Genomic DNA, 256,726 nt, shown 5'->3' with positions numbered 1-256,726 from the left:
AGTTCTTCTCTCTCTCTCCTCTCTCTCTCTGTGTGTCTCCGCTCAACCTTTCCCTCTACCCACGCCTCCCCCCCAGGTTTGCAGGAGGCGGGGTGGACCACTGGCTAACAGAACGGCTGGAAGGGCAGCATCTCCCCCCAAGAGATGGGGGGGAGTTAGTCAGACCGGTGGCGCCCCGGGCTGAATTGGGCGGGGGAGGAGTGTGACGAGGAGAGCGTGGCCGGGCCGTGATGGAGCACGGCCGGCGCTGAATCAGCTGATTAGCGGGAGAGTGAGATAAAGGGCAGCCGGAGATGCCGGTTCGAGAGAGAGAGACTGTGTGTCCTTCTGTTTTATGTTATTTTAAGTTAATTTATATAATTAAACTTTACGTCGACTGTTCAGCTGGTTCCCGCCTCCTCCTTGCCCATCCTGAACCGCATTACATCAGTGTAACGGGGTTCAGGAAAGGAGGATGCGGGAATCAGATCAACATTCATCATGACTGTAATTATAACTTAACATCAGACTGAACTGGGACATAATAACAAACATTGATGACACACACACACAGCTCTGTGTGTCTCTCTCACGGCCCGGCCACACCCTCCTCTTCGTCACAGGTAATAATTAACAATATGCCACAAATGTGGTCAAATGAGCTTGACTTTTATTGAAGCAGAAATATTCCTTTAAAGGGTCCTGTGTGACAACTAAAAGGACAAATATTCCATGTGCTCTCTAAATTAATATACATAATAATTATAAAAGAATTACCAAATGCTGTTTAAAATAGTCTTAGATGGAGTATAGCATGTCACACCACAATACACATCAATGTCTTAACTGACAAAACTGTGGCGGTTAACTGCTAAGTGTTTGAGTGTTTTTTTTTTTGTTTTTTTTTAAGTCCATGCATTTTGACTGGAAAATTAACTTTATTTTAGGTTCTCGATAACTTTAAGCACTGTTTGCAGTGCTGTTTGCGACCTCATATCAATATTATTCATTAATAAAAACAAAATTATTTGTACATTGAGCGGACAGGGCTGTGAAAGATTCTGCTGGGTTGATTTCAGATGTGAAAGGCATGGAAAAGCTATAGTCAGAGCTGCAGTGTGCTGTCAGAATCCTTCCTTAGGCCATCAGGTCTTCAGCTTCTCCCCATCAGATCATCCTATAGGATCTTCATATAATTCTTATCAATGTCAGTCTGGTTCACAGCAGCTTTAAGGAGAATAGAACAGAATGCTTTTGCTGTTTTGAATTGTATAGTCTGTAATGCTGATCCTAACCCTTGAATTAATAATACATAAGCTTGTGTTTTCTTTCATTTCCACTCTCTCCTACCTAATAACCATGCAATCTTTCTGAGAACAAGCCATCGGTAATCAATTGTGCTCCAGCTACGACATGTGTGTGGGAGAGCATTTTATCTTTTAATTCCGTATAAGCAGATGACTCAACTAACATTCTGCACGTGTTTGCTCAAGTTGATTAGAATGGACGCAATTTGCAATAAAGAATGAAGCCAGCAGTGAGGCTGCATGAGCGTACATAAAACTAATTAATTATTTATGTGCAAGACAAAACAAATGTGTCAAATGTCATATTACTCTGGGTAATTTCCCACTGGCTGAAAAGTTGCATTTTAAAGTGAGAAATGACCGTATGCATTAAAGTTCTTGAAAACTGAGCTAGCATAGCAAAATGCATATCATTAGAGTATTTTAATATTACTTACTAACAGTGGTGTAGATTTCAGGAACCCAACCCCCCCACACACACACACACACACCCACCAATATTTATACAATGATCAATGGAAACATCTAAATCCCCCCCCACCCCAATTACTGTGATTGGTCGCTTAACATGTTAGTTATATGGCTTTTTCTGTCTAAATGGGCGGTCTTTGGCCAATTGAAGCTGCTATAGAGCCCGACCTATTAATAATACCCTTAAATAATATTTATCCTTTGGTACATATCTTTGGTTTTGTGTAATTGAAGTGGTACTTGAGCCTCACTGATGGTGCTGTGGGGTACTAACAGCAAAAAAGTTTGGGAAACACTGTGTTAAAATCAGTGGCAAATTCTCAGGGCCAGCAAAGCCTTCTCTGCTGGCCTAAAATGCCAAATAAATAAATATTTTTCAATCACCTTTTTTTCTATGTATTTTTAATCAATTTCCACTCTTAATTAATCTACGAAAAAGAAAAGTTTATCCAGTCAGAATTTATTCCATGCTTACAAGCAAAGTGTAACAACTGTTTCACAAATCGCATGCCTGAAGAGTCTGAGCTCCACCCCCTCAGGCCTTCAGAATTTCCACAGAATCCCTCAACAGTGCAAACAAATGGGCAACTAAAGTCAGATTGTCAGATTCATCAGCCAATCAGATTGATTTATTTGTTCTTGGTGCAATGGAATGCATCTAAGTCAGAATTACAACTTGTAGACTCGTGCAGAAATTTCCGATTTCGCCGAGATGCAGGTGCATGATGTCACACAAACATGTCGACACTCAGGGAGATATACAAAGTAAGTGATAAACATTCACTTTATTAAGTAATATCGATAAATGAGTTCGTTTCCACATTACATGATATTAAAGCTTGTTTCACAAATGCCTGCAGAAACATTATAATCTCTTTTGATAATCGTACACCTGAAGCACAAATGCTAGCACTGCAGCATTGTTTATCAGTTGGGTTGTTAGGAGACATCTCTAATGAGAGTCAAACCCCTGCTACGCTAACGGGAGCGTTGCAGTTTTGTTTCCTTAAACGTCATCTTCTGAATATCGGGGAATGGAATGCATTTATGGTCGGAGATATCAAGTAGGAATATCCCACATCCAACTTGAATGGAATGCAGCATAACCGTGTACCCTGACGAAACGAAATTTATTGCAAGCTACATTAAAAAATATTCTCTCTGATCGCAAATATTGTTTGATAGATTTTTCCAGGTATTTTAGACCTCCTTGGTAGATTCATATGAAAAATTAGGATTTTTGAATGTCTATTCAGGAGACGTTCATTTCACAAAACAGTCATGCTGCAGTTAAAATTAGGCTTGCTTGAGCATTAAGTGTCGTTTCAAGTTCTGGCTTTCGTGCGTGGACATGTTTTCAAAAAGTCAATTGATATTATTAGTTTGCTGCGACATAATATATGATGCCTAAAGGCATACGGTATCTTAGTCATTGTGAAACTGTGTTTTCTTAATGGCATGAATCACACTGAATGCCTAGACTTTAAATGCATGGCCCGCCACTATTTAAAACTACTCAAATACTCAAGATGTAAACAAAATGCATGTTAACTTGATTTTAGTGTGATAAAATCACTTATTAACCATGCCGTAAACACTAAAATTACCATAAAAACAACAATTTAAACAACTTTACTGCTCAAATAATAAACAAGTTTTAACAGAAAAATTTATTTAAGTGCTTGTATAAAATTAGGCTTCATATTTCTGCCTTTAAACTTTCCAAAAATTGGCCCCATTCACTTCCATTGTAAGTACCTCACTGTAACCTTGATTTTTGCTTTTTTTAAAGAAAAACTTTTTTCCCCATTATGCCACAAATGCTGTCAGTTGAGCCCACCTTGTACTGAACCTGTAATATTCCTTTAAAATGAACTAGAATAAGGCAAAATGGTGATATTAAAAAAACTAATTAAAAAAAAACTTCAAAGAAAGTTACAGCACCTAAAATATAAACTTTATAAAATGTTAAATACACATTCAAATAATTTTAATCTAAAATCTCGATGTTGATTAAAAAAAAAAAAAAAAAAAGCTCATGGGCATGTTATGCATCAACTGACATATTAAGTGACATACTGTACATATTATTTTTGACTTGTTTTTTTATATCTCATGGTTTGCTGTAATATTACATGTTGTTACTGGAGAATTAATTGTTTTAATGTGATTTCTGCTAAGAGAGTGCTTAGTGGTGTCTTTTTGTGTTTTTAATCAAATTTTTTTCTATTTTTTATTTTTTATTGTGGAATGGAATCATAACTGATGCAATCCTCTCTTACTCTTCCTTAATCTTTCTCCATCTCTCTCTCTGTCCTTTCCATCTGACTCAGAATAATATGTGCTCTGTCTTTTGCGAAGTCCCAATCCTTGTGTTTCAGTTTATTCCTTGGACGAAGTAAGGCAGTTTAATTGAGCAAGATTCAAGACAAACAGCAAGGTAACCATGAGAAATCGATGGAAACAGAGGCATGGGAAAAAGAGATAACATAGATTTATCTGCCATCAATAGGGCTGGATTACTGAATTCCGCTGCCAGGTGAAACGTGCGCTGTCTGCCAACACAGGAGGAACTCGAAAGGTGTCAGATGGTCAGAGGACAGAAAGAGAACGAGGGAGTGAGAGAGAGAGTGGGAGAGAGGGAGATTGAGAGCGAGAGGGCATTGTGATGATGGAGATCACGGAAGAGGGCAAGGGCAAATAGATATCAGGCTGAAAATAAGAGCTACTGATGTGATCTGATGAGATTGAGAAATAGGGAGTTGGGTTTAGGGTCACAGGTATCACACACACACAAACTTGTTTTTATATCATTGTGGGGACTCTCCACAGACTTCCATGCATTTTATGGATTTTATACAGATCTAATGATGATGTCTATCCCCTAACCCTACCCCTAAACCTAACCCTCACAAAAAACCTTTTTGCATTTTTACATTTTCAAAAAAACATCGTTTAGAATGATTAATAAGCCATTTCCCTCGTGGAAACCGCTGGCTGGGCCCCACAAAGTAGGTGATGTCAGGATTTACTATCCTTTATTATAAACATGTACACACACACAAACCACTGCATGTGGCTGTTGCTGCTGTGTGGCCTCAGGCTCAACAGTAAAGGTCAAAGTGAGATGTATGTTTTCCATGGAGATCAGCAACACAAGTACAGTTAATTGTAGTGTTTGTGAGCAGCATTTTATTTGAACGCATTTAAATGGAGGGAAATGTAACCTATAGATTAAAATTTATATCGATGAAGTATATGGTGTTCTTGTCAATAGAAATTACACATTGAAAAGGGAACCAATTTATAATTTTTTACTTCAATACACTGTAGAGTTACACTGTTAAAAAATTGAAATAGAATGAAAAAATGCTACAGTAAAACACTGTTAAGTGGTTAACTGGTAGTTACCATGTACAGTGATTTAAAAAAAAAATATTTAACAAAACAGCACATGCAATTTTACGGTAAAGTATTGCATATATATATATATATATATATATATAAAAAAAGTCATATTATATAAGACAATACATGTACTTTCACTATAAACTACTGAAATTTAATTTAACAAAACAATACATGTAATTTTATGGTAAAAATTGTGTGTGTATATATAGATATATATATACATTAGTAGTAAAAAGTATGATTTACCTTATAGTTAATGGTGAAAATTTATGTTTACCAAGACAATACATGTACTTTTATTGTAAACTACTGATGTGATTGTGTGATTTTTTTACGGTAATATATTGTAAAAACAAAAAAAAATGTATGTAAAAGTATATGTTTATGATGAAAACGAACACTCACTGAGCACTCTATTAAGAACAACTGTACACCTACATTTCACGTGATTATCTAATAAGCCAGTCATGTGGCAGAAGTGCAGTGCATAAAATCATGCAGATACGGGTCAGGAGCTTCAGTTAATGTTCATATCAACCATCAGAATGGGGAAAAAATGTGATCTCAGTGATTTCGACTGTGGCATGATTGTTGGTGCCAGACGGGTTGGATGAGTATTTCTGTAACTGCTGATCTCCTGGGATTTTCAAACACAACAGTCTCAAGGGTTTACTCAGAACGGTGCCAAAAACAAAAAAACATTCAGTGAGTGGCAGTTCTGTGGACGGAAATGCCTTGATGAGAGAGGTCAACGGAGAATGGCCAGCCTGGTTCGAACTGACAGAAAGGCAACGGTAACTCAGGTAACCACTCTGTACAATTGTAGTGAGCAGAATAGCATCTCAGAATACACAACACGTCAACCTTGAGGCAGATGGGCTACAACAGCAGAAGACCACGTCAGGCATTTATTAGGACCATAGTGTTCCTAATAAAGTGCTCAGTGAGTGTATATTTCAGTTTTCAAATACATTCTGATTGGCTGTGTGATGTCGCACATTTTTTGAGTTTTTGTCTTTAAAAAGCAGACAAGAATGTTATGCGAGGTAGCTCTGCCCACCGAGAAATCTCATTGGTCCAAAATTCTGCTCCATTAACTGTACGTTAAAGGAATATTCCGGGTTCAATAATTGTTAAGCTCATTCGACAGCATTTGTGGCATAATGTTGATTAGCGCCCGACCGATATATTGGCCTTTCACCGATATATTGGTATCGGTGTATATTTTATCGATATGCGCAGATATGAAATCTTTTTTTCAGAACATATAATGCAGAAAACAATGCTTTAGAATTGGTGTCATTACGTAGTTTGTCAAGCAGAGTGCGCTCCGACTCCATTGTTTACAGAGCTGACTCTGAACTGACGGTGGCTTTGCAGACAGGGCGGAGTTAGGCGTTGGCGGTCTCTTCTCGGTAAGTTGCAAGCTAGTTTGTGAAATACATACTGGAAAGTTATTAAACAATGACTCCATCATTTTCCCTTTTCAATATAACTAATATAACGTTAACCCTGTCCCTGACAACCATGTCACTCATATCTGTTTGCTGTTAGCCAGCTATAATTTGTCAGTGCAGTCAGTAATGTAGCAGATTGAAAGGTAAACATCAGAGCATCCTTTTGCAGCTCAGCAGACAACAATGCGGTGGTGGATTGTGTCTGTTAAGTGTTGATTTCAAGCTACATTGTTACCTAGTTGGTGAGACACAGTGCTGGTCCATCTTTTACTCTCCGTGGCAATGAGCTAATAGCTAACTAGCTAATCATGCAGCTACTTCATTGCTTGTCAGCTGAGTGGAAGCTAATGTGTAAACATGTATTCACCAAACTGTTTTGTTCAGGATTCACAGTTTGGTACCCCCTTCAACCGAACATGTCCAGTCATTGCATTTATAAAATGTAATATTTAAAAATCTGATTTTCCACCATTAAAAGTTTCCCCTCAACTTGTACAGCAGAATACGTTGTAACACCCCTGCCGCTGTTTATCTCTTGTCTCGTCAGGTGTAAATGCTTCTTGTTTTACAACCTGCCAATAATTGACTGGAAGTATTAAAACAGTCAGCATTTGACTGATACTAAACAGTACTACTGATGTTTATTTAGCTATTTATTTTATTTGTATTTATTCTTTATTTTAATGGTCAGCATTTGACTGATACTAAACAGTATTGATGTTTATTTAGCTATTTATTTTATTTGTATTTATTCTTTATTTTAATGGTCAGCAACTGACTGATACTGAACATACAGTACTGATGTTTATTAAGCTATTTATTTTATTTGAATTTATTCTTTATTTTAATGGTAAGCATTTGACTGATACTAAACTGTACTGATGTTTATTTAATTATTTATTTTATTTGAATTTATTCTTTATTTTAATTGTCAGCATTTGACTGATACTAAACAGTGCTGATGTTTATTTAGTTATTTATTTTATTTGAATTTATTCTTTATTTTAATGGTCAGCTACTGACTGATACTGAACATACAGTACTGATGTTTTTTAAGATATTTATTGTATTTTTATTTATTCTTTATTTTCTCAGCGTTCATTTCTAGAATTTGTTGACAATGTGTAATAATAATGTCAAATATTCTTTGATAAAAATATTTGTTTAAGAAAGAAGTCTGAGTACCTTTGCATAGTCATATAGAAAAGGTCTGTTTTCATTCCAGCTCAAAAATTAACTATATCGGCCACCATATCGGTAATCGGTGAATTTCCCCCCGCTAAAATCGGTATCAGTCTCAAAAATCCCATATGGGTCGGGCTCTAATGTTGATTACCACAAAAAATGATTTTGACCGGTCCTTTCTGTTTCTTTAAAAAATTAAAAAATCAAGGTTACAGTGAGGCATTTACAATGGAAGTGAATGGGACCCATTTTTGGAGGGTTTAAAGGCAGAAATGTGAATCTTATAATTTTATAAAAGCACTTACATGAATTGTTCTGTTAAAACTAGAGCTGTCGAAGTTAGTGCGTTAATAATGTGTTAACGCAATATTCTTTTAACGGCACGTCCTTATATGACCCTTTTAAAAAACCATGCATTGACCGTCGTGAAAGCAAATGGTGGGAGACATTATGCTATTAAACCAATGTAGCAAAGCAGGAGAACATTTAGAATGAAGTAAGCACACAAAAAACACAGATAGACAGCGCTTGTAACATGATTGAAGCGGCCATTTGAACACCTGCCTTGCACTGCGCACCAGAGTTTTAGTGCTGGCCAACGTGTCCAGGAATCTGCTCATCTCATCTCTAACCATGCACATTTGAAGCTCTGTTAATTCAGGCATTACACTAAATCATGTTTGTTTTTAGATTAAATGCAAGTATAATTTAGAGAAACTGTGCGCATTTTAAGCGCTTTCTTTTTCTTCTTTTACTTTTTGCTCTATATCATGCAATCATGCCACGGTCCAAATCAATGAGATCAAATTTTTTCCCCATTCTGATGGTTGATGTGAACATTAACTGAAGCTCCTGACCCATATCTGTAAGATTTTTTACACTGCACTGCTGCCACACAATTGGCTGATTAGATAATCGCATGGATGATTGTTGGTGCCAGACGGGCTGGTTTGAGTATTTCTGTAACTGCTGATCTCCTAGGATTTTCACACACAACAGTCTCTAGAATTTATTCAGAATGGTGCCAAAAAAAAACAAAAACAAAAAAAACACATCCAGTGAGGGGCAGTTCTGTGGACGGAAACGCCTTGTTGATTAGAGAGGTCAACAGAGAATGGCCAGACTGGTTCGAACTGACAAAGTCTACAGTAACTCAGATAACCGCTCTGTACAATTGTGGTGAGAAAATTAGCATCTCTGAATGCTATTCTGAGATGCAAGTTGGTGCTGTTTTGGAGGCACGAAGGGGGCCTACACAATATTAGGCATGTTGTGGCTGATCGGTGTATACTATATATATATATATATATATATATATATATATATATATATATATATATATATATATATTGTGCTGTGTTCATTTTCTGGTATGTTGTGTGTAAATGACTGAAAAACAATAAATATGTCTGAATGAAGCATATTTTGCCCACTCATATTGCGATTAATCATGATTAACTACAAGAAAACATGCGATTAATCGCTATTAAAAATGTTTATCTTTTGACATCCCTAGTTAAAACTAATGTATTATTTGAGCTGTAATGTTGTTTAAATCTTTATTTTTACAGTAGTTTTAGGGTTTGTTGACATTACACGTCATGCCAAAGAAGTTGTAAAACTGGCTATAACATTACACAGAAAAAGTTAGTAAGCGATTTTGTCACACTAAAATCATTTTAACATGCATATTGTTTATGTCTTTTAGCTATACTTTTGAAACAGTGAGAATTTTTACGTTTAACTTCCATTGTAAGTGCCTCACTGTAGCCCAGATATTTGCTTTTTTTTCAAGGAGGAGCAAGTCAAAATAAATTTTTATGGTAATCAATATTATGCAAAAATGCTGTTGACTGAGCTTGTATTGAACCCAGAATATTCCTTTAAATGTAAAATATGTTCTGATTGGCATGTGCCAGCATTTTCTATTTTAGTGTTGACAGACAAATAACTTCTTCCTGGAAACTTTGCATCACACCTGGTTAGGACAGGGTGTAAGGCACCATTGTGCTTTTAATCTCTCAATATTTAAATAGCTCCACTGCCACTTTCTAATCTTTTTAACGTATTATTTTATCTTAATAACACCCTTTCAAGAGAGAAGATGGTGTTATATGCCGCTCCAGTTAAGTTAGAGTGAATTTTTACAATAGGTTAAGTTTGCATTTGAGATGGAAAATGGAGATAGGGCGTTTTATTGGGACAATGACATGGTGTTCCCTGATAGTATAACTGAAGAGCTGCACTGTAGAGGATTTTGGCTTTGTGTGAGTGTTAAACCTTTGGGTGTGAAGGCCTACGCTGGCTCCGGTGGGTCTGCTTACCTGAAGAATCTGTTAAAAGTGATTTACTCCCCTGGCTTTCCTTTGCAGAACAAAGGGACAGGTGTGATCCAGGCAAGATAATAAAGGGATATTGATGAGATAAGACCATCCTGTGTGGAAAGGTGAATTCAGCCTGGATTACCTTTATCTGTGCATGTGAAGGGTAATTCTTCCACCTGGGCTGAAAATAAAGCAGTTAAAATGTTTCTAAAGCTCCATCCCCTTATGCAAAACGACTCCCAAGTCACTGCAACTGCATGGCCAGAGATCTGAACAAAAGATCACGGCACAGAGACTGTCCTCCCACAGAAAAGACTCAGACACCAAGTGTTTTGACAGAAGCCACCAGTGAATAGCCAGTTTTCTCTGTAATCAACAGCTGATTTGGACAGCGCTGCCAGGAACAAGCCTTTTCAAGCTTTTTTCACCAAGCCATGTGTCAGCCTCATGCTTGCCTTTTTTAAAGGCACTCAGAGGCAGAGGACAGAGCATTAGTGTGCCTGACAACATGAGAGATCTCTGTGTCTGACAGCAACAATAAGGTAGTTGGCGTGGAATGGTTAACATTAATTATAAAAATTAACTATGTTTAGTATTTTATGGATACAATTTATGGGGGGTACATACAGTTGCAAACACCAAAATGTAGAAAAGTGACACTTAAGCGACACTTAAACATTTATGAATGTCATTTCATTAGATACCATCCACCAAATAGCATTTAATTGAAAGGAGTAGTTCACCCAAAAATGAAAGTTCTCTTTTCATTCACTCACCCTCATGCCATCCCAGATGTACTTGACTTTCTTTCTTCTGCAGAACACAGACGAAGATTTTTAGAAGAATATTTCAGCTCTGTAGGTCCTCACAATGCAAGTGAATGGGTACCAAAAATATGAAGCTCCAAAAGCATGTAAAGGCAGCATACAAGTAATCCATAAGCGTCGAGTGGTTTAATCCATATCTTCTGAAGGATATGATAGGTGTAGGTGAGAAACAGATCAATATTTAAGTACTTTTTTACTATCAATATCCACTTTCACTTGCATATTCTTCTTTTGTTTTTGTCGATTCACATTCTTCATGAATATTGCCACCTACTGGACAGGGAGGAGAATTTATAGGAAAAAAGGACTTAAATATTTATCTGGTTTCATCTGTGTCTCTCTGTTTTTTCAGCATCAAGTGCAGGAATGGCGCATTTTTTAGATGCTGTGCCGGTTAAAAACAACGGCAACATTTGAAATGCTTCTCGAGACACATGCGTTCTGTTACATTTGCTGAGTCTGGCTTTTTATTTATTTATTTATTTATTTGTGCAAGAACCCATTTGATCTGAAGAGTATAATATCTAGGTGATGAGATACTGTAGAGGAAAACTAGAAAAATGTATTTGCTATAGTAATTTCCAATACGTTTAAGATTTTATCAACTTCCATGACTTTTCCAGGCCTAGAAAATACAATTTTAAAATGTCTTGATATTTCCAGGTTTTCAATGCTCATGGGAACCCTGAACATGAGGGCAACTGACTTCTTAAATCCACTAAAATGACTTAGGGACCAGAAAGGTAAAAACATCCAGAGAAAAGATCTAACAGCATTTGTTTGCAGATGCCACATGGTTTTCAATGCAATGTAATTCATACATTTTAAGTGTGACTTAAATGTCAAAATACTTTTGGGAATCACTGTATATAAGTCCATGTATGTATTTTAAGCAATCTCAAGCATTTAATCCTCTCAATTATTATGATCCATGATCATGTGTTTTTTGAAGTGCAGGTCAGGTAAAGGAAGACTGATCATGTGTGATTTTGGAGAAGATTTGGGGATTTTAAGTGCTTTTTCTTTCCCTCCCTTTTTCTCTCTGTCAGAGCGTCATCATCTCTTTCCCTCTTTATTTTTCAGTTTTTTTTATAAATTATAGGTGCAGGCAGAGACTGTTACTGTAGGAGAGATGCAAAGTCCAAATGAGGAACATTCCACCCTGCTTTGCCTTTTAGTATCCACTTCTGCTCCATTTGAAATGGGAGTCTGATCACATTCAGGAAGAATTCTTATTCTGGTGCTCATAATCAGACCCCTGTGTCGTCAGTGCAGGATTCCTGAATGGACTTTTGTGTGGTTTAAATTTCAACTAATTCACAGTTTGCCTTTTGAGACTAAAATGAGGTAGTCTTATGCTCATTGCACACTTTTAAAGTTATAAATTGTGTGTCAGATAAGAATCAAATGGCACTTTTATTAATTCCATTCATGAAATAGGCTTTTAGCAGAACCACAAAAAAGGCTGCATTCTTTCTTGGAACCTGGGAACTTATGACCTCAAAATTATGCTTTATTAGAATGCTTTGCTTAGAATAGGTTTGCACCTGAATAAAACAAGAAATATCACAGTCTCTCTGCTTTCAGCAAAAAAACACTTGGTCGGAAATATGTGCATTATTAACTACCTGCCCCATATTGCCTCTGAGAATACTGTATGTGCTTATCGAGAAGGCAAAGAATAGGAGGCTTAGACCACTAGAAATAAAACTGAAAGAGAGAAAGAAGTAACATGCAATCAGTACTAAAGGGGGAGCCCAGCTGAAGGAAGCACTGTGCAATTAGTAAAGTTACAGAATGTAGAGCTGTACAATTATATAGTCCATATACCATTCCAGGGACATAATTGATTCACAAAGTGGTTTTATTTCTAGTCAGCTCCTGTTATGCCATAAAAAGTGTGAGTTGAAAGAAGCTTTTAGATAAATAAGCTCCAGGTGCTCATTTCCATGCTTGCTCTTCCACTCCCCCTGGTTCACTGTGTCACTTGGCTGATTTTGGTTGGGGGGGAGGCTGGTGTCTCCGCGTGCCCATTAGTTTGCCTGCTTCTCTCATTCACTCTCAGCCTCATGCATTCCATTCCTCTCAATGCAATTTTGATGTCTGCTACTCCATTTGCCCTAATGCCATCCCCCCTTTCCTTTTCTTTTCAATGTACATGTTCATTTTACCACTCTTTCCTTTTTCCCTCTTTCAGCTGCAGAGACAGTATTCAATATTCACATCCACCATCTCCAAAACACTCCGATAAGGCACCTGCTCATTTCTGACCTGAAAATCTCCCTGTTTAATGCCTCTTGAAGATCCATTATTCCTAAACCTTGCCCAGCCTATCTAATAATCAAATTCGCCATTTTGCTGTCTTTCTTCACCCTCTGCTTTCTTAAAGGTTGGCTGTCTCTCCTCCCTCTCCCATCTGGCAGTCAGTCTTTGTGTGCAAATCCCTATCTCTCCAGTCTTACTGTATTACTGCGTTTAAACACCATTTGTTTCACAGCTGGCACTAGGAGCATCCAGCTACCCTCCTTGCAAAGCACCGTTGCTGCTAATCGCCTGTCCACCCACATTCCTGCACCTCCTCTGCCTCTCTTAATATCTCAGACCACACATTTGAAACTTGGACAAAAAATGAAAAACTGCCCTTCTTGCTATGAGAACTCAAGCTGTGACATTATGAAGATGAAACTGGTCATTCATATACAAATGAATGTAGGACTAGAAGTTCCACCTTATTGTTTAAGAGCCAATAACCTTTTATATACACACATTGCTTGTCAGTTAACTTGAGAATGCGCAGGTGCATTAGGTGGACCAGCCTGACCAATTGTGGGGTATTTTTTGCGTGATTTGAGATTAAAGGTGATGTAAGCAATTTTTTTTTCATGCAAAGGTATCCAAAGAATTTTCCTACTCCCTGAAAGATATTAATGAAATAAGTGTTGTGAGATATCTCACCTGTTTCAGTGACAGCATTAGACTCTGTAAAAAGCAAACAAAAATGTGTCTGCGGGCCGCGGTCTCTGATGCTTTCTGCCTGTCAATCATTTTGCACGTTCTCAAAGTGTTGTTGTTGCAGCAAATTATTGAGACCTAATGCCATTTTTATGCCATGTTGCTCATAAGAGTTGTCAGTTGAGGGCTTTTTTTTTTTTTTTTTTGCTGCTGTTGTTTTTGACAACTGTTTCTGCTCGATATTGGTCTCAAAGCTCATTTACTATCTTTGGAGTGCAGGGTTTTTGAAAGAGGGGGCGTGGCTATTCCAACAGCCCAGCTTGTGGAAATTCTTATAAAAGCTAAAATTGCTTACAGCACCTTTAAGGAACACAATTTAAAATGCCCTTGTTGTCAGATTTTATTGCTGATTTTAAATATGTTATTTGAATTTAATCTTGACCAACAGTTTTGGAGATGTCAGACTTTCCCTATTCAAGTAGATAGACAGGGCAGTTTCATGACAAAGACATCACTGTAACTACTTTTTGCCTCCATCATGAAAACATATTTTCGTTCTCACATCAGTTTGGACGATTCTGTCATAGGCGTGAAAATCTCATGTTTATCGCACATGCTTAACTGAATATGTTTATACTTATTTCCATTATACTATCATATCGATATTTTAGATCCCCTAACTTAACCCCATTCCTACACCTAACCACTTATAAACAATGATAAAAAAAAAAAGATGTAACAGGCAGGTAAATTTAGTCACAATAAATGTAGTTACATTTACAAGACACACAAGAGCCAATGGCATCTGACATTACTGACATCAAAGCTGTCATAACGCTTCTTGAGGTGGCAATATTTTAATATTTTAAATTAGTGCAGGTCGAGATCTGACTGTTATGGCGGATAGGAATGCTGATCATTAAATAAAGACTTAAATTTAGATATTTTCTTCACTCAAAGCCATCGAACATATCACATGTTTTTGAGGTGCAAGAAACGGACCATGGTTTTCCATCGAAATTTGTTAGACTAAAGTAAATACGAATTGTATCGTGTTTCCATCCATTACTTCATACGCATTATCTTGAGGGAGCCGTCTTGTCATGATGGATAGTTTTATTTGCAGGACTGGAGCAATTATACCTCGCTTTATTAAATGCTGTCAGGAGACTCTGCAGAACAAGTGTAATATCTGATATAATGAAGGCTGAAATGGATGCAATACTCACTTGCCGCCAACCTCCGCACACCTGGGAGCACACGCGCTCAAAACTGTTCTGGCGGATTGTAAAGACCCACTTTAAAGACCAGCTGTGGGTTAAACACTTCTGAATGTCAAGAGTTATGTTTGAAGAATTGTGTGCCAAGGTCTGTCCTTTCATTGGGACAGTCACATCAAGCTATTGCACACTCCTAATATGTGCACGAATGGTCAAAACACGTCATTGTTTTGTGAATAAACTTTTTCCATCACCTTAATGCGCATTTTAACAAATATGAAACTCTAGGAAATCCACCGCCTCCTAGCACATAAAATTTTAAGCAAATTTTGAGAGTTTAGTCACATTTCAAGCGTTTCCATTCAGGATTTCTTATGCGCCATTTCAAAATGTGCATAAAAATAGTTGGATGGAAACCCAGTTTATGAGAAACAATGAGTGATCTGACCTGAGTTTGTGTCTCCATCACTCAACTTATGTCCAATTTGACAAATGCTCTTTCTTCTTATTTTTTAAAAAAAATATTATTACTATTATTTTTATTCTCTTTTTTCCTTTATTTGTAATCTTCACCATTTTTATATTCCTTTGTATAAAGTTAAGCTGTTTGTCATGCCAATAAAGAACCTTTAAACTATAAACTAGACCCCCGCCTCTCTCTTTCCCAGCCTTTTCCTCCTCTCCTCCTTTCCTGAGGAGTTAAGGTGTTGCAGGCTGTTTACAACCTGGAAATCAGTTTGTCAGGAGACACGTCTCTCTCAATGCTGCTATTGTCATTCACTAATACAGGGCTGGGTCAAGGAATCCTTCCCCCCACATACTTTAATTGGGATCTTGCTGAGAACTCACACAATCATAGACATACACACACACCTCTGAACGAAGGTGAGGAATGTCACTGTCATTATGTGACTATGATTGGACCGGAGACGCTGCCAAAAACAGCATTTCCTGTCTGGCTGCCGCCAAACCATGGGGTGTGGGGAATTATTGTGCAGCTGAGCTATAATGTCAGACAATTTAAGATTTTTGCAATCTACAATCATGCGTCATTTTAATCTGCAGTGCCGCTCATCAGTGACTGTTCCCTGGCGAGAACCGGCTGATTAGCACAGAATCTCTAGAAGTCTGAGGCGTCGCTCGCTCAGACGACCAGACGAATGTAAGACTCGCCAGATTTCAGGTCTTTTCTGTTTCCATCACTGATCCTCAGAGACTTCCTACTGAGAAAAGAGCCAGAACTCTACAGTAACATCAGATAAAATAAGATTACTTTAAGGTGAGTGACTTTATGCAGCATTTTAATCTCTCAGTTATTTTTAAGGCCACGTAATCAACTGCCAAAGCAATTCCACCACTCGATTTCACTTCTCTCTGGAGGCTCTGACAGGCATAAGAGCATCGAGGCCAGTCTTTTACCCAATGCTAAAGGTTTTATCCTCGCAGTTTGAAACTCTGATCCCATTTCAAATGGCGAAATTCGTTGCCAAGGCAACCTACTTCCCTCCTGGCTAGTGTTATGTTAATTCAGCAGAGGGTATAAAGTTAAGAGACTGATCCATTCACATCACTCATGTATGTGAGAGAAATTTTTAATGACAAAAAAGCTGTGTTCCAAAATTTTACTTATTATCTATTGCTTACACAGGCCACTGCCTTCTAAGCAGACTGATCACACAGTGAAATCGGAAACAGTATTTTGACTTTTCTTTAGTTAAAAATTCGAAACAATACCCTCAGTGGCCAAAGCGGTAAGTGTTATTGGGCATATGGGCACGTGTGAGCTCCATTTACCAGGTGTAATATCTACAGGGGAGCGGCAAAAGCAAGTAGTGAAGCAAGTTCTTTTCAGCTGTACAGGCTGTAATACAGTGAAGAGGAATGTATATTTTATAAACTGAGCCCCCCAACCCAAACCCCAAACCATGAGAGGAGTAAAAATGTAATGCTAGAGGGAAAAAATGCAACCTCCGAATTACGCTCATCACTGATCATACGAAAGCGATTACTTTGTGGGATTCCAACCTGGGTCTCCCATGCTGCTGACGCAATGCATTTCCGGTTGCACCACAAGGAAAGGAAAACATGCTGGAGCCGATGCAGAAATGCCTGATTGGAAATGGCACTTGTCAGTAAGTCGGCATAATGTGGCTGATCCTAGTATACTGGAACTCTCTGAAACAACATGCTGACTTCCCGTATGATCATGTTGTTCTAAGACATCCTAACTGAAATGGAACCTCATAAGTATTGTAACAGTCTACATAGGCAGCATCTCTATACAGTTGCAATCAAAATTATTCAACCCCCCTGACCAGCAATACTTTCTGGTGATGTGAATTAAAACACATTAACTAAAACCTCAGTAAACAGTCAAAGTAAGTTTTTAATATACATTTGAGTGATTTTGAGAACAAAGAATTCAGTTTACCCAAATTTTAAAATAAAAAATAACTAATTCTCTCCACAAATGTCATGTAAAAAATATTCAACCCCCAAAGTCAATCATTTGTGGAGCATCCTTTATCCTTAATAACAGCAACTAAATGTTTCAGGTAAGTATTCTCAGGCTTCGGACACCTCTCTATTAGAATTTTTACACATTTCTCATGAGCAAAAGCTTCCAGCTCATTGACATTCTTTGGTTTCTGTGCTACCACTGCTTCCTTGAAATCCCAAAAAAGGTTTGCAATGGGATTTTAATGATGGACTGAAAGGGCCATTTAAGGACATTCCACGACCTATCCCTGAACCAGATTTTAGACAACTTGGATGTATCCTTGGTGTTATTGTCTTTCTGGAAAGTCCAGTGATCACCGAGCTTCAATTTACACACTGAAGGCATCACATTTTTCATGCCAAAATGGCCTGATATGTGAAAGAATCCATGGTGTCAGTCACAGAGTCAGGATAGCCGTTTCCTTCAGCTGGAAAACACCCCCATAGCAGGACTGACCTGACTAACAGTTTAGTGTCATAAGTCTATAAAACCTTCTTCCAGGACTCCACAGGTCTTTCCTAATTACTTCTTGAATATTCAAGTCAACATTTCCCTTGGTGAAGTTTTGCTTTCTTCCTCACCCCAAGAAGATTGCTGTTGTACCATATTTAAAAAATGTATGAATGGTGCTGCCAGCTTTGTCTATTGGAAATTTAAGTGCCTTGGAAATGTACTTTTAGCCATGACCTTTCTTGTGTAATTAAATAATCTCCTCTACTAGCTTTTGAGACAGCTTATTTTTAATTGCAATTTTTGCATAGAAATACATTTTTGCTTACAACGCTAAACTTAAATTTTAAAACTTAAATAAGTGCCATTGCAGATTGATGACTTAATTTTGTTTTAAAACAATTACTTGTGTAGCCTTACATATTTAAGAAACAGCTACATGCAACAGGGGTTGAATAATTATGACATGGCTGTATTTAAAAAAAATCCTGTTATTTAGAAATATTAGGTTATATATTCACACTATGACTTTGAATGTGTCACTCAACTGATATAGATGTAAAGTTTAAAAATTCTGGGTCATCATAAAAGCTTACCTTTGTAAATTCTTACTGTCAGTTTCGATTGCAACTGTAGGTCATACAAATAGCTCTCTTCAGGCAAAGCACATGGTAGACTCGACTCACAATTGATTTCAATAGAGTTTGGAGGTAGCTTGTTGCTAAACTAACTAGTCTGGTTTCAAAAAAAAAATATTACATGGTTCATAACGCAAATCGTGGCAGTACCGAGTTGAAATGTCCACGGTGTGGTGCTAAAAGTGAATGAAATGAGGTTTAAAACAGGTTTTGAAAGTGAATGCTCTATCGAGTTTTAAATCAACAAAACCTACCTCCCTACCCTAAATCTTAAGGCATCATATGTGCTCTTCAAACCTAAAGGCAGGCAGCATAATTGTGCATAATTAAGTTGTCTTTTTAGGTACTTTTTTTTTTTTTTTTTTTGCCAAATTCTAAGGCATCGCATGCATCCTTCACATATAAGGCAATCCCATAGTCACAATAAGACATAAATGCATTGCGATGAGCTAGGTGAAAAAAGGTGAGAACATTTTTTATTATAAATATAGGCCTACTTATAACTCATTCAGCAACAAAAAGTATTTAATAAAAAATCGTTAAATCTATTAAAACTGTATTGTTTTACCCAGTGTTTTTGTGAGGAGTGTATTTTGTTTATTAGAGTATCAAACAGTGGCGATTTTAGGGGGTGGCCTGTGGTGGCCTGGGCCACCCCTGAAATCTCACTGGCCGCCCTGTGGCCACCCCAGAACTGATTGGTAGTTCATCATGTTCATCAACACAAGAACGAAGAACCATTAGAAACACCTGTCAATCAAAGATGACGTCTCAGGTCATTTGTTGATTTAGAGCCACACTGACCCAGGGTCAGTTTTATATTTCTGACCATTATAGTAGTGGTGGGACTGAAGCTGTGTGAGCTGATCTTTGATCAGTGGGGGGGAGGGGCAGGCCGCGGGTGGCCAGGCAGGTGCCGCAGGTCGCGGGCAGCGGGCGCCAGGTCTGGAGTATAATGGTCAGTCAGAAGCACGAAGCTGACACGAGCTAGCGTCTACCTCCAACTTCCAATGAGTTGACGACGTCGATTTGTGGTCAAAAATAAAGCTGTTATTTGAGAGGTATGTTCATCTAATCTAACGTTTAATTTATCCAGAATTTCCATGTGAATGTGAAAATATTTTTTCATTGTTACAGTAGCTAGGTTAAAGAGTAAGCTAGACCCTACACCACATTCAGCATGTTATCTTGATATTGACATGAAATATGAAATGCCATGTTTTCTGATTTAATGATGGAGGTGTGTAAAGCGTTTTACAGATGTATATGTTCAATAGCTAAAGTTATATATATGGCTAACCTGTGTGTTTGTGCTATGACTGTACTTTAAATCTTTACATGAGTTATTTATGTTATTTATTTATTTATTTATGGCAAATTGCACTTAAATGCCGCAAATGATTTGACTAACTATTTTATTTGGTAATATTCAAAGTAATTGAAGCTATCAGAACATGTGGAAAATAAACCTGAGTAGACACTGTAAATAGAGTTTTGTTTTTTACTGTATTCAGAGCTCAATCTGCAATTTTGGGGTTTCCAGACAGACACCTATAAGCCCTCGTAGACAATTTCACACACTGATTTGTACCCAATTTAACAATATTTCAGCTGGACAGTGCAGTTATAGCTAATAAATGAATGAATAATTGATTGAATGATTGATTGAATTGCGCCTCAATCAGTTATCACCTGTACTTGTATTTTTTTATGATTATACAGTATACCTGATGTTATACGCAGATTAATTCTCTACAATGAGAATAGCTCTTAAAAATGTGTAACTGACTTTTCCTAAACAATTACTGATTTAAAAATGGATGTTTTGTTAAAATAACCAGAGATTTCCAGAAACTGTAATAGGTTGAAATAGAACAGGAATAGAAAACTGTCAAATGTCAAAACAACAGTCTGATATTGAATACAAACAATTCAGTGAATGCTAACATGAGTTTAAGAATTCATTTATTCTACATGTGTAGATGTTGAAGCAAAGCAATGCGATATTTACACATTTTGATCATGTGCCATTCATAAAGGTTCTCCTAGTATCGCCACCCCACACTAGGTCTGTGCCCCATCTTGGCCACCACAGTAAAAATGTCCTGGATACGCCACTGGTATCAAATCATTAGATTCAACCGGGTCTCATAGAATCACATTACTATTCCAAGTCATTTTTACATGGCTTGTTGTACGTATCGAGGCAGTTTCCTGGTGAAATAAACAACTATCACTTTTATTTACTTTTACACAAATAACGAGTAAAAGGCCAGATTGTCAGTTTATTAACTCTTACTTTTCACCCCATTTCCTTATACAACAGCGCATGACTTGTAATGTCATATATTTTAATGTTTGCATTACATTACCAACTACATTTACAAGCTTGTTCGAATGAGATCAAATTGCATGGTAGCTAAAAAATCAGAGCATTGCACTTGCGATGCAAAGGACTGGGGTACGACTCCTGAAGAGCAGACACATGGTCAGAAAGTGTCAAAGAAACACTACAAAATGAGTGGATGCTTCAGCAATTGCGTTTTTTTTTAATCAGAATCAGAATCAGCTTTATTGCCAAGTATGCTTACACATACAAGAAATTTGTCTTGGTGACAGGAGCTTCCAAAGCACAACAATACAAAAACAACAACAAGACATAGATAATAATAAAAAAAATAAAAAAAATAAAAAATAAAAAAATTGAATAAAATAAAATAATAATAATACATTTTTGAATAGAAAAATTGAATAGAAAATAAAGTATATATAGAATACACAATAAGACAATGAGTATATATATATATATATATATATACACACACACACACAATACCGGTCAAAAGTTTTGAAACACTTACTCATTCTTTATTATAATTTTTTTTATTTTTTTTTTTATTTTTTTTCACATTTTAGAATAATAGAAAAGTCATCACAACTATGGAATAACATAAATGGAACTATGGGAATTATGTTGTGACTAAACAAAATCCAATTAAATCAAAACTGTGTTATATTTTAGCATCTTCAAAGTAGTTTCCCTTTGCCTAGAATTTGCAGACATGTACTCTTCCCATCTATGTTGGGCACTTATTGGCTGCTTTTCTTTATTATTTGGTCCAAGTCATCAATTTTTTTATTAAATTTTAGTTTTATAATGAAATTAATTAATATGGTGGCACAATTATATTTTTGTCTACAAAACTAATTTCAAACATTTAAGCATACGCCTTCAGATCAAAAGATTTTTTCAGTCAAGTGTTTCAAAACTTTTGACCGGTAGTGTGTGTGTATATATATATATATATATATATATATATATATATATATATATATATATATATATATATATACATATATATATACATATACATATATATATACATATATATATATATATACATATATATATATATATATATATATATATATATATATATATATATATATATATATATATATATATATATACATACATACACACACACACATACACATACATACATACATACATACACATATATGCATATATATATACACACATGCATACGTACACATACACACATACACATATGTAGTGCAAATCTAAAACAAATCTGTTATATACAGATACAAGGGAATGTAATGGCAGAAGAGGTTGGATGTGTTGGATAAATATAAAAAGAATAAACTGTGTATTGCACATAATTATTACTCAATGGGGCAATTTTAACTGTTCACGAGATGGATAGCCTGAGGGAAAAAACTGTTCCTGTTCCCGACAGTTCTGGTGCTCAGAGCTCTGAAGCGTCGGCCAGAAGGCAACAGTTCAAAAAGGTAGTGGGCTGGGTGAGTGGGGTCCAGAGTGATTATTATCTTGCATTAACGTTTTCTGACACTAATTGTTAGGTTTAAGGTTTAGGGTAGGAACGTTGGTTTTGTTGATTTAAAACTCGATAGATCGTTAACCTTAAAATTCTGTTTGGGAGGGCAGTTACCAAGGTTTAAGAACGATACTAAAGACTGCGTCTCTCTATTCATTTGTGTCTCTCTCCTCCAGTTCCATGTTTTGTGTATGGCGACTGAGCAGACAGTTTATTCGTGAACTATACTGTATTCCCTGTGCACTATAATCCTGAGTGTGAGAGGATTTCCTGTCTAGAGCATGACAGAGGCTTGGTCTTTAAGAAAACAACAACAAAAACAACAACATTAACTAAACAAAGATGTTCTGCCCCTCAAAATGAAAAGTGTGGTATTACACTGAAATAATTGGATTTGCAGTCTCTCTCTCTCTCTCTCTCTCTCTCTCTTTCAGGCATAGAGTGCCCATGTCCTTAATAGGTAGTACCCGAACAGATGGAACACAAATTGCTCTTTCCCTGCACCTCTGGGTTCAAGGCAATTTTATTCTGTGCTTGTGAAGTTCTCAGATTGCCTCCCTGGCCTTTGAGCTGTGTGTGCTTCAAAGGGCTCTCTCTCTCTCTCTCTCTCTCTCTCTCAAACACAAACACACACACACACACACACACACACACACACACACACACACACAGGGGCGTGCCTGATTGTGACATCAGTTCCTATATGCCTGTTTTTGTCATTACAAAAAGTTCCTTGAATGATTCCTATGGTTCAAAACAGTTATTAATGCAAATGATTCTAGCTACACAATCTTGATTTCACACATATTTACGATCTGAAATGTGTTCAGATGCAATTCACTTAAAGAAATGGAGGTCTCAGTTTTGGCACAAGGGGCGCTATCCAAATCAAATCACATCAAATCAAATCAAATCACTTTTATTGTCACACAACCATATACACAAGTGCAATAGGTGTGAAATTCTTAGGTGCAGTTCCGAGCAACATAGCAGTCATGACGGTGATGAGACATTCTTTACAATAACATTTAATATTGACAAATTTACAATAAACTTCAGATTTACACAACACAATTTAAAATCTAATATACACATAATTACACACAACACAATATACAAATAATAACATACATTGTACAGTACACAATACACACAATATAGAATACACATTATACAATAAAAAATAGTATATATAGTATATATAAAATGTACAGACGGTTATATTGTACTGTATTGACATTCAGGCTGTCGGTTGATAGTCAGTTGCCAGTGTGTTGTTAAGAGAGAATATAATTTATGACAGTCCAGTGTGAGATAATAAGATTAATAAAGTACAGTGCTGATGTATATTGATCGTGAGAGATCAAGAGTTCAAAAGTCTGACTGCTTGGGGGAAGAAGCTGTCATGAAGTCAGCTGGTGCGGGTCCTGATGCTTCGATACCACCTGCCTGATGGTAGCAGTGAGAGAAGCCCATGGCTAGAGTGGATGGAGTCTCTGATGATCCTCCGAGCTTTTTTACACACTGCCTGGTATATATGTCCAGGAGGGAGGGAAGCTCACCTCCGATGATGTGTCTGGCAGTTCGCACCACCCCTTGTAGGGCTTTGTGGTTGTGGGCGGTGCTATTGCCGTACCAGACGGAGATGCAGCCAGTCAGGATGCTCTCTACAGTGCTGGTGTAGAACCGTGTGAGGATGTGGTGGTTCATTCCAAACTTCCTCAGCTGTCTCAGGAAGAAGAGGCACTGATGAGCCTTGTTCACAACGGCCTCAGTGTAGACAGACCATGTGAGTTCCTCAGTGATGTGGACACTGAGGAACTTGAAGCTGCTGACTCTCTCCACTGCTGCTCCATTGATGGTGATGGGGCTGTGTTCTCTTTCTCTTCTCCTGAAGTCCACCACAAGCTCATTTGTCTTGCTGACGTTGAGGGAGAGGTTGTGCTCTGACACCAGCATGTCAGAGTGTGCACCTCCTCTCTGTAGGCTGTTTCATCATTGTCAGTGATCAGACCTACAACTGTCATATCATCAACAAACTTAATGATGGCATTGGAGCTATGTGTTGCCACACAGTCATGTGTGTACAGGGAATACAGGAGTGGGCTGAGAACACAGCCCTGTGGGGCTCCAGTGTTGAGGGTCAGTGATGAGGAGATGTTATTGCCCGTTCTAACCACCTGGCGTCTGCTTGAGAGGAAGTCCAGGTTCCAGCTGCACAGCGAGCTGTTTAAGCCCAGAGCCCGGAGTTTCACATCAAGCTTGGAGAGCACTATGGTGTTGAATGTTGAGCTGTAGTCTTCAAACAGCATTCTCAAATAAGTGTTCCTTTTTTCCAGGTGGGAGAGAACAGTGTGTAGTGTAGATGCAATGGCATCATAAGTGGAGCGATTGTTACGGTAAGCAAACTGCAATGGGTCCAGTGATGGAGGAAGCACAGAGCAGATGTAATCTCTGATTAGTCTCTCAAAGCATTTGCTGATGATGGGGGTCAGAGCAACAGGACGCCAGTCATTTAAGCAAGTGATTTTGGATTGCTTTGGTACAGGCACATTGGTGGACGTTTTGAAGCATGTGGGGACCACAGACAAGGAGAGGGAAAGGTTGAAAATGTCCGTAAAAACACCAGCCAGTTGGTTCGCGCACGCTCTGATGACGCAGCCCGGAATGCCGCCTGGACCCACGGCTTTACGGATATTCACCCGTCGGAAGGATCGGTTTACATCCGCTACAGAGACGGAGAGTAAACTAACCTCTGTAGCTTTGGCCACGAGAGCTCTCTCCGCGAGGGCGGTATTATTTCCCTCGAAACAAGCATAAAAAGTATTTAGCTCATCCGGGAGAGAGGCAGCGGTGTTCATGGCGGAGTTTTTATTCCCTTTAAAGTCCATGATGATATTAATTCCCTGCCACATGCTTCTAGAGTTGGTGGTGTTAAACTGTCCTTCAATCTCATTCCTGTACTGGCTGCTCTGACAGTTTTGCGGAGGGCACAACTGGCTTGTTTATGCTCCTCCGCATTCCTGGAATTAAAAGTGGAGGTCTGCGCATCAAGTGCCGCGCTATTAATCCAAGGTTTCTGGTTGGGGTAGATCCGTATTGTTTTGGTCGGAAAAACATCCTCTACGCACTTTCTGATGAAACATGTTACGCTATCAGTGTAAAGCTCGATGTCGTCATCAGAGGTGGACTGGAACATCTCCCAGTCTGCGTGATCAAAACAGTCTTGTAGCGTAGAATCTGATTGGTCTGACCAGCACTGGATTGTTCTGAGGGTGGGTGCTTCCTGTTTCAGTTTCTGTCTGTAAGCGGGCAGAAGCAGAACGGAAGAGTGGTCCGATTTGCCAAATGGTGGGCAGGGGAGGGATTTGTAGCCATCCCGGAAGGGAGAGTAGCAATATTCCAAAACCCGGTCCCCTCGTGTGTTGAAACTGATGTGTTGGTAGTATTTCGGTGCCATTGACTTGAAGTTGGCTTTGTTAAAGTCCCCGGTCACAATGAACGCAGCCTCAGGGTGTGTGGTTTCCTGCTTGCTTATACTCCCATACAGTTCCTTGAGTGCCCGGTCTGTGTTGGCTTGTGGCGGGATGTACACAGCTGTGATAATAACCGCTGTGAATTCCCTCGGTAGCCAGAATGGTCGACACAGAAGCATGTGTTTAAGGAGTGGGTGGATTACATGAAGCTATGAACCGAGGTGAGATACATTGACATCATAAACTACTTTGAGTTATGTCAGCCAACAACTGCACATAAAGAATGTTTCTGGCCTAAAACAAAATTGTGGACATTTTAGTACATAGATTTGCACTGTATTTTTTGTTTAAACAATACTATCACTGTCAGTTTAATGGCCTAGTTGTTGGTGCATATGCTTTTGACACATTGAGTTATGGTGCTCGTGCTTTTGAATCTGGCTTGAGACAATTCCTGAGTCTGGCCCTGTTTACACCTGGTATTTAGATGCATTTTGAGCTATCTTTTTTAAATGGGATGAGGCTAAAGACATGTGTAAACGGCATCCAAAACATTTTGAGATTTGTCCACTTCAACCACATTGGGTTCATAGAGTAAACGCTAGGTATGTCATAAAATACTGATATATCGATTATAGATTGGCACATTATTTTATCTACATATTTTTGAACCATCAAAATATTAACATTTAAAAACTTTTAATTAGAAGCCTAATTTGCATGCTTTCCAATGAACTTAGTTGGGTTTCTGTCGAATGTCTGGCATAATAGCATTGGGAGACCACAAGGGGGTGATATAACATTTACTGAAGCAGGATGCAAGGCACAGGTATCATAACATTTGATGGGTATTTTAGAGCTCCTTGCACAGGATGCATACACACAAATGTCAAGCAGGTTTTTTTTTAGTTCATGAGTTTGCAGGATAGTGTATGAAACTCGTTTAACTGTGCAAACTGAATGATTAGAAATTATTATGCAATTTCTATGTATGTATGTCATTCAAGTTGTCAAACCACAAAAAGACATAACTGTAACTGAAAATACATTGTGTAGGCTAAATGAAAGATGCATATATACAATATATCATCCATCGATGGCTAGAGTTAATAATCTTTGGCTTTTGATAATGATTTGTTTCGAATTTAATGGAAAACTATGCACTGTGTATGTTCCTTCACAGAAAAAAATTGTTTCGAATTTTAGAACATGCCATGTCGTCTGCCAGATACTTCCGGTGTGAAACCTTCTTTAATTTACCCTGCCGTTTACACTTTAGCAATGTTTTGTTGAGAAATATGTTTGAAAACACAGACAACTGTGCAATGGGTAGCCCTATTTATATCTGAAAAAATCTCGAAATATATCGATAATCATCAGAAAAATTTTCTGATTATCGATGTGTGAAAAAGACATAGATTCCAAGCCTAGTAAACGCTCATCCATTTGAACAGTAACACTGTCAATCAACCGCTGCGCTAAAACAAGAATTTTTTAACTTTTCCAGTTATTTGAAAATTTAACAGGAAATAATTATCCAAGCAGAAAATCTGAAAATGCAAAAAATTTACGAAATGTCTACACACACCTGAAGCTCATGTAGTAAAGGTACTCCACTAAAATAACTCCAAATGAAAGTGGCCAAATGAAACGCATATTACGACCAGGTGTAAATGGTGATGTGTCTTACCTGTCCACTTGTGATGATTGATCGGATTGCCTAAAACGCATCTTAATACCAGGTATAAACAGGCCCCCTCCTATTCTCCCCATCACTTCCTGTTATATATTGACTGTCTGTTACCATAATAGATGCAAAAAGGCCAAAAATAAACACAGCCCCAATACTTTCGTGGGAAAAAAGAAAAGAAAAGTTGATTAAGACAATAGTCCTGCAAATGTCCTGAAAATGAATAGAATCTTGTGAAATTGTGTCCACAAAGTCTAAGTCTATTGTTTATTCTGTAAATCAGATTTGTCCATCATCCTCTTCTCTCAGATACAGTGTGGGTTTAGTCTAAGCGATGGAGCCTTTCGCAGAAAAATCCATAAAGGTGATTACAAAAAGGACTCCAGTCCTATTGTTTACCAGCTCATTAACAAACAAACATCAAACCCCATCTCTCTAAAAACTGCTGACAGAAAAGGCAACGATTAATCACCATGGCAACCGCCTCTTGATTACAAACTGCTTGATGGGGCTTTGGGATGCAAGGGGACCAGTAGAAAATGGGAGAAAAAGGAGGGGGGAAGAAGCGAATTTAAAGAGCATTGTGCTCAATTAGAGGCCTTTATGAGCAGTAGCGACTAATGGGCCGCATGATCTGAAGGGTTAACCACGTCCCTGAGGTAATTTTGAACAATCAGAGCTCCAGTTAGCAATTCGTGAATTAACTGTAATGTGCCTGCCGTTGCCATAACAACAATGTTTTTTAAAATGACACTTGTCAAAGTGAAGAACACTTGAACATAGTGAAGATGAGCCCTTTTTCATTAGAAACGGAGGGTAAGTGCAGGAGGGGGGCGTTCATTTAGTCGAGGTCCATTTAATTATCTGCGAAATGATGAGCATTATTTGTTTGTCTGAATAAACTTAAAAACATCCCAACAAAACAATGTAATTAACCTGTGAAATCAGATCGAATAAAGTGCGCAGGGTGGAACTTTCAGCGTCAGTACAAGTGTGTGTGTGTGTTTCAGTGCATTGCTGGTTTTCCATTTACAGGCAGGTGAGGGGAGCGTAATAAATTCAGGCAAAAAGGGTTCAGTGATGTTTTGTATGGGTTGAAACTATTATTTTAGAAGGGAGAGACGTAGAACGAAAATTCTGAGAGGTGTAAAATGGACAAATGGATCTCGATCCATCCGTCTCTCCATCTCTTGCTTTCTCTCTCAACTAAATAGAGGCTGCAATGTGATTTGTGAGAAATATGGATATATGTATGGATGGAGTGTGGAAAAAAAATAATAATAAACGATTGAAGGATGGAGATTATGTGCGTATATAATAGCACAGCCGTCATGCTTTCTCAGTTTGTGTCAAACTGAAGTGCTCCAGGTTTCTGACAGACTGCACAAACGAAATGGTGTGGAGGAAGAGCACCTTAAACTCCCTTTAAACAACCCTTAGAGTTTAGTGCTTTGTCTTCCTTCAGGCATATTCAGCCCTTTTAACGAGAAAACTGTCTGAAATATGGGATGCAGACAGTCTCCTGAATGCTAGCGAGACTCTGTCACAGACAGACAGCCATGATGGAAAGCTCCAAGCAAACACCTAGAGTAAGTTCAGAGCTGGGATTTCTGTGTTGTTTTAAAATAATAATAATAATAATAATAATAATAATAATAAGTAAACATCCATTAAACAACATACATTTTCTTAGGAAGCAAAATTATGAAAGTTAATAGGACTTGTTTTCTATCTATCTATCTATCTATATTTCGCATTGCTTAAAACAAGAAAAAATATTTTGCCATTGGGGTGAGAAAAATAAACTTAATTCAAGATATATTCTCTGTAAACAAAGGGTTAGCTCACCCAAAACTGTAAATTCTGTCATCATTTACTCAACCTCAGATGAATGACTTTATTTCCTCCGTAGAACACCAGAAGATACATTTTGAAGAATGCTTTTTTTCTTTCAATAAAAGTGAATGGAGACCGAAGCTGTCAGTCCCTAACATTCTGCCTAACATCTACTTTTGTATGCCATGGAAATAAAATAAGTAAAATGGGTTTGGAACAACATTAGGGTGAGTAAATCATGTAAGAATCTTTGATTTTTGTGTAAACTATCCCTTTAATATCTTATGCAATTTAAACTGTTGCTAAGGCTAACTGGGAAAGTGCATTTGTAATGTTTGCAAATGTTCAAATAGCATTTGCTTATTGTTTTTACATCTCTGTAGATACATTCTTTTATTATAGAGAAATAAAAATGTGCATGTTTGCATTGTTGTTTACATGCGGTATATTCAGGCTGCCTAAAGGCAATTTGCTGTATTTCACCAATATTATTAAACACAGCATGTAGATGGTGGCGGTATTGTGTGCCACTCTGTGGGGTTAGTGTAAGATAAATCACCACTGTTGCTACATTTCTGCTGAGAGCCTCTCGATACACACCGAGGGCCAAGCTTGTTATGCACTCCCATAAGCACACATACACACATTGCAGAGGGGTTTTGAGATGCATGGCTATATGTCATGCACACCCTCATCGGTTATTTGTGTTTATGCTATTAGTGTTGAAACGTCACCGCTGTGACCTGCAAAGACCACAACAACAGTAAAAACACACACAGCACATACAATATATAAAGCCTGCTTTACTAATGCTATCAAAACTACCAGTGATTGAGTGAGGAGTTCATCATGCCCTAGTAAGTATGTAATGTGATGATAGCATGGTACAATAATGGTATCAGATAGTAATACCCAGAAATTTTGATACCATGGTATAAATTGTACACATGTACCAAAACATCACATTGTTTACATGGTACTGCAATGTACTTCAAAAAATACCATGAAACTACCATCAATGCTTTACATTAACACCACAATAATGTAATGTCTTTGAATAATCTTCATTTGGAGGCTTTTCTGAACAAATATTAATATATGCAATTATTTGTGATTACTTTAATCAATCAGTATATCACTACATTAATTTGAAGTTTTCAATCCATTAAAAGCCTTAAGTTTTTTTACACAACCATTACACAAATGCTCATTAGCTATATTATACATACATATCTGTGTGCTTATGTACTATCAATACAAGTAAACAGATATGACTTTCTGTTTGGAAATGGGCTCGAACATGAGATTTAACTACTTATATAATTAACGGCCTGATCTCATGAAAATTACATGACTGAGGCAACATTTTTACAAAATTATACTCACTAAACACTTTATTAGGAACACTTGTACACCTACTTATTCATGTTGATCTCTTGGGATTTTCATGCAAAACAGTCTCTAGAGTTTACTCAGAATGGTGCCAAACCAAAAAACATCCAGTGAGCGGCAGTTCTGCGGATGGAAACGCCTTGTTGATGAGAGAGGTCAACGGAGAATGGCCAGACTAGTTCGAGCTGACAGAAAGGCTACGGTAACACAGATAACAACTCTGTAAAATTGTAGTGAGCAGAATAGCATCGCAGAATGCACAAAATGTCGAACCTTGAGGCAGATGGGCTACTACAGCAGAAGACCATGTCATGCATTTTATTAGGACCAAAGTGTTCCTAATAAAGTGCTCAGTGAGTGTATATTAAGTGAATATTACAGCACCAATGGTTTCTACAATCTACTTAGGCTTACAATGCTTTTGGGAAATGCTGCCCAGGTTGGAAATTAAAGGTGGAGTTGGGATGCTGGAACAATTGTCTATGTGAGATCAGTGGTGGTTTATACACCTTTTTGCTGTGATTGGCAGGTTTATATGGACATGCTCCTCCCATTTGGAACTCCATTAAGTGCTTTCATAAATCTGACCTCATGGTCTTTATGGTCTTTGTGCAGAGAGGGGTCACGGGCAGAGAGGTGAGGTGGGTCGTGGTCCCAGGAAGTGGCAGATATATGGTCATCCTATTGTTTTGTGCTTCATGTCAAGCCTGATTCTGACTGTGTCTGTCTCTGTTACATTTTAAGTTGGTTGCCTAAAGAAAGATGATTTGATTGAAACAGTCTTCCTCCTTCAAGGGTTTTATTAAGAAATATTACGAGTCACAGAAATATCTATAGTGAATATATATATATATATATATATATATATATAATTTTTTTTTTGTTTTTTTTGTTTTTTTTGCTCAACTTTAACATATTTTTTGCAGAGCATGTCTAGTGTAAAACTAATTAGTGAAGTCCAATTAAGTGATGTGGTTTGGAGTGATCATTCTTTTAAACTGGTCTAAACAGTTTACAAATCGTTCTAAATGATTTATTAGCAAACTGGTCTGAATCAAAATGCTTTTTCAAAATCTATATCCAGTAATCACAAATGACTGGAAAGGTCTTGGAAAAGTTATAGAAATTAATTGGTCATAAAGGGTCAGGACCCTGTTTATAAAATATCAAATAAAATCAATTCATTGTCACTACACCATATACACAAATAACCTAGAAATCAAGGCTAATAACATACAGTAACATAAAGACTTAACTGTGGCACAAGCCTAGTTCCTTAACAGATCAGATAAAATGGAGTTCCCATTAGGAACAGTTCAGTGAACTCTTTGAGTGGTGAAACCAAATAATTACCATAAAAAAGAGCCCTCACATGAGTCAGTACCCAACAGCAGCTATAATGATTCCTAGAATTCCTAGATTCCTGCACCGAAATTTGCAAAGGACAGTTTGCCATCTCTGACAAAAAGAATTTAAATACAAACACAGTTGCAGTAGACTCAAAAATTCCAGTTATGCACATTGTTAGCTTCAAGCCATTGAGAATCCTAACCACTGCAGTGTCAGAGTTCAACATGATTGTGAGGACATTCAGAGATTCTATGTGACATCCAACTATATGGGTGGGCAACTAAAGTCTTTACTTGTGGTTTGTAAGTAGTTTTTACAGAAATGTTGGAATTACATATAATTTAGAGGTTTTAAACCTGTCTGACCGACATGTTAAGTGACCAATTAAGGTCTGTTGTGGTTTCATGTGCCATTTAGGTGCAGGAAATTCTAAAATGAATGATTCCAGAATAATAGACTAGCATAATGCTGTAGAAATTTTTGTCCACCCAAAAGTAGAGTACAGATTATTTCACAGACATAACTCAGTGCGGAGGTGAGGGCGTGGTCGAGCGCCCGTCTGGGGAGAGAGAAAGCGGTAAGTACATCCACCTGAGATGAATTGTGACTAATTACCTTTTCTATGTTCACAGTGTGAGTCAGGGGAGATAAAAGATGGCCCAGTCCAGAGAGAGAGGACGAAGCCGAATCAGTGTGAAAGTGACTGCTGAAAAGCAAATCACTAAAGTGACTGTTGAAAAGCATATCTTTGTGTGTTTAGAAAAGCAAGGTTTGTGTACACTGAAAAGTGTTGCAAATAAAAGTGACTTACTTTGGATTGTTCACCCGGCTCCCGCTTCCTCCTTTGATCCAAATATGAACCTTTGCTACACAGGTGCTGAAACCCAAGGACGAGGAGGAAGAGTAAGCTGCTATGGAGTCATCTTCGCCACTGGAGGAAGTGTTCCGATCCCTCGCCAGCATCCACCAGGCTCAACACCAGGCCCTCATGGATCTGCGGGCGGAGCAGCAACAGCGCTTCGGGGTGCTTCTTTAAGGCGCTCCTTCGAGGCGCTCCTTTGAGGCCAAGAGGAGGACCAACGTGCATTGCGGAGCTTGGTGTCTCAGGTGGGGGCACAAGCCTTGACCCCGGCAGCAGCGAACCCCCATGCATTGCTTGCGAAGATGGCCTTTCTGGAGCTCTTCGAGCACACGGCCCAAGCTCTGGAATGGCCGCGGGTGCAATGGGCAGTCCACCTCTTACTGCTGCTGACCGGGGAGGCCCAACAGCTCCCGGTTGACAACCTCCTGAGGTACCTCGAGCTGAAGAAAGCCATCTTGCAGCAGGTCAGCCACAGTCCAGAGGAGCACCGCCAGCGGTTCCGATCCCTGACACTAAGCGAAGTCGGCCACCCATTTGCCTTCGCTCAACAGCTCCGTGACGCCTGCCGATGGTGTGTGCTGGTTGAGGAGCCCAGCCATGTCGGGCATGTCATCGATCTCATGGTACTGGAGCAATTAATCTCCCGACTACCGAAAGGATTGCCGGAGTGGGTCCAGTGCCACTGCCGGTGTCGCTGGATGAAGCAGTACAGTTGGCGGAGGACCATTTAGTGGCATACCCGGGGGACGGCGTGCCCCGCTCTCTCTCTCTCTCTGTAATCCCTCCCCCTCCCCCGCCCCTTCCCCTCCTTCCTTCCGACCTATCCCGCCCCCCCAGAAATGGTGCCCAGGCCTCGGGGGTGTATTAAACCTCCTGTTTCTCTCTCCCCCTGCTCTACCCATTCTTCCTCTCAGGTGGGGGAAGCTGCCACTACTAGTATTGGTGTGAGGTTCGGGCAGGTCTGTTGGAGTTGTGGGGAGCCGTGTCCGTGAAGAGTGCCCAGTGATGGAGGTGGGAACGTTGGTCCCCGACACTCCACAGGCCACCCCCGATGTACGAAATACCTGTGAGTATTAGGGGGGTACATACCAAGCCTTGGCGTGTTCAGGTTGTAACCAAACATCTATTCATCAATGCTTGGTTCAAAATGGGGCATTGAATACAAATAATCGGGTGAAGGTGAGGTGTGTGTACGGGGATATTTACGATGATCCTGCAGTGACCGTCACAATTCTATTTTGGGGTCAAAAGCATAACATTGAGGATGTGGTTAGTTCCCGCCTCACTCATCCACTAATTTTGGGGACTATTTGGCTGGTGTTTTCTGAATTGTTAAAAGGGCCCGTTTCTATTGGCCGGGCATTCGTGGGGATGTTAGCCGGTGGTGTGCGACATGCTGCGAATGTCAGCTGGTGAATCTGCCGGCCACTCCAAAAGCTCCATTGCGGCCTCTTCCATTGATCGAGATTCCCTTTGACAGAGTTGGCATGGACCTCATCGGGCCATTAGAATGGTCAGCATGCAGGAATCGCTTTGTGTTGGTTCTGGTGGACTACGCAACGCAATACCCGGAAGCAGTGCCGCTTCGCAACATCTCAGCATGTAGTGATGTGGAGGCACTCTTCAGTATAATCTCCCGAGTAGGGATTCCAAAAGAAATCCTCACTGATCAGGGCACTATTTTCATGTCATGTACACTATGCGAGCTGTACAAATTATTAGGTATTAAATCGATTTGGACAAGTGTGTACCATCCACAAATGGAAGGCTTGGTCGAACGATTTAATAAAACCTTTAAAAATATTATTCATAAGTTCGTGCACGAAGATGCTCGTAATTGGGATAAGTGGCTTGAACCCCTGTTATTTGCTGTGCGAGAGGTCCCGCAAGCCTCCACAGGGTTTTCCCCATTTTAATTATTATATGGGCGTAAGCCCCGTTGCGTTTTAGACATCACGAAGGAAAAGGAGGGACCTTCACAAAGCAAAAATGAAATTCAATACCTTCTTGACCTGAGAGCAAAACTCCACACACTGGGGTGTGTATCACAGGATAATTTACTACAGGCTCAAGAATGTCAGTCCCGACTGTATAACAGGGGAGCTCGGCTACAGGAGTTTTCACAGGGAGATAAAGTACTTGTATTGCTGCCCACATCGAGCTTGAAATTACTCGTAAAGTGGCAAGGGCCCTTTGAGGTCACATGCCGAGTTGGGGAAGTCAACTATGAGGTAGTGTGTATGGATAGGGGTGGGGCTCATCAAATTTACCACCTCAACCTACTAAAACCATGGAGAGAGGTGGTCCCCGTATCCTTGGTGACGGTAGTTCTGGAGAAGGAGAAGCTCGGTCCAGAGGTGAGTCTAAAAGCCAATCAGTTCACTCCGGTCCCTTGTGGAGACCATCTATTGCCGTCACAACGTATGGAGGTTGCCAGATTGCAAAAACATTTCTCTGATGTGTTCTTGCCTCTCCCCGCCCACACTAACCTCATAGAACACCACATTGAGACAACCCCCGGGGTAGTGGTATGTAGTTAGAATGTACTGCTTACCCAAACACAAGGAACAGGTAGTACGGGAAGAATTAAAGGCCATACTTGATATGGGAGTAATAGAAGAATCCCACAGTGATTGGGCCAGCCGGGTGGTTCGGGTACCTAAGAGCAATGGCTCAGTTTGATTCTGTGTGGATTATAGAAAAGTCAACACAGTGTCGAAATTTGACACATATCCAATGCTTCATATTGACGAACTGCTCGATCGGTTGGGCACGGCTCGCTTTTACTCGACACTTGGTTTAACAAAAGGTTATTGGCAGATCCCCTTAATGCCGATATCACGTGAGAAAATGGCCTTCTCCACACCATTTGGATTACACCAATTTGTGGCCCTTCTGTATGGTTTGCTACATTTCAGCATCTTATGGACAGAGTCCTCAGACCACACGCTGCGTGTGCCGCTGCTTATTTGGATGATATCATTATTTACAGTAATGATTGGCAGTGACACATGCAGCATCTGGGGGCCATTCTGAGGTCGCTGCGACGAGCGGGACTCACGGCAAATGCAATTGGACAGGTGGAGGTACGGCATCTGGGGTTCCACTTGGGGCATGGGCAGATGCGATCCCAAATTGATAAAACCATAGTGACCAAAAAGGAGGTGAGATAGTTCTTTGGGGCTGGCTGGCTATTATCGAAGGTTTGTGCCTAATTATTCGGACGTCACCAGCCCACTGACTGATCTCACTAAAAAGGGAGCTCCAGACATGGTCCAGTGGACGGAGCCGTGCCAACGGGCTTTCACACAGGTAAAAGCTGCACTTTGTGGTGGGCCGCTTCTGCATTCCCCTGATTTCTTTCTCCCTTTTGTTTTGCAGATTGGACAGGGGGCTGAGTGCTGTTCTGTCCCAATTGGTGGAGGGGGAGGAGCACCTGGTGATGTACATTAGTCGAAAGCTCTTTATGAGAGAGACGAAGTAGAGCACCATAGAGAAGAAGTGTTTGGTCATCAAGTGGGTGGTCCTCACTCTCTGCTACTATCTGTTGGGATGAGCATTCACCCTCTGTTTGGACCAAGCCCCACTCCAATGGCTCCACTACATGAAGGATGCCAATGCCCGGATCACCCGTTGGTGTCTGACACTCAAGCCATTTAAATTCAAGGTGGTCCAGAGACCAGGGGCACAGATGGCTGTTGCAGACTTCCTCTCCAGAAAAGGAGTGGGCAGTCCGGATGGTTCCCCCGGCCTGAGTCGGGCGGTGGGTGTATGTGGAGGTGAGGGCGTGGTCGAGCGCCCATCTGGGGAGAGAGAAAGCAGTTAGGACATCCACCTGAAATCAATTGTGATTAATTACTGTTTCTATTTTCACAGTGAGAGTCGGGGGAGATAAAAGACGGCCCAGTCCAGAGAGAGAGGACAAAGCCGAGTCTGTGTGAAAGTGACTGCTGAAAAGCATATCTTTGTGTGTTTATTTTATTATGCTGAAAAGCAAAGTTTGTGTACACTGAAAAGTGTTGCGATTAAAAGTGACTTACTTTCACCCATCTCCCGCTTCCTCCTTTGATCCAAAATAGAACCTTTGCTACACTCAGAAACAACAAAACAAAGTGAAATGTTCATTTATGCCTGTGAAAACAGTATCTAGTTTACTTGTTACAAAATGTCTAAAACAAAACTCTGAATAAGTGAATATCAAAGATTTTATGTCACAAAAATTGGTAGAACTGGCAATTGTATTTTTCCTCAAAAGCGCTCAATGTAGCTACCCAGTTATAACTTGTGCACCTGACTCCCAGAAGCCAGCCAATCTGACCAGAGCTTGATTTTAGTCAATACGCAATATGCATTAGACGGTCACTGAATCAATCTGAGGCTGAGCTGCTTTTCCGTCATCGGGCCAAGCCATGCCGTTCCGTTCTGATCTGGGCTAGTTTTGATCAGTTTCTTTTTCCACTGTGGTACGGTGAAATCAGGATTATAATGGAATGACTTAGGAAGTCACCACTCATGAGTTGCCATGTCACAAAACCAGCTGTCCTGAGTACAGTTAGCTACTGCTAAAAAATCCAGGCCAGGGATGCTTTGAAATCGTATCGTACAGAACCACGCTCAAGTAGTAATGCTAATGGAACCTTTACTCACCGGGCTCAAAACCATGCTCGTTCAGCCCAGTAGTTGAAAAGTGCTTTATGTGTGATGCCAAACAGAAGACACCAGTGACCCTCTAGGTAGTGCAGAGTTTGTCATTAAAATATTCACCACTGATTTAGTGCTGAGACAACAAACTTTTGGCAGCTAATGTTAATGTAATTCTCCAATCTCAATACAACGCTCCACAAAAACTGTTCAAGGGAAATAACCCCCCTGAACAGGGGTGAGAAAACATTCAAATCATGCAGGGAGTCAATGGCTAGAGTGAAGAATGGATACAGTATTCTAAAATGACAGTAACAGGTAGTGCATTTATATGCTGTACACATTGGATGAACTGCCACCATCATCATTCAATAAGAGACGAATGGGCATTTCATAATGAAATATGCCTGTGCTGCCTAGTCTAATCTCTATGACACGTCTTGCTAGCGTCCAGTTGGTTCTGTCCACTATACTGTAGCCAGCTTTAGAGATTTTCCACTAACACACAGCTGGAAACACACAGATACCAGCCACATAAAGGGAGGGGCAAGCTTGTGGGATTGTGGGAGATTTCAGAATTATCTGAGGGTAGGGAAAAGAAAACAAGAGATAGATGAATAGATAGACAGTGGACTTAAAACTCTGTCTGCAGGACAGCCCAGCCTCCTTATTTAGACATACGTGTAGATCAAATTCACTGCCGAATGTCATATGAACTGACAGAACAGTCCAAGAGACCTGACCAAAGAGGACAAGCCATTCTGTGTGTGTGTGTGTGTGTGTGTGTGTGTGTGCGTGCGTGTTTTTGCTCACACACAGGAGTGTGTTCACGAGGCGTGTATTCAGACCTCTGAATGCGCTGTTAATTAAAGTGAATTAGATATGTGCTGAACCCATTTTCACAGAGACTGGCCAGCAATACTTTTATTATTGGGAAGGATCAAACTGGCTTATACGGCTGAAGATTTATTCAGAAAGAGAGAGAGAAAAAAAACAGATATCTCAAGGCTCTCAAATGCAGGTGGCGGTGTGGAGAAAATCACTTTCTGTCTTTTTTTCCCTCCTTTATCCCAAAGGGACGGAGATGACAGCAGCAGGAAGAAGTGGAAGTAGCAAGGTTCAGTGGAGGAGGAGAACGGGCGTGCACATCAAAGACTCCCTACTGGAGTGTGTCCACACCTTTCTCACTCTCCCTCTCTCATTTTCTCTCACGCAGACATGCACACACCTCTGGCAGACTCTTATCCGCCAGACAAACGTCCGTTTTTAATTTGTGTGACAATACGTGCGGATGGCCCCTTATTTGCAAGGGGAAGCCTGGAGCTGCTCCCATTTGAATACGCATACATCTGGGTTATCAGAGATCAGGAGCCTGTGCACACAGACAAGCAGAGCGTGACGAGCCGAGCTTGGCCCTCGCCAGTGGGGCATGGAAACGCACTACACAGCTCAGCACAGCAGCACAACACAACACAGCATCACACTACATAGCACATCTCACACTACACATCATAATATAATACTGGACCCAATATTAAATCTAAAGATAAAATATAATGCACTATATAATCAAACATAATAAAAGATTATATTATCTGAACTAAAATACTACTAAACTAGTGGATACCACAGATGTTGCCTAGATGTTGCCTATGCAAATGTTATTTATCATTCTTTTTTACCTCCCATCATTTTGGTCACATTTTAGCTTTTTAAAAATGTATAAATCCATGCATTCCATCAATAAATATGTCTTGAAATTGCATTTATTATATTGCATCTATATTATATATATCAGGCATGTGCCATGAGCTTTGAGACTGGGCAAGCATCAAAGATTTTTAATACACATTACTAAACGCTGTGCACAAAACACATTATACTGGTGAGTGTAATGTCGTGGAAATGTTATAGACATAAATTGTTGCCGTAGAACCCACCAGTCAATGGCAACAATTATGTCACAGTGGCGAGCTTCATGACCAAATTGTTTTAAATTCAGTAATATTGCTCATATCACACAAATTAAGGATTGTCATATATTGGGCCAAGCATGTTTATGTCCATTAAATCATCCAATGAACCATAGTGCCAGAATGGCTTGTTTTGACATACAGAAAAAAAATAAAAAAGATTGCCAGTTACTAGCAGGCTGTATGTTTTGACATCATAGGCCTCACACGTCACTCTTCCCACAGTTCAGAACCACTGGAATGGACAGCAGCAATGAACTAATCTGACCACCAAAGACAACAATCTTAACCTGAACGCACAAGGCAAATGTATAGTAGACATGGCAGACTACATCCTTATTATTATTTTTTTAAACGGACATTGCGCCCAAACATTAGAACTATAAAACAGATAGAGAATAACACAAGAAAAACATGATTGCCAGATCACCACTCCATAGCCTCAGACTAACCAGAAACAATGACCTAGTATCTATGACTTTGTATCAATAACACAGAATTGTAATAAATATATTTACTTACCTTTACTGGAACACAAAATCCATGCATGTCTCCTTAAGAATGAACATCTCCTTCACTTTGTTGTAAAAGTCAACCACTTTTTGAAGTTTCGATAGCCTCTCTTTCGCGATTCCATTGAAATCAGCTTTCCGAAATGATTGTTCAGTGTTGAATGAAAAGGCAGTAAACAATGCTCTGAATCAGAGAAAGCATAACATAAAGTGCTTATACCTGAGGATGGCGCCAAATCGAATAATTGAATATATATATGTACACACACACACACACACACACACACACACACACCGGTGGCCAAAAGTTTGGAATAATGTACAGATTTTTGCTGTTTCGGAAAGAAATCGGTACTTTAATTCACCAAAGTGGCATTCAACCTATCACAAAGTATAGTCAGGACATTACTGATGTAAAAAACAGCACCATCACTATTTGAAAAAAGTCATTTTTGATCAAATCTAGACAGGCACCATTTCCATCAGCCATCACTCCAACACCTTATCCTTGAGTAATCATGCTAATTTGCTAATTTGGTACTAGAAAATCACTTGCCATTATATCAAACACAGTTGAAAGCTAGTTAGTTTGTTAAATGAAGCTTAACATTGTCTTTGTGTTTGTTTTTGAGTTGCCACAGTATGCAATAGACTGGCATGTCTTAAGGTCAATATTAGGTAAAAATGGAAGAAAAAGAAAGAGCTTTCTCTAGAAACTCGTCAGTCAATCAATGTTTTGAGGAATGAAAGCTATTCAATGCATGATTTCATACAAATGTGTACACTACAGTCTTCAAAGACAAAGGACAACTGGCTCTAACAAGGACAGAAAGAGATGTGGAACAAATACTGTATGGAGGTTCAGGGATATCCCCTGAGAGAAAATTTATACAAATGTAAAAGTCTGAATGGACCATTCTTATATTTTTCTTAAAGTGAGAATCTACAAACAATCAATCAAAGAAACAAACAAACAAAACTATTTACATAACAACAGTGAAGCATAAAAATACTGTTTTCTGCAGTGTGTTTAAGTGAAAGATGCTAGTATCTGTAGCGGTGTCTCCGCTACTGTTGTTAAAATAACCACGCCTTCAACTACATTCAGTTCAGGCTTTATGCGCTGCATCTACAGCAGGGAGAGGCAATGCGTGCGAGCGGGAATAAAATACGTTCAGCATGGGAATAAGCACGTTGCACTGGACGCGCTTTCTACGCTCTGTGCATATGCCTACACAATCACTTAGCCAGGTGTCAGATTTATTGAGAAATATTTCTCACTAGCGCTGAGCGCGCTTTACCCGCTCCGCGCACATATGCCTACACAATCACTTAGTCAGGTGTCAGATAACTAGCAAAAAGATTTAGATCTCGGTCTGGATTGAATTGTCCTTCAGCCCGGATGCGGACCAGAGTCTGCCTATTGAGTACCCCTGCACTAGATGGACATCTTTTATCATTTTGATGAGTTTCCAGCGATGTGTGCCGCATTTTAAGAGTGGTACAAGCGCAAATTTTAATGGTGCATCTGTTCTGCTCTATTCAATTACTCATCCACTGGCTGAGAGAACTGCAAGCCAACCTGAATGTAAACAGACATGGGAGTTGTGAGATGTCACGCCTGTGAAGACCAGCATCTCTGCTTTGGCCTATTGAAGCATCTGAACATCAGAAAAGAGCAAAGGATGGCTAAACACTTTCTGATCGCGTCAGTGCAGGATTGTTTCACCATGGATTGTATTACGTTTGTGTGTTCAGAACATTTCAGCGTGGATTGTATGCGTTTTTGGCTCATTTTAGGATGTATTGCTTGTGAAACTAGTCACAAGATGATTCAAGCTTTGCAAAGGATCTGTTATTGAAGGATGGGGCAGTTAAAACAATACTGAACCTGAATGCAAAACCGTAAGTAACCAGTTCCATTCACAAATGTTTCAAATGTCATGACTGTATGATAGTTTGTGCTGCTGTGCTTGAGTGAACAGTTTAATACATTTAGATGAAATGTGTTGGGTGTGGTTTATGTGTGAACCCTGATATGTAATTGTTTTATTGTGGAATTGGTTAATTCTCTTCCGATTGAGTTTCAAATATTGCTATATTCGTGGGCTGCACGATGTTAGCCAGTCATAACAGTGGATGTTAACATTGAAGTTTAAAGGAGGCGCTGAGGCCAAAACCGAGCATTTCAGACAGAGGGCCAGAGACAGGGTGGAAAATTATCATATATTACTAAATGATAATTGTTTTGATGCAAAAAAAAAAAAATAAAAATAAAAATAAACTTTACTAACATAATTAGTGGACCTCAGAAAAAAAAAAAAAAGAGAATGTCATGACCCCTTTAAGAACTGATAACGGATCATTCAAAATAAAGAGTGTGTTTAATTGGAAAATCCATATTTTTAAAAACAAGTAGGCTTACACAAAATATTAGGCTTATCTATATTAGGATACATAACCCTATAAGGAACACAGCTTAGTGTCAAACTAAAGTCGAACAGATAACTATTAAACTTATTCTTAATTAAACTTGATGTAACAGTTATGTTTATTTATTCATTGTCACCATTTCATTTAAATATTATCATTTATTATTTTATCATTCATATTTTATTCACATGTGTGTTATAATATCTACTGTATATACTGTATATTGTAAATCAAGATTGTTGTCCTACAACATTCGTCAATGTTCCCTCACACCCGTACTGACATGATAGTGATGCTGAAGTCTTAAAGTCGCCTCTCGTCTTTTGCGACTGAAGTGATCGTACAAATTATAGGACCAACGATCGAATCATAAGAGTTTAATATCAGCCGATACCGATCAGTGGCCGGTCAGTCGGAGTATCCGATTAATATCCCAATTTAAGAATAATGCACTGCAACAGATTTTAAAACAGCACAGTAATATGTAATGCGGTGATGAACAGTTTAACAGAAGGTTATAACAAAACACATAACAACAATAGAAAACACAGCCCACACACTCAGACACACAAAACACAATTCTACAGTTTGTGGGGTTCCTCTTCCAGGCTTCCCAGTAAACCTTAAATTATATACTACACTAGGATGCTGCACGTCTTTCATAAAAAAACACGTTGGGCTATTCCACCATGTCATCCTCACGTCTTATTCCCTCATGAGTGATGGGGAGAAAAACCTGAGCGAATATGTGAGCATTCTCCCAGAAAATATCATTTCCTCCCTCTGTCAGAACAGCTGAAGACACTTCTTGTTTGTGTTTTTTTCCCGTGTCAGCTGCAAGGTCCTCTTGACGACAGCAGCCCGGGGAGAGAGAGAGAGAGAGACAGAACGAGTGAGAGAGAAAGCGGCTCCCCTGAGGGGAGGAGTTGCCTCGGGCCACAGAAAGCCTATTTACAACAAGCTGTGCTTGTTACTTTAATCAAAATAGAGCATGGAGCTTTTCTTCTTCCCTTGTTTTTTTGTGCTTTTGGCAGGAGGTTGTTATTGTAAAGCACCAGGTTCCATTGTGCTTGACCAAGCAGTGAAAGTAAAAGGAGGAACAAGAGGGAGGGAAGGACTGAAATAGCAGATCACATCTTTTCTTCCACGACATAAGCCTCTCCTCTCCACGCTCTCCATCGCTGTATCCCACTGGCAGAGCTTGCCTTTTTGGTATGTGTGTGCAAGTGAGAAAGCCTGGGTTAGGTGCAACCTTCCGAAATTGGATGAAGTCTATGTAAAACAGGAAATCGATGGAAAGTGGCATGAAATAGTTCATGACATATATTGCAAAAGCTATTTTTCCCAATTAATAACACTTAATTATATCATTATATATTCTAAAGCCTGGTCTGCTTACCTAGCCACCCATTGCAGCCACTGAAGCTCTGCTATAGGCAGCTGTACCCGAAAGATTAAAAATGATGCCTTTACAGGCAGTATACAGTTTGTGTTGCATCTGGTTAGGACACAAATTCATTTGAATTTGTTCTAGATCATAAGACAGGACGTTTTGGTGCACTGGATGTCAGTCTGGTTTCAGACACATGTTTCAGACACAGCCCATCTCTCTCTCTCTCTCTCTCTCCGCCAGAAGAGAACCTGTAATGTCACAGAGTGTCTGCAACCTTTGATCCTCAGCTGTACTCCATCAAGTTCAATTAGAGCCGCTGCTGTCCCTGGCGGCCCCGTTTGTCATCATCTATTGGCCTGCGCACATTCCACATATTGAAGAAGTGGACAGAAAATCAATAAATAGGATTGAGCTGCCGAGGCCTGCAGGGAGCCCTCTCGCTCTCTTTGTCTCAGTCTCTCTCTCTATTTGTTCCTCCTTATGGAGTCTGCTAAAGCAATTCTCAGATCTGCTCTGTCATGCCCGTCGATTTTCACCTAACTCTACACAGTCCTCAATTTCATCAGCAAGCAAAATCAAAGTTTTTGACTTTCAATCTCTCCATCACTCTTTCTTTACCTGTACCTCTTTCTCTTTATGTCGCTCTCACAAACGCTCATGGTCACCCACTGTGTTTTCACAATGCAATTTCTCAGTTTGGCTTCCTCTCTGAAGTGCTTCCTGGAGCGTGACCTTTCACCCTGCACCCCGGCATGACTGCCATCCTACATTGAGAGAATTCAGATGCAAGACTGGAGGAAAACTTGAGTATTTCACCTGAGAAAATAGGAAAATGATTCGTTTTAAAAGGATTTTGCTATCTTGCAACCTCAAGAATTAGTGCAAATTCAATCAATCCTCACATTAATGCAATAGCTGGTTATTTTGTCTATTTTTTATTTTTTTTTCAACATATACCGGTGGGACTAAATGTTGTTTGAATTTATGTTATGTTTCATATCTCAGAGATATATTCCTTGCTCCCAGGGTCAGAAATTAAAACTTGCAAAGCATTAATTGAAAGAAAAACAGACAGACAGACAGAATATAGCTATACTGTAATATAGTTTTTTTTTTCTTTTTTTTTTACATTTTTTATCTGCCAAAATTACCCAAGACCCTGCTTGCACCACATCTGCCATATCTTCATTTCTTTTTAGGGTAATGAGTTTGGTGCAACTTTAAGGTACATGGAGACAGTAAAGTACAAATGGTGAAAATGTATTTACATTTATTTAAATAATTTTCTCTCTTTAACAAGTGTTGCTGGATATACTGTGTCTTCTCCATTCGTATCTTCATTTGTCAAAAGACATTTTTTTGAAAAATACTAATGAAAAGCTACATTGCATTACATTGCAAATTACCAGAAAAGGTTTCTGTTTTTAAGTCATTTTATATTTGCTTTTAACCACAATATATAAAAAGCATTTAAATCCAGATGGTCTCCAGAGACTGAGTAAATGCTCAAAGAAATGTTGTAAAATTAAAAAAAAAAGTGACAGAATGAAGTTTCCTCTAAAAAGCTTACACGAAATATACCAGAAGGACATTTAACTGCTTTAAAAAGGAACAATGAAAAGAGATTTTTCATTCACCTAAATGCACTCTCTTTCTCTCTCACACACACACACAACACAACAATTTAATCAGTGCAGGTGCACGAAACGCTTCCCTGAGGTCCCCAGCTATCCCCGCTGACAGAACTCTCTCCTCTTTCACCCGCAGGAAAAGTGACAAAGCCACTCAAGGTCAGCGACTCCTTGACAACCGCTTCATCTGCAAGGTATTATCATTTCATTACCTACCTGCATCAAAAAGCCCTGCTGTTTTCCCTCAGATTCCATCGCCATAGTAACTATTGATTTATTGTTTGTTAGAGGCCAGTCGTTCCTGGATGATTAGCTCTTGATAGCGCCATATGACAAACAGCTGCTCTTTGGGCCACAGAGGTTGTTGTTGCAGTGTTTGTAAGTATGCGTGTGTGTGTGAACACCCCTGGGGATGCCCGCCCCGAAGGCCCAGAATGTCTTTTTTGAAAGACAGAGACAACATGGCTAACTGGACTCAACTGTATCAAGATGGCCCAAGATGACATGTCGAGCTCTCTGTGGACCTCTAGGCAGCGGTTTGCCAAATAAGAGTTTAGTAACTCCAAAGATCAAACCCTATTTACATCCAGTTCCCCCCCCCCCCCCCAAGGAAGCAGAATCTATAAAGTCCTCCATCAAAATCACCTCTCCCCTTTACGAGAACATTAATCACCTCTCTCTGCTCTTCAAAGCACCTTCATGATGCTACAGTGCTGTCTTCGGCCGCACACAGTTCTGCCCAGCTCCACCGTTTATCTCAGGAGTGATGGAGAGAGAGAAAGGAAGTGAGGACACAGAAAAAAGGACACTGAACTCTCAACCTCTGACAGCACACCTACAATCTGTTCACTGACCATTCAAAAATGGCAAAACTGACTGAAAATTGGAGGTTCCAGTCTGATTGGCTGACTTAATGCAACCTCTGGGAGTCAGGGTATGTATTACAAGGTATCTGGTAGCTACAAAGAGGGTTTTTGTAGGAGAAATGTTGTGTCCCAAATCACCCACTTCTGCACATTCTATGCCATTTTGTAGTGTAAGTAGTGTGAGTAGTATGCTTACACTGAAAATGCCTCAAAAAGAAGAGTATGAGAACAGATAATGTACTTCTTCAACAGAACAAATGAGTGTAGAATGTTGGACACTTCATTCACTACATAGCGATAAGGAAAGGGGTTGCTTGGCCATGACATGCTGGCCAGACAAAACACTTGTAATTAATGGTGAATGTGGCAATTAGCATAACTTCTGTGAAGACAGCACCTTACAAATGTCAGTTGAATGTTTTACCATCACCCTGACCCTGATAAAGGAAAGCTGTTTAAGGCGTTTACATGCCGTGTTGGCTTATTAAGCATAATCAATGTAAGATTGTGCATACAAACACGCTCATTGTTTTCTGTACAATGGGCCGACACTGTACTGCTATTAAGTTTTTCCACTCCAGTCTATTGTTGTGGTACCAAATATTTAAGATTTTCCCACCTCTAAAAAGCTGCAAAATTGGCAAGACTTTATTCTGATAGTCAAAGTCCATCATCGCTAGACTACTCAGTTCGTACAGTTAAGAAAACTACCAAAGGAGGCACATTATTAAAACAAAATCTCCAGATGACAGATGCAAAACGTCTTTTAGTAACTCTGTATTTAGAAAGCCGATAACCTAGCAAATGAATCCATTTCACCATGCTAGACATTTATTGTTATCAGTGTCAGGAAGCCAGACGCTACTTTACTTTGTGCTTGTGCATGCTGTGAAGCAGAAATGGACCAAAGCCGGGCAGCTTTAAAGAGTTTTCTAAAGAACAACCGGAGTCCCATTAAACTGTGACCAATCATTGCCTCCGCTCACCCTTCCCTGATAAAGAGCTCCATTCACATAATTTACGGCACCCACTCTTTTTAGTTTTTTAAGAGGGAGAGAGAGAGAAAGGAAGAGGTAGAGAGACAGAGCTTTTTGGAAGATCCTGGCAAGTCCCAACACTGCGACTGACTCGCAGTAAATAAATTAGGCAGGCAAACGAGGCAGGTCGCTGGCCGGGAGTGCAACCTCACTCAGGCTAATGACAGCCCTGGCTGCAGCCACACAGCCCTGGAGCTAACAGGTGGAACTGCTGATATTAATGACTCCAGGTGGGCCTGCCAAGCAGGAGCAGAGAAAGAGAGAGATTGAGATAGAGAGAGAGGATTAGGAAGCTGAGACCAATCCAAAAGCATTCTCTCATCCCCAGTCCTAAGCCCATTTTACAGATATGCGCAAATTTGAACAGGCAACAAAGCAGTTGTAAATACTTAGAAAAGTCTAGTGGCTTTGGTTGTCATACTGAGGTAGAAATAGGGGTGTAATTTAGGACAGGAGTCATCTAGATAATCCTGCAGAGGAGGAGACCAGCTAGACCAGCAAACCAGCTTAGGCTGGTTTAAGCTGTTTTTTAAGCAGGGTAAAGAATGGACTGAGACATGAGCCATGGAGAAACAAAAGACAGAGGACAGTAAATAAATGCACTCTCCTCTGTCGCAGGAGCCGAACCTGCAGTGGTATCCTGCTCTTTTCTTTTTTTAACAGCCTGTCTTCCTTGCTTTCTGCCTTTTTGCAGATGTGAATCGTAATCAGTGACAAGAGAGCAGCACACATCAAACGGCAGGGAGCGGCTGTGGTCTGCGCCACCACCTAATAAAAAGCAAACAAGCCATAAATAAAAGGGAATTTTATAGAGGGGCGTCTGTGGTGGGCTGGTGGAGGGTGGTAAGGGAGGTTGCACAGAGGGACGCACAGAGACATCAGAGGGAGAGTGTAGCATGACATTGACTGTTATAAATACAATAATTCTGTGTAAAGCAAGAAGAATGATGAGAAAGTGGAAGAGAGAGAAAGTAAGAGAGACACTGGTTGCATATGACAGCAGGTAATGAGATCTTTTGATGTTGCAGATGATAGAGAACAGAATGTCAGCCACGCCCCTCTAGAGAGGAGAGAGTTGAGGGAAGACCACGGCTTTGGTAACAGATTAAACACACACTCCACACACACACACACACACACAGACATACAGTGATATAATATTGTGCGAACCAACATGGCCATTCAATACACCGTAGATAGGGATAGTTCACCCCAAAAATAGTTTTTTTCTTCTTGTTCTAAACTTGTATGTCTTTCTTTCTTCAATGGAACACAAAGGGAGATGATAGGTAGTATGTTATTCTCAGTCACTATTCACTTTCATTGCACACATTAAAAGTGAATGGTGATTGAGGATGTTGTTCTACCTAACATTTCCCTTTTAGTTCCATTAAACTGCATTTTTGGTCCTGTTACATAGTGTATAAAATGTACATACTTTGTTATGTTATGATGCTTACTGTATTTTAATTGAACACATATATTTTTCATAACAATTCTCCTTGAATATTCTTTCATACCGAATTATGTCACATAACAGAAGTTAAATCATGTTTGTTCATGTAAATTCATGTTGACTTTAAAGTTCAATAAATCAACAAGGAACAAGAAATTCAAAGACTAACATAGAAATTAAGATTTTTTTCAGTCAATATAGCATTGAAAAAGGTACATGTGGAGCAACCTGTCAAATCTGATAGAGTTTATTTTGAATCTTTGTACTTTTGGCATGTCTGTGAGATGGTCTTTGTTGAGAATGACTTTGAACAATAATCAAGTTGAACAATAATCAAGGCCTGTCTTTAAGAACGCATGGGGATCAGAGACAGTCGTGTTCTCAGATTGAAAACAAATTGGTTTCACCTCTTCAGACAACCATATGCAGGAGAGAGAGTGGGAGTAGCTTTTGACATTTCATCTCCTTTTATTTATTTATTTTAATAGGATTTGGAACGCAAAAAAAAAAAAAAAAAAACCCAGCTTTGATTCATCACCACAAAGTTTGTTTTAGAAAAGAGCTTTTGCTTTATAAAGACACAGAAAGAGAAATGTTTCACTCATATCTCCAATCCTTATTACAATACTAGGGACATTAGACTTTTAAACAGGGCCAAAAAGGGAGCTGAATTTGCTAATGCATTTTAATGTTTCTAATTGCTTAACAGAATTTAAATTTTTTGGTTAACAGTTACCTTATGATTTACTTACCCTCATGTCTCCCAAACCGAAATAACTTTCTCTTAACTGTGGAACGCAGGAGGTGTTTTTCCAAATCACGGAGCTCTTTTTTCATATAATGAAAGTAGACACTGACCGGTGATGCAAGCCCCTAATATAACTAAAAAGCACCAAAAAGTTATTGAAGTTTTCCATACGACTCATGCGCTATATTCCAAGTTTTCTTAATCGAGTGAGTAATCTCATATGTGTCTTCTCTGGAGTTTCAGAAGCTATCTCAATAATATCTTAAACTGTCCTGCAATCAAAAGACAGGGATACCAAAATTCATTATTCACTGAAAATCTTGTTTAAAGACTCGGAACATACTGTAGCAAGCAAATAGCATGGACAAATTTTATAGTGCTTTTTGTCTTTTTTTAGATTGACAGCCCCTTCCAATGCTTTTGCATGGAAAAGAGCAGCATGAACATTCTGCAAAACATCTCCTTGTTTTCAATCGAAAAAAGAAAGTCATTTGGGTTTGGAACGACATGAAGGTCGAGAGTAAATCATAACAGAATTTTTAAATTTGGGTGAACTATTCCTTTAACAGTTTGTACAACCTAAACTGGAAGCTTTTTGTAAAAAAAAATATATATATATATATTTTCAAATGCTGACTGATACTACACCCAGATTTTATTTGAAAGTTCTGTTGAATATTTATGTTTTTCTCTGCATATGGAATAGAAAATTTCTGTGAGAGGTTTCTGTCGATAGAAATCTACTCATATAAATCTGTAATGACATGCAGTCCTTCACTTCCTGCGTGCAGACCGGCACCTCATACATAATTTCCTGTGTGTATGTGCATGTTCAATGGCCATTAAGTCAGATGGGGGTAAGTTTTCACCAGGCGCTACGTGTCATTTCCTCCTGTCACATGTCTGACTGAACAGGTTTCACCAACAAATCCATAGCTGATTGTTTCCCGACACAACAACAGAGAATATTCTAGATATCACACAGGATTTTCTCAGAAAACACAGTCGACAAATAACAGGCATAGAAAAACTCTCTATGTCTCATTTCCCTCAGGTATGGACAAATCATGAAAAAACTTCCCAAAAAAAGTGGCACAATCACATACTGGCTCACTAAAAATAACAACTGAATATGTATTTTTTTATCATCACTCTCTCATATCCAGCAGTTCCAAACACCTTTCAATATACAGTGTATATCTATCTATCTATCTATCTATCTATCTATCTATCTATATCTATCTATATATATATATACCAGAGCTGTATATATACACACTGATGAGCCAAAACATTATGACACTCACAGGTATAACGTTGATCATCTCCTAACAAGGCCACATGTCAAGGTCTGGGTAGATTAGATGATAAGCGGACAACCAGTTCTTGTAGTCAACGTGTTGAATTCAGGAGAAATGGGCAGGACCTGAGCGACTTTGACAAGGGCCAAATTGTATGGCCATACGACTGGGTCAGAGCAATTCTAAAACAGCAAGGCTTGTGGTGTGCTTCTGGTCAGCAGTGGTGAGTACCTACTAACAGTTGTCCGAGGAGGGACAAACTACAACCGGTGACAGGGTGTTGGGCACCCAAGTCTCATCGATGCATGAGGGCAATGAAGGCTAACCCGTCTATTCCGAACCGACAGAAGGTCTACTGTGGCACAAGTCACAGAAACGTTTAATGATGGTTATGGGAGGAATGTGTCACAACACACAGTGCATCGCACCCTGCTGTGTATGGGGCTGCAGAATGGTCAGAGTGTCCATGATGACCCCTGTACTCTGTCGAAAGTGCCTACAATGGGCACGCGAGCATCGAACTGGACCTTGGAGCAGTGGACTCACTCACCTGGTCCGATGAGTCCTGTTTTCTTTTACAATATAAAATACAGTGCTGTGCAAATGTTCTAGGCACTTGTGAAAAATGTTGCATAGTGAGGATGTCTTCAAAAATGATGCCATAAATTGTTTTCATTTATCAATTTACATCATACAAAGTCCAGTAAACATAAAAAAGCTAAATCAATATTTGGTGTGGCCACCTTTGCATTTAAAACAGCCCCAATTCTCCTAGGTATACTTGGTTTTTCTTGGTTGTTGGCAGATAGGATGTACCAAGCTTCTTGGAGAATTCACCACAGTTCTTCTATCTCTTTTTTCTCAATTGCTTCTGTCTCTTCATGTAATCCCAGACTGACTCAATGTTCAGTGGGGGGCTTTGTGGGGGCATTGTCTTCTCTTGCAGAGTGCCCTGTTCTTCTATTCTAATCTTTTCTATTTGCAAAAGTAATGTTTGGGAGTCTAAAATGTATTTTTCCTATTTACACACTAAAGCTGAAGATATAAAAAAAAAAACATCTTAAGCAAATGTTTTTGTGAAACATCTTAAGTGCCTAAAACTTTTGCACAGTACTGTATATTATAATATTTTTTCATCCTTTCATTCTCATTGAGCTTTTTGCATATGTAATTTCAACCGCTTTCCACTCATAATTAATCTACAAATGAATAGCAAAAAACAAAAAAATGTATCCAATCAGAATTTATTCTTAGATGCTTACAAGCAAAGTGTGACAACTGTTTCACAAATCACATGCCCGTAGCAGCACGTGAGTCTGAGCTCCACCCACTAAGGCCTTCAGAATTCCACAGAATCCCTCAACGCTGCAGTGAATAAGCATATGAAGTCAGACTGTCAGATTCATCAGCCAATCAGATTGATTTATTTGTTCTTGTGGGTGTGGTCTTTAGGATATGTCCCAGTCCAGGCCTTCTAGCTGGCTTTGAGTGACGCAATCACGCTTTAAGTGATGTATGTAATTTGAAAGTGAAGAGTGCGAGATCTTGCTGACGACTCGGCTGTCATCACTGCTGGTATTGCCGTTGACAAAAGAGATCCTTATGGATTTAAAAACCTGATGTTCTGCATGATCGTGCGATTGATTAATTAAACAGGAAAGGTAGACTGATTTTTACTTCAAGCAAATTGATGTGCTTTTTGCATTGTTATAGCAACATCAGGAGTTTTCTAAGTGTAAATTAAGCTGCTTGAGCATTAAGTGTTGGATCAAGCTTTGAAAAGTAAATATTATTAGAGAGCTTTTTCTTTGTATTAGACCTCCTTGGTTCTGGCTTTCGTGCGTGGACATGTTTTTAAAATGTAATTTGGTATTATTAGTTGACTGCCACATAATGTATGATGGGCATACCGCGTCTTATTCATTGTGAAACTGTGTTTTCTTAATGGCATGAATCGCACTGAAGGTCGCGGCTGATATAGACACACACACACACACACACACACACACACACACACACACACACACACACACACACACACACACACACACAAATATATTACATATATATGTAATAAACATGCATACATATAAAATTGTACCATATGTTTTTAAGTCTCTAGTGTACACTTAGCGAATTCAACCAGTGAAGTAATCTGATGCATGGTTTCTGTTTTCCAAGCAGTTTTCTTAAAGGGATAGTTCACAGGTGTGGGTAAGAAACAGATAAATATTCACAATGTAAAAGTAAAGGTAGAGATTTATAGTAAAAAAAAAGACTTTTTTTAAATATTTATCTGTTTCTCACCCACACTTATCATATCGCTTCTGAAGATATGGATTTAACCACTGGAATCGAATAGATTACTTTTATTCTGCCTATATGTCCTTTTGGAGCTTCAAAATTTTGTTCACCATTCACTTGCATTGTGAGGACCTACAGAGCTGAAATATTCTTCGAAAAATCTTTGTGTTCAGCAGAAGAAAGAAAGTCATACACATCTGGGATGGCATGAGATAATTAAAATTTTTGTTTGAACTATCACTTTAATAGCATGTATGTTAAAATCAGTGACATTTTACACAAGTTTTTAATGTTTTTAGCATTAGCCTTGTGATAGCTTGGCATCCAAAACCATGATTCCCTGATTAATTTAAATTCAAGCAAACACTTTAATCCAAAGCAATTTACGCTGGATTCACACATACTCCGTGAGCGGGGCTTGAGCGAGGTGTGAGCAACACGTTGCATTTGGCTTTCACATTGGCTGTGTCTATTTTCTTGGTTCCTACGGCATTGGTGGGAAGTCAAGTGCATTTTTTTATCAGCGTACTTGGTTACAATTGGTTAATATATCAAAGTCCCTTTCAAGGCAAGCCAGTCTACTCGGCGGTCATCTTTGGAACTGTCTCGGGCAGGCTGTGCAGCTATTTTCTTTGTAAACAAGCGACATACAAGTACAGCTCCTATCTACTAGAATGGGAAAAGACTGAAATTTCCAAAAAGGTTGGTGAAGATGCAGACCTATAAAATGTAGTGTATAGTTTGTTCGATTTAAATATTGTTTATTAGTTTTTGTGTCTTAAATCTCTAAAATCTCCTGATTATTTTAGTTTTCTACTGCACCAAGATCCGCTGAGTTCAGTGTGAGCTGCACGGCAAAAATAGGCACGGCGCCGAAACTATCTGCTCACTGCCGCGTCTGGGACACTTCACCTCGCAACTCACGCTTGAATATGGGCGGCGAAACGAAAACATGCTGCTCACGCCCAGCTGATGCCCCACTCAAGGAGGATATGTGAAACCGGCATTACAGTGCATTCAAGGCAGACATTTTTATCTGTTTGGGTGTTCACTGGGAATTAAACCCATGACATTGGCGATTCATGGACCATGAAACTTCAGCATGTCTCCAACTCTCCTGGCAGAATGTCTCAACCCATTAAAGTTTGTAATTCTTGAATCAGAATTGCAAAAATTAGGATTGTTTTTGAATAGGTTACTGAATGTTCCTTCAGTCTTCCACTGGTCATACACACATATTGAGCAAACACTCAAAAATGCTTTCTGTTGCGCGAGTATTGACGCTGACTACCACCCCTGGAGTCACAAGTTAAAATCCAGGGCATGCTGAGTGACTCCAGCCAGATCTCCTAAGCAACCAAATTGGCCCGGTTTCTAGGGAGGGTAGTAACATGGGGTAACCTCCTTGTGGTCATAATTAGTGGTTCTCGCTTTTAATGGGGTGCATGGTGAGTTGTGCATGGATCACGGAGAGTAGCATGAGCCTCCACATGCGGAGTCTCCGCAGTGTCATGCACAGCGAGCCACGTGATAAGATGCACGGAGACTTGTCCTCCGCCACTCAAATTGAGGTGAGTAACCACGCCACCACGAGGATCTACTAAGTATTGGGAATTAGCCATTCCAAATTGGGAGAAATGGGGATATAAAAAAAATTATAAAAAATGCTTCAAAAAATTAAACATTTTTTATTTAGTTACTTAAAATAAGAAAATGTAACACAACTGATTTTTTGGTAACAAATACATTTCATTGTGTGCAATCAATTTAAATTTGTAAAATGGAAGTTCACATAATTAATTTGCATTGGGACAACTGAAATATTTTTGTTGGCCAGAACCAGATGTACATGTTATGTCAGGCTTCCAGCATGCACTGTGGCATGAGTAAAGACTGCAAATGAATGTCTTAATATTTGCTTTTTATTGCAGGATTTGCACTGGTGGTGTTGTTTGTTGTTCCTTTGGGTTTTGTGTCATGACAACAGTATGATTGTTTAGTGTCACCGTCAGTGTGGTTTGTGTTTTGGATGTTAAGACCCCCTGCATGCCTTGTTGGAAAGCTTAATTGAATACTAATCAGCATGATATTGTCCTCTATTGCTGAGACTACAAGTTCACAGCTTGTTTCACTTACAACAACAAATATTTGACAAAAAAAAAAAAAAAAACATGGTATACATTAAATTGCTTCAATGTAATTAAAATGATGACTTTGACAATTTTTGTATCTAGTATATGTGACAAAATGAATTTAAGTTCAGAGATCAAGACTTGATCAAATTAATAAAAAAAGAAAAAAATATTTGATGGAAAAAATGTTCATTAAACTTTCTTTATATATATATATATATATATATATATATATATATATATATATATATATATATATATATATTGCTGTCAGGCTGGTTTGGGATGTTCAAACAAGCAGAGCAATATTTTCTTAGTGTCACAGAGCCACATTGTTTACTCTTTTCAGTAGAATCACCCTATGAATGGCTTACTTACAGTTGTCTATGAATATTAAGCTAAGATAGGAGAACTTTTTTTTATGTCTACAAAATTCCACACTTCACCAAGGATATAACGTTGATAACAGTCACCTTTAAATCTGATTTTAACGTCACTAAATAGAGAGTACATCCTGAGGCATTTGGTAATCAAAGCTAAAGGCGAGCCACAGGAGGGTTTTATTATGAGAAGAGCTGCTCTGGGCCCCATGGCTAATTGCTGGAACGCACAAATGGAGGGGAAATTCAATGTGATGTGAAGCGTAGTAAAGATAATACAATTGCTCTACAGGAGCATTGTGTGTGTGTGTGTGTGTGTGTATACAGTATATGACTCTCCAACAGACCTGCCAAATATAGGGATTGAAGGTAAGATTGGAAAAAATGGTACACACAAAAACACAAATACAACCTCTTACATTTGCTAAAGTAACATAGATTTCTTTCAATTTGATTGAAAGCATTTTTGACCACCAGAATTGGTCATAACATCAGATGAATGGTGGTGAAGGGTAGAGCTTATCACGGCTAATACACACCTGGCAAACCAACAGTGATTAAGAATGCCTGTAACAGAGCTAAAAGCAGAAAAATATTCTATGCAAATAAGTGAACGTGGACGCAACACAGAATGCAGATGTGAGTGCTGGGCCACTGCATTCCAGTTGAACATACTTAACGTGTATGCTTCGTTACCACTGTGGGAATAGACCTCAGTACTCAAGGGGCCTCCTCTTTGGCGCCCCCCAGCAGCGCCTGGGACCTCTTGGAACTTTAATTGAGTACCCCTGTTCTAGGCTGTCCACTAAACAATTCAATTCACTTCACTTTAGTGAATTTAGAAGATTCTTCAAAAATAAATTCAGCATATTGGTTCATTAAAATTTACAGCTTGGTTCTTGAACCGACAGGTCTTGGACTGGGTCTTAGTGATAAGTCTTGGTCTGGATCTGGGTCTTGAAGGGTCTAGTCTTGGTCTGGATCTAGGTCTCGAGAGGTCTGGTCTTGTTCTGGGTCTTAGGGGGTCTGGTATTGGTCTGGGTCTTGGCGGGTCTGGTCTTGACTACACCTCTGGTGTGAACTGTCCGCTTCTTTGGTGAGTTTTCTCTTTCAAGCAGGTAAGGTAAGTAAAGACAATATATTTATTGCAGCTTACCTGAATAATAGCACATCCAGTCTAATAGCACAGACTTTTGAAGGTAACTCTATCACCCCCTTGAATACTTGTTTGTTACCACCACAGAATGCAAGAACACACGTTAAGCATGTTCAACTGGTCCATGCTTTGGCAAAATCTGTTGGCCACGTGCTTGAATCTGTGCTAGGTAGTAACGGATTACATGTAATCTTGATTATGTAATCAGATTACAAAAATCAAGTACTTGTAATTAAATTAAATTACATTTTAAAATACTCATAATCAGACTAGTTACTTTTTTATAGATTACATGATTACATATTAACAAGGCGACGGCAGTAAATTGTAAATTTATTGATCATATTCATATCAATATCAACATATTCTTACCCCAAAGCGCAATAGTCTCACAAATGAACATTGTGAGCATGTGCTCCTTTTACGTTACAACAGTAAAAGAATCCAGCTAAGGAATACCTGATGGACTATTACTGAGTAGTAAGGGTTAAAAGTAAGTGTGTCAGAGTTTTGAGATAGCTTTGACCTAGCAATGCCATTGCTGTTGATTTCTGGTTCATTACTATTTGTTCATGTAATGTTTCTATTGTTTAATGCACTTAAAATGAACTAGCTATGTTTTTAAAAATATATATATTATTTATTACTACCTCACCAATGGTGTGCAGCTCACACATTGAACTTAATTGCTTCAATGGATCTAGTGGATTATGTCTCTAAGGGTTCTGCCCACAGGATACACAATAGTTCAACTGCAAAATGTGCAGCAATAAGGAACAAAGCCCATCGCTCTACTGCATGAAGCTTGACATAAAACTTAACACAATTCTTTCTTGTGTGACTCAGTGTAACTCTGCTGTTTTAAAATATTCTGCTCTTTTAGAATATTCTTCCTTTTCAAAAGATAATATCTTGCACCACAGCTTTGGAATAGGCGATGGATAAATTATTTCATCCATGTAATGTTTAATGCACTTTTTAAAAATATCATAAGGAGCACTTTGTGTGAGGCTCTTTTTGTTAGTAATAAAGAATGGAATACATTTTCTTTCTCTTTGTACTTTAATGTTAAAATGATTATCTGACTCAAATGCATGTGACATAAAATAAAATAGAATTAGGTTATAATTAATCCAAAAGTAATCTATGAGATTACATTACTGATTGCATTTTTGTCATGTAATTTGTAATCAGTACCTGAATACAATTCACAAGTAATCCGCCCAGCAGTGTGCATAAGTAGTATGTTTCTGGTCTAAAGAAGCTATTAAATTTCTTTATGAGCGCAGTTTTCTGTCCTTTGACATATTTTCCTACAGATTCAGGCAATTTGGGCAGGACACATCGAAGGGATCGTCCCCCCTTTTTTAAAAGCCAATAGTCTTTATTTACATCACACCCATGAACCATGATTTGCTACTTGGTTGCAGGTGGTATTCTTATTCTAGACTAGAAAGTATATGATTGGAAAAAAATCTACGCAGTGTAAGATGAGTCATCAATATTTTTTATATCCATTTTCCCACAAGAGAAAGACTATACAATCTAAATCTGTATCTGCTTAAGGTTAATTTTGTCAGATTCTAGTAGTACACTAGATAGCTTTAAAGCAGAGTAAAAACTTCTGTTTGGAAAAAAACAGATATCATAGCCAGCAGTTATGATATGGTAGAACAGAGATAATAATATAATAAAATAATATAATGCACATACTGATATAAATGGGGTCAGATGGTGGAATTGGAAAATAAAAGTTTATAGCATGATCACTGGGGTGGTTTGTTATTTTCTATTTCCTCTCGAAGTTGTTTCGAGTTCTGTGTTTTCTCAGGTTTGGGTTTATTTTCTATTATGACAACATGCGGCCTGATCTGAATCCATATTTCATAGCTGGGCATTTGGTACCGTGACAACGGGCTGCAGGGGCCAATGAGGACACAGCAGGGAGCTCCAGCTGTGCAGCTCAATTTACCCATATGCCTGTGATGCTGCCGTCCACCCATTCAGCGGGAACTTTACTTCCTGCCAGAGAGAAGCAGCAGGAGACAGAGGCATGCTGAACCTGCAAACCTCCCTAATATCTGCAAATATAGTACATAAACACACACAGAAATATACACACACATACACACAATGCCTCAATGATTCTGCTATCCCTTAACATTTAGCTGGCCAAATTCAGATAAAAAAAGAAAAAAAGTTGCATATACCCTTAGGAAAGAAATCATAAATTAGATTTCTTCAGTCTCCAGAGACCCCACGTTTTATGTTTTGGCTTCGCTATATTCAACGCATAATTTCATTTAATTTAAACTGACTGATCTCAGTTGAGGAGATTCTGGGCTGTCAGTTAAGGGTTAAACTTTAGAGTCATGTGATAAAACAATATGGCGTCGATCACAGAGGAGTCTGTGTTTGGGTGAAACACCATCAAAACTACATCTGGTAAGAAACCTAATTAAGTTTTTACATTGAAACCTGTTGAAGTCAAAAGACTAGAGTCTCTAGTTTCATACCATATGCCATTTTTAAAATTTGAGCGATTTAATGCGAAACAGCATGCTGTTAAACACAATGACCACATTCGTAGACTGTATTTCTCAGTTTCTGTATGCAATGTGCATTATCACACTGAGAATCAATGGATGCACCCAAAAACTGGAAAATGTGGCTTTGAGGCTTTATATGGAGTTAGGATGAAAATAAGGTGCATTTCAAACTGTTCTGAGACCAGTGCAGACAGACAGCACACTCGAGGTCAACTGTCAAATCATTCACTAAATAGGGAGCAAGGGAGCATCCTATAGCTCTCTGTGGAACTAAGTGCATTCGATCCAAACTTCCTATTTAAAATTCAGTTTCAGGCTGCAGATGATGTTTGGACCACTCAACATGTTTGGCAGACATGGGACAATGGAAATCAGTACATAGATTCAGAATTTATAATGTACTGTTTTATTTTAACATGGTTGGCAGTGATTGGATGATACTGGCCAATTCTTTAAATTAGAATTATGTGTGCCTATTAGAGCCCGACCGATATGGGATTTTTGAGACTGATACCTATACCGATTTTAGAGGGGGGAAATTCGATTACCAATATGGTGGCCGATATAGTTCATTTTTGAGCTGGAAAGATTTTAACAGACCTTTTGTATGTGGATTGTTCACCAATTTTGCACCGATATGACTATGCAAAGGTACTCAAAAGGCTGCTTTCTTACACAAATATTTTTATCAAAGAATATTTGACATTATTATTATACATTGTCAACAAATTCTAGAAATGAACACTGAGAAAATAAAGAATAAATAAAAATACAATAAATAGCTTAAAAATAATCAGTACGGTATGTTCAGTATCAGTCAGTTGCTGACCATTTAAATAAAGAATAAATAAAAATAAAATAAATAGCTAAATAAACATCAGCACTGTTTAGTATGTCAAATGCTGACCATTAAAATAAAGAATAAATAAAAATAAAATAAATAGCTAAATAAACATCAGTACTCTATGTTTAGTATCAGTCAAATGCTGACCATTAAAATAAAGAATAAACAAAAATAAAATAAATAGCTAAATAAACATCAGTACTGTTTAGTATCAGTCAGTGCTGACTATTTTAATACTGCCAGTCAATTATTGGCAGGTTGTAAAACAAGAAGCATTTACACCTGCTGAGACAAGAGAAAAACAGCGGCTATACTGCTCTACAATACATTTCATTATTCTGCTGTACAAGTTCAGGGGAAACGTTCAACGGTGGAAAACCAGACTTCTAAATATTACATTTTATAAATGCAACGACTGGAATTTCTTTGGTTTAAGGGGGTACCAAACTGTGAATCCTGAACAAACCAGTTTGGTGAATACATGTTTACACATTAGCTTCCACTCAGCTGACAAGCAATTAAAGTAGCTACGTAGTTAACTAGTTAGTTATAAGTGTCACAGAGTAAAAGATGGACCAGCATTGCATCTCACCAACTAGGTAACAGTGTAGCGTGAAATCAACACTCAACAGACACAATCCACCACCGCACCGTTGTCTGATGTGCTACAAAAAGATGCTCTGATGTTTATCTTTCAATCTGCTACATTACTGACTGCACTGACAAACTATAGCTGGCTAACAGCAAACAGACATGAGTGATATGGTTGTCAGGGACAAGGTTAACATTATATTAGTTATATTGAAAAGGGAAAATAATGGGGTCATTATTAACTTTCCAGTATGTATTTCACAAACTAGTTAGCAAATTACCACGAAGACACCGCTCAACTCCGCCCTGTCTGCAGAGCCACTATCAGCTCAGAGTCAGCTCTGTAAGCAATGGAGTCAGAGCGCGCTCTGCTGGACAAACTGTGTAATGACACCAATTCTAAAGTATTGTTTTCTGCATTATATGTTCTGAAAAAAGTTTTCATATCTGCGCATATCTGTAAAATATATGCCGATACTGATATATCGATGAAAGGCTAATATCGGCAGCTAATGCCTATTTCTGATGTAATGTCTGTAAAGTCTCAAAAACATGAATAACCAACACTCCTGGAAACATGAAAAACAATAATAAAAAAACTTTTTATAGCTTGATATTATTTAAAAATTCACAACTTAGTCCCACTGTCAACATATGTGGACATACATTTTTAGGAAAACTAAAACCATTTTTTTTTTTTTTTTGCATGTTTCTTAGGGGCTACTAGTTACAAATCAAATATGGGAATGGAAAAAGCACACAGCTGTCACACAGGGTTCTCAGGAGGTTATTATGTCAACTGTCTCTCCAAGACACCAATGAGATTAAATAGAGAAGATATGATAAGAAATTTATGACAAAAAAAAAAAATAAATAATACCTGTAATCTCACATGTGTCTCCTCTGGAGTTTCAGAATCATCTAAAAAATGAGTGTATTTACGTGCACGCTAATATGCTGATAACTACCAAAAATCAGCGAATCCAAAAATTCAACAGCGCAACATGATATTTGAAATCATCGTATTATTCCCTGCTTTTGATGTCAAAAGGTAAAAAGACATGCGCACAACACTAAACAGATATGTGCACATTTGATAAGCCGGTAAAGCCAAGTGTACACTACACGACTCCAGCTCGTTTCCTTTGATGTTGAATCAGCGACTGGTCTGCGGCAAGAAGTCTCAGATCTCATGATCAATGGTCTTATAGCGTGCACACTCCTGCGAAAGTTGCTATGACGGATTACAAACTAGCTTGATATCTAAATGTCTTGTCATCAGGTGTGCACTGTCTCAACGAGACCGACAATGAGCCACAGCCAATGAGAGCAAGAGGAGAGCCAAGTGTTGGGAAGCAGAAGACAAAATATTATTCAAAAAATAAAATAAAACATCATCTATATCTTCCTACACGCTGTCTTTATTATTTTCAGCAATTTTTCTTTTTTTTCCTTTGCAAATAAGCAAAAAAAAAAAAAAAACGGTGAGAGCTGTTCTCTCATGTTTGTTGACATGTAATCAAGAAGAAACTGAGCAAGTTTGTAAATGAATTTCATTGTCTTTAAATCATTTTAAGATGCATTTTGGGTGAGCCATTTGAAATGGGACAACGCTAAAGACAGCTTTAACAGACTTTTTTTTTTTTTTTGCTGGTTATGTGCGGATTTAAAAGCAAATAAGTGTGCTATCTGAAAATTTAAAAAAGCGAATGCATGAACATGCACAAGTTTTTTAGCTTTTTCGTTTTTGTGCTTTACTATCATTCAGTTATACACAGACGTTATGATTGATGTATGTCCTCATGAAATCAGAGACTCTCCCATCGAAATCCAAACATAAGTGGTCAAAAGAGACAACTAGGTGACGGTGATGTGTCTCACTTGTACACTTGTGATCAGATCACTCAAAATGCATGATACCAGGTGTACACAGGGCCTCTGTCAGGGACGAATGGTCGTGTAGTTGATACACCCAGCCTGCGATCTGTTGTGTATTGTGAGCACCAGAACGACAGAAAACTGCACCAACTGTAAGTCATGTAGTGTACATGATTGGCGGTTACATGCAAACGCAAAATCGGGTTAAAGTGCAAAAATGTTGTCCTTATAGGCCTGTATGGCCTATAAGGTATTTTTTGCCTGTTTAATTGCCCACCTGACAAAAATGTTTATTCCAATTTCTTAGAAAAAGTATTTGCAACCTCAAAAAGATATATGATCCGAGGTATCATTCATGTCAATAGCACAAATATGCCTAAGCACCACAAATTCCTACTCTTCTTTTTTTCCCCTCATGACCAACATGACTCTAAAAACAAGACATTCATCTCAGTGTAGAGCTTCCGTCTACTTCTGGTGGCTAATTTAGGACTAATGGCTACAGAATGAAGATGGAGTCACAGATGCTGACAGCTGGCCAGATATAGCTTTTAGAATCTCAGTGTCACTCACTCGAGATCCAATTATAGGCTGCAGCTGTGAATGGACAAACAAGCGACTCCAGTTTATTCCAGCTTCCAGTCAATCAATGTGTCTCATTGCCTATCGACGACTCACATTCACCGCCTTATACATCAAGGTGAAAAAAATACAAAATATCCCGGCAGACTTCTCCTTGATCAATAGGAACAGAAAGGGTCACAGCTGCATTAGTTAAATATTTAGTAAGACTTGCTGATTGACTGCATTGAAGACTTCAGAAAATGAGATGCTTTTGTTTGAACAGTTTTGTCTGACAGTTTATTTGGAAACTGGAAACAAAGAATTTAGTCAATCATTCCAAAGCTGTCATCACAGATAGCAGGATAAGACATGAAAAAGACAGAGGCCAAATAGATCAATAAAAATAAAATCAATCTAGTCAATAAGCAGCTGATTTCTGCCTGAGAGCCCTGGAATTTAAAAGGCACTTCCATATTGCTTTGGATTGCTTTTAGATTCAACTCAGATCTCTCTGGATGTAAATACTAGAGCTCCAGGCAAAGATACTTTTTATGCCTTTCTCTAATGGTGCATCTAGAAAGCAACAAGAGTTATCAGTCTAACAAAATGACACACTGATTCAGCGAGTCTAATAACATTATTCTGATTAGACAAGTATAATCTCTGTCCATCTCTCTCAGGAAAGGGGATATCTCTCCCTTTATTTTGCAGATGGAGGGCAGATGGCTGCTGCTTCACTGATGGCAAGTTTCCATTTCCTTAAGGTCAACAGCCCACTGCCACAAACAGGCAAAGAAGCTCAGATTTACACTCAGTATTTGCATTTAAAATAGGGGTTGAAGAAGATCAGACTGAACTGCATTGGGGTCACTTCTGCACAGGAGATAGACATTACAAGATGTCAAAACACAATTAAAAATTGTCAAATTTAATCATGTATTTGGAAAAATTTATGGTAAAGCATTTGTCAAGTATCATTGTGCAGTGTGTACTTATCATGTGTAGAAAAGCTGGCACAGTAAAACCTATGGAGACCTGTATTGTTGGCTGTTTATGCTGGCTGTTTTTAAAAATGGAAAGACACAAGAAGACACAAGTTTCTTAAGTTTAGAAAGTGGAATTTCCCCCCATTCATCCATAATGCAGGTCTTCAGCTGCACAATTGTATGGGGTCTTCATTGCCATCTAATGCGCTTCATTATGTGCCACACATTCTCAAATGGAGGCAGGTCAGAACTGCAGGCAGACCAGTCTAGCACCTACATTCTCTGCTTACACAGCCATGCACTTGTATTCCGGGCAGTGAGTGGTTTGAAGTTGTCCTGCAGGAAAATGCAGGGACGTCCCTGAAAATGACGGTGCTGGATGGCAGTATATGTTGCTCCAAAATTTGTACATATCTGTCTGCATTAATGGTGCCCTCACAGATGTGCGAGTTACCCATGCCATGGGCACCGACACACCCCTGGCCCATAAAGACACTGGCTTTTGGACCTGACACTGATAACAGTATGGATGGTCCCTTTTCCTCTTTGGCCCGGAGAACACGACAGCTGTGTTTCTCAAAAACTATTTGAAATGTGGATTCATCGGACCAAAAAACACAGTTCCACTGTTCTACTTTCCATCTAAGATGAGACTGAGCCCATAGAAGTTGGCAGTGCTTCTGTACAGTGTTGATGTATGGCTTCTGCTTTGCATAGTAAAGTCTTAACTTGCATCTGTGGATGCAGCGGCAAGTGGTGTTGACTAACAAAGGTTACTAAAGTAATCCCAAGCCTATGTTCATGATATCCATTACAGATGAATGACGTTTTTTAAGACAGTGACGTCTGAGGGATCGGAGATCATGCGCATTCAGAAGTGGTTTTCGTCTTGCCCTTTACGCACTGAGATTTGACCAGATTCCTTGAATCTTTTAACTATATTGTGCACTGTAGAGGGTAAAATGCCCAAAATCCTTCCAATCTGTCTTTGGTGAACATTGTTCTCAAAGTGCTGGATTATTTGCAGAAGCATCTGTTGGCAATTGACAAGTCTCGATTGATCCTTGCTCTTGAAGGACTAGGCCGTTTTTGGAGGCTCCCTATATACTATGACACGACTGCTTTACCTGTTTAACAACATTGGTAAATTGTGCGTGGATCGCGGAGGGTAGCATGAGCCTCCACATGCTGGGAGTCTTTGCGGTGTCATGCACAGCGAGCCACGTGATAAAATGCGCAGATTGACTGTCTCAGAAGTGGAGGCAACTGGGACTTGTCCTCCGCCACCCGGATTGAGGTGAATAACTGCACCACCATGAGGATCTACTAAGTAGTGGGAATTGTGCATTCCAAATTGGGAGAAAAGGGGATAAAAAAATAAAATAATTAAAAAACGGAATCATTAAGAGAAATAGAATTGGAACCTTAATTGTTAAATTATTCAGCATGATTCCCATCTCTTAGCACAATGGATAAAGATCTAAACTCCTAAAAGCTTGGCAGCTCAAACACCACACAGGGTGACCCATGAGCCTTCACAACTATAAGTGTACTGTTATTTGCTTCAAATTAAAAAGTGTCCTTTAAATGACTACTTACTAGTTCAAGAAATGTGATTTATTCATCACAAATTACCCCAATTTTTTTAAGCTCAAATTTATATGGCTGAATTTTTTTTAAAGTTAAATTGAATTAACCCCAACCTCACATTTATCTTTTCAAATTTAAACCTTCAAAGCTGGCAAAGCTATATTCATCCCAAACCAGAGGAACGAGGAATTTAGAATAGAGGAATTCCCAAACCAGAGCGTTCTGAAATGTATATCTAAAGATGCAGTTTATCAGAGTAAAGTCTGCCAAATATCAGACGTTAACTATTGTTCTCCATACAAGCGTCTACTTTAATAAACAAAAAGTGAAGCTAGTCTGTCTCCAGTAAGGACATTTTAGCCATGGCTGTCTCGAAGCCATTGATTGTGACTAACGGTGGAGACAGTAATCCGGTGCAGGTACTAGATTGCCATGGTCCTGATCAATAGGCCCCGCATGAAGGGAGGTAATGCCCACAGCAGCAGCAGCATTCATCAAAAGGATAACAGGAACAAAGTCAACACTGCCCACAGTCTGTCTACACAGCAACCCACTTGGACGTACAAAGCATGTAAATACTTCATCTCTGAGCTGAAATGTAAGTCAGGTTTGTTCAGGGTGAGCTCTGGGTAAGGGAAGAACCACACAGAAGACTGCAGAGTGTAAACAGAGTGAAAAGAGCTGAATGGGGGATATGTCTTTTCTACCACATTGCATTTAACATACAGGCACTCAGTATACAGTGTCTCATATCTCTTGAATGTTATATCAAAGAAAGATTTGTCAAAAACAGAGTACTCATCATTTCTTATAGCTTCTCCTGGGATTGTAAATTTTAAAATGGTTTCATATTTTTTGTAGTCTTCCAAATGTTACAGTACGTGGCCAAAAGTATGTGGAGCACTTATGTGGCCACTTAATTCCAGTGAAGACATATATTAAATCTCTGGCATACAATCACATTCTTGAGAATTGTGTGCTTACAACTTTGTGGCAACAATTTGAGCAAGGCCTTTTTCTGTTTCAGCATAGCAATGCCCCTATACAGCAAGGTCTATAAAGAAATGGTTTATTGAGTCTGGTGTGGAAGAACTTGACTGGCCTGTACAAAGCCCAGAGCTGAACCCCACTGAACATCTTTGGGATGAATTGGGACACAGACTGCAAGGCAGACCCCACCGTGTCTGACCTTATTGATGCTCTTGTGTGTGAATGGTAGCAAATCCCTGGGCAGCCATGTTCCAACATCTAGTTCCAGTTCCAGACTAGACTACTGTATGTTCCACAATAAAAAATAACAGCATACAGTTTTTGAATGACATGAGTGTGAGTACAGGATGACAGAATTTTCACTTTTGTGTGAAATATTTCTATTATGTTTAATAAATCCCCCCGAGAATTATTCACAGCTACTGAATAGCCTAATGGAACATCTAGTGCTGTCACAGCAGCGAAGGGGTGATCAACTCCCTATACCCAAATGAAAATTCTATCATCATTTTATAATCCACATGTAGTTCTGAACTCAAAAAATAAAATAAAAAAATAAAAAAAAAAAGATGTGAAGATTACGAAAGCATATTTTTAGGGGCTGACAGCCTCAGTCACCAATGACTTTCTTTGTATGGAAAAAAGGTGCTCATTCAAGAAACACAAGCAGAACAATTTGTGTAAATCATTCGTAAAGCTGTTCTGACGTAAATTCTCGGATTCATTAAAGTTTTCATATTTTCTAAATGTTAGTTGGTATGAACAAAATATACGCCTGCTCCCGACATCGTGTAAATCGTAAGACATCAGAAAGATTTGTGTTCTTTCAGAGAAACTGACATGACTGCATTTTGATAGAAGTGAAATGAAATAAGGAATGAAACTTAATTTAAAATGTTTCTTTGATGCTTGCATTTATTTCTTCAAAGTATATTTTATGAACTCTGCTTCATACATTTTATATCAATTTTATTTCAGCAGAAGTTCTCGAAAAAATGTATGTCCTCTACATAATGTGACTGGTTGGACAGTTTCTTCATTTTATGTGAGCTCTATAATTTAAGTTTCACTGATTCAGTATAGGCATCGTGTTCAGTTGATAACATATGGTCAATGTTAATGCTGTTAAACCCTTTGTAAAGGCATCCTATTTATTTATCTGAAGATTCTTCCATTTGCAAGGGAAGTATACTGCTGTTACCATCATAATTTACTTGAGAAGTTTTACCACTGGTGCTGGTGATGCGTTCAACTTAACCTGATAAGGTGATGGATATCCTCCTCCCGCCTTAAACTGAACATTTGAGCTTCATGTCAAATAATTTTTTCTTGACCTCTTGGTCTATTAGATTCACAGAAGAACCTCCGATGGCAGCCAGAACATGCAATGACAGCAAGTTCCTCACATTCTTTGAGATTAAACACATTTGTGTGTTTGCTAAATCAAAATTTTACGATGTGATGCATTTCAGTCATAAATTAAATTACTGTTTCGCATAGATGATAAAAGCATACTATACTTTATTATCTGATGACTTCCTTATATGGTGTTTTCATGGGCGTGGATTATGATAACTGTGAATGAACGAGCACATGGCCCCTATTTACGAATGTTTGGAATTCACTAACATACACATATTTAATGAACAAATTTGGGGAGAATGAAGCATTTGTGAATCTGGAGGAAAGTTTTCGGGAAGGTCCATTTTATAATTAAAATTACTCAGAATTTACTCATATATTTACAAAAGTTTCATGAATGAGGCCCAATAAAAGTGAATGGTGACTGAGACTACCATTCTGCCTAGCATCTCCTCTTGTCTTTCACAGAAGAAAGAAAGTAATATCGGTTTGGAACAACATGGGTAAATAACGGTAAATAATAGCAGAATTTTCATTTTGGGGAGAACTATCCCTTAATGCCCATTTATAGTGTTGAAATTAAATGTTCAACAAGCATCATCAATATAGTTTTGGCCATATAGCATATGTTATAGCTGAAGTGAATCAAAGGCATGTGTTTGCACATTTCAATGTTATTTAGAGAAGTGGTGGATAATTTTTTGTCCCTGCATCGAACTGTGAACATTTCCAAAGCGCAGCCAGATAAGATACCAATCAGCAGTCCAGATTGGTTTTCCAGTATCTGTGTGGAGATCAGAAAGACGCATCGGTGAGATAATTTGCAAATGTTTCCTGTGACCTCCACACATTCAAATGGAGTTCTTGTTTCAGTGCTGTCTCGGATGTCCGCAAGTTTACCCACAAACCCCCGAGCCTCATGCAGATGGGGACATTTTAAAATTCACTGCAGCCCAGCAGTCAATACCATTCAATATTTTATTAAATGAAAATCACTCGTTTAGGACTTGTGAAAGAAAGGTTGGTACAATACAGCTGATAGATAGACAGACAGGCAGTAATAGTTACCCTGGTGACCACTAGGGGTCGCCATGTATGTTTATTGTTCTCTGCCTGTCTTGTGTTTGATTATGGGTTTTGTAGTTCTTTTCAATGTCTTTGTTTCACTGGTTCTTATAATTATTTGTCCCAGTTGTGCTTTGTTTTCTCATTAGGTCCTTGTGTATTTTGTGTTTCTTGTGTTTAAAAAGCCTGCACTTAGATCCTCTTTCTCTTGTCTCGTTCCTGCAAACATTACAGAAGAACTGACCACACTATGGATCTAGCGGCTTTGCAACTGTTGTCTAGACTCAGACAAGGAGGAGGTACCATCAAGCAGTATACAGAGCAGTTCTGCAGTATTGCCCAGGTTCTGTATTGGGGAGATATTGCACTCAAGGACTGCTATTGTTTTGGACTCAACAAGTCTGTTAAATCCTGTCTGCCAGGAGGCAGATGTGATCTATCCTTGGTTGAGTTCATTGACTACGCTTTAAGTCTCATATTCTCCCCTTACACTGTGGGGTATGGCAGTAATCCCATGCCACTGCCAGCGCCCACCCCTGCCACTGTGAATGAGCCAGTTCCTGAAGCCTCATCCGTCCCAGATTAAGCGCTTGAAGCCTCGTCAGTCCCAGAGCTAGCACCTGAAGCCTCGTCTATCCCAGAGCCAGCACCTGAAGCCTCGTCCATCCCAGAGCTAGCACCTGAAGCCTCGTCTGTCCCAGAGCTAGCACCTGAAGCCTCGTCCGTACCATAGCTAGCACCTGAAGCCTCGTCCGTCCCAGAGCTAGCACCTGAAGCCTTGTCCGTCCCAGAGCTAGCACCTGAAGCCTCAGCTGTCCCAGCATCCTCGGCCACAGAGGCCATTCCCACAGCAGTGCTCCCGGCCGTCTGAAGAAGGACTTCTGCTCTCCAGTCGCTGCCAGCCACGGAGGCCATCGATGAGCCTGTCCTATTCCCTGTAGTCATCGAGTCCATTCAGTCCCCTGTGACCGTTGATGATCCTGTCCAGTCCCCAGCAGCCATCGACCAGTCTGTTGCTCAGTCCAGTGGCCAGCACCTGTCAGACACAAGCTACCAGTCTGTTCAGTGCTCTGCGGCTCCATCCTCCAAGCCTCCTGAGACTCTTCCTCCTGCGGCCATCTCGCCCCCTGAGTCTCTGCCTCCTGTGACCTTGACCCTCGAGTCATGGCACCGCCCCTCGAGTCTTCCTTGGCTCTGCACCTTGAATCCTCATATTCCCTGGCCTCTGAGCCCTCTGAGTCCCCTAGTGTCTTGTTCTCTGAGTCTCCTAGTGTCTTGATCTGACCTCCGAGCCCTTTGAGTCCCCTGTTGGCTTGACCTCTGGGCCCTCTGTTCTCACTTCTGAGCTCTCTAATTCCCCTGTTGCCTGGACCCTGCCAGCTTCTAACGGCCATCCACCGGGTTCCTAGTGGTCATCTGCTGCTCCGCAATGTCCGCCCTGGTCTCCTGGTTGTCCGCCTGGTCCGCCCCTGGTCTCCGGGCCCTCTGCCGGCTATGTCTTTGTATCCTGGCTGTCCATCCTGGTCTCCTGGCCATCTGCCTGGTCCACCCTGGTTTCCTGTTCCGCCACTGGTCTCCTGGCCCTCTGCCAGCTATGTCTTTATCTCCTGGTCCGCCCTGGTTTCTTGGTCCACGTCTTTCTCCGGGCTCTCCCCCCACTCCGCCTGGTTTCCTGGTTCCCATTGGGCTCTGTCTTGGCCACCTGGTCCATCTTGCCCTCCAGCGGTCTCTCTTGATTCACCCATGGCCTTCACTCCTCTTGTTCCCCTCCTGTGCTCTCCTGGACTTCCAGCTCCATAATCTCCTGCTCCTCCCATGAACAATTTTTTTTTAAGGAGCTTCAGGTGCTGCTCCTTGGGGGATGTTTATTGTTCTCTGACTGTCTTGTGTTTGATTATGGGTTTTGTAGTTCTTCTCATTGTCTTTGTTTCATTGGGTTTAGGATTATTAGTCCTAGGTATTCCTTGTTTTCTCATTAGGTCCTTGTGTATTTAATCCCTGTGTTTTCCTGTGTTCATTGTCAGTTCTTAACCTTTCATAGCTGTAGTGGTTTGTTAGGTTTGTAGTTTCTGGTGTATATTTTTCTGAGTTTATATTAAAAAGCCTGCACTTAAATCTCACATTACACAGACAGCCAGCTGGTTTACTGATCGGAGAGGAGAAATTTAGCATTTTTGTTAAAGGAATGGTTCATCAAAAAATTTAAAGTCTGTCATTATTTATTCACCCCCATGTCTTTCCAAACCCACATGACTTTCTTTTTTTGGTGGAACAAAAAATTAGACTAATCATAAACAAATCTTTCTCATGAATGTATCAACTCACTATGAAATGTTGTGTGTGTGTGTGTGTGTGTGTGAGAGAGAGAGAGAGAGAGAGAGATCCACATAAAATATAAGAGCATACACGCTTTGAACAACATGAGGGTGAGTAAATGATGACAGACTTTTCAAATTTGGGAAAAATATTCTTACGATGTTTAATAATGATTCATTCACAGCTACTGAGAGACAGCAGAACTGTGACAAATAACAATACAAATAATATATATATATATATATATATATATATATATATATATATATATATATATATATATATATATATATATTAAATTATTACTGAAGCACACAGACATACACAAACATTCACCTTCAGCTAGGATAAAATGTCACAATGAAATTATAAAATCCTTATGTTGAATAAAAATCATTCTCTTCTTTGTTATTAGACACCAAACATTCCCTCTCATAACAGATATTTGAAAGGCTCTTTTGATATTAAAATCTTGCATTTGAAACAATTTAAAAAAAAGAAATATAAATTAAAACAAAAATAATAGGTGCTTTAGTGAATATAAAAATGCTTTTATTGTCAGAGCTGTTGTACTGTACATTACTTTCAAACACACTTATCTATTTTACATCTACTGCAACTACTGTAAGTGATGTAAACGTATTGTTCTTAACACACACATGTACACTTCTTTCATGTGGGTATGAAAATGAATCAAAATGGCATATGATTATTGCTGTGTAAATATGATAAAATGTGCAAATTCAATAATGTGTCCACAGGCACCATTAAGCTATCAAGAGGAAAGTTCTGGCTTTCACAAATTACAGAGGGACCGCTAACTTAATGAACTAAAATAAAGTGACACTGGATTTCAACAAAGACATGACATTTAAATTTGATTGATGCTTTGTGAAGAAAATCATCAAACCATCACTTCTAAATGCCACAACAGACAGTTTAACAGATGGGCCTGGGTGTATTTTGAAAGGTTTAAATTACATAATGCTAATCCGACAGGCAGAGTGAAATACAACGATAATCTTTAAAATAAAAATTGTGTCCGGCACACTTCGTAATAACCAACGTAACCACCATATGCTGCCTTCTTTTGAAATATCGAAAGACACAGGAAACACTTCAGAATTGCTTCCCAAGTTCCCCTCTGTAGTGGCCATATCAGAAGACTCAGGTCTTGCTGCCTTTAATACATTTTAGAGTGTCCCTTTGAGACCAAATTTAAGAGATGCCTCCCTGTCTGTGAAAATATGCCATAGCCTTCATACTCCCTGAAAAAGTTTACACCGGGGGGAGAAAAACATGGATATGGACTGTTTGCAGTAGATCCAACATACTAAAACTGCATTGTTTCAGGAGGAATAATTTAATTATAATTTTATTTATTTATCACACATATACAGTGAAATTGTTTTTTTTCACATATCCCAGCTAAGCTGGGGTCAGGGTGCAGGGTCAGCCATGATGTGGCACCCCTGGAGCAGATAGGATCAAGGACCTTGCTCAAAGGCCCAACAGTGGCATCTTGGCAGTGCTGGGGCTTGAACCCCCAACCTTCTGATTAGTAACCCAGAGCCTTAACCACTGAGCCACCACTGCCCCAATAGAAGTAGACTGGGGCTTGTTGTCACACTTTCACCAGTGAATATTTCTTAGAATAGACTTATTTTTAAAAGTTAGTTTCTATATAGACACATTTCTTTATGTCTTGGCTACATAAAGCTATTACACATTTCTACATCTAATGCCCAGGGGCTAAGATACAACTCACTGAACACATGTTGACCTTAAAGGAATATTCTGGGTTCAATACAAGTTAAGCTCAATTGACAGCATTTCGACTCATCCCTCCTTTCCTTTACAAAAAGCAAAAATCGAGGTTACTGTGAGGCACTTACAATGCAAGTGAATGGGGCCAATTTTTGAAGGGTTTAAAGGCAGAAATGTGAAGCTTATAACTTTAAAAAACACTTACATAAATTCTTCTGTTAAAACTCATGTATTATTTGAGCTGTACAGTTGTTTAAATTGTCATTTTTACAGTAGTTGTAGGGTTTGTTGACATTACATCGTCATGGCAACGAAGTTGTAAAATTGTCTAACTTTACACAGAAAAGGTTAGTAAGTGATTTTATCACATTAAAATCATATTAACACACATATTGTTTATGTCTTGTGGCTATACTTAATGTCTTATACTTAATAAAGTACTAAATAAAGTGATAGTGTGAAGTGTTTGTCCTGACAGAAGGAGGGAAAGACATGTTATAGTGTAGAGCTGAGTGGAAGTTTGTAGCAGCGCTGTTTCACATGTATACGGTGCCGAAGCAGCCAGTTTGCGGAAGCAACTTCATGCTATAAACTGCTTTGGCGAATGGAGCATAGAAAGAAAGAGTAAAAATGTAACACTTAATGTGGTGGCAGTCAGTATTGCGAAAACAAATGAGCTGCTGTGGCAGCTTCTGTTGAATGACAAGGTTGTTTGGATGGAACTGCTGTTCTGCTGAAGGCGAATGCTTTGCAGCGAAGTTGCATCAGATGGTCGCTTGCATGGGTCTGTTCGTGAGCAATGGGCGGAGCCTAATACCGGAAGACTCGACGCCATGTAGAGGTAAGCGGCTGTTTTTGTACGCTTACTCTGGTGATGTGATTGGTTGGATTAAATGACCTTCCTCCTCCCAAACCTAGTATATAAAACTCCATTAAACAAGAAGAACAGTAGAATCTTGAATGTCTCCTCCTCTGAGGGAGTAATAGAATTGCTGATGCTCCTTTTTATTTGGAAGTACACCCTGAAGTACAGGGCAAGGGCATTTAGGAATAGAGTACAGGTGCCAGAGAGGGCCATAAAGCAAGTAATTCACATGAAAAAGAGGCTATTAAGGCACTGATTGACTGCTGCTCCTAGTTTGTAGCCATGGGGGAATTTATCAGATTGGATTGAGCACGACAACAGCCGCAAGAAGTTTCCCTAGTCAGCAATTCTATTTATCAAAGTCTACGTAGAATTCTTAATTTAGTTTTCATACTCATTTCCTAACCCCCCCTCACCCCATCAAAGCATTACTAAATCACTCTAAAACAGGGCACAGTACACACACACACATCGCCAGGTGCTGCAGTGTGTGTGATTTAAAGCTTTGATTCTGTTCAAATGACAGCAGAGGTTAGCCTGGAGTAGGCTCAGCCGATTCATCATTTCCTGCTTGATAAGAGAGGGATTAATACATTTAAAGCTTTGGTCGCCAGCAGTCATCCATCTAAACGTGGCCTAATCCATTCAGGTCGCAGCTCCCTGGAGAATGCAGCTAAACAGAGAAAACACCTGAAACTCTGATACAAGAGTGGGTTGCTTACCTATTAAGACAGAAAGAGGCGTGCTGAGAGGTAACACTGCATTTTAGACAATTAGTCCAAGGCTAAGGAAATCTCACGCTGGGGCTGATCTCTGCTCGACGGGGTGTGTGACTCTAGAAAATGCCAGAATTCCACCCTGTGGCTTTGGGCACCTTCGCTAGAGCAGCAGGGCCAAATGGACTGAGGACCAGAGGTAAAATTTGACCTAAATGCTGGAAATGGAAAAAGAGCTTATGCCACCCTTTCCACCCCTTCTGTACAAAGCAGTCACCCCGACAACCCCATTCCATTCCAAATCCGGCCTCCGGAGCACATGGGGGATTTTGTGGCCGAAAGACATGCCGTTGGGATTGGAACCCAATCTAGCATCAGAATTTGCAATTATGTGCCTTTGTTTTTTAGGACACTCCTTTTCTGTGCCCTAATAGCTCATAATGCATTCATTCCACACTTAATTTAACAGCCATGCCCATTTGTTCTCCCTCTCTCTCTCTCTCTTGCTCCCGCTCTTCCCCCTTCTCTCGTGTGCAAATGTGATGGCTGCAGAATGAAAGCGATCCATTATGCATATGTGTCTGAACAAGGCGACCTGTGTCACAGCTGGCTCTCTCTCTGCCTCTCTAATTTCAGTTTTATTGTGCACCGGACCGACCCCTTAATACACACTAAATACACACTTCCTGGCCTGATGCATCTACCAAGAGAAACTGTAGATTTGGGGGGAAAAAAGAGAGGCCAGATCCAACCTGCAATTGTTACCCACCTCCCGCAGTACAGAAAAGCCTCCATTGTGCACAAGAGAATAAGACCTAATTACTTTACTGAAGGAGCAGCTCTGGAGACCGTGGTAAGCGTGGTCTGACTTTTTCTTCCTATATTTCAGAGCCCTCAGGGCCAGACCGGCTTCAATTTGAAATGGAGTGTTCGTATGCGCCCAAGCTCTGTCTCATCTGTGAGGGCTGCTACCACATGGCTATTGACAGAATTTGGCAGAAATTATGAATAAGTAATTGCACTTTAATTACACTTACATTGTCAGGTGGAATTAGAGAGGTTTTTTTCACTAAGAGCCACTAGTATTGCAAAAACAAAGACCAAAAATAAAGCAAAAATCAAAAAAAGAACGAAATAAACAATGAGCATATTAATGGACAACTGATAATTTAGCGGAAGGAGGAGGTGCACATAGACGTGATGATCAGATGCCTGAAACTAATCATTTCAAGCAATGACACCAGTGAAACATGTTAATACTCCATTTAAAACTACTACATGCAATATTTTTCTAATTCTTGTTTTATACATTCAGTTTTTAATTACATCATGCTTAATCGAGGAACAAAAGTATGTATGCAGCCTTCAAGTAGAGTCATATTTACAAGTGGGGAACTCTGAATTTTAGATGATACCCCAGTTGCAGAGTTGTGACAATGGAAGGGACATTTTGACATAAACGGTGATGGAAAGTAATGATTTTGCTAATCTTTTTTACTTTCAGTGATTTATTTTAATAATATTTAATAATATTTTATAATAATAGTCAACTAATGTAAAGTTAATTACTCACCCTTCACGGTTTATTTAATGCAAATAAATGAATAATTTGTTAGATACCGTGCATTAATCAATCATGTAAGTAGTGTAAAAGTGGTGTAGGTGTATTTGCTTATGCTTATTTACTGGTACTGGAAATATGAGCTTTTGCTGTCATTTATTGTGTATTGGTTTTAGTTTGGCATCTTTTGTAGTATTTTGTGTCTGACTTGTCATAATAATGAATGCCAACTCGGACGTAGGAGCTTCCCAGCTTCACTTGAAGACAGCAATATTTGTTAAGAATGAATTTTGTTACACTGCTGAATTATGTAAATCTAAAGTGTGTCATTTCTGTGCCACTCTGTCACCTAACAAAATTCCAAAACTAATGATTATTTACCAAAAAGTCTCCTGAACACTCCCCCCATTTGCCCAAACAGATAGTCTGGACTAAAACTTGCGTAAGACGCACCACTGATTGAGCCAATGTTGCTGGGTCACGCTGGTCTGGATCAGGGCCGCATTAAGGTATTCTGAGGACACAGGCTTACCGTTTCACTGGGCGGCGTTGTCACTACATGACCATGCGGTACATACGCGTCCTTCAACTAACATCAACAGGGGAGAATAGGGTGCACCCTGGGAATTCGGGGCCCCCCTGCAGCTGTTAATACGGCCCTGGTCGGGATGCTCAAACAAACAGAATAATGTTTTGATAGCGCCAAAAAGTCACACTTTTCACAGAAATCAACCTACAAAGGGCTTATTTATAGTTGTCTCTGGATATTAAGCTGCGATAGGCAGGGATGGGGATGGGGGTGGGGGGGGGGGGTTTATGGGCTGAACCGCAAGAGGGGTGGAGGGGTTCAAACGTTACTTCCCACTGTCTGAATTGCTTGAAGCAGGCAGCATAGAAAGGCAGAATGGGTGTGCACTTAAAATAGTGCCGCTCTAGGCAAATATAGCTGAACCGGTTCTGACGCGAAACAGTCTGGACTAGTTTTTCTTTTTGGAATTGGAGGTGCTGTTCCACCCCTGTTTAACCTCTGGGGATAGAATGAAGTATTTTATCATTGGAAAAATTACACACTTCAGCTGTAAGGGTGCGCTTAGTTCCCTATCTGTCACTCACTTGACGTTGTGTCGATGTAGTGACACTTGGGGTCACTCTTGGGAGCCCTAAACACCTCTGAACTTTGAAAAAAGGCCAATGGGAATTGGCGAGTGGAATTTGCATCCCACTCCCCCCGACATACGGGTATAAAAGGAGCTGGTATGCAACCACTCTTCTGGTTCTCTTCGGAGCCGAGCGGTTCTATTCACTGAAGTTGAATTCATCCACGAGTTCATTCACCTCATCTGATGGATTTTATGGCACATTTCAGCGGCTTCTCCCCCTCTGCACTCATGGACTGCAGAGAACGCCCCTGGGCGCTTTGGCAGAATAACAAAAAGAGTATATTCTAAAAAGAGTATATTTTCATTCTAAAAGAGTGGCACACACGGAACGTCTTTTTAAAGATGCCTTTCCGTTTGTGTGTTATTCCTGGTTGCAGTCATTATCTCTCCGCTTCTGACGGCCACGATCGCTGTCTTACGTGTCTGGGTGCTGCCTACGCAGAGACATCATTCGTGGTTGGGTCTTGTCCTCATTGTGAGAACATGACCATGGCAACGTTCCGGTCACGGCTTGCATTCGTAAGAAAGCAAGCTACCCCAGCGGCTCCCCGCCTCGGTCCTTCTACCTACGGGTATGAGGCCGTGCCAGTTAGCACGGCCTCATACCTGCGGTGGTAGACACGATCACTCAGGCTACGGCTCCCTCAACTAGGCGCCTGTATGCTTTGAAGTGGCATCTGTTCGCTAAGTGGTGTTCTTCCCGACGCGAAGACCCCCAGAGATGCGCAGTCGGATCGGTGCTTTCCTTCCTGCAGGAGAGGCTGGAGGAGCAGCTGTCCCCCTCCACCTTGAAGGTGTATGTAGTCGCTATAGCGGCACACCACGACACAGTGGACGGTAAGTCCTTAGGGAAGCACGACCTGATCATCAGGTTCCTGAGAGGCGCTAGGAGGTTGAATCCCTCCAGACCGCATCTTATCCCCTCATGGGACCTCTCTGTAGTCCTTCGGGGTCTACGGGGAGCCCTCTTCGAGCCCCTGGAGGCAGCTGAACTTAAGGCACTCTCTTTGAAGACTGCACTCCTGACTGTGCTCATTTCCATCAAGAGGGTAGGGGAACTGCAGGCGTTCGCTGCCAGCGAAACGTGCCTGGAGTTCGGTCCGGGCTACTCTCACATGATCCTGAGACCCAGACCAGGCTTTAGGGATCAGGTGGTGAACCTGCAAGTGCTGCCCCAGGAGGAGGCAGACCCAGCTTTGGCGTTGCTGTGTCCGGTGCGTGCTTTACACATCTATTTGGATCACACATAGAGCTTAAGAAGCTCCGAGCAGCTCTTTGTCTGCTTTGGTGGACAGCGGAAAGAAAGCGCTGTCTCCAAACAGAGGATCGTCCACCGGGTCATTGATGTCACACTCAGGACATGCCGCCCCCCCTATTTGTTGGGCAGTCGACTTGTTTCAGAAGGACCGTTCAACACTCATAAGAGCGTTGGGGGAGGTTACGTGCGGCCTGGTGCGCTGGCTACGAGGCACACAGAGGTCTGCCTGTCTCGCACCGCTAGTCCACGTAACACAGTTCAGTAGTCATGGCATTTTGTATAGGGACCCCTAGTGTCACTACATCAACACAACGTCGAGTGAGTGACAGATAGGGAACGTCCTGTTTACTTTCATAATCTCCGTTCCCTGATGGAGGGAACGAGACATTGTGTCCCTTTGCCACAATGCTGAACTACCCGCTGAAATGGCCGGGACCTTGTCTCGGCTCCTCAGCACAAAACCTGAATGAGTGTTTGCATACCAGCTCCTTTTATTCCCATATGTCCGGGGGAGTGGCATGCAAATACCACTCGCCAATTCCCATTGGCCTTTTTTCAAAGATCAGGGTTGTTTAGGGCTCCAAGAGTGACCCCTAGTGTCACTACATCGACACAACTTCTCGTTCCCTCCATCAGGGAACGGAGGTTACGAAAGTAACCAGGACGATTTTTTTAATATGATTTGTTGGACTTACACTGACACTTAGGGGCATGGATGCTACATCATTCAAACAATAGTTTTTAGTTACCGATTCCAGTGTATAAAATCACTGTTCACAGTAAGCCATGATTAATTTAATCCATGAGTAAAAATTTCCATTAACAGGGTGATTATTGAGATTGAGTAGTATTCGGCAGGTCATGTGATTCTAGCATGGCAGGCCCCATGAGGGGACCCTCTCCATGTAAAATAAAACAGCTTTAATAAGGTAACTGATATGACTGGACAATTCATCTCATGTAAGTGGTCAAAATTTTATACATATGTATGTTTCAAAATTACCATTATTATAAATTCTTAAAATGACTGAGTGCACCTTTAAGTTACCAGCAAAAAATCTAAAAGCTGATTGAAAATGGTGAAAAACTGAAAGAAATGGTGACCAGTCACAGCATCTAATATATAAACTGTCACTTCAGACATTCATATAAATTCAAATCTAAAATCTTGATGTTGAATAAGTTCATGTCCATGTTATTTATGAACTACTTAAATTCACTGTAATGCAGTACAAGTGCAATACACAATGCCAGATGAACATCAGGGAAAATAACGAGAGACAGTGGAAGAAACGCCCTCTGAAATGTGACAGTGACTGTGCTGCATACTGTCTGAGATGACGGGATGAATGGTGACACAATGAATGAGTGAATGACAGCACAATGACAGGATGAATGAAGCAACAGAACTGATGGATTTAAATGAGGCCTGGCAGGCAGGATAGAGGCGAAGAATGATGGGGACTGACAGAGTAAATGATGGACCCCATCCCCCCCCCCCCCGCCCAGGTCTCTTGCACCCAAGAGAATGAGTGGTGGATGGGTGGCCGAGTCTTCCCCCTCAGGGTGCAAACTGTAAGATGCTGAGCAAATGACCTGGGCAAATGTCATTTTGGAAACCTACCAAATGTCAACTTTTTATCTTTTGATCCGTGTTCTGTATTTATTATCCAGTCCCTGCTCATATATTTCCATTGGCTCCCAGGGGACACCGTTGCTGCAATGCAGTAAATGAATTATGGCCCATTTTTTATAAGACTTCAGCCACACACTTAGTTCCATCAGCTGCATCTGCTTGACCTGCGGTTCCCTCACACTGGGGAAACAACTTTCAGTCATTTACACAGCAAATGTTCTGTTCTTGACCTCCACAGCACCGTACAAACTGACCAATCACTGACAACACATTTCATATTGCTCTTGCAACCATTTTGTAAGTAATAAGCCATTCAAGGCTATTCGTTACAGTGATTTTACTATGGTAAAGGGGTGTTCTTATTGCTTTACACCATCGACACACATGCAGTCACAATCTTTCAAAAATAATTTTTTACTCTCCTAAATGCAAATGTGAAGAGAGTAAAATCTGTAAATAAAGTTGATTTTCTAAATTAAAAGAGAGTTGACATTTTACTGGTGACTATTTGGAAGAAACAAAGAGTCTCAAAACATGCTGTGAAAATCTCTCTCATCTGACTAGAGCAACATCTGAATGATTGTCTCTCCATTATTTCCTTTGTAGTGGGAACAGGACACTGGGGTGACGGTTGACCCCCAGACCAAGGGTGGGTCCTTAAGACCTGTAGAGGAGACAACACTGTGGCAGACACTTGAAAAGACACCACTCAGCAGGGGTCAGGAGATCACAGCAGCCCGTGAAAAGACTCTAGTGCTGTGGAACGCCCTCCACTGGTGTGAAAGACATACCAGGATACACATGACTACACAGCTGAATGCTAAAAAGCATTTACAACTGAACCAAAGAAAGAGATGACTGCTGAAATGGAGACAAAGTAGGACAGGGAATGCAATGTATTTGATCTATTTTGTGATGTTGTTGTGAAGGTTGAATGAACTTGTTCCATCTTTTTACATATGTAGTTCTTACTGTGCAAACATCCTTTCAATGTGCTTCACACATGCAATCATTTCAACATTTCATCGACATTAAATCAATGATCAACAAATTACATGAAATTATATTTTCGTGGCTTTTAGTCCATGTTTATTAGCTTTGAGGCCACCTATATGATAGTGTACCAAAAATATTTATGACTTACTCTTCACTACAAAATATTTTGTCCAATAAAATGCTCTCTACAATGAGTATCTCCCTCCCCCTGCAACCGAATGGCAAGTATCAAATCACTGTTCATGGCTATATCGGAACTGAAGCCTATAGAGCACAACAATCTGGTTCTAGAAGTAAAAATCCAATTAATTTTCTCCATAGGCAAATTTACTTTTAACGATATCTTATAAACCTTTAAAGACAGACCTCCGGAGCTGAAGATGTTAATCAATGGAATATGCTTCTATTGAAGCCATCAGTCTTTTGTCGTTATTTCAACATCATTTTTAAATACATGTTTAACTGCAGAATTCCTGGTAAAGAACAACATGATCCTGAAGTGAAATATCCACCAATCAGAGAACTGCGGCCAACACAGTGTGTCAAATGAGCTGTGCAGCGACTGTCAAACTCCCATGCAAGGCCGTAGTAAGGAATTCTGGGCCCCCTGACTTTATATTGCTCTGGGCCCCTTACCTATTCAAAAAATACAGTTTTGAATTTGTTGTGAGGCCCCCTGGACCTTTGGGCCCCTAGAATCGTTATCACCTTTCACTCCACTAGCTATGGCCCTGCTCCCATGACTCATTGTGAATGACCCAAACAAGTCAGTCTGCCTATACACTCAAACTATATATATACTTGAATATATTAAGGATGTGCCAGGGTGGTCAACTAATCGACTAGTCGTCTAACAACTGACTATTTGATGAGTGGGGTTGACTACTAAGATTAATATTTTTAGTGGTGGTGGTTTTAATGGGAGACGACTTTGTCAAATTAATTAAGAAACGCATTTTTCGATTTTGTGTGATAGCTTGCTGTGCTTAACAGTTAATAAAAGTCAGCACAGTTAAACCCTCTACAAGAAGTTTATGCCGTTTTCACACTTGGTCCATTTCAGGAGTCTGAGCACGATATTTGGCCCATATGTGAACACTCCAAACGATCTCAGACCCCTTTAAAGCTAACCGAGCCGAGACCATCTCGGGAGGTGGTCTGAGTTCAGTTCACTTGCAGCCTGCAGTTTGGTTCGCTAATAACATGCATTGTGAACACAAAGCGCTCCAGGCTCACTGCATATTCTTTTTCTATGGAGATGACAGAGTTGCTGATGAAAACTATTTAAACTCCAAAAAAACAAACTCAAGAATCTTTATTCAGTGTTCTGTACAATGAAAACTCGAGAGTTTAACCGGACCGCATTGGAATGTCGTGTGACAGTTAAGAGATTACTATTGTTTTCAATGAATGGAAGTAACCCGAGGCTGTACATTGATAAAACCATGATCGATCGTATTTTTATGTTGGTAATACGACTAATCTACCATGATCCATGACTGAATTTATGAATGTTGGCTCTAAATACAGTATTATTTTTATAAAAATACAATGCATTCAGAGATGTTATATATTTACACTATGTAATACAGTTATTTTTTGATGCAGACGATCAATTAAATAAGTTTTATTGAACAAAGACACCTGTACTCATACTGATTATTCCTTTTAACACATTTAATCATCTTTATATGTTGAGCTAATTGTACTCTTAATATTTAATATAGCCATTTTAATAATAATTGTCATCAATTTTGTCTCTTAAAATGTGGTCTTGGTTCCACAAAAACAACACAGTGTGAATGAAAAATTGATTGAGACACCATAATGGGTCAAGTGGACCAAAAAGAGATCTGAGCCCACTTTCAAGGTCACAGACAGTGTGATCGCAAAGAGAACTGGGTGCTTTTTCACTGTCCACTTTTTGGTCCATTTAAAGGGGTTCGGGATTGGTTCTTTTATAGAAGACCCAAGTGTGAAAACACCCTAGTCTCTAACGCTAGGATTAGTCCTTTTATGTGAAGCAATCAGCGGCAAATCGACAATACAATTCAAGACGATCACTGTCGGGCGTTAAATCCTCTGCTTTGAGAAATACTTCAGTATTTGTGAGGTGTTTTGGAGAGATTAAAGTCTAAACTGCTTGATGTCGTAAACTAGAAAGACCTTAGAAAGTAAACAGCCTTGTACCTTTGTCTTTTTGTCCGATTTCCTTTTGCTTCAAATCAAAATTTTGTGATTCACCTAAGAGCTGGTTGGTTTGGTTCATGGCTTAGAACTCTTTCATGAAGGATTTTCTGAAATCCCTGTGGGAAAAAAAATAATGGGGAAAATACTTCCAGAACCCAGACTGCTGAAAAAGCCAGCACTGTTGTGCAACAGTATATTGGCCTATTGGCCACCAGGGAGAAGCCCTTCGATATTCCCCGCCCAAACTTCAATGAGAAATAGGTGAACACATGACAATAACTGTGTTTTGTAAGGGATTTAACTGGCTTTCTCCAATTCCAAAATGAAAACATCACACAGCGTTAATATTTTCTGTCTCAACCACTATATTAATGACAGGTATTATACAAAAGAACATTTCAATGACTCATCCCCAAATGTGGCCCTAAAAATATCAGGGGTGGGCGGCTAAATGTCTCTGTTCTTTCATAATCCATTGTTTCCATGCAGCAGCCCATTAGTGTGGTTAATAATCCCAAAAATACTGCAGAGACTGAGGAAACACAGCTTTAATCCAGCAACACTGCTCTTTAACCATACACTGTCTGACATTGTCATCAGTTATAAGATATCTGTGGCTTTCTAATCTCCCAACAATATAGAATTAGTGTGTTTGTGTGGGATAGAGGGGGTGGAGATACCAATTAGGATCTCCCTCGAGGAAGATACTCTCAGATTGTGAAACAATTTCTGAGGTACACATCTGTTCTGCAGTCCTGAGTGGGGATGGCCAAATTGAGGATTTTAAGTCATGCCTCTTTGCCCTGTAATTTTTTCTTCATGGGCTTTTGCCTCCCTGATAGGAACTGTATAAGGATGGCAATCGTATGGAATTCAAAGATTCTGGTTTCTGTTATTCTTAACAATTCAGATTCCCTAATGGTTCCATTAACAATTCTACATTTTGAGAAAGAAGTATTTGGAAATAAGAAATGCTATTTTAGTGCATTTATTGCTCTCAGCAGTCTGTTTGCAAATGATGAGATAATTTCAGATTTCAACAGAGCAAATATAACAAATCAGTGATAAATTTAATAAGATTCTTACAAAAGGCCTATTTAATTGGTTTTAAAGACTTATTAGAGGCATAAAAGCAATGGAATAAGTGGTGCTGTTACAGCATATTGAATAAAAATTCTAAACAGAAAATGTGCTAACATATTTTATTCAGCCTTGATATAACCATTTTTTATATATAAAATTTCCACGGACTACAACAAAACTCAATGTGTAGGCATATCTTTAACTACACATTGTCATATGAACAGTCAGTAATTGCACTGCTTGGCTTAAGTGTAAGGAGCCTAAAGTGCAACATTAAAGTTACAGCTCTTAGTCATTTCGAGCTGGACTTAACCTGAGTCATAACCTCAAAAAAAAAATCCCATTCATTTATCCCATAGACTAATTGATTTTCAACAATAACTTATAAATCTTTAAAGACAGACCTACCGTGAGCTATGAGGTTGTTCATCGATGGTATATGCTTCCGTTGAAGCCATCCGTCTGCATTATTTCAACTTCATTGTTTAAAAATCTTGTTTGATAGCGGAATTCATGGTAAACAACTACATTGCCCATGGTACAGCAGAGAAAGGTACACCAATCAGAGAACTGCGGCCAAGAAAACTTGCGAAACGTGCCTCGGAGCGAGTGTCCAGTCCCATGATGCACTGTGAATGACATAATCGAGTTGGTCTTCACCCTTAAACTACATATACACCGATCAGTCACAACATTAAAACCATCTGCCTAATATTGTGTTGGTCCCCATCGTGCCACCAAAACAGTGGCAACCCACATCTCAGAATAGCATTCTGGGATGTTATTCTTCTCACCACAATTGTACAGAGCGGTTATCTGAGTTACCGTAGACTTTGTCAGTTCGAACCAGTCTGGCCATTCTCTGTTGACCTCTCTCATCAACAAGGCGTTTCCGTCTGCAGAACTGCCACTCACTAGATGTTTTTTGTTTTTGGCACCATTCTGAGTAAATTCTAGTGTTGTGCGTGAAAATCCCAGGAGATCAGCTGTTACAGAAATACTCAATCCAGCCCATCTGGCACCAACAATCATCCATGCTATTTTCTAATCAGCCAATCATGTGGCAGCAGTGCAGTGCATAAAACCATACAGATATGGGTCAGGAGCTTCAGTTAATGTTCACATCAACCATCAGAATGGGGAAAAAATGTGATCACAGTGATTTGGACCGTGGCATGATTGTTGGTGCCAGATGGGCTGGTTTCAGTATTTCTGTAACTATTGATCTCCTGGGATTTTCATGCACAACAGTTTCTAGAATTTACTCCAAATAGAGCCAAAAACAAAAAACATGCAGTGAGCTGCAGTTCTGCGGATGGAAACGCCTTATTGATGAGAGAGGTCAACAGAGAATGGCCAGACTGGTTCAAAGTCTACGGTAACTCAGATAACCGCTCTGTACAATTGTGGTGAGAAGAATAACATCCCAGAATGCTATTCTGAGATGTGGGTTGGCGCTGTTTTGGCGGCACAAGGGGGACCTACACAATATTAGGCAGGTGGTTTTAATGTTGTGGCTGATCGGTGTATATTTGTACATATCGGAATATTTTGTGATAAACTTCAAATATATTGTTTCTATACATAATCAACAACCTAAAATCAATAGTTTTATATATTCCCATCGGTTTTTATTCAATGACAACATTCGCAATGCTTCATGAGACTGTAGTTTGTGCTCTCATGAAAGTACACAGTCTTGTACCTTTGTCTTTACATCCAAATTTTCAAATACTTTTTTGCCTCAAAACAAAGTTTGTGATGTTGTGATTCACCTCGGAGCTGGTTGGTTTGTTTCATGACTTACAACTCTTTAATTAAGGAATTTAAGAAAAGTCAGCAACCAGTCTAACTGATGCATTTTTGAATCACTAAAAAGAACCGGATCATAAGAGTCATTTGTTGAGGAACCGCACTACACTGGTAGCACTGTACATTTAACCCAGTAGATTAAAAGAACCGGTTAATAAGAGTTGTATGTTCGGGAATCACACTACACTGGTAGCATTGTATGTTTCACCCAGTAGATTAAAAAAACAGCTCATAAGAGTCATTGTTCAGGAATCGGACTACACTGGTAGCACTGTATGTTTCACCCAGTAGATTCAAAATAAACAGCTTATAAGAGTTGTTTGTTCTGGAATCGGACTATACGGGTAGCACTGTATGTTTCGTGCTGTGAATTCAAAAGAACCAGTTAATAAGAGTCATTCTTTGAGGAACCGCACTACACTGGTAGCACTGTATGTTTCACCCAGTAGATTCAAAAGAAACGGCTCATAAGAGTCATCGTTCGGCTATCGGACTACACTGGTAGCACTGTATGTTTCACCCAGTAAATTCAAAAGAAACTGCTCATAAGAGTCATCATTTGGTAATCGGACTACACTGGTAGCACTGAATGTTCCCCCAGTAGATTCAAAAGAAACGGCTAATAAGAGTCATCGTTCAGCTATCGGACTACACTGGTAGCAACGTATGTTTCACCCAGTAGAGTCAAAAGAAATGGCTCATATGAGTCATTGTTTGGGAATCAGACTACACTTGTAGCACTGTATGTTTCGCGCTTTAAATTCAAAAAAACCAGTTAATAAGAGTCATTCGTTGAGGAACCGCACTACACTGGTAGCACTGTATGTTCCCCCAATAGATTCAAAATAAACGGCTCATGAGGGTCATTGTTCGGGAATCGGTCTCTAATGGTTGCACTGTATGTTTCGTGCTTTAAATTCAGAAGAACCAGTTAATAAGAGTTGTTTGTTCGGAAATCAGACTACACTGGTACCACTGCATGTTTTGCGCTATAGATTCAAAAACTGGCTCATAAAAGTAATTTGTTAAGGAATCAGACTACACTGGGCATGCTGCGCGGTGTAGATTCAGTATCGGGGTAGTGCTGCTGCTGAATAGCACTGCAAGAAACGCACTGTCAGGGTACTTTAGTGTGATGTTCCGTCCACATCGGCAGAGAAATGCACGTTCAAGAACCATTAACGGAACCAAAAATCATAAAAAAAAAAAATTTTCATCATTTTGAATAAGAACCAGTTCTCAGTTAAAAACCCTAGACATGTACAATAGGGAGTGACAGGAAACTACAGATGAGAGAGTTGCAGACTGAACTCAAACCTGCGTCACTCATATGAGCATCAAGGCTTGACTTGGAGTCAGGAGAAAGAGAATATGTGAAAATCGCTGAACCACCGCTCTGACTCTTCACCCTTTTTTGTTCTTTCTTTTAATTTTTTTCTCTTTGCTCATTCTTTCTTTCTTCTTACGATCCATCTTTCTCCTCTATTTCTCATCTCTTTGAGTCATATGTAAATCACTCAGACTGCTTGACTCCTGGGCAGCCCTCGTCCATCCCTGCTGCTTGACCTTTAACACACTCACACAGCAGTCAAGCACAAAGGTCCGCTTTCCTTACCAAACCAACATCAAGGGGCGATCTATCTTATCTGACATCTTACAGCCAGCTTAACAGAAGAAATTTCTCTTACACTCTCATTCTCTCCTCTTGGTTTAACAGTATCAGTTTCTTGTCATTTGGGAATATGCCTAAACACTAAGTATTTTCAGCCCTGCAAAAACATTATGAATGCCCCAGTTTTGTGTAATTCATTCCTAGGTGTTTAGAATTGGCAGTAGTTGTTGTTACTGTCGTTTATGCTGGTGTTTAATTTGTATGTATGGTGAGGCATATCCTCTGCACTGGTAAACAAACCACAGGATGTGTTATTATGACTGTTGCTTTACATGGAACTGGGTCAGTATCCAGGCACGCTCAGATCCGCAGACACTTTAGAGTGTGTATTGATTTTCTGACTAAAGCAATGAATTCATTAATATCAGTATTAGTCGACCATCTGACAGAGCAGGCAGGAGAAAATAGGGGGGCTGAGATCCTATTAGTTGATAACGTGCCGCAGACAGAACTGCTGAAGAACTTAATAAATCAAACGCAGTGGCATTTAAAGCGTTCCTAAAAAGCAATGCCAAGCGAACCCTTGACTTTATGGTATGTAGATACATGCACTACTCATGTTAACTCTCACACACATTCTGCAGCCCCTTTCCCAGCTTCATTTTAACCTGTTTTGTTTGAACTGAGAAAGAAAAATAAACATACAGTATTACTTTTCAATGGGGTCAAATACAACATTAAAAGAAAGATTATTTTCCTTTTAATCCCGGGACATAATCTTGGCCAAAACAAAAGCCTGAGTACAAGCACACCGAGGAATAGAAACTTAAGTCACTCTCAGTCCAACAAAAGAATCTTCTGGCAAAAAACAAAAACAAAACATGAAAAAGGATGAGGGACACAGGATATGAAAGGTAAGAAGGATTGGTGATTTGTATTAAAACTCCACATGTGTTTTAAACACATAAAGGTAAATTAAGCACTGCTTGAACAGGACCAGACTGGATGGACTTAAATGACCATGTCAAATACAGCCTGTAAATACAATGTGTAATGTAGATTGTAGAGTTGGGGTACTCGAGTTTAGACTCGGAGTCATGAGTCCAATTTTAATGGACTTGGACTTGTCACAGACTCGGATGCATTTTTACTCGGACTTGACTCGGACCCGAGCCTTTGGGTCTCAGCAGAGTCCATTACATTTGTGATGCAATGAAAAAAAAAAAAAATAACAAAACAGAAATTAATGAACACATCTCTGTCTGCATGCAGCTTTATTAGCCCCTAAAGTTGTAGACGTAGCCAGAGTTGTTTCACTGTTTAAGAAAACACACGTGCACACACATACGCACGTGCACAGGCACACTCATCAGTCAACCAATATGCTTGAATGTTACTACAGAGACTACTGTATAACATCGACTACCGAGGTGGCTGGCACGACGAAAACATAAAGACGGGTATGTATCCAATGTAATAGAAACTAAACAGACACGGGACCTGACAACTGGTAAAATTGCGGGCTCTTAGTTAGCACGTGTACTGGGCCGGCAGTGAGTCTCTCTGAAAACTGCCGCAGGGCTCGGAGGAAGTCAACCAGGGAACATAGTTTGTGAACACTACTGGGAATTAATGGCACACGTCTTCAGCTCAGAGGAGGTGAAAGGCGCTATGTGCAAGCGATACACCCGGCTGGCTATCCCGGGCTTATCCGCTTGTATTGCGTGCCACTACCTGGGATGAAACCGGTTCCACCCAGAGGTTGTAGAACCTTGCAAAGGTGTTGGGTGTTGCCTAGCCTGCTGCTCTGCAAATGTCTGTTAGAGAGGCACCCCTGGCCAGGGCCCAGGAGGCCGCTACACCCCTGGTAGAATGGGCTCGTAGCCCTACCGGGGGCAGCACATCCTGGGCGTGATATGCCATAGCTATGGCGTCAATGAACCAGTGGGCGATCCTCTGCTTGGAGACAGCACTTCCTTTCCGCTGTGCACCAAAGCAGACAAAGAGCTGCTCAGAGATCATAAAGCTCTGTGTGCGATCCAAATAAATGCATAAAGTGCACACCAGACACAGCAACGGCAGGGCTGGGTCTGCCTCCTCCTGAGGCAGCGCTCACAGGTTCACCACCTGGTCCCTAAAAGGGGACATGGGAACCTTGGGCACATAGCCCGGTCGGGGTCTCAAGATCACGTGAGAGTAGCCCAGACCAAACTCCAGGCACGTTTCGCTGACTGAGAATGCTTGCAGGTCTCCTACCCTCTTGATGGAAGTGAGCGCAGTCAGGAGGGCAGTCTTCAAGGAGAGTGCCTTAAGCTCAGCTGACTGCAAAGGCTCAAAGGGGGCTCTCTGTAGACCCTGAAGAACTACAGAGAGGTCCCATGAGGGAACGAGGCACAGTCTGGAGGGGTTCAGCCTCCTGGCGTCTCTCAGGAACCTGATGATCAGGTCGTGCTTCCCTAAGGACTTACTGTCCACTGTGTCGTGGTATGCTGCTATAGCAGTAACGTACACCTTCAAGGTGGAAGGGGACAGCCACCCTTCCAACCTCTCCTGCAGGAAGGAAAGCACCGATCCGACTGTGCATCTCTGGGAGTCTTCCCATCGGGAAGAACACCATTTAGTGAACAGATGCCACTTAAAGGAATACAGGTGCCTTGTAGAGGGGGCCCTAGCCTGAGAGATCGTGTCTACCACCATGGGTGGTAGACCGCTTAGGTCTTCCATGTCCTGTCCAGGGGCCAGACATGGAGATTCCAGAGGTCTGGTCGTGGGTGCCAGATGGTGCCCCGTCCCTGGGAAAAAAGGTCCTTCCTCAGGGGAATTCGCCAGGGGGGGCTGGCGCGAGGAGCGTGAGGTCCGAGAACCACGTCTGGGTGGGCCAGTAGGGTGCTACCAGGACGACCTGCTCCTCGTCCTCCCTGATATTGCACAGAGTCTGTGCAAGTAGGCTCACTGGGGGAAACACATATTTGCGTAGGCCAGGAGGCCAGCTGTGTGCCAGTGCGTCAATGCCGAGAGGTGCCTCGGTCAGGGCGTACCAGAGCGGGCAGTGGGAGGATTCTTGGGAGGCGAACAGGTCTACCTGTGCCTGTCCGAATCGACTCCAAATCAGCTGGACTACCTGAGGGTGGAGTCTCCACTAACCTGCCATGACAGCACGTCCGCTGCAGTGTTGAGGTCGCCCGGGATGTGAGTGGCTCGCAGCAACTTGAAGTGCTGCTGACTGCAGAGGAGGAGACAGCGGGCGTGCCCGTTGCAAACAGCGCCCCAGCCTGTTTTGGAGGCGTCTGTCATGACCACGACGCACCTGGAGACCTGCTCTAGGGGAACACCTGCCCGTAGAAACGAGAGGTCGGTCCAAGGGCTGAAGAGACGGAGACAGACCGGCGTGATGACCACGCGATGTGTCCCACGGCGCCATGACCATATCGGGACTTGAGTCTGAAGCCAGTGCTGAAGCAGTCTCATATGCATCAACCCGAGCGGGGTGACCACCGCTGAGGATGCCATATGCCCCAGGAGCCTCTGAGAGGGTTTCAGTGGAACCGCTGTTTTCTGTTTGAATGCCTTCAAACAGGTCAGCACCGACTGTGCACAATCGTTCGTAAGGCGCGCTGTCAATGAGACTGAGTCCAACTCCAAACCGAGAAAAGAGATGCTCTGAACCGGGAGGAGCTTGCTCTTTTCCCAGTTGACCCGAAGCCCTAATCGGCTGAGGTGCGAGAGCACCAAGTCCCTGTGTGCACACAACATGTCCCTAGAGTGAGCTAGGATTAGCCAATCGTCGAGATAGTTGAGAATGCGAATGCCCACTTTCCTTAACGGGGCAAGAGCTGCCTCTGCGACCTTCGTGAAGACGTGAGGGGACAAGGACAGGCCGAAAGGGAGGACCTTGTACTGATACGCCTGACCCTCGAATGCAAACCGCAGGAAGGGTTTCTGTCGAGGTAGAATCGAGACGTGAAAGTACGCGTCCTTCAGGTCTACCGCCGCGAAACAATCTTGATGCCGGACACTCGCCAGAATGCGTTTTTGCGTCAGCATCTTGAACGGGAGTCTGTGTAAAGCCCGGTTCAGTACTCGCAGGTCCAAGATTGGCCGCAACCCACCGCCTTTTTTCAGTACGATGAAGTAGGAGCTGTAAAACCCCTTCTTCATCTCAGCCGGAGGGACAGGTTCTATCGCACCCTTCCGTAGAAGGGTGGCGTTCTCCATGCGCAAGGTAGCAGCGTTTTCGTCCTTCACCATGGTGAAGTGGATACTGCTGAACCTAGGCGGACGCCTGGCGAACTGAGTCACGTAGCCGAGTTGGACGGTCCGGACCAGCCATCGCGATGGATTGGAAAGCGCAAGCCACGCATCCAAGTTCCGCATGAGGGGGACCAAAGGGACAATGTCGTCGGACGTACCGGCAGGTGGGGCCTCGCGGCGGGGCGGAGCTCGAGGTGCCACACCATGTTGTGGCTGTGCTGAGTCTAGGGACATCGAAGCACTTACCTGGCTCCTTGTGACCACCCCCGGAACAGCCTGGGACCCGGGAGGAAGAGGCCTGCCCTCGCAACCCGTGGAGACTGTCACATCGGGGGCGGATGTGTGCCACAACTGGGCACACAGGGGCGGGGAGACCACCGCTGCAGCGCCAGTCCTGCAAGGGAAAAAAGGTGGACGGTGGTCGTGATGATGACCATGCACAACGGTATGTGACCCAGGGAAGGAAGAAACCGCTCTTTTGCTGAACTGTTGGGTACCGCAGCCACTTGGGCATGTGGTGAACTGAAATGAAAAGGCAACAAAAATTCTCCACCCAGCCCTCAACCGGGGGATGGAGTTGTCTTACTACCAGCTCCAATGCAGTGGGTTTTATCAAAGACCAGAGGTGTCTCGGGCTCCCAAGAGTGACCTCTAGTGTCACTACATCGACACAACGTCGAGTGTGTGACAGATAGGGAACTCTGGTTGTAATGACTAACGCAGCTTTCACTTTCTTTGGTGTATGTTTGAGTGGAGGGGATAAAGCAACAAATAATTGAAATGTCAACAGAACGCAATAAGAAGTGTGTTGAAGAACAGTTTTGTCTTTATACACCTAAAGCAAATGCTTTCATTCTGAAACCACTTTGAAGTTTTTTTCAGCAGGATACTTATCATAAAATATATATATGAAAAGCAACAGAGGTGTTTTTGTTACATTTACATTGACAAACTGTTTTCCTTAGTTGTGAAGTTTAAAATAAGCTTAAAATATTGATGTTGAGTTTACGGTTACCATTTTAATTCAGATTCATGAAAAGACTCATTTGGACTCGGACTCGACTCAGAGTCCAAAAGGGACGGAGTCGGACTCAAGACCGAGTCCATAACAGGCCGAGTCCTACTCTGCCCCTTTTGGACTCTGACTCAACTCGGACTCGATTGTTTAAAGACTCTGACTTGACTCGGACTCGACCCCAACACTAGTAGATTGTACATATATGCAGTAAGACAAAATACCTTTTATACAGTTAAAGTATGTAATAGCTTATACAAAAATGAAAATTTTGTCATCATTTACTCTCAAATCTTATTTGCATTTGTGCATAATCAGAGTTAGCATGTTAAGACATGCCCGGTTTGACCTCAAATATGCCAAAAACTAGGGCTGCATGATACATCGAATTCATCAAAATATCGCAAATACATATCACGATATGCATATCACAAGGGCTTGCGGAAACTTAATCATTTTAATACAGTAATGTTCAAGGCACTGCAGATAGCAGAGAATAGACTGCTACTTTGTGTGTGTGTGTGTGCAGTGTGCATAGGTGCTGACTCAAATAAAGGAGCGTGTAACAATTTGTGCATATGTAGCTGTAATCGGCACTGTCCTGTGCTTTCACTCTGCAGTGTGTGTGTGCAGATAATAATGACACCAGACGCCAGTATACAAACTCAGACTTGGTTTGTTTATTGGCTGCTGTGTACTGTGTGGATTTATCATTGGATGGGTTTCAATTAATGGATTGTTCCGTGGAATCATTCCTCTCAGTCTCAAGTTCCACGAGGACTGACAACAAGCGCGTTAAACCAAAGCAGACAGTGAATGTCTACGGCAAGCACTTCTGGACATAATTTTTCAAATTAAAATCCCACATTGAATTAATTAATTTTGAAATTAATACGAACATGAATTACAGTGTAAAAATTAAATATTTTACAACATATTCTTTTAGGTTATCCCACAATATGGTGAAATTAACTTCATAATCATATGCTTTTAACAAAAAAATACAAATAACTGAAGATGAATTTTAATATCTGCTACATTGCTGATGGTAAAAGTTTATGTATTATACGCATTCTATATGCAATTTGGAACAAAATAAAAATAATTTTTGATCTCTGGGATAGAAGGTCCTTTTTTATTCCAATAAGTTTCAGTTTATTTGGGCTGTGGGGGTTCTGTGTGCTCCGATTACGTTATCATAGGATTATTGTATTGTACATCGCATTTTTTCTCTATATCGTGCAGCCCTACCAAAAACCATTGTTTTTTGTGTGTCTTGTAACTGACCACACATCAAGTATAAATATGCAGAAACATTAATGAGATTTCAACATAGGGCACTATATTTTTACCAAATAGTGACTTAATTATTAACACATTACAAGTCATGACATATGATAACACAAAAAGTCAGTATTCCTTACAAACACATACATACACTAAAATAAATAAAAAAAAAACAGTACAACAGTTTTACATACATTTACAAAACAGACAAAAAGAGAGAAGAGAGTTTATGAAATTCTATTACTGCACAAATTTGCATGTTGTGTTCAGATTGTAAAGTGTTGCGTTCAAAAAGAGGAGAAAGGAAATTTAGAAAGTAACCTCAATTATGAGAACATTCAAAAGAGGACTCTCCAAGTAATTTAAGAACAGGGCCTAGGAGTCTAAAAATGTTTTAGTTTTATTTATATGCTGTTAATTTTTCATAATTAGAGTGTTCTGTCTGTAAGTTGAGCCAGTGTGTTATAGCCTAGATAGTTTTGTTCTGTCTTTCCAGTTACAGTAAGTAATATAGTCTTCATTGCAATTGTAATAGATACAGCTATAAATGGTTAGAGGTGGCTTGCTATTTGTAATGGCAAAGAGAAAAACAGAGGGGGGACCAAATAATTAAATTTTAAATTTCTGTTTGTTCCTCACACAAAGCTATCATATATAGCTTCAGAAGACTTGGAATATAGTGCTCATGTCATATTTACTTACTTTTATTGTGTGTGTGTGTGTGTGTGTGTGTGTGTGTGTTTCACTTTCATTTTATGGAAAATAGCAGCTTGGACGTTCTGTAAATATTCTCATTTTGTGTTCCACCAAAAAATAAATTCATACAGGTTTGGAACAAGATTTGGCTAAGCAAATGACAGAATTTTTTTTTTTTGTTTGTTTTTTTTTTTTTTGTTTAACTATCCCTCTGAATTAACAATCAGTATTCCCCAGTTTAACTTATTCTGCCCTGTTAATGACAAAATAGGCCTATTTCTATTCACAGTTTCTACATTATGGCACCATTGATAGACTCATTTTAGATTTTACTGGCACAGCTTGCTGCCTCTGTGTCGCTCAAGTCTTCGAACACTCATAAAAGCCTAAGACTTTTAAATGAAGAAGAAATATTGCACACATACAGTATATTCTACATAAAATACCCAATATCTGCATATGCAAACACATCTTTCCTAGACAAGCTGGGTTGTTTCAGTCCCTCTGTTAGCAGAGGTTGCATTTAAAACTAGCATTTGTCAGGATTAAAGCACTCTAATCCCTCTCTGGGTGCTGGAGAGGAAGAAACAGAGTGATTCAGCCTGGAACAAAACTTTGGGTGACCCCTGAATTGTGGCCTTCTGAGGATGCATCTGCAAGTTTTGATTGACAGGTAGATGAGAGAATTTTGTATTTTAAGCAAATTATCTGCAGAACTGGAGACTCGTCCGGACTGACCAAATTAAGACTGCTAAAGAGTTTTATACAAACACTTTTTTAGCTACAATAAACATGTAACTTAATGATCAAAAAATACAAATCTGACGGGGCCTGGGTAGCTCAGTAATCCAAGGCGTGCTGAGTGACTCCAGCCAAGTCTCCTAAGCAACCAAATTGGCTCGGTTGCTAGGGAGGGTAGAGTCATAAGGGTAACCTCCTCTTGGTCACTATAATGTGTGGTTCTCGCTCTCGGTGGGGCGTGTGGTGAGTTGTGCGTGGATGCCGCGGAGAATAGCGGGGGCCTCCACATGCGCTACATCTCCGCGGTAACGCGCTCAACAAGCCACGTGATAAGATGCGCAGATTGACATCTCAGATGCGTAGGCAACTGAGATTCGTCCTCGACCACCCGGATTGAGGCGAGTCACTACGCCACCACAAGGACTTAGAGCGCATTGGGAATTGGGCATTCCAAATTGGGGAGAAAATAAAATAAATAAATAAATAAATACAAATCTGTGGGGGCACATACCCCCTCAGTCTGAGCAGCAATGGTGTGTCTGGTCGTATTAGCCCCCTAAAACTCATGACCTCCCATACAGAACTGGCCCACTCACTCTTTAGAAACACTCTGAAAACTGGTGACACAAATCCACAAACATTACGATGCAGCTGTAGGATTTCTTTAGGGAATCATTATGCCGGGTTAAACTTCCTGTCTTTACCCACTACTGTAAAGTGAGAATGTATATATGAGTTTCTCGCCGCAGGGTAGAGACACACTCGCCCACTTTCCCACATTAGACTGATCCTCTGTGCTATGCAGAGCTCGGGGGTGGTCCTCTCCTTTTCTCTTCGCCCTCTCTCTTAATGCTAAAAAGACAGTGCAGCCAAAGGCCCCAAAGCACCTCTGCAGGGCTCTCATGAATCAAACATGTTCTTCTGTCCAGTTCTTTCTGTGCACAGGGGTCAGTGAGAAGCATTAATGCTCCCAGACTGCAGGCTGCCAGTCCTTCTCTGCCCTGACCTGACCTCCCTCCCTTCAGCCCCCAGCAAGAGGCCAGAGTCTAGCACACATTCAGGAAACACTAGAGCAGCCCACCTTCACCCCAGTCACATCACATTACATTCACATAAACACACACATAATGAGAGAGCAGACCCGTGCAGACATTTTAAGAAAAACAAGGCACTCTTCTGAGGCTTACAAAGTCTAATATCAACTTTATGCTGCCTGTATGGATGTAGTAAACTGTACAAAATAAACACAGTGACATCTTACTTAGACTAAAAAACACCACAAAACAATCACATAACTATTTCATTTACAAGTGACTTTGGATAAAAGCACCTGCCAAGTGAATAAATGTAAATATATCTATTTCCCCAAAAGGGGTACCGTAGCCCATGAGGGCAAAGGGACAGTGGCTCAGGCCACTGTAGCTACCCACCTGTGCATGTCCTTGCGAGAGAGATGGATAGAGAGAAAGCGTGAGCCACAGAAACCCACCAAGATAAGGGTAACAGAGAATGAAAAATGGAAAGCAAAGAGGGGGAGGAAGGGGATTAAGGGAAAATAGAAAGAAAGACAAAATACTCCTTCGTCCAGGGCTGAAGGCTCCAGTGAAAATCAATTTGTATACACAATCCCTCATGAAAGCCACCCATCTTCATTCAGTGGGCAAAAGGCTGAAATATGTGACTGTCTGCCCATGTAAATTAGCTGCTCTGGCCCATTGTGTGGCAAAGCATGACGAGACTGGACAGTGCACTAACTCAAACTGGAGAAGTGCTTCATACCACCAACCACACACACACATACATGCACACGAATACAGCAAACTATAAATCACAGGCGGGGAAATGAATGGCTGGCTGTTGGTGCAGGACACACCAGCTGGCTGGGCCACTGGGGGTACCTGTGAGGAGATTACAGCTAGCAGGGTGGTCGAGTGGCATTCTGGTGAGGCAGAATTTCAGAAATTCAGAAATTCTGCCATGTTGCAGATGTAACTTTGTAAAATATGTGAATGAAGATTTACTACAGATACAGAGCTGGTGTGAGTTTTGGTGGGTTTATTATACAATGTTTAATAAGAAAAATGTGCAGCTGATACTTTAAAGATGTGTTTAACTTATCTGACCCTTAAAACGTAATTTTGTTACCTAATCTAGTCTAAGTAATCTAGGTTGAAGCAGTCATTTAGAGGTATTTTTAAAAGATGATTTTATCCTTTTTATTGTTAGCAAGCGCATTTAATACAACCTTTTATGTCGAGACACAAGCTGAATAGTCGGTTAAGAGCTAATGATTAATCGTTGCAATAATCACCTGAATAGTCAAATAATCATTCTAATAATCATTAGATTAGTCGATTATCAAAATAATCATTAGTTGCAGCCCTAGTGTGGATGAGCAACTTTTGGAAAATGCTTGAAAATGCCAGTGTGGACGGAGAGTGTTTTGGAAACGAAAACGTGGTTTTAAAATATATCCAGATTAATGTGGACCTTCAGCCTCAGCTTAAACACCAAACTCTGTTGGAAGCGCTATTCGTGTGATACACATTGAGAGAACTATGTGAGCTTTTCAATTCAGTTACTTTTGAGGTTCCATGATGTTTAAGATGTTGCCTTAGAAGGTGCCTATAGGGATAAGGCCTACAGCATGGCAGCTCACTAGGTTTTGGAACTGAGCTTGTGTGTATGGTGCTGGTGAAGTTTGAGAGGCTCTACTCTAATGGATTCATCAGCGTAATGACTCACTTTGAACTGCCATGAGATTCAATCTCACAATCAGATGTAATTAAAAGACAATATGTTGATGAAAGGTCTTTCTGATAAGGAATTTGCTGAATTGTGTGTGGAGGGTTGCACTTTCTTGCTGACCAAGCTCTTTAATGCAAACACGTTTGGACTAACATGCCTCTCAGAACAATACTGCAGCAAACTACAAAAGAAAAGTGTGAAAAGTAAAAAAAATATATATATATTTTAGACCATAATATTGGAGTTACTTTTTAAATAAAGTAACACGTTGCTTTTGTACAAATCCTCTGTCCCTGTATTGTGAGAAATCAGGAGTAAAAGTGTGCAAACTTCGGGGAGGAGACGTAGTGCATGATTGGGATTGTAGTTCTATAGAGTGTGAGGCCAGAGACTATTTAGCAGAGACGGGCCACTTCTATTTAAGGGTGCTTTCACACTGGCAGTTTAGTTCGAAACACAGCACGGTTTGCATGAAAAATTGGTAATGTGAAAGCTGTCATGCGGACCGGGGAGTGCACCGGGGTACCGAACCCGAGACTACTTGTAGGAGGTGGTCTGAGTTCAGTTACAATGGAACTGTAGCGCGATTCGCGTGAATGTGAAAGCAACTCGGACTCGGGTGCACACTCGTTCAGGAAGCAAAGTAACCTGCACATGCGTTTTAGCCAATGACGACATCTATCTATCAATCTATACACCTTATAAATACTATGGCTGTGTCTCATTTGGAAAGATATGTCCTCCGGAGGTCGCATTTGTCGGCCGCATACGTCATCGAGGCTGTCTCGTTTCATTTTTTTATTTTTTTTTGTCTTTTTCTTATTTTTTTAATCTATTTTCAATGCCTTTTATGTACACTATATTGCCAAAAGTATTCGCTCACCCATCCAAATAATTGAATTCAGGTGTTCCAATCACTTCCATGGCCACAGGTGTATAAAATGAAGCACCTAGGCATGCAGACTGCTTCTACAAACATTTGTGAAAGAATGGGCCGCTCTCAGGAGCTCAGTGAATTCCAGCGTGGTACTGTGATAGGATGCCACCTGTGCAACAAGTCCAGTCGTGAAATTTCCTCGCTACTAAATATTCCACAGTCAACTGTCAGTGGTATTATAACAAAGTGGAAGCGATTGGGAATGACAGCAACTCAGCCACGAAGTGGTAGGCCACGTAAAATGACAGAGCGGGGTCAGCGGATGCTGAGGCGCATAGTGCGCAGAGGTCGCCAACTTTCTGCAGAGTCAGTCGCTACAGACCTCCAAAGTTCATGTGGCCTTCAGATTAGCTCAAGAACAGTGCGTAGAGAGCTTCATGGAATGGGTTTCCATGGCCGAGCAGCTGCATCCAAGCCATACATCACCAAGTGCAATGCAAAGCGTCGGATGCAGTGGTGTAAAGCACGCCGCCACTGAACTCTAGAGCAGTGGAGACCTGTTCTCTGGAGTGACGAATCACGCTTCTCCATCTGGCAATCTGATGGACGAGTCTGGGTTTGGTGGTTGCCAGGAGAACGGTACTTGTGTGACTGCATTGTGCCAACTGTGAAGTTTGGTGGAGGGGGGAATATGGTGTGGGGTTGTTTTCAGGAGCTGGGCTTGGCCCCTTAGTTCCAGTGAAAGGAACTCTGAATGCTTCAGCATACCAAGAGATTTTGGACAATTCCATGCTCCCAACTTTGTGGGAACAGTTTGGGGATGGCCCCTTCCTGTTCCAACATGACTGCGCACCAGTGCACAAAGCAAGGTCCATAAAGACATGGATGAGCGAGTTTGGTGTGGAAGAACTTGACTGGCCTGCACAGAGTCCTGACCTCAACCCGATAGAGCACCTTTGGGATGAATTAGAGCGAAGACTGCGAGCCAGGCCTTCTCGTCCAACATCAGTGTCTGACCTCACAGATGCGCTTCTGGAAGAATGGTCAAAAATTCCCATAAACACACTCCTAAACCTTGTGGAAAGCCTTCCCAGAAGAGTTGAAGCTGTTATAGCTGCAAAGGGTGGGCCGACATCATATTAAACCCTATGGATTAAGAATGGGATGTCACTTAAGTTCATATGAGTCTAAAGGCAGATGAGCGAATACTTTTGGCAATATAGTGTATATGTACTTACATTTATACAATTGTTAACCTTTTTTGCATTCCCATAAAAATTGTTTTAAAAAAAATTAAACAAGACAGCCTCGATGACTTATGCAGGCCAACAAATTCGACCTCCGAGACACAGCCTATATATAAATACTATTATAGGTTATAAATATAGGGTATAATAGGAGATGACAGTGGCGATAACTTCACCTTGGACACAAGCGTAAACGTGTAGTGTAAACAAAGATGCAAATTAATTCTTGCAATCAGCTGTCTCCTCACAAAATGCCGTTTGCGAGCAGCAGCAAGCTGCCTTCCCCTGGACATCTGATGAGTTACGCCATGAAGTGCACATATACGCAGTTGTCGTTCACTCTGCTGTGCATAATGGCACCAAAATAACAAAAAAACTAAAAGTATGATGAGTCGCGTTGTGTTCTCCATGCGTGTTTGTGATGACGTAAGATGATCGCAAATGGACCGGGGTTTGATAGAATCAAGTGAGTGTGAAATCAGACCAACACTGCGGGGGGGCACCGGGAACAATCACACTCGGAATCGGACCGCAGCAAACGTGCCCAGTGTGAAAGCCCGATAAATGAATGGGAGAAATTGGAACGCCCAACCAAGAAGCGCTACCACCCAAAAGTCAATAGATGTAGAAAGGAAGTCCCATCTTGCAGGTAAAAGAGCCAATCACCTTTTAGATACAGACATCGCCTGTCAATCAACTCGCTAACGCACATGCACATTTTTTGTTTTAGCGTATTATGAGGTAAACATTCAGTTGAGTGAAATGCGATTGATTCATGTGTTAATACACATTGCATTAAAACATTTGTAAACGCATTTAGGCAGAGGGATTAAAAGACTAGTCTTCCACTAGCCACGACATGATACACAGGGTGAAATACTCGCTCAATTCACTGACTTATGCAGTCGAAATGCTCCATGTCGCAGCTCCCTGTAACTGGGAGAATGAGATGTGAAAATCTGACTCTGGATCAGTGGCTCAGAGCAACGTTATACATCAACTGTGTACGCAGAGAAAATGTCTTAGTTTCTAAAAATATTCTACATTTTTGTTTTATAATAAACAAGTAGTTTGATTCATGAAACAAACCGTTTTTATGACATTTTGGTAGCATTAAAAACTATTCCATTCAAGTTGTGGTGTCTGTACGCACCATGGATCAACACAAAACAAGCCTGCACTGAGATGACTTAAGTGAAAAAAATTCATTTATTCATCAGATTTATTCCTTGAACATGTTAGGATGGCATTCCCCACTAAATTGTATCCTGACTTTTGAAAAACACCTTAAGTTGACTCTGACATTGTCGATGGGCACAGCACATGATGACATGATGCAGGTTCAAGTGTTGGACTTTGCTGCTTTAGGTAAGACAGTGGTTATTCTTTATTATTCGTATTGGCTGCTATGTTGATGGACAAACAAATCATGCATACTCATGTTATAGATTCTTTATTGACATGAAAACCTACTTTCTAAATATCTGTTTGTTTACTATGTTGTTTTGACATGAGCGTTGTACAGTAGCTAGCATGACCTGTAATGTCTCTTGTATGCAATGCTTGGCTTATTTGTATGGAATGCATAGCATATCAGAAGAGAAAGTGGCTGTGACGCTTTATTTTCCATAAAAAAATTAAAAAAAAATTTTTTTTTTAATTAATTACGTTACTTTTTTAAGGAGTAATGCAATATTCTAACGAGTTACTTTTAAAAGTAACATTACCCAACACTGCTGATTACCAAAGAAAGGCAATGGGGCAAGGCATTGCACCAAAATAAGTGTTACAATACACACGGTTTTGAAAGTCTGGTGTGTTAAAAATCACTTTGTGTAAAATTATCGAATCTCTCTCTGCTACTCCTGTCATGACCAGTGTATAGCCAGTAACATGGTAACTTTTGTAAGAAAAGTGCAAGGATACCGGAAAGAGACATGGTATAACTATCCGCAAACTCCACTCACAGGAATTATGTTAATAGCGCATAACTAGAAGTTCATCCACCCTGGAACAGTGCACTAATCCTACCATTTAAAATGCCATTTAGATACCTTTACAGCTCAAAATAACATTTAGAATTAATATAACTGCTTTAAAATAAATATACAGTGCATCCGGAAAGTATTCACAGCGCTTCACTTTTTCCACACTTTGTTATGTTACAGCCTTATTCCAAAATGGATTAAATTCATTATTTTCCTCGAAAGTCTACAAACAATACCCCATAATGACAACATGAAAGAAGTTTGTTTGAAATCTTTGCAAATTTATATAAAAAAAAAAAAACAAAATCAAACATGTACATAAGTATTCACAGCCTTTGCTCAATACTTTGTTGAAGCATCTTTGGAATCAATTACAGCCTCAAGTCTTTTTGAGTATGATGCTACAAGCTTGGCACACCTATTTTTGGGCAGTTTCTCCCATTCTTCTTTGCAGGACTTCTCAAGCTCCATCGAGCGTCGGTGCACAGCCATTTTCAGATCTCTCCAGAGATGTTCAATCGGGTTCAAGTCTGGGCTCTGGCTGGACCACTCAAGGACATTTGCAGAGTTGTCCCGTAGCCACTCCTTTGTTATCTTGGCTGTGTGCTTAGGGTCGTTGTCCTGTTGGAAGATGAACCTTCGCCCCAGTCTGAGGTCCAGAGCGCTCTGGAGCAGGTTTTCATCAAGGATGTCTCTGTACATTGCTGCATTCATCTTTCCCTCAATCCTGACTAGTCTCCCAGTTCCTGCCGCTGAAAAACATCCCCACAGCATGATGCTGCCACCACCATGCTTCACTGTAGGGATGGTATTGGCCAGGTGATGAGCGGTGCCTGGTTTCCTCCAGACATGACACTTGCCATTCAGGCCAGAGAGTTCAATCTTTGTTTCTCATGGTCTGAGAGTCCTTCAAGTGCCTTTTGGCAAACTCCAAGCGGGCTGTCATGTGCCTTTTACTGAGGAGTGGCTTCCGTCTTGCCACTCTACCATAAAGGCCTGATTGGTGGAGTGCTGCAGAGATGGTTGTTCTACTGGAAGGTTCTCCTCTCTCCACAGAGAAACACTGGAGCTCTGTCAGAGTGACCATCGGGTTCTTGGTCACCTCCCCGACTAAGGCCCTTCTCCCCCGATCGCTCAGTTTGGCTGGGCGGCCAGCTCTAGGAAGAGTCCTGGTGGTTCCAAACTTCTTCCATTTACGGATGATGGAGGCCACTGTGCTCATTGGGACCTTCAATGCAGCAGAAATTTTTCTGTACCCTTCCCCAGATCTGTGCCTCTATACAATCCTCTCTCGGAGGTCTACAGACAATTTCTTGGACTTCATGGCTTGGTTTGTGCTCTGACATGCACTGTTAACTGTGGGACCTTATATAGACAGGTGTGTGCCTTTCCAAATCATGTCCAATCAACTGAATTTACCACAGGTGGATTCCAATCAAGTTGTAGAAACATCTCAAGGATGATCAGTGGAAACAGGATGCACCTGAGCTCAATTTTGAGTGTCATGGCAAAGGCTGTGAATACTTATGTACATGCGATTTTTTTTTTTTTCGTTTTTTATTTTTAATAAATTTGCAAAGCTTTCAAACAAACTTCTTTCATGTTGTCATTATGGGGTATTGTTTGTAGAATTTTGAGGAAAATAATGAATTTAATCAATTTTGGAATAAAGCTGTAACATAACAAAATGTGGAAAAAGTGAAGCGCTGTGAATACTTTCCGGATGCACAGTATGTTCTTCACATTTCCACTTTAAAATGCTTCTGAATGCCTTGCCCCATAGACTTTCATTGTCCATTACTGTAAACACAATTTTTTCTTGGTTTTACAAACTGAGTTTGTGGAAATTCTGTGGCATGTCAGAGATGCTCTCATTACAGCTTCAGTTTTACTGAACTCAGAACATTCATTTAATTGCATTAGTAAGAATACTAATGCATCCTGTAATAAATATTTTCACTTTGTATTTAGCTAGAATATTCTAAGAGGACTTTAGATATGTTGTAGTTGGCTAGATGGGGTGTATTTTTTTTATACATAATACTGCCTGTGGAAGATTGTGAGGCTTTGGTCAAGAAAACTGTGGTGAAGGAAAATGTACTGGAGAGAGAGGGAAACAAATGTCATTGGCTGTGTGAGTGACTGCAGAGGGGCTGTCCCAGTGACAGACAGGGACAATTATCTGCTCTCCCCTCAACAGTTTTAACCTAATTTCTCAGCAACCAGAGACTACACACAGTCTACCAGCGCCTTGAAAAAAAGGATTATCTTCAGCTTACTGCTCCCTCTTTGGAGAATGACTTTTCTGCTGTCATTTCTTTGTGATGGATGAAAGGCAAAGAGAGAGTGAAAGAGAAAGAGACAGAGGCAGAGAGGAATACAGCATGTTTTAGACACCCATGACCCCCTCTGTTTCTCATTTTTCTCTCACATTTCCCAATTCATCCCTTCAGGTGATCCCAGAGTTCTCCAGGTGCGCAGATATACACCTGCAGCTGAGGAGTAGATGACATCACAAGCTTGGCATCAGCTTTGACAGGGTGTCTGATTAAGTCATCACATCTGGCAGAGTCCATGCACTGAGATAGCCAGTCAACCCTCCTAAATCTCTCTCCACCACCCACAACAGAGCACACTGCTAGATTTAGGGACATGATACATACAGTACACTCACCAGCCACTTTATTAGGAACACTTGTACATCTACTTATTCATGTAATTATCTAATCAGCCAATTGTGTGGCAGCAGTGTAATGTATAAAATCATGCAGATATGGGTCAGAAGCTTCAGTTAATGTTCACATCAACCATCAGAATGGGGAAAGATCTCAGTGATTTAGACCGTGGCATGATTGTTGTTGCCAGACAGGCTGGTTTGAGTATTTCTGTAACCGCTGATCTCCTGGGATTTGGATGTGGCCAAACATACTGCCTTGCACCTCCTTTCTGTGTTCCACGGAAGAAAGAAAGTCATACGGGAACACCAAAGGAAATAACCAGAATGACAGTCTCAGTCACTATTCACTTTCATTGTATGGAAAAAATGCAATAAAAGTGAACGGTGACTGAGGTTAACATTTTGCCTAACATCTCTTTTTGTGTTCCATGGAAGAAAGAAAGAATTCATAAGGGTTTAGAACAACATATGGGTGAGTGAATGAGAATTTGTGTGAAATATCCATTTAAACCGATTCAAGGAGGTACTTGAAAAGATTAAACTATGAAATAAAAGATTTTTTTTTATTACAAATGTTGATTTACTACTTAAGGAAAGAAAGCAAAAGTGTGTAATGTGTTCAAGTTTTATACATTTGTTTTGATGACACCAGACACTGTTTAGCCTAAGACAGACCTTTCAAATTAAAATTAATGGGAGAAATTGGAACACCCAATATGGCAGATGTAGAAATGGAAGTCCCACCTTACAGATAAAATAGCCAATCACCTTATAGATACAGACATCGCCTGTCAGTTAACTTGAAAACAGACATGCACATTAGCTGGACCAGCTGGATAAATAGCGTTCTTAGCGTGATCTGAGCTGAAGAACACAATTTATGATAACATTTTTAACAGATTTTACTGTTGATTTTAAATATGTTAGTTGATCGTTATCTTGACCAAACATTTTGGAGTTTTCGATCTTTCCACATTCAGGTATATAGGAGCTGTACTTTCATGTTGCTTGTATCCAGGCCCGCTTTTTTCTTTCTTTTACATAGAAATATTATTGCCAACTTGGAAATTTTAAACAAGAAATTTATCTTTAGCGAATCGATAGGTTTATGTAAGAAACAAGAAGATAAATAAAACATTTTTTACTTTAAATCGGCGCTTCCATTCAGGGCTCTGATGCTGTTTTGAAATGGCCGAATTCTCGCGTGATGTTCGTTCTTCTGTTGTAAATAAGCGGCGCTTCCGAATTGTTGCGTGAACTCGCCAATGCGCTTACGTTATGCTTCGCGTCAGCTGCTGGCAGGAAGCGTTTTTTAAAAGTTAATAACTTTTTCATTATTGATTTATTTTTAATACAAACATATCGATTTGCTTCAGAAGACATTCATTGATCGAGTCGTGTGGATTACTTTTACACTGCCTAAATACAAACCTTTTGAACTTTTGACTTCTGAACCGTCAAAGTGCTGGCATCCGTGTACTTTCATTATAAAGACCTGATGGAGCTCTGTCTTCTAAAAATCTTAATTTGTGTTCTGCTAAAGAAAGACAGTCATACACATCTGGGATGGCTTCAGGATAAGTGAATAATGAGAGAATTTTCATTTTTAGGTAAACTATTCCTTTAAGAGCTGGAGCTGGGCCTGCTTGGAGCCACAGGAAATAGCTGCCTTGAAGTGTTCCCAAGATGGCCCGTGAGTGGACTGATTTGCCTTTAAAGGGACTTAGATGTCACTTGTAGCAGAATTTGTGTGTCAGTTTTTTTTTACTCATAGTATTTTTTTTTTTGGTTTGTTTGTTTGTTTAAAAGTGACTTTCATATTTTATACTCGATATTAATTAGCATTACCATTAACCTGAGTATTGACAGGGTACATTGATGGGGTACACCTGTGAAAAAGAAAATGAATGAAAGATTCCACAGTAGCTTACAGCTTTTCAACAAAGAAGATCATTGTATGATATACACACCAAAACAGAGCAGAAAGTAATCCTGCAGGAATGCAATATGAAAAGAGTCAGATTTCTGATTCTGTTAATGATGGCAACTTTCCACAAAAACCTGCTTTTTTCCGTCACCTGGCCAGCAAGCAGCTTCCGATTGGTGTAATTTAGTGAACTCCTCTCTTCTCTGCAGCTGTTGCCATCGCCCTCGACTTTCAAACGCAATAATGCGGATGCAAATATGCCACAGTGCGAGGCTCAGATTCCCAACATCTACAAAGGCATTCGCAAGACTATCACTTTATTTCCTCAATGTGACATTTCCAAGTCAAACAGAATATTCTATGAAAACAAAAATGTTGGATGGGACTTGATTTTATCCATTGGGTAGTGAACAGATTGTAAAAAATGGGTGTTCCATACCAGATTGTAGCCAGGTTGAGGGCAGGGGTTAAAAAATAAAAGGGCTTGGTGACAGCCAAAAAGGAAAGTCATTTCAGAGGTGGAGAAAATAACACATTTTGAAGATTACAAAGACATATTTTATTTCTGTGGAGTTATGTGCACCAATGACTCCCGCAAACAAAGATTAGGGACGTGATATTCGAAAATAAATCGGGTCAGTTTTGAATTCACTTTGTCTTTAAAGGTGCACTCAGTATGTTTTTAGCTGGCTTTTACTCATCCCAGTAGTGCCAGTGGTTTTGGACTTTATACTGACACCTATCATCATGGATGCACAAAGTTTGTTTACTAAGTGTAGGGTCCTATGATGTCATTAAAACAAAATTAACATATTAATGCTTAATTAAATAAATTAAAATCGTGATATGTCCTAGTGTGATGATTAAACCACAAAAGGCTGAGATTTAATTAAATAAATATACAGTCTGAATGTGATGCATGCTTCAAAGGGAATGTGTGAAGCCGGCCACTCATACACTGATAACATTTCATAATAAGCATGAGCATCACATGCGCTCTGCATTTGTGATAGATTACTGACAGCAGAGCGTGCCATATGGTTGAAGCATGCAGCACATGCAGACTATATATATATATATATATATATATATATATATATATATATATATATATATATATATATATATATATATTAAATCGTAGCCTTTTAATAAGCAGTTTAATAAGTGCATTTAAACAATATAGCAAACTCCTTATCCGGACAAAAATAAAATGTACAAACTCAAATTGCCTCATTTGCTTTCAGCCACAATAAAAGCTCAATTCAACTAGACACCTGAAATAAAAAATAAAAACATTGCGACAGAAATGTACTACTACTGTATAGTAAAACGTTATTTTCAATCTTCTAATAAATAATAAATGTAATAATAATAAAATAATAATTACATTATATTCAAGCAATATCTCACAAGCACTGTACTGAATAAAAGTTTTCATCAATGCTTTCATTAATACTTTGATGCTCTGCTGTGCAGCACTGTATTTGACAAAAAATAACTCCAATATTGTGTTTTAGATTGTGCTGTGAGGATCTGTATAGAAGTACTTTATTTGACAATAATAATATAATGGTATGATGAAAAATATTTGTTTTGCTTTTCATTTAATTAAAATTATATGAATTCATTTCAATTAGACTGTTTTTGATGATATAATTTAATTAAACTTTTAAAAAAATATATATTTTTTTTTTATCTTTGGTTGCATTACTTTTAGCCTTTGTTACTCTCCATCTAGCACATGCGTCTAACAATGGACATTCTTGGATTAAATCCACATTGTTGCGCACTGGACTGTGACCAGACTGCCGAGACTTCCAATTTTTCTGGCGGCTGTGAGTGTTGTATGTTCACCTGTGATCTGCGTTATGAGAGCTGCAGGTCGCAGTATTTTGTTTTATCACTCCAGCAGCGACCTCTTGTTTGGACATTTTATCTTTGGGCCTCATTCATGAAACATGAGCAGAATGAATTTGTGTTACGAATTAGTTCGTAAAGCTGTTATGACAAATTCTCAGATTCATGAAAGTTTTCTTATTTTCAAAATGTGATTTGGTATGAACAAAATTTACACCTGCTCCCAACCACGTGTAAATCATGTGTAAGACATCCGAATATGTTGTGTTCTTTCAGGCAAACTGCCATGACTAAATTTTGATAGAAGCTAAATTAAATAAGTAATGAAAAAATGAACTAATAATTAACAAAACCCCCAAATGTGCATTTCTGGGAAAAAAAATTTGTTTTCTTTGTAAAACATAGCCTATACTTATTTAGAAATGTTTCTTTGCTGCTCGCATTTATTTTAGTATAGACTTTTCCCCAACTCTGCGTATCGTTTTTCCAGCAGAAGTGCTTGACATGGGGTGAAAGGTTCATGGAAAGACACAGTTTGGGTTTGATTTTCTCGAAAAAATTAATGCCCAGTAACATGACTGGTTGGACAGTTTTATATATATATATATATATATATATATATATATATATATAAGTTCTAGATTTCATAATTTAGTACAGGCATCTGTAAATCATGTTCAGTTGATAATGTATGGTCAATGCTAATGCTGTTAAACCCATAAATAAACACATTGTGGGAAAAATTGGAAACTGGAAAAAAATTAAAAAAGCATGCATATATGTCTGTATGTTGTATAGACCTTATTCACAGCAGCACCATCTTTTTGATATTGATTTGATTTGTATTTTCAATGGGTTGAACTGCAGTTTAAAGTATTTTTTGATCTTATGCGGACAAATAATTGAAAAAAAAACATCTTTTCAAGAACATTCAGTAAACAAAAATCTCCAGACAACATGAGTTGTGGAAAATCAGATGTGATCTAGGATCACAGATGTGATTTATACTGTTCGTGCCTTTGCATAGATGTAAGTCTACCCCACACAGTTGTCATTCCCATTAAAAATCAAAGATGGTGCTAGCATGAATAAGGTCTATAGTTTACACATCTGTAATATCATACAGCGTTATGGTCAAAAATCTTCTACAGGCATTCTATTAATTTCTCTGAAGATTCTTCCAGTTGCAAGTATCACTGTTACCATAATGATTTACCTGAGGTTTCACAAATGATGCTGGCGATGCGCTGCGAACTGAACCAGGGAAGGTTAATGGTGGTGAACATCCTCCTCCCAGCGTGAACTGAAATTTGTTTTAAACTCATGTCAAACCATTTTTATTTACTTCTTGAACTTTTTGATTCACAAAAGAGCCTCCAATGACAGCAAAAACATGCGACAACATTAAGTTCCTCAGTTTCTTTGAGACACTATTGTGCTTGCTAAATTAAAATTTTACCATGTGAATGCACTTCATTCATAAAAACGATTTCATTACTGTTCCGGATAGATGTTAACAGCATTTACTAGAGAGTCTGGTGAGTTCCTTATATGGTGTTTTCACGGGTGTGGATTATGATAATTGTGAGTGAACGTGCACACGCCCCCTTTTTACGAATGTTTGGAATTCACTAACATTCACATGTTTTACTAACAAATCTTGGGAGTACGAAACCAATGAATCCAACAGAAAGTTTTTGGGAAGGTCCATTTAATGCACAAATTACACAATTTACTCATACATTTAAGAAAGTTCCATGAATGAGGCACATCCTGTTTAAACTTTCTGGTGGATCACACTCCTGCTGATCCATACCATCACTCTGGACTATTGACTGTGGTATGTAAAGTGTTTTTGCTGTTATATTGTTTGGTTTGCTTATATCGTTTACATGTACTTTTATATTTAAGCATTGTCTGAAAGTGCTACATAAAGGAAACATGTTATTGTTACTGTTATTATAAATGGTAGAACTCTGTCAATTGCATGACACAGGAAGTCACATAATGTCAACATGGCGGCGCTCATGAGGGGCGAGCCGCTCAATATAAAATTAAACAGCTTTTACCGAGATACTGACACGACTGGAGTTTTCATCTAATGAGAGTGTACATCATTTTAAACATATTTTCATAAGTATATTTCATTAATGCCTTTGTGTAAAATTTGTGTAATGTGTAAAGTTTTTTAATTGGAAAAAATTTACTGAGTGCACTTTTAAGTTCAGCAAAAGGCATTCAAATTAAGCCGCCCATATGGTCTTGATGATGGAATCACAGACAGTGTAAAGTTGCATGCTCTCTGCATATGCCCCTAAAAAAAATCAAAAGGTGACTGATTAGTGCGTTTATCCATAATCTCCTTTATTGGTTGGTGGAAAATAAGATATATCATAAAGGGACATTAGTGCTTATCTCCATCTATTTCTTCAGCTCAAACACTCATACCTCACCCTACTGCATTCTGACAGTTGCTGAGATGCAGTGGGCTGGTTGGAATTGGCCGATCAGGCATTAGTGTGGGTGTGGGCACGCCAGTATTCAGGAGTGCTAAGGCCCTTCACACCCCTAATGTGTAATTAGGTGGTGTTTTGGAGAGCAAAGCCTTTCTCAGCTGAAATTTGTGGCCTTTTATTAATCAGACAGACCAGCACAAAGGCATACTGGGCTCCCTCTATAATGTACTAAAAAAAAATTATCTTAATTACAGAGGTGGGAAGGAGCAAGAGGATGGGTTTTATGGAGGTGTTTTTTCACAATGCGTGTCAGTGTCAATTTTCTTGCTGCTATCTACGTAAAATTTGTTGTACAGTCCGTGCAGCTGCCACAATAAGAAATCATCTTAAGTGTACTTAAACACACAGAAGTGCACACACACTCACATACACACTCTGAAATACACAGTTCTGCTTAGGCATCGACATCACCAGCACGACCAAAACCAAAATGCTAACACCAAATTCTAATACTGTAATATAACCAGGGTGCAAATGATTGGGGGTTTTGGGATTGAACCCCCCAAAGGAAGTACCAAAGGTATATATAAACCTTTAAATATACACATTTTCACAGTGTTTTCAAACATCACTTCAGTAACCACAAATTAGATTACAAGCTAGTTAGATTCCGCAAAACAGATGTCCATAAACAGAAGTTGTGTTCAGATGAAGATGTAACCATTGCAACAGTAAGCTGCTTCAGCACTTTCCAAAACTCACATCCGGGACCCTCACTATTAGCACTGGTGCTCCTCAGGGATGTGTTCTCTCTCCACTGCTCTTCTCCCTGTACACGAATGACTGCACTGCAAAAGACCCCACTGTCAAGCTCCTGAAGTTTGTTCCTGGGCTCTACCATCTCTCAGAACCTGAAGTGGGACACCCACATAGACTCCATTGTGAACAAGGCTCAGCAGAGGTTGTACTTCCTTCGCTAGCTGAGGAAGTTCAACCTGCCACAGGAGCTGCTGACACAGTTCTACTCAGCCGTCATTGATTCTGTCCTGTGTACATCTATAACTGTCTGGTTTGGTTCAGCCACCAAATCAGACAGAAGGAAACACAACGGACAGTCAAGACTGCTGAGAGGATTATTGGTACCCCCCTGCCCACCCTCCCTGTATGTCTCCAGAGTGAGGAAAGGTGCAGGTAGAATCACTCTAGACCCCACACACCCTGCCCACTCCCTCTTTGAACTGTTGCCCTCTGGCCGGTGCTTCAGAGCAGAGCGCCAGGACATCCAGGCTCAAGAACAGTTTTTACCATCAGGCCATTTTCCACATGAACAATTAAACTGCCTCAGGACTCCCCCATAGTGCAATAATGTAAATACATACAGTATCTCATGTACATTTGTAAATTCACATATTTAATTCAATAACTGTACATACCCCTACCTTTCACATACATTACCACTTGCACATGTACATACACCATTCTGTTATATGTCCTATTATCTGTATGTCTATTTCTACTCTAACCTTGTTTTATATTATGTCTTACTGTAATGTTCTGTGTGCACTTGTTTCTCATATAACCCAAAAAATTCCTTGTATACATGAGAACACTTGGCAATAAAGCTCATTCTCGACAAAATACATCGACAAAACAGAAGTGCTGTCATTACCTCTTTCATTATAAATGTACAAATCACACGTACATCACAAAAAACTTCAGTGTTTTGTTTAAAACATTTTTAAGATTGAGCTAAAAACTGAGGTTGAAATCAACAAAAAACTAAAATCAATAAAAACATTGAGCCTTATTTGTGAAACACGAGTAGAACAATCTTGTGTGAAAATCGGTAGTAAAACGATTCTTATGTAAAATGTCCCATTCAATTCAATGGGACAACTTACATAAGAATGCATTTACACAAAGATTCTTCTGCTCATATTTCATGAGAGGTGAACTAATCATTTCTGTTTCCTGTACAGCGCCTATGCGGTTTTCACGTAACAAATGAACGGAGGTTGCGCAATGCACATGAGCGGCCAACACAAAATGAACGAATCACTCTCTGAGACTAATCGTTCTTCTGAGTCACATAAAAGATTCGTTCAAAATGAACGAATCGTTTATGAACGACCCATCACTAACGCAGACTAGGCATTCCCACCTACTGTGAATACTGATTGGCTGAAATTGGAAGTGGATGGGGCCAATTTTTAAAGGCAGGAATATGAAGCTTATTGTTTTATAAAATCAATTTAATTTATTCTTCTGTGAAAACTCATGTATTATTTGAGCTGCAAGGTTGTTTAAATCATTGTTTTAGGGTTTTAGGGTAAATAGCGTTACGTCGTCATGGAAACAAAGTTATAAAATTGGATATAACTTTACACTGAAAAGGTAAGCTAAAATCAATAAAATCATGTTAACATGCATATTGTTTACGTCTTGTGGCTATACTTTTAAAACGATGAGTATTTTAATGTTTATGGATTGGCCCTATTCACTTCCATTGTAAGTGCCTCACTGTAGGGTAGATTTTTGCTTTTTATTGAAAAGCAAAGAGGGAGAGTCAAAATTATTTCTTTTTGGTAATTAAAATTATGCCACAAATGCTGTCGACAGAGCTTAACTTGCATTGAACCCAGAATATTCATTTAAAACCACATCCACACTAATCCATCTTTGTTTAAAAAGTCTGTTGTCAGTTTCCTAACGTCATCGTTTTCCAAAGCAAGTGGTTATGGAGAGTGATTTCAAAGTCTCAGTTTTTGGTGGAAGGAAACAACTTGTTATTATGGATGAGATGTGTAAATGTAAATATCATCTGATTGCACGGTAGCTTCGTGTTCACTGTGGATAGACAAACTGCTTGTTGCAACTTGTCACACCACGCCTAGTTAGGACACAGTGTTACTGTAAGCTTTATTACAGTAAATCAACATTTAGGCAGAACCTCACGGCTAAAATTGTGGTCAAAGCAGCCCATGTGCACATAATGATGACTTCCTAGACATCTAATGTCATACTAGAAATCATGTTGGTGAATTTGGATGCAAAACAACTTCCTGTGGCCCAAGGCAAGCAAAATGAACACCACCCAGAGGACCAGGAAATTAGGGACAGGAGGAAAAAACATTATGGGTTTTATTAGCACTCGGCATACTCTCTGCGACTTTCCATTTATAATCTCTCACTCAAATGTTCATTTCCATCACATATCATCCATTTCATGTTGATCAGCGAGATGAGATATAAGCATTATGACTGAGTACAGTAATGTGTCTTAGTGGCTTTAGACGGTTCAGCTGAATACAGATAAAGAGGCTCCATTCAGTTCCCAGGTCTATGAATGCCACTCGCGGTTAAGAGGATGTTTTTCTTAGTGAGACGAATATCAGGCAGGCTCCTTCTTTGTTTTGTGCTTAGTGAAGGACAGACTTTGTGAGCGCATCTCAGAACAGCGAAGCGCAGTAACGTCTTATCCGTGAGGCGATGCTGTCATGAAAAGCTTTTGACTGTATTTTCTCAAATCTGAGTTCTAAGGAGCAGTAGGCCTATCAATCACAACCGGAGTTCTGTGTTTTTTTCTACCTTCATTTACATCTGATATGGACATTGACCAGTCTCTGCTCTTTTGCAAAGCCATTGTTGTCAGGTAAATTTCAAAGTGTTCGACATTTCGGTGTAGGAGAGTCACACTTGGTGAGCAAGTTATCACTTGGGTGCCCCCGGTTGACCTCTGGGATGTTCCTCTTCGTCAAATGAACAGGAATAACCATTTCCGTCTCTTACAGCACAATAGAGGAGACAACAGCTATATTTGTAATGGAACAGCAGCATACTGCTTACTGCATACTGTACAGTGTATACTATATATATTGTGCTTCATTGTTGTTCACTACTTTGCACACTTAATTCTTCAAGTGGCATCCAGGCGGCATCACCTCTGGAAAAAAAAATTGTCAATTACATTTTAAATACAATTTTGAATAAAAAAGTCTGAACTCTCAGCAGTCCAGTCAAACAATTAGTCATGATAAAGATCACAGATGGTATTGCTACTGGTTAACTTATACTGTAGAAGCTAAAAAAACAAGTAAATCACATTTGGGTGTGGCCTTGGGTGGGAAGACGCGGCCAGTATGGCCTCTAAGACTGTAGTGCTAGTTATGGCTGAGTGGCGTTTGTTCTGAAAAGGGCATTATTAAGTGTATTGTTATTGTTGTCAGAGGAACCTATTTGGATGTAACACATAAGGCACTATGTGAGTTCCGGAGTAAAGGAGTAGTTGAGCACTGCATGACTGTCTGTCTCGTTATCATAAGATAGCAAACACAACATGGTGTCAGAAGCAACAGTGTAGTCATGACGAATTAAACCTGAAAGATCAATAATAAAAGGGGACGAAGGCAAAGTATGAGGAAAATGGGAGAGAAGAGCCAGCCCCACCACTGTTAGCCTCGCAGCTAGCTCCGCCAGGCAAGTTCGATTTCACAAATGCCAGTGAATGGACAAGATGGATAAAATGTTTTGAGCATTACAGAATCGCATCAGGATTGTATAAGCAATTACAAGAATACCAGGTGAATATTTTATGTATGCTGCTGGAGATGACGGCGAAGATATTTTGTACGTGTTACCTCTAACTGATGCGCAAAAGAAATCGTATGCTGCAGTAACGGAAGCTTTTAATAAGCACTGTGTTAGCAAGCGGAATATCATATTTGAAAGAGCCCGATTCAATAAGCGAAATCAAGAACAGGGGAGAGTGTTGAGTCGTTCATTACGGCTGTTCATTCACTTGCCGAACAATGTGATTTCGGACCCCTAAAAGAAGATTTAATAAGGGACTGAATAGTGGTCGGCATACTGTCAGAAAGCTTACAGTTAGACGCTGACTTGACGTTAGAGAAAGCAATAACGAAAGTAAGACAGAGTGCAGCAGTGAAAAAGCAACAGCCAATACTGCGCAGAGCAGAGCAGTCAACAGGACACGTCGAGACAATACACAAAACGGACAAAAGATCACAGAAGCCATCCAACAATAAAACAGAGAACCATTTAATTGGATGTGGAAGATGCGGGAACTTTAAAAAACACCACTGAAAAGACTGCCCAGCCCATGAGGCTAACTGCAGGAGATGTCATCATAAGGGACATTTTGCAAAAAAATTTAGGTCAGCTAGGGGTGTTAATAACATCACAGAGGAGCAGATAGAGAGCAATGATGGGGGAGATTTTGCTTTCCTTGGAGAAGTGCACCCACAGGGAACTGATGGGTGGAATGAACTCATTGGGTTGAATGGGGAAAAGACTGTTTTCAAATTGGACACAGGGGCTGCTGTTACAGCAATTCCAAGTAGCAGCTTCTCCACAAAGAAACATGGGGTTCCGCAGCCGTCAAGCAAAATGCTGTTTGGACCAGGAAATCACAGACTGGAAGTTAAAGGACAATTTAAAGGTCAGTTAAGCATTAAGAACAAAACTACTGAACAGGACATATATGTACTCACATTAATACAGTGTCTCCACACAGTACAAATACAACAGGAAGAGGTTATAGCCAAGTACCCTTCAGTTTTTTCTGGCTTGGGGAAATTAAAGGAGCCATACAAAAGCCAGAGTTAGAGTTAGAGCCAGGCGCTGTCCCGTATGCCCTGTCATCCCCACGCCGGGTGCCCCTGCCAATGAAGGACAAGGTGCAGGCAGAACTGAAACACATGGAGGAAATGGGGGTGATTTCAAAGGTGACTCAACCCACCCCATGGTGTGCTGGCATGGTCGTTGTACGCAAGGCCCAAGGAAAGATACGGCTGTGCATTGATTTGACACACCTAAATAAGTGGGTGCGGAGAGAAAGACATATCCTCCCAGCAGTAGACCAGACACTTGCGATGCTTGCAGGAGCTAAAGTATTAACAAAGCTGGATGCTACGTCTGGCTTCTGGCAAATTCCATTGTATGAGGAAAACTCACTCCTCACAATGTTTATCACCCCATTCGGGAGATATGCATTCAACCGTCTACCATTCGGCATTCCGTCAGCCCCAGAACATTTTCAGCGTCGCATGTCACACATGTTGGAAGACTGCGACGGAGTTGTGTGTCACGCTGACGCATATTAGTTTACGGAGAGGATATGCAGCAACACAATGAGAGATTGCATCGGGTCCTTAAGAGACAAAAAATGTGTGTTTGCGTCAGATAACATAATGTTTGTGGGACACTGCATCACAGCAGATGGGGTCACACCAGATCCTGACAAAGTCAGAGCGATCATAGAGATGCCCGATCCAACCGGAGTGGAAGGAGTGAGGAGAGCAATGGGAATGGCCAATTATCTAGGCAAATTTTTACCCCATCTTGCATCATACACCCGCCCACTCAAAGATCTACTCAGTGAGAAAAATGAATGGCACTGGGGAACACCACAAAAAGAGGCATTCCAGAAATTGAAAACAGAACTGAACTCACCACGCATACTGGCCTCATACTCACCATCAGCTGAGACGTGTGTTTCAGCCGACGCCCCTTCCTTTGGCTTGGGGGGAGTCCTGAGTCAAAAGCAGCCAGATAGAACATGGAAACCAGTTGTATTCATCTCTTGGGGACTTACTGAGGCTGAAAAACTTTATGCTCAAATTGAGACGGAAGGCCTAGCAGTCACATGGGCATGTGAACGTCTGTCATCCTACCTCCTCGGTCTGAAGTTTAAACTAGAGACGGATCACAAGCCGCTTCTGCCACCGCTGAGCACAAAAGCGCTAGATGAGCTCCCTCCACGAATACTGCAATTTCGACTGAGGCTGTTGAAGTTCTCTTTTGACATTGTGCATGTGCCTGGTAAGCGATTGATAACCGCTGACACATTATCTAGAGCTCTAGTTAAACACATATTCACACAAGCTGAGAAAGAAAACGAGAGTGATGTCAAAGTATTTGTGGATGCTGTAATTCAAAGCTTTCCAGCAACAGAAGCAAGGTTGAAAGAGCCTATATGATGTGCGTCACAGAGCACGTCCCTTACCAACACTGCAGCCAGGTCAAAATGAGTGGCTGCCAAGAGAGAAATCACAAGGAACAGTCATCGGTCAAGCAAAAACACCCAGGTCCTACATCATACACACTGATGAAAGACTGATCAGGAGAAATCGCACACACATGCATGCAGTTGACCTGCCACTTCATCCAAAACCGGCAGTCACAATTGACACAAACCCTGAGCCGAGTAACACTGACAAACATACTCATAATTGTAGAGACACAGACATGAACAGAGCACCCTATGTGACAAATTCAGGTCAAGTGTCACGACCTCCTGAACAGCTGGATCTGTAGTTGTGAAAAAAAAGGAGAGGGAAAAAAAAGGAGAGAGAGAAAACAGGTTATGGGAAAAAGAAATATGGTGTTTAAGGTATTTGATTAAAGAGAAGGTATTGCAGATAGTTACTGGGAAAATAAGGTTGAAAGTTCTGTAATGTTGTATTTGCAATTAGGGGGTTAAATTCTGTAATGTATTTGCAATTAGGGGGTTATATATAACAGGATGTATTTTCATTTAAAAGAGTTCTTACTTAAAAGAGGAGGTGTTCTGAAAAGGGCATTATTAAGTGTAATGCTATTGTTGTTAGAGGAACCTATTTGGATGTAACACATAAGGCACTATGTGAGTTCTGGAGTAAAGGAGTAGTTGAGCACTGCATGACTATCTGTCTCATTATTATAAGATAGCTAACACAACAGCGTTAAAAGTTCAAATCCAATTGTGTGCTTATTTGCCATCTCCATTTCTTGAGCTTTGTGGCCCTGCACACTCGATTTCCATTGGCTGTTCACCGTATAACTTCAGATTTAAGTCATGTAGCATCATACAATATGATATTTGCTCTGTAGTCATGGATTGTCGGATCAAAAATATCAAACATGTTTGATATACTTCGACTAGATCATAGTCGGTGGGTAAGAAATCGGAGTCGGTACCCATTATATACGCAATTTTCTGTAAAATCTGTCAACCCCCGACTCGGCTTGACTGAAAATCAATTCATCTCTGTTGTATACTGCACATTCTGGCAAATGTAGTAGGTCATTCGGGAATAAAATGCATACAGAAAATGTGCATACCATGCATATTATGTATGCTACATACTGCAAAAAAAGTATGAGTAGTATGCTATTAATATTATATTATAGAGTGCCCGCAAATTTTTTCAGCCGTTTGAGTTCCGGAAGTATTTTTCCCATTCATTTTTCCTATAGACTTTTCATAAAATCCTTCATAAAAGAGTTGTAAGCTATGAACCACACCAACCATCTCTGATGTAAATCAAAACATCACAAACTTTGTTTTGAGGCAAAAATTATTTGAAAACTCAGACTTTAAGTGACGTAATTTGAAAGCAAAGAGCGCGAGATCTTGCTTAAGAGTCGAGTGTCATCACTGCTGCTATCGCCATTGAGAAAGAGATCCTTATGGATTTAAAAACACAAGATGTTCTGCACGACCGTGTGATTGCTTCATTTATTAATCATGAAAGGAGGGCTGATTTTCACTTCAAGCAAATTGGTAAGTGCTTTTTGCATTGTTATAGCAACATCAGGAGTTTTCTAAGTGTAAATTAGGCTGCTTGAGCATTCAGTGTCGGATCAAGTTTTGAAAAGTAATGCTGCGTTCCATTCAACTCAGAAAGTCGGATTTTACAAATTCCTACTAGGAAAAGTGCAATAGAATGCATCTTTAAGTCAGAATTACAACTTGTAGACTCATGCAGAAATTCTCAACTCCGATTTCACCGAGATGCAGGGGCATGAGTCACACAAACATGTCGACACTCAGGGAGGTATACAAAGTAAGTGATAAACATTCACTTTATTAAGTAATATCGATAAATGAGTTTGTTTCCACATTACATTACATGCAGAAACAGGTGTATAAATCATTATAATCTCTTTGGATAATCGTACTAATGCTAGTGCTGCAGCATTGTTTATCAGTTGGGTTGCTAGGAGACATCTCTAATGAGAGTCACACCCCTGCTAAACTAACAGGAGAGTTGCAGTTCCGAATATCAGGGAATGGAATGCATTTATGGTCGGAGATATCTCACATCCGATTTGAATGGAACGCAGCATAACCGTGTACCCTGATGAAACGAAATTTATTGCCAAGCAACATTTAAATCGCAAATATTATTAGATAGATTTTTCCAGATATTATAGACCTCCTTGGTAGATTCATATGAAAAATTATGATTTTTGAATGTCTGTTCGGGAGACGTTCATTTCACAAAACAGTCATGCTGCAGTTAAAATTAGGCTTGCTTGAGAATTAAGTGTCGTTTCAAGTTCTGGCTTTCGTGCGTGGACGTTTTTAAAATGTCAGTTGGTATTATTAGTTAGCTGCGACATAATGTATGATGCCCAAAGACATACGGTGTCTTATTCATTGTGAAACTGTGTTTTCTTAATTGCATGAATCACACTGAAGGCCTAGACTTTTAATGCACGGCCCACCACTGATTATACATATATCATATATTATTATTATACTTGTTGTTTCCACAACCTCATATTAACTAAGAAAATAGTTTATTTGACTTCTAGAAAAAAGTTGAAAGGTGATTAAGATCTTTAAAAACTTTGAAGAAATGCTGACTTTTCACTGCACCTAAAATACACACTTTCCCCTTTTCAGGTACATTTTAACTTAACATCTGTATGTTGGGAAAAAGGTTTTCTGACATGTTATTTGTCTGATCTATAAAGTAATTATTTTTAGTGCTTTCTCTAAAAAATCCACTCATCACATTTACAGTGGTTTTATATTTTTTAAAGTTATGACAATTTTTGCACTGGTGGGGCCCATTGTCATGACTAGCAGTCAATAGAAATGTATTTTTTCAACATAAATATTATGAATTGAGCCGGAAAATCAAATCAATGAGCCGGTGTGTTATGGTGTGGTGTGTTGCAGGCCAGGTTTGGTGGGCTGCTCTGGGCCAGCAAGTCCAGGGCCACTTTTATATCCCAGTCCGCCCCTGCCTATCGGGCCCACTCCTTGGGGAGCCATGGGTCGTTATCGTCACCCGTCTTGCCCACAGTCATTTTTATGTTTGAGTAGCCAAAACTATAAAAAATAATCCTACACTGAGAAATATACACAAAAAAATAAAATTGTATAAAAAATACTAAAAGTATGACAATTAGCCCTGGGCTCCCCAATATTCTTTCCCAATAGAGGGCATAATTTGGCATTTAAAAGTGAATTCAAATCATATAGATCCTGTCATTTCTTTTTGGACGACTGTTGCGAGCCCCCTCTCACCCCAGGCCCTTGGGCGGCTGCCCATCCTGCCCTCCCTGTAGTTACAGTACACTCCTGGAGCTGAGATATTCTTCTAAAAATCTTCATTTGTGTTATGCTGAAGAAAGAAAGTCATACACAACTGGGTTGGTATTTTGGGTGCGTAAATGATGAAAGAATTTTCATTTTTGGCTGAACTAATCCTTTATGGAGATAGGGAGACCGGGGGCTAGTTGTCACAAGATATATCTCAACTATTAGGCTTTGAGTCAAAAGTACAATAACACAAATTTGTTTTCTCTAGTAGTAGTTTTGTATGTAAACAAAAATGTAAATAATTTTTGTTTATTCTATACTCCAAACTAAAATTTCAATATCATCATATTGTCACTTTAACTGCTGGGTAAATTGAACACAATAAATAACACTGGCATGCAAAGAGAAAAGAGTAAACTACATAATGATGGTAGATTTTAACCAAAAGATTCAGGAAAATAGTATTTCTTTTAAAAATATCAGGTTGTCACAAGTATTCTGAATGTTAACAATCTAATTAAATTACCAAATTTGTTGGCTAAAACAATGGTTTGATATTTTGTATGTTACCTTTTAAATTTTATCTGTTATTTGAATTTTGTTTCATAATTGTTTTACTTTTTAAATTTTGCTCAAAAGCCTATAAGCTGTGGTCATTGTACTGTATATTCAATTAATTGTATCTTATTTCCTATTAAATAAATCTGGAAATGTTCAATACCTTTTTTGTAGCCAAAACTATCAAAAATAATCCTACATTGAGAAATATACACAAAAATATAAAATTTTATAAAAAATACTAAAAATATGATAATTAGCCCTGGGTTCCCCAGTATTCTTTCCCTCAAAAGATCCCCTACTGTAGTTTTTTTTTTTTTTTTCCTTCACTGCTTTACTATCGAACCAGGGTGAGTGCGTTTGTGTGTGTGTGTGTGTGTGTGTGTGTGTGTGTGTGTGTGTGTGTACTTAGCTATAGTTTGGGGACAATTTTGTATCCAAAAGTGAGCCAAATCGGAAAAAACCTCCCGAGGCGGCATTCTGGAAGTCCTTATTTGAAAAAACAGTCTATACAAATATAAATAATGATTTTTAAAATGTGAATAATGTAAAACGTTTTCTGTTAGTTAGGTGTAGGGTTTATATAAAAACAAAATAAAAGTATTTGGTATGTCCCATTTAGATAACTGAGCAAACGTGTGTGCGTGCGGGTATGTGTGTGCGTGTTTGTGTGTGTGATTACTCTCTGACTGATGGCCTCTTGGGAAGAAAGCTGAGTGAAAGCTAAAGGAGCAGTGGAGCTGGGGTTTGACACATACTTTCTTTGACATGCTACAAGGATAGCAGTCTAAGCCACAGCCTGAGTGAAAATCAGGACCCCACTGACACTGACAGCAGGAAATGTGGCAGACCCATTAAACATATGCAGTCTATAACAGTCTTGTTTTATTTACATGCCTTTAGAATTACCTGAGGTCAACAGATTTAGCCTCTGGAGACACAAACCTGGAAGTATCATTGATCGGTCTGTAACAAGAGGAGTTTGTGCATATGTGGCTGAGGAAAATAGCCTACATAATGTACACATACTAAAAAATCTAAAAATGCAAAAATAGTTTGTATGACGGTTAGGTTAAGGGGCAGAGTTAGGGGATAGAAAATATCATTAACTCAGTAAAAAACAATAGAAGTCCATTGAGAGGTGGGGTAGTAGTCAAATCTTAAAGCAACAAAACAGTCACACTGATCTGGTTAATTTCTTGTTCTAATGCTATAATGCTAAACTAATGTTAGATCATTGAAATTGTGCAGGGTGACAATGAGGAGAGAGAGTTCTGAGTTTGTCGGTAACGTGTGATGTGTAGCATCCAAATCTGTCAGTCAGAGAGAGAAAGACAGAGAAGAAAGACAGAGAAGAAAGACAGAAAGAGAGATAAAAAGTGGAAGGGAGCCCCTCTGCACGCTTCTCTTCCACGAAAATATGACATTGCCAAAGGGGAAAAACAAAATTTTATCATTCTGTGCCATTTACACCCTCTCTTTCCCTGTCAAACATGCCATATGTCCCCTTCTCAGGGTGTCCTGTCCCCTTATCGGGTGTGTCAGGGCCATTCGTACACTGCTCCCAATCACACTCTGTCTCCGGCGGGTAAAATCCTGCTCTGGCAGCACCAAGCAGTGATGCACTGTCAGGCAGAGGGCAGTAACTTCCGCAGGGTCTCACCACAGACAGCCAGAGGGTCCAGAGAGGACAGAGGTGCAATAGATGAGAGGAGGTGGTGTCCGGGAGTAAAGGTGAGGCAGTGATGATGATCATCTGGCACAGAATAACTGCAAAGGTTTTCTGTGAGACAGACCCTGCATCCCTACTGACATACTATTGCATATCCATCCTAAATAGTTGGGTCATAATAGACATTGAAGGGGACATGTTCATTTCTGGCCATTCAACACTGACCCTGTTTCAACCTGGTATTAAGATGAGTTTCGGGGGGTTCCTGGTGACGCCATGCGAAGGGCAGACGTGTGAGAGACAGCTCTGTGCACTTTGCTAATTTTTGTAATAATTTTCATGATATAATCTGGTGAAATTCGATACACCCAGTTACACATTTGCTGTTTGAGGTAAACATGGCAAAGAAGTCAAAATCCTCAGGCTCTGGAGACATTAAAAGACACTTACGGGTTCAAGATGAAAGCCCAGACAGGCCTGTGGACCTGGGACTCGATTTGGATGGCACGGCAGGAGAAGGACTGTCAACTGTCCAACATGTCGGTAGTGTTGATGAAGGTACTTGCGGACTTGGAGGATCTCGCTGTAATACGTCGATCTATTACGGCAATGGAAAAAAAATTCTCTGAGTTAGTCACAAGAGTGACGGATGTTGAGATATGAGTCAATTATTTGGAGTCGTCGGAGAGGGAATTGGCCGCTAATCCACCCGCGACCAAAGTTGATTTGGAATGTGTACTTGAAAAGCTTGAAGATCTTGAGAATAGAAGCCGCAGGAATAACATTCGAATTGTTGGAATTCCTGAGCATGAAGAGGGCAGAGATATGGTGAAATTCCTAGACGAGCTTTTCCCAAGTCTGCTCGACATAACAGGCCACAAGCTGGAAATAGAGTGAGCTCACAGAGTCCAGGCTCGCAGATCTGCTGAGGGAGACAGGCCCCGATCGATTCTGGCCAAATTTTTGAGATCATCCGATAAAGATCTCGTGTAGGGCCAGGCGAGGAGCAAAGGAAAGCTTTCTTGGAAGAATTACAATATTTTCTTGTTCCCGGACTTTGCAAACTCGACAAGAGAGAAAATGCAAGAAACTCTTATATCAGCGGAAGATCACTTTTGCTCTGATGTTTCCAGCCAGACTGAGAATAAACACCAAAGACGGCAGCAAAGTATTTACATGTCCCAATCAGGCAATGTCTTTTATTGAAACATTGGGTGAGTATCCATTGGGTGTTTTTCTTGTGAGTGGATTGACTCACTGTACATACTCTGGCTTTCGGAGGAAGCTGGGTGCCATTTTTGTTTCTTTTTGCGTTGGCTCCGCCGAGCGGCTGGAGTTTGTTTTGTGGATTAACATTTTTCCTTAAAGAAACATTTGCATTGACGGAAGATCACTTTTACAATGAAGTTCCCGGGCAGACTGAGAATAGACACTACGGATGACCGCAAAATATCTACATGCCCACACAAAGGATGTCTTTTATAAAGCTGGCGGACTGTGTAAATCATGGGATATACTTTTATGCGGCCTCCGATTGAATTGACTCTTGACCATCTGAGGAACCGGGATGCATGTTTCGTTTCCTTTTGTGCTGGTTCTGCCTAGCGGTTGGAGCTTGTTTTGTTAAATAACATTACTTCGGGACAATTATGGATGAATCTGTCAGTTCCTTGTGCTTATGCCTCCTGTTGGTTGGAGTATGATTTGTGGAGTATTTTCGTGGGACATTGGAATGATTACATCATCTGCTGCACTCATCAGCTGGCACACTGAAGATTCATTTGTCTGTCCAAGGAAAATGAACGGCTTTATGTCGGCTGGAATTTGTTTTGTGAAGGAACACACCTTCGAGACAGTTCTGTGAATGAGTCTAAAGGTTCTTTGTGTTTATTCTGCCTATTGGCTAGGGTTTGTTTGACAAAATATTTGATGTTATGTAATTTTGCCTTACAAATTTGTGAGGCAAAATTGAGCAATCCGATGGCAAAGTTGTCACGGGGACTCTCGTAGACGTACGTGGACTCTTTGAGTTTAAAGGGATTGACGCCGGTTGGCACTGTCATGCGCGGGGTTAATGCACACGTTTTTCTTTTTTCTGTTTGTTTTGTTTGGGGGGAAGTTCAGGGTTTTATTGTTGCATTAATGTTGAAATGTGGTCTTCATAACTTTGTTTTTGGCACACAATTTATTTTTTCTATTATATCAAAATGTCAAATGTTAAGATGAGTGTACTATCCCTCTCCACGTGGAATGTGAATGGGTTGGGGCACCCCATAAAAAGAAAGACGGTTATTTCTTTTCTTAAACATAAGAAATATGATATAGTGTTTCTTCAAGAAACGCATCTTCCCCTGCAGGAAGCTGAAAAATTTAGGAAGATATGGGGTGGACATGTTTTCATTAGTGCTGGCTCAAGTAAGAGCAAGGGAGTCATTATATTGGTAAATAAACATCTATAATTCAAATGTCCCAAACAGTTTTATGATAAATTAGGAAGAGTCATTATTGTTTTAGCAGAAATTCAGGGGCAAAGTCTGATTTTGGCTAATATTTACGTACCTAACGCTGATGATCAGGGCTTTTTTATAGATCTCGAAGGGATGTTGCAAGTTGCTGGCACCCCTCATGATAAAATTTTGGGAGGAGACTTTAATCTTTTGATGGACTCAGTCCTTGATCATAGTGAAGCAAAATTGTGTAAGCTCCCTAGAGCAACACTGACGCTTCACAGGATGTGTAAAAATCTCGGTCTTACAGAAATTTGGAGACTTTTGAACCCATCTGGTAGAGACTATACATTTTTTTCATCAGTCCATAAGATTTATTCTAGAATAGATTTTTTTTTTTATATCCAAATCCCTCATTTCATCTGTTGTTGATTGCTCAATTGGAAATATCTTAGTCTCAGATCATGCCCTGGTGGTATCATGTGGTCAGTAGCGAATGATCAGTCTCCGGTCGCTGCCATCTCACTTGACGCCAAAAAGGCATTTGATATGGTAGAATGGGATTATCTTTTTAAGATTTTGGAAATGTATGGGTTCGGGAGTACATTTATTGGTTGGATTAAGTTATTTTATAGACACCCTGTAGCAGCGGTACAAACAAATGGATTAATTTCAGATTATTTTACTCTGGATAGGGGCACCCGGCAGGGTTGCCCTCTTTTCCCATTATTGTTCTGTCTTGCCCTGGAACCATTAGCAGCCACGATAAGAAAGGAGGATGATTTTCCAGGGGTGGTGGCAGGAGGTGTGGCACATAAGCCTCTGCTTTACGCAGATGATATTTTATTATTTGTCTCTGAACCTACTAGATCTATGCCTTGCCTCCACAGAATTATTAATTCCTTTTCCAAGTTCTCAGGATACAAAGTCAATTGGTCTAAATCCGAAGCTTTGGCTCTGACAGCATACTGTCCAGTAACGGTTTTCCAGCCGGGCACCTTCCAGTGGCCCAAACAGGGCATTAAGTTTTTGGGGATTTTATTCCCAGCAAATCTGTCTGATTTAGTTAGTGTTAATTCTGACCCTTTAATAAAAAGGTTTTCAAGCGATGTGGGCAGGTGGGCTTCATTACATCTATCGATGATTGGTAAGGTTAATGTTATTAAAATTAATTGTATTCCAAAATTTAACTACCTGCTACAATCTCTCCCTGTAGATGTCCCCCTCTCTTATTTCAAGCAATTTGATAGCAAAGCAAAGTCCTTCATTTGGAATGGTAAACGTCCCAGTTTGCATTTTAATAAGTTACATAGGCCGATAGACAAAGGTGGGCTAGGCCTACCCAAGATTTTGTTTTAATACTATGCGTTCAGTCTCAGACATTTGGCTCATTGGTCACTTCCACCTGAGAGAGCCCCTCCCTGGTTTGTTATTGAACAGGCAGTTCTTGCTCCTATTTCGCCATTACAAAGCATCTCTATCAAACTAATCGGAAAAGTTAAGTTACACCCCGTTATTTTGCATTTACACTCAGTATGGACTAAAGTGTCCAGATTGTTTAAATTGGACACTTATTTAAATGTTGCCTCGAGCATATGGCTGAACCCAAGATTGTGTATTGGCAAGTCCCCTTTCTGCTGGCCAGAGTGGATTGTGAGGGGGGTTGCTACACTCAGTGTCCTATATGAAAGTGGAGTGTTGAGATCGTTTGAAAACTTGGTCCAAAATTTTTGGATCCCCAGACCTTAGTTTTATAGGTATTTACAACTGCGCCACCTGCTTTGTACTATTTTTGGGAGTAGCACACACCCCCTTAAGGAGGCAGATGTTTTGGGAGAGGTGATTGCGGCTTTTGGAAAAGGTCATGAGGCATCAGTGTACTACTCCCTGTTAATTCAGAGTCTGGGGGACGGAGCCTTAACTTCTCTCAAGAGAGTATGGGAGAAAGATTTCAACTTGGCATTGGAGGAAGGAGTGTGGGCTAAGATTGCATCTAGAGATGCAAGGGTGCATCTTTTACAATTCAAAATTTTGCATAGATTTTATTGGACCACCTCTAGACTGTATAGGCTTGGTCTTAAAGACACACCCACCTGCTGGAGATGCCAATCAAAGGATGGAGACATGGCCCATGTTTTTTGGTGGTGTGTCGAGATCCAGAAATTCTGGTTGAAGGTTCAGAATTTTGTGTGTGACGTGGTGGGCACTCGGGTTTCATTTTGCCCTAGACTTTGTGTTCTGGGCTATGGGGCGGTCATCGATGTGGGGGATGGCCATATTGAGAACTGGGTTCTGACCATGTGTGATGATCGCCAGGCAGTTTATTTTGAGGGGTTGGAGGTCAGCTGGTATCCGGAGTGATACACGGAGATGGGGAGGGTAGCGGCTTATGAGGAGGTGTCATTGGGAAGACGGGGTGATTTAGATTTGTTTGTCCGGAAATGGGGCAGGTATTTGGAATTTTTGGGGGGCTCTCAGGTGGGGTGTGGAGAGAATATTGTAGTATAGTTTTTAAGTGAGTATGATTATTATGTGTGTATATGTATGTGTATGTATGTATGTATATATATATATGTGTTTATACATATATATGTGTGTTTCTTGTTATTATAAGATTTAATAAAAAATGTTAATTACAACAACACAAAATTAGTTTCGGGTGATCCAATCACATGTGGTCAGCATTAAATACAGGTTTTAATGGGGTCTAAAACAGTTTGTGATGGGATCACAAAAAACACATACGAATGTGGTCAAAAATGCATGTGGCCTCATAGCATTTGAAGTGTAAGCGATAATCCATCCTGTATGCATCCCGGCAGCAGTGAAGTGCCACCCCTCACCTGTCAATCTGCTGTGCTAAAACAAGAGTTTAAACTTTGCCGTTTACGAGTGGCATTAAAAGGAACTAACCCTCCGATCAGAAAATGTAAAAAAAAAAAAAAAGCAGATACATACACAATCACGAGAGCTTCACAGATCTTATTTAGTGTGTCTGATATCAACACAGATGACAAACACGAACACCTAAAGCTCCTTTAATACAGGTCATCCACTAAAATAACAGATAATTCTGCTTGACATGTTGCGTTTGTGCTTAGATTAAATTTCAATCGCATCTGGGAGAAACAGCGCGGCATTTTTTATTTCTTTTATTTTTTTTTGCTTTCTTTGTCTTTTCTTACATTGTTGTGCTTTAATATCATGCAGTAACACACTGACATAGTGATTGATGTTATGTCGTCATGAAACAGAGACCCTCCCCTCCAAACCTGAACACAAGTGGTCACAGAAGACACTGTGTGTTCAAGTGTAAACAGCCATGTGTGTCACCTCAGGTAATTAATTCAGCCATTGCTAATGCTTGCATGCAAACGAAAACGTCATGGTTACTTGTGTAACCTCCGTTCCCTGATGGAGGGAATGAGATGTTGTGTCGATGTAGTGACACTAGGGGTCACTCTTGGGAGCCCGAGACACCTCTGGTCTTTGATAAAAGGCCAATGAAAATTGGCGAGTGGTATTTGCATGCCACTTCCCCGGACATATGGGTATAAAAGGAGCTGGTATGCAACCACTCATTCAGGTTTTATGCTGAGGAGCTGATATAAGGTCCGGCCATTTCAGCAGGTAGTTCAGCACTGTGGCAGGAGGGACACAATGTCTCGTTCCCTCCATCAGGGAATGGAGGTTATACAAGTAACCATGACGTTCCCTATCTGTCACTCACTCGACGTTGTGTCGATGTAGTGACACTTGGGGTCCCTATACGAAACAGCACAATTGGCTGAACTGTGTTACGTGAACTGGCGGTGTGTGGTGGGCAGACTACTGTGTGCCTCTTAGCCAGCACACCAGGTCGACACGTAACCTCCCCCAACATAGTTATGAGTGTCGAACGGCCCTTTGGGGACAAGTCGACTACCCAAAAGATAGAGACAGGCTAACCCAGTCGTGGCCTCTTTTCCCCTTCTTTTTTTCCACTCCCTAAAAAAAGAAGGGGGATTATCCGACTGGGCCGCCAGGTCTAGTCAGGGGGTGTCCCTCCCAAGGGGAAGACACCACGGAGACCACACCTCGCCCAAAGGGGGGGGGATATTTAAGTGGAAATATATGTCACATGGTCTTTCCAACCATGTGGAGAGTCTTCAAGGTAGATCCTACCCAGCAGGGGAGGAGTTACTACAAACATGGAGAGGGGCTCAGCCCAAGGAAGATGCAGTTTGCCAACAGGGAAAAGAATTAGCGGAACAGGGAACAGGGAACAGCCTTACAGGGAACCGCCACATGCAGAGCACCTACCCCAGAACAGGACTCTTAGTTAGCACGTGTACTGGGCCGGCAGCGAGTCTCTCCGAAAACTCAACTGCCACAGGGCTTGGAGGAAGTCAACCAGGGAACAAAGTTTGTGAACACTACCGGGAATTAATGGCGCATGTCTTCAGCTCAAAAGGAGGTGGAAGGCACTATGTGCAAGCGATACACCCGGCCAGCTATCCCGGGCTTATCCGCTTGTATTGCGTGCCACTACCTGGGATGAAACCGGTTCCACCCGGAGGTTGTAGAACCTTGAAAAGGTGTTGGGTGTTGCCCAGCCTGCTGCTCTGCAAATGTCGGTTAGAGAGGCACCCCTGGCAGCATGTCCTGGGCGTGATATGCCATTGTTATGGCGTCAATGAGCCAGTGGGTGATCCTCTGCTTGGAGACAGCGCTTCCTTTCCGCTGTGCACCATAACAGACAAAGAGCTGCTCAGAGATCCTAAAGCTCTGCGTGTGATCCAAATAGATGCGTAAAGCACGCACCAGACACAGCAACGACAGGTTCACCACCTGGTCCCTAAAAGGGGTCGTGGGAGCCTTGGGCACATAGCCCAGTCGGGGTCTCAGGATCACGTGAGAGTAGCCCGGACCGAACTCCAGGCACGTTTCGATGACAGAGAACGCTTGCAGGTCTCCTACCCTCTAGATGGAAGTGAGCGCAGTCAGGAGGGCAGTCTTCAAGAAGAATGCCTTAAGCTCGGCTGACTGCAAAGGCTCAAAGGGGGCTCTCTGTAGACCCTGAAGAACTACAGAGAGGTCCGATGAGGGAACGAGGTGCGGTCTGAGGGGATTCAGCCTCCTGGCGCCTCTTAGGAACCTGATGATCAGGTCGTGCTTCCCTAAGGACTTACCATCGACTGCGTCGTGGTGTGCTGCTATGGCGGCAACGTACACCTTCAAGGTGGAAGGGGACAGCTTCCCTTCCAACCTCTCCTGCAGGAAGGAAATCACTGATCCGACTGCGCATCTCTGGGGGTCTTCCTGTAGGGAAGAAAACCACTTAGTGAACAGACGCCACTTAAAGGCATACAGGCGACTTGTGGAGGGGACCCTAGCCTGAGTGATAGTGTCTACCATGCAGGTCCCGCCCAGGGGCCAGACATGGAGATTCCAGAGGTCTGGTCATGGGTGCCAGATGGTGCCCCGTCCCTGAGAAAGAAGGTCCTTCCTCAGGGGAATTTGCCGGGGGGGGCTGTCGCAAGGAGCGTGAGGTCCGAGAACCCCGTCTGGGTGGGCCAGTAGGGTGCTACCAGGACGACCTGCTCCTCGTCCTCCCTGACCTTGCACAGGGTCTGTGCAAGTAGGCTCACTGGGGAAACGCATAATTGCACATGCCAGGGGGCCAGCTGTGTACCAGCACGTTTATGCCGAGGGGGGCTTCAGTCAGGGCGTACCAGAGCGGGCAGTGGGGATTCTTGGGAGGCGAACAGGTGCACCTGTGCCTGTCCGAATCGACTCCCAATCAGCTGGACCACCTGAGGGTGGAGTCTCCACTCTCCCCTGAGGGTAACCTCTCGTGACAGTGCGTCCACTGTAGTGTTGAGGTTGCCCGGGATGTGAGTGGCTCGCAGTGACTTGACATACAACGAGAGCGCAGACTGCCTTGGCGGTTGACATATGCTACCATTGCCATGTTGTCTGTCTGAACTAACATGTGCTTGCCCTGGATCAACGGCCGAAACCTCCGCAGGGTGAGCAGAATTGCCAACAACTCGAGGCAGTTGATGTGCCAATGTAGTCATGGGCCTGTCCACAAGCCGGCGGCTGTGTGCCCGTTGCAAACAGCACCCCAGCCCGTTTTGGAGGCATCCGTCATGTCCACGACGTGCCTGGAGACTAGTTCTTGGGGAACACCTGCCCGTAGAAACGAGAGGTTGGTCCAAGGGCTGAAAAGACAGTGACAGACCGGCGTGATGACCACGTGATATGTCCCACGGCACCATGCCCATCTCGGGACTCGAGTCTGAAGCCAGTGCCAAAGCGGTCTCATATGCATCAACCCGAGTGGGGTGGCCACCGCTGAGGATGCCATATGCCCCAGGAGCCTCTGAAAAAGTTTCAGTGGAACCACTGTTTTCTGTTTCTCGTTCATGAGGTGTGCTGTCAAAGAGTCCAACTCCAAACTGAGAAAAGAGATGCTCTGAACCGGGAGGAGCTTGCTCTTTTCCCAGTTGACCTGAGCCCTAATCGGCTGAGGTGTGAGAGCACCAAGTCCCTGTGTGCGCACAACATGTCCCGAGAGTGTGCTAAGATTAGCCAGTCATTGAGATAGTTGAGAATGCGAATGCCCACCTCCCTTAGCGGGGCAAGGGCTGCCTCTGCGACCTTCGTGAAGATGCGAGGAGACAGGGACAGGCCGAAAGGGAGGACCTTGTACTGATATGCCTGACCCTCGAATGCAAACCGCAGGAAGGGTCTGTGTTGAGGAAGGATTGAGATGTGGAAGTACGCGTCCTTCAGGTCTACCGCCGCGAACCAATCTTGATGCCGGATGCTCGCCAGAATGTATTTTTGCGTCAGCATCTTGAACGGGAGTCTGTGTAAAGCCCGGTTCAGTACTCGCAGGTCCAAGATTGGCCGCAACCCACCGCCTTTTTTCGGTACGATGAAGTAGGGACTGTAAAACCCCTTCTTCATCTCAGCCGGAGGGACAGGTTCTATCACGCCCTTCCGTAGGAGAGTAACGATCTCCGCGCTAGGTAGCAGCATTTTTTGTCCTTCACCAAGGTGAAGTGGACACCGCTGAACCTGGGCGGACGCCTGGTGAACTGAATCGCGTAGCCGAGTCGGACGGTCCAGACCAGCCATTGCGACGGATAGGAAAGCGCAAGCCACGCGTCCAAGTTCTGCACAAGGGCCAAAGGGACAACGTCGTCGAACGTACCGGCAGGTGGGGCCTCGTGGCGGGGCAGCGCTCGAGGTGCCACACCATGTTGTGGCTGTGCTGAGTCTAAGGACATCGGAGCACTTACCTGGCTCCTTGTGACCACCCCCGGGACAGCCTGGGACGGGGGAGGAAGAGGCCTGTCCTCGTGACCTGTGGAGACTTTCACATCGGGGGCGGATTTGTGCCACAGCTGGGCGCTCAGGGGCGGGAGATGGTGGTCGTGATGACAGCCGTGCACACCGGATGCGTGACCCAGGGAACAAGGAAACCGCTCTTGCTGAACTCTTGAGTACTGCAGCCACTTGGGCATGCAGCGCAATTAAATGAAAAGGTAACAAAAAGATGGAGAGGTCTGCTTACCAGCTCCAGAAAAGCGGGTTTCGTCGTACCTGGGTCACCCGTCTCAAGGGAGCTTTGAAGCCTTTCACAGGTTCTGGGCGGCCATGAGACAAGTGGTGTCTGCTTCCTGCAGTGGGCTCCACGCCGGGGCCGGGCCGAAGGGGCGGGCTGCGGCGGAGCCGGTGCAGTCACCGCAGGGGGGTGCCCTTGGCGACAAGTAGACGGGGTGCGGGATCTTGAGCCGCGCCGGGGCAGGATTGCCGGATAGCCTCCGTCTACTGCTCCACCGTCGAGAACTGCTGGTCAAAGTCCTTGACGGTGTCACCGAATAGGCCAGCCTGGGAGATGGGGGCAGCAAGGAATCGTGTCCTGTCGGCCTCACCTATCTCGACCAAGTTGAGCCAAAGGTGGCGCTCCTGGACCACTAATGTGGACATCGTCCGCCCGAGAGACCGCGCCGTGACCTCCGTCTCTTGGAGAGCGAGGTCGGTCGCCGAGCACAGTTCCTGCATCAATCCCGGGGCGGAACTACCCTCGTGCAGTTCCTTTAGCACCTTGGCGGACTTGCAGGAGAGCCATGGCATGCAGGGTGGAGGCGGCTTCTCCGGCGGCACCGTAGGCCTTGGCCGTCAGAGACGACGTAAACCTACAGGCCTTGGACGGGGGCTTTGGGCACCCGTGCCAGGTGGCGGCGCTCTGCGGGCATAAGTGCACCGTGAGCACCTTTATCCACCGGGGGATTGCCGAATAGCCCTTGGCCGCCCCACCATCGAGGGTAGTGAGGGCGGGAAAGCTGAAAAGATCAGGACCAGGCAGTAAAAAAGTGCCACCCACGACCTTGTCAGCTCTTCATGCACTTCCGGGAAGAAAGGAACGGGGGCAGGGCGTGGCTTTGAGCGGCGCCGCAAGCCCAGGAACCAATCATCGTTTTCGAAAAAGCTCAGTTTCCGCTGTGAAAAGCACTGCCTCAATGAGGACAGAAGGCCAAAACATAGAGAAAAAGATGCATTTTCAAACGAAAAATGTATTAATGTGGGCATGGCTTTGTACTGACTCTTATTGGTGTGGATGCAGCACCACACAATGATTTTGGTTTCTGATGTCATTGTAGAAATAATCTGATTGCAGGCATCACCCATGATTCATTAATTCCACAGCCAAAAGTGTCCATCAGTGTGAGGGTAACTATGATAAAAAATGAGTGGTATTCAGCTTGTCATGTAAACTTAACATGGCAGCCCAATGAGAGGCACCACCCTTACATTTACAACTATTTGTTTATCAGATGCTTTTATCCAAAGCAACTTACAGTGCATATAGGTATACACTTACTGTATCTGTATGTGTGTTTCCTGGTAACTGAACCCATGTCCTTGGCATTGCTAGCACTACACATGGTCGACCTACACGAACACCTTATACTTTATAGAATAAAGTAGCTTTTCTCTAGGCCACTGACATGACTGAACTTTTCATCTCAAGTGATATTTGTCAAAAGCACTATTAATTTCTTTAAGTGTAAAACCTTTTACAGTTGAATAAAACTACTTAGTGCACTTTAAGTGTTTGTATTATGCTGTGTCTCGGTTCCTGTGGAGCTCACTGCGTGTCTCTCATATTGTGAAATATTGTGTTAAGAAACTCTCCAAATCCACTTGAAAGCGCCTTGGAACATGTCACAGCACTTTTCCTCTTGACAGAAATAAGTCCAAGGTGACTTAGTGCATTTAACACCTGAAGCATTAATATAGATGAATGCACCCAACGGCGAGTAGGTCAAACGGCTGCCGGGGAGACAGAGGTGGCACAGCTCACCTGGGACGCTTCACAGAGGCCAGGTTACGGCTTCGTTTTTCCGCTCATTAGACCATGCCGATACCTTGTGTTTCATGCCAATTTGTGCCGGGCGCTGGGGCAGGGAGAGATCACTATGCATAAGTATTTGACGGTGAAACGAGCCACACATATATGCAAATGATGGCGCCTCCTGATGACTAATGTGTGCTGATTGCTCAACAGCACTAGAGAAATCTAGGAAACAGCCAGGACACAATGAGTTGTGCAGATGCCTGGATGTTCAACAAGTGAGCAATCAAGAGAAGAAAGGACAAGAAAATAGAGACATTCCTCCAATGATGATGTGCATGGAGGCAGAAATCAGGAGCCAGAAGAGAGTCAGACAGACAGAGAGAGAGCGAGAGAGACCTAAATTACCTGTAACTAGCATCTTGAATGCAAGCTGATGCAAAACCTAAAATCTTTATGCCTTTACAAACATCAGAAAAATCTCACAGAGCATTTTCCTCTCTTAAAATATATCTGTAGAATGATTGCTAATCTATGCAAAGAAGCAATCAGCCACTCATGCATAAAGCATGAGCACAAGAGACCAATTTTTAAAATGCTTTCATATTATTAGATATTATAAGGAATTCAGCAGATGAAATCTGAACACTCCTACCTGTGCGGTTCTAATTACAGCAGCCAAGTGGGCAGACAGCAAGGCGAAGCGCCGGCACAGTCAGGGTCCACCGCAGGTCATTTGCACACATAATTTAAAGCCAAGGTGACCTCAGGACAAATCCCTGCTCAAGGTCCGAGTCATAATAGATTGAGACCACAGAATTAGCATGTATCTCTACGGTGAAACTGACTGCCGGAGATGAAATAGTCATGGAAATATCATGGTTCATTTCTCATACATTGAGATGGAATTCAGTGGGGTCCAAAAGTCTGAGGCCACACTGGAAAGCTGAGAATTAAATTCTAATTTTAACCTCAAAATAAACAGAACATTTTAGGATTGAAAAAAATTAAAGATACGTAATGGTGTAAAATTAAAAAGAAATATTTAAAGGGATAGTTCACCCAAAAATGAAATTTCTCTTATCATTTACTTAGACTCATGCCATCCCAGATGTTTATGACTTTCTTTCTTCTGCAGAACACAAACTAAGATTTTTAGAAGAATATTTTAGCTCTGTAGGTCCATACAATGCAAGTGAATGGTGGCCAAACCTGTGAAGCTCCAACAGTCACATAAAGGCAGCACAAAAGTAATCCATATCTCCAGTGGTTAATTCTGTCTTTAGAAGTGATATGATAGGTGTGGGTGAGAAACAGATCAATATACATATAAATCCTTTTTTACTATAAATCTCCACTTTCACATTCTGAAAGTGAAAGTGAAGATTTATAGTAAAAAAGTATTTCAATATTGATCTGTTTCTCACCCAAAGTGACTGCATCTCTTCAGAAGACATATATTAAACCACTGGAGTCATATGGATTACTTTTGCACTAAGAGTAAAAAGTAACAAAAAGCATCTTCTTTGCACTAAGTGCAAATAGCAAGTGCAAATAGTGGCAGATATTACACTCCTGTTTAAATATTAACATACAGTATAGGGGTATCACTGCAGTATTTTAATGTGTTTATTTAGAGTCCCACAGACACCCTACACCAACCCCAACCGCTAACCCTAACCTTCCTTTACAAAAATTAATCAGGGTTTTACTACAGTAACCAGAGTATCACCAAGGTATTTTGTAGTAAAATCATAGTAACCACAAAATGAAACATGATTACTATATAAACAACATATTACTTTAGTAACACCATGATTCACTGCATCAAAACTATGGTTTTCACCAAAAAACATGGTTACTAAAATTTACTACAGTAAAACCATGGTTAATTTTCAAACCCTTATCTGAACTCCCCGACCTTCACTGTGACCAAATCACTGTGAGGAATCACTTTTATTTATTATTATAAGTAGTAATATAAGAAATATTAAGAGTGGAGAGATGGGAAAAGTGGAAAAAAGGTGGGATTCGAACCCGGGTTGTTAGCACATTCACACTGTCATTACACCCTGAATCACCACAGCAGTACATGAGGGTGCAGTTTGTTGTAAACTCCTGCATTTCCAGCAGATTATTAGATTACAAATAGTCACTCCGGTTGATCTGCATGGGATGGGTTTGAATGCACATGGATGCCAACTGCTTGTTTCAATTTGTATTTAAATGTAGCTGAAATCAAAGTGGGATGTTGTAATCTCCATTAAGTGCTCAGGCAATTGCATTTGCATTGGATTCATTTACACTTATCTTTGTGGACAGAAGATGCTGTCTTATCAAATGAACATCTGCATTGAAAAAAAGGAGAAAGAATTGAGGGGAATGTCAAATGACTAAATTAACTGAACACATTTTCAACATGCAGCCGTGTCCAGTCTGTTCACAAACACTGCAATCAGAAACCTGAAAATCCAATGTACAATCAGCTGTCATTCACAGTGAAGTTATAAAAGCTCAGTAAATTTGGTTTGACATTGCAATGAGTATGAGCTATTTCCAGTCTATTAGGCCAATGCAATCAAAAGCAGGATTCTCAAGCTCTATGCTAAAACCTAGTGGGCTGCCTGTGGATTCAGCATTTTAAGGCATAATAGGCATGCTCCTGACCCAAAAACTGTTCCAAAAGGTAGGCAACTTAATTATGCTACCTCCTAAGATATCTTGTTTAGGCCAAATTCTATTGAAGCATCCCATATTCTTCAAGAAGGCAATCTAGGACTGCATAAACTATGGCAGATGAGATGAGAGAAATGTTAATTGTAAATAAACATATACTTCATTAAAATATAAAAAAGTACTTATAAAAAAATTGTTCAGAGTCATTCAAAATGTATTATTTTATGGAAAATATGTGTTTTTTATTGTATTGTTATGCATATGACTAGAGTTATCAACTGTGAGTCGAGTCTCCCATGTACAGTTTCACAGTGCTCATTGCTGCCTTTTTAGTGTTTCAAATGAGTCACTTATGAGGTTAAATTTCAGTTAGAATGCTGCTTGTGTAGGCAGTACACAGCAAGGCAGCTCACTAGGTTTTAGAACAGAGGTTAAGACAGCAACAAAAATCTCCTTACATTCTGTGGTTGTTCTTTAGTGTGTTTGTGTTTAGAACAGGTAAAGGTGCCCTTCCTCAACACCTTCCTCTTTTCTGGACTGCTTTGATTTGCTCAAAGAGATTTTCTCAGGAGAGTCTGACAGGCTTCATGCTCTAAGTGTTAGCCAAGCAGAGATGAGCACTGCTGTAAAAATCAATGAAGCTCTTCAAAAGCTACAGTACAGCTGAAACATTATTCTGCAATTAGATCTGTTGATTTTGAAAACCCAAACACTACATTTTGTACAGTTCAGATATTTTCTATTATGAAATCATTATGATATATATATATATATATATATATATTCCGTAGCACTGACATAATAAAGAATACGACTATCACTGGAAAAAATCTAAAAAGCACTGTGGTGATATCATACAATGCAAAGAAATTTACCCATAATTTAACAGTATTCAATACTGGCAGCAGAATTTCCACACTGTATTGATTATTAGTTTTTTCTACATCCCATATAGAACGCAATAAACATAGAATATTTTCCCATTTGATTTTCTGACATAAAAGAAGCTCTAATAACAAAATAAAGAAAAACTTTGCTATGTGGGAACTGTGCCACAATGGAAAGTGGTTTAAATATGTTTTTTGGGGGGGGGCCTGGGTAGCTCAGCAAGTAAAGATGCTGACTACCACACCTGGAGTCACAAGTTCAAATCCAGGGCGTGTTGAGTGACTCCAGTCAGGTTTCCTAAGCAACCAATTTGCCCAGTTGCTAGGGTGGGCAGAGTCACTTTGGGTTAATCTCCTCGTGGTTGCTATAATGTGGTTCTCACTCTCAGTGGGACACATGGGGAGTTGTGTGTGGATGCCGCAGAGAATAGCGTGAAGCCTCCACACACGCTAGGTCTCCGCGGTAACACACTCAACAAGCCACGTGATAGGATGCATGGATTGACAGTCTCAGACGCAGAGGCAACTGAGATTCGTCCTCCACCACCCAGATTGAGGCGAGTCACTACTCCACCACGAGGACTTAGAGCGCATTTGGAATTGGGCATTCCAAATTGGGGAGAAAAAGGGGAGAAAAAACACACAAATTTTTATTTTTTGTTTTTTTTTATTTTTTATAAATCAATATTTATTTAATTAATGGATGTATTTATACACTTGGAACTCCTACAAACTTAAATTGAGTGTATCATTATCAAGTGTTCTTCAATATTATCAATTAATTTCTCTGTCACTAAAGCCTAGCTCTTCCTCACTGGTGTCAATCAGAAGTGAGATCCATTGTATTTGTATAAACTTTCACAGCTACTCCAAATAACTTTAAAAGATAGCATGGTACTACCATGGTACATGTCAGAAAATATGGTGATACCATTCAAATACAATTATCATTAAATAGGCGAAAAGGCTCAAGTATTTATCTCTAAACCACAAAGACTGTGGATAACAATGATACTGGAATATTAATCAAGACAGGATCTTAAGTCAATTCATCAATCTGAAGAACCTATAAGATGCTGCAGTCATTTCTTCTACCTGATTCATCCAAGCTACCAAAGCACTCACGCAAAGTATTTTTTCTCTCTATCCCCCCACACACATGCTTCAGCCTCTTGACATGTGCAGGTCTGTGCCAGATTCTTCTGCGCTCAACAGCCTTAATGGGGTCAGCTGACCTCTGCTCTCACTTCTCACCAAGGCCAGACAGAAAGGGAATGCCTTTCTCCACTCTGAAATACACACAAACTCCTACACACACTCTCATTTTACACCACCTTGACCCTGACCCTGGCAACATCTTCTCAAGAGGAGCAGAGAAAAGAGCCCTCTTCAGCTGCAGGGGCACAAGCTCTAGAAGGAAGGTGAGAGGTCACCGGTGGGCAAGATGAAAGCCTTTTTCTCAACTTGGAATTGCACCAATTTTTATCCGGGAAATATCACCACAGTCTCAAATGCAAGGGTTAAAAATCAACATGTATACTGAAATAGTCTATTTGAATAAAATATAAAATTGGACTATCCTCTCCTATTTGGAAGAGGAGAGGAGAGCTAAATAGTAATGTGGAAAGGAAATTAAATGTGAAGGAAGGAGGTAAAGAAAGGAAGGAATGAAGAAAGGAAGCGAGGACCTGAAATGAAATAAAAGGAAAGAAAGAAAGGAGGAAAGGAAACAAGGAAAGGAAAATAAATCAAATGCAAGGAAAAGAAAGGAAGTAGGAAAGGAAAGAAGTAGGAATGGAAAGGATGGAAGGAAAAGAGAGAAAGGAAATTAAAGTTGAAGGAAGGAGCAATGGAGGAGGAAAAGAAAGGAAAGATGAAAGAAAACAAGGAAATGAAATTAAAGGAAAGGAAGGAACAAATGAAGGAGGAAAAGAAAGGAAGCAAGGAAATGAAATGCAAGGAAATGAAATTGAAGGAAAGGAAGCAAAGAGGAAAGGAAGCAAAGAGGAAAGGAAAAGGAAAAGAAAGGAAGCAAGGAAGGAAGGACAAAAGGAAGGAGGGAGGGAAGGAAGTGAAATTAAATTTGAGGAAAGGAAGCAAGGAGGAAATGAAAAGGAAAAGATATGAAGCAAGGAAGGAAGGAGGAAAGGAAAAGGAAAAGAAATGAAGCAAGGAAGGAAGGAGGAAAGGAAAAGCAAGGAAAAGAAAGGAAGCAAGGAAGGAAGGAGGGAGGGAAGGACGTGAAATTTGAGGAAAGGAAGCTTGGAGCAAAGCAAAGGATAGGAAAGGAAAGGAAAGAGATGTGATGAAATTGAATGTTACATCCCCACAGAGAATGAGTCATGACAACACCACACAGTGTTCACATGCACAGAGAAAAATGAAAACTTACAGTCCTTACATTAACTTATTACATGAACTGTCACTCTTGAACTTCCGTTAAAGGAAGACAGGGAAGGGGAAATCATTTTGACTGACATTTCCTTTTGCGAATCAACATGCAAGAGACAAACTGAATAAAGAGGGGAAAAAAACACTTGGAGGCCTGAATACTTGATTTTTATTATATTTCAATGGCTCTGGCATTCCCCTCCATCCTTGACCCCTTTTCTTGGCTGCCTCTGTTATCTGAAATAATGTCAGGGCATCCTTAGAATCTATTCATCAGAGCAGAAAGAAGCTGCTGCTGACATTGATGAAAAAAAAACCCATCTGTGCCTCCCAGGGAAGGACAGACAGAGAAATATAGCTTGCCCCCTCCTTCCTCCTCATTCCTCTTCATCAATGCAATTTAAATTGAAGAGCTCAGTGTTAATTAAATTCAAGCTGGCGTTACGGGGGGAGATTGGGGGGTGGTTTGGGCCGACGACAAGGATTTGACACAACAGAGAATGCGCAGAGAGGACGCCACACAAAGGGTCAAGGTTCACCAGAGGCAGCTCGCCCAGCCACCCAGATCCTATTCACTTATACAAACCTGTCTGCCTAAACCTCACAAAGGCCTTCTGACATTTAAAGAAATGAATAAAAATAACAGAGAAAGGCAAAGAAAAAAATCAATTATTCGATATTTCCCCCCCAAACTGACCTTTTCTCTCCAACATCCACTGCCAGTTGTTTGTTGGATAGACTTCAAAACTGCCAATAGTGTTTAACTCATAGCTTGCACTATCAAGAGCTCTCATGTTTTGAAAGAGAGGGAGAGAGACCGGGAAGGGAGGAAAATAGGAGGAAAAGTCAATAACGATTTGGAGATCCATTTTTGAGAAATTGTTTGTCAGCACAAACACGAGGCGCATGACTAGCAGCAGGTCAGCAGGATTTGGTGGCGGGGGCTGGAGCGGGGATGTGGCCCCGGGCCCCTCCTCTGGTTAAAGCCAGCTTTACTCATTCATCTGTTCTCTCGGAAAGGCCTGATGCCGCCCTCTCCTCTCTCTCTCTGCTAATCCGGTTACTGCATTCACAGGCAGTACCCTCTCTTTTTTCATTACAGCAGATCAGAAATTGAAAAGCGTTTCCTCAATCTGAGGGTGAGATCCAAATTGGATCGGGCTAAAGAGGGAGTATTGAAGCCGAGCTGAAATCGGAAAGGGAGATGATGCGACTCATTTTTACCCTTTATGCAGATGGCATCAGGAAAAGCAATATTCAGAGTGTATATTTATAGGTGGGTGGCCAGCACATGGGTAAATGTCACACACAATGATGGACAGTAGGACCTGAACTCAAAACTGGGTGACTTCCTCTGAGCTTTGCAGCTCTCCCTTGAATCAAAGGCTACACTGACATACTTTCATATTATGTACTGAATTCAATTAAGAACTTACTTCTCGACTGTTGATGACTGTATGTGTGTAGTATAAATGAGTCTTGTGTTCTTTCAACTATGAAGTACTAACAATAACCATTGCTTTGGGGGAGAAATAGATCAACATTTAAGTCCTTTTCACTATAATTATTAACTTCCAGTCGCTCTCCGATGCCTGTCCACAACACGACTCGGTTCCCTCCGCCTCTCGCGTAACGTAAGCATGTTGACATGTTCATGCAAGAACTGACATGATACAACCGGAATTGCAGCTCGATTTGTTTACAAGAAAATGTTCACAAGCTTCATTGGCTTTGCTTTCATTTGAACATGCCAGCACGCTTACGTTACGCGAGAGGCGGAGGGAACTGAGTCGCGTTGTGGACTGGCATCGGAGAGTGACCGGAAGTAAGCAATTATAGTGCAAAGGACTTAAATATTGACCTGTTTCTTACCCAAAGCGATTGTATCGCTTTAGAAGACATTAATTTCACCACTGGAATCATAAGGATTACATTTTCTACGATTGTCTGTGCTTTTTAGAGCTTTAAAGTGCTAATCACCATCCACTTGCATTGTATGGACCTACACAGCTTAAATATTCTCCTAAAAATCTTCATTTGTGTCCTGCTGAAGAAAGAAAATCATACACATCTGGGATGGCATGAGGGTGAGTAAATGCTGAGAGAATTTTCATTTTTGGGTGAACTATCCCTTTAAGAAGAATGTTGGCCTAAGTCACCATTAAATTACACTGTATGGAAAAGAAAAAAGATGCAATGTAAATGAATGGCGACTGAGGCTAACATATCCTTTTGTGTTTCGCTGAAGAAGAAAAAGTTGTTCCATGTGTTTGGAACAACAAGAAGGTGAGTAAATGACCTATGAACTACTCCAAAGATGCATATCTGCTATACACACGTGAAAAAACAAAGTATTCAAGCTTCCAGCAAAACTGTGAAAAATAAAAAATCATCTATGCCCAAAGGAGGAAAAAAAAAAACTACTAGCCGTTTCCTGCGGTACACCTCATTATTTTGAGTACATTTACAAAAATGGCATACCTAAAGACATTTCTCAAAGGCATCTGTGACCTCCCAATAAGCTCTTCTCAAAGTGGACTTGTTAAAGCAAAAGAGCATCTGTCTTTCTACCATCCTTCAGTTTAGAGGAACAAATTAATCTAAATGTCATTCCCATTTCCTATTTACAAGCTTCAGGACAGTCTTTCTGCAGAATTTTGGCATCTTTTATCTGTTCATCACAAAACATGACTAAAATTACACCCCTCTCCCAGGACTGTTCAAAAATGTGCACTGCGCTATGTGCAGAGAGTTTATTTCATCATTGTGTTTCACAGATCAACTTGGTCTGCGTCTGGGCGACAGCCAAATGCACCCTTGCATCCACTGCTTGGCTTCAAAACTGTTCCGGCACAGAATATTCAGACAAAGTGCAAGGAACTGAAATGTAATTACTTAGCAGGGTTTGGTGACAATAAAACGGCTCTACTCTGGCAAAAATGCTCCAAACTGTATTAGTTCTGGTCATGTGATTTGTGTACTGCATTTGTTATGAGTACACAGACAGACTAAATAATTAGTTTTTACAACTTTATTTATTTTTACATTTTGAATTGGTGAACAATTATTTATTTAATTACTTATTCTTTTGCTAATTAAATATATTTTTTATATGCATAGCACACACATTCTAAGCTTGAAAGCATGAAATCTCTTGAACTCTGCTGCCATCTTGTGGCATTATAAAACTTCATTGAGGTTGATGTGAAGAGGACATAACATCCATAATGCATTAGCACTCTGAATGCAATAACTCAAACATATTAGAAAATGTACTTCTATTTTTATGTTCATATAATATCTTTTGTTTAAAAATCCAATAATTACACTTCTATTCTGAATTCTGTTTGTTGAACCAGGAAAACCAACTCAACTTGAAATTACTTTCCCAAATTCAACAAGTACAGATTAACAGCAGCAACAAGCATCTGTGCTTATCTTATTGATGACGTTAGAGTACAATTTATTTTCTTTGTGACTCGGTAGCTGTTTAGGATCTTCAGTATACCCTGTTTGACTCCAATAGGTGAGTGCAGCTGTATGCCTGGAGCTCCGATGCTGCTCTCCCAGCAGTCAAAGCCACAGCCTTTTAGCTCCTCAACAGCTCTTTGGATCACTGAAACATCTGTCTCTGCAAACATAAAAGGACAAATGTGTCCCCATCAACACCATGAATGAGAAAACCTACTCTGATATTGTTCAGTGGTTTTCATTCAACAACCTATGAGTTAAGTTTTCCAGTTTTACCGTACAAAACACACATTTAAACAATTTTCTTCTGGGATTTTGTCTCGTTTTTATTAGATACACAGTAAAAAGTGACAGGAAATTATTGGGCAGAGAGATGGGAAACAGGGCCACAACACGTTGTAGACCAGACTGAACCTGCAGCACCTGAATGAGCCCTATAAGGCTCAACATGTCAGGAACACGTGCCTTAACAGCTGCGCCATGTCTCTGATGGGACACTAACTTTGGCCAATTTATTGCCAAGTATGCTTACACATACAAGGAATTTGTCTTGGTGACAGGAGCTTCCAGTACACAATACAAAAACAGCAACAAGACTTTTACACACACACAATATACACACACACATACATACATACATATACACCTACACACACACACACACACACATATATATATATATATATATATCTCAGAACCGCAAAACGCCAGTACAGGGACAAGATTGAAGGACAGTTTAACACCACCAACTCTAGAAGCATGTGGCAGGGAATTAACATCATCACGGACTTTAAAGGGAATAAAAACTCCGCCATGAACACCGCTGCCTCTCTCCCTGATGAACTAAATACTTTTTATGCTCGTTTCGAGGGAAATAACACCGCGCTCTCGCGGATGAAACTACAGAGGTTAGTTCACTCTCCGTCTCTGTAGCGGATGTAACCCGATCCTTCCAACGGGTGAATATCTGCAAAACCGCGGGTCCAGACGGCATTCCGGGCCACGTCATCAGAGCGTGCGCGAACCAGCTGGCTGGTGTTTTTACGGACATTTTCAACCTTTCCCTCTCTTTGTCTGTAGTCCCCACATGCTTTAAAACATCCACCATTGTGCCTGTTCCAAAACAATCAAAAATAACTTGCTTAAATGACTGGCGTTCTGTTGCTCTGACCCCCATCATCAGCAAATGTTTTGAGAGACTAATCAGAGATTACATCTGCTCTGTGCTGCCTCTCTCTCTTGACCCGCTGCAGTTTGCTTACCGCAACAACCGCTCCACTGTTGATGCCATTGCATCTACAATACACACTGTTCTCTCCCACCTGGAAAAAAAAGAACACTTATGTGAGAATGCTGTTTGTAGACTACAGCTCAGCATTCAACACCATAGTGCCCTCCAAGCTAGATGAGAAACTCCGGGCTCTGGGCTTAAACAGCTCGCTGTGCAGCTGGATCCTGGACTTCCTGTCAAGCAGACGCCAGGTGGTTAGAATAGGCAGCAACATCTCCTCCTCACTGACCCTCAACACTGGAGCCCCCACAGGGCTGTGTTCTCAGCCCGCTCCTGTATTCCCTGTACACACATGACTGTGTGGCAACACTTAGCTCCAATGCCATCATTAAGTTTGCTGATGACAGTGGTAGGTCTGATCACTGACAATGATGAAGCAGCCTACAGAGAGGAGGTGCACACTCTGACACACTGGTGTCAGGAGCACAACCTCTCCCTCAACGTCAGTAAGACAAAGGAGCTTGTGGTGGACTTCAGAAGAAAAGACAGAGAACACAGTCCCATCACCATCAATGGAGCACCAGTGGAGAGAGTCAGCAGCTTCAAGTTCCTGGGTGTCCACATCACTGAGGAACTCACATGGTCCATCCACACTGAAGTCGTTGTGAAGAAGGCTCATCAGCGCCTCTTCTTCCTGAGACGGCTGAGGAAGTTTGGAATGAACCGCCACATCCTCACACGGTTCTACACCTGCACTGTAGAGAGCATCCTGACTGGCTGCATCTCCGCCTGGTACGGCAATAGCACCGCCCACAACTGCAAAGCATTGCAAAGGGTGGTGCGAACTGCCAGACACATCATCGGAGGTGAGCTTCCCTCCCTCCAGGAAATATATACAAGGCGGTGTGTGAAAAAAGCTCGGAGGATCATCAGAGACTCCAGCCACCCGAGCCATGGGCTGTTCTCACTGCTACCATCAGGTAGGCGGTATCGCAGCATCAGGACCCGCACCAGCTGACTCCATGATAGCTTCTTCCCCCAAGCAATCAGACTTCTGAACTCTTGATCTCCCACGATCAAATACATCAGCACTGCTCTTGTATCTCACACCGGACTGTCATAAATTATATTATTATTATATTATATTCTCTCTTAACAACTGCCTATCAACCGACAGCCTGAATGTCAATACAGTACAATACTATACATTCTATATATACTATATATACTTTTTTATATATTTTTATTTTTATTGAATAATGTGTATCTATATAGTGCATGTTGTATACTGTACAGTGTATGTTATTATTTGTATATTGTTGAGTGTAATTATGTGTATATCAGATGTTTAAATTGTGCTGTGTTAATTTGATGTTATTGTAAATTGGTACTGTCTCATCACTGTCACGACTGCTATGTTGATCGGAACTGCACCCAAGAATTTCACACACCATTGCACTTGTGTATATGGCTGTGTGACAATGAAGTGATTTGATTTGATTTGATTTTTGAATGTTTGTGTGAGATAAAAAAAATCACGATCAACCGTAAAGGGATAGTTCACCCAAAAATGAAAATTCTGTCATTATGTACCCCCATTTTGTTTCAAACCCATATGTTATTTTTTCTGTGAAATAAAAAAGTTGCAGCATTACACAAAACAATACATTGACCAGGAGCTGTTAAGCTCCAAAAGGGACACCATAAAAGTAAAACACCATAAAAGTAGTCCATGCAACTTTATTCCAAGACTTCTGAAGACAGTATAGTTTTGTGTGAGGAACAGACTGAAATTTAGGTTGTGATTAATTGATAATCTTCACATCCACCAAAGTGTCTAACCCTTGTCAGCGACTAGATTTACAAATGGCACATTGATGTTTCAACAGCAAAATGGCATTGGTTCTCATACGTGTAGTTACCAAACGTGATGTACCATTTTTTTATTCTGGACACGAATTAGAGCATTTCAGGAGAGGGCAAGATAATCAGTGAATAATGACTTAAATACCTGTATCGTATGACTTCAGAGGACTCAGAAGTCATATGGACAACATTTATGGTGCTTTTTTGGTGGTTTGTTTTTCATATTTGGAGCTTAACAGCCGTGGTCACATGAACGTCTTTGTACAGAAAAGAGCAGCGTGAATATTCTGCAGATTTCTCCTCCAAATGTCAAATTTGTCCACGGAACAAATTACATCATAAAGGCTTGGAGTAAATAAGGATAGAATTTTCAGTTTTGGGTGAAATATTACTTGGCATATCTCGAAATGACAATGTCACATAGTCAAGCTGCATGGACAAAGCGTCAAATTATAAACATCACCCACTTCCTCCAGCTTTGTCTCAATGTTACTAGAGCATGTATTTGACAGTGCTAAGATCCTGATTAAAATTCAATGCGTTATTAGCTTCAGGCATAAACAAAGAGTCTGACCCATTCTGACAGCTGTTGTGTCAAGTTGTTAGCTTTGCCAGACAAGAGTGACAAGTGAGATTCACCTCACGAAAACTTGTCCGTCTGACAGTCTACAGGGTGCCAGCCTCACAGAGATTTTTCAAACAATACTCAACAATCTGACTTACAACAGGTAGCATACCTAAATTCATGCAGTAGGGTTCAATGTTGACATTTCATTAAAAAAAAACAACAACAATAATGCATGGTACAATGAAAACTATGAAACCTATGTCCACACTAATTATTTAGATATTTTAAATTTTTTAATATAATATAATATCATACAAGCCTATATAAGAGCCTAAATTAGGGATGTAACAGTTACATTTTCTCATGGTTTGGTTTTAATTTTTCAAAGAGCCACTTTCTCCCACATTCATTGCAATAAAGAAAACAGATATGATCAGTTCTGTTGTCACTGTCAAAGACACTGTCAACTTATAACTCCATGAATGTTCAACATCATCCTCACCTGAGATACTGTTCCAAAACAAGAGAGATATATCCACTATTAATTCCAAAACTGCTCTAGTGAGAAGTCATAAAGATTTGTTCATACTCTTTATTGTTTTGCTGTAAAGTAACGCATATCACTAATTAGCATTTGCGTGAAGACGTCTCAACACATTTTTGCAGGTTATACAACGGGTCTGTTGAATGCTTGATTCTGATCAGATGACAGATGTTCTAAGGTGTGCAATTATTTTTCAAGTTAATACACAGCTATGAAGATGTTCCAGGTCTTGACCACATAACGGTTCCATATCAACTTTCTTACACAAGTTATCTGTTTTGGTTGAAAAGCTCCCTCATCTCCCCAGCACTTACAAACGCTCACACACATACATACACACGTGCATGCGTGAGCGCGCGCGCACACACACACACACACACACACAAATGCACTAACTTGTTACTCCAGTAAGTGCTTCATTAAAGCAGCACAAGCCTCGCTATCCTCCGTTGCTAGTTCTAAAGTGACGTTTTCAAACTAGCAACGAAGGCTTGAGATGTATCAGAGCCTTTAATGATACAACAGCTATGTTTTATTTAAGCAATATCACACAAGCAAGAGTGCGATATGGCCTTATATCAGCACTGCTATGATTCGACTGCAGGCAATCACAGCAGTGCTAATTTAGGGCCATATAGCACGATTGAGAGTGTGATATTGCTTATATACAACAGTTCAATTAACAAAAATGTTATATATTTCTGTCCTATTCACCCTAAACTGGGGTTTAAATTTTGACACTGCAAGTGCAGTCGTGTTTATTTCACCTTCACCAGGAGCTTTTATTATGAAACTGGAAGTGCAATGTTTGTTTGACAGTTATAAGTTTAGCATCTTGTGAACCATTGTCAAACTCTCCTTACTGTTCTGCGTTTGTAGATTTGTACAATAACTTTATAGCAGTTACTAATGTTTGGAATTGCGCGAATGCTTGAACCTGCAGCACTTCACAAGACAGGTGAGATGCGCTACAGACACGAGCACCCGCGTGTGCACACAGATCAGTATGTCACTGGTTCATTCTGAAGCGCACACAGACCATGTTTATCTGTCTTTAATAGCAGCCTTTGGCAGTTAAATAAATCATATCTCCATTTTGATGTTATTTTGATTAATTATACAGCCCTGAAGAATCATGAAATTAGTCTATTGATGCACTCTATGAAACTTAATGGCCAACCAAAAGGCTCTTTAAAATCATAGCGATATACACGAAATTGTTGAATTTTATATCTTCAGCAAAATCATTGCGTTGATATCATGGGTATTCAATGTATCGCCCAGCCCTTTGTATTGACACTTTTCATTGCCACTGTTTTTAAACAAAGCCGATATACCGGCTCGTTCACGTTAATGGGCTCTCCTCTCTCATTAGGCAAAATGTTCCCTCACTGGAGCTGTGGAATGCAGCTTTGAAACCAAGTCCATTTGGACTTATTCTGGAATTATGCAGTCTTTGGGGAAAATGCCTATTAAAACACCTATTAGCCTCGAGTAACATGTAATCTTCACCTGTCGCTGTCTGCTCTCTGTGTGTCTGTCTGTGTGTGTGTGTGTGTGTGTGTGTGTGTGTGTGTGTGTGTGTGTGTGTGTGTGTGTGTGTGTGTGTGTGTGTGGAGGAGCTACCTGAGCCCCGCCTCCGATACAGAGGGCAGACGAGAGGATAGAAGCAGCGCAACTGGCTAAAATGTTGGTGACTTACATTCTTTTGTAAACAAACACGCATGTAAACACAATGGGCAATATCGAGGTCAGCAAAAATTATCGAGGTCATGTATATATATCATACAATAAGTCGATAATGCAATTATCGTGACAGGCCTACACAACATGTAAAGAGACAGACAGCACTTAACACATCTGCACTGCTCTTACACTTTCCTTTAGAATGGCAGGAACACAAGTGGAGTGATACACACAGTGAAGCGAACATCTCTCGTCCAATCAGAGGACCAGAACTAACTGTTGTATATTTAAGCAATTTCACACGAGCAAGAGTGCGATATGGCCCTACATCAGTACTGCTGTGATTCAGCCGCAGTCACAAGGCCGCAGGCAATCACAGCAGTGCTGACTTAGGACCATATAGCGTACAACAGTTCAATGAACAAGTAAATTTTAAAAAATTAAGAAAAACAGAGTACGGTCATAAAAACACATTTGTGCATGGAACCACTTTCTTACGCCACGGATCAGAATCTGCCGTTGCTGGTTCAAAACAAATGATGCATTTTAGCCTCTCAAAAACATCATTTTAGAACTACTTGTATCACAGCTTGGGCTGTTTCTAACATATTATTGGAGAAACAAGGATAAGGATGTGTGTGTGTGTGTGTGTGTGTGTGTATGAGGGAGAGAGAGAGAGAGAGAGAGAGAGAGAGATGGAGCATGTCCGATCCCCTGTTGATGATGCTGTAGTCTGTTATTCAGCTTTCTGAAGATAATATAATTTTGGTGAAACTCATCCTATTTCCTCAGTGGAAAAATAGCCATCCAAGCGGGGGTATTCCTCCCCATTTTGCGGTAGCTGGTGCGCAAGAGTCATTCACTATAGAAACCGCAATCTCCTCTGCCATTTTGAACAGTATTTCCTCTCCAATGTGGAAACTCCGGTAAGAGGTAAACGCCTTGAGTTTGTGTAATTAATCAGTCTGTTGTGTCTCTCAGCTGTGATAAGCCTTCATGCTTAAGTTGTTAGTTTAAAGCCTTTTAAAGCTATTTCCTAGCTTTAGTAGTTTAGTAGTAATACGAGCGATGACGGAGTGCTGTTGAACACTGACTGACGCTGACTCACTTCACATCACCAACTGGCTCATATTACACACAAAAATGGTCTTTTGCCTCCACCTGCTTGCTAAAATATGTAATGTCACAGCATGTAAAGAGACAGATGGCTCTTAACACATCTGCACTGCTCTTACACTTTAGTTTAGTAAGGTACGAACACAAGCGGAGTGATACACACAGTGCAGTGTCCGAGTGCTGATGGTGTGAGACCATCAGCACTCATGGAATGTCTCTCGTCCGATCAGATTCGAGAACCGGAACTAGCTGCTGTATATTTAAGAAATATCACATGAACAAGAGTGCGATATGGCCCTACATCAGAACTGCTGTGATTCGGCTGCAGGCCGACCCGTTGCAAGATGGCTTTCTTCAGGTCCTGATACCCCAGGAGGTTGGCGACTGGGAGTAGAGGTCTTCACGGGTCCAAAAATTCATACCCGAACCCAAAGAGACCCGGAAATGTACTACCCAGACCGAGAAATACCGGACCCGTCTATTATTTGAAAACTGGGACCCGGACCCGGACCCGGCCGGGAGACACAGACCTGATCGACACCGATTTCACAGCTGATTGCTATTAACAAGTTAATTTACAAGTTGTGAAAACAAAACTTTGTGTCTTACCTAATGTAACGTTAGTAGCCTTCTCCCTTGTGCCTGGCCGTGACACATATAATCCATCCTCCTTGCCAAGAAAGTTGGTAAAATACATCCAGGTTTTCTGTGATTCCTCTCTTGCTGATTGAAACAGCATAGCTAATCCACTCATTATTTCAGCTTCAAAAGTCCACTTGCTGTCACGGTGACGGATGACAAACGCAATTTGTTTAGAATCAGCTTTGCAGTTTTTTTGTATCTCGCAAAAGATAACTTCAACTGTTTGCCCTTTTCAGCTATAATAAAGACTGCTCGTTCATTGCCACGGCTACTACCGTTAGCATTGCTAATTTGCTATCGTGTGCCTTAACTCCGCTCTGCCTCTGACGTCACTCAGCACGTTGTGGCTCCTCTCCGTTATTCACCGTATTTCCCGGCCCGCACTTTCTCATCCTAATTTTACAATGTTGCATGTTACAACACACACACACAGCACCATCATCATCAGCGCTGTCTGATCACGGCCGGGTCTTCTCGGATCGACTCGGGTATTACACATAATGTTAAACAGACCTGGGACCCGCAGCAATAGGGGTATCAAGCTCCGCAGCACCTGTTGATCTTCTGCCTGAGCTTGCTTCTGGCGCAGCTCAAGCAGAGTCTGATGTTGGTTCTGGTGGTTGCTGGCGAGGGTCTTGATAAGTTCGGCAAAGGACGAGGACTTAATGATGGCATATCTTCCTACAAATTTCTGGGTTTCGGCACCACTGTGACAAGGTCTTTGACTTTGTTGAGTTCTCTTGTAATGAGGAAGCAGGAGTCGGATGAACACTCCAATGTAAGTTTTTTTTATTCCTCACACTTTTCAGGGTCTCACACAAACTCAAATACTGCTTTTCAGCAACAAACTGAATACACACACACAAACAAATTACTGCGTGCAACTCTCTCCCCTCATCCGGCGGTCTGGTTTGCCCTTTTTATCCCTCTCCACTCTCACTGCAAACACAAAACAGCTGTTAGAGGTGATTTCCCACAGGCGTCAATCCTTACCGTTCTGTCTCTCCTGGCCTCACTCTCTGCAAATGTCACTCGGCCATGCCCCAATCACCACTATATACTTTAACATTTTGAATATCATATTTGTTATTTGTGATTTTATTATTTCTTAAAACCAGAAGCCCTCAAGCATGACATCATATTCTGCCCACTGCTATGTCTGAAGTAATTTTGTATGCATGTGACCGCAGATTCAGTCTATCAATCCAAACTCTCTCTTCTTAGGATGAATCACTTTTGTTGTACTATTCCTCATTTGTAAGCAGGGTTGGGAGGGTTATTTTTGAAATGTATTCCACTACAGATTACAGAATACATGCTGTAAAATGTCATTTGTAATGTATCCCGTTAGATTATTCAAGGTCAGTAACGTATTCTAAATACTTTGGATTACTTCTTCAGCACTGGTAGATATTTTCACTTGTTTTGACTATAAAATTGACTATAAAATTTGAATACGATTTTTGCCCTTATATCAAAGGTCTTACAAGAAAAAAAGAAATTATGATCCAACGTGAATTTTCTTGATAAAAAAATATGATCGTGCCTGATAACATGTGCATGTAAAATGGCTAGAAATAGCATTTTAGCTTAGCATAAAGATGACAATTTACACAAGTTTTATTTCTATTTCTTGTGCTCCAAACTTACTTCAAACTTACTTCTCTGTCTGCTCGTATGAATGTAACACATCATAAGTGTTTCGCCGCTGTTCAATGCACTTTGGATCGCATCATTTATATGTATAAATGCTTTCCAAACATTTACAATAAAATGCAAAGTAATCTCTTCAGTAATCAAAATACTTTTTGAATGTAACGGTATTCTAATTACCAATGATTTAAACTGTAACTGTAGTGGAATACAGTTACTTATATTTTGTATTTTAAATACGTATTCCCGTTACATGTATTCCATTACTCCCCAACCCTGTTTTTAAGTCACTTTGGATAAAAGGTTTCTGCTAAATTAATAAATGTAAATTACACCTGTTTTCGGTGAAAGAAAACAGGAATAACATTATAAGTGAACTTAATGGAAAAAATTTGAGAATTGTGTAGAATATGGCCTTTTTAAAGTCTGTCCTGACTTTTTGCTCTTTACCACCCTGATCATCACAAAATTTTACTTCACCATTCAGGAATGTGCCAGCAATGTAGTTACCTGCTGCTGTTGTCAGGGTAACAGAGCACAGGAGTGTTGGCAAAGTGTTTCATTTGGAGCTCTTATAAAAGGCACTCAGCACCGGGCCACTGGAGTGTTCCTCCCTCACACACACACCGACCATTATGCTAATTAAAGGGCACAGGAATAGAAAACATGGAGGGGGGGCATTTACTACCTTATTAATTTTGTCCTTCACTCCCGAAATTAGCACCTTGGTGCTGCATGGTACTTTGGTGTTAGTGAGAAGGATTATCAGAACAGGGACCCTGGGGGAGGAAATTAACCCAACATTCAGAGCTCAAAAACACTTGCCAAAATTTTTATGTTTTTGTCATTTAATTGAAATATTTTTTTCAGCCATGAAATGGATTGAAATATATAGAGAGTAAATGTAATTAATAAAATAATTTGGAGGTATGAAACCATGTGGTATCTTACCTGCTTAGTAAAGTTATATTTCCAGCGTGGTACCTTAGAATGCCACCTGTTACAGAAAAGCCAAACAAAAAGTGATTTAGCACAAAAAAAAAAAAAAACACACTTAATCAAGAGAAACAGCATCATTACACAGGAGTAGGGGTGTAAATATTTGCACTGACAACGATTTGATTACTATTATTTACCTAATGATTACCATGCATCGTGAAATCTGAAATTTGGCCATGATTCAAATCAAATCAAATCAATCAAATCACTTTATTGTCACACAGCCATATACACAAGTGCAATGGTGTATGAAATTCTTGGGTGCAGTTCCAATCAACATAGCAGTCATGACAGTGATGAGACATATACCAATTTACAATAACATCAAATTAACACAACACAACTTAAACATCAGTTATACACATAATTACACTCAACAATATACAAATAATAACATACACTGTACAGTATACAATACGCTGTTTTTTTTTTTTTTTGTTTGTTTGTTTTTTTTACTATATAGATACACATTATTCAATAAAAATTAAAAATTAAAATATATAAAAAAAATTTTTTTAAAAAAGTATATATATATATATATACAGGTGCATCTCAATAAATTAGAATGTCGTGGAAAAGTTCATTTATTTCAGTAATTAAATTCAAATTGTGAAACTCGTGTATTAAATAAATTCAATGCACACAGACTGAAGTAGTTTAAGTCTTTGGTTCTTTTAATTGTGATGATTTTGGCTCACATTTAACAAAAACCCACCAATTCACTATCTCAAAAAATTAGAATATTTTGACATGCCAATCAGCTAATCAACTCAAAACACCTGCAAAGGTTTCCTGAGCCTTCAAAATGGTCTCTCAGTTTGGTTCACTAGGCTACAAAATCATGGGGAAGACTGCTGATCTGACAGTTGTCCAGAAGACAATCATTGACACCCTTCACAAGGAGGGTAAGCCACAAACATTCATTGCCAAAGAAGCTGGCTGTTCACAGAGTGCTGTATCCAAGCAAGTTAACAGAAAGTTGAGTGGAAGGAAAAAGTGTGGAAGAAAAAGATGCACAACCAACCAAGAGAACCGCAGCCTTATGAGGATTGTCAAGCAAAATCGATTCAAGAATTTGGGTGAACTTCACAAGGAATGGACTGAGGCTGGGGTCAAGGCATCAAGAGCCACCACACACAGACATGTCAAGGAATTTGGCTACAGTTGTCGTATTCCTCTTGTTAAGCCACTCCTGAACCACAGACAACATCAGAGGCGTCTTACCTGGGCTAAGGAGAAGAAGAACTGGACTGTTACCCAGTGTTCCAAAGTCCTCTTTTCAGATGAAAGCAAGTTTTGTATTTCATTTGGAAACCAAGGTCCTAGAGTCTGGAGGAAGGGTGGAGAAGCTCATAGCCCAAGTTGCTTGAAGTCCAGTGTTAAGTTTCCACAGTCTGTGATGATTTGGGGTGCAATGTCATCTGCTGGTGTTGGTCCATTGTGTTTTTTGAAAACCAAAGTCACTGCACCCGTTTACCAAGAAATTTTGGATCACTTCATGCTTCCTTCTGCTGACCAGCTTTTTAAAGATGCTGATTACATTTTCCAGCAGGATTTGGCACCTGCCCACACTGCCAAAAGCACCAAAAGTTGGTTAAATGACCATGGTGTTGGTGTGCTTGACTGGCCAGCAAACTCACCAGACCTGAACCCCATAGAGAATCTATGGGGTATTGTCAAGAGGAAAATGAGAAACAAGAGACCAAAAAATGCAGATGAGCTGAAGGCCACTGTCAAAGAAACCTGGGCTTCCATACCACCTCAGCAGTGCCACAAACTGATCACCTCCATGCCACGCCGAATTGAGGCAGTAATTAAAGCAAAAGGAGCCCCTACCAAGTATTGAGTCCATATACAGTAAATGAACATACTTTCCAGAAGGCCAACAATTCACTAAAAAATTTTTTTTTATTGGTCTTATGATGTATTCTAATTTTTTGAGATAGTGAATTGGTGGGTTTTTGTTAAATGTGAGCCAAAATCATCACAATTAAAAGAACCAAAGACTTAAACTACTTCAGTCTGTGTGCATTGAATTTATTTAATACATGAGTTTCACAATTTGGGTTGAATTACTGAAATAAATGAACTTTTCCACGACATTCTAATTTATTGAGATGCACCTGTATATATATATATATAGAATGTACAGTATTGTACTGCATTGACATTCAGGCTGTCGGTTGATAGTCAGTTGTTAAGAGAGACATAATATAATAATAATAATATAATTTATGACAGTCCGGTGTGAGATATAAGAGTAAGGGTAATAAAGTGCAGTGCTGATGTATTTTGATCATGAGAGATCAAGAGTTCAGAAGTCTGATTGCTTGGGGGAAGAAGCTATCATGGAGTCGGCTGGTGCGGGTCCTGATGCTGCGATACCGCCTACCTGATGGTAGCAGTGAGAACAGCCCATGGCTCGGGTGGCTGGAGTCTCTGATGATCCTCCGAGCTTTTTTCACACACCGCCTTGTATATATTTCCTGGAGGGAGGGAAGCTCACCTCCGATGATGTGTTTGGCAGTTCGCACCACCCTTTGCAGTGCTTTGCGGTTGTGGGCGGTGCTATTGCCGTACCAGGCGGAGATACAGCCAGTCAGGATGCTCTCCACAGTGCAGGTGTAGAACGGTGTGAGGATGTGGCGGTTCATTCCAAACTTCCTCAGCCGTCTCAGGAAGAAGAGGTGCTGATGAGCCTTCTTCACAACGACTTCAGTGTGGACGGACCATGTGAGTTCCTCAGTGATGTTGACACCCAGGAACTTGAAGCTGCTGACTCTCTCCACTGGTGCTCCATTGATGGTGATGGGACTGTGTTCTCTGTCTTTTCTTCTGAAGTCCACCACAAGCTCCTTTGTCTTACTGACGTTGAGGGAGAGGTTGTGCTCTGACACCAGTGTGTCAGAGTGTGCACCTCCTCTCTGTAGGCTGTTTCATCATTGTCAGTGATCAGACCTACCACCGTCGTGTCATCAGCAAACTTAACGATGGCATTGGAGCTATGTGTTGCCACACAGTCATGTGTGTACAAGGAATACAGTAGTGGGCTGAGAACACAGCCCTGTGGGGCTCCAGTGTTGAGGATCAGTGATGAGGAGATGTTGCTGCCTATTCTAACCACCTGGGTCTGCTTGACAGGAAGTCCAGGATCCAGCTGCACAGCGAGCTGTTTAAGCCCAGAGCCCGGAGTTTCTCCAAGCTAGATGAGGGCACTATGGTGTTGAATGCTGAGCTGTAGTCTACAAACAACATTCTCACATAAGTGTTCTTTTTTTCCAGGTGGGAGAGAGCAGTGTGTATTGTAGATGCAATGGCATCATCAGTGGAGCGGTTGTTGCGGTAAGCAAACTGCAGCGGGTCAAGATTGAGTGGCAAGACAGAGCAGATGTAATCTCTGATTAGTCTCTCAAAACATTTGCTGATGATGGGGGTCTGAGCAACAGGATGCCAGCCATTTAAACAAGTTATTTTTGATTGTTTTGGAACAGGCACAATGGTGGATGTTTTAAAGCATGTGGGGACTACAGACAAAGAGAGGGAAAGGTTGAAAATGTCCGTAAAAACACCAGCCAGCTGGTTCACGCACGCTCTGATGACGCGGCCCGGAATGCCGTCTGGGCCCGCGGCTTTGCGGATATTCACCCGTCGGAAGGATCGGGTTACATCCGCTACAGAGACGGAGAGTGAACTGACCTCTGTAGCTTCAGCCGCGAGAGCTCTCTCCGCGAGGGCGGTGTTATTTCCCTCGAAATGAGCATAAAAAGTATTTAGCTCATCCGGTAGAGAGGCAGCGGTGTTCATGGCGGAGTTTTTATTCCCTTTAAAGTCCGTGATGATGTTAATTCCCTGCCACATGCTTCTAGAGTTGGTGGTGTTAAACTGTCCTTCAATCTTGTCCCTGTACTGGCGTTTTGCTGTTTTGATAGTTTTTCGGAGGGCATAACTGGCTTGTTTATGCTCCTCCGCGTTCCTGGAATTAAAAGCGGAGGTCCGCACATTAAGTGCTGTGCGAACATCGCTATTGATCCACGGCTTCTGATTCGGATAGATTCGTACAGTTCTGGTCGGAATCACTTCCTCTACGCACGTTCTGATGAAACACATTACGCTATCAGCGTAAAGCTCGATGTCGTCATCAGATGCGGACCGGAACATCTCCCAGTCCGTGTGATCAAAACAGTCTTGTAGCATAGAGTCTGATTGGTCCGACCAGCACTGGATCGTTCTGAGGGTGGGTGCTTCCTGTTTCAGTTTCTGCCTGTAAGCGGGCAGAAGCAGAATGGAAGAGTGGTCCGATTTGCCAAATGGTGGGCGGGGGAGGGATTTGTAGCCATCCCGGAACGGAGAGTAGCAATGATCCAAAACCCGGTCCCCTCGTGTGTTGAAACTAATGTGCTGGTGATATTTTTGTGCGACTGATTTTAAACTGGCTTTATTAAAGTCCCCGGTCACAATGAACACGGCCTCAGGGTGTGCGGTTTCTTGCTCACTTATACTCCCATACAGTTCCCTGAGTGCACGGTCTGTGTCGGCTTGTGGGGGAATGTAAACAGCAGTGATAATGACCGCGGTGAATTCCCTCGGTAGCCAGAATGGTCGACACAGAAGCATAAGAAATTCCAGATCAGGAGAACAGAAAGACTTGATGGAATGTACGTTCCTCTGATCACACCAGGATTTGTTGATCATAAAACATACACCACCTCCTCTAGTTTTACCTGAGAGGTCTTTCGCTCTGTCCGCTCGGTGCATGGAGAACCCCGCGGGTTCAATGGCTGAGTCTGGAATCTCCGCAGACATCCAAGTTTCTGTTAGGCAGATAATGCAGCAGTCCCTCATCTCTCGTTGGAAAGAGATCCGCGTTTTCAGCTCGCAGAGCTTGTTATCCAGAGGCTGAACATTTGCCAGTAGAATAGTGGGTAGCGGGGGTCGATTTGCGCGGCGTCTTACTCTGATGAGAACGCCGGCTCTGTTTCCCCTTTTCCTCCTGCGTTTCCGCGGCCGTGCTGCCCAGACAAAGGGCTCCGCTTGCGTGTTTGTAAACAGCGGGTCGGCATTGAGGAATGTGAAGTCTGGTTTTCGGTGTGAGATTGCTGAACCAATGTCCAAAAGTGTTTGTCTGTCGTAGACAATAAGGCAGACAACATCCAAGACAAAAAACATAAGAATTGTAAACAAAACAAACAAAACATTGCTATGTTGTGTCGGAGCTCGCAACGCAGCAGCCATACTCGGCGCCATCTACAACCACTGATTCGATTCAATTTGATCATTTTAGAACGATACATAATTATTTTTTTTTAAATATGCAAAAAGTTCTTAATTTAGACAGCACAGACATGCACCAGACTTGAGCTCTAGAATCACAGATGCATTTAGGACCAAGGAGGTTTGGCTTATGTGTGGCTGCATTTCTAAACAGAAAAATAACACTAATGTTACATGCATTATAGATCTGATATGAATAAAGGATAACATAGTGCAACATAATGACTTGATGCAAACACACACACACAAACAGACGGTATGTAAACCGTGAATTAAGCGTTATCATTTTGCATATAATGTAACATTAACATTTATTGTACCAATAATTACAAATTAAATATGTCACATGCTGACAGATAAGGCACATATTTAAATCAAGCAGGGTCATAGAATTAAAAATGATCTATTCGTAGCAAATAAAGGCGGTAAGTTCCCTATTCATTTTCAATGGGAGAGGCAGCTGAATCTTTCACGAGAATGTTTTATCTTTCTGCGGCTGCCACATGTCTGACCAATCGTAGGGAACTTAAATCATCTGGCAATTAGCATTTAACTGGTTAGTTCCCTTCAGAACAGTCTGAAATCGCTCCCTATTCCCTATATAGTGCACTATTTGGCATTCACTGTAAAGACAGTGAGTGATTTCACTCATTCAAATTTATTTAGGCAGAGTTCTATTTGTGATTAAACTATTTTATGGAGAAATAACACAATTTATGGAGATATAAAGCAATATAAACATAATCTATCACAATCATAGAAGAGAGCAACAACAATAAACTTACTTTAGTCAAATGGATGCAAACAATTATGAATAATGGTACAGAAAGTCGAACTCAGCAGCATTCATCCATCCATTTACCTGCTCGCAGGGAGTGAACTCGGCAGCATGAACTTTCTTAATTAAAAGTGCACTTTTTTCCCCTTCAATCTTGTGTGCATCTGTTGCGAGAAAGTTCAAAACTAAGATGGTACCTGTATCACATTGGGTATTAATAAAGTAATGATAATTGATTCTTAAATTCTGTAATCGATGCATTTAAATTCCTTTGTCAGATCGATGCATTGATACATTTTTACACCCCTACACAGCAGTCAGTGGTAAGAGTCTTACCCTATGTGCCCACAGTATTATCCACCCCTGAAGGGTTGCCGTGGATGATCTTCTCGCCCATAAGCACCCACCTGTTAATCAGTTCCATCTCCTCTTTACTCCACCTTCAACACCAACAGGAGAAAGATTTTAAATGACCAAAAGACCGTTAACAGGTAGACAAAAAAACACTCCTGCTAATGGACCCAAAATAATGTTATTTTTTTATTCTTTTGACATTTATATTGATAAGAGATTAGAAAATACAGAAAATGATAAAGTATCGGGAATGTCGCAAGCCACATTAGAACTCATGAGCACCACAGCTCAATGTGTTTCCATCTTTATCCTAATTGCCACAGGAACGTATGAGTGGGAACATGCATTTTCATGTCTTGGAGGGGTGTTTGAGTGATTAAAGGAAAGGAAAAGATTTAGGAATTCTAGGTTAAACGCTTTAGGTTCAAACCAGGATATATTCTGATTTCTAGTTTGAAACACTAGTAATCTAGAAATGCTAGTGACACCGCAAAACTAACATTGCAACAGCAAGATGCTACACTTGGTTGCATAGTTTTACATCTCAAACTGAAACATTTGTCCTAGATTGCCAGGTTGGTTTTTCACATCAATTCCATGGGCAGATTACAAGCCTTATTTATACAAATTGTATTTCTAATGAAGTAAGAACTCCAGTGTGTGATACCTGACTGACTCCTGCTGAGGTGTGAGAGGAGAGGATATGGTCTCTCTGGCAGACAGCAGAGCAGCAGACAAGCAAACATTATAGGCGGCACTGGAGCCTAAACCAGCTCCTGTGGGCAATTCTGAACACACAGACACTGTGACACTGGCCAGAGACCTGAAGACACAGCAGCACAAGTCAAGATCCTCTCTTAGAACTATGATCACATAAAGTGTGTGAATATGCATGCTATAACACATGATGTTTAATGGTGTTCCTACTCTGCCTCTGCAAAAATAGACAGGTATACGTAGAGGAAAGCCAAAACAGCCATGCTTCTTGTGTCTGTGGAACCATCTGAAATGCCAGTGAATTCGCAAAGTCTCTTTAAAGAGGCCCTGTTATGCTTTTGGGGATTTTACCTTTCCTTTAGTGTGTAATATAGCTGTTTGTGCATGTAAAAGGTCTGCAAAGTTACAAAGTACAAAGTCCACGCCAAAGGGAGTTTCTCTCTCACACAGAAAACACTTCTGCTGAACTGCCTGAAACGCCTGGTTTGCAGTCCAGCAATTACTTCTGTGACATAGCTACATCACTATGTAACTCATTTGCATAATGCCCGCCTCAGGGATGTGCTGCTCAGGAAGCCTCAGGAGCTGAAACTTGGGCTGTGTCTCGTTTGGAAGGCTGCTTCCTCCGGAGGTCACATTTGACAGACGCATACGTCATTGAGGTTGTCTCGTTTCAGAAAAGCGAGTTGGAATCTTCCAATGCAGCCTTTGCATGCGACCTTCTTTCATGGGAATTCGGAGGATGCATGAGGTGTATCCTTCGTGGGCACTCACAACCCACAATTCTTTGCTTCAATGGAAATGTCTAAAAAAAAAATGACACCAATTTGCCCATAAATATGATGTTCAAACGCAAGGAATGTTAATTCCCAAGTTACAGTACCTCAGTAGATGGGTGCAGAGTATATAATACACTATATTGCCAAAAGTATTTGCTCATCTGCCTTTAGACGCATATGAACTTAAGTGACATCCCATGTTTAATATGACGTCGGCCCACCCTTTGCAGCTATAACAGCTTCAACTCTTCTGGGAAGGCTTTCCACAAGGTTTAGGAGTGTGTTTATGGGAATTTTTGACCATTCTTCCAGAAGCGCATTTGTGAGGTCAGACACTGATGTTGGACGAGAAGGCCTGGCTCGCAGTCTTCGCTCTAATTCATCCCAAAGGTGCTCTATCGGGTTGAGGTCAGGACTCTGTGCAGGCCAGTCAAGTTCTTCCACACCAAACTCGCTCATCCATGTCTTTATGGACCTTGCTTTGTGCACTGGTGCGCAGTCATGTTGGAACAGGAAGGGGCCATCCCCAAACTGTTCCCACAATGTTGGGAGCATGGAATTGTCCAAAATCTCTTGGTATGCTGAAGCATTCAGAGTTCCTTTCACTGGAACTAAGGGGCCATGCCCAGCTCCTGAAAAACAACCCCACACCATAATCCCCCCTCCACCAAACTTCACAGTTGGCACAATGCAGTCAGACAAGTACCGTTCTCCTGGCAACTGCCAAACCCAGACTCATCCATCAGATTGCCAGATGGAGAAGCGTGATTCGTCACTCCAGAGAACGCGTCTCCACTGCTGTAGAGTCCAGTGGCGGCGTTCTTTACACCCCTGCATCCAACGCTTTGCATTGCACTTGGTGATGTATGACTTGGATGCAGCTGCTGGGCCATGGAAACCCATTCCATGAAGCTCTCTACGCACTGTTCTTGAGCTAATCTGAAGGCCACATGAACTTTGGAGGTCTGTAGCAATTGACTTTGCAGAAAGTTGGCGACCTCTGCGCACTATGCGCCTCAGCATCCGCTGACACCTCTCTGTCATTTTACGTGGCCTACCACTTCGTGGCTGAGTTGCTGTCATTCCCAATCGCTTCCACTTTGTTATAATACTACTGACAGTTGACTGTGGAATATTTACTAGCGAGGAAATTTCACGACTGGACTTATTGCACAGGTGGAATCCTATCACAGTACCATGCTGGAATTCACTGAGCTCCTGAGAGCGGCCCATTCTTTCACAAATGTTTGTAGAAGTAGTATGCATGCCTAGGTGCTTCATTTTATACACCTGTGGCCATGGAAGTGATTGGAACACCTGAATTCAATTATTTGGATGGGTGAGCGAATACTTTTGGCAATATAGTGTATGTATAATTATATTAATATATAATTAAAATAAAGTATTAGACTAAAAGTACAACTGTAAAATCTATTTTCTTTTCTCTTTACATAATTATCTCCTAAAATGTACCTCATGCATTCCCTTCCAGAGGGTTCCCTTCTCACTCAAAGGGCTTACGCTTGTTAAAGAGTGGCGTGCTGGGGGACCTGGGTAGCTCAGTGGTAAAAGACGCTGGCTACCACCCCTGGAGTTTGCTAGTTCGAATTCGGCGTGCTGAGTGATTCCGGCCAGGTCTCCTAAGCAACTAACTTGGCCCAGTTGCTAGGGAGGGTAGAGTCACATGGGGTAACCTCCTCGTGGTCACTATAATGTGATTCGTTCTTGGTGGGGCGCGTGGTGAGTTGAGCGTGGATGCCGCGGTGGATGGCGTGAAGCCTCCACATGCGCTATGTCTCCATGGCAACGCACTCAACAAGCCACGTGATAAGATGCGCGGGTTGATGGTCTCAGACGCGGAGGCACACTGGGAATTGGGCATTCAAAATTGGGTGAAAAACAAAAAACAGTGGCGTGCTGTCATAGCAACCATGTTACATTCCATTTCCAAGTCCGTCTCGTTTAAATGAGACTTGTTTAAAGGAGGACATTCAGTATACTGCAGCCTTCAAAGGACGCGTCCTACCTAGCACGCAGCCTTCGAAACAAGACACAGCCTTGGTTATGGTAAGGGCCGTTACATTTCCAACACACTCTCTAAGTGGTTGACCAATCACAACAGACTGGGCTAGCTGAACAATCAGAACAGACTGGGCTTTTCGGAAAGGGGGGCTTTAGAGAAACAGGAGCTACAACAGAGCGTTTCAGACAGATGGTAACAAAACGTGCTGCAGCAATGTACAGTATGAGAAAAATAATGTGTTTTTTGAACATTAAAACATGTAAACCTATTCTAGTAGACCCCCCCCAAATAAAATTATAAACCTGTAAATGAGCATAATATGGGCTTTTTAAAAGATCTGCATCAAGCTCCTTTAGGCCTCCCAGCTCTGATGATGCAATGAACAATCAAAGAAACATGGGCTTGGGATGAAAACTTTCTGACACTGTATATTACAACTGCAAGGAATAGTTTACCTAAAAATGAAAATTCTCATCATTTAATTGCATTCATGTTGTTCCAAAGCTGCATTGCTTTCTTTCCACCTTGGAACACAAAAGAAGAAGTTAGGCATAATGTTTAAAGGAATATTCCGGGTTCAATAAAAGTTAAGATCAATTGACAGCATTTGTGGCATAATATTGATTACCACAAATATTAATTTTAACTTGCCCCTCCTTTTCTTAAAAAAGGAAAAATCTGGGTTCCAGTGAGGCACTTACAATGGAAGAGAATCGGGCCAATCCGACAACATTAAAATATTCACTATTTCAAAAGTATAGCCACAAGACATAAATGATATGCGTGTTAACATGATTTTAGTGAGATAAAATCGCTTACTAAGCTTTTCTGTGCAAAGTATTGCCAATTTTACAACTATGTTGCCATGACAATGTAATGTCAACAAACCCCAAAACCCTAAAACGACTGTAAAAATGACGATTTAAACAACTTTACCGCTCAAATAATCCATGATCTTTAAAAGAATTCATGTAAGTGCTTTTATAAAATTATAAGCTTCACATTTCTGCCTTTAAACCCTCCAAAACATTGGCCCCATTCACTTCCATTGTGAGTGCCTCAATGTAACCTCCATTTTTGCTTTCTTTTAAAGAAAAGGAGGGAGTCAAATTTTTTTATATATTTTTTTTTATAATCAACACTCTGCCCCAAATGCTGTCGACTGAGCTTAACTTGTATTGAACCCAGAATATTCCTTTAACGCTGCTCTTTTTTATACAATAAAAGCAACCAGGGGCTGTTAAGGTCAAAAAGGACACAGAAGAACTACCATAAAAGCTCCATAAATGTAGACTCATGGTGCTTGTGTACTGTATTTTAAGTCTTCTGAAGCCATACGATAGATTTGTGTGAGAAACAGACTGAAATTTAAATAGCTATTTACTGAAAATTCAATCACTTCAAAACATAAAACAAAAAAAACTGAAGAAACAAGGCTTGTAGCAACAAAAGTTTGAGTAAAGGCTTTCTTTTCACATGATATTATTAAAAAAGAAAAAATCCCGCACACTATCTTAGCTTGCAAAGAGTATTACAAAATGTATTTATGGCAACGTTTCAGTTACACATAATGTGTAGGATTTTTTTTTAAAAATTTTTTATGTATCTTGTATTTTCTATAAAATGTATATGTAAAGCACTTTGAATTGCCATTGTGTATGAAATGTGCTATATAAATAAATTTGCCTTGCCTTTTTTTATTGACTTTGCTACAGCTTGTGTCCTACTTTTCAGGTATGCGAGGTTAGTTGCTCATTGATCACATGATATTATTAAAAACAAACATATGTGTCCTCTCACCTTTACAACCCACCAGAAGAGGCTGAAGTGCAGTTATTTCCCAGGACAGAAAAGTGTCAAAATTAGGGAGGTTGATGCAGACTTTACCAGACGATGTAGACTGTAGACGCAGGTATGTGCGCAGGTTCAAACTCACAGCCAAAGCAACCTGTTTATAAAAGACAAGGACAAGGAGGTGTTAACCTAAGATTAACAGGCCACATTATATTTGAATAATTCCACCCTCTGACCAGGGGCGCAGCCAGAACCTTTTTTCAGGGGTGGCCAGGTAAGACCCAGTGATATTATTGGGATGGCCAAAACAATTCACTACTGACCATGACATGCTGTATCAAAAGCAAATTCCACAGACAGAAATTCTGTAAATTCTACAGAATTTATAGATCACAAATGTACACAAGGAATTTAAAGTTATCAATTTATTTCCAATGCCATACAAAAGAAGGAGAAAATGTATTGGCTGCATATCTAAAAAAAAACAAGGCTGGGTTGGTGTGGATGTTTGATGCATGTTTTTACTAGCTGTACCAATGTAGTCGCGAGTTCAGAACCCAACTTGATCTGCTTTTCCATGTTGCTGAATGTGCCGTTTTGTACTGATCCTACATTGGCATCATTGGCACGGCTACATGTAGTTTCTTTTTCCACGATACTGCAATGAAATCAGAAACAAGTGACCAAGCATCCCCACGTCAATAAATAATGCAATAAAGTTATCTTGACGTTGGACATTCTTGATTCACAAATAGTCGCAAATTTAGGGACAGTCTCTAAAAATACAGCAACACTGGAGCATACAAATCCAAAACATTTACAAACATTTCCATAACATAGAGTATACAACTTCAGTAACATTTGTAGCAAATGAATTACAGGCATACAACCAACTCCAAAGTGTGCATGTAGGTGTCAGCAATAATGCACACCTTTTAGATTTTTGATATAATTAAAAAACAAAAAGTCCAGTTATATGTAAGGATTTCTATATTCATCAGTATTGTAATAGGCCTTGGTGTCGGGATCTGGATTTTATTTTGTGGAAACGCAGATCAAGTTGGGTTTGATGCCAAGTTGGCATCTTCTGACTTCTACGACTTTTTGTAAACAACAAAACACTATGATGTCATCGTGAGCAACAACTTGCTACAAATAAATAAATAAATATATATATTGTTTATCTAAGTTTTCAATAGCAGTAAACTTAGGTGCTTGGGACACCTTGTATATATTATACATACAATTTGTTACTTAAGGTGCCGCTGTTATTTCAGTGATTGACTTGATTTACATTTGATATTGCTATTTGATGAAGAAGCAATGTGGAAGTAAACTATAGCAAGTACAACACATGAACAGTATGATATGACTATTGTCATTTGGGCATCTTTTTAGACTCAATAAGTGCCTGAGGAAATACTTATGTTTAGGTTATGTGTGTATCTTATATGTTATGTGTAGCTCAATATGTGTTTGACAGCAGGGTTGTGCAAAATTCAGAATTTCTGAATTAACTCCCTTTCAATTCATTAGTTGGAATTTGAATTGAATTGGCCATGCCCCATAGGAAGTTGAATTGGAATGAAAGGAAGTTGAATTTACTGAATTGCAATTCAAAGAAATTCAACACACAGTAATACTACACAATTTCATTAGACCAAGACACATTTTGTGACAAATAATTATGTTATTTTTTTGACAAAGTATGCCTATTTATCCCCTAAAAGGTAGATTTGTTTTTAGCGTATAGACCTAACATTTCTCTCAAAAAATAAATACATAAATAAATAAATATATAAATAAAAGATTTTGTTTTTTTCCACCAAATTGTTTTCAGAAAACAATTCAAAATAGTGAAATAAATTAAATATAAATTTCTATAGGTGACTGTGGCAGCGGGGGCATGGTCAAGCGTACATCCGGAGGGAGAGAAAGCGGTAAGGGTGCATGCACCTGAGCTAAATTATGTCTAACACCTGTGTATCTAATTACAGTGAGCACGGGGAGAGCGGCATAAAAGAGCCACACCGCCAGCAGACCAGGGAGGGAGAGCCTGGGTCCAGAAAGTTATTATTGTGAAGCTGATGAAATTATTATTATTGTGAAGCTGAAGAGATTATTATTGTGAAGCTAAGAATGTATTATTGTAAAGCTGAAGAGATTAGTGTGTGAAGCTGAAGTGTGGTCATTAAAAGCCTTACCTGTGAGTGGAGCAACCTGCCTCCCGTGTCCTCCTTATCGACTGTCTTTACACTGGTGCCGAAACCCGGGAAATCTTGGTTGAAGATGGATGGAAGTCGCTCCGTAGAGTCCTCCCAGTTGGCGGAGATCCTCCAATCCCTTGCTGGCCCATCAACAAAACCACCAGCAAACCCTGCTTGAGCTCCGGCAAGACCAAGATCGCCAGTTTGTGGAGCTCCTATGGGCCCAAGCAGAGGATCGGCATGCAATCCGGAGCCTCCTCAGCCAGGAGGCCGCCCCAGCCGCGACCCCGGACACCCGCACGCCGTTGCCCCCTCCCGCGTTACAGAAGATGGGGACGGCGGACGACCCAGAAGCATTCCTTGATCTGTTTGAGCGCACCGCCGAGATCTGGGGCTGGCCACTCGGCCAGTGGGCGGCCCAACTTATTCCGCTGTTGTCCAGGGAAGTCCAGCTCGCGGCTCAACAACTACCGGCAACGAGCCTCCTGGCTTATGGTGACCTAAAAAAAAGCCATCTTGCAACGGGTTGGTCGGAGTCCGGAAGAGAATCGTCAACTCTTCTGGAGCCTGAAGCTGGAGAACGGCATTTGCCTTCGCCCAACGGCTCTGCGACGCCTGCCGGAGATGGCTGCTAGCGAGGGACTGCGGCATCGAGGGGATCATCAACCAGGTGGTACTGGAACAGTTAATACATCGACTGCCAAAAGGGACGGCGGAATGGGTTCAATGCCACCGCCCGGCGTCACTGGAGGAAGCCTTCCGGCTTGCGGAGGACCACATGGCGGCGATCCCGAGGGTGGAAGAGCCCTCCTACTCTCTCTCCCCTCCCCTTGTGTTTTCCCCTGTCTCATCCCCCTCCCCTCTCTCCTCTCATTCTGCTCTCTCCCCAGGGCCCGTTCCTGCCCCACGCAGGCGAGGAGGACTTCCGCCACCGAGACCAGCTCCCCGGGTATGGGAGGCGACACCTTCCCCTGCCCCGATACCCCGCCTCTCTCCCTCTCAGGTGGGGGCACCCGCCGACGCAAGTGCGGGCGTAGCGCCTGGGCCAGCATGCTGGAGGTGCGGAGACCCGGGCCACTTCTGGGATCAGTGCCCTCTGAAGAAGCTGGGGACGGTAGTACAGGTCTCCGACATCCTTCAGGCTGTCCCCGACTGGGCCGGAGCGTACCGTATACCGGTAAGTGTCAAGGGGGGTGTACTCACCAAGCGTTGGTGGACACCGGTTGTAATCAAACCACTATCCAACAACGCTTGGTTCAACCTGAGGCTTTGGGCACAGCTAAAACTGTGAGGGTGAAGTGTGTGCACGTGGATATTCACAAGTATCCTGTGGTGACTCTTATGATTAAAATCCAGGGGAAAAAGCATAGAGTGGAGGCCGCAGTTAGTTCCCGCCTCACCCATCCACTGATTTTGGGGAAGGATTGGCCTGATTTTAGAAATGTATTGAAGGGAATTTGTGCGGATGGGTCCTGCACTAAATTAGGGAGATGTGAAATATGCGATGCTCTGGCAGGGGAGGCGGAGCTGGGGCCGTCCTCGACAGCTCCACATCATAATGACAAGAGAGGGGGGAGAGGCTGTAGCCCCTCCTCTTCTCAGGGAACTCCCTGAGGGAGATTTCCCTTTGAAGCAGTCGTGAGACGAAACCCTCAAACATGCCTTCAACCAAGTGAGAGTCATCGATGGTCAACAACTCCAGCCGGACATCACCTTTTCATATGCCTATTTTGCAATTATAAATGAGCGGTTGTATAGAGTGACGCAGGACACTCAGACAAAAGAAGATACAACCCAAATTGTGATACCACGGAGCTGTTGGGTATTCCAGGTGGCTCATTATAATCCCATGGCGGGTCACTTAGGAGAAAGGAAAACACTGAACTGTCTAATAACCCGTTTCTATTGGCCGAGCATTGGCGGCGATGTCCGCAGGTGGTGTGCGGTATGCCGTGAATATCAGCTGGTTAACCCACCGGCCACCCCAAAAGCGCCATTGCGCCCCCTTCCGTTGATCGAGGTCCCCTTTGAAAGAATTGGAATGGACCTCGTCGGGCCATTAGAGCGGTCAGCACACGGACATCGCTTTGTATTGGTCCTAGTGGACTATGCAACGTGATATCCGGAAGCAGTGCCTCTTCGCAACATCTCAGCACACAGTGTTGCGGAGGCACTCTTCAAAATAATCTCCCGGGTGGGGATTCCAAAAGAAATCCTCACCGATCAAGGCACAACGTTTATGTCATGGACACTACGCGAGCTGTACGAATTATTGGGCATTAAATCGATTCGCACCAGCGTGTACCATCCACAAACAGATGGCCTGGTGGAACGATTTAATAAAACCCTTAAAAACATGATACGTTAGTTTGTGCACGACGATGCTAGAAATTGGGATAAATGGCTCGACCCCCTGTTATTCGCAGTATGAGAGGTCCCGCAAGCCTCCACTGGCTTCTCCCCATTTGAGCTGATGTATGGGCGGTGCCCACGCGGTGTGCTTGATGTCTTGCGAGAAGCCTGGGAGGAGGGATCTTCAAATAGTAAGAATGAAATTCAATACATTCTTGATCTTAGAGCAAAACTCCACACTTTGAAGAATTTGCTCCAAGCTCAAGAACGACAGCACTGACTGTATGACAGGGGAACTCGGCTAAGGGAATTTGCACCGGGAGATAAAGTGCTTGTATTGCTTCCCACATCGAGCTCTAAATTACTCACCAAGTGGCAAGGACCCTTTGAGGTAACACGACGAGTGGGGGATCTCGATTATGAGGTTAAACGAACCGATAGAGGGGGCGCACGTCAAATATACCACCTTAACCTCCTGAAATTGTGGAGGGAGGCGGTCTCTGTGACGTTGGCTACAGTAGTTCCCGAGAGGGCAAAGCTCGGGCCTGAGGTGAATTCAAAACATAAACAGTTCACCTCGTCAATTGCGGAGACCACCTCTCACCGAGTCAATTCGCGGAGGTTGCCAGGTTGCACCAGGAGTTTGCGGATGTGTTCTCCCCTCTACCGGGTCATACGAACCTCATTCAGCACCACATTGATCGTATGTAGCCGCCCCTACCGATTACCCGAGCACAAAAAGAAAATCATTCGGGAAGAATTGGATGCAATGCTCGATTTGGGGGTAATAGAAGAATCCCACAGCGAATGGTCCAGCCCAGTTGTTCTAGTGCCTAAGAGCGACAGGTCTGTACGGTTCTGTGTGGATTATAGAAAAGTCAACGCGGTGTCTAAATTTGACGCGTACCCAATGCCTTGCGTTGATGAGTTGCTCGATCGGTTGGGCACTGCTCGATTTTATTCGACATTGGACTTGACGAAGGGTTATTGGCAGATCCCCTTGACACCAATTTCCCATGAAAAAAAACGCCTTCTCCACACCGTTTGGATTACACCAGTTTGTGACACTTCCGTTCAGTTTGTTTGGGGCCCCGGCTACGTTTCAGCATCTCATGGACCGAATCCTCAGACCGCTTACGCTGCTGCCTATTTAGATGACATCATCATTTACAGCAATGATTGGCAGCGGCACATGCAGCATCTGAGGGCAGTTCTGAGATCGCTGCGTCAAGCGGGACTCACAGCAAACCCAAAGAAGTGCGCGATTGGGTGGGTGGAGGTACGGTATCTGGGGTTCCACTTGGGCCATGGGCAGATGCGTCCCCAATTTGATAAGACAGCGGCAATTGCGACCTGCCCGAGGCCCAAGACCAAAAAGGGGATGAGACAGTTCCTGGGGCTGGCTAGCTATTATAGAAGATTTGTACCTAACTATTTGGAAGTCACCAGCCCGCTGACTGATCTCACTAAAAAGGGAGCTCCAGACCCTGGACGGAGCAGTGCCAGCAGGCGTTCACGCAAGTTAAAACCACACTTTGCGGGGGTCCGCTTTTACATTCACCCAATTTCTCTCTCCCTTTTGTTTTACAGACGGATGCTTCAGACAGAGGGCTGGGGGCCATACTCTCGCAGGTGGTGGAAGGGGAGGAGCGCCCGGTGCTATACATTAGCTGCAAGCTCTCATTGAGGGAAACTAAGTACAGCACCGTGGAAAAAGAATGTCTTGCCATCAAGTGGCCGATCCTCACTCTCCTATACTACCTGTTGGGGCGGGCCTTCGCCCTCTGTTCGGATCACGCCCCACTCCAATGGCTCCACCGCATGAAAGACACCAACGCGCAGATCACCCGTTGGTAACTGGCTCTTCAGCCATTTAAATTCAAGGTGGACAACAGACCAGGGGCGCAGATGGCTGCCGCTGATTTCTTTTCCAGAAGGGGGGGTAGTGGTAGGCAGGCCGGATGCCTCCCCGGCCTGAGTCGGGCGGTGGGGATGTATGGCAGCGGGGGCGTGGTCAAGCATCCGTCCGGAGAGAAAGCGTTAAGGGCACTTGTACCTGAGCTAAATTATGTCTAACACCTGTCTCTAATTACAGTGAGCACAGGGAGAGCGGCATAAAAGAGCCACACCGCCAGCAGACCTGGGAGAGAGAGCCTGGGTTCAGAAAGTTATTATTGTGAAGCTGAAGAAATTATTATTGTGAAGCTAAGAATTTATTATTGTAAAGCTGAAGAGATTAGTGTGTGAAGCTGAAGTGTGGTCATTAATAGCCTTACCTGTGAGTGGAGCAACCTGCCTCCTGTGTCCTCCTTATCGACTGTCTTTACAGTGACATTTTAAACATTACATTTTATTATATTTATTATTCCTTATTAAAACTGTAAAAACTTAAATTAAGTTTGCATTGCTTTTTAATAAGTTGAATTCATCTACTTCTTTTTAAGTAAATTAACTGAACTTAAAATGTCAACCTGCCATAACTTTTACATATTAGCTGTACATATTACACATTAATTTGACATATTTAATAAATACATATTTAAATGAAGTAACTTTAAGAATATTTCTTAAACTCTTTCAACTTACAGTAGTCCGATGAATATTACTTCCTTTATTCACATGATTTTAAACTGTTCAATATTCTGAGCATCTCTTGTACATTTCTATATATACATATATTTCATGGAAAGCATGAAAACAGTTTTACTCATTACATTAACACTTATAAGAAAAACAAACGTATAAAGTATTTTAAAATGGCATGCACTGACCTTGACACTTGATGCATTAAACACGGCAAGGGTAACAATCAACAAATTGATCATTTTATTAGTGAAACAAAATCATCCTGTAATCGCAAAAAAAAAAAAAAGTTACCTACTGTGACAACAGAATCAACAACAACAATGTAAGTAAAACCATGGAAAATGCAACCATTTTATTTATGCCCCAGTGCATGCTGGGAAGAAGGAAAAGGGACTGAACCACAAAAAAACAATTTGTATCCCAATTTAAACTTTTTTGAATATTTGAATGAATCCAACTCTCTGCAATGCGTTCCTGAAAGTTGCCAAGCAAACAAACAAACAAAAACCAAAAAAGACCTACAATATTCAAGGCACAAAGTATTTTTTTTATTTATTTTTTTTGCATTATTTAATTTATATAATGTTTTTGGAAACATCCCATTTGTTATGCATATGATAATATGATAACATGCTTCATGTTATACTGAAAAATTAAATGTATTATTAAAAAATGTACTTAAAAACAGTCTGAAAAAACTATAAGAATTAATTTGAAATGTATTCCATTTGAATTCTGCTTCCTTAAATTCAAATTGCAACTGCAATTCTACATCCTTTTTGAAATATCAATTCAAATTCTGTCCAAATTCAGGAATTGAATTGGAATGTTTGACAGTCAGTTGCGTCTCATGAAATTTCAGTGTGAAAGTAATGAATCCTGTTCTAGATTTATTGCATTATGCTGTATCTTTGATATAATAAAAATAATATTTTTAAAACATTACACTATCTGGGCATTTTGTACATCCTGGATGGACAGACAGACGGATGTACGTGCGTGTGTGCCGGGTCTCTAAAGACCAGAATATGTAAGTGTTTGGTGAAATTCCCATGCATTTATGGGTTAAAACAAACTGATTCTCTCATTCAGGTTAGCCAGAGAATTTTGCATTGACAAAGGCCATTCATTCACAGATCAGCTGGAGAAGGTTGTTTTCTCTCTTATAAGCTATCCGAATTTAATGAGGAAGATGCATGACTTAAACTACATCTCTTCTGCACAGATCCAGTGTGTACTACAAGATCTAGGATCAAATATTGCCACTCCCCTGTCGTCAGCTAGAGACAGTCACATCAGTAAGCAGCATCAGAGGACATGTTTGATATCCCAATGCATTCAAATATTTAATTGCATAGATGGGTAGTAAAACTTGCGCCTCACTGTGATGTTCCCATTTACAGAGAATAATATGTTTAGCTCCCACCCTGTGATTGAACAGGGGAGGTGGATTGATTTCTTTACAGAGCAGCTACCTCCACTCACAAAATTCATACTACCTGTACATTTCAGTAATATGTTCTTTAGTAACACATAGAGGTGACAGTGTCTAGACTACACCACTAATATGCATGCATTTATTAAATAATCAAAAGGCAGTTATAATTATTAAAAAATTGAACATGTCATTGTGTTACATAGGTAATTATTGTGGTAAAGCAATTAATTCATATTGATTAATCTGGTGCCAAATTTGCAGTCAGGAGGAAAAAGCAGTGCAGCTTTACATGTGGCCAGAGCAGTGTGTCGACGGGCAGAACGTTGGTTAGTATAGCACATACACACTCTCTCTTAATTCACTCACTGTATATTCAGGAATTTTTCTCGATTTCACCTACCTTACATTAGAGTCTCAGTTTCCAGTAAAGTCATAAGTTTCACATATTCTATTTCAGTGTTACCCCTGTTGTCTGTTCAGGTGAAGCAGACCCAGAAGTTGGCAAATATCTGAACAGGTAACCACCCATTTCCAAATATTATTGTTACGGGGTTCAGGATGGGCAAGGAGGAGGTGGAAACCGGCAGAACAGTCAACATAGCTTTAATGGCATAAATCAAATTAAACAAACACAAACACACACACACACACACACAGTGGCCGCGTGTGTGTCTCTCTCTCTCTCGAACTGGTGCCTATGGCTCGTCTTTATCCCCCTCCCAGCTGATTAGGACAATTCAGCACGGGGCATGCGTCCTCATGGCCCGGCCATGCCCTCCTCCTCGTCACACTCCTCCACTGCCCGATTCAGGCTGGGGAAACCTCCAGCTTGGCGTACTCCCCTCCCTTCCTGGAGGGGAGTTGTTGCCCTTCCAGCCGTCCTTCTGCCAGCAGGTCTTCCCCGCCTCTCTGGAGCACTGGGAGAGACGAGGGGAGGGAGAGGGAAAGAGCGAGGAGTAGAGACAGAGAAAACTCGTTCGCCAGTCCCCGGACACACCATCGCCTGGTCCTCAGCCACTCATCCGCCCTCTGGCGGACGGTAACGGTTCCTCACCTTCCTGGCAGACGGCAATGGTTCCTCCGACTCCCGGCAACTGGCAGCGGCTCCTCCCATGGCAGATAGCAGCGGCGAGGACCCCACAACAGTGCAACCCTCCTCCTTCCCAGGTTTCGGCACCAATGTAACAGGTTTAAGATGGGCAAGGAGCCAGCGGGAACCGACAGAACAGTCAGCATAACTTTAATGACATAAATCAACTTAAACAAACACACAGACACACACACACAGCGGCCGAGTGTCTCTCTCTCTCTCTCTTGAACTGGCGCCTCCGGCTCGTCTTTATCCCCCTCCCGGCTGATTAGGACAATTCAGTGCCGGGCATGCGTCCTCACAGCCTGGCCATGCCCTCCTCCTCATCACAATTATCATTGTTTATAGCATTTAATTTGGATTTAACAAAGATTGTTTTTGGTTCTACAGACTGAGTGACTACCTGTTCACAGTGGCCAGATATGCTGCAATGAAAGAGGGCAATGCAGAAACAATCTACAAAAGACCTGAGAATTTCTGTGCCTCATCTAGAATTTGAGCCATAGTCCTCTTGTTTCTAAAAATCCCAGTACCATATATGAATACAGAAATATCTGGTCAGGCTATTTGTCCCACAGTACACTGTATAAAGACTTTTCTTGAGAGTTGAAAATCATTTTGTTGTAAATATTTATTACATTTAGTAACACTGGTGTAATTATTGTTTGAATATAAACGTCTGTAAAAGGATGTTGAATATATGGTGTAAAATCATATCAAATAATTTATTTTCTTATGAATTTGAGTCAGGTTTTGATCAGAGCATAATTCTATTGGCTTTACAATAAATGTGTATACAGTTTAATAATAACCCTTGTTGTATAAGTTTGAGGGTTGTAATTTCATTGTATTGTAATTAAATAACAATAACCTAAACACTTTAATCCTAAGCATAGGAGCAGTTGGCTCATAATACATAAGGTTACACAGGGGTGGTAGTAGTCTTATGGTTCTCGAACGGTAACAGTAACAGGTTCAGTGTCAACAAGGAGTGTCCCATGAACTGGAGAATTGCTAATAGCTGAATGCAACTTTGGATTTTACAGTAAAAGCTCAAGAAATATTCCCAAATAAGTTTAAAAAGTGTGAAATGTAATTTTCTATTAGAGGTACTAGAGTGAGGGTATAATACAATAACGGTAACTCTGTTGGCTTTATTTTTTAATTTTCTGACCAGTCCTGAGGATTCCCAATAAAGTTAAGCAGTGTGAGGCTGTGAGCCATGCTCATTTCATGTGTGTTCTCACTGCAGCTGTGCCTCTGGCCACTTTTTACAGTATAGTGCACCAGCCCTGGCTCCTCAGATTCGCAGAGCTGGCCAGGGTGACCAGGGACAGGTTGCAGTCCTCATAAGGTGGGTGACACAAGTATGTCATGCACTCAATCCGGGTGGTGCGCAGTAGGCAGGACTTCTTATGAGAGAAAGCATCATAACTGTAGCGACCGTGATAGGAGCCCATTCCACTGTCACCTGTCAATGAAAACTCCAGTGTTTACTAGATTTAACTTGAGGCAAAATAGGGTCAATGATATTTTGACGATGATATTTTATAGCATAGATTTTTCACTGTATAATTTTCTTGATTGTAACAATTTGTAATAAAATGTCAAAAGAGTGCCTTACCAACTCCTCCAAATGGCATCCCCACAATCAGACTCCGTAAGACGCTATCATTCGAGCAAAAACTCCCGCTGAATGTTTCATTCATTATCTTACAAATCAACTTTGGAGCATAAAAAAAAAGAGCAAGAAAGTGTGTGCTATTGTCAACTGAGAAGCTATTGTAGATACTGGGCCCTATTCATGAAACGAGCAGAATTTGTGTGTAGCTCATTCATGAATTCATTCTTACATACACTCACTGAGAACTTTATTAGGAACACTATGGTCCTAAGTGCCCAATGTGGTCTTCTGCTTTTGTAGCCCATCCTCCTCAAGGTTCGACGTGTTGTGCATTCTGTTGTGTTGATGCTATTCTGTGGTTCCAGAAAGGGTATGAAATTAACATTTTTGGCCACCAGCCACAGTGGTGGGTGAATGCCCAATTTTACCAGCCACTTTTTATATATACACCAATCAGCCACAACATTAAAACCACCTGCCTAATATTGTGTAGGTCCCCCTTGTGCCGCCAAAAACAGCACCAACTATTCTTCTCACAACAATTGTACAGGGTGGTTATCTGAGTTACCGTAGACTTTCGGTCAGCTCGAACCAGTTTGGCCATTCTCTGCTGACCTCTCTCATCATCAAGGCATTTTTATCTGCAGAACTGCTGCTAACTGGATGTTTTTGGCACCATTTTGACTGTTGTGCGTGAAAATCACAGGAGATCAGCAGTTACAGAAATACTCAAACCAACCCGTCTGGCACCAACAATCATGCCACAGTCGAAATCACGGAGATCACATTTTTTCCCCATTCTGATGGTTGATGTGAACATTAACTGAAGCTCTTGCCCTGTATCTGCGTGATTTTATATATTGCACTGCTGCCACATGATTGGCTCATTAGATAATTGCATGAATAAGTAGGTGTACAGGATTACCTAATAAAGTGCTTTTATGTGCATTTACAGTGAGTGTAAATTGACCCATTTAATTCAATGGGACAATTCATGTAAAAATATTTGTCAAATTTGAGGTTGACCATTTCTGGAATTTCATTTGTTGCTGCTACAACAGAGTGGAAACACTCCTGAAAAATGAAGTATAGAGCTTTAGAAAATACCAGGATGTTCATAAACGGACACTTCTGAGTGATTTGAGCCATGTTCTAGAAATGCTGTTTAACTCACATTGTCCAGGTAAGCTGGTATTAGTCTTTGCAATAGCTCAGCTGTATGAGTGCAGGTTTCTGATGGGTTGATAATCACACAGTTACCTAAAAAATAAACTCATTAATAGTAATATAGTGATAAAACTGATATCACCCACAAAGACCAAGCACAGAAATGAACTCTGAACCATATTTACCAGCTGCAATGGCACCCACTAGAGGTATGTTAAAGTTAAAGAGGGCTGGTTCAGTTTCCAATAATCAATACCACACCCAGCGGCTCATTAACCACCAAACATTCATCAAATGCTGTAGCCTGATTAAAAGCAGACACAGTCAACATCTCAGTAGCAAATAAAAATAAAATAACATCTATAAACTTAAAAACTCTAACAATTATGAAAATAATGTTATGAGGAAAAACTAAAGCCTTGCAGGAATACCATCATTACATTCCTAACATTGTAAAGGAAATTGCCTGGTAGCAATTTTAATGTGCAAATCAATAAATAGAACCATTTTTTGCACAAGGCAAACAAAACTGCTTCATGCAACATACATGACGGGTTGCTTATTGTGATTTGGCCAGCGTATGTTTTGGACTTGGAATCACATTCCTACCAACTAATTCGTTTTTAGGGTTAGAATACAGGCAGCATGTGTTTTTCGGGATCAGGATCTGGATTAGTAATTGGAGTCGTAAATTTGATCAAGTTAAATGGGCTGGAATAAAGATAAAGATTAAGATTTAGGGTTGCAGGTTGGGTTTTGAGGTTAGGAGTAAGGATGAGGGTTAGGATTTCAACCCTAAACCTAACCAAACCCTTATGGCCAGAACTTAGGGTAGAACATTAATGAATGGGGATAATAATAGGGGTTAGGGTTAGTAAGGTTAGGATCCAGGTTAGAAATAAGAGGGTGGGTGAGTGGAAGGGTTTAAAATGGAGGTCAAGGTTGGAACTAGGGGTTTAGGGTTGAAAGTTAGGAGTTGGGGATAGGAATTAGTAAGAGGTAGGGATCATGGTTAAGTCAAGGGGTGTGGGTCACAGGCAGGATTTAGAATTTAGGTTCGGAGTCAAGTTTAGAAATTGGGGTTAGGGATAGGGTTAGGACAGTTTGACAGGAATCTTGTTCCAGGAGGACCAACATGAGATGTAGATTCAGGATCACATCTTAATTGGCAAGATCACAGTTATAATGTTACGTCTACATGGATTGTTTTTCTGTGGAGCAAAATGGATGATGTCATAAACAGCTTAAAAAAAGCAGGCAGAACAAAAGAATCACCAGTTAGGGTTAGTGTTAGCAATCATAATTTGTTTGGCAAACGTTCACAAAGGCAAATACTAGGTTGTTAAGCATGTGAAAGGAACACCAGTTATGACCTTTGTCATAAGCAACTTAGGCTAGTTGGAAGAAAACACAATGTGGGGCTTTGAGGCTGAGAGAGTAAACATGTTTCTTGGCTGGTGTCTGGTATATTCATAATCCAAGCAACAACATGAAACATTCTACAAATGTTATCCCCCTGTTTTCTGCTGCTCCTGTGTCTCTCTGTTTCAGTCTTTGTTTGTCCTTCTCTCAGTTCATACCCAGTTGCGTTCCATGCGTTGGGGTTCCATCCATTTCGTCAAGTTGCTGATGGCATGCAGAGCCTCATTTTTCACTATTATCAGCTCTGACATCACAGTTTCAAGGCGAGGCTGCATGAAAAAGGATTCTAGATTTAGCTACCACAAGCAGGCAATATTTCAACATAATTAGCAATGCAGTGTTAGCATTCCTTCTAGAAATTTACCATGGAGTTAATCTACTAACTGTTGCAACAATGTTAAATTGGCAGAAATGTTGCAGATTCATCCAAAGTAATAGAGTTAGGGAACCTCTACTATGACAGTTGTAGTAGTTACAGATTCTTAATGTGTTTAGGTTACTATTTGTCTTAGACAAACCCCATAGTTTATTTCATAGAATTTGGTTACATTGATCTAAACATGGTATTGAGCAATCAGTAGTTTTACCTGTGGTTACTATGGTCTAACTACAAATACCACAATTAATCTGTTACCACAGTTAAAATGGTTACTATAACCATACTATAAACACTATGGTACATTTTCACAAGGGATAGCCTATACTATATAATTTGATAATCAGTTCCATTGACAGGTATTTACAAAACTTATGTACTTTATACCCAACCTTATGCACATCCCTGCTGAGAGCATCCACAAAGTCGCACTCATGTTCCATGAGCATATGGACCAAAGCCTCCAACTGGGCCAGCCTGAAACTGTCCTGGACTGTCCGGCCAGCCTGGAAGGCAGCTCTGGCTATCTTCAGGACTTCTGAGCAAACTGTTGCTCCACTCTTCAGACATACGTCTCCTGCTATTGTCTTGCAAGAAAATATATTAATCAATATTCATAACCAGATCCATGAGCCCCCATCTGGTTCTGTGCTGTCTCTACCTAATCAGTGCAATCATATCAGTCTTGAGTTCAACACTGGAGGACCAATTTAGCCTCTCCTGCAGCCTAAGTGCAGGTAGACCTTGTGCAAAATTGTTTACCTCCTGCATGTTAAACGGCCATTCATCTGACACACATGACAAGCTTTTGTTTTCGTCACCCAACTCATAGTCACGCAGCTTCGTTAAATGCTAAACACCTCATAAGACCAGTCGTATATAAGCCTAGGCCACAAATTAGATCTGTAAACAAGCACTGCCCACACAAACAGCCAATCAGGGCATATGAAACCATTTGTCATTAAACAAAACTCTTCTACAGTATTTGTTAAATGGTGAGAATGTTAACATTTCAGCAAAAGGGGCCAGATTCACAAAACTACTATCTTCTTCTTTCTAACTTAAGTTATGGGCTTTTTGTGAAGTTATGAATATTTTGTATTCCCACAAAGACTTCTTAAGAATGTTCTTATGAATGTTTGTCATGAATTGCACTTATGGAACATTCTTACAAACTTTTTTGTGAATCTTGCCCCAATGAAAAACACAGCACTTGTCATTTAAATACAGTAAGAAGTGTTTAAAGTCATCTCAAAGTTATACTTACCTCAGAAGAGCTTTGAACCACCTGGTTGGAGAAGGGCTTGGAGGGGGACTCATGGATCTTTGGTTTTAAAGACAGCTCAAATTTCAGCATATCACATCCAGCAGAGAACCATGGGTGAGTGAAACTTCAGCCTCTGGCAGTGATCACATGCAGACTGAGGCAAAGCTATCTGAAAGGCAACTCCGTACGGAAAAACATTGCAAAAGAGTTTAAGAGAACGGGGGTATTATATAAACAGCTTTACCTGGAACACTCACTCACTGAAAACATGTGATGTGACATTAATTTCCATTAAGAACTCAATTTTATATATTTTGTCCCTGTATTCCACTCAATAGTAAGGAGGAGAGCTTAAAAGTGACATTTTGCCTAACATCTTTTCCAAGGACGAGAAAAAGTCATGAGGAACAATATGAGGATAAGTAAATACTGACCGAATTGACATTTTTGTGGAACTATTCCTTTAAAATGTTGACAGACAATTACACCAGCTATAGTCAATAAGAATATCAAATCATTTCCTTCCAGCAGCTGAAGTGGCAACATTCATCAGCAAACTTGGGCAAACATCTTACAGTGCCAACATGATCACCCCGTGGCAAGATTCTTAACAGAGTCTGATAATAAATGACACTGCACACATTCTTTGTTGTTTAGTCAAGTTTTAGATACGGATATTAAAATGTTTATATGGTTGATCGACATTTGAGTTTACATTTTGATTACTGTACACATGGATAACTTTACAATGACATTGCTTTTGTAATATACTGTGTATATAACAACCTGCAGTTCATGTAGTGCAACCAAATTCAAAGACACATCTTCATCAGTCAAAGAGACTGGATGCTTTAAAGGTTGTTGCATCACTCTTTAAAATCATCACATGATGAGGGAGAGGGAGCAAGATTTTGTGACATCATGGTAATCAGACTCTGGGTCTAAAGTGGAAATTTTTGCATTAACATCCTTATACCAAAAACATTCCTCATCCACAATCCTTAAAGGTATATTTCACCCAGAAATGAAAATTCTCTAATCATTTACTCACCCTCATGCCATCCCATGTGTACAACTTACTTTCTTCTGGAGAACACATATGGAGATGGAGATTTTAGAAGAATATTTCAGCTCTGTAGGTCCATACAATGCAAGTGAATGGTGGCCAGAACTTTGAACGTCTAAAAAGCACATAAAGGCAGCATAAAAGTAATCCACACGACTCCAGTGGTTAAATCCATGTCTTCAGAAGTGATATGATAGATGTGGGTGAGAAACAGATCAATATTGCAGTCTTTTTTTTTTTTTACTATAAATTCTCCTCTCTGCCCAGAAGGTGGTGATATGCACAGAGAATCCAAATCGCCAAAAACTAAAGAAGAATGTTAAAGTGGAGATTTATTGTTAAAAAAAAAAAAAAAGACTTGAATATTGATCTGTTTCTCACCCACACCTTTCATATCACTTCTGAAGATATGGATTGAACCACTGGAGTCATATGGATTACTTTTATGCTGCCTTTATGAGCTTTTTGGACCTTCAAAGTTCTGGTCACCATTCACTTGCATTGTATGGACCTACAGAGCAGAGATATTTTCTAAAAACCTTTGTGTTCAGCAAAAGAAAGATAGTCATACACATCTGGGATGGCATGAAGGTGTGTAAATGGTGAGAGAATTTTCATTTTTGGGTGAACTATCCCTTTATGCACCTTTCAAAGGGAAATATAATGTTCATTTCAGTTTATTTACATACAAAACTTAGCTATAGGATACAGTCTATAAGCCCTTGTGCAATATGGAGGGACAAATTAAATTAATAACTTAATATTTTGAGCAATGCATAACAAAAAATGTTACATGAGATTAAAGCCACAGTTTTTCCATACAGATCTATAAAGGTCTCTATGCATTATAGAGTATTCTAATGCCTTAATTTATGAAAACAAATGTGGAGACAACTGGGGAAATACAGACAGATAATGTTTGTGGGAGCATTGTATAATATTGCATATACCACATACAAAAGGGAGAGGGTTTGCATACAATAAACATTTTGAAATAACTACTGCAGTTTACTTAGCCTTTAAGAGACCTGGGTTAAAAAATAGTATTCTCATTAGTGTAATGTGAAAAAAAAAAAAAAAAAAAAAAAAAAAAAAATCAACACAATTCTTTTTTTTTTTTTTTTTTATAAACTTAAAAATACAAATACTACCATGATTAACAATTTAAGTTTTACTTTACCATTTAAATACTATATATATTTTTTTTAGGCATTACAGTAATGAGAATGGCATTTTTGCCCTTCATTACAGTAATTGAGTATTTGCCGGGGAAATGTGCTTAATTGTCATGGAAATAATATCACAATACAAAAAATATTTTCTAAAATAGGCTTAATTTTCTTTATTCTGAATGAGGTGAAAAATGTCTCAGATAGGTTTTGGACAGGTTTTGTGAGATTCAACCTGGTAGATCTCTTTGACACACACACAAATAATAAGAAAAAAAGAAAGAAAAAAAAAGACATATGTGTGCTGAGATATACACATGGAGCAAAAGAATGAGAAAGATGCGCATAAGTTGCATTCTTATTCTGTAATACTAAATCAATAACAGGACCACATGTTTGAATCATCCAGTGACATCATGCAAGGGAGATATCCTAATTTTTTGTCCACATGGAATAACATTTCATGAGACTCCATTGAGCCCACTGAAACAGAACTTCCAAGGTAGTCATTCCAACACTCACTCTATTAGAAAAAGTTCCCACAAGAGGTGGTTTGAAAGTTAGTCATCTTCACTGTATGGCTTAATTCCAGTAGTACACACCTAAAAGATGGGCAGAGAGTTACTGGGAGATGACAGAAAGAGCAGATGATAATGAACTTAACTTTGTAATTACCTTAAAGCTGGATTAAAACCGTTTCAGTGGTTTAGTCTGTGTCCCGCCACTATTTTACCCTTCTTTTCTTAAATAATAAAAAGACTAAGACCAAGACATGGCAATTAACTTAAGGAATAGATAAATGCTTTGAGCACCTATATTAGTATTTTATGAAGTCAGCATTTGGGGATGAAATTAAAATTGTTCTGCTTTTGTTCTTGTACAGAATACTGAAAAATAATGACTTTTGATGAGCAGCAAATGTCACCAAACCACTGGGCGGCACTGGCTGCATGCATTAGCACGTAACAGTCTGATGACGAGGTCTGTTGCGAGAAGATGTAGTGTATTCAATGAGAAAGAGAAAGTTCAAAGAAGATGATGAACAGTGCTGGGAACATTCTATCCTCAAGTCTCAAGTCCATTACTAGTTCAGCAATATACACTATGGGTTTAAATGCATTTGCTGAGTAGGCATAGCCTACCTTTGTGTCTTGAGTTGCATGGCTTGCATTGCATTAGTATTGCTTTCTTGTTCCCTTCCCAGGGGAGTGAGACATGCAGACCTGAGAGACAATTTAATGTTTCTGCAGATCTTACACTGTACATCCACAGCTGAGTCCACTGAGGTTTCAAAGTTTTCTTGAACGAGTGGACACCAATAAACATCCGTTTTGAAGCCATTTTGGATTCACACATGGAGTTGGGTTTTTTCAGTCTCCATGAGAGAGGTTTCTTTGATAAAGGTGTCAGGAGCCTGACTTGACAACATTACATTGAGCTGGTTTAAAACTGATTGTATAAGGCGTTTGGACCTCTTTTGGCTTTAAATACTGAGAAGAACGTATTTTATTATGACACTAAATACAGGGATCTTCAAATGGTTCAAAACGTAAAAATCAGAGACTAAGATGTGACTGTATGCATATATGTTCTTTGTAAGTAAACGTCAGTACACTTGAATATACTTCTGTGGTAGAAATCCTCAAAGTGTCAGTCTCTAAGTGTGTGACAGAGTACGTTCAGCGCATTTCCAGTATATTAGTAAGTTGATTACATCATTTGCTTGCCAAGACAGAGTATACTTTTTTGATAGAACAGTTCTTAAGTGCCCTTATTGAAGGTCTCAATTCCTATGGAGCAAGAATTTAATCACTGTAACTTCAGTTGTTGTGTCTCCAACATGGGACCGAATCTTCAATATTTGTGCGGCCATTTCAGAACTTTAACCGTTACGCTGCCACCACTCCTGTATGTAACATTTTCTGTGTGTATATATGGTATGAACCACAACACAAGGGTATATTATCAGTTACGAAAGCTCAAAGCCTGTATTCATGCTGATTGCGTAGCGGAGTTTGTCTCTTAGGATGCTCTTCTTGCTGTAGTTGGGCAGCTTGAGTAGGTTGAAGCAAGTAGAGGACGTTGGGAGACGACCACCTGGCTCCTTCTTGCGAATGGTGAAAAAGCCACGCAGAACACTGCCTAAAGTGTCGCCCGTATCCTACAGCAACAATCAAGCACAGACAAGCAAGTTGAAGCCATGAGATCATTGAGAACAAAGTTTGGATCTTCTAAGAATGAAAGCTGATGTCTAACCTGATCATCTGACACTTCCACACAGCGGATGGAGAAAGGGGGTTTGAGGTAGGCGAAACCGAGCAGAGGAGGTCTTGAACAGCTGGTGACAAACTGCAGAAGAAAACAGACCCTTTATAAACTTCGATAAACCCATAAATAATCCTAATAAAGGCTTCACTGTAAGATGTGATGAGTATTACCTTCAGGAACATGGCTCTCTCCTCAGGGGTGAAGTCACTGGAGAGGATGTCCCACAGCCAAAGGATGACTCTGTGGCTACTGTGGAAACCTCCGTAGTATACAGTGTGCTTCCTGGCAGACACAGGAAATTAAATGCATCAGTAACAATAACCCTTCCATGACAGTTCCATAAAATACATATCATGATCTACAAATCTACACCCACATTCATCCTATCTCTATTACAAGAATATGCAACATAAGTGTTATGAAATATCGAACATGACAAATTTCTCATTGGGAAACAATAAAGTGTCTGTCCACCTATCTGCCTGCAAATCCTTGTGTCTGTCTTTTGGTCTATCTTAGAATCTTTGTGGTCCAAACCAAAATTCTATATCAATCTTATAAAATAATCACTCACTTGAGATCGTCAAGGTCTATCTCAGCATTGTCTCCAGAGATGAGTCTCTGGACCTCAGGGGTGGAAAACATGTGCAGCCACTCTGGGTTAATGATGCTGCGGAAACCCCTAATGAAGGCGGCGGTCTGCTCCTTGATCTGGGTGTGCATGCGGAAGTGAGCCATCAAGTGGATGTAGCTGATCCTGGAGGGGGTGGAGAGGGCAGAGATTTAAGGCTCTAAAATACTTCTTTGTTCTTCGTTAAGGGGTAAAAATAATTTCTAAACAGCTGAGCAACATTATTCTATTTGCAAACATTCAGACACCTGCCACACCAATGTGAGAGGCCTATAGAGGAGAATTTAAGATGAGGACGCTACATGAAAACCTTAAAAATGTGTTATCAATGACTTCATGCCTCATTCTATAGTAGAATTCACATGAGGTCAGTAAAAGAAGCTATTTTAACCACTCGATGATGATTTATAGTAATATATGGGCATTCATGTTTAATACTGACTGAACAATGAACACAAAGTAGTAGATGGAGTTTCAGGTCACACCTACCAATGACTGTAAGGTGTTTAGCAGCCAGTTAGAAGTTTTTCTAAAAGTTCGCCCAGGAAAGCTGTTACAAACCACTGAAATTAATGCAAAAACCCCTTCTTTTTGGCCAGATTTTGTTATAAATGAAGTCATACCCATTAATTCTTCGATTTTGTATGAAGTATATCGGGGTCTTTAGCTGGAATAACAGCTAGCATAAAACTAACCAGGACATTTTTTGATCCTAATGATTAAAAACAAAGGAATTCTTGAATTACACTCTTCTGTTTTACCTAATTATTTAAGCTTGCATATTTGAGTGAATCTAATTGTAAGAAAACAAAAGCAGTCCTCACAGATCTGCCTGTGGGTTCCAATTCCTCTTCCCTGTTTCAGAATTTTTTTTTTTTTTAAACACTGCTTCCTCTTCGAATGTGCTCTTTTATCATGACATTTATTTGTATTGTATTGAATGACAATAGGAGGCAATTTTGGCATGAAAATTTGGTTTACACATGATTGGAGAAGAAGAATGGACTCACTTGTTTTCATTAGTGACAGACATGGTCTTTCCTCCAGGAGTAAGCTCATGACAGACTAACTGTGAAGAGAGAAAGTGAGAGGAGCAAGCATATGAGAGAGTGAGGGAAACTGTATGTCATTAGATCAATGAAATTGGATTTAGATAATAAAATGACATTTACCTGCCCCATCACCTCCTCATCATATGATAATGTCAGACCGAGGTCACTAACATCCCCATCGTAACGCTGAAACATCAATCAACACACAGTCATGGACAATACTATATTTGCACTACGAAACAACACTTAACAAATGCAATGAAAGCATCAACTATTTTATCATCTGCCAGACAAAAATTGCAAGTCTGATCAATTTGCACATAGTATAAGCAAACCTCTTCTCAACATGGCAGATGATTTGAGGTATCAAAAATCTCTGTAGCACAAACGGAGCAGGACGAATTATGTGCATACTTTTAATACTTTTTTTTGCACCAAATCTCTCCTACATTTGGGCAATATTTATAGTGATGCTTGCCTTGTGAAGCACCACCAATTATTATAGATAAACCCAGATCTAGGACCAACTTAATTGAATCATCTTGTTAGAACACATAATTTGCTAATATGCTGGAATTTTCACACTGTTCTAAACAAGCTTTTTTGCCATAAAGACTGCACATCTGTTGTGTAGATTTCAACATCACTTCATTGAGTGTAAAGCACTGCTTATCACAGACAGGGAGGGACAAGTCAATGCCAGTAAGTGGCACAACTACTGAGTGTATTAACTGAAGATTATAACAGCCAAGTTTAGACAGGAACACTGGTTGTAACAGGCCCCATCAACTAAATATTGTAAATTCAAGAACCATTTTCATTACTGAGTCTATGAAACACAGCAGTTTTGAAACTCCACCAGGTATATTGAACTTTTTACACATGCACATGCTCTGATGTACAATCGCATACTTAACACTTTAAGGTCTTAAGTTGTTTTTAAAGATGTCCTGTTTCAGTAACTCACAAAAAAATAACAAAAAAAAAAACAAAAAAAACACAAAACAAAAACAAAAAAACTTGAGCCAAAAATAAACTACCACTTATTTTTCTGATTTGACATTTTGTTTACAGTATAAGGTAGCTCCAAAAAAACACCAGTAACAAAGTAAAATTTTGTGTTGAAACAACAAAGCAATCAAAGGTTATAGCATTACAAAAATAATTGATCCTAGTGTCCAAAAACATCTCCAAGAGTCTAAAAACCTCTCCAAACAAATAAAGCAATAATTGTACATAAGAACTAAATTACACATGCAAATACAACAGTAACTAATGGTATGCTCTCTCTCTCTCCAAAGCATGCAGGCATGAGTAACAAGATCAACATTCTGTGCCATTTGAGCCATCATTGAGGCTGTGTCATGTACTTGGCGCCATCTCCTTGTGGCCAAATGTAATTAGAGTGAACAATCCTCTCTGCCCATATTTGGACTACTTCCACCTCTGGTTGCAGCGATCTTAGCGAATCCTAATACGATTGGTTTACTGTTCCATGACGCTAGACAACGTACTATATAATTTCCGATGAAGTCATCTGATCCAGGGAAGCTAACGTTTTTTTTAGCCAGATAGCCAGATGCCGTTTGCACATTGTGCTTCATGTGGATTATCTAATGATCTATGCATTCAATTATGCTGTATGTGGGCTTGTTTTAATAGGAATCCCCTCCTTTAAGTAATATTATGTGACGTTGTTTGTATTACGTGAAGTTATAAGCGAAAACGCGGCTTTAAGCAACACCTGTTTACATGTAACATGTATGTCAAAGACATGTACTTAGCTATTACTCACTATATTTTTGTATGAGAGTAAAACAAATAAGCTGGTTGTATTCTACTCTTTGAGCACTTTCCAACAACATATGGCACATGGCTATTTGATCAGTTAGATGTTTTTACCGATTACAATAACATGTGCAGTGCAGAAATCTTAATACATTATCAAAAAAGGAACACTTCTGATTTGTCTGCAAATTTCAAAGCACTTGTTCAGTTTTGGTCATAATGCCTACATGCACTGTAAAGTACAGCTTCTAAACTTTAAAACGATACCCTCTTTGTGTTGGTCAAGACTGCATTTTTAAATGTTTTTTTCCTCATCAGAACGAGCTTAAAGGGTTAAGCAAGCATGGAAATCAGTAAGGTCTGCAGTACTCAGAAACCATACCTAGAAGGAACATGAAGATATATAACCGAAAAGCATCCATGCCTCATTGGAGAGCTCAATATGGAATCAAATGTTACACTGGGCATGGCCTTGGCTAAACAATCAGAGAGATGATAGGATAGTTCAGATCTATTGAAGTTAATAATTGTGGTATTAAATTCCCATTTGGCACCAACCTTGATGGAGGTGAGGTTCTTGTAGAACTCAGAGTCAAGAGAGGGCAGCTCGTCTATAGAGCTGTAAAAGGTGCTGTGATGATGACCCAGGACCTGACTGAGGAAAAAGGAGGCGAACGGCACATCCACTACGATGCCTTCATACATCGCTTTTCCTAGCATCTTTCCAACAAACTCATAGAGCTGCAGGTGATTCTCATGGATGCTTGAGGTTGGGGAAGGGTATAATCTCTCATTCCCACTGGTGGTCTGAAACAGAGAAAGAAAAAAATAGAGAAGGTAAAAGTTCAAGTTTATTGGTCTAACAAGGAATTTGTTTAGGTGAACTGCTCCCAGAATTAAATGCATTATAACTACTGTATGACCCTTTCGACTAAGAGAAAATGGCGTATACCTTAAAGAGGTTCAGTGCTGGGTTGAAAACCTTCTTGATAATCTCCTCTAAGAACTCTTTAAATACACCATCCTGGTCAATTCCAGCCTCATCCACCCCTAAATCATTCACAAACTTCACTCGGATCACTCCCTTAATGGAGTTTACAGGCAGACGTCGCAGTTGATCATAACCATCCTACAGGGAGTGAGGAACAGAGACATTTACCAAGTTAAATGCCATTGCAATAATCTTAACAGGTGGCTTTATACACTGCATGCAGTCATTACTATCCTCTGGAATATTTACTGTGTCAGTATTGGATTTTATGAAGCAGCCATTACCTCCAACATCCGTGATCGACGAATGGTTATGTGAGTTACATGGGGAGAGGCGGAACTTGTCTCCACCAATCCTAAAGTCTCTTTCTCTTTTGTAACAATGTTCCGGAACAGCAGTACCCTCTGTGACAAGAGAAAGCATCACACCCAATGCATATCAACAAAGACAGATTCATTAATGTAAAGGATTGATATAAACAATGGAGACTGAATCTTTTGGGCACTTTGGTTAAGATGATCTACTGAAGAACCTGGGTTAAATTAAGTATCTTGTCTTGTGTGAAATAAATGCCCTCATCTGAGTTTAACTCACGTTTTTGTGTGGGATGACATGAGGAATGTACTGAAGTAGCAGCTGTGCTCTCCTTTTGCCTTTCTCCAGCTCTTGGAACAACAGACTGGGCTTCAGGTCTCTGTATAAGACACACAGGCAAATGTTTTGAGACATTATGTTCTTTGGGATTACCTTAACCGAGACTCTACAGCAAAAACAAGAGTTTCATTTTGAATGTTTGTCTCAGTGATATCTGAGGCTGACACACTTGCGGAGCCAGAGATCGTCAGGAGTGAATCTCCTACGACAATCCCGCTCATACAGAACCATCAGCCAGCCGTGAACACTGTGGAACAGATCCAACTTCTCCCCTTTGGCATTCTCTGCAAATTAATGACCACATAAAAAAAAAAAAGAAAAAAAAAAAAAGGTACATTAAGCACATATACATATTATCTAACTGCATATTGTGCAACTACTACAAATGACTGTAGATAAACAACTGTTCCAAGCATTACCATAGTCTCTCTATGTAAATGTTTAAAAGAATAGCTCACCCAAAAATGAAAATTCTCTCATCATTTACCTCATGCCATCCCAGATGTGTATGAATGTATTTCTTCTGCAGAACACAAATTAAGATTTTTAGAAGAATATTTCAGCTCTGTAGGTCCATACAATGCAAGTGAATGGTGACCAGAACTTTGAACTTTTCAGAAGCTCCAAAAAAAACATAAAGGCAGCATAAAAGTAATTCATACCACTCCAGTGGTTAAATCTTTGTCTTTAGAAGCGAAATAAGTTTGGGTGTCAACAGACCGAAATATAACTCCTTTTTCACTGTACATCTTGCCATTGCAGACTCTAGATACAATAATGATTTCAAGCTTGATTACACTTCCTACTGCTTAACGCTTGCCCTGAGCACTAGATGGTGTTAGGGAGTGTAATCGAGCATGAAATCATGATCGCCAAGGAGACTGCTGATGTCAAGATTTATTGTGAAAAACTAGATATATTTTGGTCTGGTCACACACAAAACCAACTGAATCACTTTAGAAGACATGGATTAAACCACTAGAGTAATATGAATTACTTATATGCTGCGTTTGTGCTTTTTGGAGCTCCAAGGTTTTGCTCCCTATTCACTTGCATTGTATGGACCTACAGAGCTGAGATATTCTTCTAAAAGTCTTTGTTTGTGTTCAGCAGAAGAAAAAAAGTCATACACATCTGGGATGGCATGAGGGCAAGTAAATGATGAAAGAATTTTAATTTTTGGATGAACTATTCCTTTAAGCATTCATTGGGTATGGGCTAACAAAAGTTTGTTCACCTAAAATACCATCCCAGACCATTTTGTATACAAATGTGTTGAGAAACGAGGAGATGGTGACAAGCTCTTCCATTTTAAAAGAAATCTGTTCCTCATAGACCTCAATGTCATCAAGAATCCTGTAAGAAATAAAAAATGAAACACACATATTCACTGATATCAAAGACAGGTGCAAGCGTATATGTATTAGCTCAATTATACATGTCTCATAAGGAAGGAGGTTGACATTATACTGTGTGACTTATGTACAGTGTTTAGACAACACTTACGTGATGAGATGTCTGGAGCAGTCACAGAAGAGCATGAGCATGGCCAAGAGCTGTTTGGACTCCTCAGTGTCATTATTGAGACACTCCAGGAAGAGTCTGAGCCCACCCTGAGGGCCAAGCTCACAGATAAACGCCCATAGCTTAGGCAACAGCTCATCAAGATACGTCAGTCCTGGAAACAGAGTTTAATTATGAAATCATAAATTATTTTAGGAAATACAATACTTAAAACTAGTTTTGGCCACTTTTATTGAAAGGCACAATACAGGGAAGACAGGAATGATGGGGATAACTGGGGGAAACTGGAACAGAAACGCAAAGTGTCAAGAGTACTACTAAGCCACAGATGAACCAAAATACAATATACTAAGAGATAAAAAGTTAATTAAGTATTCACCTGCCTAAATGAGCATTCATAGATATGTGAAAATCCATTTATATTGATTTAATTTTAAAAGCATTTACCTGTGAGGATCTGGAGGCGGATCTGTGTGAGTGTGGTGAGGGCCGTCTGATACAGCACACAAATACTGCACACCTTCTGGACCTCAGCCGAGTCAACCCGCTTCCCCCCGATCGGTTTCAGGATGTTCCGCACAGAAGCAGACTTCTGGAATGCCCGCTTGAAGAGATCTAATCACACAGACAGTTTAAAGGGATAGTTCACCCAAAAATGGAAAATCTGTTCTCTGTACTCACCCTCATGTCACTAACAATGACTAAATGACTACAGAATTTTTTAACCCAGGAGGTTAACCACAAAGGCGTCCATGTGTAAAGATATACCAAACTGTCTTATGGGCCCAATAATAAGAAAACTATTGCACTTGCAAGAATGTAATAGAGTGAAAAAGTCTCACTTTTGACAGGCAGGTTATTCTGTAGTGTAGATGGCTGAGGAGGGGGCATTGGGATGGGTTCTTGAGTCTCAAGCTTTTTGCAGAGAACATCACAGAAGAGAGTGCAGATCACAGGTACTCCCCACAGACACTGTAACTGCTTCGTTACCAACGGCATAGACTCATTAAGCCTGGAGAGACAGCGAGAGAGAGAGACAAAGAGAGAGAGAGAGACAGCAATGAATACCACAAGATACAAATACAGGCAGTGTCACCTGCTGTATTTTGTCAACATTAGATAAACATACCCATAATCAACAGTCTGTGAGAACCAGCCCAACACTGGGTGCCAGTGTGTGAGGTTGGATTTCTTCTGAGAAACATATCTCTGACAGTATGACAACATATCTGTCAGATCCTTGACAAAGTGACTGGCTTCCAGCTCTAGAACTTTTACATTAAAGTATCCCAGCTGAATAAGGTTACCTGGAAACAAAACAAAAGATTGATTATGAGATAAGTGATCTAGGAGTCACAACCAAAACAATCTATGAAAAAGATTCCAACAGTTCAAATATATGCTAAGAAATTATTCTTAGAGGAAAAGTTCACCCAAAAATGAAACTTCTCTCATTGTATACTCATCCTCATGCCATTCCAGATGCACATAAACACAGCATAAAAGTAATCCATATGACTCCAGTGTTTTTATCCATGTCTTCAGAAGCGATCCAGTGAGTTTTGGGTGAGAACAGACCAAAATGCAACTCTTTTCCACCCTTTTCATTATAAATCTTGACAACAGAAGTCTCCTTGGAGATCATGATTTAAAGCTCAATTACAAATCCTGATAGTGCCTAGAGACTGCAACGGAGATGTACAGTGAAAAAGGAGTTACATTTTGGTCTGTTCTCACCCAAATTCGATTGGATCGCTTCAGAAGACGTTGATTAAACCACTGGAGTCATGTGGACTACTTTTATGCTGCATTTATGTCCTTTAAGATCTTTTCACCATTGCTCTTCAAATCTAATACATACTTTGTTTTACTTTTACATTGAGGTTTTTGTTAATAAAGCACACATGCTTACCCAATAAACAGAGAGTGTGGCTTCCCTCTAGGCAGACACAAATATCCAAACACTGCTCCTCTCGGCTCAGAAATAAGACAAACTTGCGAAAGAGGTCATGAGTCTGGATAGTGACCATACACTGCACAAAGCAAACATTAAGATAGGTAAATCCCTTTCTTTTGTTGCATGTCAGAGAACACTGTTTTTAAAAGTCAAAACAGCATTCAAAACCCAATTTTCTTCAATAATTTAACATTTCGATTGAAACAGAATATTGCATGAAACAAAATGGTCAAGATTTAAAAAGGCTGTATTACAATGTATCTGCATCATGCTCAAAAACACTAAATTTCATGTTGATTTTAAGATTTGCTTGCAAGTGTGTGATTTTGTTATACTTTATTTTTCTCCCCTTTCCTCCACAATTTGGAATGCCCAATGCACTCTAGGTCCTCGTGGTGGCGTAGTGACTTGCCTCAATTCAGCTGGCGGAGGACAAATCCCAGTTGCCTCCGCATTTGAGACCATCAATCCGCACATCTTATCACGTGGCTTGTTGAGCGGGTTACCGTGGAGACTTCATGCTATTCTCTGCGGCATCCACACACAACTCGCCACACACCCCACCGAGAGCGAGAACCACATTATAGCGACCACAAGGAGGTTACCCCATGTGACTCTACCCTCCCTAGCAACTGGGCCAATATGGTTGCTTAGGAGACCTGGCTGGAGTCACTCAGCACACCCTGGATTTGATCACATGACCCCGGGAGTGGTGGTCAGCGTCTTTACTCGATGAGCTACCCAGGCCCCTATTTTGTTATACTTGTAAATCGTGTGGGTTTTTTATTTTCTTACATCTGGAGTGAGTGTGTTAAGGTGGGAGATAAATGCTGGAACAGACATGATGTGGAGAAGGAAAGACCTCAGCAGGTTGTCTGAGAAATGTGCAGCAATAACAGGCCTGTAGCACACAAGGACCACAAAGATAATCAATATTATCTGCCACTTCATAGAAATGAGCCACTGATGTAATCATATCACAAGATGTCTTAGAGAGTAAACACGGTTCCCATAGAAACCTACCTGAGTGACAGAGTAAAAATGGCTGTGAGGGTTCCTTTGGAAAGGGAGGGTCTGGATCTTGCCAGTCCATTGGTAAGCAGAATCTGCAAACAACAAAGACGGTGTTATAGAACATTTTGAAGTTCAAGCTCTAAGATCAGGTTAGATTGGTTTAAAATGTATTCAAATTAATCACTGACAGGTAGTGACAAGATTCTGGTTTGAATTAGCAATACCTGAAGTACAGAGTAGAAGCCCTTCTGATTGAGATGTCCCATGATGTTCTCACATATTCTGTTTAATGCAGGCTTGAGGGCCTCTCCTTAAAAAAAATAAATATAGGAAATTCAACTAGGGTTTTATGTATTTTAGACTGTAAATCATCTCATCAGCACTGATTATATGTGACCCAAACCTTTGCCTCGGATGATTTTCCATGTCGATGTGTCTGTGAAGGTTATCAGCATTGTCAGGTACAGAGTCACCAATTTATTATCTTGTAGTATGTCAGGCTGCAGACAGAGACAGAAAACAGGAAATAAGCATTAATTCAGACTCAAAATTGAAGAGATATGCCAGTACAGAACTTTTATGAGCGGATAACAAACGGATCATGAAGCACTAAAATTATTACAAGGAAATACCTTAAGTTTTTTCAGAAATTCACAGGAGACACAGAGCACATCTTTGATCTGTTTGAGCCAGGGGATGGTGAGGTCTTTTGAAAGGGCAAGGGAAACATACCATACCTAGAAAAACAAAATTCTGTCACAACAATGCAACATCTAAAGTAGCATACAGTAAGAGACCCTAAGAATGTCAAACACTGCTTGGTTAACGACTTACTTTAGGTTCATTCTCAAATTCCATGCTACTTATTATGATTCTACACAGCTTCTCAAACCTCTGTGTAGAAAAAAACAACAGCTTCATTAATTTGAACAATTTTCAAAGTAATGAGTGCAAATATTGTTTTTATACAACATGTAATGCTCACCAACTTATCATCCTTGCAAAATATAAATAACAACTTCCTTGCAATTTTGAAGATGGATAGTGCATTCCTTTTTGTTGAACCTGCATCACTCACTGCAAAGAAGTCATCAACCTCTTTCCTAAAACAGAGTTAATAATGTCAATATAAGCCACTATGCTGAAAATAAGTTCTCAGTCAACAATTGTAAATGGCACTAAATAAATGATGTCAGATACACATTAAACTTAAGAAAAATATTTACAAATGGCTTACTTAAAGGGGTCATGGAATGGAGAATACATTTTTCCTTGATATTTAGACATATAAGAGGTAACTGTATAATAAAAACATACTGTAAATTTCAGAACTCAAAACTTCCTCCCCAGTCTAAAAAGAGCATTTATAGCTGCCACCCTGCTGAAACGTCTTGTTTTGAAATCTCTGTGTTAATGACGTCACAACACATTGCTCATTTGTATTTACATATCCCTCAACATGCGTCATCGCACCCTTGGGCGGGGCCACTGGCACGCAGTTCAAGTCCAGATGACAGGCCTTGTGTAACACCAAAGGGGACCCATCTGGATTGTTTTGTATATAAACATGAACTACACAGACTCTTTGACTGCTGCCATGTATCTCACCGCTTTTAAAAGACGCGGTGTCAAGTTACAACTCTGAAAGGGAGAAGCAATTATCTCTCACTCAGCTGCTGCCTCTTGTTTATTTGTGCACAATGCAACACGGACGCATTCTGCACACTTGGGTGTTTTTTCAGCCCTCATTTTATGTATTTATTTATTTTTATTATGATGTATTGGCTGCCAATATGTATCAGCCAATTATTGACCAAATTAAAACCATCAGCATATTGGTAATAAGCATGAAAACTCAGATATGAAAAAAACAATGGTTTATTTAGAATGAATTAGTAACACACTTTGTAAAAACTCTGAATTCAAATGCACAATCCAAAAATAATAATAGCCACAATATCTAAAAGGGTTGGCACTCCTAAGAACATGTAATATTACATTTTTATTCTGTCTCATTCCCACGTTAATGCAGAAAAAACCTATAGGCTACATGATGATGGAAACCATTCAAAATGCTTTGAAACCAGCAGACTTTGACTTCTGAGATATCGGTATGACATCCAATAATGCTGCATGATTTATTGAATTAAGATTGAAATTGAAATATCGCTTTGTGCGATTACTAAACCTTAAAATGCTACGTTTTAAACTGCAATAATAGAAGTGCAAAAATGTTTTAGAATGACAAAATAAGTCTTTTTAATATCTTTCAATAGGTTATCATATTTAGTCATTTTTTCTACCTTTTTGTCTTGTATTTATCTTTCACTGTGGCTCTCTTTACGTCATGTGTTCAACATATCAAATGTTCAATAGAAATGATTCATTGTTACAACAGTGGGAAGCTTTTGTACCTCTTTGTACATTTTTAAGCATTCCATATGTCAAACAGTGATCTGATGACAAAATTAGGCAAGTTGCAAAATATCTGTATCAATATCGGCCTATCGGTTTGTTAAAATCAGTATCGGTCAAAAATGTTCATATCGGTGCATCCCTAATTTTTATTTTTATTTTATTTCTTCAGCTAACACAGTCAGAAAAGACCTATGGTATTTCAGGCACATTTCTCATGGTGGCATAACTGTCTATACCACAGCAAAGAAAAATGGTTCATCCCTAACCTGATTTCTCTTTGCAGCCTACAACGACAGAGGAATCTTCTGATCAGAGCCTGGATTTGGGTGGCCGCTCTCTCTTTCTCTTTATGGTCTTTCCTTTCCTCCCGTGCCAGCCTGGCCTTATCCAGGAACTGGGATTTAGAAATTTGTGTAGCGGTGAACATGTTTCCACTCCAAACTGAGGGTTAAACATTAGTGTTATGACCAGGAACAAATGATTTCTTCCTTACAAGGCAACGTGCAGATCACTACTACATAACCATCATCACTGAGAGCAAATATGAAGTCAGAAGTTAGGTATGCAATACAGAAATAAATGTTAGTTTCAAACCACTGCAAATTTGGCAACAAAAAAACAAAAACAAGCAAATAAAATCTTAAGCAATAACAAACTGACTATTACCTAAATCCCTAATGTGGTGACTGAGATGCCTGTTTCCACAGGTCACATGAATGCTATCGCAAATTTACACGTGTTAACCTTTTTTCCCTGGAGGTCCATTGGATTCTGCAGAACAACAAAATATGTCGTTAACTGAAGCAACAGATCACCAAGCAGAGAGAAAATCTTTTCTTAACTGACAGTAGAATCATTGTGATTGCACCAGAATATAAGCAATCTAAATAGACAACATTGTCAGTTAACGTCAGATTTACATTAGTAGAATTTTAAATAAAAAAACACTATGCAGCCACTAACGGAATAAACTCTACCACAGTGACAATAACAATCATTCTAGCTAACCTGTTAGCAACTACTGACATATCTGCAACATTCAGCGAGCTGGAAACACTGTCACGGGATAAACGGGTTACAGGCGAATGGTAAAGAAAGTATTTAGTGCTTTGACAAAGGTTTGACTTACCTGAGCGTTTGAGAACAAATTAAAAACAGACGTAAAATATAGAGAGAATCAGACACCGCAGCATTATCCATTACCGGTGTAACCTCTTAATCCCTCCGGCGGAACATTTCTGCTGCAACAATCTGCGTTTCCATAAGAAAGGTAAGTGTCGTATTATTTAATTCGCAAAGTATATTAATATTAAAAAACCTAATTAAATTTAACCATGGTTATGTAGCGAGAGGGTTAAGGAAAGCAGGGAGACTGGGTTTTCTTTTTTAAAAAGCGGAACTATTTGTGATATATCTGTATCAGTAAAACCAAAGTCTTTCTAGCAAGTCAGTCCACTGGCGGCTGTTTTTGGAACGCTAATTATCAAAAACGGTTGGTTAAGATTGCGATCAAAGACCTTTTTCTAATCAGCAGTAAAATCTGACAACACTGGAATCATAAATTGTGCATCTTAATCTAAGATTACACTAATAAAACGCTATTTCCCGGCTTGTATAGCAACTCGCGTTCTCGAGTTGATTGACAGATGATGTCTGTATCTAAAAGGTCTGCCTCTGCTAAATATTCTCTGGTAAAACATGCTTTAATCAAACTGGACAAAAGGGTACATACATAAATAATGAAAAGCTTTTACATTTCCAGGTGATTAAAAATATATATATTTTAAAAATCTAAATAAATAATAGAATTCTATTATTTGTTTTTAGTGACTATATAAGATTGATAGGTTGTTTCAAACAACGTATGGATAATTGACAAATGAGGCTGTCTGAGGTGATAAAATGAGAAATCTTTTAAATATCTAGTTTAAAACAAGTTCGTAGAAATGTAATGTTTGTGTCAAATTTAGTTTCTTAAACTTTAAAAAGCATTTATAGAATTTTCTAAAAAAACAAAAACAAAAGTACGAATTTATTATATTAACTTTAAAAATGTGATGTGGTGTAACCATCAATTAAACGGTATTAAAATACTTTTCTTTCACCTTGAATACATGAGAGTGAACCCAATTTAATCATTAATTTAAAAAACTTTTCAAACATATTTGTGAGGGTATTATTTTTGTGTTTTTGACAACAAAATGACAACCTAAATGTTGGTTACACCAAATGACTGATTTGTTATATTTTAATAATATTTTAAAACAAAATTGTTTCACTGATTAATTTAAAAATATTAATAATAATAATAATAAATTATTCTGCACTACTTATGCCAGCATTTCTTTTTTCAAGAATTTCAGCTTTTAATGAGAATTTGATTTTATTAGTAGTAGTATTTTTTTGTATCTGTATATAAAATATTCGAACAACATTATTGCGCTATTGAATATTTCTCTTTTTTTATCTGTTATATCTTTTTTTTATGTCACTATATTTATATATGTTTAAATGTATATGTTCGTGAAAGTGATTTACAGTATAATCGTAAATCTCGAATCTATCTTTTGTAGTCATTTTTGTATTACTTTAGTACATACATGGTTAATAAATGTTAATTTGGATTCATATGTTGTTTTTTCTGACTTTATGTGAACGAAAATACACAAATTTGCCCATTTTCTCGTCGGAAATAGGTACATTTCAAAATATCACTGTCCTGGTCACAAAATAAAAGTTTGTGGGAAATAATAGCCATTTTCTATACTTTTGAGGCATAAGCAATTAGGAAATAACACTTACTACCCAGGAACAAAAATTGTGTTACATAGTGTTATATATGCATAAAACACCTTTCATTCAACAGAATTTGTGCTTGGAGAGAATTACCTGTGCAGTTCCGTCCAAATTAAAGATGCAATGTGCAGGAACCTAACCTTTGGGACATGGGGTGCAGTCACACAAACCTTTTAAATACATGTGTTAAAGTTTAAATAAAGGTTAAAGAAAACTGCAGAAAGTTTTAGACCTCTCAGTTTAGTGCATTGTTATACACATATAAAGTTGTAGGGAAGAGGGAGGATGCAGTTGACTCTGACTAAAGAAAGAGGAGACAGGAGTATCTTTTCAAACTGTATTGACAGTAGCATAAATCATATGAAATATAATCATCAGTGCATTGCAAGGAGCACTAGAGACTGCAAACTACAGAAGATGAAAATGATGCAACCATGCATTTACTATTTGGAGAGCATGAGAACAAACACTTGACTGTAATAAAATAAAAAAAAATAAAAAAATGGTAATCTGCATTAATGAGAGCTAAAAAACTTAGTTACATCTCTATATTGGCATACATAGTTTCTATATACAATACACATTTAGGCAAAATAACTATGGATAGAATGCTTAGTAAGCTATTATAGTAAAATGAGTAAGGACTTTTTAAAATAGTCTCAGTAGTGATGCACTGAAATAAAAACTTCTAAATACATTTTTCCTAACAAAAACAAATAAATTAATAATAATAATCCAAAAAAAAAAAAAAAAAATGTACCAAATCTACTGGATATTTCTCCCTTTCCAGCATAATGAATGAGTGCTGGGTAACTGGTATCAGCCATGCTAAACCATGCCCCCAGCATATGATGATGAAGCACTCGTGTGTGTACAAACGGCATTTATTTGTGCACTAAATTACACATATTTCAGTTTATTTGTGTATTGTATTGTGACTCGTGAGTGAAGTATGTTTGCACATTCTTCTGGTTTGTCAATTGAGCGTGTGAGGTATTGTTGCGTGCATTTGTTGATGTATGTATGCGTTTGTAAATCTGTCACGTACTTGTGGATCCCCATGCTAATTATTAACCTGCTGAGCGCACATGTGAGAGGTTATGAGCTTATGTTTTCACTCAATACGTGTCTCATCAACTATAAACGCGAGCTCTTCGGCAAGACACCTGGAGCGTTTTAAAAATGGCGCGCTCAGCATGGAGCACATTTGTTACTCTGAGCACGAGATGGAGTTGTAGAGCACAGAACCGCTCTGAATACACTGTAATAATGCTTATACACAATACAGACAGGACAGAGAAGCGTGCATAGACTTTGAAGCAAACAGCTTGATTTATCTATTAATTTAATTCGTCGTAGAATTTTGCTTTTAAATAATCGCACTATGTCATATCGCAATTTTATTTAATTGTGCAGCCCTAATACATACATGTGTGTATGTGTTATATGACTATATACTGTATTAATTACCGTTAAGTACGCTACAGTAATAAGACAAAACATTAAAATGTCAATGCGCATGCGCATTAAAAATCCATTACGTCACTAAAATAGCATGGGATTAGATCCACTACATTTGACGTCATCGCGCTACAGTCTACAGCGAGGAGTACTCGGGTTCTTGGGAACACGATCATACCTTGTACTGCTTTTTTTGTTCAATCTCTCTATTGTCCAACTCAACTATTTTTTCACAGGGAAGATCCTGTTTGTTGGGTTTGATTGCCTTTAAGAGAAATATTGTATTTACAATCTAAGAGCCAATGTAATATTTTATTTGCCTTAACCATAGCGTGTTTAACATTTTTGGAGGTCTCCCTTTGTGTTAAAGTTAATTTCCAAATTTATTCACAATCACTGAAAGTTTAGGGGAAAATCTTCTAATATTTGTATTATTATTATTATCATTTTATTTGGTAATTTTTAATTTTCTATCTGCTGTGTAATGGATCACATGTTTACGTCCTTATCTGTCCTGTCTTTGAATGTTAGAGGAATACGCAGTGTGGTTAAAAAGGAAAGCAGTTTTGTTATTCTGTAAGAGAAGTGAAGCTGATCTGATTTTTCTTCAAGAAACACACTCGGGAGAAGCAGATGTTAACTTTAGGAAGACACAATGGGGAAATACAATTCACTGTAGTCATGGTAGTAATCATTCTGCAGGGGTCTCAATTGTTTTGCACAAGTTTAAAGGGGAGATTTAAAGGTGGTAGGATCTGATGATGGCAGATGGATCATTTCTGTTATTAAGCAAGATAACGCTTCCTTTATTGTATGTAATGTTTATGGTTTTAATTCTCGCTCTTCCAATAAGAAGGTGAAAGAATTACTTAGTAAATTTAGTGGTTATTATATTATTTTAGGTGGGGACTTTAATGAGTGCATGGATAATGCTCTGGGCAGATTCCCTCCTAGGTCGGGTCTTGTTGCTGTTAGAAATTCTTTAATTTTATCCTTGTGCTCTGATCTCTCTTTGACTGATGACTGGCATTTTTTTTTTTTCAATCCAGATGCCCAGGATTTTATTTGGTCTATCAAGAATTTGTCCCTCAAATCTAGAATTGACCTTTTTCTAATTTCTTCTTCGACTATTAATCTTGTTAAAGATGTTTCTCATTCTTTTACTCCTTTAACAGACCATAAATAGATTTTTATAAAATTGGGTGGTACGCAGCATAATTCCAAATTGAGGGGTTATTGGAAATGTAATAATATTTTATTGAAAGATAAAATATTTAACGTTAGTATAAACAGCTTTGTAAAATAATTATTTAAAGACTTAAATGATTGCTATAAAGATACTTGGGAATACTTTAAATACAAAACAAGAATCATTGCTATAAAGAGATGTAAAGAAATAAATGCTGCCAATCTGTCAATCTGATTCTGAACTGATTAATCGGGTGAATTTACTAGTTTCTAAAAAGAACATCTCAGAAAATGAGGAGCTAGAATTAAAGCGGATTCATTTACAAATTAATTAAACTTTTTTGGACTTGGCTAAGGGTGCTCTCATAAGGTCTTGAGCTAAATGGCTAGAGGAAGGGGAAAGGAACTCTAGCTATTTTTTTACATTTGAAAAAAGAAATGGCAAGAGGAAAGCTCTGACTGTTCTTAATATTGATGGAGTTAATTGTAAAGAGTCTAATCAGATTTCCAAGTTTATTGCCAAATTTTATGATGATCTTTACACTTCTAACTTTAATGGAGACAGCAGTAAAAAATGTATTGATAAAATCCAACATCATATCTCTTCTATTAATGAAGATTTCAAATCCCACAGTGATGCTGAGCTAACAGCTGACAAAATTAGGAAAGCACACTTTTCAATAAAAAAACGGAAATCTCCTGGCATCGATGGGTTCTTTTTAGAAATTTATATTCATTTTTGGGAACTTATTAAAATCCCCATACTTAACATGTTTAGAGAATGCATTAGTCAAGGTGAGATGACAGCAACAATAAAACAAGGGATTATTACTCTCATCCATAAACCTGGAAAAGATATTCTTTTAATTGACAACTGGCGCCCTATTACGCTCTTGACTATTGACTATAAAATTCTGGCTTCAGTGTATGCCAACAGGTTAAAAACTGATCTTGATTCTATTATTTCCGAAACGCAGTCAGGCTTCATAAAGGGTCGACATATTTCTAATAATATAAGGTTATTTATGGACTTGTTAGATTTCATTTTTAAAGACTCATTCTTTTTCTAGACTTCTGCAAGGCTTCTGACACCAGTGAACACAATTTTCTTTTGCAGTCTCTTAAATTGTTTGGTTTTGGTGAGTCCTTTATTGATATTATCGCTATGTTTTATAGAGGAATCAACAGCTCTGTTATTGTTAACTTTGATACCTCCCCAAGATTTGATATACAGCATAGTGTCAGGCAGGGCTGCCCAATTTCACCTTTTTTATTTTTTAACAGAGTTACTATCCCTAAGTATTATACAAGATTATATTTTGAAAGGTATCTCTATTTTTGGCAGGGAAATCAAACTTTCACAATTAGCCACAATTATTATTATGACACCACGTTGTTCTTACAGGACAGAAACCAATTGCCCAAGGCTTTAGATTTAGTCAATCAATTTTCTTCTGCTTCAGTTCTAAGACTGAACGTTAAACAATGTGAGATAATGTAACTTAATGACTTGGATCATGACTCTATAGGAAATATCCCAGTTAGATTTACTGTCAAATACTTGGGTATTTACATAACTAAAAACCCTATAGCAAGACAGCAATTTAATTTTTCTGACAAAATTAATAAATCTATAAACATCCTTAATATGTGTTTACAGAGGGACCTTTCCTTATTTGGTTCTTTTATCCAAGGCAGAAGGGCTATCTTATTTTGTGTACCCTGCCCTGTCTTTATTCGTTGATGACAAAGAAATTAATAGGACCTTCTTAGATTTCTTAAGTTAATAAAGGAGGTTCTTTCTAACAGCAGAGCGGTCGGAGGTCTTGATGTCATGGATTTTTCTGATATAATAATGGTTTGTAAAATTAATTGGCTCAAGAGATGTCTAGCTAACCCAAAATCTGTTTGGTCCTTCATCCCTAATTCCTTATTTTTATAAAGTTGGTGGCCTTTATTTCCTCCTAGGATGTAACTATTCACCTTATAAACTACCTATTGCTCTGTCCAGATTTCATCAGCAGTGCCTCCTAGCTTTGAAGCTCTGTTTTGTCCATGGTTTCTCGCCACACAAAACACGTCTATGGAACAACTCAGACATTACTGTCAGAAACAAATCTTGCTTTTTCACTAGGTGGTTCCAGAATAATATTAACAGTATTTTTTCAGTATTTCATGACTCTGGCAATTTGTTAACTTATGAACAATTTATGACTTACCATAAATTCCCAGTTCCCTTCAAAGAATTTAATACTTTAATTAGAGCAGTTCCATCAGGATTAACCCTCTTAATTAATAATCACCTTAATTTTTGTCCTGGGAATACGGACATATTGCAGTCTGCCTTGCTCTTGGAAGGAAATGATCTTTTAGATAAGAAGTGTACTAATAAACATGTCCAACAGATAATTCAGCAAAGAAAGAAAATTATACCAAGGGGAAAATTATTTTGGGCTTCTCACTTAGAAGACATAGATTGGCACAAGGCCTGGCTTTTACCTGGGAAATATTGTATCTCCAACAAGGTCAAAGAAATACATTTCAAAATTCTACACAAAATATGTCCTGTTAACTCTGACATCTCCAAATTCGTGAATATTGATAGTTTGTGTTCTTTTTGTAGAAATGTTGATGAGACATCTCCCCGTCTGTTTTTTGAGTGCCCGATAACTAAACAATTTTGGTCGGATCTGGGCCACACTTATTTTATCCTGCCGGTACTACATATTCTTTTAGCATGAAAGACATTATTTTTTACTATAATAATTCCATAAACAAACCGTTTGAATATATTGTCAATTTCATTATCCTGCAAGCCAGTTTTTTTTATTCATAAACAAAAGTTTGCAAGTTGCCCTCTTTCTTTTCCCCATTTTATTATTGAATTAAGATCTCTCTTAACATCCCTAAGTTTTGTTAAAAATAAAAACAAAACAAAGGTTTTTGGAAATATTATAAAGAATATTTTAAAGGTAACTAGAGAACTAAAGGTAACATCTATGTAACTAGATGCTTTCCTTTTATATACTGTACATTTATGTATGTATATTAATCATCTGTGTTTCTCTGTCTTGTCCTAAATTCCTTAAATCTGTTTGTTGTTATTGTTGTTGTTTTGTTTTTTGTTTTTTTTTGGTTGTTGTTTTTTTTTACAATTCTTATGTCCTTGCTTATGTTTGTTGAATATTCTCCTGTATCCTAATTTGGTTTAATAACTGTTTTATTTTTATGTATATCTGGTATTATTGATCCTGAAGTTGTAAAAAAAAAAAATGTTCTCATTATATATATATATATATATATATATATATATATATATATATATATATATATATTAACAGAGTTGGGAGGGTTACTTTTGAAATGTATTCCACTACAGATTCCAGAATACATGCTGTAAAATATAATTTGTAACGTGTTTCGTTAGATTACTCAAGGTCAGTAACGTATTCTAAATACTTTGGATTACTTCTTCAGCACTGGTAGATTTTTTCACTTGTTTTGACTATAAAAACTCTGCCAGTACAGTAAGACAAAATACACATGTTAAAAATACATTCTCTGAAAAACCTAAATATCTTAGGCAGTGTTGTTTCTAAAACAAGATAAATCAAATTGATCTTGTTTTAAGGATTTTTAGATATTTTTAAAGGAAAACAATACAAACATTATTATCAAGAATACGATTTTTGCCCTAATATCAAAGGTCTTACTAGAAAAAAGAAATTATGATCCAATGTGAAAAAAAGTTTTTTTCTTTTTCTCCCAATTTGGAATGGCCAATTCTCAATGTGCTTTTGAGTCCTTGTGGTCGCATAGTGACTCGCCTCAGTACAGGTGACAGAGGACGAATCCCAGTTGCCTCCGCATCTGAGACCGTCAACCCCGCGCATCTTATCACTGGCTTGTTGAGCGCGTTGCCACGGAGACATAGCGCGTGTGGAGGCTTCACGCCATCCACCACAGCAACTCACCTAGAACGAACCACATTATAGCAACCACGAGGAGGTTACCCCATGTGAATCTACCCTCCCTAGCAACCGGGCCAATTTGGTTGCTTAGGGGACCTGGCTGGAGTCACTCAGCATGCCCTGGGTTTCACTCCAGGGGTGGTAGCCAGCATCTTTTACCACTGAGCTACCCAGGCCCCATAAAACTTTTTCTTGATAAAAAAATAAGATCGTGCCTGGTAACATGTGCATGAAAAATGGCTAGAAATAGCATTTTAGCTTAGCGTAAAGCTGACAATTTACACAAGGTTTATTTCTATTTCTTGTGCTCCAAACTTACTTCAAACTTACTTCTCTGTCTGCTGGTATGAATGTAACACATAATAAAGTGTTTCACCGCTGTTCAAATGCACATTGGATCGCATCATTTATGTGGATAAATGTTTTCCATCTGAAAGGACTAAATATTAAATGAAACAAATTACAATAAAATGCAAAGTAATCTCTTCAGTAATCAAAATAGTTTTTGAATGTAACTGTATTCTAATTACCAATTATTTAAATTGTAACTGTACTGGAATACATTTACTTATATTTTGTATTTTAAATACGTATTCCCTTTACATGTATTTCGTTACTCCCCAACCCTGTATATTAAAAAATAAAAAATAAATAAAAATAAAGTACTCGGGCTTGTGAGGCGCGTGACCTGCACCTTCGTGCACGAGTCCGGGTTGCAATCGGAAGTGATTTAATTCCAGACCCGTTCCAGGAGGCCCGAAAGAATCGGGGAATTTCTATGGTAAATAAGGGTGTTTTCGCTTTATTTCACCTAATTTCTACGCTTCAGTCGATTCGTGTGTGTTTATGATTTACTTCGTCGTGTATTTGTTAGCTTTTTGGAAGTAACTACATTATTGTTTTCTAAGTAATGGAGAGAACAAGCTACTGTGCTAGTTTAGCTGTGTAGCTCTTCCAGTCATGTTTCTGATGAGTAACTTTAAATCCTACGATTTTTTTTTTCTTCTAATTCAGTTCTTTATTATGTATATACACCCACAAATATACACAAGAATAAGATAACTTTGAAATCTAACGGGGTTAAGTGAAAACATCACAGCAGGGTTTGATGTGATGTCATGAAATCAGTCTCGATGTGGTGTGAGGTGGGTTTTTTTTTTTTTCCCATTGAATGAGAGATGAAGTTTTGTTGTTCTTACATAGTCTTTAAAAGTAATGTGTGGATCAATCCATATGTTCGTGTGATTTTGTTTGAAAATAAACATACTAATAGGTGATGTGAAAATAAGAAGTGAAATGCAGCGCCCCTCCCTAAAATATCTCTTTAAAAACTTGCATAATTATGTTATTTTTATTTACTCATCCGTTCATCGACTGTTGTTGACACACCGCTCATTAACACACTAAAGTATGAAGGCATGTATGGAGTTTTTATTTAGGCTACGTGTCTGTGTAATATTAGAAAATAGTTTGTATGCATGTCCTGTGTTTTTCAAACCTTATATTGTCATTGTATGTCACCATTTCCTTATGATTTCCAGGAAGAGATGTCAGGAGAAAGTGTGGTGAGCTCGGCTGTGCCGGCAGCTACAACACGGACCACTTCCTTCAAGGGGTCCAGTCCCAGCTCCAAATATGTGAAGTTGAATGTTGGGGGAGCGCTGTACTACACCACCATGCAGACCCTAACCAAGCAGGACACCATGCTGAAGGCCATGTTCAGTGGCCGTATGGAGGTCCTCACAGATAGTGAAGGTAGATGCAGTTGCTTCTGTTGATGTGTTTGAATAGTATAATTAACAGTATGGATACAAGTTGTTCTGAAGTGAACTGTTTTATAGGTTGAAGTCTCAAACTCTTTTTTTTTTTTTTTTGCAGGCTGGATTTTGATTGACAGATGTGGGAAGCACTTTGGGACCATCCTGAACTACCTGAGGGATGGGGTCGTCCCGCTACCCGAGAGCAGGAGGGAGACGGAGGAGTTGCTGGCAGAGGCAAAGTATTACCTGGTGCAGGGGCTGGTGGATGAGTGTCAGGCAGCATTACAGGTAGAGTACCAGCTACAACTCATTTAAGAGTCAATACTACATGCTCAGCAAATAAATTGTATATTGAATGCTTTTTCTTTTGAATTATTCTCTAAATTAGTAATAGTATTTGTTATAGAAATTTCAGTTTGGTCTTCATTCTACAAATGTTTGCAGAACAAAGATGCGTATGAACCATTCTGTAAAGTTCCATTGGTTACATCATCTAAGGAGGAGCAGAGACTCATTTCCACCGCCAATAAGGTACAAATGTTCTAAGCTTTTTTTTTTTTTCTTTTTTGCGTAATGAAATTCAGTTTGCTTACATCATAAAACCTTGACTTCACACATTTCTGTCTATTCTCAGCCCACAGTCAAACTGCTTTACAACAGGAGCAATAATAAATATTCATATACAAGGTAAGATGGGCTTAATTGCTTACAGTGGTGAGTTATTGGAATGCTCAGAGAAAGAGATTGGCCTTGCAGATGTGAGGCTACTGTTCAGTTTTTGCTTGATGTATTGGCTCTGTTTCTTTGTAGCAACTCTGATGACAACATGTTGAAGAACATTGAGCTTTTTGACAAGCTGTCTCTGAGATTTAACGGCCGAGTGCTCTTCATCAAAGATGTGATTGGCGATGAAATTTGTTGCTGGTCCTTTTACGGCCAGGGCAGGAAGATCGCAGAGGTGTGTTGCACGTCAATCGTCTACGCTACTGAGAAGAAGCAGACCAAGGTAAATTGCCATCTGTCCTTCATACGGTTACTTTTATTAAAGGGATAGTTCACCCAAAATTGAAAATTCTCATCATTTACTCACCCTCATGCCATCCCAGATGTGTGAGACTTTCTTTCTTCTGCTGAACACAAACGAAGAATTTTAGAAGAATATTTCATCTCTGTAGATCCATACAATTAAAGTGAATGGTGGCCAGAACTTTGAAGGTCAAAAAGCATATAAAGGCAGCATAAAAGTAATCCATATGACTCAATGGCTAAATCCATATTTTAAGAAGTGATATGATAGGTGTGGGTGAGAAACAGATATATATTTAAGTCCTTTTTGACTATAAATTATCCTCCCTGCCCAGTAGATGGTAATATACACAAAGAATGTGAATCGCCAAAAACAAAAGAAGAATGTAAAAGTGGAAGTGGAGATTTATAGTACAAATGACTTAATTATGGATCTGTTTCTTACTCATACTTATCATATTGCTTCTGAAGATATGGATTTAACCACTGAAGTCATATGGAGTACTTTTTATGTGCTTTTTGGAGATTCAAAGTTTTGGGCACCATTCACTTGCGTTGTATGGACCTACAGAGCTGAGATATTCTTCTAAAAATCTTTTTTGTGTTCTGCAGAAGACAGAAAGTCATTAACATCTGGGTGAGTAAATGATGAGAGAATCTTCATTTTTGGGTGAACTGTGCCTTTAATGATGGCTAATATTTCTGATTGATCATACAAAGAGCTATTATCTAAAAAGACTTGGGACTTTGTCCTTAAAAACAATAGGAAGGCTTCAGTTCTTATGTAACTCGCTTGTTTGTTGTCCCCTCACAGGTTGAGTTCCCAGAGGCTCGCATCTATGAAGAGACCCTCAACATCTTGCTTTACGAGTCTCAAGATGGCCGTGGGCCTGACAATGCACTGCTGGAGGCCACAGGGGGCGCTGCAGGCCGTTCCCACCATATTGATGAGGACGAAGAGAGAGAACGTATTGAAAGGGTGCGGAGGATCCACATCAAGCGGCCTGATGACCGTACTCACCACCACCAGTGACCCTGCAGTTTCTCCCCTTTTCAGTGCCTTAACACCCACCAGCGCTTCAGTTACGCCCCTTTATTTGCACACGGACACGTCAGTTAAGAGTAAGACTGTTTATACCGCATTGATTCTGCTTCCTTAGAGAGAGAAAAAGGGATATTCCAAGAATAGCTAGTACTTAGTACCTCACTAGGTCACATTGAAGTATGGATATAGCATTTAGGGCAGCATGCTTCAGCTGTTGGTGTGGCAAAAGTTGGGCATTGACGTTTAACATCAGTTGTTCACTTTTGAGGACCTTACTAAAAAGGTATGTGATGGTTATAGTGTGAACAAAAGTGTACAACAGATGAATAGTTTTACTGCATTCCCTGAACATTTAGCCCTATTTGCTATTTTTAGAGCAAATTCCAATAAATATATCAAGTTGATCAGTTAAATTGCCATTTAACTGTAGACTTGCAGCTAATGAATAGCATTGGCGTTGCCAGGTCATTTTTCCGGGGCTTCAGCCCCGAGTGTTTTGACTGGAGCCCCGAATGTAATTTTAAATGTAGGCTACGCAATAATATTGCTAAGCTCCCGCTAAGCCCCGAACCGCCTCAAGTCTTAAAAACGCCCCTGATGAATAGTATATTTGAAGTGCTTGCATTTCCCCTTATTTAGTGTTTCTGTTATGTCCATTTGAATGGTGTGTCATTATTTACTGTATTCTTTCTGTGTGAGTGAAGACTTTAGGATTACTTGTTGCCTTAGGTAAATACTGTGCTTTTGAGTGTTTCCATGTGTATTGTGTTATATCTGTTTGATTTGTGTAGCTTTTGAATTTAGTTTATTTCTAGTTTTTTGTTTGTTAGATGCGTTCTGATTTGAGTTTTGCAAAGATTCGTCAGTCTTGTCTGTGAAGAAGAGGACATTTTTTTTTTTGCCTTATTCTCATAACTAAATGCAGAACCTGATTAAGAACTCCCACATCAATATTTTTTACACATTACAGGAGAGTGTCATGAATTTTTTTAAAATCTGTCCTTAATTTTATTATGCTTGCGCAGAAACATTTTGCAAGATTTATTTGATTAATCTCAAAGGATTATTGACCTACATGCTGGATTTTTTGAGAGGTCTTGTTAAATTACATATGCAATTTAGCCAATAGAGGGCAGTAAGGTGTTATGGTGTCTACGCTCATTTATATGAGGCACTTCAGTATAATCCAAACTCTTGTCACCGTGTTTCTTTCACCTATTAGGCTAGTTTTAGTAAAAGTGAAGAGGATTGTGTGATTGAAAATATATCCACTGCACTGTATTCAGTTCTATCAAGTTAATAAATCTTCTGAATTTTGTAAGTGAACTGGCATGGAAAGAAACATGTAATCAGAAGTGTTTGGATGTATGTGTGTAATGGACATCAAGTATGGGAGTGTAATAAGAGATCTGACTGCATCTAAGAAGCTCCAGGAAGTATAGGAGTAAGAGCTCTCCTCTACTGCGGTGCGTAGTATCACATATTACTTGTGCTTACAAGTTTTATTAAAGGTGTATTAAAAAAAAACGATACTGAATACGAAATCTGTAAACTGTTTGTACAGATGTGCACATCAAAATGTTTTACATAGAATTTATTTATACACGTTATCACAAATAAAGATTTCTACAAATTTAGACCAAACTGCATTTGATTTGTTTTTATTGTTGTTTGTCTTGGTATAAAACAATATTATACAGTGCATCCAGAAAGTATCCACAGCGCTTCACTTCGTCCACATTTTGTTATGTTACAGCCTTATTCCAAAATGGATTAAATTCATTATTTTCCTCAAAATTATACAAACAATACCCCATAATGACAACGTGAAAGAAGTTTGTTGAAATCTTTGCAAGTTTATTAAAAATAAAAAACGAAAAAATCACATGTATATAAGTATTCACAGCCTTTGCCGTGACACTCAAAATTGAGCTCAGGTGCATCCTGTTTCCACTGATCATCATTGAGATGTTTCTACAACTTGATTGGAGTCCACTTGTGGTAAATTCAGTTGACTGGACATGATTTGGAAAGGCACACACCTGTCTATATAAGGTCCCACAGTTAACAGTGCATGTCAGAGCACAAACCAAGCCATGAAGTCCAAGGAATTGTCTGTAGACCTCTGAGACAGGATTGTATTGAGGCACAGATCTGGGGAAGGGTACAGAAACATTTCTGCAGCATTGAAGGTCCCAATGAGCACAGTGGCCTCCATCATCCGTAAATGGAAGAAGTTTGGAACCACCAGGACTCTTCCTAGAGCTGGCTGCCTGGCCAAACTGAGTGATCGGGGGTGAAGGGCCTTAGTCAGGGAGGTGACCAAGAACCCGATGGTCACTCTGACAGAGCTCCAGCATTTCTCTGTGGAGAGAGGAGAACCTTCCAGAAGAACAACCATCTCTGCAGCACTCCACCAATCAGGCCTGTATGGAAGAGTGGCCAGACATGACAGCTCGCCTTGAGTTTGCCAAAAGGCACCTGAAGGACACTCAGACCATGAGAAACAAAGATTGATCTCTTTGGCCTGAATGGCAAGCGTCATGTAAACCAGGCACCTCTCATCACCTGGCCAATACCATCCCTACAGTGAAGCATGGTGGAGGCAGCAGCATGGTGGTGGCAGCATCATGCTGTGGGGATGTTTTTCAGCAGCAGGAACTGGGAGACTAGTTAGGATTGAGGGAAAGATGAATGCAGCAATGTACAGAGACATCCTTGATGAAAACCTGCTCCAGAGTGCTCTGGACCTCAGACTGGGGCGAAGGTTCATCTTCCAATAGGACAACGACCCTAAGCACACAGCCAAGATAACAAAGGAGTGGCTACGGGACAACTCTGTGAATGTTCTTGAGTGGCCCAGACTTGAACCCGATTGAACATCTCTGGAAAGATCTGAAAATGGCTGTGCACTGATGCTCCCCATCCAACCTGATGGAGCTTGAGAGGTCCTGCAAAGAAGAATGGGAGAAACTGCCCAAAAATAGGTGTGCCAAGCTTGTAGCATCATACTCAAATAGACTTGAGGCTGTAATTGGTGCCAAAGATGCTTCAACAAAGTATTGAGCAAAGGCTGTGAATACTTGTGTACATGTGATATATATATCACAAGTAATAAATTTGCTAAGATTTCAAACAAACTTCTTTGTCATTATGGGGTATTGTTTGTAGAATTGAGGAAGATAATGAATTTAATACATTTTGGAATAAGGCTGTAACATAACAAAATGTGGAAAAAGTGAAGCGGTGTGAATACTTTTCAGATTCACTGTAAATATGGCTCAGCAACATAGCATGAAATTAACCCAATTGTTCACTGTGGCTTGTTGGGAATAGATAGGTGGTTGCTAGAATGGTGATCTGACAACACAACATTTGTTTGATCTTTGCAATAATTATTTAGAAAATTCAGTATTTACTTAAGTGCTTTGGATTTCCATATACTGAGCTCTTAGAAGTATAAAGGTTGTGTGAGTGTTGGAGTAAGACATCCTCTTCCCAGGGTTTCCCTCATGCAATATACACAGACTCCGAGACCGCCTTCAGATCATCGAGACTTGATCTGTGGGGCCACCTTTGATAATGAGATATATATATATTTTTAAATTCTACAGTAAAGATTGTTTTTGCTTTACAACATGATTTATGCAGTAAAGATATAATGTTAAAAGATAACATGATAATCACTTCATAATTACAAATATGATCCCTTACCACCATCAGATTTCCATTTTTGCCTTTATAAACCATAGGTTCCTGTCCAGTGCTGAAGTCCACGCAGCTCTCTTTGCCCACCTGGATCTCGAACTTTATGCTGTGAAAGAATCGGATGTTAACGCCTTGTGTCCAGATGACCATCATTATAGGTTGAACAATAGGTTACGTCAGCTTCTTTACCTTCCCTGAACCACCTTGATGTTATTCTGCTTGTTTGCAAGCATAGCCAGTTTGGTCAAAGCTTCAAACAAGTGGTCACACTGAAGTACCAGGTCCCCCTTAAGTAGAGAAAAGAACAACATTACTACATGCAAATACACAAATTTGAGAAATGTTCTACTTTGAAACACTTTGGCCTTCAACATAAAGTGTTAAATTTATATTTTAGCTTGTTCACCTTCTGTTTTGGATCACCACAAGTAACATGGAGGATCATGATGGAGTCGCCCAGATTACTGACAGAAACACCTGCTCAAATACAGACAACTCAATGTGAACTCAAACATCTGAACTTTCCAAATAAATGTTACACTGCTGTCATTTATAGGTGGGACGGGTGGGACATGTCCATACCACTTTTTTGGTTTGGCCAATTTTGTCCCAACCACTTCTTGGAATAGCTTTACACAGGTAAGTGTCTAATACAGAAAAACATTGCAAGTTCTTGAGCAGGAGTTTACATTTAGTTTGTGTGTGTTATAATAGTGGCGATCTGGTGATGGAATGTGTTATTTTGAATGTTATGATGAGTGCTTGTTGCGGCTGTTATAAGTGACGTTGAGTGACAGCATGTGGCGATGTTTTTTCATGCACACAGACGCGCTCTCTACTCGCTCCGCTGTTCTGCAGCTCGTACTCTTGTCCATATAGCAAAATGCAAACAAATGTGTCCCAATTCATGATACAGTATACATCCACTGATGTACAAATGTAATCTTGGTATATTAAAATAAAAAGTTACAGTACAGCAGGCGGATTAGAAAAGGAAACTCCTTGTACTAGAAGCGAAAACATTGCCACGAGACCAACCAGTCACCGTATGTAACCAATGATTGATCCATGTATTTATCCACAGACTAACAAAATCCCAGGACAAATAGTTACAGATATAGTGATAAAGTTTTCAAATTGTGAATGTGAAATATTTATTGGAGCACTTGAATTGGCCATCAAGAATGACTATTTATGAAAACAGTAATAGATTATTTGAAATCGTCAGTTCACAACTGTATTAATATTCAAGATTTCATGACGTCACAATCAGCATGTCCCCACCACTTTGTAAAACAAAGTGACACCCATGGTAACAATGCAACATGCACATAACCCAGCATTTCAACTGATTTATTCCACAACGACATACAAATATGAGATGCTACAAAACAAGGAACTTCATCAATAAGTGGCAATGGAAGTGGTGCAATGTACTTTTATTTCACTGAGCGAATAGTATGCATGTCTTGTACGAGACTCATGTGATCACCTTTTAGAGAAACATAGTCCACCCTCTGTTTGATCTTAGCTTCTTCTGCCAGGTACACAGCAGCCTGAGTAAGAATAAGTTGCCTTTGTCTGGGTTTACATCCATTCCTGTCATACTTCACCACAGGAATGCGGTACTGCAGAGAGAGAAGGTGTTTAGGTTATGTAATGTAGAGAGAACACATTCTTTTCTGGTTGGATGTTAGCGGGGCATCATGTGATTTACCTTGATACGTTCATGTCGTATAGTCTGAAGGACCCTCATATTGATGTCTTGTTCATCTGATCAGTAAGTTTGGGGTGGGGGAAAAAAGTGTTTTTTGAAAATTGACTGCAAAACACTTTAATTGCAGCATATGGAGTAAATACTGTACTGACTGATCCTGGTGTCCATAAAAGGCACAGGGATGCTCTGAGGATAGCTTTCCTTCTTTCCCTTAAAGATGGCACTGGTTACTACTTTTTGTTGCAGCTGTAAAGAGAAATCAAGATCAACAACAAAATAAAACAAGCTTAAATTATAATTTAAAGGCACATGATTACAGTGATAGTGACCTGTGCTTTTTTCTGTGGTGTGATTCCCCGCACATAATTCCTCACCATCATACGAGTGTGCAGCTGACGCAGAATTGATGAGGTCTACAAATGCAACAATGTCAAGCTCTCAAAAGACTTTCCCAAACTGAAATAATCATACTTTTAAAAAAGTATGCATGTACTGTATGTTGAGTGCTTCAGATTTTAGCAACAGAGAACTTGAATACCTCTTTCACAACTGGGGGAGGTGTCAGCCATGTTGTCTTGTCCAATACGGTCTTTGGTAAGTTATCTTTCAGTCTATTCAGGTAGCTCTGTCGAACAAAGGCCAGGTATTCTGAGTTGTCTGTAGTTTTTGCCTCACGACGGGTCATATAGCCCTTGATAAACCTGCATAGATAAAAAAAAAAAAAAAATGGTCATATAGAGGAATGGTGCCATATCCCTTCGGATTTAGAGTAAACAACACATTAATATTAGATTTTTTAAATTTTCTAAGAAAATATGAGTTGTGCTTGGAACTGGCCTGCCAAGTTTCCCAGTATTTGCCCCGGTGTTCTGAGTGGTTGGCATGGCATTGCTAGGGTGTTCTAGGTGGTTGCTAGGGCATTGCTGGGCAGTTTTTTTACTACCAAAAGTCAAAAAATCCCACCATCAAGTCTCTATAATATGTAAGGGACCCCATTTCAATCTAACTCTCTAAAAGTAATAACACACTTCTCACTAAGCTGAGCTGTAATTTACAATTTGAGGTAGGTCATTATTTTATGTCCATAAAGCACAAATGTGTGAGATAAGTTCGAAATACAAATTTTGGGTGGAAAATATAGAAAAGTATGTATTATTCTGTATATCATATACAGTATTATATGATATACATTGTATAAAGTATACATTTATGTCATATAGAAAGTATGAGCAATACTAAGCAAGCATCACTAATTACTAATCACTAAAAACAGATTGAAAACACATCTGTTTAACTGTGCATTTACTGACTGAGCACTGTGCTGCACTAACTGATTGCACTGCATCATTTTAATTCTCTATTATTTTTATTTTTATTCATTTTAATAATTCTTTACTAATTCTTTTTAATTCAGTTGATTACTTTTTAATCTAATTTCTTGTTCTTAATTGGTTTTAAAATTAATTTTATCATTCATATGTAAAGCACTTTGAATTGCCATTGTGTATGAAATGTACTATATAAATAAACTTGCCTTGCCTTGCCTTACTAACTAAAATTACTTACTTTTTAATGACTTTGACAGCCCAGGCTCTGCGCTCTCTCTCCTTCCGTGCCTGCACCCCTCTCCAGCATGTCTCAATTTTTGTAGCTAAGACAAATGTTACCAAAAAAGATCTTGAAATAAACAAAATCACACAAAAATGCAAATAATGTATGTATGCTCTAATAAATACGCTTTACACTCACTTAACACTTTATAAGGAACACCTGTACACCTACTTATTCATTCAATTATCTAATCAGCCAATCACGTGGCAGCAGTGTAATGCATAAAATCATGCAGATACGGGTCAGGAGCTTCAGTTAATGTTTACATCAACCATCAGAATGGGGGAAAATGTGATCTCAGTGATTTGACCATGGCATGATTGTTGGTGCCAGATGGGCTGGTTTGAGTATTTCTGTAACTTCTGATCTCCTTGGATTTTCACGCACAACAGTCTCTAGACTTTACTCAGAATAGTGCCAAAAACAAAAAGCATCCAGTTAGTGGCATCCAGTGAGTGGATAGAAACGCCTTGTTGATGAGAGCGGTCAGTGGAGAATGGCCATGATGGTTCGAGCTGACAGAAAGGCTATGGTAACTCAGATAACCACTCATCAGAATCAGAATTAGCTTTATTGCCAAGTATGCTGACAAATACAAGGAATTTGTCTTGGTGACAGAAGCTTCCAGTGCACAAACAATACAACAAAAAGATAGAGATAATAATAAAAAAATAGAATAAAAAGAAAAATTGAATTGAAAATATAAGTATATATAGAAATAGACAATGATATATATATATATATATATATATATATATATATATATATATATATATATATATAGTACAGTATGTACAAAGTGGTGGTAGTGAGTAGAATAGCACAATCTCAGAATGCACAACACATTGAACTTTGTGGCGGATTGGCTACAACGGCAGAAGACCACGTTGAGCACTTTATTAGGACCACAGTATTCCTAATAAAGTGCTCAGTGAGTGTATGTTGCAATATTCTATAACATAATTTGCATCACAAAAAAAAACTGGATTAAATAAAACCAACAAATACTGTTGCTCACCAGCTTCCTTCTGTTTTCTAAACTCTCCTTTGGCCCTGTAGCCTTTGTATTTGGCCTGTATTCTTGTAGCTGTAAAAGCAAAACAACAGCACATGGTTAGAACACCATGTTAAAAATGTGTCTCTTTTTCTGAGGTCTCTGTTGCTTACCCAGTTCATGTTTGCAGATTTCAAAAGCATCTTCAGTGGCAAAAAGTGTCCTCGCATATCGTATGAATATCTTTGTCCTTAGAGAAAGACACAACATGTACAATGAAGAGGGGTTCAGCTCCAAGTGATGAAACACTGTTGCTGATTTGTTAGTATTTACATACGTTAACATGAAACAGCTCTAACCTGCCCATTTTATACTCATCAGGCTGGTAGCCCAGATGTTGCACCAGTTTTTCCACCCCATCTGAAGGTACACCTCTCCAGTGGGGCCAAGTGGCAGGACAAAGTGCTTTATACCTTAGGAACATCCATGAAATTAATTTACAAGCTACCAGCTGTCACACCTGTGGATATGAGGGTATTTTGACTCAGTCTACCTCTGTAGGAAGATATCGTATCTACGCCGATATGCAAATCCAGCTCGTCTGACCCTCAGGTGCTCCATTAAGCCCAGATATTTCACCTGGTGTCTCACCAGGACTTCATCAAACTTGCCTGTGATGAAGAAAGAAAGATTAAGAGACACTACATACTGTACAGTATATTTGGTTTTTGGTCAGTTAAGCCACACATATGAATTTCATTGCATTAGATAAAAAAATATGTATTGGATAATTTTATTTTTTTTTTTTAAGTTTTATGCCATAGGTTCTCACCTGGCTGCTTATTATCATTGGACTTGAGGCAACGCACATACCACGCCTCCTTAGCTGTTAGAATCTCCGTCAGTCGAAGTAGGCTGTTCTTAAACTGAGTGGCCACCTACAAATCCATTTCAGAATTCAGATTAATTTATGGTTGGTATCCATACTACCATCCATTATTTATGTAGACCAGACTGGGTTTATTAGAAACAGACATTCCTTTTTTTAATCTCAGATGAGTATAAATCCTCCCTTTCTACTGAGGCTTTAATTTCATTAGATGCAGAGACGGTGTTTGACCATGTGGAGTGGGGGTTACCTCTTCTACACAATAGAGAAGTTTGGTTTCAGTGAGAAATTCAAAAGGTATGAGTGTCTGCAGATGACCTCCTATATATTTTAGATTTTGTTTTAGCGATACCTGCAGCTCTTAAAATTTCATAATCATTCAGTCTTATTTCAGGTTTTCATCATTTTTATATAAAGCACTTTGAATTGCCATTGTGTATGAAATGTACTATATAAATAAACTTGACTTGCTTTGCCTTGCCTTGCCTAAAACATACATTTTAGTCAAAGCGATATCTTCCTGTTAAACTCCTCAGCTAGGGATTATCCTTTACAAACTTGTCCATTTAGGATTGTGCAGCACAGATTTACATCTCTGTGTTTGTATCACAAACAGATTTAAAGATCTCTTCAAATCTAACTTCACCAACTTGCTACTCCAGGTGGAGAAAGATTTTAAGCACTGGTCATTGCTTCCCTTGTCTCTGGCTGGTATGATCAATCCAGTATCCAGGAATACCTCGGATCTTTAGTGACCCGGGACCTCATTCCACCCCCTGTACATCATCAGTTTTTTTTTTAAATTGTCAATCTATCTCTGCTAAAATTGCAAATATAAAAACATTTATTAATTATGATGGCTCAAGTACCAAAAGTGTATGGGGTCAATAGAGACCCTAGAAATGTAAGAGTTGTTTTTTTTTTGCCCTTCCATTAAGGATATTTTTATGATTATTTCATATCTATATAAGTTTACTATCACGGAATATCTATTTCTTTGTTTATTACAACAGAAATGAGTTCTATATTCAAACAAATAAATACTATATTGCATTGATTTTCTGTGCAACAATGAATTATCAACAATAGTCAATTATCATTATTCCATATGCGTGTACACATACATATTATACATGTTATTTCTTACTTGTTGTTTCAGTGATTGACAACTTACATTTGACATTGCTATTTGATGAAGAAACAACATGGAACTAAACTATAGCAAGTACAACACATGAACCGTATGATATGACTATTGTCATTTGGGTCTACTACTGAAATGATGTAAGTTGTGCATTTATTTAGACTCAATAAGTGCCTGAGAAAATACTTATGTGTATCTTAAGTGTAATGTGTAGCTCAATATGTTTTTGAAAGCCAGTTGCGTCTCATGAAATTTCAGTGTGAAAGTAATTAAAATCTTTTCCTGATTTGTTGCATTTTCTCTTTGATATATGTAAAATAAAACATCAAAATATATCAAAATATATTTTATTTTATTATTTTCTAATTTGACACTATCTGGACATTTTGTGTATCCATTTGTGATAGATATACAGTAAGTGCCGGATATCTAAAGACCCGAATATGTGAGAGTGTTTTGTGACATTCCCATGCATTTAAGGGTTAAAAATGAATACCCTTCCAAAATGTTCTTACTTTCAGTGTTTACCCATTTTTCTCCCAAACACTTTTTTTTCTTCACAAAATTGATAGCCTGATTTTTAGATTTATTTGGAATGAAAAGGTCCCCACAATTTGCAAAGTGCTTCTCCAGAGATCCAAACAACTTGGAGGTATGGCTTTACCCAACTTCTAGTTTTATTTTTGGGTTGCTAAACTCAGAGTTATGCAATACTGGTTAAAACAAGATTAATTCTATGATTCACCTTTGTGGCTTACCATGGAGGCTTCTTCGTGCATGCTCTCATATTAAATGTCTAATTAAAACTACATTTAAAAAATTGGAGACAGCTTTTTCCACCTCTGCCTCTAAAGCATCAAATCTTGCTTTCCCACCTTCACTGATGGACAGAACGTTCTCTCAGTGTTCAGCATTTGGCATTGGAATGTTTAAGTATCCATACATGTGTCTTTACATCTTCCCAACAGCTATCAGAAAAATGTTCACTACCCAGACATCATTTTTTCAGGTAATTGCAGACTCGCAGTTTCATTCGGGAATTGCCCCCTTAATTTCCTAATCTTCCTTCAGCCACCTCTATTGATTCCTTCCTCAAACCAATTCACGTTATTAAGGGTATGATTTAATGTATTTATGATGGAAAGCCTACTTACTTCTTTTAAATCTCAGTGGGAGGAAGAGTTAGGAGAAGATATTCCAGAAGAACTACAGTATAGGGAGAGATATTCCGCTGAGTGCACCCTTCATCTTTTTGTGCCAGACATGGCAGTGTAAAATCCTCCATCGCACTGACTAGACCAAATTCAGACTCTCCAAAATATACTATGATGTTGATCCTATAAGTGAGCCCCTGCAGCCTCTGCATATATGTTTTGGTCCTGTCCATTTATTTATAAATACTGGTCCCAGTTCTTTGAGACAATATCTGAAGTTACTGAAACAACTATCATACCTTTGGCCTTCACAACTCTATTTGGCACTCACCCCCTGAAACTGGACCTCCCCAAATATAAGGCTGATTTTAAAGCCTTCGTTACACTCCTGTCAAGACGTTTAATTTTAGGCACATGATAAAGGGTTCGTCCAAATATTTTTGTAAAACTTGGAGTCACTTCCTTGCTTATGAAGAAAAGTTCCATCCTCTTCACCCGAGTATATAACTCACCTTGTGTCAACTCCTACTCTCTCTAGTGCACAGATTACTAGCCTATTGTTGGGTGTGTTTACCACCTGCCTTATATACTCTTTGTCGCCAAACACCATATATATATATATATATATATATATATATATATATATATATATATATATATTCCCCTACTTTGTTTTTTAGTTTTAATTTTATTGAGGCTGAAGCTGTAAATTACAATATAAAATAATTAAAGGTCTTCAAATGAAATCGCATCAGCCATAGCAGGTTTCACTTAAAGGGATATCTCAGCTCTGTAGGTTCATACAATGCAAGTGGATGGTGATCAGCACTTAAAAGCTCCAAAAAGCACAGACAATCATAATAAAAGTAATCCATATGTCTCCAGTGGTTATATTAATGTCTTCTAAACGATCGCTTTGGGTGAGAAACAGATCAAGTCCTTTTCACTGTAACTGTTTACTTCCAGTGGCAAAACCAATGAAGCTTGTGAACAGAATTCTCTTGTAAACAAATCAAGCTGCACTTCAGGTTGTATCGTGTCAGTTCTTGCGTGAACATGCCAACACGCTTACATCATGTGAAAGGCAGCGCGAACTGAGTCCCCTCGTGGACACACATCAGAGAGTGTCAGGAAGTAAACAATTATAGTGAAAAGGACTTAAATATTTATCTGTTTCTCACCCAAAGTAATTGTTTCGCTTTAGATGACATTAATTTTTACCACTGGAGTCATATGGATTACGTTTACTATGACTGTCTGTGCTTTTTCAGTAGTTTGCATTTAATGTAATCCTGTATTAAGGTTAGTGTAAACATGTGTGGCTCACTGTCTGGGGCGAAGGCTCGAGGACTGGATTAGTATTGAAGGAATAGACAGGAGGAGATGGGGAGGTGGTGGGATGCCGGAAACTCTCAATGCTACGTAGAGGTAGGGGCCTGGGTAGCACAGCGATTATTGACACTGACTACCACCCCTGGAGTTTGAATCCAGGGTGTGCTGAGTGACTCCAGCCAGGTCTCCTAAGCAACCAAATTGGCCTGGTTGCTAAGGAGAGTAGAGTCACATGGGGTAACCTCCTCGTGGTCGCGATTAGTGGTTCTCACTCTCAATGGGGCGCGTGGTAAATTGTGCGTGGATCGCGGAGAGTAGCATGAGCCTCCAAATGCGGAGTCTCTGCAGTGTCATGCACAACGAGCCACGTGATAAGATGCGTGGATTGACGGTCTCAGAAGTGACTTGTCAGAAGAGACTTGTCCCCCGCCACCCGGATTGAGGTGAGTAACCATGCCACCACGAGGACCTACTAAGTAGTGGGAACTGGGCATTCCAAATTTGGGAGAAAAGGGGACAATCACTTTTTTTAAAATGCTACATAGAGGTAAGCAGCTGTTTATATACTCTTATTCTGGCCGTGTGATAGGTTGGATTAAACTTGCTCCTCCCGAACCTTGTTAATAAAACTACATTTCAGTAGTTCGCAGTTAATGTAATCCTGTATTAAGTATAGTGTAAAAATGTGTGGCTAGATATCCGGGGCGAAGGCTCGAGACTTGACCTGAGCTTGAATAAAAATTAGCTCACAAAGAGCTGTTGTGCGCAGGAGGGATCATTATGCCCTAATGCGGGGGGCACCCCCGTGAAAGGGCAGGGTTGCCCTGGACGGAGGCATGAATCCTGACCAGCCAGGCCACACTTAAGTCTCCCTCCTGGCTTGGTTCGACGAATGGGCTCGTGCAGCGATGGTGCGAGCCCCATGGGAAACAAAGCAGCCGCTCAAGCAAGCAAGCCCAACCAGTGCTCAAACAAGAAGGGCTCTCACAGCATTTGACGGAGGAGTCAACCCGACCGCAAACGGGAGAGCCCACGATACAAATAAACATGAATAGGTTCCACTGCGTTCGGGCAGGAGATCCCGCTGCTGATCGAACGGGAGGGATCTGCAATGCCTTATCACGGGGGCCTGCCCCGTGATCTAGCAAGATCGGCCTGAGCGGGGGCGTGAATCCTAGCCACTCAAAATGTACTTGGCTCCCCTTTCAGACAGAATGGAGGGGCCCTCACAATGTTTTAATGGGGAAGTCCTCCTTGCACTTCGAATGGGGAGCCCACGATACAAATAAAAGTGAGTTAGCTCACACGCTTTTGACTGGGAGAACCCCCTGCTGCATTTCGAACAGGAGGGCCCTTGGGCAGGCCCATCCAGCATTTTGAGACGGGGCCCCCGGAGACCACCGCGGCATCCAAACGGTGGGGCCAGCCTGGTTGACAGGGTTAAGCAAGCCCCCCCCCCGGCTCTGGTCGTGAACGCCTTATGGTTACCTGATGAGTGCTTGTTGTGCGTTTCTGATATGGAGATGGTTAATATAGATGTAGCTGAGGTAAGCATCAGATGACCAAAGGCCTAGTAGACGTATTTGTTGCTCGGGCAGTCCTTTTGGGGCTGCTGTGGTTGTGGCGCTGAAGCGGAAGGAATGGCTTGAGTATAGTTTTTCAGGGATGTCAGATTTGATCAGGACAGATTTTAGGTGTTTTTGGAGCCAGAATTGGGAAACTGCATGGTTTTTGTCGTCTACAAAAAGTGGATCGAGAGGGGTCTAGCAAGGGATTTTCTGTAATGGAGCTAGTGTGCTAGCCATTGGATGGGCTGGATGGGAGTTGCAAATTGAAAATTAAAATTGGATGCCCTTTTTTGGTCTGATCTGTTTTACTTTCTTTGATAAAGTATCTGATTGTCTCATTGTCTGTGATATGAAGATCTGAAATGGTGGGGTGGATTCTTGGGTCGAATTTAGCTATGGTAGTGAGTTCTGAACAGCAAAGGAAGCCAAAGAAGGCGAGGGTGAACATTGCGTCTTGTGTTGCAGTGTTTGGGGAAATGAAGCCCTGCCAGAGAGTATTTAAGCATCTGATTAGCAGGTCGATGGTGAGGGGGAGCCTGGTGTCGGTTCTGGTGGGTTGGGATTTGTGGATACCTTTAAGGAGAAGTGAGATCTGGGGATGGTTTATTGTGGAGGAGTTTTGGCAGAAAATTAATTTGTAGAAGAAATGGATGCCGCTTAGGTATCCTTTAAATGGTTCCTGAATGGAGTTTTTTTATTGATTGAGGTGTGAGGCAAAGGAGGATGTGGAGAGAAGGGAAAAATCTGGGAATAGTAGGTTGTAGATATGGTGAATATTTCCACACTGTCCAGTAGGTTTGGAGGGTTCGAGGGGAAATGGCTTGAAGGATGGAGTCTAAGGAAGCTTGGTGGAGGGGTGGTTTATAGAAATTTCAGTTCTGAACAGGGAGGGACTGGGGTTGGTGTTGGGTTCATTTTTGGGGCCAAAACTCTGTATCTCTGGAAAAAAAAAAAACGAGAGAGAGAGTCAGCAATCTGGTTTTTGATCCTGGAATGTGTTCTGCTTTGATGATAAATTGGTTACGGATTGAAATCCAAATTAGACGCCTGAGAAATAGCGACAATTCTGGTGAAGGATATCTGCCTTTATTAATGCACTGGACGGTGACATCGGATGAGCAGGTTGATGGTGAGGGGTAGCCTAGTATCGGTTCTGGTGGGTTGGGATTTGTGGATACCCTTGATGAGGAGTGAGATCTGGGGATGGTTTGTTGAGTTTTTGCCAAAACATTTGTTTATAGAAGAAATGGATGCCGCTTAGGTACCCCTTGGTGGTTCTTTTTTTGGATTGGTTGAGATGTGAGGCAAAGGAGGATATGTAGGGGAGAGAAAAATTGGGAAATGACAGGTTGTAGGTTTGATGGAAATTCTGGGCTGGCAAAAAAAGAATTCTGGAACGGATTCTCTTGCTGAGGCAGCCTCACGCAAGGAACGGTTCCAGGGTAGGGGAGAACAGGATGGTAGGAAGGAGGGGGGTAAAGTGAGGAGGGGAATGGGTCTTGGGGCAGAGTTTGCCGGTGGAGGCAGACTCATGTGGGAATCCGCTCCAGTGGCCTATGGATAGGAAGAAGTAGGGGGGAGAATGTTAGCATGAGGAATGGATTGTATTAGAAAAACAGAGGCATTTGGAATGGTTGTCGATCGAGAACTTGAGAAACGGCCCGTATGAACGGTGGAAGTTTTAGAGGATGGATGAAGGGCTTGCTACATGTAGGGAGATGGGATTGCTGAGAGATCTGTTATTGAGTGGAGATTTGTTGTGGTAGCTTGGAGAGGAAGAGAAGGATGTGGAGGGGCCATGGATGCTTAGATGCGTGGCTTGAAAGGTGCGCCGTGATTGTGGCACGTGAACGGCGCATTACGCTGTTTGTAATCATATTACAATGATTTGAGCAAAAGTAGAGAAGACTTGTCTGTAAGAAATAAAAATAATGAGTGGTTTACCTGCATGAAGTGTTTATCCAGGGTGGGAGGAAAGTTGTGTTATAGTCTAAAGATGAGTAGAAGTTTGTCGAATCGCTTGCTTCATGGTTATCAGGCTGTGCAGCGAGGTTGCTGTGAGGAGGCGAGGCATGTTTGCAGAATGATTATGAATGAGTTGTGATGCGTCGCGCGGTCTGCCTCTTGCGGAGTTGCATTAGGTACGTGTCTGTTTGGACAGAGGCTGTATATAGCTGTAGTGAGCTGTAGCATGGTCGGAGCGGGTGCTGCTGCGGCAGCATGCTCGTGCTAAAATGTCTGCTTTGATTTGAAAAGATGTTGTAATTAGAGAAGCGGTCGTTTGGGAGGGAGTTCACTTGTTGCATGATTGCCCTTGTGTTCCGAATGAAATAAATCGCACTCCAAAGGGCACTTTGGAGGGAGAAGCAATCGTGATAGTCATGTTGGAAGAAATGAAATCGCTGGATAGAGCACACCCTAAACGAGCTGCACGGCAAGGTAATGAGGCTGACAGGAATCACCTGTGCAGTAGAACCAGATTAAAACACTGAGGAAGTTGAAATGGTGGTTGAATTAAATAGTTAACCTTTGTTTCTCTCGCTTTCGAATAAAGCTGTAATGGAGCTTGAATGGCATGAAGCCGGAACGGCGCCCGTTCACGGAGGCAGCTCACGCGATGGAACACTCCGGGAGGAAAGTTTGGATAAGAGAACATATAAGCAGTCGCAGAGAGCTGTTCCACATGTATACAGCGCTGAAGCAGCCAGTTTGCGGAAGCAGCTTCACGCAATAATCTGCTTTGGCAAATAGAGGTTAGGAAGAAAGACAGAGTAAAAATAACACTTAAAGTGGTAGCCGTCAATGCTGTAAAACGAATGAGCTGCTGTGGCAGCTTCTGTTGAAAAACAGGATGATTTAGACGGAAGAGCTGTTCTGATGAAGGCGAATGCTATGCAGCGAAGTTGCATCCGATGATCCGAGTCACTTGCATGGGTCTGTTCGTGGGCAATGGGCAGGGCCGAATGCCAGAAATTCTCAATATTATGTAGAGGTAAGTAGCTGTTCATATACTCTTACTCTGGCTGTGTGATTGGTCGGATTAAATGAACTTGCTCCTCCCGAACCTTGTTAATGAAACTACATTTGGAGCTTTAACGTGCTAATCACCATCTACTTGCATTGTATGTACCTACAAAGCTGAGATGTTTTTCTAAAAATCTTTGTTTGTGTTCTGCTGAAGCAAGAAAGTCATACACATCTGAGATAGCATGAGGGTGAGTAAATGATAAGAGATTTTTCATTTTTGGGTGAACTATCCCCTTAAGTTTGGGCTATTTTATGTGTATAATCATTTCAAAATATCATTAATGTGTGGAAAAAACACTTAAAGATATTAAAAGATATAAATAAAAGTGTTGATGATGATAAACAAAGCAAGTAACAAAACAGTTAAATGTTTAAGATACCAATCGAATAACAAAACATTAACGTGAAAATAGTAAATGAAAATTTCGGTCCTGAGACCGCTGAACTGTAGTGCTATCAGTCAAAATTGTTGTACTTTTATGACAGTATCTGTTCATGTGGGGGGGGGGGTCATTAAGATTATCTGAAATTGTGTCAGTTTATCTTTTTTGAGCTGACTCAGTTGCTGGAGGGAAAGCATTTTGTTTATTGTATTTGCTGTTTCATATTATCATATTATCAATAGCACATTTTCATACGACTCATCTCATACTATACATACTACTGCAATTTATAGAAATTCTGTATGTACTATACATACTTTGCAAGTATAGTTCCACTATACAAGTGATGTGATGCCCAGATTACATTAAAAGAAAAATCTATAGTATATAGTCAAAGCTTACTAGCTGGGGTACTAAACAAACAAACAAACAAACAAACTAATTGTTCTAGATAATGAAAACAATTGAGCGTACTATCATTTGAATCAGTCACGGTTTTATTTAAGTGTATATTTCAGTAAAGAGCATGTAGCATGCAGAATATACTTTTGTAGCAGCTTGTATGATATTTTTAACACAGCGAGTCAACTCACTGTCTCAGGCCTTCTGCTGTCTGCTTCAGTGGCTGGAAAGCACTCCTGTATTATCGGGTTTTTTGACAAGCACATCACCTGTTGATTTTACACACACACACATACACACACACACAACCATGTAATCCCTGTTTACTGCCAATATTTTTTGTGGGGTGGATAATAAGAGAAACCTAATTATTAAGTGGCCTATTTTAAAGTCATTTTCCTTTCATCCAACCTCTGCACTTACGTCTTTGATGTTCTTGTACAAAAGATCATTGTTTTTGTCGATGAAGCCTGTTATAAAAAAGGGGGAAAATAGATCATAGAAAACATGGAAAGAAATCAATATTGAGTGAATGTGAGAGCAAGTCTGACCTTTTCAAAACTGTAGTGACCTGTAAGTGATAAGGGGTTGTTTTCAAAATAGAATACTACCATGCTACTTTTACTATTGCTGCAGTATACAGTATAGTATGTATACAGTACACATACTGTGCAAAATACATTTACCAAAAGCCATAATCTTTTTACATCTCTTTCTCGACTCATTATTTGATATGACTGCTGACAATTTTTACACAAAATTGGACAAAAAAATCTAAATAACTGTTTTTATTTCGAAGATGATAACTAGACGCCACTCACTAAATCATTTAAAAAACACTGTAGTTTAATTCAGTTTTTATTTTTTATTGTGAAATTCTGCCTACTGTTTCACGTTCTATTTTTAAAAATAGTAGGCGGCATACAGTATATACAGTACAATGCAGTATTTAGTCAGTAGTAAGCTAGTATTCCATTTCGAACATAGCCAGGATTTTTCTGTGGCGTCTCTTACCCACAACGCAGTAGGTCACTTCTCCTGCATAATGAAGAAGACGAAAGTCCCCTCTCTCCAGAGTCTTTCGGGTCTTTTTATCAGCTAACTTATGCCTTCAGTTCAAGAAAAAGTTCAAGAAAATGCTCTCAAAAGAACAGAATGAAATCCTTACTAAAGGATGCCTAGTTTTTTTTATAGTCCATTTGTGTTCGGGTTTGGCATTAGAACATCTACTTATGTGTTCCACCAAAGAAAGAAAGTCAAACGTGTTTGGAACAACACAAAAGTTAGATGACATTATATACATTTTTGAACTTAATAAATAAATTAAACTTTAATTCTGAAAATTCTTACATTTTAATTAGTTTAATTTTCTGGAGATTAAGTTCTTGGCACAAATTCAGTTATTCAGGTACTCAATTTGTGTTTGATCTGGATAAAGATTAATGCAACATCACAATCTCTTTGAATCGTGTGCTCTGTCAACAGGGGTGTCAGTCAGTAAAAGGCTTAAGAGAGACAGTAGCCAAACCAGGGGGTAAATGCTTCAGTTTCACATACAACACAGCTTGGCTGATTCTTTGACATTAGAGGTGTGCTTTGGCGAGTCAAACAGCTGATAGTTTCCAGCAGTGCTGAATTACTTTAATTAAACTGTACCCAAGCAATATTGAGTTTAAGAACAATTTAAGATTAATTGTTAAACACAAACTCACGTCACAAAATGGGGATGATTTCCCATTCTCTGCTCAAGCTTCTCGAGAAATGTGAGATCAGTAGCGTCACCTGGTCGCAGACACTCCTCATCCTGAAATTCCAACAGCAACAATAAAGAATTTCAAAAAGTGGCAGAGAAGTGAAAAGGATAGGCTGTCTGGCAATTTTTCTTTCGTGTGTTTAGGTTGATGCTTGTTTGACAGTGTACTACTCATTATTCCATACCAGCACAGAAATGATTCCCCTGTGCTTCTCCTCCACCAGGTCACAGATGATTTTATTGTTAAAGAACTGCACTGGCTCCCACTAAAACACATAGAGAGAAAATGCTGCAATCTTAGGATTTCATTGCATAAGTGATATCATGACAGATAGGGAGAGTTTGATAGGGTTCTCCAAGCAAAAATGACATGGAATCTCCTACAATGATTGTTTAAATTGTAAATATTACCATAAGGGTTTAAATATCAGGTGTATAGTTTAACCCACCCCAATTCCTTCTGCTTCATAGTCCTCCTGTTCAGCCTTCAGTGTCAGCTGAATGAAGAGTTGCTGTAGCTTCTCATTACAGAAGTTTATGCAAAACTGCTCAAAGCTAAACACACACACATACATAAACTAAAACAAAGAGATTATGTACATAAAATTGTTTCTATCTATCTATCTATCTATCTATCTATCTGTCTGTCTGTATGGCACTTCATTCAAAACACGTACCTGTTCACACTGAATACCTCAAAGCCATAGATGTCTAACAATCCAATGACTGTCTTCCTGCTTGAATCCTGAACACCAAAACATGAACATCGTGGTAAGGCATAGATAAAAGTTTCTAAGGCATAGTTTCTTCATGGTAGAATTTGGTCAAAAGCAACAACAGTATACTTCCACCATTGTTTAAAACAACAGAAACCAATTCATTTGAATTACTTTTTCTGCATTCCTACCTTATTCTCCAGAGACTTATTGATCCTGTTGACCAGCCATGTGAAGGTACGACTATAAATTGCTTTGGCCAGGGCATCTCTCGCATAGACAGCATGATCTATAGTGAATGGACTCAGGACCTGTGGGCCAGAGAGACAGTTATCATTGTCCTCCTTCAGGAAAGATATTGCATAAACAGAAATATTTCAGTAATACATGAACTGGGTGCATGATCATTCGAATGCATGTATCAGTGAACAAATTAGGGTGACTTTTAGGACCGGGTATTGATATAGATTTCCCGATTCGATTCCGATTCACAAGCTCTCGATTGGATATCCATTCATATAAGTATACACTGGTTATGATGTCCTTTTTGCTTACATATGAAAGAAATTCTCTCCCAGCTAATGCTGTTAATTTATACAGGGGACCTTCTAACTAGGTACATTACAAAAATATTAATTTTACTAGTTATATTTTATTTGTTTTTCATCATTATGGTCACATTTTGGCTTTTAAACAAATGAACAAATCCATGTATTCAATCAATAAATAAGATATATATATATACAGGTGCATCTCAATAAATTAGAATGTCATGGAAAAGTTTATTTATTTCAGTAATTCAACTCAAATTGTGAAACTCGTGTATTAAATAAATTCAATGCACACAGACTGAAGTAGTTTAAGTCTTTGGTTCTTTTAATTGTGATAATTTTGGCTCACTTTTAACAAAAACCCACCAATTCACTATCTCAAAAAATTAGAATACATCATAAGACCAATAAAAAAACATTTTTAGTGAATTGTTGGCCTTCTGGAAAGTATGTTAATTTACTGTATATGTACTCAATACTTGGTAGGGGCTCCTTTTGCTTTAATTACTGCCTCAATTCGGCGTGGCATGGAGGTGATCAGTTTGTGGCACTGCTGTGGTGGTATGGAAGCCCAGGTTTCTTTGACAGTGGCCTTCAGCTCATCTGCATTTTTTGGTCTCTTGTTTCTCATTTTCCTCTTGACAATACCCCATAGATTCTCTATGGGGTTCAGGTCTGGTGAGTTTGCTGGCCAGTCAAGCACACCAACACCATGGTCATTTAACCAACTTTTGGTGCTTTTGGCAGTGTGGGCAGGTGCCAAATCCTGCTGGAAAATGAAATCAGCATCTTTAAAAAGCTGGTCAGCAGAAGGAAGCATGAAGTGCTCCAAAATGTCTTGGTAAACGAGTGCAGTGACTTTGGTTTTCAAAGAACACTATGGACCAACACCAGCAGATGACATTGCACCCCAAATCATAACAGAATGTGGAAACTTAACACTGGACTTCAAGCAACTTGGGCTATGAGCTTCTCCACCCTTCCTCCAGACTCTAGGACCTTGGTTTCCAAATGAAATACAAAACTTGCTCTCATCTGAAAAGAGGACTTTGGACCACTGGGCAACAGTCCAGTTCTTCTTCTCCTTAGCCCAGGTAAGACGCCTCTGACGTTGTCTGTGGTTCAGGAGTGGAATACGACAACTGTAGCCAAATTCCTTGACACGTCTGTGTGTGGTGGCTCTTGATGCCTTGACCCCAGCCTCAGTCCATTCCTTGTGAAGTTCACCCAAATTCTTGAATCAATTTTGCTGGACAATCATAAGGCTGCGGTTCTCTCGGTTGGTTGTGCATCTTTTTCTTCAACACTTTTTCCTTCCACTCAACTTTCTGTTAACATGCTTGGATACAGCACTCTGTGAACAGCCAGCTTCTTTGGCAATGAATGTTTGTGGCTTACCCTCCTTGTGAAGGGTGTCAATGATTGTCTTCTGGACAACTGTCAGATCAGCAGTCTTCCCCATGATTGTGTAGCCTAGTGAACCAAACTGAGAGACCATTTTGAAGGCTCAGGAAACCTTTGCAGGTGTTTTGAGTTGATTAGCTGATTGGCATGTCACCATATTCTAATTTTTTGAGATAGTGAATTGGTGGGTTTTTGTTAAATGTGAGCCAAAATCATCACAATTAAAAGAACCAAAGACTTAAACTACTTCAGTCTGTGTGCATTGAATTTATTTAATACATGAGTTTCACAATTTGAGTTGAATTACTGAAATAAATGAACTTTTCCATGACATTCTAATTTATTGAGATGCACCTGTATATATATATATATATATATACATATATATATATATATATATATATATATATATATATATATATATATATATATATATATATAATTTTTTGTTACATGTTTATTGTTTAATTGAATAATGTTTACATTTTACATGTATTTACACTGATTTGTTAAACATGTGCTAAAACTTTACTGTCTCTTTCAGATTAACATTTTTATTGGTTGCTCCTCAAGCATGTGTGTGTGTGTGTGTGTGTGTGTGTGTGTGTGTGTGTGTGTATATATATATATATATATATATATATATATATATATATAATAAAGAAAAAAGCAAAAATAATAATAATAATAAGCACACACATTTAAAACTATAAGTCCCTCTCCACTGCCCCTCCCCGAGAGCCCTCCAAAAAGGCCAGATAGCTGCCCCACTTTTTATAGAACAACTCCCGGTTGCCTAGCCTCCTATACGACACCTCCTCAATTGCCACCACCCTGCCCATCACTGTGCACCACTCCTGAAATGAGGGCGCTCCAGCCAACTTCCATCCCCTAAGGATGACCTGTCTGCCGATCATAACACTGGCTTGGACCCAATTTTTTATGTACTTATCCCCTATATTAATGACCGCCCCATTGCCTAAAATACAGAATCTGGGGTAAAATGAAATCTGAGTGCCCAATACGTCACACATAAAACTCTGAACCCTCAATTCTTGGATCTTAACAAACCACCTACTTGGGTTGTGTCCCCATCTTCTGATTGGCATCGCCAGTAGGTGGGTGTGTCTTTAAGACCAAGCCTATACAATCTAGAGGAGGTCCAATAGAATCGATGTAAAATCTGAAATTGCATAAGGCGCACCCTTGCATCTCTAGATATAGACTTGATGTTTTTTACGGTCCTAGCCCATACTCCCTCCTCCAATACCAAGTTTAAATCTTTCTCCCATAATCTCTTGAGAGAAGCTGAATCTCCGTCCCCCAGACTCTGAATTAGCAGGGAGCAATACACTGATGCCTCATGACCTTTTCCAAAAGCAGTAATCACCACTCCCAGAGTATCTGCCGCTTTAGGGGGGTGTATGCTACTCCCAAAAATAGTACAAAGCAGGTAGCACAGTTGTAAATACCTAAAGAATTTAGACCTGGGAATCCCAAAATGTTGAACCATATGTTCAAAGGATTTCAACACTCCAATCTCATATAGGTCACTGTGCATATTAACCTCCCTCACTGGACACTTTTGTCCATACCACGTGCAAAAGTGAGATAACAGGGTGTAACTTAACTTCTCCGGTTAGCTTGATAGAAAAGCTTTGCAATAGCAAAATAGGGGCAAGAACTTTCTGTTCACTACAAAACCAGGGAGGGGCTCTCTCAGGTGGAAGCGACCAATGAGCCATATACCTGAGACTGAATGCATAATAATAAAACAAAATCTTGGGTAGGCCTAGCCCAACTTTGTCAATCAACCTATGCAACTTACTGAAATGTAATCTGGGATGTTTACCATTCCAAATGAAGGACTTTGCTATGCTATCAAATTGCTTAAAATAAGAGAGGGGGACATCTATAGGGAGAGATTGTAGCAGGTAGTTGAATTTTGGAATACAATTCATTTTAATAACATTAACCTTCCCAATCATAGATAAATGTAATGACGCCCACCTGCCCACGTCGCTCGAAAACCTTTTTATTAAAGGGTCAAAATGAACTTTAACTAAATCACACAAATTTGCTGGGAATAAAATATCCAAATACTTAATGCTCTGTTTGGGCCACTGGAAGGCACCCGGCTGAAAAGCCGTTACCAGGCAGTACGCTGTCAGAGCCAAAGCTTTGGATTTACTCCAATTAATATCTGTTGAATTAATAATTCTGTGGAGGCAAGGCATAGATCTAGTAGGGTCAGAGACGAATAATAAAATATAATCTGCGTAAAGCAAAAGCTTATGCGCCACACCTCCTGCCACCACCCCTTGAAAATAATCCTCCTTTCTTATCACGGCTGCTAATGGTTCCAGGGCAAGACAGAACAATGATGGGGAAAGAGGGTAACCATTTTTCGTACCACTGCTACCGGGCATCTATAAAGTAACTTAAAAGTTAGTAAAAGTAAAAGTAAGTAAAAGTATTCCCGAACCCGTACATTTCCAAAATCTGAAAAAGATTATCCCATTCTACCATATCAAACGCCTTTTCGGCATCAAGTGAGATGGCAGTGACCGGAGTCTGATCATTCGCCACTGACCACATGATATTGATAAAATGCCAAATGTTATCGGAAGAGCTATGGCCCCGAATAAACCCCACCTGATCTATATATATAAGAAATATAATAACATTTACACTTTTTTGACAATATTTTAACGTCTAGCTAGATCAGGGAAATTTACACTCACTTGGTTCTTTGTCCTTTTTAAGAATCAGGCTGATCCAGGCTTGTGTCATGGTTGGCGGAAGCTTTCCATTCTTTAATGATTCCGTGTAAACTTCTAACAAAAGTGGAGCCAGTTCTGTAGCATAAGATCAAAAAAATTCAGCGGCAAAGCCGTCTGGCCCAGTCGTCAGTTTAGGAAGTTCTAATGATTACACAAAGTTTCTAATATCCTCATCAGTAGACGAAGATGTGGAACTATAGAGATCAAGATAGAATTCTGTAAAGGCATTATTAATATCAATGGTTGAGGTAAATATTTCACAACAAGCAGATTTCACTTAGGGAATGGTAGAAAAAGACTCTCTCTGCCAGAAGCTTCCCTGCTTTGTCCCCCAACAGTCTTGCCCTGAATAGCCAAAACTCCACCTTCCACGACAAAATAGTATTATATCTGTATTTCAATCGGGTCAATTCCCTGAGGCCATTCGATGACATTCAATGCCTCAGCTCTGCCTCGGCACTTTTAATGTTCCCTTCCAATTCCACAAGTTCTTGTGCTTTGGATTTTTTGGTGAATGAGGCATACTGTATGAGAACTGCCTTAAGTGCCTCCCAAGCCATGCCCACAGAGGATACTGAGGACCAGTCGGTCTCCATATAGACATTGATTTCAGCATTGATTTCAGCCTTTAGCATTTGTTGGAATTCAGGATTTTGCAAAAGGGATACATTAAAGCACCAACTATATGATTTATTTTTCTCCGTATGTGGAAACACCTCTAAACACACCAGAGTGTGATCTGAGACTAAAATGTTTCCAATTGAGCAATCGACAACAGATTAAATGAGGGACTTAAATATATATATTAAAAAATCTATTCTAGAGTAAATCTTATGGACTGATGAAAAAAATTTATAGTCCCAAACAGATGGGTTCAAAAGTCTCCAAATATCGATGTTTTACACATCCTGTGAAGCGTCAATGTTGTTCTAGGGGGCTTGAACACTTTTGCTTCACTATGGTCAAGGACTGAGTCCATCAAAAGATTAAAGTCTCCTCCCAGTATTATATCATGAGGGGTGCCAGTGGCTTGCAACATCCCTTCAAGATCTATAGAAAAGCCCTGATCATCAATGTTAGGTGCATAAATATTAGCCAAAATAAGACTTAGTCCCTGAATTTCAGCTAAAACAATAATGACTCTTCCTAATGTATCTTTACTCTGTTTGAGACATTTGAATTGTAGATATTTACTTATCAGCATAATGATTCCCCTGCTCTTACTTGAGCCAGCACTACAAAAAAAAATTCCCACCCCATATCTTACCAAATTATTCTGCTTCCTGCGGAGAAAGGTATGTTTGTGGAAGAAACACTACATCATATTTCTTACGCTTAAGAAGAGAAATAACCAGGAGGCCTGGGTAGCTCAGTGGTAAAATACTCTGGCTACCACCACTGGAGTTCGCTAGTTCGAATCCCAGGGCGTGCTGAGTGACTCCAGCCAGGATTCCTAAGCAACCAAATTGGCCAGGTTGCTAGGGAGGGTAGATTCACATGGAGTAACCTCCTCGTGGTCACTATAATGTGGTTCGTTCTCAGTGGGGCACGTGGTGAGTTGAGCATGGTTGCCACAGTGGGTGGGCGTGAAGCCTCCACACGCACAATATCTCTGTGGCAACGCACTCAAAAAGCCATGTGATAAGATGCACAGGTTGGCAGTCTCAGACACAGAGGCAACTGGGATTCATCCTCCACCACCCGGATTGAGGCAAATCACTACACAACCACAAGGACTTGAAAGCACATTGGGAATTGGGCATTCCAAATTAGGGAGAAAATTAAAAAAATAACCTTCCTTCTTTTTATGGGGTGCCCCAACCCATTCACATTCCACCTGGAGAGAGACAATCCACTCCTATTAACATTTGACATATAAGAAAAATAAATCGTGTGTCAAAAACAAGATTATAAAGACCACATTCCAACATTAGTGCAACAATCAAACCCCGAACATCCCCTAGAAAAAAAAAAAAACAGAAAAAAACATGTGCATTAACCCCGCACATGACATCACCAACTGGCATCCGTCCCTCCAAACTCAAACAGTCCATGCACGCCTCGCATAACACAAGATCTTTATCGGATGATCTCAGAAATTTGGCCAGAATTGATCGGGGCCTGTCTCCTTCCGCGGATCGCCAAGCAGGAACCCTGTGAACTCACTCAATTTCCAGTTTATGGCCTGCTATGTTGAGCAGATTCAGAAAGAGCCCAACCAGGAATTTCACCATATCCTGTCCCTCTTCGCCCTCAGGAATTCCGACGATAAGGACGTTATTCCACTGGCTATGATTCTCCATGTCCTCCAACTTCTCCCAGACACGCTCCAAATCCACCTTGGTCGCTAGCGGATTAGCAGATAATTCCATCTCCGATGACCCCAGGTAATCGATCCTTTTCTCAACATCCCCCACTCTTGTAACCACATCAGTAAACTTCGCCTCCATGACAGTGATCGATCGACATATCATAGCAAGATCCTCCAAGTCAGCAACAACCTTCATCAGCATTGCCGACATGTTCAGCATCTCTCGCCGCATTTCCGCACCTTCCCATCTAAATCGGCTCCCAGGGTCGCCCTGCTTAGGGGCGTCAGCTTGAGCACGTAAGTGTCTTTTAATGTTTCCATAGCCCGAGGATTTTGAATTCTTTGACATATTGTCCTCCTAGAACAGTTCTGGAACAGAGTGTATCGAATCTCTCCGATTTATATCATTAAAAGTGTTAAAACTAGCAAAGTGCGCAGAGCTCGCCGTTCACACGTCCGATCCTCGCATGGCATCATGTGACTCCCACCTTACTGTCTCTTTAACAAAATTGCATTTCTGTAAAGAGTGTCTGTAGATGAGTGCATGTTAAAGCGAGAGGACTCGAATTATCTCATCTGTGCCATGTGTGATTAAAATTAAATCTTTATTTTTTGTTGTTTGCAATCAACAACCGACTGTAAAGAACAGAAAGGGTATTAAAAGAGACATTGTTCAATGACAAATGGGTCATGTGGATCTCGTCTTTGGACACATTACACGGAGCAAATTTTACTGTCAACACACAGTTAAATGATCTCACTTCTGAATATTCAACCACTATACTACACACTCACTGGTAAGTGAAATGTATACATTTACCAGCCAGTTGCCAAATATATATATTTTAGTCGCATAGCGCAAAATTTGGTTGCTAATGCAAGCGATTTCCTCTCATTGTAGTAGAGGGTTGCGCATAAAGTAAAAGATTGATCTTGGTATTTAAGTATCAGTATCGAGATCATTCAAATGAAGATCGTGATGCATTGGAAAATCTATATTTTTTCCCACCCCTAGTGACTTTTCCCCCATTTGGCCTCATTCAGTTGCCCTTATTTTACCTCCTCTGATTTGGCTTCAATCTTCCTGTATGTGAGGGCTTCATGAAGCACCTGGAAATGGACCTCTAGCAGCTGAAGATCACATTAACACAATAGAGAAATGTTAAAAAGAAGTTTAATGGCTGTTAATGACATGATCACTTAGAGAATGTCAATGCAAGTTAATTAAGGTAATTATGGGCAATAGATAATAAAGGCTGACTTTGGATACCCAGCGCAGTTCTGCATTGGAGTTTAGAATAGCATAGCCTATGGTGTCCCCACCAAACTGCACATTCCCCAAATGGAGAACACTAGCTATGATTCCAAAGAGGTGCTAAAAGATTAAGAAAAACAATCATTTTTTGTCAAAGGTTGCAGCATCTAGAACAGTTACACCAAGACATAATTCATACATACATATATTGTTGCACCTATCCTTACTTCAATATCATTGGCATCAAAGTCAATGACCGATAATGCATTTTTAACTGTTTTCCAATCATTCTTGTCATTAATGGAGTTTACGTTGGGACTTTCTCCCTGTGAAGACAACAACAGATGTGCAGTTATAGAAGCTCTTATCCTGTTTGGATTTCTCTTTTGATATCGTAATTCTCTTGACCATCAAGTAATTTTTTCCATCAAATTCACAATTAGAAATTGTACCTGAACTAGATAGCAATAATGCTTTGTGTCCTTTTCCAATCCCAGGTGCCTCAGTAGGTCTTCTTCACCTCCCTCTACCAGCTGATAGAATATATGAAAGTTTCTCTCACCGTGGTTTTGGTGGACTACTCTGGACTTTTCCAGGAGGTAGCTGAGGATGTGGCCACCAACAGCATCCCCCTAAGTATAAATAAAAAGTATGAATCTTCTTTAACATGCAACAGTCTTCAAGATGGGACAAAGACAACAAAACAGTGGGAAAGATGATAGCAAAAAGCAGAATAGATGGCATGAAATGGGTCACTTTATTATCAGCAGAATCCATACCTGGCTGTCAAACTGGATGTCCATATACTTCCCAAAACGACTGGAGTTGTCATTTTTCATTGTCTTTGCATTTCCAAAGGCCTAAAATCACATTTGATGAATGTATGCCTAACATTGTGAATGCTCAGATTTAGAGAAGATTATTGTTGGACTGACCTCTAGTACAGGGTTGGACATGAGCATGCGGTCTCTCACAGTGTCTAGCAAAGTGATGCTAGGGCAGCTGACTGCATAGTACTGCAAGATCTTTTTGGAGGCCTCTGTTTTGCCTGCTCCACTCTCCCCAGATATCAGAATAAAGTGATTGTTGGCTTCCATTAACATGGTGTGGTATGCATTATCTGCTAATGCATAGCTGGGGAGGATGAAGGAAAATGGTAAAAAAAATTTTTTTTAAATAAGTAAGGTAAAGCTGACACACTTACATATGAGGAGGAAGCTCAAAGAAGTTCACTCCCATGTAGAGATCCATCTGCTTCTTGGTGTAGATGTCCAACACTTTGTATGGGTTTACGGATATCAGCAAAGTACCTATGTAAGTCTGAGAATATGGAGATGTTTTGACTTGAACTTGTACTTATCAAGTACTGTATGAGATACAGTGGTGGACTGGCCATTGGGAGAACTGGGACTTTTCCCGCCGGGTTATGCAGAACGCGCCACAAAATGGCAGCGCGATATGTGGAAGGGGGCAGCGATATTCAGAAAAGGACAGCAACCCCCGCCCCCACCCCCCGCTCAACAACTTTTGAGCCAGATTCTATGTAAAATCCTGGGCCGAATTTTCTTCCCAGTCCGACCCTGATGGGATACGATCATAATGAAAGATGGCAATAACATTTTTGGGTAACACTTTACAATAAGGTTCCATTTATTTACATTAGTTAACTACATTTTAAAAATGAATAACAATGAAACATACTTTTACAGCATTTGTTAATCTTGGTTAATGTTAATTTGAACATTCACTAATACATTAATACACAAATCAAAAGTTGTATATGTTAACATTAGTTAATGAACTAACATGGACTATCAATGAACAATTGTGTTTTTATTCATTAACATGAACAAAGAAGAATCAAGTTTGTTTAAAAAATATTGTTCATTGTTAGTTCATGATACCCAATGCAATAAATATTGTTAATAAATTGAGCCTTATTGTAAAGTGTTAACAATTTTTGATAGCCTGTGCACTGCACAAAGTTATTGGCTTAATCAGTATTTTTGTCTTGTTTTCCTGTAATAATCTCAAAATATCATTAAAACAAGATGCATTTACTTGGGAAGCAAAATGTAGCAAAATTTTAAGACTTTTAATATTTTTTTGAATTTGGTTTATTTATCTTACTCCTTTAATACTTTAATCCTTTCCTACTTTTTTTTTTTTTTTTTCTCTTGTTTTAAACATAAACCAGAAGACATTAGGATAGATTTGTGTTTAAAACAAACATATACAATTTACAAGTAGGGTAAGAAAAATAAACTTAATTCAAGACTTTCTCTGAAAACAAGTCTTACTGTAATATCTTTACAATTTTGCTTCTTAAACTTCCTATTCTGTTTGGTCATTTTTGACCGAAATGTAATGTAATAAAAATGGTTTCTTTTATCTGAGTGGTACAAGACTTTGTGACTTGAGGAGGAAGCTCCAGTAGCCATCTGAACACATACACAAAAAAATAGGACTTGATTCAATAAGTCTAAGTGGTCGGAAAAAAAGAGCAACACCTTTGACACCTTTTCCGACCATAGGAAATTAATGGGAATAACTAAAAAACAGAACAATTTTTTTTTTTATTTGTCAAATAAAATGTATAAATTAGCCACAGTGCATAAAAAAACACACAGAAATGAAGAAGTAAGACTTTACAACATGCAGAGTGCAAAACATACACCCCCCGCCCCCACCCCCACACAAACACACACACACAAATTAACTGGTGACACTATAACACAGAGCAATTTTATTATTTATGTTGTCAAATAAAATCTATAAATCAGCCACAATGCAGAACACACATACATAAATGAGGGGATAAGACCATAACAAACCCACAATGCAGCATACACACATACACAGTAATAAATGTGTGAGACTAACTCAGTGAGAAGGAAGAATGCAGAACACAACACACACAAACACAAACACTCACGCAAGCACACACACACTCATGCATGCATTCACACACGCACACACAGAGAACAAAGAACAAAGTCTGAGTCTTCTGTTTTATACACTAATTTAATTTTCACAGTCAGATGCTGTTCATTCTGTTTTTTACTGTTCATTTTCTTGACATTATTATTAATTTACTTTAAGTTATACATTTAGATTTTTGAAATAAATTATTGGTAACAAAATGATTATTTTATGACTTCTCTTTGAAATACAAGGTCAGGTTTGACTTTTAGCATAATGTGACATTATTGCAAAAACTGAAACAAAACAAAACAAAAGAAAAACTCTGACACATAGATTGATAATGTTTAAATATATACCTAAATGCATAACTTGTGAAAAAATTTAGAATTACTACGCAATAGGTGGCTAAATAGAACACTGCATCTACTTGCTTTTATTGTCATAACATGATTTTCATCAAGCAATCTGCCCTCAATACAGGGAACATTCTCATATGTTTCAACTAGGTTTTTAATATAGTGAAGTTACATAAATTTGCTAATTTTCATATGCAGATGAATAGTTAAATCAAGAAATGTATATGTATATAATATCTAAAAAACATAAAATCCCAAAAGAAGTGCATAATTTTATTGTTTTTACTTCAGGGAAGAAGAAATTGTATAAAAAAATAAATAAAAATAAACATACAAAATTTACACCTGTACTGTGTTGGTCAAAAATGACCATGAACAGCAAAGTTAGCAGCCCTACTTGATCAGAATTGGAGGGTTAGGTACAGTTATATTGTCTTCATGGTGGTTAGATATTATTACTGGAAAACAAGACAAACATAATGATAAAGAAATCTTTTTTTTTTTTTTTTTTTTTTTGCAGTGAGAATTTTTTTGACTTTTGACTTGACTTTTCACTCACGTATATCAAATCCTCTGAGAAACGTTTCTTCAAATTGTCCAGGAAGGCTGTTTCACTGTTGTGGGCATCGAGAAGTACAAAATCCTGGATGCCAACTCGGTCTCTGGCAATCAGAGCTCCCTCCAAGTCCAACTGACCCAGCTTAGCCTTTCCTTTCTACCAATCAGACAAGGACAGCACTGACTATGATTCAATACAACTGGTTTACTCTGAGCAAGTCTACAAGATTGTGTTATATGTCATTCTGCATTTGTAAGGTTCAGACATTTTTTTTTTTTTTTTTTTTTAAGCAGCAATACAGGCCTGAATATCAATTTCATTCAAATCAAATTCTCATCACCCATTGTAATGGACTAAAATAGCAGGTTTTTAAAATGGAATTGGCATTTAAACCACATTCCTTCAGCAACAGGATTGAAGGTAAACCTGGGCCATCTAGCGACTTTACACTTTCATTAATAGACTTCCTATCATGTTGAGACTGAGATCGAGAATCAGGGTCTAAGGTCCCTGATTGAGTCACGATCATCCAACCGCATAATCCCCTGCTGATGTTTAACTAAGTACTTTATGTTGCTGTTCTCTATAGTAGAGCCTTTTGTAATGAGATATCATATGCAATGAGTAGGCTATGTTCCTATCCCTATGACTGACAGCTTAGCTTTCACTAAGAATCCTGTTTAAATAGTATGTTGTGACTGGATATATGCCACAGACTGCATCAAATCGCATTCAGTACACCTTAAACACAGAGAGCCATAACATTCAACTTGGCTCTGGGAGGAACCGATAAAGGCGAAGTATGTGTGTGCATTTTCACTCCACTGGAATATTCACTAAGATTTGAGTTTACTCAATGTCAATATCAGTAATCAAGTGGGCCGATCAATGCCAAAATCTATTCTCTTTTAGAAGGAATCCCACAAGGGAGAATTGTGCAAATGAGCAGAATTACTAAATTGTCTAAAGTCTTCAATCTGTGTGCTTCTATACATAGAAATCTTTGGTTTCTCCATGCCCTATAGGATCCTAGGAAGATGTTCATTTCAATATTGAGTAATTTCTTTGAAAATGCCACAACCCACAGCAACCTTAAATGTGATGTCAACCCCATATTTTTCTCTAGTTACTTCCTCAGTTTAACAATGTGTCATTGCATTCCAACAAACAAAATAGAGAAGTTGTGAAATTCTCAATGTAAACAAGAGACTTTCAAAACAGACACTACTTGAATTTTATTTTACAGTCCTTCCCTAGCTTTTGAGAATAGAGGTTATTTGACTTTCAGATGGCAAATTAAAAGAAGTAAAAAAAGTTTTAAAAAAATAAATAAATAAATCCAAGTCTAATCTAACGACCAAAAGCCCCCAAAATCTCCTCTGTTCCCTCCTTCACCCCCATAAACCTCATTAGCTCTGAAAGAGGCCAGTTTTTTGTCCTGTAAATTCCAAAGACGATGGACAATAAAGAAGCTTTTAAAATGCAGTCTACATTCCATTACACATATTCTCTCTGCATATCCTTTCAAAATTTATTCATTAGAAAACATTTAATGTCACAGTGAATTTCACACTGGGCAGTCCCAGGACAATAGATGAGATTTGGCCTATTTGGGCTGCTGCGGGCTCATTGGATGTAGAGGGGGAGAGGGCAAAGGAGCAGGAGACTGAGAGAGGGAGAGATATGGAGGGAAGGAGGGACAGAGGAAGGGAGGGAGGGGGGTTGCTTATATTTGTCTGATCTGTGAGCTTCTGAAATGGGGCCTTCTTGAGACAACGGGACAGACTAAATTGTGCTGTAACGGTCTGTGTCCCGCTGCTCTCTGAGACACTCATTTAGTATGCCCTCGGGGCACACAATAGAGGCTTGTTCTGAACACCACAGTTATATGAACACCGTAAGGAAGGGTGTGTGTGTGTGTTTGGGGAGGGGGAAGTATTTCTCGGATGGGAGATTTTCTCCCACCTGTCCGCCAATACAATTTTCATCCCGCTACATGCACGCACACCCCAAACTCACGAAACACCACCCACCACCACACATCACAACATGCTCCCCACCATTTCATGTCCTCACCAGCGACCCCAAAACATGCCCCTCCCCCTCTCACCCTGCTTTAAGCCAAAGGGGCAGGTGAACAATATCATTGAAGATCCCCCATTTGAGATGTCAGAACCAATCTCAATCTCTGCGTTATTGTGTAGGCTCCCCCTCTCTAGTTTCTGTCCCCACATGGGAACAAGCTGAACTCAATGTCACATAAGGAACAATGGACAGAGGGGATTTTAATGTTTATAGTGTGACACGTTCAGTGTGATAAGACACAAGTACATCAGCACAGGAAAAGCCTGTTCCTCTTCTCAGGAACATGCAATACATGACACAACTGAAAGCAGCAACATGTTACTCTCATGAGTTTGAGTGACCTGTAAGGTTCTAATGTAAACTTTATACAGCACAAGTCAAAAGTATGGACATACCCACTCATCTTTATTTTTACTATTTTCCATGTTTTATAATGATAGTGAAGTCATCAAAACTATGAAATAACACAAATGGAAGTACTGGGAATTATATAGTGACCAAAGTTATAATTTTATAACAAGTAAAAAAATATTGATTATTTTAGCTTCATCAAAGTTCACTAGCCTACATAACAGCTCTGCATACTCTTGCATTCACTCAACTAACTTCATGAGGTGCCATCTGGGATGTTTTTTAAGTAGTAAGAAGTTCCCATGTATGCTGAGCACTTGTTGGCTTCTTTCCTTCAGTATCCAGTCCAAAATTTAAACAATTACCACACATTACAAAACGTTTTGTAAAGAAATTAATATGTAGGCACAATTTATACTTATATAAAACTAATTTAACCCATTTATTCATAAGCTTTTAGATGCAACGTTTTTTTAAGATCATAAGAAACAAAGTCGGTCAAGTGTGTCCAAACTTTTGACTGGTAATGTACCTTCTGACCAACTTCATATAATGTCAAAGATAATAATAATGCGACACAAAATTTACGAATGTATGATTGCAAAGGAATGGTGACCAAACTCTGAAGCTTCAAAAACCACATAAAGGCAGCATAAAAGTAATCCATAAATCTCCAGTGGTTTAATCCAAGTCTTCTGAAGCTATCCAATCAGTTTTGGGTGAGAACAGACCAAAATATAACTCCTTTTTCACTGCAAATCTTGACATCTGCAGTCTCCTTGCAGATCATGATTTAAAGCTCGATTATACTTCCTAGCACCATCTAGCATGCGGAAGTGTAATTGAGCTTGAAATTATTATCATGCCAAAAGACTCCAATGACAAGATGTACAGTAAACATTAGTTATATTTTAGTCTGTTCTCACCCAAAACCAATTGGATTGCTTCAGAAGACATATGAATTACTTTTATGCTGCCTTTATGTGGTTTTTGGCACTTCAAATTTTGGTCAACATTCACTATGGACCTACAGAGCTGAAATATTCTTCTAAAAATCTGGGTTTGTGTTTAGTAGAAGAGAGAAAGTCATACACATCTGGGATGAAATGAGGGTAAATGAGTAAATGATGAGAGAATTTTCATTTTTGGGTGAAATATTCCTATAAACTGGGTTCACACTTTAAGATTTTGGCCACGATTTTGTCAGGAATCATAAAACATATATATATTATTTTTGTCGTTGTGCAAAATTGGCAGTTTTTGGTCACTTGTGTGATATGTTCACCACCAGATGATTAATTGGCTTTGCAATGAATCTCAGCCTCCGACAAAGTTCTGGCAGTTTTCGTGTCAGTCATGCATTATGACTGCTCCTACGAAGGCCAGATTATATAAAACACCCAGTAAGCACTATCAATTGGGACGACTGGGAACAAAGTCTTGGCTACGATGTGTATCGAACAGTCATAATGCCATTCAGTTTGCCATTGCTTTTACCAAAGATCTCACTGGGATCATTTCGTATAGTTTGAAAAGCAACAACAATCATAAAGGACCATAAAATTCATACAGTGTGCACTTGGCTTTAGTCAAAACTACTGTAGTAAGGACAACCCTATATTTAATGACTGTAGTCTGTAAGGATTATGAAAATGACATGTCTATTCATTTTTATTGGTAGAAGCCAAGAGGTTGAGCTTCTTCCCACTTTTTCTAAGTTTGGGTGTTGGAAACTTTAATCTTTCCTTTTAAAAGTAACACACCCATAGAGACACAAAGTCACAAGCCTTGTCATCCCTTTGCCACATCAGGTGCATCAGCTTGCCTCAGAATAAACACTATTGTCTTTTAATTAAGAGATGGTTTTTCGGCCCAGTCTAATGTGTCAGTCGCGGCTCAGTTGAGATGACCTCAACCAAATAAGAAAGGGAGGGAAGGAGAGAGAGGGAAGAATGGAGGAAAAAAGAGAAAGAGAATTAACAATACGTTAAAGACATCCTACTCCTCTGCAGGCCTGGCCAAGAATAGGCAAGACTAGACATAATGAGCAATAGCAGCACTCTCTTTAAGTGAGCTGTGAGGCTCACTTTACATCTTATATATCTCTTTCTCAGACCGAAGACCTGACGTTTTGACATTTTTATAGATTGTGTTCAATCAACTTGTGACATAGGTGATTTTGGTGATCTAGGCAAGCTGATATTGTGCTAGATAGAAGCTTTCATTATCAGCAGTGGACATTAAAAAGCTAACAAGAAGTAAGTATAGGCACTGAAAATGTATGAGAGTCCATTAATGGCCACTTCGAATAAAACTTTCCCTTGATCTTTTTTTTATCTTTGTTTTTCATAATTTCTTTCCACAGCTATTATTTATGGTATTGATTCCTTTGGTGCAGTACTTTGTAGCTGGCAAGATGATAGCAATAAGAGCTACAATATTTTGAGTTAAACATATAGCTGCACATTCAGCTGTGAATTCAAATAATTAGATACACACAAACACTGATCGTACCTGCATATCGGTAGCTGCTTGGGTCAGCCGCTGATCAAAATATGGGAACTACTTGCATCCAGACTAACTATGACCTTAATTCTCCTCAAAGAGTTTTATGTATTCCTAGGATCCTAAGCAAATCCTACTATTCCAACGGGTGCCATGGAGCACCCCCAACATTCCACTCTGGATCTTGAATCTTCAGTAACACTTCCCAGACTCTGTAAACTCCTTAACAGTCCATTTCAGTGTTTCTGACAGAGCTTAACGCAGTGCAAGTGGTTCCAGCTTAGGTAGCTCAGTAGCAGAGATGATGCTTATCTATTATTGCTGTGCTCTTCACAGTAATGACCGATGTTCTGGTTGCAAGGCCTGGATACTTAATGATTTATGGCCCAGTCAGGAAGGGGTTCAGAGAACCAGAGATCTTATTCAGCGCTTACCTAGGTGTCTACCACTGCGCTGGGTGTAACACAAAGATACAGAAACACAATCCGACTAAATATGGATATCAACCCTTCTCGTAGTCCTACACGGCTGCAACGGTAAAAGCAAACACTGCAACAGAGCAGCTCTTGTTTCTGATCTTTGATTAGGGAAAAACATCAATGGCTAATTACCACTGTACATCCAGTCACTGACTTTGAGCGAGACAGTCAATAAAGTTGTCATCAGGGCAGACTGCACTCCTCCGTGCTCTTGGCCACTTGATGCCAGCTGTCACAGAACTTAACTGACATCTGTTAGCCATTCAAACACAGCTTTTCCTGACATTTAGCAAGGCCTACAGAAGATTACAACACTTGATTCTTCAATGGACTGGACTGGGGAGGAAGATGTTTTAGACAGTGACTTCTCTCCACAGATCTAATCAAGCACAACCGTATTTTCACTTAGCATAGTTATGTAAAGACGATTGGTTGGTGACTCTTTTCGCTCCACTAATGACCCAAATAATCCAGTAGAAAAGATTGAGTTTCCCACAGGACCTGCCCTGATTCTCAAGTGTGAGAGATACACTGTGTCAGGCTTGACAAGCAAGTGATGTTAAATGCCACTCTAGCTAATTTTCAACAAGGTGACGTTTGAGGACAGTTTCCATTGAAAGAGTGCACTTAACTTTATGTAAAGCAACTTAATCTTGATTAGAATGTGTCCAAAATAGTTACTTTCCCTTATGGTTCTGTATCTATGGCAAAACACTACTGCAAGGTAGCAAATGGACTACACACACCCATCTATCTACAGTCATATTCAATTTTGTCCCATTCACAACCTCTGTCGTCAAGGCTACCTTCACCCCCTTATACACCGCAAGCTCGTTCAGCTCCACACCCCCCTTTCTAGTAATGCTTGTCCAGCCTTAACAGGCTTTGTGCTGCCCACTGGGCCCTGATGCAGCACGAGACCCGGCAAATCCTATTATACAGGAGTCACAGCACTTGATTTTCCCATTAGAGATTCCAAGCGGAGAATAAGAGTGTATTATAACACCGGCTTTGCTGAGTTCCCACCGAAAGTCCCTTTCTCGTTTTAATACGCTCTCAGTATTAGCTGTGCGTTTCATCAATTTTTTCACGGTGTTTTTAATGAAAAGTGAGGTGAAGAAATAACACTAAATAAACATCAGCGTTCTCTGTAACTGTAGTCATCCTCTTCTAATTTGTTTTTTCTTTCCAATTTGTGTAGTAAAAAGGCAGCAGCTTTCAGACTTCCCTAAATACCTTGGAAACATGCTAAAAAAATTTGCTTTATGTGGTAACAACTAAATAAACTGGTTTGAATCACGTCAAAATATAATTTAATATCACTGAATCAATATGCATACATCAGGTTTTACCATCAGAACAACTTTTAAGGGTTAGATCAAGTAGAAATAGCTCCTTAAGGTAAAAATGGAGGGTTACATTTTAACAGTGTAGTATCTGTTGTGGCTTTTTTAATTTAGAGACTATTCACGTGCCATTGAAAGTGTACCTAAAATATTCTCTCACAGTTTGTCTGAGGCAGCTTCAAACAAATCAACCATAAGGCAAGCGTTTTGACATAAGCCAAGTGGGACGACACAAGTAGTTTTTGGAGGTGTTGGATGAATAGTAGAAAGTAGAAAGCTTTCTTTCACTCTCCCTGTCAAGAGTTTAGATCAGCCATGACCTGTTGAAATGACCAAAGGTCAAGACAAGTGTCAAGAGGTGACCTGATTGGTGACCCCTGAGATGTGGTGTTTGAACTGGAACTTTGAAGGTCAGATCAGAAACAGAAGAATAGGAGGTGACCATTAATACAGGGGGATCAATTAATTCATCTGATTGTTAAAATTAACTTGAGTGTTACAAATGTTACCTGTGTGGGACAAGGCACACTGCTGGATTGTTTTCAAAGTCAGCGATGTTGGAATTAAGATAAAGTTGCATGCATTTTTTATTTATTATTTACAATGTTAATGGAAAGTTATATTCCACACAAACAAACATACTGAAACTAGACTGTAGAAGAATCTAGAAGTAGAAAGCAAACCTCATCAACCATCACACTGGACACAGTGTTGATGGCAGGATAATTCTTTCCCCAAAGGAACTCTAATTATTAAGTTATAGTATAAGTGGAAAACCTGACATCTTTTAGATGGACAGCTACACTTGTCTCAGCAGAATCAATAGTGCTGTTGCTAATTGTTTATCAATACACACTACTGTCTGCCAGGCAGTGACTATAGATTCTCTGACCCTAATCAAAGACAGGTCTACAGGAGACAACGCTTTAGGCTCCTCCACTGCTCATGCCCATTGTCCTACTGGGTTCAGTCTGGGTGACAGCCATCCAAAAGGTCAATTAGGGTCTCACATTAGTCTGGGCAGCAGAAAGAACCAATAGGACAAAGGCAGAGGAAGAATGACCTCCCTTCACAAGTGATTGGGTTAAAACAATATCAAAATCAAAACAACTCGAACTGAGTACTGAAGTACTGTTGTGATGTCTGTTTGTCAATTATATAGCCCTATTTATCAAAAGATAATCCTAAAACTGCTTGTAAGCTACAGTTAAATGCAAGATGACAATTTTGGTTAACAAGAGAGGACTTCTGAAATCGAAAAAACAGCTCAGAGAGTTTCAACTCACAAAAGTACACAAGTACTAATACACTGCATATTCTTGTTTTAAAGCCACTCTTTTTTAGAGGAAACTGTTTCATTTCAAGACATGCATATGCAAAAAAATATGTTTTTTTATTTTTTATTAAATAACAAAAATTCAAATGTTTGACCTTAGCTGCTATAAGGTAGTAACAAATAAAAAAATCTTCTCAAAATAAAATTTGAGGTTAAAATGTGTGTGTGTATATATATATATATATATATATATATATATATATATTAGACGTTATAACAACAGTCCAGAACAGGTGCACTGTCTCTTTATTTTATACCTATCTTTAAATATGTAGAACTAGCCTATATATATATATATATATATATATATATATATATATATATATACAGTTGTGCTAAACAATTTGCATACCCTTGGAGAATTGGTAATATATGTACCATTTTTAAAGAAAACATGAGTGAGCAGGCAAAACACATTTCTTTTATTTCTTATGGGATTCATATTCAACTGTAGGTTATAACAGACCATAAAACAAAACATGGCAACAAAGAAAAAAATGAAATTACCCCTGCTCAAAAGTCTGCATACCCTTAGTTCTTAATACTGTGTATTGCCCCCTTTAGCATCAATGACAGTGTGCAGTCTTTTGTAATAGTTGTCTATGAGGCCCCAAATTCTTGCAGGTGGTATAGCTGCCCATTCGTCTTGGCAAAATGCCTCCAGGTCATGCAAATTCTTTGGTCGTCTTGCATGAACCACACGTTTGAGATCTCCCCAGAGTGGCTCGATGATATTAAGGTCAGGAGACTGTGATGGCCACTCCAGAACATTCACCTTTTTCTGCTATAACCACTGGAGGGTCCAAGAGCATCCCATGCGCAGCTTTTGTGCAGAAGAATGCAAATTGTCTGCCAGTATTTTCTGATTACACGCATTCATCTTGCCATCAATTTTCACAAGATTCCCCATGCCTTTACAGCTCACACACCCCAAAACATCAGTGAGCCTCCACCATGCTTCACAGTGGGGATGGTATTCTTTTCACTATAGGCCTTGTTGACCCCTCTCCAAACATAGCGCTTATGATTGTGAACATAAAGCTCTATTTTGATCTTGTCACTCCAAATTACAGTGTGCCAGAAGCTGTGAGGCGTGTCTAGGTGTTGTCGGGCATATTGTAACCGGGCTTTTTTGTGGCATTGGCACAGTAAAGGCTTAAATTCTGGCAACTCAACCATGCAGCTCATTTTTGTTCAAGTATCGTTGCATTGTGCTTCTTGAAACAACCACACCGTCTTTTTCCAGAGCAGCCTGTATTTCTCCTGAAGTTACCTGTGGGTTTTTCTTTGTATCCCGAACAATTCTTCTGGCAGTTGTGGCTGAAATCTTTCTTGGTCTACCTGACCTTGGCTTGGTATCAAGAGATCCCCGAATTTTCCACTTCTTAATAAGTGATTGAACAGTACTGACTGGCATTTTCAAGGCTTTGGATATCTTTTTATATCCTTTTCCATCTTTAGAAAGTTCCATTACCTTGTTACGCAGGTCTTTTGACAGTTCTTTTCTGCTCTCCATGGCTCAATATCTAGCCTGCTCAGTGCATCCACGTGACAGCTAACAAACTCATTGACTATTTATACACAGACACTAACTGCAATTTAAAAAGCCACAGGTGTGGGAAATTAAACTTTAATTGCCATTTAAACCTGTGTGTGACACCTTGTGTGTCTGTAAAAAGGCCAAACATTCAATGGTATGTAAACTTTTGATCAGGGCCATTTGGGTGATTTCTGCTATTATTATGATTTAAAAAGGAGCCAAAAAACTATGTGATAATAAATGGCTTCTTATGATCACTATCCTTAAATAAAAGGATATGCATGATCAGTCATATTTTCAAAATCAATGCCAAAATTTCACAATTTCTGCCAGGGTATGTAAACTTTTGAGCACAACTTTATTTACACTCAATGAGCACTTTATTAGGAACACCTGTACACCTACTTATTCATGCGATTATCTAATCAGCCAATCATGTGGCAGCAGTGCAATGCATAAAATCATCCAGATATGGGTCAGGAGCTTCAGTTAATGTTCACATCAACTATCAGAAGGGGGGAAAAATGTGATCTCAGTGATTTCAACCGTGGCATCATTGTTGGTGCCAGATGGGCTGGTTTGAGTATTTTTGTAACTGCTGATCTCCTGGGATTTTCATGCACAACAGTCTCTAGAGTTTACTCAGAATGGTGCCAAAAACAAAAAACATCTAGTGAGTGGCAGTTCTGTGGATGGAAACCTTGTTGATGAAAGAGGTCAACAGAGAATGGCCAGACTGGTTTGAGCAGACAGAAAGGCTACGGTAACTCAGGTAATCACACTGTACAATTGTAGAGAGCGGAATAGCATCTCAAAATGCACAACACGTCAAACCTTGAGGCGGATGGGCTACAACAGCAGAAGACCATGACGGACAATTTATTAGTACCATAGTGTTCCTAACAGTGTTCAGTGAGTGTGTGTGTATATATATATATATATATATATATATATATATACTGTGTGTGTGTGTGTGTGTGTGTGTGTGTATATGTATTTTTTAACCATTTACATTACCTTTTTAGTTCTTGGTTGTTACTTTATAGTTCATTTAAATACAGTAGTCCAGCAGTGGGTGAATTTGAATTTGCAGTGACAAATGACCTTTT

The 256,726-nt window shown here is 40.0% G+C and overlaps 5 protein-coding genes and 1 pseudogene across 5 annotated transcripts; 2 read left to right on the top strand and 4 right to left on the bottom strand.

Annotated features, from left to right (window-relative positions):
* Window positions 1-141,485: 141,485 nt before the first annotated feature.
* LOC127417052 (mevalonate kinase-like) lies at window positions 141,486-170,689 on the bottom strand (annotated as a pseudogene).
* A 1,568-nt stretch (window positions 170,690-172,257) lies between these two features.
* On the top strand, window positions 172,258-178,297 carry LOC127417043 (corrinoid adenosyltransferase MMAB-like). The gene is made up of 7 exons (XM_051656733.1): window positions 172,258-172,277; window positions 176,363-176,420; window positions 176,496-176,568; window positions 176,674-176,771; window positions 176,970-177,034; window positions 177,166-177,225; window positions 178,189-178,297. The coding sequence occupies exons 1-7, from the start codon at window positions 172,258-172,260 to the stop codon at window positions 178,295-178,297; spliced, it is 483 nt and encodes a 160-aa protein (XP_051512693.1).
* Window positions 178,298-179,069: 772 nt separating this feature from the next.
* Window positions 179,070-183,792, bottom strand: LOC127417034 (aldehyde dehydrogenase family 3 member B1-like). Its single transcript, XM_051656725.1, is given in 8 exon segments — window positions 179,070-179,269; window positions 180,376-180,496; window positions 180,597-180,682; window positions 180,775-180,806; window positions 180,808-180,893; window positions 182,170-182,280; window positions 182,780-182,974; window positions 183,655-183,792. Coding segments are annotated over 8 exon segments (921 nt in total). The 5' UTR covers window positions 183,745-183,792.
* Window positions 183,793-185,244: 1,452 nt separating this feature from the next.
* Window positions 185,245-201,590, bottom strand: LOC127418508 (ubiquitin-protein ligase E3B-like). The gene is made up of 27 exons (XM_051659101.1): window positions 201,316-201,590; window positions 200,853-200,957; window positions 200,453-200,627; window positions 198,754-198,871; window positions 198,603-198,662; window positions 198,401-198,505; window positions 198,172-198,268; window positions 197,993-198,078; window positions 197,778-197,860; window positions 197,550-197,655; window positions 196,710-196,830; window positions 195,927-196,104; window positions 195,640-195,809; window positions 195,245-195,412; window positions 194,780-194,951; window positions 194,511-194,629; window positions 193,443-193,557; window positions 193,214-193,313; window positions 192,904-193,023; window positions 192,581-192,757; window positions 192,187-192,435; window positions 189,961-190,026; window positions 189,799-189,857; window positions 188,732-188,914; window positions 188,328-188,439; window positions 188,146-188,238; window positions 185,245-188,050 (listed from the first exon to the last, which is right to left on the bottom strand). Exons 3-27 carry the CDS (start codon window positions 200,611-200,613, stop codon window positions 187,859-187,861), a joined length of 3,210 nt encoding a protein of 1,069 aa, XP_051515061.1. The 5' UTR covers window positions 200,614-200,627; window positions 200,853-200,957; window positions 201,316-201,590; the 3' UTR covers window positions 185,245-187,858.
* Window positions 201,591-210,311: 8,721 nt separating this feature from the next.
* Window positions 210,312-215,077, top strand: LOC127418795 (BTB/POZ domain-containing adapter for CUL3-mediated RhoA degradation protein 3-like). The gene is made up of 7 exons (XM_051659629.1): window positions 210,312-210,383; window positions 211,144-211,357; window positions 211,481-211,650; window positions 211,807-211,893; window positions 211,997-212,049; window positions 212,173-212,368; window positions 213,203-215,077. Exons 1-7 carry the CDS (start codon window positions 210,381-210,383, stop codon window positions 213,419-213,421), a joined length of 942 nt encoding a protein of 313 aa, XP_051515589.1. The 5' UTR covers window positions 210,312-210,380; the 3' UTR covers window positions 213,422-215,077.
* A 107-nt stretch (window positions 215,078-215,184) lies between these two features.
* LOC127417025 (unconventional myosin-Ih-like) lies at window positions 215,185-250,931 on the bottom strand. Its single transcript, XM_051656714.1, has 32 exons — window positions 250,926-250,931; window positions 245,976-246,131; window positions 243,340-243,455; window positions 243,071-243,269; window positions 242,915-242,995; window positions 242,588-242,767; window positions 242,363-242,461; window positions 242,142-242,255; window positions 241,940-242,011; window positions 234,023-234,142; window positions 233,793-233,860; window positions 233,565-233,670; window positions 233,301-233,381; window positions 233,075-233,166; window positions 232,377-232,471; window positions 231,786-231,832; window positions 231,554-231,631; window positions 222,296-222,401; window positions 222,017-222,134; window positions 221,823-221,936; window positions 221,637-221,713; window positions 221,488-221,556; window positions 220,425-220,509; window positions 219,397-219,559; window positions 219,188-219,271; window positions 219,011-219,104; window positions 218,859-218,914; window positions 218,634-218,769; window positions 217,548-217,618; window positions 217,331-217,428; window positions 217,148-217,247; window positions 215,185-217,007 (listed from the first exon to the last, which is right to left on the bottom strand). The coding sequence occupies exons 1-32, from the start codon at window positions 250,929-250,931 to the stop codon at window positions 216,981-216,983; spliced, it is 3,108 nt and encodes a 1,035-aa protein (XP_051512674.1). The 3' UTR covers window positions 215,185-216,980.
* Window positions 250,932-256,726: the final 5,795 nt, after the last annotated feature.

Source organism: Myxocyprinus asiaticus, chromosome 3 (genome assembly GCF_019703515.2).
Source record: "Myxocyprinus asiaticus isolate MX2 ecotype Aquarium Trade chromosome 3, UBuf_Myxa_2, whole genome shotgun sequence".
Lineage (NCBI taxonomy): Eukaryota > Metazoa > Chordata > Actinopteri > Cypriniformes > Catostomidae > Myxocyprinus > Myxocyprinus asiaticus.
Note: the sequence above shows the minus strand (reverse complement) of the source record. Positions and strands in the feature narration are given on the sequence as shown.

Bases quoted from the DNA above. Each gene is read 5' to 3' on its own strand.
- LOC127418795 (XM_051659629.1), top strand. The intron at 211,651-211,806 runs GTAGAGTACCAG...AAATGTTTGCAG, and splicing joins AGTGTCAGGCAGCATTACAG to AACAAAGATGCGTATGAACC. The intron at 211,894-211,996 runs GTACAAATGTTC...GTCTATTCTCAG, and splicing joins TCATTTCCACCGCCAATAAG to CCCACAGTCAAACTGCTTTA.
- LOC127418508 (XM_051659101.1), bottom strand. From the start codon at position 200,613: ATGTTCACCGCTACACAAATTTCTAAATCCCAGTTCCTGGATAAGGCC. The intron at 194,630-194,779 runs GTAAGTGTTGTC...TATTTCTTACAG, and splicing joins TGCTCCAGACATCTCATCAC to GATTCTTGATGACATTGAGG. The intron at 188,239-188,327 runs GTAATACTCATC...TTTCTTCTGCAG, and splicing joins AGAGAGCCATGTTCCTGAAG to TTTGTCACCAGCTGTTCAAG.
- LOC127417043 (XM_051656733.1), top strand. From the start codon at position 172,258: ATGTCCGCAGGTGGTGTGCG. The intron at 176,421-176,495 runs GTTGTTTTCTCT...TCTTCTGCACAG, and splicing joins TCACAGATCAGCTGGAGAAG to ATCCAGTGTGTACTACAAGA. The intron at 177,035-177,165 runs GTTAGTATAGCA...ATTCTATTTCAG, and splicing joins TGTCGACGGGCAGAACGTTG to TGTTACCCCTGTTGTCTGTT.
- LOC127417025 (XM_051656714.1), bottom strand. The intron at 242,012-242,141 runs GTCAGCCTTTAT...TGTGATCTTCAG, and splicing joins AACTGCGCTGGGTATCCAAA to CTGCTAGAGGTCCATTTCCA. The intron at 218,770-218,858 runs GTAAATCACATG...CTCTCTCTGCAG, and splicing joins TACGACATGAACGTATCAAG to TACCGCATTCCTGTGGTGAA.